This window comes from Lycorma delicatula, chromosome 2 (assembly GCF_047948215.1).
Source record: "Lycorma delicatula isolate Av1 chromosome 2, ASM4794821v1, whole genome shotgun sequence".
Classification (NCBI taxonomy): domain Eukaryota; kingdom Metazoa; phylum Arthropoda; class Insecta; order Hemiptera; family Fulgoridae; genus Lycorma; species Lycorma delicatula.
In genome coordinates this window covers 233,245,858-233,482,034 of record NC_134456.1, presented here as the reverse complement: position 1 = coordinate 233,482,034, position 236,177 = coordinate 233,245,858, and the positions used below count along the sequence as shown (strand labels likewise).

Below are 236,177 nucleotides of genomic sequence, written 5' to 3'. Positions count from 1 at the left end.
TCACTTCTATGGCAGCTATTTCTACAGACTTTCTATTTTATTAATAATAATAATCATACTTTTTATCGTTTGTATAAATCCTGATTGTAGGAATGTTCCATTTTTACCCTATCCCATTTCATCTTAATCATCTATGGAGATAAATCGCTTTCTATTTTTTACTCATTATTTCAGTATAAACTAATGAGCGCTTTCTTAATCTTCTGCGCATGAAAGCCTTCTCGTCCTGACTACACTGTGTTTATCCCTAATGAAATAACTTGCCTTTGAAGAGATACCTTACAAACCACTTAATGGGAAAAAATGAATTGTCTTCTTCTGGTTTACTATTAGGAGCTGAAATTTATTTTAAGAGTACAGTTGCTTCATAAAAGTGAACACATTACAGACCTTATATTTGTCTGTAAAAACTGTTTTGATATTGAGCATTATAAAAAATTGTATTTTTTGTAACAGATGACTGAGATATTTCTAGCAGTTTTAATGGAAATTCTTCTATCCTTTTTCTATCATATGAATTAAAATTATAAAACTGTATGTATAAGATAATAATTTATTAAAAGATATAATGGTTAATTAAAAAAACAAGAAATACCTACCTTTACAGGGAGAATTATTCTTGAATATACTCAAATATTGTTTTATGTAATCTGTTAATAAAGTTATGGAACATTAAATTGCCCTTCCGTGTAAACAGGTAAAAGTTTTAAATTTATTATAAAATTAACTAAAGGTTTTCTTCAGTTAACTGCAACCAGAAAAAATAAGTCAAAACAGAACAAGGTTTAGTGTGAAATAAAAATAAACCTTTTTATCTTCATTCTAAGATAAATGTATGTAACTATAAGTTATTACAGTTTATTTATTTTGTAATGCAATTTAAGCCATCATTAATTTTTTTATAACATATATTCGTATATCTTAATACTTCATATCATTATCATCGGTTTCACTAACATTCTACTTTTTCTAACACCGTAATATCAGGTGTTTATACTGGTGTTATTAACTAGTATAAACTTTTAACAGGTAAACATATTATCAAAGAGACAGTGTTGGTGCAGATGAGCATAACTAGTGACAAACACATCTTAAATAGGGATAAAAAAGTAAGCTTTATTTGAACACAAATGAAGTGTGCCTTCAAATCTCAGATTTTTACACACTGGATTATTAGAAGTCTATTGGAAAAATTTAATAAATCACTTAACATAAGGTTTTATAAAATCTGTTATTATTTTTATTTCGGCTGCATTTCATTTCATTAAATATTAAGAATGATTATATAAAAAAATAAATAAATAAATGAAAAAAAAATCATTATGTATCACTTTTAATTACAAAAAAAATTCTGATATATATACAGAAAAAATAAAAAAGAAATCACAATTTTACTTAGATGTATGAAGTTACTAAAATTTTTTTCACAATCAACTTAACTATACAAGATAAGCAATATAGAAACAAACATAAGGTATATGTTATTTACATAATAATGCGTAAGTGATTAAACATTTATGTTACACTTTTTTATCAAAAAAAAGTGTGAAACAAAATCCACTAAAACAAGTTTATAAAAAATTAAAATTATAGATTCATTACTTTATATTTTCAGTCATAGTTACTGATTGTGTAAAATAAGCAGTCTGTGTAATTGTTAAAGATTTTGTCAATAGGTATAAACTGTTTTGTTCATATTATTACCCTTTACATAAAAAGTTAAAATATCTGTTGTATGTTACATGTTTATTTACAAAATTAATATTTACATTAATTACAGTTTAGTAGTCGCTTGAAGTTTAACATATCTTGCATGTTGTTCATCCGGTTGAGCAACAGGTAAGAAACACTGATGTGTTCTCATAGGTTTCGGCCTTTTAAGTAGCCTCCTAATAGTATGGTAGACTGCAATCAGTAATAAACCACTTAATACAAATAAACTAATAGTTAATATTCTGTTAAGAAGAAGGTTATGTGTTTGATCATTTGCTTGCATAACAGTAACGCAACGTGTTTTTGGTTCAGTTGGTGGAAAATCACCCAAAGTGGCACAGACTTGGTAAGGTCCATTAGGAAGACCATGTACTACAGTCCAAGGTAAAGAACAATTTAAATGTCTTTGAGCAACTAGTGTACCATCAACAAATACACTCACTGTTACGATACAATGTGGATCTGTCTGATCGCTCCAAAGATGGATTGCAATTGCCATGGTTCCAAGAGCAGTAAGGTTTGCATCTAGATTAGCAATATGAGTTCTTCCTGGTATAGGTTGTGCTTGTGATTTAGCTGTTGGTATAAGTGGTATAACTTCACTACATCCCAACACAAGAGCTGAATCATCTCTTCCTCCTCTACCTTCTAAGAGGACAACACAATAACGATAACGATGACCGGGCTGTAAATCTGTTGCTGAAAGTGCTAATGATAAACTTCTTGGATCAACAAGTTGTGATGAATCACATTTCAAAGGATTTGACTCAAGAAGAACTTCATGAACTCCTAATTCTTCATAAACAAATAAGGCATCACAGGAATATGAAGCAGAATTTGCTTCAACACTCCATAACAGTGAAACTTTTACACCATCATACTGAAATCCTCTTAGAACAACTCTAGTACCAGATACTGGCATAGGAGTAGCCAGAGGTCCTTCTGCTGGAGGTAAAGTTTCCCCTAAATCTCCACATACAAAATCACTTGCAGTTAATTCTTGAACTAATCCATTTTCAAGTTGAGGAGGAGTTGCACAAACAGCTGTAGCTTTATCTGAACTTGGTAGAAAGGTAGAAGCATTTAACCAACTAGCAAACTGAGATAAACTGCAGTCACAATTATGAGGATTTTCTGAAAAAAATCATTTTTATTATTATTATTATTATTATTATCATTATCATTATTTATCCTGCAGAAAATATTTGAATATACTGAAAAAAAGATCAAAACAAAATAAGATACATTGGTTGTGGAACTGCAGCTATCAAAAAAAAATATTCTCAATTTAAGTTACTTCATGATATGATAGAATTCGCATTTTGATCAACTGCTTCAAATTCCTCTATTTTTATGGCAGAGGAAATTAAATTTTTAATCGGATCACCTGAACTATTTCATTTAAAGTAAGTTAATTAACTTCAGTTCATATTAACTTTGTTTAATCTCAAATATTTAGATGTAAATAAATATTCATTTGATAGATTCTACTTTCATCAGTACATAAATTTTTGTCAATTTTCTTAGCATCTGAATTACTGCTTGCAAAATCTTTTAGTTTGTTTTTCTGACTTGTTAGATCTACCTGACTATCCATAACAGATCTACAATCTTGAAAGGGCTTCTTTAAGTTGTGAACTACCGTATGACTTGACAAAACTAAGCAAAAGAGATTGTTCCACTTGTTAATTACTGCATTTATACTACTTGAGTTTCATGTTTTCAAGGTTACATACCTGTTCTTTTATTCTTTTTGTTAAAGTGAATGGTACTTCTTGTTATAAACATGAATAACAACACAATAAACACAGTTTTTGTTACATGAAAGTTTTATTGTGATCCTAATGTAACTTTTGATGATGAATTCAAAAATGCATTTAGAGTTTTCCATAAACCACACTTTTTGTGATAACATTTTTGAATTTTTTTTGTGGAATGCTATTTATTTTTTTAGGAATAACTTATGTACTTAAAAAAATATTTTAAATGACAGAGGATAGGAGACAAACATAACTTTATGAAGGTAATAGAAATATATGCATGATGATCCGACATGTCAGCACACAACAGACTCTGAATCATACAATTAACTCACTAATATTGTTTCACTAATATTTGTTATTCACAGTGAATGGACACTGTGTGTTTTCATTCCCTCACAACTGCTGTTTGATCTAGATGAAATGTTTGACAGACTGGGCTGTGGGTATCTGCACATGAATTTTGCCATATTGTAGCATGAATCACAAGACCATTTGTCACACTGTTATTTCTATTTTATAAAAATAAAAGGAATAATTTAGTAAATCCAAACCACACAGTGCAGTACTTGAATTTACTCTCTGCTATAAAGCCAGTGCCTCATGATGAGGACTTACCTGTGCTGCTAAGTTCAATATGAGGAGCAAGATGAACCTACTTTTGAAGCAGAATCCTCTTTCCAAGAACCTCATTTGATAACTTAGTGAATTTAACAACTTTTTTTGGGATTTGAACTTCTTAAAGAAACTAGCTAGGCTTTTTGGATCTAGACTGAAAGGCTGAAATGTTCTCCATATTAACACTAAATTATGTTTCTTTCATAACCATAGGAAGAGTTTCAAGATTTATTTTATGAAGAAAATAATTTAGTGTAATGTAACAATATTTGTGATGCATTTTATCAGGAATGTAACTCTACAGAGTGAAGACTGTTCAATGAGTCTTCAAAAATTAGTTCAAAGGCTACATGTTGAGATTTAAAAGTTATGTTATTGATGGGTTGGCAGTTTGGTTACACTAAATTTTGTTGAGTTTTGTGCAAGTGGAACAACAGGGACAAAATAAATCATATCAGGAAAGAGTGGCCAAAGCATGAAGCACTTAAATCTGGACAGAAAAATGTTGTACAACCCCCACTAGTAACTTGGAAATGAGTCTTCTACCTTCACTCCATGTATTATTAGAGCTTTTCAAAAACTTTATTAAGCTGTTTGATAAAAATGGTGCTAGATTTCATTTTTTAACCCTTTTGTTGATGTTAGGCTTTTACAAATTAATTTTTTTACAAGTAACAAATAAAATAAAGTGTTTTGAAGTAAGTTATTAAAAATACACATACAACAATAGATTCGGCTTTGTCTATTATTTCAAAAATAGTTTTAAAATTATTTATGTAATATTTAATTCATATGCCTTACATAAAAAAAAATCATTTCTGTAGGTTATGTGTTTCAGTGGTATTACCATTTTTAATTTTAAAAAATAAATTACAATGAAGTAATAAATATAAGGAGTGATACACCAATAAAAATTAAAAGAAAACAAACCAAACTGGTAGCCTGAATGAGTGTTCCTAAATATTGCATGGTAGTCAATGTTTTAAATTAATATCCAAACAGTAATTTACCTGGTTACTGGGCAGAAAGATTTAGATACAATCCGATTGATTAAAATAAATAATTACAGGTTAGATTTATATAAGTCACTTGCATATATTTCATAAGTTTTACAGTATTTTATAATTTTAGATTTCATTTATACCACTGTAAATTATTTAATTGCAGATTTAAAGATTATCTTCAGATTTTGACAAAAGTAATAAATTAGAAGTAATATTAATAAGACTATTTAAAAAATTTAAGTGTACCTGAGAGTGTCAGTCTTGTAAGTTTAGGATTTGTTGACAAAGCATCAGAAGCAACCATAGAGATATTATTATCATCAAGTCGAAGCTCCTGGAGATTTTTAAGAGGAAATATTAAGTCAGAAGTAAGTGCTCGAAGGAAATTATGAGAGACATCAAGTTTTGAGAGGTTTGTAAGATGTGCCAGTGATGCACCAGAAACTGCAACCATTCTATTGTGGGCAAGATCAAGTTGCATTAATGTTCCAACTGCTCTGAATGCATGATCTTCAAGGACGTCAATTTGATTATGATGTAAAGACAAAGAAGTTAGTTGATCCAATCCAGCTAATGCACCACGTGAAACACTACTGAGTTGATTATGCGCTAAAGTCAAAAGTTTTAGACTTGGTAATCGAGGCAGTGTTTTGGGTCCTAAAGGGCCTGCCAAGGAGTTTCCACTTAGATCTAATTCTTCTAAAGCTCTAAACCCTCTCAAAGAAGAAACAACTCCAACTCCAAGCCTATTTCCTTGAAGTCTTAAAATCTTTAGCAGTGGGAGTCGTATAAAAGCATCTGGTGATATTGAAGTGAGTACATTGTCGCTTAAGTCCAGGAACGTAATGCTTGACAGACCCTGAAACAAACAGTAGTCCATGTTTAACAGAATAATAATGAGAATAACTAAGCAATTCTTAAAGAACAAAATAAATCATTTTTGGTTTAAATAAATAAAACAAATACCATATGAAACTTGTTATGCTATCAGTCAAATACAGAGTGATTCAGAAGAAAAGGGAAATAATTTGAACATTGATTCTAAAATCACCTCTCATGCTCATCTTCTTAGAGGAAATTTCAATAATATCAATTATATGTTGAAAACATCCATATACACTCAGTGGTGCAAATACGTCTACCATGGTCTATTCTCATTAATTAACAATTAACAAGTACCAGGTGATTCAAAGAGGACTTCAGAACTTTGAAGGCACATAGGGGTTTATTTAGAGAACTTATAGATTTGGTTGAGGTGTTGTTTCATAGTGAAACCCATCAAATTTTGACTTGCTAAGTTCTTTAGTACTGAAATCAACCACCAGCACTGTCACCAGTTATTAAAAATGGATACATTTACTGGTGTGGAATATGCTCACTGTGTGTTTTAGTTTCACGATCTGCAGTCAGCAACTGCAGTTCAACATAATTTTCATAAAGAGCAAAGTAGGCATACAACTTACTCTTGGCACCAAACCTTCATTGAGACTAGAGTTTCGCAAATGACTGTTTTGCACGTATTATATAATTGATTGCATTTGAAGCCATACAAACTAACCATGGTTCAACACATTACAGATGACGACAAAGTTGCTCGGGTGCAGTTTTGTGTGGTAATGATGGATACAATTGCAGACAGTAATACATTTCTAGACATTGTAATTTAGTCAACATTACATATCAGTGGCAGGTTGAACACCCATAATTGCCAAATATGGGGTAGTGAAAACCCTCGTGAAACTTTTGAGCACATTCGTGACAATCCTAAGATCAATTATTTTTGTGGCAATCCTTTTTCCAGGAGGCAACCGTAAATGGTATTGTTTATATGGACATGCTTAAAAATTTTCTAATTCCTCAATTAGAAGATGATAACCAAGATGGATGCCATTACTATCAGCAAGATGGGACACCATCTTACTACCACCTAGAAGTCTGAGATTTTCTTAATAGTTTATTCCAAGATTGATGGATTGGTTGTGAAGGTTCAATTATTTGGCCACCTTGCTCTTCAGATTTGACCCTGCTAGATTTTTTCTTCTGAGGTTTCATTAAAAATCGGGTTTATGTCCCACCTAAATCTTTTGATCTTGTTAAGCTAAACTCAAATTAATGCCTGATTTGCTGGCTACATTCTGGAATGAAATTGACTTTATGTGGGATGTATGACATATTACAAATGGAAGTCGCATTACAAATGTAAGTTACAGAAATTTAAAATAACCATTCACAATAAACTTGATGTGTTTTTCTATGAAGTGGGGCCTCGATCAAGTCTGTAATTTATCTCAATCAATTTTTATATGCTTTTGAGGTTGTGAAGTCCTTTTTGAATTACCCAGGTAAGTATTTGCAATTTCTTCTGGGTTCCAGTCAAGATTAACATTATTAACTGTCATCTATTTCTCTTTATTAAAATTCATAAATGAGCATTACTATGTTGTTACTAAGAGAATAAAAGTAAATACCTTACGTAATAAAACTGTAGTCACTTTTTCAGAACACTGATTTGAATTGATGTATAAAAGATAAACAGTTTTTCATATAAAATTTAGTAATTAATTATAATTTAGTTATTAAAGTTTCATGAAAATATTAGCAACCTAAAATTCAAGTGTAAATAATTATTTTAGTAATCAACTAAGTATATTAATATGACAAAATATTATACAAGGAAAATCGAAAAAGTGAAGGGAAATTTTTATTTCCCTCCCAATTATATGTATTACAACTCCCTGGCTGTTCTGCTATAAATCAAAACTTTGTGTCATCTAGACAACAGGAGTATTGTTCCATTATTAGCTGTTTGTAGTTATGTTTAAAAAGGAATTTAAAATGAGTGCTTGTTTGCTTAAATGCACAAAGGAAGAAATGTGAGCAGTGTTACATTTTCTCAACTCAGAAGGGAGGAAAGTAACAGATTATTTGTACATTTAAATAGCAATATGGAGAGAATTGTTAGAATGGAAGCAAGTTCTACAACTGGATTGATCACTTTAAAAATTGGAATTTCACTTTGTGATGAACAATGGAAAGGAAGGCCATCCATTTCAAACAGTAACATTTAAGTTGTTAAACAAATGACTCAGCATAATTGTAGAATTAAAGTAATTGAAGTTGCACGTGAAGTTGAATAAAGTACAAACCACTGTTCAGTATTTTCAATTATGTATGATTCTTTAAACTTTGCTTGTTTGAAATTTTTCAAGAACATTTTGACACTTTATGAAGATGAAGGGGGGGATCATTTCTGAAGCAGATAATAACTGCTGATGAGACAGACATAGGTCTATCATTCTGAATAAGCGGAGTTTAATATGGAAACATCCTTCATCTCCTATGGCAAAAAATTCAAAACTCACATATCTCCAGGAAAGATGATGATAGTGATATTCTAGGATATGGAAGGCCCAGTTTTTATTCACTTCATACGTAAAGGTGAAATAGTGATTAGTGAAACTGCTGTGATCATTAAATGCAAAATTCAAGTACAAAAGCAAATAAATAAGCAGTTTCAAACAAGTGATTTTGCTTCAGGATAATCATCATTATACAGCCAACAAAACAATCCTTTATCTTAGAGATCTTAATTTTGACTTTTATACTACTTCTGGTTCAGTATGATTTTGAGCCAGGTCAGGAGTACTAGGGAGAGGGGCAATCCTGAACTGGCTTCGAAAAATTTTCATCTTTTTGGTCCTGATAAATAAGCTGTAAGGGAATTATTTTTGTTCTGTTGACGAAATCATAGAAGTAGTGCAAACAGCTACACACCAGACTGAAAATTTCTTTTCTTTTTCTCTGCTTGTTAAAAAAAAGCATGTTAAAAAATGGATAAAAGAAGGAAGGGTTCATGTTAAAAAAGAAATGTTTCACGCATATTTCATTTACGTGGGAAAATAAAATAAATAGTACTCGTATGTTAAATCGCACTTTACTTTTTGTCTTATCCTTGTATTAATATTGTAAACTTTTGGTCAGGGGATTTTAGAGTAATTAATTCAGCGTCAAATAATGGGCAGGCAAGAGTAGGTTTCGTGATGAACAAGAAAATAGGAAGGAGAGTAGAATATTTCAAGACGCATAGCGATAGAATCATTGTAATAAGGATAAAATCAAAACCTAAACCGACAACGATTGTTAACGTCTATATGCCTACAAGCGCCCATGATGATGATGAGGTAGAGTGTGTATACGAAGAGATTGATGAAGCAATTAAACACGTAAAAGGAGATGAAAATTTAATAATAGTTGGAGATTGGAATGCAAGCATTGGAAAAGGCAAGGAAGGAAATATAGTGGGTGAATACGGGCTGGGCAAAAGGAATGAAAGAGGGGACCGACTTATAGAGTTTTGCACGAAGTATAATTTAGTAATTGCCAACACCCAATTTAAAAATCATAATAGAAGAATACACACTTGGAAAAAGCCAGGCGATACTGCAAGGTATCAGATAGATTATATCATGGTTAAGCAAAGATTTAGAAATCAACTCGTTGACTGTAAAACTTACCCTGGAGCAGACATTGATAGCGACCATAATTTGGTGATAATGAAATGTAGATTGGGGTTAAAAAACCTGAAGAAAAGGTGTCAGATGAATCGGTGGAATTTAGAGAAGCTTGAGGAAGAGGAGGACATCGCAAGAGGTCTGAGTAAAAAAGATAAGGTAGAAAATGTAGAAGAAGAATGGGAGAATGTTAAAAAGGAAATTCTTAAATCAGCAGAAGCAAACTTAGGCGGAATAAAGAGAACCGGTAGAAAACCTTGGGTTTCAGACGATATATTGCAGCTGATGGATGAACGTAGAAAATATAAGAATGCTAGTGATGAAGAAAGTAAAAGGAACTATCGAAAATTAAGAAATGCTATAAACAGGAAGTGCAAACTGGTGAAAGAAGAGTGGATTAAAGAAAAGTGTTCAGAAGTGGAAAGAGAAATGAACATTGGTAAAATAGACGGAGCATACAGGAAAGTTAAGGAAAATTTTGGGGTACATAAATTAAAATCTAATAATGTGTTAAACAAAGATGGTACACCAATATATAATACGAAAGGTAAAGTCGATAGATGGGTGGAATATATTGAAGAGTTATACGAAGGAAATGAATTAGAAAATGGTGTTATAGAGGAAGAAGAGGAAGTTGAGGAGGATGAAATGGGAGAAACAATACTGAGATCTGAATTTAAGAGAGCATTAAAAGATTTAAATGGCAGAAAGGCTCCTGGAATAGACGGAATACCTGTAGAATTACTGCGCAGTGCAGGTGAGGAAGCGATTGATAGATTATACAAACTGGTGTGTAATATTTATGAAAAAGGGGAATCTCCGTCAGACTTCAAAAAAAGTGTTATAGTCATGATACCAAAGAAAGCAGGGGCAGATAAATGTGAAGAATACAGAACAATTAGTTTAACTAGTCATGCATCAAAAATCTTAACTAGAATTCTATACAGAAGAATTGAGAGGAGAGTGGAAGAAGTGTTAGGAGAAGACCAATTTGGTTTCAGGAAAAGTATAGGTAGGGACAAGGGAAGCAATTTTAGGCCTCAGATTAATGGTAGAAGGAAGATTAAAGAAAAACAAACCAACATACTTGGCGTTTATAGACCTAGAAAAGGCATTCGATAACATAGACTGGAATAAAATGTTCAGCATTCTTAAAAAATTAGGGTTCAAGTACAGAGATAGAAGAACAATTGCTAACATGTACAGGAACCAAACAGCAACAGTAACAATTGAAGAACATAAGAAAGAAGCCGTAATAAGAAAGGGAGTCCGACAAGGATGTTCCCTATCTCCGTTACTTTTTAATCTTTACATGGAACTAGCAGTTAATGATGTTAAAGAACAATTTGGATTCGGAGTAACAGTACAAGGTGAAAAGATAAAGATGCTACGATTTGCTGATGATATAGTAATTCTAGCCGAGAATAAAAAGGATTTAGAAGAAACAATGAACGGCATAGATGAAGTCCTACGCAAGAACTATCGCATGAAAATAAACAAGAACAAAACAAAAGTAATGAAATGTAGTAGAAATAACAAAGATGGACCACTGAATGTGAAAATAGGAGGAGAAAAGATTATGGAGGTAGAAGAATTTTGTTATTTGGGAAGTAGAATTACTAAAGATGGACGAAGCAGGAGCGATATAAAATGCCGAATAGCACAAGCTAAACGAGCCTTCAGTAAGAAATATAAGTTTTTTACATCAAAAATTAATTTAAATGTCAGGAAAAGATTTTTGAAAGTGTATGTCTGGAGTGTCGCTTTATATGGAAGTGAAACTTGGACGATCGGAGTATCTGAGAAGAAAAGGTTAGAAGCTTTTGAAATGTGGTGCTATAGGAGAATGTTAAAAATCAGATGGGTGGATAAAGTGATAAATGAGGAGGTATTGCGGCAAATAGATGAAGAAAGAAGCGTTTGGAAAAATATAGTTAAAAGAAGAGACAGACTTATAGGCCGCATACTAAGGCATCCTGGAATAGTCGCTTTAATTTTGGAAGGACAGGTAGAAGGGAAAAATTGTGTAGGCAGACCACGTTTGGAATATGTAAAACAAATTGTTAGGGATGTAGGATGTAGAGGGTATACTGAAATGAAATGACTAGCACTAGATAGGGAATCTTGGAGAGCTGCATCAAACCAGTCAAATGACTGAAGACAAAAAAAAAAAAAAAAAAATATTGAGATTCTATAATCAATGGGTATATTTGGGTACATATTATTTATATCAAAGTTAATCATTTTAGTTTCATTATTAATTATTTTTAACTTATTTAATTTATTAATTCATACCTGTTTTTATATTATATTTTTATTCTAAATTTATCTTTGATCTAATTGCTTTATGAATAATTACAGTAATAATATAACTTGGGGTTGTTTTGAAATTAATTATTGGTCTCATAGGTATACCTTCAATTTTGTGAAATCTGTAAGATTTGGAGCGTAAGGTGTATATATGGGTATAACCTGCTATGATATTTTAATTTATTATTATAATTAAATATTTCCTTGTATTTGACTATGAGATCTTTTGTAATGTTTAAAACTTTATTGTTGGGTTATTAATTTTTTAAAAACTATTTTCATATAATATTCATTGGATTTATAAATTGAAATAATAACAGGAGTTTTCGTTTTATTGGATTCTTCCGGTATTTATAAAATTAAATGCTACAATTGCAAAAAGATTACAAAATGTAAAGAGCTAATAGAGTTATTGTGTAAATTGTAAACAGTTAGAATTTATAAAAGATATAACTGAGGATGGGCTTAGGCCCAAAAGCGTTTTGATGAAGTAAAAGATTAAAGGTCAGAGTGTTTCTCTAATTCTATGCTTTGCAGAGGCTGAAAGAATATTATATTGTATATATATTTGGGGGTAACATTTAGGATCAGACTTTGTAACTTTTCTCCAAAATGAAAACTTTAACAAAAGTCAGATTGAGCCTTCACGGGGTGCGCTTTGAGATATCCAAAACAAATAGGAGAAATTAGTCCAGTGAACTGAATCTAAACGAACTTCACAGCTTTATTTATCATGAAATCACACCTCACTAGATCACATTTAGAGTTGTAACTTGGAACCTAGTTTGACAGGTGACGTCTTGAGAGGCATCCCTGAAAGGTCATTAAAGAAATATTCCACTGGCTGAACCAAGCAACACTAGAGTTCAGTCAGAAAAGGCAGTATTCGAATACAGAGGGCTGCCACTTAGAAGATAAAATGCAATTGGAAGCATTGGAATGCCCTAACACTACACACACAAATAAGAAAAATATATACATAATGTAAACTCACTGCTGCAGACTGGTAAACTAAAAATAAATAACTGACCGATTGAACCAACACAAAATTCTCATCATGGGTCTGCCGGAATAAGAAACACTGACCAGGATGCCTGGAATCTCAAAGATATAGACTCTGCAAAGGTATACCTGGAAAGTGAATGGTGAAAAATGTCCCACAGTTTGGAATAGCCTTTTTAGTCAGCCTCAAAATAGTAAACTCTATACAAGAATTCAATTCACAATCCCCAAGAATCTCAACATGCACCTCAAATGCGTTTAATAAAATCTATACTATAATAAACACCCATGCATTCACTAATAATAAAAATAATTCTCCAAAAGACCGTAAAGAAGCAGAAAGGTTCTGATATCTACTCGACCTAGCTATAAATAACATCCCCAAAATCCATGTTAAACAATTAATTGAAAACTTCAATGCTCAACTAAGCAGAGGAAGAAGATCACAACATCATTGGAAAATGGCCTGCCCAAAAGAAAACAAACAAAAATGGACAGAGATTCATTGATCTCTGTAAAAACCACACCCTAATCTTGAAATCCACATATTTCAAGAGCAAACCTCAAAAAAATCAAAACCTGGAAACACCTTGATCACACTAAAAGAGAATGGTAACTAGACTGTGTCTTCATGGATAAACACCAACACAGGAGATCTACAATATAAAAGTTCTCCAAGGAGTAGACACTGGATCCAATAACTATATAGTCAAAATTAAATTTACTTACCAAAGAAAACAACAAACCCAAGCCCCTAAAACTAAAAGAAATATGGATTCTATCTGACTAAATCAAGAATGAAAATGACCAAAAAACAACCAAAAACATAGCAATCACGGATAAACTTGATCTAGTCAACAGATTAAACAAATCGCAGAAGAATTAGCCACAACAAAAATCTGTACAAAAACATCAATGTTGGAATGACAAATGTGACTGAACAGTTGAAAATAGACATCAAGCATTGCTTTTCACTAATTCCAAAAATTAGAAATATCCTTCCAAAATCTAGTAAAACAAAGAAAAGAAACCACCCAATCCCTAAGGAGAATAAAGAGACTACATCATTAAAACACACTGAAGTCAATAGAAGAAGAATTCAATACAACACAGTCTAGAGATACTAAAATAACCTTCAAAAATGAGTTCCAAAATTACAATTCCCAACCTTATTAACAAAGAATAAAAACTGGCTCATGAAAATAAAGAAAACATGGAAATCCTTGTTAAATATTTCAACAAACTCCTAAATTGTGAAGAATCAACAGAATTCTTAAACTTTAACAGCAACATCCCAGTAACAACATTGGAAAACATCAACTGTCCCACAATCAAAGTAGTCTACCAAGCACTGGGTGAGATGAAGAATTAGCAGCATGAGAGGGTCAGACTTGGAGAGATGTGAAAACATGCAGGAAGATCAGCAAAAATTGCTCTTCATCAACAGCTTGTCAATATCTGGATCAAAGAAGAACTACCAGAACAGTGGATGACATCCCTCATCCATTTGCTACAAAAAAAAGAAGACAAAACAGACCCTAACAATTACAGGGAAATCTCACTCCTAGACACAACATAAACATTCTTTCAAGAATCATCCTCAACAGGATCGGACCACCACTCAAGAAATAACTAGGAGAATACCAGGGAGGTTACATCAATGTCATTTGCAAAAATGACATCAATGAAACTAAATCACAGATATTAGAACTTCAAAACATTGCAAATAAAATTGGCCTAAAAATTATATTTGAAAAGGCAGAAATTATGCCCTGAAAAAATAACACAGTTAAAAAGAAAAACTGTAATGAAATCAAAATAGTAACCCAATTTAAATATTTTGGAGAAATAGTAACAAACAACCTAAATAAAAATTCCTTTATCCAAATAAGAAGAAATAAACTAGCTAAAGCTCAAAAATTAACCTGGTACACTTAAAATAAAAATGCCTATCAATAAATGCAAAGATAAGACACTAAAACACAGTTATAAAACCATAAACCACTTATTCAGCAAACATTCTTCCACCTCAACAAACAATCAAAGACATACAGATTCCAGAAGATTGAAAGAATAATAGGAAGAACTTGCATTGATAAAAAGTACTAGAAAGATGGGCAGTGGTGGATTGTGCCAAACAAAGTTGTATACAAAGAGTTAGAATCCATCACTGATACCATGCATGAGAGGAGATTAGGATTCTTTCGACATATCATGAGGATGTAATATTCAAGACTTCTGAAACTGCTAATATAGTACAATCTTGACTCGAAAATCACCAAGTCAGAATGCAGATGGGTCAGAGAAATAAGAGAGGATCTGAAAGAAATTGACCTTGCACCAATAGATGCCACAGATAAGATAAAATTAAAGGAGAAAATCATGAACACTTGCTTCACACTCACAAGATAAAAACTCACAACATGAACATTTTCAACACTAGAAAGGGCGCAAACATCAAAATGTATGGAAAAGTAGTGGGAGGACCACATGGCCCAAATAGTCGCATCAAAGAGACTTGGAAAAAAGACTGACTAAAATGATACTCATAAAAGATGATAAAAGGTCATAAAAGATGTTGATAATAATAATAATAATAATATATATTTAACCCACCAGGCTGGTCTAGTGGTTAACTTGTCAGAAATAAGTTGTTTTAACAGCTGATTTCCAAAGTTGAAGGTTCTCAGGTTGAAATCCTTGTAAAAATCAGATGTTTTTATACGAATTTAAAAACTAAACTGTGTATATACTTGTATATTTACTTGTATATTTTACTTGTATATTTTGGTGGTTGGGGTTTAATTAAACATACGTCTCAGGAATGGATGATCTGAGTCTCTACCAGACTACACTTTGCTTACATGTCATAAATATAATTATCTCATTGGGTCATGGTGAAATAAGTTTATATGATGATTACGAAAGGATGTGAATTTACATCTTTGTATATTTTTCTCAGAATAAAAAAAACATATATGATAACAAATCGACACTTTACCGTAAAAACTATTGAATTATTTTTTATGGAAATAGTTTATTAATATTTATGAATTTAGGCAATCAGAGATCAAGATCACACAGTAACAACATATATTCACATTTGCCAGTTCACAGAGTTGTTACTATATTTCAGTTTAAAACTAGTTTTTTTTTTTTTTAATGAATTTGAATGTTTTTGAAATATGAAACTTTTTCTTCTTAGTGTGGAAATTTCAAAACAAGGAGCAGCACAAATACCAACACATTCACAGCAATAATATCGTGATTCCTTTCTTATGTTGATTGCATAACAAACAATACATCTTATTGGTGCAGTTTTTTTTTGTGTGTCTGGAATATGTGACTGGAAATGTCATTCTCAGAGTATGAGAGGATTATCTCCTACAGAGGACCTATGTTTTTTCAGAATGACTTTATGATGAATTTCAAAATTTTATTCAATAAGGGACTTCTCTGAATTGGAAGAGGAGTGCACAGGACAATAAGGTTTCTAAAAGTGTAAATAATTATTTATCCATTTCAGTTTTTGTATTTATTGGTTGCAGCCCTAAAAAATTTTCATATTTATTATTTCAAAATTATATTTAGGGAAACCAAAAAATAATACAAATTTAGAGTTTTGATTTCATAAGTATAATTTTTTCTAATTTTAATTTTCAAAATAATTACAACATTTTTTTTTTAATTTGGTAACCTGAGCAATTACTTGATCAACTTTAATCTGTTTTATACTTTAATATACTGTAGTAGATACGCTTAGGATCATGAAAACACAAGATCTAATGTCAGAAAGCAGTTTCGGACAGCTAATGACCTATGTAGGGTTAAAGTCCACACTGCATTATAAGTTCTATAGTTAATTAGTTATTACTTTGCGAGTTATTAAGACCTGTTCAGATGCTAATTCAATCTATGGAGAGACGTTAATATTAAGGTTAGATTTTTGTGTTGAGAAGTTAGGGATAAATTACCAAAGTATGGCAATACTTAACATTCCCGCAGGACATGTGGCTTAATTTATGTTTTAATGTAATCATACTTACAACAGAGAGAGACTACACCACATGTTACACAGTGCTATTCTTGTGTACACTGGATAATCACATTATGAAGAGGACTGTCGGTTATCTTCAACTGACTTTGAACAACTATTAAGATTAGTTTATAGTTTAACCATAAAAGTTTAACCTATCTCCAAAGAATAGATTGTCATCTTAACTGGTCACCATAACTTGCAAAACTTGTTAGATAATTTAGAATACTGATATCACAACTCAGACTTTCACCTTGCACAGTTCATAGCTGTCCAAACCTGTTTTCTGTTATTTAGATCTTGTATTTTCCTGATCCTAAGCATATATATTGTGGTATATTAAAGTATGAAAAAAATTGAAGCTGGCTTCAATCCATTTGAAGTGTCCCAAAAACACATAGCAGGTTGCTTGACCAATTCAAAAAAAATTGAAACTTGTCCACTTTTTCCTACATGTTTCAGGACCTTAAAACTATTATTTTTAAGTTTTTTATTTAAGATTTTTAATTTTGCATGAAAAGGTTTGTTTGTTTGTACCAATTTTTTTTATGTCTGAATTAGTTTATTCAACCTTTTAAATTTTATTCCCTCAATATCAAAAATTTCCCACTTCTAGCTGGCTATGCCAGCTAGAAGGAAAAGGAAAATTCATATAAATATCATAAAAATTTGATTATTTTTACTTTTTATCGTTATGTAACACTAGTACTGAAATCAGTACTTGACCTTTTTTCTAAAATGAAGGTGTTTTATTAAAACAAAGATTTTATAAATTTTAAACATGTAACTTTTATTAGAAGTTAGTAATAATAAATACAATAATTATCAACGAAAATATTCTAATAAAAAAACACACACAAATAATAAAAGAAAATGTATGAAGTACACTTAAAAATGATTATAAGAGTATAAAATTTAATTAACAAGCAGAAAACATTCTGGATGTTAAATATTTAAGGTTTAATATTATGTTTTTATCCATTTGTTTTTATTAAATATTCAACTTTAGATATTACATTTCTATTCATCTGTTTTTATTTTATTACAAATTAATTTTTTCTTCAATCTTATCTAATGTTATTTTATCCCTTTTAAGTTTGTAATAAATTAAAATGGAATGAAAAGGTTTATTCAACAAAATTTAAGGAAGGGACTTTTTATTAAAAATAATTAAATAAAGAAATTAAAACTGATTATAATCCTTCTGATATTTTTACAACATTAAAAAAGCATATGTTAAATAAGAGAATTATTCTTTCAATGCATGCACTAATTAATTAAAATTATTAGAAAAAAGTAAAAAAATTTAAATCTATAAAATTTAAAAAAATATATATATTGAAATAAAAAAAACTTGTTTAAAGCTTAAATTCTGAGACAAAAAATATTTATATTTTGTAGAATTGTTTTTTACCCACTACCCCAGGAGGATGGTAATGTGTTTGGATTATTACAAATTTATTTGTACGTGCACTTATGAAAAAAATATGGCAAATGATGTAGCTATTTTAAGTTTACAAAACCAAAAATGTTTGTAACTATCAAATAGAGCTGTAAGCTTCTGTGGTGAATTGAATTTTTCTTGATGAATTGATTCATCAAGAAAAAAGTACTTTGATAGAGAAAATGCTATTAGGTAGTTTATGTTGTTCATGAGATTTAAGAATACTGAATGTTGTAATATCAAATTTCAAATTAAATTTATTCTTATAATTTATGACATTTGGCTTTTTCTTTAGTCTATTGGGAATCAATTATGTAATAATTCTCTAAAAAATTCTAGTAATTTAGTATAGATTATCTCTTTAATTATCACATTTATTCAGGTATTAAACAAGAACATAGTCTATAGTCTGGTTGAAAAGGGTCTAAAAACATTATGCGATAAGCTGGCAAATCACTAATTAACCCTGAATATTAATTATACATAATATAGCGATTCTTGAATAAAAACTGTCAACCATCTGAATCTAGTTTGAAAATTTATGAGAATTGCAAAAAATTAAATCTTGCAGCTATCTGGTGTTACAAAAATGAAATACTTGAGAATTAAAAAAGTAAATGGATTGAGCATGTTAAGAATTTAAATTGTAAGCTTATAAAAATGATCTACATATTTGTGACATTACAGAGCGTTTTTAGTTTGAAAATAATGAAGCTTATATATTTTGCCTTGATGAAATTTCAATTTCACTACTGCATTTCTGATAGTCTATTTTTAAAACTAATACCAGATGTTTAATTATGAGGATACCAAAATTTAATTTGAAAATATTATGTAAGAGGAAGAAATTGACTCACTACAACTTCTATATAAAAGTTTAGGAATATTAACTATTGACAGACTGCATGAAGGTTAAATAATTACCTCAAAATTTATTATTTAATTTTTTTTTTATTACATGAAGGCTTTAAAATGGTAAAACAAGAATGCAGGCATGTAATGAGCTTAATATTAATTTATGAAAAAGCCTTAAATTTTATAATTTATATATTTTTTTTGTCTTCAGTCATTTGACTGGTTTGATGCAGCTCTCCAAGATTCCCTATCTAGTGCTAGTCGTTTCATTTCAGTATACCCTCTACATCCTACATCCCTAAAAATTTGTTTTACATATTCCAAACGTGGCCTGCCTACACAATTTTTTCCTTCTACCTGTCCTTCCAATATTAAAGCGACTATTCCAGGATGCCTTAGTATGTGGCCTATAAGTCTGTCTCTTCTTTTAACTATATTTTTCCAAATGCTTCTTTCTTCATCTATTTGTCGCAATACCTCTTCATTTGTCACTTTATCCACCCATCTGATTTTTAACATTCTCCTGTAGCACCGCATTTCAAAAGCTTCTAATCTTTTCTTCTCAGATACTCCGATCGTCCAAGTTTCACTTCCATATAAAGCGACACTCCAAACATATACTTTCAAAAATCTTTTCCTGACATTTAAATTAATTTTTGATGTAAACAAATTATATTTCTTACTGAAGGCTCGTTTAGCTTGTGCTATTCGGGATTTTATATCGCTCCTGCTTCGTCCATCTTTAGTAATTCTACTTCCCAAATAACAAAATTCTTCTACCTCCATAATCTTTTCTCCTCCTATTTTCACATTCAGCGGTCCATCTTTGTTATTTCTACTACATTTCATTACTTTTGTTTTATTCTTGTTTATTTTCATGCGATAGTTCTTGCGTAGGACTTCATCTATGCCGTTCATTGTTTCTTCTAAATCCTTTTTATTCTCGGCTAGAATTACTATATCATCAGCAAATCGTAGCATCTTTATCTTTTCACCTTGTACTGTTACTCCGAATCTAAATTGTTCTTTAACATCATTAACTGCTAGATCCATGTAAAGATTAAAAAGTAACGGAGATAGGGAACATCCTCGTCAGACTCCCTTTCTTATGTTCTTCAACTGTTATTGTTGCTGTTTGGTTCCTGTACATGTTAGCAATTGTTCTTCTATCTCTGTATTTGAACCCTAATTTTTTTTAAATGCTGAACATTTTATTCCAGTCTACGTTATCTAAAGCCTTTTCTAGGTCTATAAACGCCAAGTATGTTGGTTTGTTTTTCTTTAATCTTCCTTCTACTATTAATCTGAGGCCTAAAATTGCTTCCCTTGTCCCTATACTTTTCCTGAAACCAAATTGATCCTCTCCTAACACTTCTTCCACTCTCCTCTCAATTCTTCTGTATAGAATTCTAGTTAAGATTTTTGATGCATGACTAGTTAAACTAATTGTTCTGTATTCTTCACATTTATCTGCCCCTGCTTTCTTTGGTATCATGACTATAACACTTTTTTGAAGTCTGATGGAAATTCCCCTTTTTCATAAATATTACACACCAGTTTGTATAATCTATCAATCACTTCCTCACCTGCACTGCGCAGTAATTCTACGGGTATTCCGTCTATTCCAGGAGCCTTTCTGCTATTTAAATCTTTTAATATATAATTTGTAGGTCAGTCATATATTTTTATACATAAAATGATTGTTTTATTTTATGATTTTTAAAATAAATGATTATATTTGGTTATTAAATTAATATCTTGCTTAATTTATTCATTTATTTCTGAATTATCAGATCTGGTCCATTCTTTTACAGAAAATAAATTCAATTACTTTACTCATCTTACTACAATAGGTTTTTAAAGATTACTTTCCTAATATTTTTGGATATACGACTTTTTGATGTCAGTTCAATTATTAATCTGAAAATCAGAAAAGAATTGCTTCTATTTTATTTATTTATTTTTTTATGTACACCAGGTTACAGAGTAACAGCATAGTGACATGATGTCAACTGTACTCTCTGTAGGCTCTGCAGAGACGTAAATGAACCGGTAAATGTGTAGTCTTGCACAGACTCAGGCCACTCACTCCAAAGACGTATGATTTATTGAAACACAACCACTACCTGCATTCAAATCAATTTAAAAGCCTTTACAAGGACTTGAACCTTACAACTCTCGACTTTGAAAATCAGCTGATTTGTGGTGAATTTTAACCCGGCGGGTTATTACTTCAAAGGTGTAAAAGTAAATCCATATTTATTAACTGTATTATCTTTCGTGCAATGTTATATTAGTAATAAGGAAACTAATTCTGATCGGCTGGTTTATTAGTTACCACAATTTTTTATTAATAAAACTGCAATTTTAAAAATAAATTTAAAAAAATTTTAACGGTTTGATTTGCGTTAAAATTTTATTTCGAAAAAAATGCGTAATTATATTTCCTATAAAATTTGCACATTTTATTTTATTTTAAGGTGATTTAAAAAATAAATTATGTTATTTAATATCCATGCCTGTTTTTCGCCCATCCAACTTCCTTAAGTCAAATAGTAAGTTCCTTTGTAAAACTGTAATATTGTTAAGTTTTAAACTACAGGTATTAATTAGAGAGTAAAAAGTTATACTTTTTGAGGAAGTTGTCATTTTCTAGAAAGGGAGTAAAAATTTTGACTAATTTATTTCCTTAAGAAATTCAAAAGAGTAAGGGTTATCGAAAAATTATTGATTTTTACAATTTAAATGCAATGTGTAACTTGCGAGTAAAATATTTTTTTAAAAATAAAAAAGTATTTTTTGTTACTGGAGTGAGATGAGCAAAAACGTTTATTTTGGTTTGAAGACCTATTGATCTAGAAAATATAGATGTAAAAAACTGCTACTAAATTCTTCTCTGAAACAAGATATAGCTAAAAAAATAAAGTTATATAAAGTAATTTCCAAGGGTGGGAGTGAGTATTAAAGAATACGTCTTGGTAATTTGTAATCTTCATAAAAAAAACTTCGACTTTTATAAGAAACAAATTTTTCTAAAGCGCTCCAATAAAGATCTGAAAATTTATTTTGCCCAAAATACTCCAACCCCTTTTTTCAATTTTTTCAAAAGTTTTAATACATTCTTTCCCGTCGAAGATAGGAAGAATGTATTAAAACTTTTGAAAAGTTTACCCGTCTACCAAGTTTTAGGAAAATCAGTCAACGGGGTCCAGACTTATAAGACCAAATACAGGCTAACATACATACGCAGAAACTTCTTTCTGACGAAAAAAAAATTTTTGAACTTGAAAGCACTGAAATAAAACATATTTTTCGCAATTATTTAAAATTTATTGAAATATACTTTTTTGTTAAAAATGAAAAAAAAATCTTAAGGCAAAAAACTTGGAAAAAGACCAATTTTTTAGATTCGTTTTGGTTGATCTAAATACTCTTTGTTATAGATAGCAGCATATATCGCTATAGTTGAGAAAGTAAAGAGTATCTTTCATTTGAAATTTTTTCAACGTTAATTTTCCTGAATTTTTTATGAAGAACCGGCGATGAAATAACTACGTGTTATGCAACACAAAAACTACAAAATTTTTCCTTTAGGGGAATTGTAAAAAAATATATATATGTGCATAGATAAAAAAATATGAAATAACTTTAGTAAATAAAAATATCGAATAGTTTGATCCAGATAAGGTGTGTGTCCAGCAATTTACAGTTTCGTTCTATATCGATGAAGAACAAGAACTAAAATATTTAGAAGGTAGCACAAATCTAAAGGAAGTACATTACATCTTCATATTAAATTATAATATATATATTTTAAAATTTAGTATTTCAGTCACGCGGTTTAATTCTTTTTTTTCCCCTACTCCCCTGAACCGTAGATACAGTTAAGTAAAATTCGGCCCAGGGAAGCATTCTTAAATTCTAAGGGAGCCTCCCCACCCACCGGCAGTTCGGCCCCTTCGGTTGGATCTTTTCTCTCTTGGCCTGCCTCCAATCCTCAGGAGGGGGCAACCGGGCTCGATTATGTCGTCCTCCCCCCAGGGACCGGGCGTCGGTCTTAAATCGTGCCAGCCACTAACCGCCGGGGAAGCGAACCAGGCCCGACTATTTCGTTCCCAGAACCTCATCCGGCGGCCGGGTCTCGATCTTTTATTTCTCCCTCGAAGTCCCTACCCGTTCAGCGGAACCGGCACACCTTTTTTTTTTGACTCTCCTCCTCTGGGCCGGTCCGACTGGTTGGTATTGCGCCACCCAGGGGAGTGCCTGTTGTACTCAAATGGGCCTTCCCACCTACCGGCTGTATGTCCGGCATGGCAGGTCGGCCCACCGGTCAGTTCTTTTGAGTCTATTGATATACCCATCTATATATATCGCCACGCCATACCGTGATTGACTTGACGTGACGATCGGGTCTTTTCTTTGATCTTTCCTATCAAGAAAACCCTTGGAGTCCCCAGTGGCTCATCGAAACTGGCACACCTCAACATGCCAGTCCTCACCACTGGGGCTATCCGCTCTTCCCTATACTAAGATCAGAACCCCAATCTCCTCTCTTCCAGGCATCTTCACTCTGCAACATGTGATTAATTAATCTGCCATTACCATCAGATGATAGATCGATGTCTATTAATTCTTCTCTCCATTTATGGCAGTCAGTAAATGCATGCTCAATATCATCTTCGCGATCGCAATACATACATTCCATCGATGCTCTTCTACCGATTCTGTGCAAGTAAAAATTAAAGTTGCCATGCCCTGTAAAGTATTGTGACAGGTGAAAATTCACTTCCCCGTGCTTCCTATATATCCAGCTTTTAATATCTGGGATGAGTCTCTTTGTTCTACCTCCAGGGCCATTCTCATTCCACCTGTCCTGCCACTTTGCCATTAGCCGCTGCCTTGATTCGTGAATTCCAACTCCCTGGTCTCTTTCAACTCTTAAAAGTGCCGATAAATCAATAGGTGGGACTCCAGCGAGCACACACAAAGCCTTATAGGAGACCGTCCTATATGCAGAAATCACTCCAAGCAACAGTCTCCTATGGGTCCTGATCATACGTGCCAGGTTTTTCTTTACTTGCACTGAAATCCACCAAACCGGTACCGCATAAAACATGGACGATATTACCGAAGATTCTTTGATGCCTTAGGCGCTCTTTGGTTTGTCATAATGATATTTAAAGATATTATCATTCTGTCAGCCCTGTTACAAACTTCATTTATATGTTCAGTGAAGGAACCGTTCCTCTGAAAGGTAACGCCTAGGTACTTAAGCTTATCAGTTTCTGCTATTGCTTCACCATTGATTCTGATATCCAGCCGATCAATGATCCTTCTTCCAGTGAAAGTGATAAATTTGCATTTATCAATGTTCAGCACTTAATTTTTATTACACAGCCAGTTTTCTATCATCTGTAATGCCAAATTGGCCTTATTTTGTACTTCCAGTGCACGTCTATCACTCGCAAGGATCACCAGGTCATCTGCATAGGCAATGACCTCGACTCCTGCAGAATAATCCAAATTTAGGATTCCGTCAAAAGTTAAAACCCATAATAACGGGCCCAAAACGGAGCCCTGGGGAACTCCACCGTGTATGTTGACTTCCAAATCTTCACTTTGCGTTGCAATTCTGCACGATCTGTGAGAGAGGTATGTCCTCACCTGTCTCTTAAGATATGGGCTTACGTTCTTAGCCGATAATGCACTGTGAATATAGCTCCGTTTGATGGAGCCTAAAGCATTCTTAACGTCTAGGGAGACAAGTAACGGAATCCCTCTTGTTCTCCAAGTACCTCTTCTGACATCTGCTATCCAAGTAGTTACTTTCTTTGCTGCAACACGGTGGAGCGTCCCTTCCAGAACCCGAATTGATTGACGCTTATACCCACGCCTTCTTCAATTTCGCATACGATTCTGTTGGCGAGCACTTCTCTACCGCTTTGCCCAAGTTATTTAAGAGACTCAGCGGTCTAAATCGAGACAGACCTTGATCATCACCGCCTTTAGGGAGGAAGACCACCCTGGCCTCTCTCCAACATCGCGGGAATGAATCGTTCTCCAAGCCGTAATTAGCTATACAGTCATCTCCCAGGCAAGCTGTTTTACAAGGCCTTTGAGTATTGCAGCAGGGATTCTATCAGTGCCGGGGCTCTTTTTATCACCGAGTTGTCCGATAGCGTTACTTAGCTCAGCAAGGGTAAACCTCCTCAGCTCATATTCAGGCAAGATGTCAGTTGTCTCTGCTGGACGTGGAAATAATTCGTCAAACTGTGCCATAGCCTGCCGTTCACAACACAGGCAGACGCCTGCCAAACCTCTTAGTAACTATCTTGTAGGCTTGGCCCCAGGGATCATTGTCCAGGAACCGGCACACCTGGGCATACCGGTCCTTACGGATGGGGCTGTTCGCCCTTTATTTAATTCTGTACTACGTAACTTAAAACAAGTTTCATAGATTTAGAAATCATCAATCTATATTTATGAATGTGCAGTTTTCCCTAAAAAGAATATTCACTTATTTAAAAAAAAAAAAAAAAAAAAAAAAAAAAAAAACAATATCGTGTTCTATCAGAACTGTTTTCTTATAATTCAACAAAATACTTAACATAAATTACGGTATTATTAATTAAAACATTTTTACACCAACTTATTTAAAATAAAATAAAAATATTATCTTTTACAAAAACTTTATTACACTGCACTGTCTATGAATTTTTAAATAATATAATGAGAATGTTTTAATAATAAATACGAGTAAATAAATACAAACTCTACACGTATTCTAAAATGCAGAAGCAATATTATACTTATCGCAGACTAACTTACCGTATCCTGAAAAAATGCAATAAGAACAAAACAGAAAAATCTGTTTAACGATTTTTTGTTTGTTTTCCATAACTGTTCTAGCTAGATTTGTAAAATTAGTTGTCCGGTTTTTTTTGTTTTTTAGTATTTATTTTATTAACTTAATGTCTATTCCTGACCATGATCGAAATATTAAATCGATAAAAATAAAATATTAATTTATTTAATGTTTTATAAAGACCATTCGTATTCAGTTAATTGAAATATATTATTCTGTATATAGCGACTGTTTATAGATTAGCTGTAATCAACGACATAATGCTAAATGCAGATGGGTGTCCCATCTGCATTGACCGTCCAAACGTCGCCATTGACCATTGACCGTGCAAACGTCGCTTGACCAAGAAATACAATATTTTTACTTTATGTTGTTTAAAAAGTCATACGTGTAAGGTACGTAACACAATTTACATTACTTTTATTTTTACTTCCTTGTATGAAGTAAAGAAAGTATTGTAATCGCGAAACATTTCGGTTCTCAGATTTCAACGGAAATATTCGTGTTGACTATTCCTGAATCCATTTTGACTAGTTTCGACGTGACGTTTGTAGGTACGTATGTATCTCGCGTAACTCAAAAACGATAAGCAGTAGGATGTTGAAATTTTGGATTTAGGACTGCTGTAACATCTAGTTGTGCAACTCCTGTTTTGATTGCAATCGACTGAACCAAAAGTATCCATAAAATCCAAAAGTGTCTCAAAATCCAAAAACACTTGGATTTTAGACTTTTTCTTAACTGCAGTAATAAACCCTTATCGAGAGCTTTTCAACGATATATCATAAGCGGTACTTATTTCCTTGACTCCAGAGTTATAGCCAAATAAAATCTTAGTTAATGAAATATTTGGATCTTACAAAGGGAAGGCACATCGGTTCGAATCAGACTTCATCTCCTTTTTTTTAAAATTTAATTAAATGGATTTATTAATAAATAATAACCTCTGATTGTAAAAAAAAAGATACGATAAATAATAATTCAATAATAACAATAAAAAACAAAATGAAAACATATCAAAATTTATTAACGAAATAAAATTTTATGTACTTTTCATTTAAAAAAAATGTGTATATGTAATTTAATAGGGGTACACAGAAGTCATGTGGTGTCCATATAGATTGTTTTTTTCCAGGTGACTGAGTAGTTCGTTGTTCATGTTTACCAGTATTGATCTGTAAGTTAATCATGAACTGTAAACTAATAACCTAACTACGTGTTTTTCTCCTGTAATGTTGGTGAAAGACAAACAAAAATAGTGATGAAGTCGTTCAACAATTTGAAGAAAAATTTCCTCAAACTCTAGCACAATCCAGACAGGCGATGTACAACCTGAATAAATAACTTGAGATAACTGGAAGCGTACATGAATTGCCAAGAACGGGGAAACCTAAAATGGGAGATCTACTACTGTTGAAAGTGAAGATAACCTAACAAACGTTGCCGAATCAGAGCCCAAAGAAATTTATCCATAAAAAATCTGCTATGATGAATATTTCTCGCAGTGTCTTGTATCGTATTTTGAAAGAATTAGAACTATAAACTTATCGTCCACAACTGTATCAAAGTTTAATAGAAGATGACTTCAGCAGGCGTGTTGAGTGAATGGTTTGTAATACCTGTGAGGCAGAGTCTAACTTTCAAAATCGCATTTTGTGAACGGATGAAGCTTCTTTTAAACTAAACGGTTGTATCAATCGTTATAACTGTGTTTACTGGAGGGAAACAAATCCGCACGAAGTACTTTAGCAAGAAATAACTGTTCCAAGCATCAATGTGTGGGCTGGTGTATGCATTGCCGGTTCATATATTTTCAATGGCACTGCAAGTGGTGATTCTTATCTTGAAATGTTACAAGAGGAGTAGTTTTACCTGAGCTACAAAATAATCCTTTGTTTGACACTATTAATTTAATTTAGCAACAAAATGGTCCTTCACTACATTACAGTTTACTGGCAATTTTGACGAGCGGATCAGAAGACATGGTACAATCGACTGGCCACCAAGATCATGTGATCTTACACCGGTAAACTTTCAATTTTGGGAAATTTTGAAAAATAATGTTTTCTCTCATAAGCCTAAAAATTTTCAACAGTTGAGATAAATAATCAAAGATGAATTTGAAGACTTAAACGTAACCAAAGATTTGAGTAAAAAATTTATGAAAAGTGTAAAAAACCTTGTGAAAAATGAATTAAGTACATTGACAGCATTTTGAGCAACTCTTGTAAGGTTTTAAAAAAATGTAAAATAAATTTTACTATGTATAAAAAATGTATTGTTGATTTAAGAGTACAAGAATTGCTTTCAGCTTTTGAAATATTATATTTCTCGATCAAGCGACTTTTGGGATATATGTATATGTGTGTGTGTATTCTATACAGAAGAATTGAGAGGAGAGTGGAGGAAGTGTTAGGAGAAGACCAATTTGGTTTCAGGAAAAGTATAGGGACAAGGGAAGCAATTTTAGGCCTCAGATTAATAGTAGAAGGAAGATTAAAGAAAAACAAACCAACATACTTGGCGTTTATAGACCTAGAAAAGGCATTCGATAACATAGACTGGAATAAAATGTTCAGCATTTTTAAAAAATTAGGGTTCAAATACAGAGGTAGAAGAACAATTGCTAACATGTACAGGAACCAAACAGCAACAGTAGCAATTGAAGAACATAAGAAAGAAGCCATAATAAGAAAGGGAGTCCGACAAGGATGTTCTCTATCTCCGTTACTTTTTAATCTTTACATGGAACTAGCAGTTAATGATGTTAAAGAACAATTTAGATTCGGAGTAACAGTACAAGGTGAAAAGATAAAGATGCTACGATTTGCTGATGATATAGTAATTCTAGCCGAGAATAAAAAGGATTTAGAAGAAACAATGAACGGCATAGATGAAGTCCTACGCAAGAACTATCGCGTGAAAATAAACAAGAACAAAACAAAAGTAATGAAATGTAGTAGAAATAACAAAGATGGACCACTGAATGTGAAAATAGGAGGAGAAAAGATTATGGAGGTAGAAGAATTTTGTTATTTGGGAAGTAGAATTACTAAAGATGGACGAAGCAGGAGCGATATAAAATGCCGAATAGCACAAGCTAAACGAGCCTTCAGTAAGAAATATAAGTTTTTTACATCAAAAATTAATTTAAATGTCAGGAAAAGATTTTTGAAAGTGTATGTCTGGAGTGTCGCTTTATATGGAAGTGAAACTTGGACGATCGGAGTATCTGAGAAGAAAAGGTTAGAAGCTTTTGAAATGTGGTGCTATAGGAGAATGTTAAAAATCAGATGGGTGGATAAAGTGACAAATGAGGAGGTATTGCGGCAAATAGATGAAGAAAGAAGCGTTTGGAAAAATATAGTTAAAAGAAGAGACAGACTTATAGGCCGCATACTAAGGCATCCTGGAATAGTCGCTTTAATTTTGGAAGGACAGGTAGAAGGGAAAAATTGTGTAGGCAGGCCACGTTTGGAATATGTAAAACAAATTGTTAGGGATGTAGGATGTAGAGGGTATACTGAAATGAAACGACTAGCACTAGAATGGGAATCTTGGAGAGCTGCATCAAACCAGTCAAATGACTGAAGACAAAAAAAAAAGTGTGTGTATATATATACATCATAAAGAAACAAATAAATATATATAAGTAGAAGAATTCAGGAAATGTTGATAAAATGAATACAAATAATTACATATAGTTTTCAGAAAACAATCTTCAGTTATCAAAACAATATTAAAAAAGGAAAAACTGAAATTACTAATATACGTTATATTTTATTTATTTTCCTATCTTTAAAATCCGCTGAATATTTAAAACTATAATAAGGAAAAATATTCTTCCAAAAATGAAATGTACTATAACGAAAAATGATATAATTCTTCAGGTTATTTAGTTTTTATTAATTCAAGATATTAACTAAAATTAGGGTATTTTAAAATAATTGGAGAATGATGATTGAAAAGATAATGGACGTTTACCCATTAATTTTTAAAACGTTAATATGATATTTTCTTCTCGTCATAAACATGAACTAGCCATACTTATTTGTGAAAATACCATGGATGTGTATAAACTCTAAAATTAAGTTTTCTATGGTAATACGAGTATAAGAATAATTTAAGATAGAAAAGCAATTGACTTTTCCACTAACTCTTCGGCAAGTTCATTTCCAGTTCTTTTTTAATTTTGTTTGATAACTCTTGGTAGCAATAAAAAGATATTATCTATACTATGGACTGATAGATATATTCCTTCAATGTATAATAATAATAATAATAATAATTGCTGTAAGAAAAGATGTTAAACTAACTTTTCTAAGTGAAAAATTGATATTTGTAGTTTGAAGTTTTTCCAGTCGAGTTATTAAGCAGTTATACGTACCTGTAATTTAGAAGTAGCCGCTGTATCTGTAACCAGATGTAAACTATTGACACCAATAAGACTTGCTTTACTGAAGGTAATGATGTTTTCAATACAACCAGTTCTTGTTATAGTTACACTTTTCTTGAAATCATGGTTTTTTTTTTCACGGGCAAACCATCTTTTTCGTAAATCTATCACATTTTAAATAAAAAAAATAAAATAAATTTTATTTTTGTTGATTCGTAGTGGTGTGGTAGCATCTCGGCCTTTCATCCGAGGGTTTCCAGTTCAAATCCCGGTTAAGCGTAGTATTCATTACAAAAGTTCAATTTCCATATTACCAAGTCCAACTTGGGAAAGCTTCGAAGCTTCTGCGGTAAATTAATTCATCAAGCGAAAAAAAACTTGCTTAAAAATGTAAAAAAGTAACAAACCTTTTGTTTCTTCAATAATTTCTGAATTTTTGAAATTTTTTCCAACAGATTAAGTATTTTTAATTATTATTTTCTTTTAATTTGAATTAAAAATCTCAAATTTAAAAAAAAAAAAAATTTTAAAAACTTTTTGGGATTCATTTTTTCTTAAAATTTACTTAATTTTTTCTTCTAAAAATTCAGACATGCTTTTAGTAACATATTTCAAAATGATAATGTAGTGAATGATATGTAGGTAAAAAATTACCACATCATTAACAAAAATCGAATTTTAGATCAAATAGTTTAAAAACCAGAGCACTGACCGCTACACTAACTTGTCAACATAGTACAAAAATATGAGTGGCAGGTATTTTAATTAGCGATTGTTATTTCGGATTTTAAAATATTATTATATTAAAAATAAATTATTATCATTAAAAATATATCATAAATTAATTCGTTTAAAATGGCTTCTGTTTAGCATAAAAACAAATTAAAATAAGAATTTTTACTTTAATTTTATCCAACATCCCCAACTTTATACGTTTACATCAAAATGTAGATACTGGATTGAAGCTCTTTTTGCATCTTACACTCTTCTCTAAATTGGTCAAGTTCGGATTGAATCACAGGTACCCAGCTGCGGTGTACAAATTTCAAACGGCTGTTGCAATATACGTGTGAGGTCACATACACACATTCAAGCGTAGAAGTGTAAGAAATACATGACCGTACTATAATATTTATATATCGATTTAAAAAGTAAAAATAATCTATTTTTATTTAAATTTTTATTAAGAAAGGAAGAAAAGGACACAAAAAAGAAAGGCGATAGATACTTGGAAAAAAACTAGTTTTACGGGGAAAACAGTTCATCGGTTGATTAAATAAAGGGATATTAATTAAAAGTTTCGATGGGATTTATATATGCGTGGCGATTTTAGTGTAAATAATTAATTAAAACCACCGAGCTGACTACTACACCAACTTGCCCACATGTTTTTGTTAAAATGTCATATGCAATATATATTTTCATGTATTTGACATGTTATTGTATCTATAACATGTTATATATGAAATAAACTTGTAAAAATACTTGTATGTATTTTCGTATGTGCGTACGTGCTTAGAAAGGACCGCAACTAATTATCTGTCAATTATCGACGGAGTCAAGACCATAAAACTTTTGTGAAACGGTGAATAAAGTGGCTAATAAAAATTACAAATTTGATTGTAGGAATCATAAAAGTATTAAAGAATAACATTTGACCTTTGTTTATCGAGAGATTGTGTAATAAAATAACAGATCGGTGGTAGGAATCGTGAAAATACTTTAAAAAAACAGAAAAGTTGGTTTATTAATTAAATAATGAAAAATCAAATTTTATTCAAATCTTAAACGACGGTTCGCCAAATTTGTAACATAATCTGTAGCTTTTTAAGGTTAGAGTGTGAAAAAATTGAGCATCATTATCGGTAATATAAATAACATTAAAAAAAAACTTTTGCGAAGTTCTGCGCAAGAAGAGCGACTTTTCTTTTCCGACATCCTCACTAAATCGCAGTCAGAAACGCTCTGATTTCCAGAATACAATACATTAAATACGTTCGTTTAACCAGTAGACCCTACACACATGCATTAAGTTTCAACTCGCTCAATATTGTAACTCATTGCTTTGGCGCGTATGAAAAAGCCACCGATACACAGTCAACATAACCTCAACATTACTTCTACCTTAAATTAAGCGTAGTTCAAGAACGATACAACCGATCTTCGTAAAATGTTTACGCGTACAATTTCACCTCTAATAAAAAATACGATGCAATCTTAGTTAATAAAATGTTATAATTATTCATTGTAGCAATTTTATTCAATTATTACACTTTATTATACTCTTACTCTCCTTCCTCCTTGATTAAACAAAATTAAATTTATCTACAATTGTGTTACCTTCACCCGAAATATTGGTTGATCCAGACTTATTTGGAAAACAGAATTAGCTCAAGTAATAGAAAGTGGTTAATTGTCACTAAATAAGTAACTTGCTTTGAAAAAATATAAATTGAGTGTGCTTAAGATCATATATATTTTATTAATGAATTTAATATAATGGATTATACTACTCGTACTTGGAAAAATTGAAACAAGGCGTAAATTAATATTTCACACACACACACACACACACACACACACACACACACACACACACACACACATATATTTTTAATTTTCACAAGGTTTTATAATAATAAAAATTCATCAACACTCTGCCACTGTGCCATGTTTTTAATTAATTTTGTGTCATAATTATTAGGTCTATTATTGTGAGAAAATTATTACTTAATTTAATACTAATTTACAATACTAGAATTAACAATAAATAAAAAGAATTAATATTTTATCGAATTGAACGTAAAGTGGAAAACATGAAACGTACACATAATTACATAATTTTTCTGCCATAACTCGGCTATTTGTTAACCGAATTTCAAAAATAAAATGGCATTTTATTGAGAATAGAAGGCTTAATATTTTAGTAAATAACATAAATTTTGATAAAACTAATATTTACGGGGATATAACGAAAAATAAACGTGGCCGCCATTTTGTAATTTGTGAAGGTATTCAAGTTCTGATTTTTTGTTAATTCTAAAACTTTATTACCAAGACGCTTACCAAATATTAATCTGATTCTTTTATCTGAACTTGAGATATAAATTTTTAAATAAAAATAACAAAATGGCGAGTAGTGGGAGAACAAAAGAGAAATTGCCATTTTTCCTAAGGATATTTTTTATTTAGTTTTACAAGTAGAATTCAAAAAAATATAGCCAGCCCACCATTTTAAAGTACACTCTGCATATATACTAGCAACCCTGAAATCTTCATCTCTGAAATCTTGCTTTTTAATAGTAGTTATCTAGTTTTTTCTGAACGATTTAATAAAAAGAACTATGAAAATTAAAATAAAACTATAAACGTCTTTTATATCAGTCGAATAGAATATTTACATCGGTAGTGAAGTGGGATAGTTACTATACAATTCTAAGACTAAGTAAGGTACATAAGCTTATAGAAGTAAGTGTTCAAAACTTTTATACTTGTTTCACGGTATACAAATAGGTTGCTGTAGCAAGGTGCACTTGAAAATACTGCTTAGCGTTGACAGTGACAAACTAAAACTTAGTATAAGATCAGGCTATTAATGTTAGTCATTTATGTAGGCCATCATAAAAGTTACATGGTATGCACGTTTGTGTGTGTGGGTGATTAAGGTGAGAGCATCTTATCAAATGACATTAAATTTTGTGTTATATTAGGTAAAAGTTTTATCAATGCTAAAGCTGTATCAAATGATCAACTGACTACATACATAATAGAAAATTAACGGTTTCAGCCAATGGTTTATTGTCCAAGAAACTACAAAAGGTAATGAAATGGGTTCGTGTTTATTTAGTCAACAAAATAACTGCAGATTAACACTCAAATACTTTATATACTTTTTTGTATAATATTATATTTGTTTAATATAATAACTATGTGTTATATTTGTATGGTGTAGGTTTCTTTGTATGATCAAAGTAACAAAAACATTTTTGAAAAATGCCAAGCCTAACCAAGATTGATTCCAGATCTTTCTCGATAAAAGATGTTGATGCAGAGTACAGCATCATTGTAGTAGAAAAATGTGGGGAAAGATTGTTCTATAAAAATTTGCTTCATCAATGATTCACTTTCATTGTGTACAAAGTGCAGAAGATAATGTAGAAAGCGGTAACAAATCAAACGTTTTGCAAGCAATTGTTTATTAGTTTACAGATGAGAATGAAACTCACCTCTGCTAATTTCTTTTTATATCTAAAGTTAAAATCCACAAAATAAATTTTATAGAAATAAAAGTGATAAAAGAAAATTACTTTGTCTACAATTTGCTCCACATTAAATCTATAATTTTTGAAATATTATAATATTAATTGTGAAAAAAAAACAAATAAACTATGATAAAAATTCTACCTAATTAAAGCTTTTATATATTATTGCATAGTTTGTTGATAAAATAAATTCCATTCAACAAATGTAGTAGAGTTTACCTAATTAGTAAAATATCTTTGTGTAGGTTAAAACTAGAATATGTATAGAATATTACATTTTATTTAAGGTGTGAGAGAATATTTGAAATGATTGGGATTTGGTTAACTGGCATTTCTCCCACCACCACCCCATTCGGTCGCCCTAGAGCATAGACCAAATGTTCCGTGCCAAGAACGGCTACTGAGCCTCAGAACGGTTTAGCGACCCAAATCCTAAAAGCTCCTAGTGAGCTACCTAACATGCGTGAGCGAATCAAGCAGGGCGCCATACAGCACCCGCTGAAGTGTCCCAATCGCTCACTTGTCAAACATAAAACTAAATCGGGGAGGCGCACCCCTTGTACAAATTAAAACTATATCGTCATTAATTTAAAGACAGCAATTTTGGCTGCCACGCCTCGGTCGCTGTATGCCAGCTAGTACCTGTCAACCATTTAACAGCGCTTGGAGCTGATTTGGCTGATGGCCAGCCCTATTACCAAGGCGAATTGGTTTCCAGCAGCAAAGCTTTAGGAGTCTAAATGCAATTACATTTAATCCCCTTAAATTTACCGATGACGGTTGAACATAGCAACCTCATCGAGGAACTCCCACACGGTCCGACAGTGCGGCTCTCGCCACACTGCCTCGCCGCTTGTGAGCGGCCAGGTTTCCCCCTGACCTCTAAGTTCCAGGGTGGCACGGTCTCTGGCCCCCCCAAGGGCCGGGCAGTCGTACATCATATGTACATTTGACTGGACCTCCCCGCAGACACACAACTCATCAGCCACCAGGCGAAACCGAAACAGATATTGGTTTAGATTCACATGGTTGGTGAGCACCTGGGCACCCGACGCCCTTAAGAAAGAACTCGAGGCATACCATCCCCCCAAATCCTGTATAAAATTATACAAGGATCTACCCTTAGTCGTGGTGTGCCATTAAAGCTGCCATGCCTCCATCGCGAGGCTTTGAAGCCTTTTCCGCAGACGGGAGATGGGCAACTGGACGAAATTTTGCTCCGGTGCATTGTGATCACCGTTCCGATCCGGTTCTGGCCCGGCTCGAAACCGCATCCCAAATGCCTCGGCCTCCCGACCTCTACGCAACTTCCACATGACTGCCCGAATTTTCACCACTAAATCGATTGGGAGAGCCTTTCCCAATACGGTAGTAGCCTCGTAGGAGGTTGTTTTAAATACACCAGTGCATACAATCATGGCTCTGCGCTAGGCACTCCTTAAATTTTGAAGTAGTGCTCTATTCCTTTCCAACCTGTGCGCCCAAACCGGCGCCGCGTATGCGATCATGCTCTCGAAGACGCCTCGGTACACCAAGTACATTTGGCGGCCCGACAGCCCGTAGTCTTTCCGAGCAATCCGTCTAAGCTTGTGCATCACAGAGACGGCGTCCGCCGCAACTTGTTTAATATGGTTACTAAACAGCAACTTATCATCAAACAAAACACCTAGGTACTTATGAACCCTTACTCGGCTGATTACACAGCCTTTATATTTAATGTGGGGGTTTCGACTGCATGATAATTTGTCTGCGCCCTTTAGAAGCATAAACTTCGTTTTGGGCACAGAAATTTTTAAATTTTGAATGTCCATCCAGCCTTCGGCGGTTGACAAAGCCGCCTGCGCTCTGCTTTCTAGCTGTGGTCGTGAATCTCCACGAACTAATAGGAGACAGTCATCGGCGAAAGCCTGGGCCGTGACTCCTTCTGGGAAAGTCAATCCCAGAAATCCGTCAAACACCAGGTTCCACAGCAGGGGACCGAGTACGGAACCCTGCGGGCTTCCCCTGGTGACGGATTTTTCCACAACTAGGTGCGCATCTTTAAACAGAGCCGTTCGGTTAGACAAATAGTCTCTTACCACGGCCTGTGTGGCTTCGGGAACATTGCGGCGTTCCAAAGAATAGAGGACAGAACTCCAACACAAGGAAGGAAATGCTGCCTCTATATCAATAAAAATAGCCAAAACATATTTGCAGTCGGCGCTTTCCACCTCGGCAAGAGCATTTAGGATGCAATCCTCGGTGCCAACCCCTTTCATGAAGCCGTATTGGCCTCGATTTAGAATGCGGCTCATATCGATGCTTTCCTCGAGCCGTTCCACAACCAGCCTTTCCAGCAACTTGCCGAGAACCGGCAAGAGGCTGATGGGTCGATAACTGCCGACCTCACCAGGATCCTTTCCAGGTTTCAGGATCACCCTTACCAAAGCCACCTTCCAGCAACCCGGAAAGCAGCCCCAGCTTAGGCATCCCGTGAACAGCCTGCCGAGAGGCTCCCTTATGACAGGCAATATGTGATGGAAAATATCCGGGTCAAGTTGGTCAATCCCCGGTGCCTTCTTTAATGCCATTCGAGAAACCACTCGGTCTATATCATCGGGTTCCACGGTCCGAACGCCAGGGAATGGTGTTTCACCCGCCCTGACGCCGATTTCCGCTTCCCCCTCCGGAGCATCTGGAAACAGAGTATCCAGGAACGCCCGGTAGGTCGCCACGGATATTAAAGTGTGGTCACGACCACCTAACCCGCATCGAACACTGGACAACACGTGCAATGGCTTAGGCTTGTAACAAGACTTTGCGAGCTGCCAGGGATCGCGTTGCAATTCCCGCATGGAGTCCTTCCAAAACTTGAGTTTGGCTTCCTTGATGGCGTGAACATATTTGTTACGGGCACGCCGGAAGGTCCGCAGACGCTCAGCGCGCACGTCGTTGACAGTGATCCCCGTTAGGGGGCAACGCTGGTATCTAGCCCGAGCGGACCTCACTCTTGCGCGCAGCACGCTAAGGTCAGAGGACCACCATTTCTTGCCGGGCCTCCGTCTGCCTTCCACAGACGACCCCCTGGAAAATGGGGTCATGACGGCTCCAGGCACGCCGTTAAAACTAGGTTAAAACTAGAATATGTATAGAATATTACATTTTATTTAAGGTGTGAGAGAATATTTGAAATGATTGGGATGCCTAACTGTACCATATTTTGCCGCTCTAGGAATCTAGCTGTCATATTTATCGATTACAATTATTGCAAATGAAAAATTCCCCTCGCATTGAAAATTAAACCACATCTGAAGGTCATCAATAATAATAATAATAATAGTAGATTTTCTTTTTAATTTCAACTGAAAATATATTTTATGACTTTAATATAAGAAACTTCCATCGCAATTGTATAAATATTTGTGTTAATGTTTGTAAAAATGAATTCTGCAAATAAGATATTTTGTAAAATTAAGAAATAAATAACCTGCTGATATTTAAATTGCCCAATTGACTTTTCTGGTAATACTGGGTATTTTATTATTAGTATAGACATTATCTCATAACCTATTTACCGATTATACTTCTTTAGAGCTACCAAGGCTTTTTATAACTAGAATATAATGATAATTGCCAAAGCTGTTTAGGACATATATATTTAATTGTAATTGCGGTACAATGTTTCCAAAGAAATAACGGTAAGCCTAAATTTTTATGTATTAAATTACTTAAAGTAGACAATATTTAAAAAGCGCTGTAAAGCTTTTTTTTGTTTTATTTGTTTCAATGCATTGGGCGTTGAGAAATGAGAGTCAAAAGCTATAATCCTTTTCATCCAACTGACATGCAGATGTGTTGGTTAACATGGGTTACAGTATTATATGCGTGACCCATCTATTTATTATAATTATTGTTTGAATTAATTATGTTCCTTATGTTGCTTATGGAATCTTTTTAAAGGTTTATAATCGAGTTTAATAACCTTAAAATCATAAGGTCATATTTTATATAATTTTTTGTATCGACTAGGCCCTCAATTTATGGCCCTCAATTTATCACCTTCCTGTGATAACACGAAGAACCTGAAAATTTAAAAGCAATCATCGGTTGGTCTCGCGTGATGCTGTTACAAACAGATTTTTCCACAAACTGCATTTATGTATAAGATTACTTATAAATTTAATATAATATTTATTGAAAATCTTATGTTTTATGCCATTAATTTTGTACCTATTAACAAAAATTCTTATTTTATATAATTATTTTAATTCTTCATCGGCGTTCTTATTAACCTTTACAAGGCCTTCCAATGTAAAAAAATATTAGAATGAAATAGCGAGTGAGATCATAAAAGAACTTCATTAGAAAAAATACTAAATTTGCAGTAATGCTTGAAGATACATTTTTGAACTATATTTTTAAACAATGAAGAGAAATTAAATTAAAAATTTCCTCCTTTTTTTTATACATTTTTTATTTACGTGCAGCAAATATGTATACAATCTTCTTTGCAAAATTATTTCATAAGTAAAATTTGAAAGAGAAAAGTAAAAAAAACTAAGTGGTAGACCAAAAGCCCAGAATATTAAACATAAGTTTTCAAAATTAGAAAACGTTACGAGACAATACGGGATGAAAATATGTATTATGAGAACAAAAATCAAAACAAAATAGGTTCCGGGTTCGAATTTCGGTCAGATATGGCATTTTTCAGACTACAAAATTCTATTTCAATATCTCGCGCACAAGTATGTGCGTGATAACTAAAAAAAATAGAAAACAAAAAAACAATGAATCTCTATACAACAACTGTTTTCAACTTGACAAAAAACGCCGATCTTGTAGCGGAGTGATAGCATCTCGGCCTTTCATCCGGTGGTTCTGGGTTTGAATCCCGGTCAGGCGTATAGCTAGCGTTTTTCATACGTTACAAAATTCCATTTCAATATTCCCTCGTTCAAGCTTCACAGCTACTGCGGTGAATTAATTCATCATGAAAAAAATATTTTAGACATTTAGATACAATATTAACAGAAAATTACAAAAAAGGAAAATCAAATCAAAATTAGAAAAAAAAATGGATAAAACATTGTTATTTTAAGAAGGAGTAAAGAACTGAAGAAGTGTCTTCTGAAGTATTTTGATTATAGTGTACTTCTCTATGGATGTAAAACATAAGAAAAAAAAATAAAAGAAAAGCTGGAGGTACTTGAAATATATACATTAAGGAGATTGGAGAGATTAAAGGTCTGTTCAGACACAATAATTTACTACATTGAAAATACTATTAATAAATATGAATGATGAACAGTCGATTGAGCTAGTACGGTGATATCCTGTAATTTATGATTTGGGAAATGAAAAGTACATTGAGTAAATAGTAAACAGGAAAATCTGAAATGAATAGGTAACGAAATCAAAGACCGGTAAGTTATATGTAGTTATTTTATTTCTTATAGAAACTAATTTAGACTGAAACAGATTTGTATTAGTTTGTTTACAACCTCTTTTAAATAAATTGATTTTTAAACTTTGCGTACTTACCATGTTACATGTCGAACTTTAAATTTTTAAAAAAAATAATAGCATCTCGTAATGATTCTCCACCTTTAATTTGAATGCAAGTAATGTAATTGTACAGGAGCGATGGGTAATGGAGAACTTTTGAGAGTTTCTTTTTGCTTATTGTTTTTATTACAGTAAGAATTTTAGATTTGTCCATGACTCCACTACACTTTTTTAAAACGTTGTGCTTAACATAAACTACCAAAACTATTTTCTAGTTTTGATTGAATTTGGCCGTTATAAATTCTTAATTTTAATGTCGGTAAAAAATTTTCAAACCCTGACACGGCATAAATGATAATTTAATATGAGTTTATCATTATCGTTGTTCTCCATTATCCTCCCCCCGAAATCATGGGGCTGATCGAATGTCATTACCCCACGATTTATATCGTTATACTTATTGATGCACGTATAATAGATTATATTGACGAAATTTATAACTCGTATTCATTCCTATCTTCTTTTTCCTGTTTTATCCTCCGGCAATTACCGTTCAGATAATACTTTAGAGGATGAATGAGGATGATATGTATGAGTGTAAATGAAGTGTAGTCTTGTACATTCTCAGTTCAACCGTTCCTGAGATGCGTGGTTAATTGAAACCCAACAACCAAAAGACCACCGGTATCCACAATCTAGTATTCAATTATGTGTAAAAATAACTCTACTAGAACTTTAACACTAAAACTCTCGACTTATAAATCAGCTGATTTGGGAAGACGCGCTCAGCACTAGACCAACCCGGTGGGTCACCTGTTTAAGATATACCCCACCAAAAGGTCTTTGCAATTATGATTATTACGTTAGACTTTAATAAGTACGTTCGTACTTAAATAATTAAAATATAAAACCCACTTACCAACTATCTTTTAATGCGTACAAGCGCTTTCGGAAACGAATTCCATCTTCAGGAACTTAAATTTTTTTTATTAACTAAAACTTTGTCGTCATGAGTAGAAGTGTTTTGCAAAATATATAAAGGTGGTCGTCATGTGTTAAAATTGCGTCGATTTAACGTCCTGTCAAAATGAATGTCTCCACCGTTATCAAGAAGATGTAATTCGTTTCCGAAGGCGCTAGGACGCATTAAAAGATTGTTGGCACGTGGGTTTTATATTTTAATTATTTATTATATAATCATACCGACGGGTCATGTTTGATAAAATTATTACGTTCATACTTGTCTGATTACATCCTTATACTGTGGGTACTGTTATTTAAATTGTTTGGTATTTATTTTTTAAATTAGATTAATACATCATAGTTATTCGACCGGTGTTGTACTGTTATTGTCATCCTTGTAGTAATTACATTTCGGAATAGTTACGGATCTTCCTGAGAATTTGTTTGAATCGTTTGTTTTATCAACAGATAAAATGAATTCTGTTCGTTTGTTTTAACCGGTTTTTGGTATTTCAACAGAACATAAACTGTGTAATCAGGTATAAGACATTTCGAATGACCGAGAACGGTAGAGGGATAAGAAAAGGCAGTGCCGAGTCGATATACAAATGCGGCCCAGAACATTGTTTCAACTTTCTATAAACTAAGCTTCGAAAAAAATTTATCATTTATTTATTTACGGAGTTAATTACGATCGAGGACTTTGGTGAACGCGAGTTAAGTGTCGATCAAAACACAAGTGTCGACTGGAGCGGGTGTCGAGAAGCTTTAAAAAAAAAACAAATCGTGTAATCCTGTGGCCCAGGTCTGTCAGATGGAAGAGTCTCTATTTATAAGGAGGAAGAATCATGTCGACAAAGTCGCTCAGAAGCGGGCGGCATATAATGGTATACGTAATTTGACCAGGAAATATGTGCACAATACTGTGAACCATTCGCAGAATTTCACCGATCCAATTTCAGGGGCGCATACTTAAAAAAAAATGAAACGAGCCGCTATGGGGGGAACCAAAACTAAAATCAGGCGTAGCAAAAGAATTACTGGATAGCTACTTATGAGAATTTTTATGACAGAAAAAAGTGAAAACGGATGATTGCAATGTATCGCTTCTTTTTTTTTTAACTTCCGGGACCACCGTTAGGTATTAGTTCAGAGGATGAGATGAACGTTTTTTGTAGCGTGTGAAAGTGACATGCCTGACCGGGATTCAAACCTGCGACCTACGTATGAAAGGCTGAAACACTACCGCGCCGCCACGATGTAGGCAATTATTATCACAGTTTTAACTTTAATTCAGTCTAATTTGGAAATTAGTTTTCACATTTTTTTATAATTAATAAAAAATTAAAATTAAGAATCTAAGAATTTAAAAAATATTTTTCCGGAAACGCTAGCGCAATGTTCTACTAGATATATGCACAAAATAAATCGGGAGAGAATTAACGGAGGAAAAACGTCTATGAAAATATGTTTTGAATTGTCTTGGAGCAATCTTAAAATTTCACTGCAAATTTACTATCGTATGCAAATAGTTGAGTATCGGTCTAGTTGATTATTCATTGATGTATCTGAATATTAAAGGTTATGAATGTTCAAACAGTGAAAAACGTAAAAATAATTACAAGAGTTAATGAGAACAGAAGCTTAATTAGAACAATTCAGATAGGAAAGCTAATCGGTCGGGATAAATTATGCGAATAGAAGGATAGCTTAAAACAAAGGTAGTAAGATCAACAGAAGAACGAAAAAAGATGATTCGAAACGACTAATAATAGTCGAGGATGTAAAAAAAAAGTAAAAAAAACTCAAAAATTTAATTGGAAATAAAGGAGAATGAAATATAAAAATTTGGTGCAAGGAACCTGCCTAAGGGCGGATAAATTTATGATGTTTTATCAAGTCATATTAAACCGTCAAGTGATGTAGGTTCAAAAAATAAAATATTTACATAGTTTTAGTATAGATGCTATACTGCAGCATTGCATTGCATCGTGTGTATACGAAGAGATTGATGAAGCAATTAAACACGTAAAAGGAGATGAAAATTTAATAATAGTTGGAGATTGGAATGCAAGCATTGGAAAAGGCAAGGAAGGAAATATAGTGGGTGAATACGGGCTGGGCAAAAGGAATGAAAGAGGGGACCGACTTAAAGAGTTTTGCACGAAGTATAATTTAGTAATTGCCAACACCCGATTTAAAAATCATAATATAAGAATATACACTTGGAAAAAACCAGGCGATACTGCAAGGTATCAGATAGATTATATCATGGTTAAGCAAAGATTTAGAAATCAACTCGTTGACTGCAAAACTTACCCTGGAGCAGACATTGATAGCGACCATAATTTGGTGATAATGAAATGTAGATTGGGGTTTAAAAACCTGAAGAAAAGTTGTCAGATGAATCGGTGGAATTTAGAGAAGCTTGAGGAAGAGGAGGTAAAGAAGATTTTTGAGGAGGACATCGCAAGAGGTCTGAGTAAAAAAGATAAGGTAGAAAATGTAGAAGAAGAATGGGAGAATGTTAAAAAGGAAATTCTTAAATCAGCAGAAGCAAACTTAGGCGGAATAAAGAGAACCGGTAGAAAACCTTGGGTTTCAGACGATATATTGCAGCTGATGGATGAACGTAGAAAATATAAGAATGCTAATGATGGGGAAAGTAAAAGGAACTATCGGCAATTAAGAAATGTTATAAACAGGAAGTGCAAACTGGCGAAAGAAGAGTGGATTAAAGAAAACTGTTCAGAAGTGGAAAGAGAAATGAACATTGGTAAAATAGACGGAGCATACAGGAAAGTTAAGGAAAATTTTGGGGTACATAAATTAAAATCTAATAATGTGTTAAACAAAGATGGTACACCAATATATAATACGAAAGGTAAAGTCGATAGATGGGTGGAATATATTGAAGAGTTATACGGAGGAAATGAATTAGAAAATGGTGTTATAGAGGAAGAAGAGGAAGTTGAGGAGGATGAAATGGGAGAAACAATACTGAGATCTGAATTTAAGAGAGCATTAAAAGATTTAAATGGCAGAAAGGCTCCTGGAATAGACGGAATACCTGTAGAATTACTGCGCAGTGTAGGTGAGGAAGCGATTGATAGATTATACAAACTGGTGTGTAATATTTATGAAAATGGGGAATTTCCATCAGACTTCAAAAAAAGTGTTATAGTTATGATACCAAAGAAAGCAGGGGCAGATAAATGTGAAGAATACAGAACAATTAGTTTAACTAGTCATGCATCAAAAATCTTAACTAGAATTTTATACAGAAGAATTGAGAGGAGAGTGGAAGAAGTGTTAGGAGAAGACCAATTAGGAAAAGTATAGGGAAAAGGGAAGCGATTTTAGGCCTCAGATTAATAGTAGAAGGAAGATTAAAGAAAAACAAACCAACATACTTGGCGTTTATAGACCTAGAAAAGGCTTTCGATAACGTAGACTGGAATAAAATGTTCAGCATTTTAAAAAAATTATGGTTCAAATACAGAGATAGAAGAACAATTGCTAACATGTACAGGAACCAAACAGCAACAATAACAATCGAAGAACATAAGAAAGAAGCCCTAATAAGAAAGGGAGTCCGACAAGGATGTTCCCTATCTCCGTTACTTTTTAATCTTTACATGGAACTAGCAGTTAATGATGTTAAAGAACAATTTAGATTCGGAGTAACAGTACAAGGTGAAAAGATAAAGATGCTACGATTTGCCGACGATATAGTAATTCTAGCCGAGAGTAAAAAGGATTTAGAAGAAACAATGAACGGCATAGATGAAGTCCTACGCAAGAACTATCGCGTGAAAATAAACAAGAATAAAACCAAAGTAATGAAATGTAATAGAAATAACAAAGATGGACCACTGAATGTGAAAATAGGAGGAGAAAAAATTATGGAGGAAGAAGAATTTTGTTATTTGGGAAGTAAAATTATTAAAGATGGACGAAGCAGGAGCGATACAAAATGCCGAATAGCACAAGCTAAACGAGCCTTCAGTAAGAAATATAATTTGTTTACATCAAAAATTAATTTAAATGTGAGGAAAAGATTTTTGAAAGTGTATGTTTGGGGCGTCGCTTTATATGGAAGTGAAACTTGGACAATCGGAGTATCTGAGAAGAAAAGGTTAGAAGCTTTTGAAATGAGGTGCTACAGGAGAATGTTAAAATTCAGATGGGTGGATAAAGTGACAAATGAAGAGGTATTGCGGTAAATAGATGAAGAAAGAAGCGTTTGAAAAATATAGTTAAATGAAGAGACAGACTTATAGGCCACATACTAAGGCATCGTGGAATAGTCGCTTTAATATTGGAAGGATAGGTAGAAGGAAAAAATTGTGTAGGCCGGCCACGTTTGGAGTATGTAAAACAAATTGTTAGGGATGTAGGATGTAGAGGGTATACTGAAATGAAACGACTAGCACTAGATAGGGAATCTTGGAGAGCTGCATCAAACCAGTCAAATGACTGAAGACAAAAAAAAAACTGCAGCATTACTATATCACAGTAAAAACTTCCAACCGCTTAAAATTAAGCCTCGAAGCATGAAATTTATTTACAGTATTATATTTACAACTAATTAAATCTCAATACTTATTAAAAAATCGGATATATTGATAGATAAATGCCAATACAACACTGAATATTAGTAACTTAATAATGACCGTAATAACAAAAGCAAACATTTCTGGATTGTTATAACTGTTAGGTTGTAATAACTATAAACCATTAAAACGTACTAAAATTATAATAAATATAAATACACTATATAATATTACTGTAATTATAAACCATTAAGGAGAAATAATATTGATAGCTATCAGGTTAATAACATTAAAGTTATGATTTAAGTTAAATTAATAATAATCAATAAGTAGGATAATTAGACTGCAGTATATTAAATCGATCTTCCCAAATCAGCTGATTTGGAAGTCGAGAGTTCCATCGTTCAAGTCCTAGTAAAGCCAGTTATTTTTACACGGACTTGAATACTAGATCGTGGATACCGGTGTTCTTTGGCGGTCGGGTTTCAATTAACCACACATCTCAGGTATGGTCGAACTGAGAATGTACAAGACTACACTTCATTCACACTCATACATATCATCCTCATTCATCCTCTGAAGTATTATATAAACGGTAGTTACCGGAGGCTAAACAGAAAAAAGAAAGAAAAGTATATTAAATCGAGAGTTTTAAGCTAAATTATTAATTTCAAAAAAATAGCTTTTCAATTATCCATTTTCTTTTATCCACGTTAAGATAAAATTTGTTATTTTTTTTCTTTTGAATAAGGTGACAAGGGATCGTATTAATAAATATTTGCTTGCGTACGGTGATTATATTAGAAGATTCAATCTTATACTTCCTCAGGCCGCTATTTCTAAAGTTGTAGAGATTATTCCAGGTCTCAACCTCGAAATTTTTCCTGTATTTATAAATATATCTTAAAAAATATTTAATGTAAAGTTGTCTGACATTCATAGCGTTGAATTCTCTAAACACATTTTCACTAGGATATCATCTAGGTTTTTTAAAATAGTTTTTATTAATATGACGGTCATAAGTTCCACTTCAAACAGTAATGCCGTATTATAGTACTGAATTTACAAACGCATAATATAAAATATTTAGTTCACCGATATGGAGGATACCTTTAGCTTTATAGAACGAGTATGAGGAAAATTTTAACTTATTGCAAATAAAACTTATACCGAGTTTTCATTTAAGATTTGGGTCTATCACTGCTCCTAGATACTTCATACCGATTTTTTTATCGATGCTCGGACACGACCGCGTATTAAATAACGGTAAGCTACAGTTCGAGTGGAGTTTTAAATTTAGATCGGTAGGAGTTGGCTAAGTGTGCCTGGAGAGAACACTATATATTTAGTTTTGGAGATATTGAAACTCAATGAATTATTATCTAGCCCCTTCTTAATGATCGATAGAGAATTCTCTGCTTCAGAGTAATCAGCAGCTCGAGAGACATCACCTCATTAAATGCCGTATCGTCAGCAAAAGAAAGAATTTTGCAATTTATATTAATTTTAGATAATATTAACAAAATTTTATTAATCTTTCTCCATTTTTATCGGTTATTTTGTAAGTCGATATATCCGACAATTTAAAAAACTTTTTCTCTTTATTTATTTAAGTTTTAAAATATCCTAGCAGAATTCTTGTGTTTTTCTGAGGAATTTTAGATGTATCTATATCGAGGAGATCTTACCGATCTTCATTTTTTTCTAGGTTTTCTCCGTAACCTTAATTTATCGGAGCATGGAAAATCGATTAAATATGTTTTGTTTCCAAACTTCATTATTTAATAAAAGGTTAATCTTTCGGAGGGGATTTCAAAATTTATTACGAAATTTAGAAATTTTTTACGATAAATGTAGTTGTAAGCAGTAGCACGTTACAAATTAAAATATTCTACCCGGTTTTCCTCTTAGAATTTTAACTTCTTCAGATTCGAAATAGTTTTTATATAGATATTTTTTTCCGGACTACTAATATGGAGATTTTAAAAACGATTAAAACTTTTAAGATTTCTTTAAGTTTACCAAACTTTCTAGAATAATCGTCCAAAAAAAACCTTTGTTTACATTTAAATTTTCAAGGTTTTTGTAGCGCCTCCGATACTTTGAAAGTATATTAGATGGGCTATCCAGAATCATCTTGACCATCTGCACCCTTTTAATGGCGGTAGACTTTAAAGGATTAAAACCTGGAGTTAATTTTATTTCTGAATGTCTTGACCACCACGCTTAGAGAAGTTTTGATATTCTAGGATAGGCGGAATTTTTTTATTTCAGTTTACTATTTTTAATAAAAAAAAGAAAAAAAAGAAAACGGCTATTCATGGACACCAAGTGTAAGCAAGTGATCAACATTTGCCCTAACCAAACTTTTTTCGGAAGAAATTTCCAAACTTTTACGTCAAATATTTTTATATCCCCTCTGCGCGCGCGTATATATTAGTGCAATTAAAAAAAAAAGAAAAAAAATTAGAGGTAAAAAATTAATAGGCGTTCGTTTCATCAACCGATAAATTACAGCGGTCGTTTCTAAAAAAAACAAAAAAAAAACACAAAACCATTGTACTAATCAATTGAAGAGTTAACGTAAGAGGCTCATTCATCTGCCATATATAATACTTATATATGGGATCTACTACACACATAATTTTAGTCTATCTGTACAACATGGCAAGGGTTGATAGAGTTAGGTCAGCACCCGCCGCGCCGTTACGGTGATAGATGTGACGCAGGACGCTGTAGCTATTATAATCGGTTTGTCAGTCATCCTCTGCTTATATTATAGGTGTATATTATACGTATGTTTATGCGTGAGTAAGCTAAATCAAACGGTTTCAGTAATATTCCAAATAACCTCGGCTATTCGTCTCAACATCTGTGATTTATGTAATGTGTTATTAAAGCCGTGTATAAACCGTAGTACTAACAGCCATTTCGATGAATAAATAATATTTCATTTTGGTAATTATATCATTAATACACATAAAAATTTTATTAATGAAGAAAAGATCTATTGTTAAATCACCGATTAGTTTTATCGATCGGTTAGATAATTCTATTTTTATTTATTTAATTAGATATGCGGGCGTCGACTGCTGTGATCATTTAGCCCGAATGCCAATTTGTAGCATATGAAAAATGCCTTGCCTGACCGGGAATCGATCCCAGGATCTCCGACTGAAAGGCTTGACACACTACAACTCGCGCCACACAGGCCGGCGAAAACATCTCTGGGACAAGAAACATGAAAGTGTCTACTGTCAATTAGGCTAGATTAATTAGAAAAAATGGTGATAAAACTTAATCGTTTCTAATTCTATTTTAAAAAATATTTATTATATAGAAAAAAGGAACGGAGATTCTGATTAAAAAAAAAGCTAACAAACTAGCTGTGAAAGGCAGTTTGAAAATCTTGTAAGAATTTGTAAATATGTTACTCGTAATTCTTAATGGTTTTGCTTTTAGTATATAATAATATATTTTCCCAAAAAATAATTATTTAAATTATTTAGGTGAGGTTTATTTCTGAAACGATAACATATCTATTTTGAACTTTGCCATTTATCACTTCAACTGCAGGATTTTTTATGTATTATTGCAAAAGATCATCTTTTAAATCAAGAACTTAATTAAAAGTTTTGGTAGCAGGGATTTAGAGAGTTCTAAATTCAAATACAAGTAAAGGCAGTTACTTTTATATGAATTTGAATACTAGATCACGGATATTGATGTTCTTTGGAGGTTGGGTTTCAATTAACCGCACATCTCAGGAACGGTTGACCTGAAACTGTAAAACAATACACTTCATTTAGATTCATACATATCATCCTCATTCATCCTCTGAAGTAACACCTTATGGTGGTTCTGGAGGCTAAACAGAAAAAGACAGTTTAAAAGAGCACGGGTTTAGAAATAAATAGCTTAGAACTCTCCTTAGGTTCAAATTCTAGAAAAGGCAGTTACTTTTATACTTGAGATAAAATTATATTAATGTATTATAATGTAAATACTACAATGTTTTGATAAAAATAAAAGATAAAGAATAAATAATTTAGTGATTTAATATAATTCATTCATTCATAGTGTTCTGACATTAGGGCAGGTCCTGGTCACGGCTGCTGCTCTCCACCTTGTTCTATTCTTTGCTAACCTCTTTGTTTTTGTTATATTTTCCCTTTTCCATAATCCCATAAATCATTTAAAATCTCTTCCTTCCTCCTCCTTTCCTTCTATTCACCAAGCCTTTCATCGCGTCCACCAATAAGCGCCTCATAGAATGTCCTCCCACTTCCTTTTCTTGTATTCAGTGACATTTAGCATTTTCCTGTTCTCTCCGATCGTCCTTAATGCAATATTCTCCTTTAATATAATTTTTAATAATAATATTAATAGTTATTAAATATTGAATTAATTTCAAATTAAAAAAAAATAATAATAATAATGGTAGCCGACTCAAGAAACTTTTATAAAGATAAAGGATTCAAAAACTGAGTCGCTTGATCTAGAAAGAGAACTAGGTAAAGAATGCTGCTTATCTCCAAGTTTGCTTAATATGATCAAAATTGGTGTAGAAGGAATCAACACCAAAAAATTAGAGGAAGCTGAATAAATTTTGTTTGATTTATAAATTACACGTTATCTTTTGGAAGATGAAGCATTGACTATTCAACAGATGATTTCAAACTAAAAGACAAAATATGGCATGAAAATTAACGTTTATAAAATTAAAGTATTGAGCATAGAAGACAATAAATTAATGAATGTCTACAAAAAAGGAGGAGGAAGTGAATGAATGAAACAGTACTTATTCGTAGGTACAATGCTAATGGAAATAGTAAAGTTGAAATAAAAATAAGAATAATACTAACTAAAGAAGGGCTTAAGGAAATGAAAACATTATTATATAATGTGATTGAATTCGAGTTGAAAAATCTTATCGAGTATCATGTATAGAATTTCTCACGTATGGATACTAAATGCGGGCAATAAGTTAAGAGAAAAAATACTATAGGGATAAGAAATGTGAAGATTAATCAGAACAATTCAAAATTGGAAAGCTAACTAGCTGGGAAATATGATGAGAAGAAGAGTAGGATTGATTAAAACTGCACTTGGCATGGCACTCAGTTTTACCGATCCTAAAATTAGTAAAACTATAAAACGGTACAAAAAGTGAACTTTATTTCTGGAACTCAAAAATTTAAATGAGAATGTGGAGAATAGAGACAGTAAGATGTAAGAAACTTGATTCAATTTAGATAATCAAATGTAAATATTAAATTTTCAAATTAATTAAATTTTTTCTTCTAAAACCCATTTGGAGCTAATCATCAGCTCCTTCTTCAATGGAGAATCTGAGAGCAATGTTGTTTATGGAGTTCATTTTAAAAAAAGGTTAGGAAAATCTTACATGTACAATTAAACAAGATATTTAATTTATGTTGTGTTTTTTTATATGTTATTTTTATAAAGATTATGTTTCATAATTTCATATCGATCAAACGTGTTTAAATCTTATATGTTAGATATAAATTTTCATGTTGTTGTTAATGCCTTTACATGTACTCCACTTTTTAACACGTCTGCCGTACCGGTTATGCATGTCCTGTACAAGCATTTACGATGAGATGAACTATTTTCTCCTAGATTTACATTCTGTGAGATACATGTCCCCTAGGTTGTTAGTAAAACATCCACCAGGTTGGTCTAATGGCGAACACGTCTTCACAAATCAGCTGATTTCAAAGTCGAGAGTTCCAATGTTCAAATACTAGTAAAGGCAGTTACTTTTATACAGATTTGGATACTAGATTGTGGATACCGGTGTTCTTTGGTGGTTGGGTTTCAGTTAATCACACATCTCAGAAACGGTTGACCTGAGACTGTACAAGACTACACTCACACATATCATCCTTTGAAGTAATACATGACGGTGATTCTCACAGAGGGTAAACAGAAAAAAAAGGTAGTCGGTAAAAAAAAAAATAAAAAAGGTAAAATTAACCGTTATGATAAAGGATATGCAGGGTTAGAGTCTAAACAGCATGAACATTTTGTGCAGTTCATAACACCGCTAAGCGACTCAAATAGTTCCATCAATGATTGACAAAAAGATATAATAAAAACCTTGTCTCATGAAACCTTGCAGCAGATATAAATATGAGTAATATTTCAGTAGTTAGGCTGAGTCACTGTTACTTCTACATGTAAATGCAATTATTGCTTTATGCATTTAATAATGTACTATAAGCTATCGATTATCTGGGCGCAGTGGCATGCCCCAAAGATAAGCAATTAAAAATTTAACAAGTACAATGTTAAATGTTTTTGTTAGGTACAGTGAGTCTTTGGTATTGGTTTTTAAAATTGAGTTTTTCTATAATGAAACATTAAATGGGAAACTCTTCTTAAGTAGCTCTGAAAAAAAAAACATATATAACCTTAAAGCAGGATGTTAGAAAGCAAGTAATGTAATAGGCATTAGCGAAAGAACAATTTTTAATATAATAAAGCGACACAAAATTGATGGGAACCATGTTAGCCATAAAAAGATTCGAAAGCGTGTGAAAACAATTGAAAAGTTGATCGACTTTACTAAAACCGCTATAAGAAAAAAAAGATTTATTCGTTTTATTTCACTAACGAGCTTTCTAACTTGAACAAAATATTAAACTGAATATCGATTCTAAACTGCCAAATTTTTCTAGAATCACGATTACATCGTGTTTTAAAAATCAATGAATTTTCGTTTCATGTTTAGAAAAAATAAATATTCTTTCACGTTTCTTTCGCATTTTTTATTAATTGATTGCGAAAATATTATTTCATAGAGTAGGAAATATTTAAGAGAAATTAAGTGATTTCGTGAAGAGGGTGACAATTTATTATCTAGATGAAACTTGGGTTAATGCGAGGAATGTAGGGGTAAAAAAGTATGAACGGATAAAAAAATAAAGAACGCATAACAGGCTTTTATAAAAGCTTTATGAACCGGGGTGAAAACCCCGGTTGAAAAGTAAACGAATAATAATAATGAAAGTAGGAAGAGAAAATTGGTGTTCACCGTTTTTGAACGGTGTTTTATGGGTATTTGAATCCAAATCTTCCCAACAGTATCACGATGAAATGACTGGTGGTAATTTTATACAGTAGTTTAAAAAAATTCTCGAAATGTTTGCTGAAAAATTCGTCGTAGTAATGGATAATGCGTCATACCATTGCCTAAAACTGAAAAGATTGCAAACACTTCGACCCGGAAATTGGATTGCAGAATATTTAAAATCGAAGGAATCTCCAACACCGAAGACATGTTATAATTAGAAATATTAAAAATAGTAAAATCAATTAAACAGAAATGTATTCATTATCAAGAAGATGAAATCGCAAAATCGAAACATCGGTCATGTTGGATCCTCCTCCCTACCATTGCAATTTTAACTCGAGAATCGATATGGGCACAAGTCAAAGGCTACATTGGGAGTAATAACACAATTAAGTTAAGTGATGTGAAAAATTTATAGATATTAGAAGGTGTTAATAGAGTAGATGAAAATGCTTGGAAGAATTATATTCAACATGTAATTTTTAGTTTATTCATAGTGTTCTACCATTAGGGCAGCTCCTGTCACGGCTGCTACTCTCCACGCCTTATTATATTCTTTGCTAACCTCTTTGTTTCAGCATATTTTCCGTTTTCCATCATGTAAAATCTCTTGCTTCCTTTTCCTTTACTTCCATTCGCTAAGCCTTCTATTGCATCCACTAATAAACACCTTTTTCTTATACAATGTCCTAGTCAGTTCCTTTTCCTGTATTCAATCACATTTAGCATTTTTCTGTTACTTCCTTAATTATTTTTCTGCATTTCCTTAATACTTCTTAGTTTGTTACACGGTCTTGTTATCTGACATTTATCATTCTGCGCCACATCCACATCTAAAAGCCCCGATTCATTTTCTGTCTGCCTTTCTCATCGTCAACGTTTCAGCTCCATAGAGCATACACTCCAAATTAAAGAAGCAACATATAATTAAAGAAGAAAAAAAGCACGGGAAGTGAACACAGTTCGACTGAAAGTATTATTGAAGATCTTGTGATATATTTAATAAACGATGACAATAGTTCAATAGAAAGCAGCTTGTCAGGTGTTGAAGAAATACCCGAGGTAACAAATACTTTTTTCTATTTTTCTGATGAAATTTTAATATAGCGGTAATAAAATTTTTTAACATTTTTATTTTTAAGGTATGTATCATTTTACCGTAATTTTCTGATTTTTGTATTACAAGTTATTTTTACTTCATTTTTATGTTACAAGTAAAGAGAAGTGTTTTTCTCGGACGTATTGCAATAAATTAAGTTAAATTAGAATCATAATACTGTTGTGTTTTGGTTTGCTGAATGTTACATGAAAGAAGGTATAGATGTCCTTTTCTTTCTCTGTTTAAGCTCCAGAACCACCGTAAGGTATTACTTCAGAGGATGAATGAGGATGATATGCATGAATGTAAATGAAGTGTTCTTGCTCAGTTTCAGATCGAACATACATAAGATGTGTGGTTAATTGGAAATCAACCACCAAAGAACACCGGTATCCACGATCTAGTATTCAAATCCGTATCAAAGTAACCGCCTTTACTAGGATTTGAAGTTTAGAACTTTCAACTTCGAATTCTGCTGATTTGTGGTTTTGGAATCCTCCTGACCCATAGGACAAGACATCCTCCGTGTGGCAGTTTCGATCACCACCAACCCCTCCATACCTAGCCCATATGGGCTTTGACGAAGATCATCTTAAAAACCTCAGCAAAAGGCATCTCTCAGCCTTGTTCTTGCCATAGTCAGGATGCCACCGATGTGTGACATTACGATCGGAATACTACTATCATTAAGAACTCTCAAGAAAAGAAAAGAAAAACATCTAAACTAAGTCTCAAACAACTTTAACCCGGGTTGGTCTAGTGGTGAAGGCGTCTTCGCAAATCAACTGATTTCGAAGTTGAGAGTTCCAACATTCAAATCCTAGTAAAGGAAGTTACTTTTATACGGATTTGAATACTAGATCGTGGATATCGGTGTTCTTTGGTGGTTGGGTTTCAATTAACCACACATATCAGAAATGGTCGACCTGAGGCTGTACAAAACTACACTTCACTAACATTCACACATATCCTCATTCATCCTCTAAAGTAATACCTGAAGGTGATTCCCGGAGACTAAAGAGGAAAAAGTCTTAAACAAGACTGAATACAACAACAAAGAACTGAAATGCACTGCCTATCCAAAAGGTAAAGAGTTGAGGTCAACACACAATAACAAAGAATACGAGAAAACAAACATAAAAAAACCATGAATACTAAACAACAGCAAAAACAAAAACAGAACCAGAAACCAGGAAAGCCCACCCTTGACTCCCTCAGCAATCTTTTCTTCTGCCAAGTAATTTATGAAGCTTTCCACTATGATCCATTCAGCCTGGTTTCGCCAATTAACATGGAGATCTAACACCGACCCGATAATATCGGGCTGAAAAACAGTCTCCGTGCCCAACAACTCGTACTTAAAGCATTCATACAAAACATGATGAACGTCATCCAACTGTCCGCATTGCGGACACATTCCTGAGTCCACCATGCCAAACCTCTGCAGCCTATACCTAAAAGCGCCGTGCCCAGAAAGATATTGGGTAACATATTTGTTCGAGTTTACTGAAGAGGCGCAATGTTAACTAACAATATCTGGAAAGAGACCTTGCGTATAACGTCCACACTCTGCCTCATCCCATCTGGCCTGCCACAAAGCACTGCCATGTTGTTCAGTTTTCCCAATCTTTTCAGAAGTTAACTTATCTAACTTCTCGGCAACATAACGCTGATGCCTCTCTGACGTAAGCAAATCTATCGGTTTCATGCCTGCAATCACCAAGATAGCTTCCCGTGAAATCGTGCGGTAGTGGTTGAGCCCTCAACAATATATCCCGGTAGCTTTTGAATTTTAGCCTATCCGCCCACTCTGTCCTGTCTGGCCTGCCATCGAAAAACGAAATCGCCGACTCACTGCTAAACGGCCTTTGAGGAGCATCATCGTGATCTTCTCCAGGCTGATCGTCATCTTATGTTGATGACCCCACAGCTCGAATATCCTGCAAGCCTGAGTAGCTTGGAGTTCTACTTTCATCCGCGAGCATCTTTCGACCAGCAGGAGCCCATTGTCAGCGTAAGCCACAAGTGACAGCCGCTGGGCAACCTCAGCTGTAGAAGAGAATCAAACTCCACCACCCACAACAAAGGACCCGACACGCTGCCTTGGGGACAACCCTTGGACACCTCATGGCTGCCCTAGTGGAGCATCACATCCCGGTCACTGAAGTAACTTTGCATGACCTGCAATTCACTCACAGTGCATTCTCTTCTTTGCAGTTGATAAATGAGTGAGGGCCACCATAGATTATTAAATGCCCCAAAAATGTCCAGGAAGAGTCCCAGAACATATTCCATTTCACTAGATGTTACCACATTCATCATTTGTCACAGGTTTAGGAGTCCTACAATGCATCAGTGGAAATGCCAATATCCGATAATGGGGACTTGTAATGCGTGAAAATTACATGCATTAAAAAAAAATACTATGGCCAAATATTTAAGAGGTGATTTGCAAATTTTGATTCCACTGTTTTGTATTGTAATTTTATATTTACCTTGTGTCTGTAGATAAGTATGTGTACAGTCTGTTCATTGTTATATTTATAATCACTGCAGTTCAATTTTTACATCCTTACTGTTTTTTATTAATTTTCTGTATAAACTAAATGTATTGGTTTACGTTGCATTTAGTATGAGTTATATTGTAACTGTCTGAGGTCAGCAGTACCATTAGCTTATTTGGGGTTTAAATGAGACACTGAATATACTATAATAAGCAGGAATCATTAGTAGATATATATCTCAGAATAGTTTTGTTTTTTGCACGTTATGTTACATGATTAAAATCATATAGCTACGTAAATGATGTTACGAAAGATATTTTAAATCAATATGTAGTATATCTCAATTATTAAATTTATCAATAGACCTAGCACTTCAGTATCTACTACAAAATACTAATATAGTTCTATCAAACTGAGTTAATGTATGATTTTTTTTGTAATGCAATTATGGTTGTTTTGTTTTCTTAATCGACTTTGTACTAATAGTTAGATCGGAATAAGCAATTTAATATTTTCTATTATCTTTTTTTTATCTAGAAAACAATGAAAAATGACTTTAATCTTATCAGATATATTTTATTAGTGTTATGTGGGGATAAGCACCATTAATCAAGATGATCATTGAAATATACCAAATGGTTTTGTTTGTTCCAAACAATTATTTTCATTCTTGTCATACATTGAGGAAATTTGTGATATAGTTCGACATTTAATTTTATTTTATGTAGTTTTGTAAAGACATTTTTAAAACTATCGATATAAAAATTAGATTAATGAGGATTAATATTTTTATTTATCCAAGTATTAACATAAACTTTTTTTTACATTATTTTTATAGTAAGTATTAATGTTACATTTTTCAATGGAAACATAATAAAATATTGTGTGAAAATAAATGCTATTAAAAATAGAGTAATTATTTTAAAATACTTCCTTCAGCATCAACTGAAATGTATAGTTATAAAAAGAAAATTTTTATATAAAGAAACACAATGCCTTGAAGCTTTGAAATTTTTTTTAAGTATTCTGAGTTTAACTTTTATTTCATATGTTTATCTTTATCTTAAATTTCCATCAGTATTTTTTTTGTATTTTTCTAGTACTTACTACTATCATCTGCCAATTTATCTCTGTACTACTGTAAAAATATTCTAATGTTATCTTACATTGTGATGTGAGATTTTAAATTGAAGCTTATTTTCTTTTTTCTATCTCTTAAAATCTAGTTAATAGATCATTTCAACTGGCCAATCCTTATCTAATTTCTTATTTAGATATACTGGGGCTAATTATTAAGTTTCTGAGATTATCTTCATGTGTCAATTTTGATATGTTTTCGTTATCTGACTTTAGTAACTTTTTTTTTTATATTTATTGTTATTGTTATTATCATGATTTACTTTAATTATTATTTTATCTATTATTGATTGGAAAAAAAGGCTCCTGGCAAAGTTCCCACAAATTGTATTATTTGTATTTTTATTCTTATTACATATATACAAATATGGAGTTTATAAGGTCATTCACAAAACAATATGAAAAAACGTTACTTTTGAGAATCAGTTATTCTTTCTCACAAAAGAATAACTGACAATTCTATAAATATTTAAAATGGAAAGAGATTGAACTTGATTGAGATGGCTGCAAAAATGAAAAAAAATTCTAAGATTTTTCAAATTTTCTGTTAAGATTTACAAAAAGTTTTTTTAAAATCATGTATATTTCATATTGCATTAAAAATATTAAAATTCTGCTAATGGCTATAGTTTTTTTTCTTCTAATCAAGTAATGAAAAAAAATTTTTTAAAATTGAGACTTATAAACTAGAAGGAAATTAAAGAAATACCTAGGTATACCGATGGCAAAAAGGTACAGCTACTCAGCAGCAAAATAAATATATTTATTTTTCTTTTTAGACCCCAGAATCACCGAAAGGTATTATTTCAGAGGATGAATAAGGATATGTATGAATGTAAATGAATCGCGGTCTTGTTCAGTCTCAGGTTGACCATTCCTGAAATGTGTGGTTAATTTTTATTTATTGATAATGAAGAAGGAAAATCAGGAAAAGAATTTGATGAAGAAGAATAATAATGTTCTGAATAAACTATTTACTTACTGGTTTTCATGATTAAAAGCACGGAAAGAGAATTGTTTTTTCAGGTATCAGCTATATCATTCACTCCCCTTATGTGTATTAGAGAAAAAGCTTTTATCAGTTGCATACTTTTTTAGTTTTTTGAGTGTTATCATTTAGTTGACTGTTTTGATTTTACTTTCAATTATCTTTTCTCTTTTGTACTAATCTTTAGCTACATATTACATCCTGAATTATCTGTCATAAATTCCAGTCTTTGTCTTATAATTTTTATTTTTTATAAGTTTCTATATTACCAAATTACCTAAACCTGATATCCCTATACTGGATATCTTTATACATGTGACACCTAATTTTTGTCTTTACAAGATTCTGCCACAAAATTGTCATATATCATAGAGTTCATATAACATACGTCAAAAAACGGTTCGTTTGCGAGTTTCAGCTCGCAAAACATTTAGCCTTGCTTTCTTCTCTCTCTCTGTGTGAAATTAAACCGTACTGAAATTCTTGATATTTTTTTTCAAGTCGAGGAGTAAATCTGATGCTTTCTTATGGTTTTTGATAAAAAAAAACTGAATAAAAGTGGTCCTAGACCTACATCTCACTTAGGTTTTTAAGAAAAACGAGGTAAAATACGAAAAGGTTTTGTTGGAAAATACTCTCTTTTAAATTTGAAACAAAATAACTTTTTGTTATTTTACCATTTAAAAAAAAAAAAATTGTAATAAATTTTGTAGAAAATTTAATTCTAAGAAAATTGATTTAAATAACGTCTAATAAATTAAACACAAATTTGAGAAGTTCAACCTTAATTAGAAACAAAACACACAAACTGGATCAGAAAAGCGATACGATTTTAAGTAGAAAATTTTCATCAATGTTTGAAAAACATAACAATATAAATGAAAAGACATAGAAAGTTATCATATATATCTGATATATATATATATCAGATTTTAGAGTATAAATTTTTATCAATGAGGCATAAAAAAAGAACAATAAGCCTTTCAATGAAATTTCAAAAAAATGTGTGTAAATTACATAAAAAAGGAAGTTTAAGGTTGCATATACAATACAAGATCATCATGTAAACTAAAAAGATTTATTTTCAATCATTTTTTTAAAGTTCACTTTATAAATTAGTATACGCATGAATTATTCAAAAAATAATCCAACATATACAAGATTATATCGGCATATCAAGTATTATCCTTTTAAACGATTCTGTATTCGTTATATATTGTAAATGTTTTAGTAATTCTACAATTTTACTTCCCATAAACGCGGCCCGTTCTCAAACATCGTAAAAGTGACAAGTTTTGTGTAGGATCTTAGGTTAGTAAGAACAATGTCATGAAGAAGTTTTTATTCCGATTTGGAAAAATGTTTGTTAAGTAGGGTTTACTTGCCTGCTGGAAAAATTTGCCCATACATCGATAAGTTTTGTGATTTATGAAACGAAAAAGTCAAAATTTAATTTTGTAAGCGATAAACTTGTAAAGTGTTCTCCGCATTTTCTGAACACTAGTATTACAAACTCCTGAATGTTAAAGAGCGGAAACGCTAAATCTGAAGAGACTAAATTAATTACAGTATTACAATTACAATGCATTAAACAAAAATCAAACAGCTAATATGTTAATTACACCTGCAGTATATCTTAGTTGCTTGTAAACTAAAAAAAAGTACTAAATCCATAGTATTATTTATTTAACAAGTGATATTTATGTATTCTACATTTTATTAATGTTAGTTCTGTAAATAATAGCTACGACAGGATTTTATTTGTAGGTAATAAACAGAAGGTAATGTAAGTGGCTGTATGGTAAAAAGGTTTAATTTATTTGCTCCGATAATTTCCAGGTTTCCGTTGTAGATTTTGAACGATATAACCCGATGACCTCGCATGTATTTATAATATTCATTAAGTATAATTTAAAATATATAACACTATAATGTTTTAATAATCGGGAAGTTTTTCAATCTAATATGTGAACATTAATTTGTGCCAGTCCTCTAAGATTGGGCCCCGCACTGTGGAATATCGTGTTTGACGAAGTACTCCGTCTCCAACTCCCTGAGGGTGTTACTCCTGTAGCATCTTGCTCTGGTAGTAACGGCGAAGACAGTTGACGAATTAGCGACGTCAGCGACTGAAGCTATCAGGACAGTTCAAGAGTGGCTGACCAACAAGGGGCTGGCTCTCTCGGGGGATAAAACAACGTTTGTTTGTCTAGCAGGTAGACGACCGCTCCCAGCAATCCCAGTGAAGAGACGGCACACTAGTCTCACAGGTGAAAACAGCCAAATACCTAGGCATTTGGCTGGACCACAGGAGGTCCTTCGCAGTTCACGTTAAGAAGACCGCAGAAAAAGCTAGAGAGACGGTACGAGCACTCGGCAGGCTGCTGGGAAACGTCACTGGCCCTAGAACCTGTAAAAAGAGGTTATACGGGCGCGTTATAAACTCTATACTTTTGTACGGAGTTTCAATGCGGGGGAATGCCCTGGAATTCGGAAACCATCGCCGCAGAATGGAAGGGGTGCAACGGAGGATAGCGCTGCGTATCATTTCTGCTTACGCGTCGGTTTCTACCGAAGCAGCCCTAGTGTTAGCAGTCATTTCCCCTCTCACCCTGATTGCTCGCATGAGGAAGACAGTGGAGGAAGGGGAAGACTGGATAGCGGCGCGTAGACGGCTGTTCCAGGAGCGGCAGGAACGGTGGGATCAATCGACGACTGGAAGATGGACCCGCCGATTAATAAGAGAGGTCGAACCACGGGTCAACCGCAAGTTCGGGGACTTGAACTACCGGTTGACCCGACTACTGACGGGCCACGGCATGTTCCGAACCTACCTCCACGGTAGGTGAAGAGCAGATGACGAACTATGTCGATACTGCGGAGAGACCGATACCCCAGAGCACGTCATGTTCGAATGTAGGCACCGGGAAGGTGAACGGCGCAGACGGTCAACGTCACCGGACCTATAACAACCGACACGATAATACAGGTGATGTTAAGCAGCAGAGATAAATTTAACACTGTGGTGAGATACGTAACACATGTATTCACAACCTAAAGCAGAGAGGACCAAATGACAAGAGATGAGGGATAACCTCCACAAAACAACGTCAATGTTGGTTAGGAAGACCGCAAGACGTAAACTAAACAGAAAGCGAAGGGGTGAAGGACAGCCCTCTGCAGAGCCATCATTCGTCTGCACCTGAGCGGATGGGTGCTGGTGATGAGGCACGGGGACTCTTGACCCCCTGAGCCCAAAAGACACCCCCGAGGTTGTGCTATGCTTGACTGTTGATCCGGCCTCGGGTCGGGAGATACGGTGAAATAGGAGTTTTAGTCGGTAGGGTACGGGCACACATAGGTTCTGATAACAACATCTAGCCGAACCTGTACGAGTCCGACACTCCCCCACTTTGTAGTGGGTACGTAAATGGTATTTCTCTGCAACACCGTAAAAAAAAAGTCCTCTAAGATTTCTAAGCCTTTCGTCTTTTTTGATGATTTTTAAAGCGATAAAAATTTTTCAAAAATGAATATTGATATTTAATACATTTCATTGCAAGTTAAACAGATGATAAAATTTTACAAAAAATAATTATAAATTAATAACGTATTCTGCTTACAAAATGGTTTCCTTCGCTTTTCGTATCTCAACACTAACAGACATCCCGACAGGCGATAGGAAAAATCACGAACAAAGAATAGCAGATTACTGAATACGAAATGATACAAGTAAATATTAAAAAAAAAAAAAAAAAAAATACTTTTCTACCATTAAAAGAAATTAACTTCCACAAACTTGCTAAAAGTTCGAAAAAATCCAAAGTTCATAATCATTTATTAATCACCGAAATGATTATGCTACTGTTCTGATATCGTTCGAACAGAATTTCATCTCTGTATATTGTTATCCAAGAATTGTTGAATGTCGTAATACAAGTACTATTTAACAGTTTTACGAAACATATACAACAAATTTTTGTTAATGAAATAATTAATTAGTTTATTGTGTATTAAACGGTCACCTACTAACACTGAATAAATTAATCCTTTCATTACCGGAAGAGAAGTGTTATCGAAACGAGTCACTGACCACTTAGTCGGGCTGTGTTTGGGGTCGAAACGGAATTTTTACATAATCCTATAAGAGATTATCTTGATGCATTGTTACAAATAAGTATAAAACTATTTAAGCTGTTATTACATATACTAGTGTGATTGTCATACTAGTTTGCTTCTAAAATTTATTAAAATTAGATCCTGCCCATCACACCGGTCGACATAAAATTTTGAACTGATAAGTGAGTAGGTGTTCTATATATATTTTATACGCTGAATATATATTCCGAAACAAATCATCACGTAACGCTCTTAAGTTACAACCCCTTAAATTTATTTGTTCCGTCATTTCTGGAACAAAAAATGAAAATAAGTTATACGTCTGTATATTTGCTTATTTACATCTGATTTATATCGTGATGCGTGCTGAAAACCTATATGCGATACGTAACTGTCGAACGATGTCAGTTCACGTCAAGCCAGACATATGTAGACGCGTCAGTGAATCAAGTAATGAGTAATTCAATGCGATGAAATTTTCTTCAATATGAATTCAGCTCGCGGTATAACTTACTGTATTCTTTAGTCGCGGTAGCGATTCTATCGTACATATATTATAAAGATTGTTTTATAAGCGATGCCATAAATTTACTGACAGAACAACTTTTATTATTATTTTATTGAACATCAAGGTTTATTAAGTTTTGTGCGCGAATGTGTTTCGCGCTGTGTATTATTGCACTCCACGGTGAAACAAGTTTATGAAGTATTTTAAGTAATTAAGTATTATAAATTAAAACTTAATTATTTTTATAATTAAGTATCACTGTAATATTTCAGTTTACTATCGATCGTTAAACATTTTGAATTTAACAACGAATAAAAATCGAGCTAGCAAAAATTCTTCAAGTATTCTTTGTTACGTTTGTGGAGAATTCACCACGAAACGTCAACAAAAACCACTCTCGAATTTGCTGAAAACCGCTTACAAACATTATTTTGACTGTCCCTTGAGAGACCAGGATAAATATCCTGGGCTCCACATGTAGCATGCATCAAGCGCAACATTAAACTTAACCGGTGTTTAAAAGGAAGAAAAGAACGTTTACATTTTGACGAACCTATGATTCGGCGAGAGCCTATTAACCGTTATAATGACTGCTATTTTCACTTAACAAATTTTACCGGTTTCAATTCAAAGAATAAAAGCAGTATTGCATACCCAAATATTCGTTCAGCTATGAGACCGTTACTGCACGGTGTTGATTTATAGATTCCGATCGCTCCAACTTCTTGGAAAGAAATGTCCGATTCCCCAGAAGGCTCAACTTATAAATTCTCAACTTCAATAGAAATTAATTACATTGCATTAGAATCAAATACTGAACCTCACCTCATCACACAAGCAGAACCGAGCAACTTAACTCGCGACTTAAATTTGTCAAAACAACACGCAGAACTCCCAGATTCACGTCTTAAAGAATGGAATTTATTAAAACGTTACTAAAATTTCACAATATAGAGGTTGAAACAAAAATCTACTGAAATGTATTAGGAGAGACGGTTTAATTTGTTCCTGCCGTGTTGTTAAAGGGCTAATGTCTGAACTGGACATTGAATATGTTATTCACGATCGGCGTTTATTTCTAGACTCACAAAAAAGAAGCTTAAAGGCAGTCATGTTGCATAACTCGAATAAGTTTTCTTCTATACCGGTAGCATATACTGTAGTAATTAAAGAAACATATGACAGTATCCTTTTAAGTGAATCTTGCTGACCTGAAAGCAATAGGACTTCTTCTCGGTCTCCAGAGTGGCTTTAAAAATATATGTACTTGTTGTGTTTGTGAGATAGTCAGGCTAAAGATAAACACTACGCGGTTAAGACTAGCATAAAAGAGATCGGTTTACCCCAGGAAAGGAAAATGTTGTCAACGTTCCCCTTGTTAAAGCAGATCGTATTACTTTACCACCTCTACACGTAAAACTAGGCCTGATAAAGAATTTTGTAAAAAACATTAGTTAAAGATGGAGATAGATTTAAATATTTAGCTGAGGTTTTTTCACTATTAAGCGAAGCCAAATTAAAAGAGGGAATATTCATCCGGCCAGAAATAAGAAAATTAATATGTGAAAATATATTCGACAGCAAACCGAATCCTAAAGAACTAGCAGCATGGAAGTCATTCACCGACTTCGTTACCAAGAAGTCGAAAACCAGCGTCGTTACTGGTTTTCTTGGGAAAAAAGCTGAAAATTATGATCGGCTCATAAATGAACTCTTAGCAAACTACAAAAATTTAGACTGCAGAATCTCATTGAAAATTCATTTTTTACATTCTCATTTAGACTTGTTCCCTTTAAACTCGGGTGACATCAGCGACGAGCAAGGAGAAAGGTTCCACCAAGATATATTGCAGATGGAACAGCATTTTCAAGACAGATGAGACGAATTTATGTCGAGCGACTACTTTTTTTTTTTTTTTTTTTTTTTTGTCTTCAGTCATTTGACTGGTTTGATGCAGCTTTCCAAGATTCCCTATCTAGTGCTAGTCGTTTCATTTCAGTATACCCTCTACATCCTACATCCCCAACAATTTGTTTTACATACTCCAAACGTGGCCTGCCTACACAATTTTTCCCTTCTACCTGTCCTTCCAATATTAAAGCGACTATTCCAGGATGCCTTAGTATGTGGCCTATAAGTCTGTCTCTTCTTTTAACTATATTTTTCCAAATGCTACTTTCTTCATCTATTTGCCGCAATACCTCTTCATTTGTCACTTTATCCACCCGTCTGATTTTTAACATTCTCCTATAGCACCGCATTTCAAAAGCTTCTAATCTTTTCTTCTCAGATACTCCGATTGTCCAAGTTTCACTTCCATATAAAGCGACACTCCAAACATACACTTTCAAAAATCTTTTCCTGACATTTAAATTCATATTTGATGTAAACAAATTATATTTCTTACTGAAGGCTCGTTTAGCTTGTGCTATTCGGCATTTTATATCGCTCCTGCTTCGTCCATCTTTAGTAATTTTACTTCCCAAATAACAAAATTCTTCTACCTCCATAATTTTTTCTCCTCCTATTTTCACATTCAGTGGTCCATCTTTGTTATTTCTACTACATTTCATTACTTTTGTTTCGTTCTTGTTTATTTTCATGCGATAGTTTTTGCGTAGGACTTCATCTATGCCGTTCATTGTTTCTTCTAAATCCTTTTTACTCTCGGCTAGAATTACTATATCATCGGCAAATCGTAGCATCTTTATCTTTTCACCTTGTACTGTTACTCCGAATCTAAATTGTTCTTTAACATCATTAACTGCTAGTTCCATGTAAAGATTAAAAAGTAACGGCGATAGGGAACATCCTTGTCGGACTCCCTTTCTTATTAGGGCTTCTTTCTTATGTTCTTCAATTGTTATTGTTGCTGTTTGGTTCCTGTACATGTTAGCAATTGTTCTTCTATCTCTGTATTTGAACCCTAATTTTTTTAAAATGCTGAACATTTTATTCCAGTCTACGTTATCGAAAGCCTTTTCTAGGTCTATAAACGCCAAGTATGTCGGTTTGTTTTTCTTTAATCTTCCTTCTACTATTAATCTGAGGCCTAAAATTGCTTCCCTTGTCCCTATACTTTTCCTGAAACCAAATTGGTCTTCTCCTAACACTTCTTCCACTCTCCTCTCAATTCTTCTGTATAAAATTCTAGTTAAGATTTTTGATGCATGACTAGTTAAACTAATTGTTCTGTATTCTTCACATTTATCTGCCCCTGCTTTCTTTGGTATCATAACTATAACACTTTTTTTGAAGTCTGACGGAAATTCCGCTTTTTCATAAATATTACACACCAGTTTGTATAATCTATCAATCGCTTCCTCACCTGCACTGCGCAGTAATTCTACAGGTATTCCGTCTATTCCAGGAGCCTTTCTGCCATTTAAATCGTTTAATGCTCTCTTAAATTCAGATCTCAGTATTGTTTCTCCCATTTCATCCTCCCCAACTTCCTCTTCTTCCTCTATAACACCATTTTCTAATTCATTTCCTCCGTATAACTCTTCAATATATTCCACCCATCTATCGACTTTACCTTTCGTATTATATATTGGTGTACCATCTTTGTTTAACACATTATTAGATTTTAATTTATGTACCCGAAAATTTTCTAAAAAATATTATTTTTGTATTCTGTTATTTAAGAAGTTTCTAAATATTTTAAAGGATAATAACTAAAAATCTGAGGGTGATAAAGAAAAACTGATTTCATTTTAAGATTCAGCATAAAAAGTAATCGTAATTCACTTACTTTTATCTCGGTTCAAAATTATTACTTTTTTTTTTTTGTTGATCTGTGTTATAATTCCAACTCGAGTATTTGTATATCCTTAGAAGTTATTGAAAATTAACTAATTTTAATATTTCGCGATATTACTAAAATTAATACATATTTTGTACGTTTATCTTTTATAGGTTAATGAAATTTGTAGAAAAATCTTTCGAAAAAACTGCGTACTTGTTTTACAAATTAACTCAGGTTCTTTTATTCGATTGATACGTGTGTATTTTGCGCCTATAAAAAAACAGTAAATAATTAATATAAACTGATCGTTTTTCAGTTAAATCAAAAAGAGGAAATTTTATTATGAAATATTTATAAACATTTGCAGAAGTTTAATTAACAGTCTTTAGTAACCTACAGGGTCCGGTTCGTAAATTCATAAATATGACGGTATACTAAAAGAGTAAAATCTAAAAACGTCAAGTTCTTTTATTTTTTGATCTCCTGTACCGACGAACTTCTGTTTCGGGTAAATCATATAAAACGATTAAGGTCATAAGCCGTTAGATTTTTGTTATTCATAAAACGATACGTAAGCGATAATTTCGTAAAATATTTACGAGTCTAAATCAACGAGGTATTTAAATATTTCACGGTGTTTACACATATTCGCCGTTATAAAACAACAAGATTTCAATCGATTCTACATGATTTTGAAAACAATAATTGTCGGCACACTAATTTTTCCCTCGTTCACAGATTTTTGTTATTCACGGAAAATAGACATTTTCAACCGAAAGATTATTGCGGGTTTTACGTAATTATAATTTACGTTTTCCGGTGTAAAAGATTATATGTTGTACCGAAAACGAATTATTCGTTGTAACATTTAATAAAGGAAGATACTAAGCGATGGAATTTCGAATAATCGTAACTAATTTAATAAAAAAATTACCGCACTATAAAAAGTTGAAAATTGAAAATGCCAAAAAGCGCTTAAAGATAAAAAATTCGTTTACGATATTCTAAGCTAACTATAACAGTGTACTCTTACGGTTTACACAGTTTACCTTACTGTTTACTGTTTGCAGTTTATTGTTACATACGTTTATCACATCGTAGTTTAGCTATCAAAATATGACAACCGGGTTAATATCGGATATATTTTTACCACGATAATAAAAATGTTGCTAACGCTTTTTTTTGTTTTTAAATGGAAATTTTATGCATCTAATGTTAAGAAATTGTACATATTTATTTATTGAAAGAAGCACAATTTCTTTCAAATAAATGTCCGTAATTAAAAACATAATTAAATCTAAACCTGAATGTCCGCGTGTATGTTTGTTTTGTAGTCTATATAAAAAGACCGATAACTTAAAACTAAAGATCAATTACAAAGAATGTAACATTCAAGATTATCGTTTTTTTTATCCAAATAACTAATTATCAGATGAGAAGGAGAAGGAGAAGAAGGTCAGCAGATTAAGTTAAAAAATCATGCAAATCCATATTTAACAAAATACTTCCTACCGTTAAAATAAATCAATAATAAACCTCAACAAATCTGGTAAAAGTTCATCAAAAGTATAATGTTTATATTATCATCTTTTATTAGTCATTGATATTCTCTCCATGATATGAAAGAGCGTATTAATTACAGCTGTTTTAATTTTTACAAAATTAACATTTTTACTTCCTTGTACTAACAATTAGTACAGTTCTTTGTACAAGTATAAGGAAGCATTGTAATTGAGAAAAAATTTGGTTTGCAGATTTCAACGGAAATATCCATTTTGACGATCCCTGAATCCATTTTGAATAGTTTCGGCGTTACGTCTGTACGTACGTACCTATGTATCTCTCATAACTAAAAACCGATTAGCCGTAGAACGTATTGAAATTTTGGATTTAAAACTTTTATAACATCTAGTTGTTCACCTCCCCTTTTGATTGCAATCGACTAGACCGAAAATGTTATAAAAGTCCAAAATCCAAAAAAAATTGGACTTTGGACTTTTTCTTAACTGCAGTAATAAGCCATCATCGGGAGCTTTTCAACGATATATAAAAAGACTTATTTTCATCGGTTATAGCCAAATAAAATTTTAATCGGTGAAATATTTAGATTTTACTAGGAGAAGGCAAATCGGTTCGAATCCGATTTCATCTCCTTTTTTAACTCTTTTTTTTAAAAATTTAAATATGTTGATTTATTAATAATTAATTAACGTCTGATCGTATAATAAGTTTTATAATAAATTAAATAATAATTCAATAATAACTATAAAAAAAACGATATGAAAAGTATCAGAAGTTAATAGCGAAATAAAATTTTATGTACTTTTAATTTAAAAAAAATATGTATATGTAATTTAATAGGCGTACCAGGAAGTCAAGTGGTGTCCGCATCAGATTTTTCTGTTGCGTTTCGTTTGTAATATAAGTTAATTTTTTGTTTGTTTTTCATAGAATTTATTAAAATTAAATCAAAATTAAATTCTCTACAAGTTTTTTTAATAAAATTTAAGCACTTAATAGTCATTTACCAAATTTTTTGAAGTTAAAACCTAAAAAAACGTATCGTGTGGGATATCATGAAAATGATGGAAGTTACTTTTTTGACCTGCTTTATCCAATTTTTCAAGTTAAAAAACATAGGAAACCGTCAAGTTTACCCCCTTATATAATACCTTAAAAGTTTCAGTATGAGCTCATCGATATTTCACGGGCTGACATTTTTCGCTAGCGCAACTCGATAACTGTTTTATTTATTAAACACTCGATAAGTGTTTTTGTCCGTATGTTTGTATGAACTTTTTTTGGATAATCAATTCATCACATAAGCTTGAAGTTTGTGCGTGGAAATATGAAATTGAAATTTTGTAGCGTATGAAAAATGCGGTGCCTAACCGGGATTTCAAGCTCTAGAATCGGTATCCAAATTATTTCTGAATCACTTTGTATAATTTTGAGTAACGTTATGCAGCAGATGCTAGTGAGGCGTCACTAAAATGTGTCGAGTCATGCGTCAGTAAAATGATACAACATATCATATTATAGTTAATTTTTAGAGTAAATTTTCCTAGGATAAATTGTGCGATTAAACATCGGAAAAGCACAAACAAGCGTTATTATATTGATGCGCTGAATAAACTATTAGTACGTAATACGATTAAAAAAATGTTTTAAGCGGTTACTTAATTTAAAATTCTCTATTTTTAAATAAAACACGTTCAAATACACGAACAACATAAAAGTACTTTAACATAGAAAGTGATCGCTAAGGATTAAAAAACTTTCCCGGCTTTGCGTTAGACAGATTTTTATTTTAAATATTCCATAGGATTTTTTAAAGATTAATAACGACTTAATTACGCAATATTTGCAGTACAACTGCGAAAATATCAAAATTTTCAATAAAAAAAAAAATTGGATACGATTTGACCCGCTTGATTAAATGACGTTTTTACATTAAAAATTATGCACTATTAAAAATATAGTTGAAAACAAAATCATAATTTGTAGTAAACACGTTTGGATCCCGGTTGATTTTTTTGACCGAACGACACATTTTTCCCATCAAAATTGTACGTATTTAGAGTACAATCGCTGAAAAAATCTGACTCCCACTTGATTCCTTTGCCCGACAGTTACCTCTAATATACCGCTTTTAATAACAATCACAACTTATAAAAGAATCAGAAATAATTTAATAACAGAAATATTAATTTATGAAAATAATAGAAACGATTAATTAAATAGAAATTACAATAAATTCAAAAACCTTTTAACGGTTTTAAGTCGGGTCTGATCCCATTTAATTAAAAAATTGCAGGTGGATTTTCAAGAGTGAAAACATAAAATTAGAAAAAAAAAGTTAAGTATAGGTTCCCTACTCGACCACCTTTTTAGGGGCTTAATAGTTTATTGTAGTAATTATTTATTTTAATAAGTCGGTCCGATTTAGGATAGTGTTATTCAATGACTATAAAAAAAAATTATAATTTAATAAAAAATAAAAAAATTATTATTGTATGTGTGATTCCTTCTTGTCCGATGAGGTAAAAATTCAGGCTAAACCGGGGATATATGTATATAAACCAAATATTTGTTTCAAAATTTCAACTTATTTCAGCAATTTATGTTGAGCCGATAAACATAAGTTCGTTGGAAAGCGTGTACTTACATACAACTTCCGGAAATTTCTATAATTTTTTTGTTTTTTTTTGGTTTAAGGGATTGTTTAACGTTCTTATTTGCAAAATTTTGTTCGATCGCTACACTTTATTTACAACTATGCGGCAGTAACAACAATAGGCTAAAGCCGAAAAAGTAAAAATGACATTAATTAAAAGTATTATAAAAGAACAATTTAAGAATGTATTTTATTTTTTTATTAGGTTCGACTCGAATTCAGTCATCAAAACGAGACATTTTTAAAAGGAAAGAGGTGAACAGATTAAATTCATTTGGGTTTTTTTAAACTCCTGGCATCACAGCTTTAGAGCTATACAGCAAGAAGGAACAAATGGTAATCGGCCAAAAAATTGGGAAATTGGGAAGGGTTTTCATGATCCAGGAACCCCCCCCAAAAAAAAAAAATGGAGATGTGAAACTTTCTTAATTATTACTTTATAGAAACGAATAATGTAATAATTGGAATAGTTTATAAAAGATGTTTAAAATTACCTCCTCCAACATCAGTACAACACTCCACATATTTCAATTTGTTTTCAATCACTATAACCAGCTGATCTCGTATATATGCCGTTATTGTGATTTTTTGTTCGTCAATTGTGTGTGGTCTGTTACAATACACTGCTTGTTTCGTTGTCCCCTTTAGAATACAATCTGACGGAGTAAGATGGAGCAATCGTGAAAGCCACAAATTCCTCGAAACGGTTCTTTCACGGAAAACATTTTGTAAAAACATCATTGACCTGTTGGCTGTCTGCTCTGTAACGCCATTTTGTTGGAATCAACCGTAATTGATTTCCACTTCCGTTAACTGAATAACGAAGCTTAGTGAATTAATGTACCCTCCCGTATGAAACCGTGTTTCATCTGTAAAAAATGTAATGCCGACGATACCTACGGAATTTTGGTCGATAAAACGTTAAACCGTTGACAATAATATAGTCTTTTGCCATGATTTGTAGGTTTTAGTATTTGAACACGCATTACTTAGTAAGGGAAAAGTTTCAGTTCCTTTCTTACAGCTTTATGAGCGGTAGCCAAGTCGGATATCTTACTGCCGTGTTAACTTCAGTATTGACTTTGATGGACTTTCGGCCATAGCATCCGAAATATCAAGCAGCTTCCGTTCGTTTAGTTTAGGTGGTTTTCCACTTCGTCTTCAACAGAACCTAATGCCCGAAGTTTTTTGATACGAGTTCGAACTGCATTGCGGTAACAGAAGTATTTGGAAACTTTTTAGAAAACTTGTGCTTCACTAAATCGGTATACTTGTCACCACCTTCAAGAAATAAGTTTTCAACGAGAAAAATGTGTTTCTCTACCGAAAGAACCGTTACGTTTCTCGTAACTATTTATTCCGATAAACGAAACGAAACAAGTTCAATCACAACTGAATAACTGATGATTTATGTATTAAAAATTTATATTTATTTAAACGCTTTATTAAAAATTATTTAAAAAAATTAATATAAAAAAATATAAAATAACCATACAGGGTAAAAATGTTATAACATAACCATCTATTCACTCCAGTGAGTGGAACCCCAAGGGGAAAATATATTATATGAAAAGCCGATCCTGTTTTATAAGTTTTCAATAAATAACTTTTATTTTAAATTTGTTAGTTTCTATTAGTCGCTTTTCAACTTTTAGTTTTGTTTCAATGGGCGGTATAAAAAAAAGAAAGTTTGATTAATCATTAGGTATATTTATTTAATTTAAAGCAGAATTGAAATTTAAAAAAATATTTATTTGAAATATATTATAGAGTTACAAATAAAAAATGAAAGATAAAAAAGTTTAATATTGTAGATCTAAAACTCCAATTTGAATATGTCACTGTTTGTTACCAGTTTGAAACTTTACAGATTGCGGTGTGGAAATTCTATGAAGTATGAGAAATTTCAGGTCTCAGTATTTGAACTCGGGACTTTTTAAATGAGAAGTTGACACACGGCAACACCGCTACAGATTTTGGGAAAATTATTTTGAAAGATCTAAAAAAAAATATAATTTTCATGATCGAGGTATTTATGCACCTATACGCATGATACCGGGTTATACCAGACAGAAAAAATTGAAAAATGTTTAAAATTATTATTATTTAGCATTCGAGAAGATTTTTTTTTAGAAAATTCTGAGTTAGAGAATCCTGTCATCAGAAATAATATGATTTTTTTCTTTCTCTTCTTTCAATAATAAAAATAATTCAATTACCCTTTCCGTTAACGTGTTGTCATAATTGACTAAACGTTGTCTGCAGTATGGGGTTTTTGTGCGGTCTTTCTTCTTTGTGATCAGATCTGATTTAATTTAATTATTTTGAATAAATTGATTTATTTGGTACAACTAAAAAAATGAAAGTTATGAGCAAATTTCCCCAGATATATTTTTAACTTGAATTTCCTATGCTACATTATTAATTAGAAATGTTAAAAAATAGAATTAATAAAATAAGAAATCGATTAAAGAAATATATATATATACTGCTGATACAAGAAATAAATTCGATCTAAAAATATTGTTCGTACAATAAATATTAAAAAAATTATTATTATAAAGTACACCATTTTAAGTCTGACCTTTTTAGTATTCTATACATAATAAGGCTCAAGAGATATTTTAACATACAATGACAAATGTGTTTTGTTTTCCGTTTCTTTGAAACACGCATCACGACCGAAATAAAATATAATGAATAATAGTTTTCTACACCGATATATCATTTAAACTGTAAATCAAATCATGATTTTACACGTTTGTGTATGTATATTAAGTATAAAATTTATTGCTTACAGAAGTGTCATTTGTTAAAGCGTTTAACGGAGCTTTTTGTTTATATATCCCAAGATAAAGATGATTTTTATTAAAATTTATAACTTTTTCCTTTCTTCTTAAAATTTTGAAGCGCAGCATTTAATACATGCACTACATCTTACATGTAGTGCATGTATTAAATACTATAATACTATAGTACTTTCTGTTCTGCAGAAAGTACTACTATATTAATCTGTAGATTTTTCACTATTCGTCCTATACTCTGTTATAAGTTTGGTATATATAACGCATTAAGTAACATTATCTTGAGTTACTATTTTTGTTAGTAATGATGTTAATTACATAAAAAACTTCTTATGGAAACAAAGTGAAATTATCGGTTATTTATCTGAATATCGCCTTCATTTTAATAGATTTAAAATGCTGATGTACAATGAAATACTCAGTTCATGAAGAAAATAATGCAAAGTTATTTTATTCCTCATTTTACCTAGTAGTAAGACTAGCACGGAATACTTATTACTATTAGGAACGGTTGTTTCATTTTAAATAGTAAATTGTGTCTCGTGTCAGATTGTCTACACCATTTAAATTATAATATAAAACAGTGTGTGCCTTTAGTTTATAAGGATGTTCGTCTAAATATCAGGAATCACCGGGTAGATATCAATGATTATTATTATACCATTGTATCTATTAATCTCTGCAAAAGGTTTTACACGTAAATAGATGTAAATGACATATATAGATTGCGTGTGTAGTGTAATTTAAACGGGTAGCATGTAACATTCATTTTGTTGCGCTTTATTTGTATAGTGTTACACGTTTTTCTTTTTCTTATTTTTAAATCGGATACTATAAGAGATACCTTTACGTTCCCGCTAATGAATATTAAAACTGTCTGAATTTTATTTTAACTATTCATAAATAAAATATGGCTATCGATTCTGGAGATATCAGAAATTCTATAGAAAAATTTGGTTTAGTTTTTTCGTAAGTGGAGGAGTTATATAATTTTAATTAAAGTCCTTATTTTATTAAAGATAAGTCCTTATCTTTTCTGAAAGAAAATTATTTTTTTTTGCTGATTTAAATGGCCGAAAATAAGTTTACTAAAAATATTTCTTAAAATTAAGTGTAAAATTTCAGTGTCAACTCATTATCTTGATTCTCTCATTACCATGTGATCATACGAGAATGAACAAAACTAATTAAAATGTTATTTAAGATGAAATTGTTTTAATCGTAATATAAATATTAGTAATAATATTTGTTATAGAACTACTCCATATTACTTCATATATATATATATATATATGAATTATATTACTACATAATTTAGTGAAAGAACCTAAACGAGTCTTCATTCTAGATAAAAAATCGTAGCGTTTTGGTCATAATTCTACGTTAGGGTTCACTTTACCAAAATTTCAAACAAAAATTGAAATTCAGGTACTAAAAGATTATAATACTTTAAAATTAGGGCATATCAATAAATTTTAAAAAAATTGTTGAATATCTGAACGGGAGCTCCAACCAAAGAAAACAATATCTGTATTTATAAAGTTTGAAGTAATAATAGTGGGTGATGATGCGCTCATGTTGAATTTTAACTTGCCTCGCGGAACTGCAATGGAACTTGTCTGCGCATGACAGAAAAATGGAGGATTAAAGTTAATTAGGATAAATCGAAGCACATCACATTTGCCATGAGAAAGGGTGACTGTCCCATTGTGAACAAGGATGGTGTCTTGTTCCCAAAAAACAGAGTGTGAGGTACTTAGGACTTCACTTAGATCAGCGTTTAACCTGAATCACGTGAAAATGAAAAAAAAAACAACTGAATGCGAAGTATAGGAAACGGCATCGGCTGCTGTGAAAAAACTCACACCTCACGTCGTCCAGTAGTCTGATTTACAAAGTTATCCTACGATCAATCTGGAGTTATGGTGGGGAGTTGGGAGCGACAGTAAGTAAAAGTAATGTCTGTATCATACATCGCTTCCAGAACAAGGTAACCAGAACAATTACAGAGGTGCCATGGTTCACCCGGAATGATGAGATTCACAAATATCCGGAGTTTCCGACAGTTCGTGAGATTGTAAGATAGCACAGTATTATATCCCAACAACGTTTAGAAAATCACGTCAAACACTTAGCGATCAATCTGCTTGATAACCTGGGGACGTCCGAAGGTTAAAACGACTACAAGTGCTTGTCCTAGGGATTACTGAAAAATAGTTTGCAGTTACTATCGCCAAATCCAGTGATGTTATTTCTGTTTACTTATTCACTTATTTTTCTCTTGATTATTATTATTTTATTATTGACTATTTATTTGTTTATTAGTTTTTATTTGTTAATTGTTTGCTTTCATGGACTATGAAGTGTTGGCAGATATATATTTATATTTTTTTACTGATGAGCTTTAAAATTACTACTTACTGATTATTATGGATTAATTTATTATGGGAGTTCCTTAAACACCACCTATCATGTGCTTATATTCAAACGATTTACTTATGGTTTCACATAAGCAGATTGTAAATAAAGTAGGTGTGGAACAAAAACGATTATCGAGTTTTAGAAAAATTTCAACGAACCGAAAGATTTTTTTTTTTAATTCTGAATATTTAACTTGAGTTTTAGCGCTCTCTTAATGAAATTATCTCGTAAAATTTAGTCAGCAGGTTTTTATTATTATATACTCTTCCAAATGGATTAAAAACCTGCTGTAGGATGCCATAATAAACGAATGGTTGATCATCGTTGAATAGTTAATATCCAGTGTTACTTAACCTACATCCAATGTTACAGTCAGTCATTTATTGTAATTCAACAGCTCTTGGGAGGGGGATGGAGGTGCATCTTGGATCCTCTCACGTCCATTGAAATTTCATACTATTTTGATCACAGCCTCCATTCTCCTATTTTACGAATGTGCCTTTACGAATTTAACAGCGCTTTGTTTAATCCTTTATAATTTCCTACTCTCCAACTATTTTCCTTTTTTAACCGATACAAATTTCCTCTTTAAATTTATGTTTCTTTTAAATCTTCTTTACATGTTTTTATGCGTTTCCATTAAAATTCATATTTTATAACGTCATGTTTATAACGAAACAAAGATCATTTATATTTAAACTTTTATACACCTTTTACTTATTTTTAACCAATTTTACTGAAAAAATACGTTCTAAAATGGAATCATTTATTTTATCGTAGTTCAGAACGTTTCTGAACTGTTCATCAGAATTATTTATGTTTACGTTTCCTGTATGTATTTTGTAGTATATCATAACGAAGGATAATACACTAGATGAAAAGTTTTGAGGTACGTTTATATTTCTTTTGAAAGTACGTGTTATACCATTTGTAACACTGGTCTATAACGCTAAGAAATATGTTCAGTTGAAAATGGTAACACGTAGGTCTCCGTGGACGATGTTGTAAATTATATTTATATTATCCTTTCGTCCTTTATCTATTAGGAACATTTGATAGGTTGAATGGTGTTCAGGGATTTGTAACGTAGTTCAATGTTATGTGTGTGTGTGTATATATATATATATATATACACAACATTGAATTTAATGTTGAACTATATATAGTGTTAATTAAGATGGTCTTACATGTAGCGTATAATTTGAATACAATCGTATTACGGTAGTGGTCTCAACTAAATTAGACAAGTAGTTCTGCTTCTGATCTCATTCTCAATACTGGTAGTTTAGTTTAAAACGCATACAAAAAATATTAATTTTTTAAACTTTAAAGTTAAATTTTTTTATTCTATTAAGAGATGTATTAAGAAAGACATTTTATATAAAATATAAAAATTTTTAAATAAAGAGAGGTTTCATTTCGTTCAATATAAACGTAAAAGGTTTTTATATTTTTATAAAATAATATAAATAATAAAATATATATATAAAGATTTTACTTATTTAATATTTTAATCGGTAGGTTTTATTTTACTAATGTTTTTGTTGTAATCTATTCAATTAGTGAACAATACGCAACTCCTCACGGACCGATGAAATGAGGATAATATGTTGGACATGGTAATGAGGTGTAGTCTTCTGCAGACTCGGCCGACCACTTCTGAGAGACGAGTTGTTAACTGAACCCCGACTACCAAAGTGTACCGGTATCCACAATCTAGTATTCAAATCCGTAAAAAAAGCAAATAACGGCTTTCCTATCTAGATAGTGCTATAGCAGAGCTACAGCTCTAGAAGAGAAAGTATTGTAATGATCCGATCGGAGCAAATGCGGTTTTCACCGGATCTTGACGTTTTGACATCCAAAAAACCGGATGGAAATCCTTCGTATTTTAATGTTCGTATGTACGTGTGTATGTTCAATGTCGGTCTCTAAAAAGATTTATATCTTCAGAACTACGGGACCGATTTTGACTATACTCGGTAAGATTACTTCTATATACCGGGTATTAATCGATGCCATTCAATTTTTAACTTAAAAGGTCAAGGGGGTGAGTCTGTAGAGCAAGATCTCTCTCAGTATCTCGAGATTTTGCGAAATTAACGTTATATTTTTCTTAGACACATTTGTTAACGATTAAAAAATAACAATATTTTCAAAAAAAAGTTTTTGACAAATCGCATCCCCGCTCCAAAAAATGCTGTTGTAGTCATCTGCCATGATGTGACGTCACATGTGAGCGGTAAAATTAAATAAATGAAAAATATTTATTGTTTTAACTCGGTCTGGCTGAATCTCACTCAATCTTCCGGTTGACTCGGTACCTGATACGTTAAGCCTCACGGCTACGCAATTTCGGTAGAAACAAAATTTGTTCTATGTAAGTCGTGAGATTACATTAGTTTATTTAGTGTCAACCACGCGAATTAAATACGGTATGCGCGTGCACTTTAGTTTGATACGTTGAATTAAATAAACGAAATAATATAATATTTATATAAAATGATAAATATTTTTAATTAATTTGTGCGTGTATGCGTGTGTAAGCCGTACATCAGAACAACTGTGTTGTCAGATTTTTTTACTAGGATTCCAACCTTTGAACCCTCGACTTTGAAAATCACCGGTTAGTGAAGCGACGACAAGTTAACGACTAGACTATCCTGATGAGCTATAAATAATTTTAAAAAGATAATAAACTAAACTAAAGCGTATCAAAATATATTTTTATCTACGACATCGATATACATTATGATTTTATTAGACTTTATGAAATATGTATTCAACATATTTCATTTTCAAATTTACATGTTATAAAGTATAAACATCAATTATATAAACGTTAATCTAAAAGTGTTTTAAAAGACCCTATAAAATAGTTAAAATAAAAATTTCTTTTGGGTAGAAGTAGTAAAAGATTTTTGTCTATAAAGTAGGGTAAAAAGGTTTTGATTAACATTTATAGAACGCGGATGATGATCGTCAGAAAGTAATCTAAAAACAAGATTATATCGGTGGAATAATTTGAAAATTTAACAAGTACTTATTATTTAATAATCTGTGCTCTATAAATTTAGTAAAAATGATCGATGTTAGTATAGTAATACTATTTAGAGTGTAATATATGAACCACATCTTTACTTTTGGCACTAAGAAAATAATGGCTGCATCAATCTTTATGAATGTGGTAATCGAATGTGGTATTTAAATCGACAATAGACAATGGTGTTGTTAAACTTTACCGGAGAATTTTTTTATTTATATTATTTGCTTTTTACGTAGACGTTTTTCAACCTCTGTTTCATACATATTGATTTCCATTTTCCATTTATTTTGAAATTCAAATTTTAATCCTAATTTACCGTATTTATTTGCGTAATTCACACACTTTTTTGACTAACATTTTTACTTTCCCGTCTAGCGCTATACCTGTAGAAGGGCAAATATTGTAATCGGTCCGATTTGGGCATATGCGGTTTTCACCGGATCTTGACGTTTTCACACCTAAGGAACCCAAAACACCGGATGAAAATTTTTCGAATGTTCGTATGTACTTTGTGTGTGTTCGGTGTCTCACACCTTATATCTTTAGAACTACTGGACCGATTTTCACCAAACGTGGTTAGATTACTTCTACGCATGGGGTATTGATGCTATTAAATTTTCAACTTAAAAGGTCAAGGGGATGACGTTATAGAACAAGGTTACTCTCAGTATCTCCAGATTTCACCGCAAAAATAATAATATTTGCAAAAATCATTTTTTTCAAAATCGCTACCCGCTCCAAAAAAAAAATGCTCTAACTAGTGACCAAGAGAATATTATGCGTCGATAATACCCCTGTCACCACAAGGAGCGCTAGCGTATCACTGACGTACAGCTGTATAAAAAATATTAATTTAATTAAAATTATAAATATTTTAAATTAAGTTGTATGCGCATATGTGTGCGTAAGTCGTGCATCAGAAAAAAATCTGCGTGACGGGAAAGTCCTACAATCGTGTCAGTTTTTTTGAATCTAAAAATATAGGTGCGCGATTAGGCGAGGAAACGATTTTACGTAGGTTTATAATGAAAATATAATGCGATAATCGCTGTGAAAATTATATTTATTTGACTGAAACTTACAGCGGTCGATTGTGTATATCATTGCTCTCTTCCTCGGTACTATATATTCCTCCTCCGGTTTACTTTCTTCACCCGCATTTTCCTCAGGCTTGTCACAAAGCATCGTCCTCACTGCCGATCGACGCACTGGAAACTCCAGTCTTAAAAAACTCGTAACAATTATCCGTCGATCCATTACGTCCCATACCTATCCACGAGTTCAATCGACGGGCGTCTTATCTGTCTAGTCGGTGTCAAAGTGTGTCTTCCTTTTACCTATCAATATTTTTGCATACAACTTGCTCAGGATGTTTTTAAAGGGCTTGTTTTTTTACCGTTTTACCTCCGGGTCCTCGGTCAAGCAATTCATTCCGCAGAGGATGAGATGAATGTTTTATAGCGTGTATGAAAAATGCCATGCCTGATCGGGATTCGAACCCAGGACTTCCGGGTGAAAGGCCGAGACGCTACCACTCGCGCCACCGGCTTGTTGGAAACATCTAAACATTGCAACACTGATGTAAACCGCCGGGGAAAACGGCCAAATTTTTTCTTCAAACGGGTTGTACTATCATAACAGAGAGATTGAAAATTCGTTCTCAAGCTCTTTAAAATAGATCTGGTAAAATTTTATTTTTTTAAAATATTGTTTAAGAATTCAGATAAGTGAAATACGGGATGGCGTGAATCGTACGAGTAAATAACTTAAGTATATAATTATACCGAATTTGAAGGAAAAACATCAAATACCTGAAAGAAACTAAAAACTTCAAGTAGAATCATTAATTTGGAAATCATTTTGATAAAAAATTTATAAGATATCTTATTTTTTTTAAACCCCAAAACTTTTCAAATAAAATCTCCAATTGTCCAGACCCAGTCAAAATATTATTCCTGAGCACCTTAAAGCGATCTCCTTATTTCTACACTGCACCCCAAATAATCGTTCCATTTTTTTTTACCGTTTCAATGTTGAACATTTATTTTAAACTAGGTATGAAAAATATTAAATGGCCGTAATTTTGGTTAGGAGTCGTAGTCTAAAGTTTAATTTTAAAAAATCCGATGTATAACAAAATATTTCCCCGGTTCAATAGATATCATTAAATATTTAACGTTACTTTTGCCGATGTAATAAAGTAACTAGGCTAATTTGGTAATTGAAAGTAAATCGGCTGCGTTAGTTGAAAATTTTGTCTAGTTTACGACATATATATTCAAATGCTCCGTATTATTAAGTAAATTATCGTTATTTAATATGTTTAAAATACATTTAAATCTTCTGTTTACCAATCACCCAAGATTTAAATTACAGTATGAACAAAAAAATTTGACAGATCCAAGGAAACGTTCTTTATTAACCTTAATACTGTATAAATCTGTATTATTACCCGATGTACTTGGTACCTCATTATATATTGTTATGTATTACCGCTTATCAGTTACAGGCGACAAGATAGTTGCCGTAAACAACAGAAACTACCTCCACTGTTTTGACTACACTAACAACTGTAGCAACTTGTTTTCGTACGGTTTGACGACGTACTTCATATCTTATCCAACTACCTTCGATATGAAAACGGTTAAGGAAGAAAGCTTGTATGATGAAAAAAAACCGTAACAATTACGCTAAAATAAAAGCGAATTATTTAAGGGAAAAAAAAAATTTTTTTCAGTCATACTAGACTTACAAAGAAATTTCACTAGCAAGAAATTTTTTAATTTGTAAACCGAGAATATTGTGGAAGAAAATTAAGCAGCCGAAGGAGAATTATGCTCCTTTATCTAATAAAATATAATTTACTAAACTAAATTATATTTGGTCTAGTGGTCTAGTTGGTCTAGTGGTTAACGCGTCTTCCCAAATCAGCTGATTTGGAAGTCGAGAGTTACAGCGTTCAAGTCCTAGTAAAGCCAGTTATTTTTACACGGATTTGAATACTAGATCGTGGATACCGGTGTTCTTTGGTGGTTGGGTTTCAATTAACCACACTTCTCAGGAATGGTCGAACTGAGAATGTACAAGACTACACTTCATTTACACTCATTACATATCATCCTCATTCATCCTCTGAAGAATTATCTAAACGGTGGTTACCGGAGGCTAAACGGGAAAAAGAAAGAAAGAAAGAAGTCAATAATTACGAACAAACATCTAAAAAATGAATATAAGCTACTGATTCTGGAGTCGCCATCAGGAAATCTTCGGAATTCCTTCATAAGCTGTCCTAGGACAAACTTCTGTGATGTGTTTAACAGTTTGATTTTCACCATACTCTCAAAAGAGCGTCGGTGTTTTACCCTATTTATACAGGAAATAGGCGCACCTACTATGCTGATTTCGTATTCTGTTTAACGTTTATATTCTGAAAATATAAATTGTTATTAACAAAATGCCAGGCAGAAAGGAAAATAAAGCGAGATAGGACATTTCAACACGTGAAACTTTTTAATTTCTTGTACGAAGTAAAGGAAGTATTGTGATCGCGAAATATTTCGGTTTTCAGATTTCAACGTAAATATTCATTTTGACCATCTCTAAATCCATTTTGACCAGTTTCGGGGTGACGTCTGTACGTATCTCGCATAGCTAAAAAACGATTAGCCGTAGGATGTTGAAATTTCGGATTTAGGACTGTTGTAACAACTAGTTTTGCATTGCAAACCTGCCCTTTTGATTGCAATCGATTGAACCAAAAGTGTCTAAAAAAGCTTAAAATCCCAAAAAATTTGGATTGTGGACTTTTTTTAAGTGCGGTAATAAGCCCTCATCGAGAGCTTTTCAAGATATATCAAAAGTGGTACTTATTTTCATCGGTTTCAGAGTTATAGCCAAATAAAATTTTAATTAATGAAATATCTGGATCTTACAAGGAAGGAGATGAGATCTGATTCGAACCGGTTCGAATCAGATCTCATCTCCTTTTTTAACTTTTTTTTTAATTTATTTTTTTTACATTTTTTAAAATTTAAATATATTTATTTATTAATAATTATTAACCCGTGATTGTAAAAAAAAAAAAAACGTTTACAATAACTACTAATTTAATAAAAAAAAAAAATATGAAAGTTATTAGTGAAATTAAATTTTATGTACTTTTAAAAATATGTATATGTAATTTAATAGGCATTATTACATACACGAATATGTAATAAATTTGGTGAAACATCAGCTTATTTAATATTAATTGAAAATTATAATTTAGAATCGTACAGTTTTTGGATTTTCTAGTTTAATTTCTGTATAATTTTATTTTATTATTCTGGAATTTCTGTTTAATTTTATCTACATTAAAGTTAAAAACAGAGTGACTGAAAAATAGATCCTCACAAGAACAACATATACACTGAGGGAACATATACATGTCCGAACTTTAATAAGTTGCAAAAAATTCTTATCTCTGATATTGTGGGATAATAAATCGGAGTTGATCATCATTTCGTTTATTTGTATTTTGTTGCCGATCATTTAATCGCTCTTTGGTTTGATATAATTCTTCTGATCTTAATCTGTCTACACGTTCTCTAGTTTCAGAAATTGTGTAACTGTCCACATTATTAAAGAAATGGAGGATCGTATCTCATTTTCAAATGAAATAAGTTTAAATTAAGTGCAGCAAAAAAAGTGTATATGTATTTAATAGGGGCACAAGGAAGTCAAATGGTGTCCACGTCAGATTTTTTTATTTTAATGTACTGAATCAGTTCCTTAACTCTGACCAACAACTATCAGGATTCTGTGTGTGTACGCGCGCGCGCACACTCACACACAAGTACATTATATTTTTCTCAAGTTACGTGGTTTATAATATGTATATATATATATATATATATATATATATATATTTTATATTCAGGATGATATATTAAAGTAGGGAAACGGCTTCATATTTCATAACTGAGGGATATTAAGAGGTAGAAGAAACAAGTGCGGATCTACACAGATACAAAATTACTATTTTATGGTGTGTTTGAAATTTTTATCCGTCATCTTGAATCCGCCATATTGAATCAAACACTTTTTTTAAAAAAGGAAGGTAAACATGTGATTTTAATGTAAACTTTTAACGATGGCGGAAAACCGGTTCTCGATAAATTCCTTCGATTTTGAGTTGCAAGCAATTAAAGTTGCAAAAACGGAAAATCGCAGTAGCAATAAGATGAGGTAGTAACTTCTGTATTTCGTATTACAATTAGAATTGCATCCAATAACAAGCATTAAACAATTAATATTGGAATTTAAAATCCAAACATTAATTATAACAGCCCGCACAATAATAAATATTTAATATTTTTTATATTCTGCTTCAAATTTATATATATATATATATGTGTGTGTGTGTGTGCGCGCGCGTGTGAGCGCGAGCGCGTGTGTATACTGGCAATCTGAATAAGCGATGGTAGGAGCCTGCACATATTTAAACTAAACGTCAGAATATTTTTTGACCTATAACCGTCTTTGCATTCAGTATATTATTAATAAATTCTTATTTTACGGTCACTATAATAACAATAATTTACTCAAACATTTTTAAAAATAATTCCTATGAAGGGGCAATACTATTATATTTTAATATAGAAATTTTTACATTCTATTTTTACATTCTTATTTACATTCTAATACATAAAAAAATTATGTAATTACATTACAAAAGACACGAGGACTCCGTTGCTCTCAAGCTGTTAAGACGTTAAGACCGAGATTCGGCCGAGCCCCCTCGCGGGGTCCGGTTAGAGACATGCAGCTGTGTTAAAAGACTGAGACCCGGTGTGGACCCCGTTTTGGGATACTCACATCGGAGGCATTGGCGTCAAGACCGAGTTCTGGCCCTTAGGATGGGGTTCAGGAACGACATATTCGGGCCCGGATACCTTGCTCTAGCGGTTAGAGGCAGGCACTGAAACGATCCGTTAGAGTGGACAAATCCCCTGGGCTGTGCTATGCTTTACGGTTTATCCAGCCTAGGAGGGGTAGGAAAACGAGTTATAGAAAAAATATACATAACAAAAACTTAAGTACTATTTAACGGCTGATAATATTCAAAATCGTTTAAAGTAAGTTAACGATTACAAATATCTAAGACTAATCATAATATTACTCAGAGATATAATTTTGATTAACGCTGTTCTAAAGATTTACAAAAAATTATGTTATAATTAACGTATTAGATTTAATTTCATTTTATGCAGTTTAGAAATATAATTTAAAAAACGAATAGTATGTATTCTTGGATGAACTATTTAAAATTGTGTTTAATACTTTTTACCGAGTTTTCGAAGAAAAGAACGTTTTTGCTTTCAACGGCACGGTGGGGTAAGAGAGTGAAATTTAATTTTCTTTACATTTTGAGGTATGAAGAGTACGAAAATACCATTCACATAAAATGTAGTTTCCTTAAATAAATATTTCAAAAAAAATTGAAAATTTGTGGACGGAAAATTTCCTGCGCAAGATATTTTTTCGTATTTCACAGATATTATTATAAAGATATTTTCAGAATTAAATTCTTTACAAGCTCTGATAATAAAATTTACGCATTTATTAATCGTTTAACAATATTATTATACTTCAAACCTAAAAACACTTTTTTCGTCACCGAATTTTTCTGTTTTACATTGAATATCATGAAAAATACGGGAGATAGAATTTTTGAACCTGTTTTATTTGATACAACAACATAAGACACGGTAGATTTTACCCGTTACAGAATGCCTTAAAAATTTCAGTAGGTGACCTTATTACACCGAAGAAACTAAAAATCCGGGTGACATTTTTCGCTAACCGTAACTCGATAACAAAGTATTTTCGGACATAAATGTTTGTATAAATGTTTTTCCTTATTACACGACTGCCCAAAAAGGAGTGTAATGTATTTAGGGTGTATGGGTATATGATTGTTTGTTTCACCGTAGCAGGTCAACGGCAATACCGATTTAGATGTATAACCCCGCATTGGAATCCTTACGTTACGGGGAGTGTCACTGGGTATATATATATATATATATATATATATATATATATATATATATAGTAATGGTGGAAATTTGTCGATTGAAGCACAAACTTTAATGAATTGAATAAACTGTGAACTATGAGCCTCAGTTATATATTACTGTGTCAGCTGTATTTGAATTGAATGATTTGAATCGATCAAATCAATAATTTTTCAAAAATAATAGAAATAAATTTACTTTAAATAAAATAAAGTAGCGTTAAATAAATTTAAAAAGTTTTTGTTTTATAGTAATGGGGTTTACGTGAGGACGCATGTGAGGCTAGAGTGGTGAGGCGAAGCGAGTACATCGTGCGAAGCTAAACCATCAACCACCAACTGGTAACAAACGGAATACCCCAGGTGCGCTGGGAGGTACAACGGGGTGTTCTTATAATATCTCTGCAAATAATCGTTCGATTGTCAAAATTCAAATAGGGTATTTGTTAGTAGGTTGTAGGCTAACGTTTACATACGTCAGGTACACTCTCGATCTAACAGATCATACTACACTATATACAAGTACTGTATACAAAATTCTCTCCCACACGCTCTTCAATGAAGCAGTATTAGTCCCTCTTTACTATATTAGTAATTATCTTGTATTAAAGAGCAATGATTTTTTTGCAGTCTAGTTTTTTAGTTTTTAATATTTATCTCTTGTTTAAAAAAAGAAATTACGGTTCAAATACAGAGATAGAAGAACAATTGCTAACATGTACAGGAACCAAACAGCAACAGTAATAATTGAAGAACATAAGAAAGAAGCCCTAATAAGAAAGGGAGTCCGACAAGGATGTTCTCTATCTCCGTTACTTTTTAATCTTTACATGGAACTAGCAGTTAATGATGTTAAAGAACAATTTAGATTCGGAGTAACAGTACAAGGTGAAAAGATAAAGATGCTACGATTTGCTGATGATATAGTAATTCTAGCCGAGAATAAAAAGGATTTAGAAGAAACAATGAACGGCATAGATGAAGTCCTACGCAAGAACTATCGCGTGAAAATAAACAAGAACGAAACAAAAGTAATGAAATGTAGTAGAAATAACAAAGATGGACCTCTGAATGTGAAAATAGGAGGAGAAAAGATTATGGAGGTAGAAGAATTTTGTTATTTGGGAAGTAGAATTACTAAAGATGGACGAAGCAGGAGCGATATAAAATGCCGAATAGCACAAGCGAAACGAGCCTTCAGTAAGAAATATAAGTTGTTTACATCAAAAATTAATTTAAATGTCAGGAAAAGATTTTTGAAAGTGTATGTTTGGAGTGTCGCTTTATATGGAAGTGAAACTTGGACGATCGGAGTATCTGAGAAGAAAAGGTTAGAAGCTTTTGAAATGCGGTGCTATAGGAGAATGTTAAAAATCAGACGGGTGGATAAAGCGACAAATGAAGAGGTATTGCGGCAAATAGATGAAGAAAGAAGCATTTGGAAAAATATAGTTAAAAGAAGAGACAGACTTATAGGCCACATACTAAGGCATCCTTGGAATAGTCGCTTTAATTTTGGAAGGACAGGTAGAAGGGAAAAATTGTGTAGGCAGGCCACGTTTGGAATATGTAAAACAAATTGTTAGGGATGTAGGATGTAGAGGGTATACTGAAATGAAACGACTAGCACTAGATAGGGAATCTTGGAGAGCTGCATCAAACCAGTCAAATGACTGAAGACAAAAAAAAAAAAAATATCTTGTTTCAAGCTCTAGAATCAGTTCCCAAATTATTTCCCTCTCGTCCTGAATCATTCTGTTTATATATTTTTTTAAATTAAATTTTGTAATATGCTATTAGTCGCGTGATTTATTAAAACTGCAATAATTTTATCTAATAGATAAAAAAAAAATAATCAAATTTATAATCGAGCTTTATGTTAAATAGCGCCGATAATATTTCATTAATTACATAACACCAACAAAAAAGAAAATTAAAATTTTATTTATGATATTCTTGATGTATTATAATTAAATTAATTTATCAATTTGTTAAAACCCTTTGTATTACAAACAATACATGTTTACTGTATTGTTTAGAAGTACAAAGGAGAATATTATGTAGCGGGGAAATAATGATTAGTTATAGATGAAATAGTATTTAAAATATAAGGTAAATTTAATTAAATTAAGAGAAAACTCAAGAATTAGATATAGATTGTTCTGTAAAAAAGATATCTATAGATTAATATAGAAGTCCTCTTATTCTTTTATATCTGTCGGAATTAACTAAAAAAATTAACTTTTTCGAAGCTTTAAATTGTGGAATTTGTAAATATATCAAACGCCTTACCGATGAATAAGCGACAACAAAAAAAGTATATATGAAACGTATTAATAAGTATTCTAAAAAAAAAAGTTATCCCTGGTTAATATAGCTAGAATAACTATATTAAAGGAGAAAGTATGATAATTGTGTCAAAGTAGGTTACCGAGTTCTTTTCAAATCTTTTTTACAACTAGTTCTTTTTTTTTGGTCTTCAAACACTTGACTGGTTTGATGCAGCACTCCAAGATACCCTATCTAGTGCCAGTTGTTTCATTTCGATATATCCCCTACATCCTACATCCCTATTAATTTATTTTACATATATTTTAAACGTTGCCTACCTGCATAATTTTTTCCATCTACATGTCCCTCCGATATTAAAACGACTATTCCAGGATGCCTTAATATGTGGCCTATTCTCTTCTTTTAATTATATTTTTCCAAATGCTTCTCTCTTCTTCAATTTGCCGCAGCACCTCTTCATTTGTCACTTTATCCACCACAATTAATTCATCTAGACAAAAAAAAATATGTTTATGTTGGTCCATACGTACATATGTGTGTCGTACTGACCTTATATCTCAGAGTTAACCAAATCGATTTTTTTCAAATTTGGCTCAAATTTTTCTATATATATATGAGGCGTTAATAATATTAATTTCTTTTAAAAATTAGTTAAACGGGTAGGGAGATATGAAAAAAGTGATTTTAATTTTTTTCATAGGCATTTTAAAGAAAATTTTATTAAAGCAAATTTATTACCTTCAATGCATATATAAATAATCCCCAAAAAATTTCTTCAATATAATCAATTCCCCTCTTAAAATTTAAATGTATGGTTTTGGTTCTTTCGCTCTATCTCCCGTCGGTTTAAATATTTTTTAAAAACTTTATACTTCATATATAGAAGCATCAAGAAATACGCGTATGTATAATTTTTAAAAATTATAGACTACCTCGGACCTAAAATGCAGAATAGTCTTTTGAAAAATTTTCTTTTTCTTATTTTAGACTCTATTGTAGGGGTAGGGTGGTATTATATTTATAGAGAACTTTATTTAAGTAAATTTTTTAAGCTTATCTTCATCACTTAAAAAGCTATTAAAATTAAAGTAGCTTTAAAAAAATGCATCTCATTTTAGGTCCGGAATATTATTATATTAATATTCTATATTATTATATTATATTAATATTATAGTAATATTTCGGACCTAAAATGAGATGCATTTTTTTTCAATATTTTCATAAAATTTATACTTTATTTTTTCAATACCTTTATTCTTTTAAATTAATTTTTTCTTGTTAGGAATCACTTCTTTATAAATAATTTTTTCCTAAATTTTCCTCACAGACTAAGTTAACACTTAAAATCAAGCTAAGTTTTATTAAAAATCTTTTATTCTTTTTTTTATCCAAAATTTAAGAATTTTGATGCTTAAATTCTTATTTTGTGCGTTCTTATTTCTTATTTTTGTGCCTTAATATCTTTTTTTGGTAACCATGACTTGACCGGCATAGCTGGCAAAGTATTTCACGAGCTATTTTCCCAGCTATTTTTTTTGTAACAGAAAATTTTAAAATATTAAATACTTAGGTTTCTATTTGAGACACAATATTAATAACATTTTATATTAATACAAAATATAAAATTTACTATATATAAAATTTTATATTTTATAATAAATTTTGCTCTAAATTCATTTAAAAGAGCGGGTGATGTACCTACATTCAAAGGTATCCTATATAGATAAAAATGCCAGTACAATTTGTCGCGTGGTTTATACAAAGTTCACGTATATATATTACAATATACTAATAAATTATCTTCTGGTGTAAGAAGAAATTTTCCTTCACCTATAATATATCTTGAAAGATGGGGTGTGACCTCAAATCTTTTCATCCTGTTGAAAGTTCATGTACAAAGAAACGAGTAAGAGAAGAGAGAGGGTAGATCTCTTTCTACTTTAATCTTAAATATTGCTAAGATCTTCACTTTTTTTTTGGATAAAAACTTTCCGTGAAAGTTTAAAATAAAGAAGTTTAAAAATATCGGGATCAGTTCACAAAAACTAAAATTCTACAAAATAACTTAACCTTTATTTAACGGTCTATTAATTATAAAATGATACCGGTATAGATTACTATATAAATAAATAAATATATATATATATATATATATCTGTACTTATAAAGTCACCTGTCCTGACTGACTGATTCATCAACGCCCAGCAAAAACTACTAAAGATAAGTTGATGAAAATTTGTATACACGTTCTGCTTACGGTATAAGTGCGTACTAAGCAGGATTTTTTAAATTCTAAGTTTAAAGGGTTAAAATGGAGTAACAATGAAATAAACTATTTTTTTTTAATTTCCCAGTAACAAATGAAGATAAATTAATTTTTGATGCGTTTAATATTCATTTGAATATCTAAAAACCAAATTCTAAATGTTTTTGAAATTCCGTCTTTTAAGAGTTAAAATTGATTTTTGAATTTGTTGAAATCCTTATATTTTTTAATTTCTTGCTAATACATGGAGATACGAACTTAATTTTGGTAAATGTAATCTTCACGTAAATATCTAAAAAAACATTTTTTTTGTATTTTTAAATTTGTCCTGGAAATCGGCGAAGAAGATAAATCCAAATTTAAACAGTAATTGCAAATTTTCCTCATTTTCGACTACTAAACGATATATTCACTAGATTTGGGGTTTGTAAATACTCTTCAGATAAATAATCTCAAAATATTTTCGGTGTTTTAATTGGTACGACGGTGTACGGCGCGGCGGCTTAACTAACGCCTCCACTTCCACTATGACTGTATGTTCGACGTGATTGGCTGCATCTGTCTCCTGTTACTTGGCTAGAAAACATAAAAAGATTGACCGCGATGGAAAACGCAAGTAATTATTATATGGCGCGGTAAAGCCATGATGATGCTAGAATTCTAGTTAATATCGTATAACAAATATATTTTTCCTAGTGAAATAATGATACTAATATTGCCCTCGGAAAAGTTTTCCTTAATTTCATTTAATTCTTATTTATATGGCAATTTCGTATAAAGTTTATATAAAATTAAAATTATCTTTTGTCTCATCTGAGACAGCTTAACGGCTAATCGGTTTTCAAACAGGACACAATTCTCGATTCAAAATTAAGTTATACAGGGATTAAAATGTATATTATCAAGACGTCAAGCCACCTCTTTTGGTTAATTTAAGTTTAATTGTCATTTTAGAAATAAAAATAAGTACCCGATTAAAATTTGTTAATTCCGATTACTTATTTAGGGTAAGGGTACCGGTGTTATCCTCTTATGATATATACACACAAGTTCATATACAAAGTAACTCGTTTTTGATTCGGTTTAAAATTAGGTTTTCAAATCATTTTTCTTGATTAATCGTTTAATGAGTTTGAAAAAATAGTTTAACAATTATATAATTTATAGATTTAAATTCTGACCGAGTAATATCACAGAATATTTACAAGTTTCTTTTTTTTAATAAATTTCCGCATGATACGTAATGTATGGCTATAACGTTTTAAAATTAAAAAAAAATATCGGTTTAAAAATTCAAATCATCTGAAATTGTTTGATAATTATAATTGTTTTTTTTAATATAGGCCTCTAGATAATTACAGTGTTAATCCGATAAAAATTAGACGGTTGATTTAATTATAATTAGACCGACCCGCTCCAGAGAAGGATCAAATAAAAACTGAATATATTTACTGTATAAAAATGATCAGTGTACGTCGCTAACGCAAGTATTTTAATTAAAATAATACCTTTACAGTTATTTGATCCTTCATTATTAAAATTCAGTTACATTATGAGTAAATAAATAAGGATGATAAATATTAATTTTAAAACGCTACAAATTAAATGCCTCGGCCGGTGAAGAAGCGGCTGAATCGGTTAGGAGGTGGTTAATAGCTAATAGTCTGCAGCTCGCTGAACACAAGGTGAAAGTAGTTATTATGGCTGGAAGACGCAGACTACATCCGATGCATTTTAGATTGAGAAACACGATGGTCCACCCTAGTCCAGCCGCGAAGTATTTAGGCGTGTGGCTGGACAAGTACCGCTCCTTTACTATACATGTTGAGGAGTGGGCAAGAAACAGCGAAAATGTGGTGCAGGCGCTCGGCAAAATAATGAGGAATAAGGGCGGTCCTCAGACAAGAAACAGGAAACTGTTGGCCGGTGTGCACTCTTCGGTAATGTTATATGGAGTTCCTGTATGGCTGGGAGCGTTGTCGAGGGCCAGGAACGCGAGGAGTTTGGTTATGCAACAACGTAGGCTAAATATAGTATCATCACGGGGTATCGTACGATCAGCGCCGAGGTGGCATCGGTTATAGCGGGGGTGCCGCCCTTTGACTTACCGGCGTAATAGTGGACGGAATAAAGAAAGGAATCAACTGACGGTCTCTATATGACTTGGTGTGACAGATGGCGGGATTTGGACGCAGGAAGGTGAACCTATGGCCTCATAAGCGATGTCAAAAACAGGGTGGAGCGAAAGCATAGTAACACAAGCTACGAATTCACTCGGTTCCTGTCTTGACATGGATGTTTCCGGGACTATCGGTACAGGATGGGCAGATTCAATACAAGTCGTTGTCGTGATTGCGGCGGGCTGGATACAGCAGAGAATGTGTTCTTTTGCCCTATATGGCGCGACTTAAGAGTAGTCTCGAGGATCAGGGTGTGGAGGGGACCAACAATATAATTGAGACGATGCTCACCGATAGTGGCAAATGGGAATTTGTCTCGACTACGATCGCAACAGTGATAGGAAAGAAGGCCGAGGAGAGGCGACGACAGGCTGAGGAGAGGCGGGTCACTAGAGACATGGAGTTCGATGACGGGTGATGAAGGGGGGCCAGCTTCTGGGGGTAAGCGGCGGGGGCTCCTTGGAGTCGTCGCTCGTCGATCCCCCCCTGGGGACGCCTTTCGGTCATCCAGATTCGGATAGAGTGCCTGGGTGATCATGCAGGAGCTGTACATACCGTATGATTTAGTGCCGGCCCCTGCATGATAAAAGGGGGAGGCTTTATAGCAGGAGAGAGCCCCACACTGCCGTCAGTGCGGGCATGAAGCGGCTGGCAGAGCTAAAAAAAAAAATTAAATACCTAGTATTTTAATTAAAAGAAAATTTACAGTATTTTTTTTAAATGCTCATATCAGTAAAATATTAATGCGCAGTAAAATACTAACTGCTCAGTATAAAAACTAAACGCTCAGTAAAATACTTATCGTTCGGTAATTTTACTAAACACCAGTAAAAATGCTAAACATTTAGTAATACATTCAGGAAAGAAAAATGAAATTAAACTAGGCGAATATTTAACGATAATTTATTTAGTTATTATTTATTAATATAAAGTAGCTCCTTCGTTAAAATCACTTACAAAAATCTAAATAAAAAGAAAAAATATGAGTATCTAAAAGTTAATATAATATAATAGAACTTATAAGTATAAAAAATGTTCTTTCCCTTTAATTCACAATAATTATACCTGCAGAGGCTTGAGAACCATGTAAACCGCTTTGCAATTAATCTACTCGATTACAGCAGAGACGTCCGACGGTTGAAACGAGCCCATGTACTAGACTTAGGGTCTGCGTAACGGTTTGGAATCTAACACCGTCAAGTTTTGTGGTGACGTATCTAATTTCTTGTTCTTTCTTTTTCTTTTTTAGTTGTTATTAATTTTGTTTTGTGGACTATACGGTGCTAAAATTAACGGTTTGTGATTTACGACTGAGCTTGAAATTTCATATTTAACTTTAAGTTTGCTTGCAACTATTTATTGTGTATTATTTATTTTGGGGTTCCTTAAGGACCTTCTTATCACGTGCTTTTGTCAGGAAACTTACTTATGGCTCCGTAGGAGAGCCGATTATAATTAAAATAGTTATCGAGCAAAAAAAAAAAAAAAATACTACAACTTTAAATGCCACTATTTAATTCAATACCGTGTTGTATTTAGTTTAAATATCAATTTTTTATTTATAGTTTGTATTTAATTTGTTTATTTAACGTCAATTAGATGAGGTTAGCGAGCGTAAGGTTATGATGATATCGTACGAAGTTTAATATACGGAATCGTTAGTTACGTTACAAATAACATTTTATTTAAAAAATCTATTTCATTTTTTCAAAAAAGATTACTTTTTTTTACCGTATCTATTCAACGTAATATCATGTGCTGTGTTTAATAAATTTGAATATTTTCCTGTACAAATTAAAAAAAAAATACAATAAACATTTAAGCGCTATCCATCTAAAAATACGTTAAATATTCTTTTGGAACGGATTATAAACCTAGTTGCACTCATTAGATTACAGATAGGCGAATAATTATTAATAAGATGGTTTGCTGCGAATAAAGAAAAATCGAATCGACATGAAACAGCAGTATTTGAAGTACGCTGGGTGTTTTATGTTTTAACGAAGAAACACCTAAAATATGACAAAGGCCGATAAAAATATAGAAAGCCGATAAAGATGTAGGTGAGTATTAGCCATCTGTTAATAAACCAATCGCGCCGAAGCTTTCATGCCGTTTAGCGCAGTCGGTCCTGCCATAATTGTTGAGTATTTGTGATGAGGTCAGATAAAGAAATAATTTCTGAAAAAGGATAGTAGTACTTTCACTACTTGAGAGTTTCAGCGAATTGTCGGTAGATAAATCCTGAATATTAAATTAAAACTTACTCGTACCTATTTTACGTTTTGAATACTGTTTGAAAGGAATCGAAAAACTGCAACTGTATCTAGAAAAAATTTGCCTAATTATTTATTTTTTTTATCATATCAATATAACGACTTGTTGCGTAAAATATTTCTTGTCGATATAATATTTTTTGGTTTATCATCAAATTAAACCACTCAATTTGACATTCTTCGAATCGGAATATTAGATGTTTAATATTAAGTTAGACAAACACAATATACCATGTGTTAGTAGAATTACAAAGAAGGGCGGAGTAAGGCAAAAATCCAAAGCAAGTAAGAAGAGTTTTAATCCAAAAAATGTCTACTAGATACAAGTATAAATTAAAAAATTTAAAAGGTACTCTTAAAATAATTGTGTGTAGTTAGTGAAACATAAATATTAGGAATAACAGAAAGGTAGTGTTTAAAAAGTTTAAAGAATATAAAATGAGAATTCTTCAGTATTAATAAAAATATAATAAAATAAAGAGAAACATAGAAATAACTTGTGGAAATAATGAATCAAAATAGAATTCCCTAACGATTCTTCTTTTACTCCCGGCTGGATGGGTAGGTGTAGAGTGTTTCCGAAAGAGATGGCGGTGCTAAATATTAAGAATCCGCAAGGGGCATTCGCCTAATCTCTACCGGAAAAAAATAAGAAAAACTTATTTCCGATTTGAATTTAAGAAAAAAAAACAACTTAACTCTAAATTTGGATCATACGACACAATGATTTAATGAACGCCGAATTCTTAATACAAAAAGATATTACATTTTGTCAGTTCGGTTTAAAAAAACTCGGAATTCGAAATAAACTTTATTTTACAAAGTTTTTTTGAACTTAAGAAATTTCCATTCTATAGTTTTAAGACGTGCTAACAAGAAGTGTTTTGTATTTTGGTTTTATTAAAAACAAACATTAAAAAAAAAGTGAATCTTCTTCTAAATATATATATATAGGTGATGCTCGTCTGAAACTGCTAATTGTTCTATCGTAGTTTCGAGTGGTCATACACTCTTATACAGTAAAAATCAATGTGTTAACGGATGCAGTTAACATGAATTGAATTATTGTATAATATAAACCAAAAACCTTTGCTTATATTTTAATGATATCCAACACTATACCGATACACAGTATTTCCGTTAAACGAATACTTCAAAAATTATTTTATTTTGTTTTAACTTAAAAGTGATTTAAGAAAATCTTAAGTGATTCGCGCAAATCATTTTTGAGATTCAGTTTTGAGCTATAAAATTTTAATAAACAATTTAACGATTAAAGAATTAAAAAAAATACCGTAGAATTCTCACGTTTTACAATTTTGGTGATAAATGAATATTTTCATTTTTCTTAAAAATGGTAACTTTTTAAAATGAAAATAATATTATTTTGAATAATTCTGAAAAATCATAAAAATGTCTACTTGAATGAAAAGTTAGTTACGCTCTAAAACTGTTATCTTATTTTTTAATTTTAATAATTTTTAAGAGAGTTTTCAAACAAATTAAAAAATACTTCTAAAATAAATTTACATAAAAAATAACATGAATTGTTTAAATAAAAAAGTAAATTGCTAATTAGCCATTTAATGTTACTAAAAAATGAAAATTTTAGTATTTAGAAATTTCTTAAATATAATGAAAATATTGGTTGTTCTTATTATGAAATAATAACAACTTTTAAATTTTGCTTCTGTTGGTTTAAAAATTGTATTAAAACATTTTAAAATTATTTTAATCTTAAAGTCGTGACACGAATTTTAAATGGTATCACTTTAATTCACTAGATCCATTTATTTCATTCATTAATTTTAATTAGTTGAAGTGTAAAAATTCATTAATCTTTTAAATTCTTCATCAAGTTTTACAGAAAAGATTCATAATGTAATTTAACGCCTCATTTTTGTAATTATAAATTGTAATGAATTACAAAAAAAAGATTATTTAGTTAATATAAAAACCTTATTATATATATATATATAATAGTTTGTAGATAATTACTTTTAGAACCAAATTTTAGTTAAGGGGGAAAAATCTCAATCTAGTTTGGTTGTTCAGTAAATTATATAGAGCGTAAAATGTTCTAGATTTTAGATGGTATGAACTGAAGCGTTTTCTACTGTGTAACAACTATTACCATCATTTAACCTGCATGATGAATATATTGTCGATGAACAAACTTGTTTTATGAATTTAGTTTATGAACATCGCGTTATTAACCTTATTGTTAAACCTAAAATGAAAAAAATATTTCCCGTTTATTAGCTTTGAAATTAATTAGAAAATGACAATCTCAAAAAAATTACAACAAAAGGGCGCGCATGCGCGTGTATATATATATATTTTGATGTATACATATACATATATATATATATATATATATATATATATATATATATATATATATATATACCAGGCTGTTGAAAAAAATGTAAACAATTCAAAATAAAGTAGCTGCTAAATTATTGTTAATATTACAACAATACAAAGAGAAAAGTTACAACAGAGACATGGTTTTTTCGTGATATTTCAATAAGCGCTCAAACTGCAAACCACCGGCTTCCAAACACATTTGACTTAGATGCCTTACATCCTTGGTGACATCTTCTAGAGTACCCGCAAGGATTGTTTCACAAGCCATTTCAATTTCACGACGTAGTTCCATTACCGACCGTGGCTTCTTACTGTACACTACGTCCTTGATAGTCCCCCAAAAATAAAAATGTAGGGGAGTTAAATTAGACAATCGGAGGGATATTCAATCGGGTTCTTCGTCCTATTCAAGGTCTTGGTACTGTGTTATTCAGAAAGGCGCGCACATCTGAACCGGAATTTTCAAAAAAAAAATACAAACCATAGTATATTAAGGCACACCAAAGTGCAATAATATAAAATATTCAAATATGAAATGAAATGGATCGTCACCAAACAAAGCCTTAATGAATGATAAAATTAATGTGTCCAGCATCTCTAAGTAAGTCTGACCGGTAATCGTACCTTCGAAAAAGAACGGTCCGGTTAGTTCTCTTGATGATAGCCCACACACTAGACATCGGAAAAATGACTTATCGCAAAGCGAGAAATGTTGGTGGTTCAGGAATGTGGATTCCTTTCTCCATTGTCCTTGCGCTTCACAGATATTTTGGAACTTCTAATACCACTTCAGAATGTTTTTTTGCTCCTTGAACCATGTTTGTGCCATCGTTGGACTTTCTTAACTGATTGCATCGTATCGAAACGCAATGGCGTTAGTGTTACTGTTGCTGAACGATAATACTAGACTTTGAACTCATAGCAAACTTGAATTGAAGCGTACCGCTTGTGTGACATGCTTTTAAAGTATTGTATACATTTTTTGAACATCCCGGTAAATGTAATATTCCGGGACGCAAAAATATAATTTAAATTGCACTAAAAAAAGGAGCAGGGTTTTATTTTTTTACTAAAATATAACAAAAAAAATGTGTAAAGTATATTTAAAGTTGGTACACGGGTATAAAGTATATACTATATTATGTGTATGTATATATATGTTATGTTAGAAGCTTAAAAAAGGATGGTAGGCTAGAAAATTTAAAAAGGGAAATGGGTAGGACAAATGTGGATATAGTAGGAATTAGTGAGGTTCGGTGGGAAGAGGAAGGCGACTTTTGGTCAGGTGATTTTAGAGTACTTAACTCAGCGTCAAATAATGGGCAGGGTAGGTTTCGTGAAGAACAAGAAGATAGGGAGGAGAGTGGAGTATTTCAAAACGCATAGCGATAGAATCATTGTAATAAGGATAAAATCAAAACCTAAAGCGACAACGATTGTTAACGTCTATATGCCTACAAGCGCCCATGATGATGATGAGATAGAGTGTGTATACGAAGAGATTGATGAAGCAATTAAACACGTAAAAGGAGATGAAAATTTAATAATAGTTGGAGATTGGAATGCAAGCATTGGAAAAGGCAAGGAAGGAAATATAGTGGGTGAATACGGGCTGGGCAAAAGGAATGAAAGAGGGGACCGACTTATAGAGTTTTGCACGAAGTATAATTTAGTAATTGCCAACACCCGATTTAAAAATCATAATAGAAGAATATACACTTGGAAAAAGCCAAGCGATACTGCAAGGTATCAGATAGATTATATCATGGTTAAGCAAAGATTTAGAAATCAACCCGTTGACTGCAAAACTTACCCTGGAGCAGACATTGATAGCGACCATAATTTGGTGATAATGAAATGTAGATTGGGGTTTAAAAACCTGAAGAAAAGGTGTCAGATGAATCGGTGGAATTTAGAGAAGCTTGAGGAAGAGGAGGTAAAGAAGATTTTTGAGGAGGACATCGCAAGAGGTCTGAGTAAAAAAATAAGGTAGAAAATGTAGAAGAAGAATGGGAGAATCTTAAAAAGGAAATTCTTAAATCAGCAGAAGCAAACTTAGGCGGAATAAAGAGAACCGCTAGAAAACCTTGGGTTTCAGACCATATATTGCAGCTGATGGATGAACGTAGAAAATATAAGAATGCTAGTGATGAAGAAAGTAAAAGGAACTATCGGCAATTAAGAAATGCTATAAACAGGAAGTGCAAACTGGCGAAAGAAGAGTGGATTAAAGAAAAGTGTTCAGAAGTGGAAAGAGAAATGAACATTGGTAAAATAGACGGAGCATACAGGAAAGTTAAGGAAAATTTTGGGGTACATAAATTAAAATGTAATAATGTGTTAAACAAAGATGGTACACCAATATATAATACGAAAGGTAAAGTCGATAGATGGGTGGAATATATTGAAGAGTTATACGGAGGAAATGAATTAGAAAACGGTGTTATAGAGGAAGAAGAGGAAGTTGAGGAGGATGAAATGGGAGAAACAATACTGAGATCTGAATTTAAGAGAGCATTAAAAGATTTAAATGGCAGAAAGGCTCCTGGAATACACGGAATACCTGTAGAATTACTGCGCAGTGCAGGTGAGGAAGCGATTGATAGATTATACAAACTGGTGTGTAATATTTATGAAAATGGGGAATTTCCATCAGACTTCAAAAAAGTGTTATAGTTATGATACCAAAGAAAGCAGGGGCAAATAAATGTGAAGAATACAGAACAATTAGTTTAACTAGTCATGCATCAAAAATCTTAACTAGAATTTTATACAGAAGAATTGAGAGAAGAGAGGAAGAAGTGTTAGGAGAAGACCAATTTGGTTTCAGGAAAAGTATAGGGACAAGGGAAGCAATTTTAGGCCTCAGATTAATAGTAGAAGGAAGATTAAAGAAAAACAAACCAACATACTTGGCGTTTATAGACCTAGAAAAGGCTTTCGATACGTAGACTGGAATAAAATGTTCAGCATTTAAAAAAAATTAGGGTTCAAATACAGAGATAGAAGAACAATTGCTAACATGTACAGGAACCAAACAGCAACAATAACAATTGAAGAACATAAGAAAGAAGCCCTAATAAGAAAGGGAGTCCGACAAGGATGTTCCCTGTCTTCGTTACTTTTTAATCTTTACATGGAACTAGCAGTTAATGATGTTAAAGAACAATTTAGATTCGGAGTAACAGTACAAGGTGAAAAGATAAAGATGCTACGATTTGCTGATGATATAGTAATTATAGCCGAGAGTAAAAAGGATTTAGAAGAAACAATGAACGGCATAGATGAAGTCCTACGCAAGAACTATCGCATGAAAATAAACAAGAACAAAACAAAAGTAATGAAATGTAGTAGAAATAACAAAGATGGACCGCTGAATGTGAAAATAGGAGGAGAAAAGATTATGGAGGTTGAAGAATTTTGTTATTTGGGAAGTAAAATTACTAAAGATGGACGAAGCAGGAGCGATATAAAATGCCGAATAGCACAAGCTAAACGAGCCTTCAGTAAGAAATATAATTTTTTTACATCAAAAATTAATTTAAATGTCAGGAAAAGATTTTTGAAACTGTATGTTTGGAGTGTCGCTTTATATGGAAGTGAAACTTGGACGATCGGAGTATCTGAGAAGAAAAGATTAGAAGGTTTTGAAATGCGGTGCTATAGGAGAATGTTACAAATCAGACGGGTGGATAAAGTGACAAATGAAGAGGTATTGCGGCAAATAGATAAAGAAAGAAGCATTTGAAAAAATATAGCTAAAAGAAGAGACAGACTTATAGGCCACATACTAAGGCATCCTGGAATAGTCGCTTTAATATTGGATGGACAGGTAGAAGGGAAAAATTGTGTAGGCAGGCCACGTTTGGAGTATGTAAAACAAATTGTTGGGGATGTAGGATGTAGAGGGTATACTGAAATGAAACGACTAGCACTAGATAGGGAATCTTGGAGAGCTGCATCAAACCAGTCAAATGACTGAAGACAAAAAAAAAATATATATATATATATTACAAAATAAACAGAAAACAGGAAAAATCTGTCTGAAATCAGCACAGTTTCAAAATTAAGTATATTTTTTTCTTATAAATATTTTTTTAACTGAATTTTTAACGTTACTTGATTTCACAAGATGATTTTTTTCCCATGAGTTTTAGTTGGGTATGACTATTATTGCTACTAACTGTAGGACTGTCTGAAATGCACAAAAAATATTTTGGAAAAGAAAATGAATTCAAAATAAAACAAATTATTAGAAATCTTGAATCTTAGGATCTAAGGTTCGAGTCCACGTAAAGACCGTTGCTTTTATATGAATTTGAATGCTAGACGTGGTTGGATTTCAATAAATCACATGTCTCACGAGTGGTTGACCTGAGTATTCAAGACTACATATTTTCCTGTACATTTACACTTACAATGCATTATATATGCAGCTGTCAGGCCTAACAAGTCGCTACAGTAATTGCATTTGCTTGTAACACACACACAAACAAACACACACACACTCACACACAGACAGACAGATCCTGCAGAAGCTGGAAAACCGGTCGTAGGAATATAAATATTAGAAATCTTAGAAAATTTGGAACGTTCGATTACGTGATTGATCGACATAGGTAGGTTAATATCACAAAACCAACTTACATTATCTGTTTTAGAAAATTGAAACGGGAATAAATAGTTTGCATCAAAAAATTTATGTATAGTTATTTACCCATGGGACATAACACAAAAAGTGAGGTGTGCTGTGTAATTTTCTTTATCTAACAGGCTCATTGATATCCGGTATAAGGTCTAAAACCAGTAGTATAATATTATAATTTTATTTTCAACGTCTGAATTTAACACTCTTGTGGATAAATCCATTCCTTTTGTGTACCCAGTTAAAAATAAAATATGCATTTAATAATTTAAAATTAATGTAAAATTTGATTTTAAGTAAAACTTTATTATTATGTACGAGAGGGTTTTTTAAAAATCAATTAAAAGTAATTTTCATTTCTAATATTTTGTCTAAATTAACTGTTGGTCAATGAATATATAATAAAAGACAATAAAGTCTAGTGAAGAAGAAGGGGGAAATATTAGATTGTCGGTAACGCCTTGATAAATAGTGTGGATGGGAAAATGGGAAAAGTTTCTTCGTATTCTCCCGATAGACGCCTTTAGAATCGCAAAAATCTGATATTAATCAAGTCTGGATACAATTGCGTTCTTTTGAAAGATAACTGAATTTTTTTGAGGCGCTGAGTGGTTTTTATGATTATGTTACTTTATTTATTTAAAAGTTATTCGATAGATTTTGAACAAATTCTGGCATTTTATTACAAAAAATAAAGAATGTGATTCAAGCCCTTATATATATTTGCTATATTTATGGATAAAATGTGGTATCAATACGTGTGGCACAAAGCTGATTCAAACGTTTTACATCTGGTAATTTTTACGTCACTGATGCGCATTTTTCTGGTCGGCCAATATAGAAAAAGTCGATGAAATCATCGGGGAAAAATTGAGGAATACCGGCACGTTAGCGTCCTAATATTTTTAACGAACTAAAATCTACCGCAAAACCGTTTTAAGGTTGTGTTAAAAAAAAAACGCTCGGATGCCGCATGATTTAACAATGAAAATTTTAATGGATCGAATTATCATCTGCGAATCGATGCTAAAACGGAACAAGATTGTATCATTTTTAAAAGTCTCATTACAGGGGATGAATCTTGTACGGAAAAGATCGCGTTCGAAGCGAGTTGAAGCTCCGTAAATGGTGGCAAGGCCAGGATTGACGCCAAAAAAGTGAAGTTGCTTGTGTGCCTCTCTCTCTCTCTGTGTGTGTGTGTGTGTGTGTGTGTGTGTGATCGGAGAGGAATTGTTCATTAAAAGCTGCTGCCATACATTCAAACGGATTGAATCTAACCTGTACTGCCAACTATTGGGAAGATTACACCAAGAAATCGAAATAAAGAGATCAGAATCGATCGATAGGAAAGGCTTCTATCACAGCATTACCAGACCCCACACATATTTTCTGGCTAATCAAAAATTGATGGAGCTTGGCCGGAAAGTTTTGATTTATCAACCGTATATTTATGACCTTAAAACGGTAAGAATACCATTTTGTTTGGTCTTTACAAAACTCTCTTAACAGTATAAAGTCGGGTTCAAAAGAGGCCTATGAAAATTCACGTATCACAACTTTTAGTCTAGAAAACACTAAAATTTTACGGGGAAGAGATTATAATTTTACCATAAAAATGGCCTAAGGTGGTCGATAAAATTGAATTATACTCGGTTTAATACATTTTGTTTGAAGTATAAAAGAATCTTGTTTTATTTTTGCATCAAGGTACGAAGAAAAAATTTTCCCAACCCAATATGTGGATCTCAAACCTGGACTCTCATCGAGAGGATTATGAATGAATTAAAAGTATCACGAAAAGCGACGGAAGAGTATCAAAAGTGATAAGAAGAAGTAGATTTAGAAATCTGTAATCAGGGAAGAGACAGAAGTGAGGGACATAGTGAAGAATAAAGACACTCAAGTGAGAAAAGGGTGAGAGGTAGCGGGTAAAGTGATGGAAGAGAGAGCAAACACGTTCCGCTATGGCATCTTACTATGAAAACAGAATAGAATACCTTTCTTTTTCCATAGCTTTTTTTTTATACCTTTTTCTTTTGTCTTCTTACCTAGAAGACAAAAGATGCGAAGGCAAGATGATATTGTGAAAGTCGCTAATCGAAAATGGTAAACACATAATAGAACGAACTGGGTGGAGACGGGAAAGGCCTACGTTCAGTAAATGGGCCTAATAAGCTATTATTGGAACATAAGGAGTATTAAATGTATAAAAAATTTAAATGTATAATAAATTTTAACATCTTTACTTTTTAAAAAGAAAAATTAAATTTACAAGACAAATTAAATGTTCAATTTTAAAATATTTTTTTTAAATTTTGTAAAGTTTATAAATAAAAATTTCATCGAAGTTTGTTAAGATCAATATTTAAATTAATATATTTTTTAAGTATAATAGCAAAACATACGAGAGTGAAATAATTTTTATAATTTATTAGATTAATAAAAAAATAAAATAACAAAGAACCAAATAACATCGAGATTAAAAAACACAAAATAATATACATCCACTAAAAGCTTCATCTAAACTACATTTTTATCTAATAAAATTCTAACAAAAGAGTAATTTTGGAAGAAGAATGATATAAAATTGATATTTCTGTTTTTTTTAATCGTTGAAGTAAAACAGACAAAGAACATAAGAAGAAGAAAATATACAACTGACAAAAATTATGTTTGTGGATCCTAATAAAATCAATTTAAACAAAATTATGAGACCAAATTATTTTTTAACAGCGAGAGAATAAACTAGTTGTGAAATAAAGAAGTTAGATTTTTAGTTAATAAAAGAATGAAGTAGTGAATTATTTAATTTCACATTTTACAATAAGAAATTTTTATTTTTCATGAATCGCATTGTATATTTTATAATTAACATTTGATGATAATAACATTGTATACTCTGTTAATAATAAAATTATAAAACCTGAATTGATCTTATTCCATTACTCAGTTTTATTTTGTTAAACAACGTACGTAATCTAATTTTATTGCTAAAATTTGTTTTCAAAAGAGAGGAAAAATTGAAAATACCACTTTTTAGGACTAATTTTGAAAGAAAATAAATTTTTCATCAAAAACTTTTAAACCGATCTCATGCTATTCTTCATTCTATTTCCTTAGATACTAATCTTTTGATCTTCATTTTATATATTCAGTTATCTGTTGTAAAAAAACAAATTTTTGTCTTTCTGTAGAGTTTTTACTTTCTAAGTTTCCCTTATTACCAAATCATTAAACTTGATGCCTTAATATATGGTTCAAAAACCATGTTCGTTTCCTAATCGAAATTTTTCCATAAATTTTTCTATTGCCGTAAACTTTTTCTATTCGTCATAAGAGATATTCAATTTGAATTTTATTAACCGACCTACATTTTTATACCCTCTTATAACACCCCATTTTAAAGGGCTACGTTCTATTCCTTTGTACTTTTCTTAATATTTATACTGTATTTCTTAATGTATCCATATCAAAAAGTGCTACAATCCACACAAATATTTTCAAGACTATCTTTTAATTCTTAGATTTATATTTTACGCTAATATATTTAATTTCATATACGAAAACTCTAAGCACTATCCAAAATTCTTTTAACATTTAAATAATATTTAATCAAATTTAAAACCCTCTCGCAAGTTACCCGTTGTATTTAAAATGTAAAAATCTTAATTTTTTGTAGTAGAAAAAAAATAGCCAAAATTTTCACCCTCTTCCAAGATCTATGGCAGTATCTTTATGTATTTTAAATGATTTAAAAAGTTATTTTTTTAAAAATTATTATCAAAATTTAGGGATCACTTTCTAATTAATTTTACCCGAATCCTTCCCTCTTGATTGTTGGCTGTCCAAAATTGAAAAACATTTTTTCGCAATTTCAAATTTTTAATGTTCAAAATGTATTTTGTTAAAGAATAGTCACAAAAATAATTTAATACTCTACCCTGATCTGGAAGTTCCCAAATTTTATAAAAAAAAAATTAAGAGATATTTTTAAATTTCAATTTCTATTTACTTAAAATCAATTTTAGGGAATATTTTAATTATTAAACAAATTATCAAAATTTATCATTAAAAAACCCGAAAGATTTTTTAAAAATGAATCGGATAAATTTCCCAGCCGTGCCAAACAAATTATGAAATTCACTACCGGCTTTTCTATATTTGCATTACTTCGTCCTTTTGTAATTTTATTGCCTAAATTACAAAATAAAGTTCCTATATTTCTAGTATATCGATGTTCTTTACCGTAATTTCTTATTACCAAATTTCTGTGCCGATTATAAATTCATACCGTTCAGTATTTCTTTTAACTCATCTTCAGTTTCTGTTAAATAAACTATATCATCAGTGAATATTAATTTATTTTTCTCCTTACATAACTACATCGCACTAAACGTTTTTCTTCAAAAGCAGCGGTATTGCTTCTTATTCTGTATAAAAATTGAAAACCAGTTGCTAGGACAGAACCCATCCTTGTTTCTCTTTCTTTTTTTTTGAATCGCAGTTAGTCTTTCTTCATAATCTGTAGTATAATTATTTCTTGTTTTTTTGACGTCAAAAGAGGTTTAAAATCGGCACCAGAACAGAAATTTGTGGCGTAACAAAAAGGTCTATATCGTTCTGCCTTAATGGCACTCTAACTATTAATCTCAGAGACGTAAATGCTGTGTCATTTTATAACTTACACGGTCAGCTCGCCGATACGATTTCGAGTTTGCGTCACTGGGGGGCGTATTGGCGGAGAGGAGGCACAGCGCAGATCGACCAAAACCGGTGCTCTCACTCATTTCCATTCGGTGTAGGTCACGACTTAAACGTGATAGCGCGGTGATTAAATTTTGTCGGGATAGATCGATTTAAGTAATAATAAGTGTATTTTGGACAATATGTATAAAATTTAAAGTAAACATGTAAAAAAATATAAAAATTAAATACGTCAGCCTCAGCTCGCGCAAAAGCCAGCCGGAAATATAAATTATGCATTTCGTTGGAAAGAGGAGGTTACGGGCCACGCACAGGTACCCCGATGTTTGATGCCGAGCGAGTGAGACTGTTTCGAAAGCTTCGCAAAGCTGGCACACCGCGCTCAGTGAACGACGCCGACGGCGCGAGCACCTCTATCGCTACTTATTATGCCTTACACTGTGTGTGTGTCTCTTACTTCTCAATCGCAGACCAACGATAAACAAAATTGTCGTCGAATATTAGTCGAAATGAATATCATGTACCGTTTAGTGTCTGTTTTATCTTAAAATGAAATTTAGTACGCAGTTAATATCTCGTTTTTATTTCAATCCGATACACTAAAAGTGCCTTGCTGACGTATATACCGACCAATTTATCTGTAGAGTTGCCCAAATGAAGGAACTAAAATTTTCCATCGGAAACTTTCAGTTTTTTCGAAAAAAAAAATACGATGTTGACTCTCCCATTTAAGTCTACAGATAAGTTGGTCGGTCTGTAGCGCGGAGGAATTTCATCCATGGAACGTTTCACATTAAACCAACGGCCGTGCGGCCTGACACAGCCCCACCCAATTTTTTTTTTTAATTATTTTTTTTTCCAATATTTAAAAAAAATTATTCCTTATAAATTAAATAATGATTTTTCCAGACCTATAAATGTTATGTAGATGATTTTAATTTTCTTAAACAAGCCTTTTAAAATTAATCTAAAGGAATTGAACGGTCTCCTTTGTACCCAAAACCGGATTGGTCTTTCTGGAACCAAATTTTTATTTTTCTAATTCACCTTCTACCTAACGTTTTAACTTATTTTTATCGTATCGTTTCTAAATATCCTATTAACTATTTTTTTATTATTCGATTACCATTAAACCTAGCGTACGTCTCTTAAATTACAGTTAAGATTTCCACATTATGTGTATATATATTATGGATTAATAACAGAGGTATGGAAATAATGAATGATTTAATGATAATTTAAACGTATACTATAAAGAATCACGAACAAGTTTCTTTGGTTATATTTTTAACATGAATTATAAAATTATTTCCATAACCTATTATTTAAAACCGTTAAATTATTAACTGAATTATTACTTCTAATTACTATGTTTATTCGTAATTATAAATCCGTCAAAGTTGTCACTGATTTGTGTTAGATAATAGGTATGTTACTAGCCAGATTTATTCCACGTTGCTTTATCGTTGTGAAGCTATTTGTCCTGGGCTGTTTTATCATGATACGAACAAAGAAAATGTGAATTATTTGAAAATGTAAAAGACAGACAGAGACAAAGAAAAGTAGATTGATAATTCATCTTTATTGTAAGAGAGAGTGTGATAAAATAAAGAGTTTTCACGGAACAGTTTGTCAGTTACATCCGCTGATCTTTCTAAATCACATTCATCAAAGGTAAATTGTAAGTTATCTGTAGCACAAACAATATCGAAGTTAACCTCTAACAACGGTGCTAATTTTACAATAGCTATTAATTAAGAAAATCGGTTAGCCGATTCTAACTTTCAAGTAGTGTACGCAATACGAAGTTCACATTAATCGAGAAACTTAGTAGTACAGTCGTCGATTTCATTATTACAACTGTTATCTATACTACGATATCATTATTTAAGATATAAATTGTACAAAATATCTTTATTAAGATGAAAATTATTTTAAACAACAAAAAAGAAAAAAAAGGTAAATAAAATTCAGATGCCTATTAATGGTAATCAATAATAAAGTACTTGGAAGTTTTTAATCCATTTCTATGAAAAAGTGTACGATAAAACATTCATTCATTAGAAATGCATCCGTTTTTATTTACCTGCTCGACGAGGAAGGTAGTTTATATGGGTGATGTGTGAATCTTTAATGGCTGAATCGATTTTTATGAAACTTTAATAAACGATTTATCTCAATCGTGCACATTACTGTTAAGTCTATGATAATTTGAATAAAATAAAATAATTAATACAGTGGCGGCGTTTGAACATTTTTTTACGAATTTTCTCCAAATTTTAAAAATTTAAAACAATTTTGAGGTAATAAATAAATTTATAATAGAAAAAGAGTAAATTTATATTTTGTAATCATACAAAAATAAATCTCACAGCAGTATGTGCAAGAAATATTTATAAATGATAAAAATAAAAAAAATAGAAAAATAAATACGAAAATCGTTTAATAAATTTATGCATTTCCAATCTGATCATATATTAAGTAGATAGTATAAAATAGATTTTTACTGAACGAAAGATAAAATTCTACAAAATAGTATAGTATTTCTCTGTACTCTTAAGAAAATCAATATAGAAAAATTTTTATTTAATAAATAATATCTCGAAAACGATTTACGCAATTTCAATAAATGAAGTCCTACAAAAAGATTTAATTTTCTTTTTTCTAAATTTCAGTTATGGAAAATATAAAATCCTCCTGTTATGTAAAATATGATTTTATCAGTGGCTCGAAAATAGTACTACATGAAAAATACGACACAGTTTCTGTATATGGATTAAGTGATGTAATTGTCTGAATAAATTTTTCTACTTAAACGATCCTGAAGTTCATTAAACTTCAATAAATCTATATATATTTAAAAAACAAATGTTTGTCAGTCTGTATGTCTCTTATGCCTTCCTAAACCGTTCATCCGATTGCGATGACACTTTGGTGAATTGTTGTACGCACGCCCGCAAGGGTTCTGAATTAGTTTGGACCCGCTAGGTGGCGCTGGGATTGAGATATTTTGAAAAATTGTATTTACGGTCCGATTTGGTTCATATTCAGAATATATATTAGTTACGTGAAAAGAGATAATTTTTCATAAACTATATACCCGCTAGATGGCGGCGGTATCGAGATATTTGTGAAACAAACAAACTTTCTTTCTAATATATATACAGAAGGCAGAAGATTACTCGTGCGGACAAGATACATATTACAAAATTTTACATTTTTAAAATTCGTCCAGAAGATCTCGCAAGTAAAAAAGTACGTAAGAAAAAGAAAAAACCTGTAGATCTGGCAGACAAGTATTTAAGCTCTGTCACATTTTCTTTAGCGGCCAAAAAAAGGACTGCGAAAAAGTGCATTAGCGAATAAAGCGTAAAAAAAATGTTAACAAACTTACATACGGTTGCATAATTAAGATAACAAGATTTTATTAAAAGTTTGGGAGTTGTGCGCACGCTCGCGAAGGTTTCTGAATTAGTTTGGACCCGCTAGGTGGCGTTGGGGTCGAATTATTTCGAAAAATTGTATTTATAGTCCGAATTAGCTCATATTTGTTCAAAACGACAAAGTATTGGTCGACATACAATTAATCACATGTAACCATATAGCGCGGGCGAAGCCGCGACGGGGATGCTAGTAAATTAATTAAAAGAATTCAGATCGACCCAGAGGTTCTTGAATTTTAAACAGACATCGAAATATATACAAATGCATAAAGCGATATTCAATAATATAAATAAATTTAAAATAAAAAAATATAATTTATATTTTAGTTACAGATTAAGATAAATATTTTAGATTAAAATAAAAAAAAGGTACAATCGAACGTATAAAAAAAAATTATTTATGTAAAATTTAAAATTTATTACGAAACTAAGAGACAAATTTTGTCAACAACTCTATTAATCACATTTACAATATAGTAGGGTGCTATTTTTGAAGTAAAACCTTTCCAAGGTCTCTTAATAAATATCACAACTGAACAAATCGTACAAATAACTTACGGAATATAAAATAGAGAAACAAAATTTCAGAACAATTGTTGAAGCAACATACGAAAAATGTATTATTCTATAGCGAAGAAAATTAAAATAACCATTATTGTTTGTTAGATGTTTTTTATTGTAGTTTTGTATACAGTTGAAAACATTAACTAATTCTTACTTTTAGAATTTAAATTTTAGTAAAAAAAAAATCATTTGCATTCATTCATTTGTTTTATAGAGATTTTATTTTTATTTATTTTTTCTTCCTCTGGTTAGGAGAGTAATCCCATTTACGGAAAAAGTGTCGGACTCTCTAACAGGTTCCGCAGATGTTGCGGCGTATGTAGCCTGCGCCCTACCGACTAAACCACCACCTCACCAGCCCACCTTCCGAGGCCGAAAACCGCATTTAACCATTAGTCAACCCCAGGAGGTGGCTTCGAGCTCATCGTATTCAGAGTATAGATATTTTATTTAAAACATATTATCTTAACTTTTGGAATTTGTTTTAGCCGATGAAATGCTTGTAAGATCGGATTGATTATAAGCTGAAATACAATCGGATAAGTTGGATTCCACTGGATTCAGATATTAAATATTTTGTTTTTTATACACACACTGTATAAACGTTTTCTATAAAACTTGTAGAAAATTTAGTTTTTAAAAACGTGATGTAATCAATATCTATGAACATTGAACACAATGTTTTCAAATTCTAAACAGTTATGAAAACTGAACACTGCAAACGAAAATTTAAATTACAGGCCTATTTCTCTCAAAATAATTTCAAGCATATGTTCATTTAAATATTCCCTATTTCAAAAAAAAAAAAAAAAAAAAATTGATAAAAGCCTTCTTTTATTTATCGCATATTTTTTTTTATAACCGAATTCTATTGTCTTCCTAGGCAAAGTATTAATGCCCCAAAGCGATCCAAAAAAAAAAATTAAAATATCGATCTTTTAAATTTTTTAAACTTTGGTTTTGTTAAACTTTTAACAATAATAAAACAAATAATATTACAATAAAATTTCATCATAATTCTCCCCTAACCCCAAAAAAAGAAATCTTAGGTAACTTTGTATCGTTGTACATTGTTTAGCGGAATTATTTTAGTTTCTTTCATTTAACATAGTAAACGTAGAAAAATAAAAAAATTCTCTTGGATGGCAAGACAGCAGAAAAAATAGAAAAAAACAATTTTTTTTTAATTTTTAAAACGTTTTTGGTTTATTTAAACATATAATGATAATTTTACGATAAAACTTCATCGTAAATTGCCTCACCCAAAAATGAATCTTAGGTAATCTTTTTCACGAATAATTATTTTCCAATTATATAAGAATAAATATCCAATTAAAGGAAAGTTTTACAATTTTATTGTCAGATTTTTTACGTTTAACAATTGGAAAAGTTATTTAACGGTTGACATACTTAGTTAACACCCGGTAAGTTAAGATCTCTTATTATTTAGGTACATAAAAAATGCGAAGCTAATAATTTTTCTGTTATTTATTACTATGAAATTATACTAAAAAATTAAATAATTTTAAGATTTTGGTTTAGATCCCGTAGTTTATCGGTCATTTTAATTAAATACTTTGAAGATATCCGGAATTAAGATTTTTTTTCTAGCTTAATTATTTCTTATTTAAAAAGGTTGTTTTCAAGATAGTTTATAATATCTTACAATACATTTTTAAGTCTGTCTTCTGTTTTCCCTGCTGAGTATTATTTCAATTTTTTTTAAATATTTCTTCGTTACTTAATATAACCGATTATATTTTTTACTTTTGCATACAACCTACCGGTTTAATTATCAAGTAGCAGAAACTCTTGAAACATATTGAAGGAACTTCATTTACGGATACCGTTCTTTGGTTCTATCTTGACGTAAAGGTCGAACGTTTTGATCCGTAAAGTAACACACTTGAAGGCACAGTATCGTGGAACTTTGTAATAGTTTCTGTTCTAACCTTTTCCTTTAGTACTCCCTTTACACCGTATCTAAGTCTTAAGAAACTTGGTTACAGACTCGGGTCGTTTTATTTATCGTAACGAATATAACCTAAGCTAATTAAATTCTTAAACAAGTTAAGCTATTGAATTAAATTCATTCGTTTTTAATTAAACGTTTATTTATAATTTAAATACATTATAAGTAAAGAATTTTTTCATTTTTGTTAAGATAAAAAACTTCTGTTTGATTTATGACAATAAACATCTTTTTTGAGGGTATATACTGAAACTACTTTTATAACTGAACTTCATGAAAAAAACCGGGGTAATAAAAGTTATATAATTTAATATAGTAGAAAAATCGTATTTTTCCATTAAGTGCATTGAATATTAAAAAAATGAACTGTTTATTTACGAATCAAGAATTTATATCAGACAATACAGGACAAGGAAACTATATAAAACACGGCGTATCGTCACAGCAATCGATTACTGATTTGAAAATTTATCAGTTAACTGATAAATTTACATTTACAGTAGATTTTATTACATTTTAATAGCAATAGCGTGTTATTAAAAAAAAAACTTAAATATACTTTAAAATGATGTATTTTTTTTCCTAAATGTTGAAATCTGTTCAACTAATGAACAATAAGCAACCCTCCCACGATCCAATGAGATGTGACGTAAATGAGGTTTAGTCTTGTACATTCTCAGGCCTACCGTTCCTGAGACGTGAGGTTAATTGAATCCTAGCCACCGAAGTACACCGGTATCCACTATCTAGTATTCAAAACTATCTAAAAGCGACTTCGAAAATCACCTGTTAACTGATATACAAAGAGTTAACCACTAAACAGCCCGATAGGCTATTTTTCTTTTCATTAAAATTTGTATGATTATTTAAATGTTTTAAAATAAATTTGTCTTGAAATATAGAAGAGTTTGATTACTGAATTTTTCTCATAAGATGAAGTCAGGAAGAAGAAGAGTACAATGAGAAAGAAGAAGGAAACAAGGAAGGGAAAGAGGGCTTAAAGAAAAGAAAGAAGAATAAGAAGATGCAGGAGCAAAAGGCGTAAAGCAGAGTACAACTGAATATATTTCTGAACTCTGAAAACAAGGTAGATTTCTCCAAAATGTAAAAAAATTCCTTATATCAAACCAAAAAGTTAATTATTAAATAAAAATATTTATCACCATAATTTTAATATAATTTTCACCTAAATGACGCTTACTTTAAAAACTAATTAAACAATTACAACATATTATTTAGGTTTTAAAACTCTTGTAAGCACGCGACGTTTTTTGATATATTTACAATATAATTTTCAGCGACAGTCAATTATTCGTTTAAAATAAGATTTTAATAGAGAAAGAATTAAGTTCAGTTCTGTAAGGCGCACAAATAAAAAAAAAAAAACAAAAAAACTAACAGTTATTCAAGCGCTTCGTGATTCTTTCGAGTTAGTTTTTATAAAAGGAATGTTGTCCCCGGTAGACTTAAATGTAATATATTCGTGCAATCCTTTTGATATAAAATTTAAGCGATGTGAAATATTTGGAAAATTAGGAATTCTTACTTTGTTATTTATACTTTTGTCGGTTTGACGCATTTAGTTTTTATTTATTAATTAATTTAAATCGAACAAAAAAAGTTTGGTATATTACATACAAACCGATTTTGTAATTAATTCATCTATATTTATTATTTGTTACTTTCTTCTTTACATTCGTACTTATAAATCGTATCGATTTATTAATAGTTTTGTTATTTGGGAAACAGATTGTAAATAAAAAAATTATACTTATAAGAAAATATAACTTGATACCCAAAATTCGATCGCTATACCTTTCCTTTATATAGCTATGCTAATGTAGTAGAAATAGAACTACAGATGGGAAAGTAATTTATTCAAATAAAAAAATATTTTCAGATTTTAATTAATTCTGTCTTTATTTTGTGTTATACTGAAATAATACGCTATGTACAATAAGAGTTTTCTTTTCTTTCTTTTTTTTCGTAAGGGGAGGAAACAGCTCTGCCAGCCGCCGCCAGGCCCGCTCTGACGGCAAGTGCTGGGCTCTTACCCGCTAAAAAACCTCCCCCTTTAGTCACGCAGGGGACAGATCTAATCCACATATGTCCCCCTGCGCAATCACCCGGGCGCTCTTGTCACCGAATTAGAACAACCAGAGCGACGTCCCCGGTGGATCATCGGCGAACGACGACTCCGAGAAGCCCCTGCCGCCCAACCGCTAAGGCTGGCCGCTCACAGCCGTCCGGAATCGCCTCAGGTAAACTGCAGTCTTCCAGCCTGCCTGCCCCTCTCCGCTGCTTCCTTGTTGTGAATTACGGCTGACACCGTAATCGTTACTCTCGTTCCTCTGTCATTTAACATCACACTTATGACACTAACTATATTTACTGCGCCGTGGCCCATCACGGCGGCCCTCAAGTCTCTCCACCTCGAGCAAAAAAAAACACTACGTGTTCCGCCGTATCTTGCTCCCCACAATCATAGTAGCATCTCGTGGTACTCCTACTCATACGGTACAGGTAATCTTGACTGCATTCGTGCCCTGATAGAAATCGGGTAAGCTCGTAACTCCCATCACCGTGCTTCCGCTCTACTAAACTCCTGACGTCACGGATGAGCCGGTATGTCCACCGTCCAGTCTCCGCAGCATGTACAATAAGAGTAAATCATTTCTTCCTTCCTTTGTAAAAGTCGTGATTCTGTATCGTATTGATAATTGAAATTTGATTAATGGACTGTAGAATAAACACCGAATTGAACGTAATTTTATTAACAAGAAATGGATACTAACACTTTTAACAAAAGAATATTGATACATAATAGTCGGCGACTTGGCCAAGTTGTGTAATCGAGCTCTTCGTGCACTAACAATTAATGAATAAAATTAGCATGAAAAACATTATGTAAAAAAAGAAGTAAAACTAATAATATAACATATGTAAAAAAGAAGTAAAACTAATATTTTGTATCGCATGGTGTACAAGACAGTAGCGCTACTGAGTGGCGCTACTTGAATAGTTCGACCTTATGCAAGCGACGCGACTGATTCGATTGGCAAATATTATTTTTTACGACGGTTTTAATAAGATGGTTTTTTCTGATAACTTAAACTATGATACCGTACATTATTACATTTTTATAACATTTTACTGGTTTAAGAAAAATAGTAGAAAGCTTTTAAAATTGTTTTTTCTTAAAAAAATAATAAGTAAATGAATGAAATAATAATTTATTTATTCATATCTTGCACGATAATTTTCAACATCATATTCTGGTGGCATATCCCTCGAAAACTAAAAAATTAACTTGTGTGTGAGAGTTTCACCTCCAAAAAAAAGAAAAAATATATGTGTATTTTTTATCACATTTTTTATAACATTATACTATTATATCACCGCTGTTTTGATTCGATATTCCAATTTGTCATTTATTTGCACCGATCTGCGGGTCGGAGGGGTAGCATCTCGGCCTTTCATCGGGAGATCCCCCGGGTTCGAATCCCGGTCAAACAAGGCACTTTTCATACGCTACAAAAGGTTTCTATGTCATATTCCATTGCATAAGCTTCCAGCTTATATAGTGGATTAATCGTAAAAAAAATTAGTCGAATTAAAAAAAAGGTGAGAACACAGTTGTAGGACTTTCATGTCATGCGGCTTTTTCTGATGCGTGCCTTACACACACACATTCACACACAACTTAATATAAAAAAATATTTATCATATTATTTAAATAGAGTATTTGTTTATTTAATTCAATGATTTGAACTAAAGCGCGGGCGCATACTGTATTTCATTCGCGTGGGTGTGGCGGTACTAGCGCCAACTTAAAATATTTTTTTTTACACTAAATATTATTAACTTATTTAATTCCATCGGTCACCTGTGATGTCACAACATTATAGACGATTACAACAGCTGTACGTCATTGTAACATTCGTTGTGGTGAGAGGGGGTAATAATGACACAGTGTACCTACTTAGCCACTAGTTTATTTGGAACATTTTTTGGGGCGGCGGTTCGATTTTTCAAAAACGTTTTTTTGGAAATATTATTTTTAAATGTTAACAAATGCGCCTAAGAAATATAAGATCTTAATTAGGTGAAATCTCGAGATACTGAGGGTGACCTTGCTCTTCAGCCTCATTTCCTTACCCTTTTAAGTTGAAAATTTAATGACATTAATGCACCATAACGGTCAGTAACAATCTGACCGAGTTTGATTAAAATCGGTAAGTTGTGGAAATATAAGGTGATTTAGAGGCCACACCTACAAACGATTGGGTTTCTTAGTTGTCAAAACGTAAAGATCCATTGAAAACCACATAAGCCCAAATCGGACCGATTACAAAACTTTCCCTTCTACAGCTATAGCTCTGCTAAAGCGCTAGACGGAAAAGTCAAATTTGAATAATTTTCATATATCTGTTCGATAATCGATAGTCAATTTTACTTCTATTACATATCGATTTTTCGTTTTAAATAGTAGTGTAATATTTGTTATTTGTTATGTTACGTCCTTACGTATAGTTACGAACCGCACCAAACAAATCCTAAATTTAAATACGGATAAAAGTTTTGCAATCCCCTTCTCAGGAAGACAAATATTGCGAGTAACATTTCCGTTGTATACATTACGTAAAAGTTTTAGACTTATAAGTCCAAACGATTCGATTACTTTTAAGACCGTTTAGGTTCATAAATAGCCTAATAAAAGTAAATAACAATAAATACTGTAGAAACGAATCGTTTTTTTATTTGTTGTTTTCATTCGGCGCCGACCGAATCGACTTATTTATAAACCGATTACTTGGCAGCTATATTTTAGGTTGCATAAACTCTGACAAACCGCGACAGACGATAAAGTATTATACAAATACCGGTAAGGAGTAACAAATCGAGTAACCCGGTCGGTACACATTACTGCAATTTAGCTTCAATTTCTTTTTTTTTATGTCTGTACAATTTTTCTAAAAAAAATTATTCCGCTTTAATGAGAAAAGGCCACTTTTGTCTTAAATGCCGCACGTCCCCCGATCTAAGCAACGTATCGATACGAATAAATAAGGACATTAACGGGTTTTCATCTAGCTTAATAACAAATCGTGAGGTCTTTTGACTTTTATGCCGAGGTTTTAACGACCGAGAATGCTGTTCAATTGCCGCTTTTAATAGCGCATCTTAAAACCCGCAATTACAATTGTTATTTTTACATTTGGGGGCCGGTAGAAAACGTTTGATTCTCGATGCGGTCGCTGGACGAAAAGCTTTGAAAATCAACGATACTATTTTTTATGAAAATTGTTCGAAAATTTGACGGGTCGAAGAGGTCCAAACCAAACGGAGGCAGAACGACTCGGTCGGTGAACTTATACGTATTTTGTTTTAACCGATTTGGTTTAACATTATAGGGTTAGGTAGAAGGTAAAAAAGTAATACGAAGATAAATATATATATATATATAAAACAATTCATTAAGAATGTAGAATTTAGAAAATACATACATGAAGGTCCAAAAAAAGGCGAAGAGTAACATCACACCAGTCAATCGAAGTGATGATGACAAAAAATAAAAGAAGTTATCGGAGTATATAGCAATATTAAACGAGACAAGAGAGCGATAACACATTCAATCAGTTTTTTCTTTCAAGAAAGGTTTTTTTTTTCAAAAAAGGCCAAAATAAAAAATAATACTATTCATAAATTCTTTAAATTTCGACTTTGTGAAATTCGGTTGATTCAGAAACTTTTTCAAATTGTTTATTTGGCGGAGATTATTTATTAGTTTTTTATAAGCGTTCATCAATTTAAAAAAAAAAAAATTATTTTTATCTGTAATATAAGCAGTATTAATAATAAAAATGTCCGTATAGACCGTTCTCAAGAAACGTAAAAGTGAAGCGAAAGCGAGCGTTCCGATTAAAATAAAAAGAATATCGCTCAAGGTAGTCGGTTAACTTCTACTAAACTTTAAGGAAGTCAAAGAATATTTCTTATTGCTTTTAAACAATTTGCCTTTTAACTTTCCACAAAAAATAATTCAATACCGGAGAAAACAGTCAAAATGAGACTCTTTTAAATATTTTAAACGAATGATGTACAAAAAAGCATATATAAAAGAGAAAAACCCCACTTACGAAACCTAGAATCGTTAATCGCCCCGGTATATCACAAAGCCCGCGCTATTTAAAACACAATAGATTTATTTCGGAGCAAAAATAATTCAAACTTCAAAAAACTCCTAACTTAGACGTAAATAAAATTACTTTTTACGTAAGTAGAAAATACGTAGTTTGTTTATGTTGAAATAAAAATCACGGTTCAAGGAGTTTAATTTAATTAACTAGCTGTAATAACCGAATGATATTTACGTTTTTAAAAAGTAAATATTTAAAATATAAATAAAATTAATGTAACTAATTAATTCCCCAATAATTCCGATTAGGAAAATTATAACCTAAAAACCATACGGACAAAAACGTTTTAAAAGAGTAAGAATGATTTTTACGATCGGTGGGATTTTATTATGTTAATAATAGTTTTTCGTGGAGTGCATGTTCAGGTAAAAAAGATACACGAAAGTCGCAAATTTTCTCATCTATTAGACGCACAGGAATGAAAAATTGTAACCGCAAAAAGGAGGCTTCTAGAAAACTATTATTCTTTATCGACAAAATATTTTAGGTTAAAACCACAAAATCAAGCTATACGGACGATTCCCTCGATATATTATGTAATTAAGACGAATCTGAGGTCATACTCGGCTTTAATTTCTTTGTCGTATAGTATCCGCATTTGAAATTACTTTTTACGGGTGAAGACAATCCTTTATATGCCCGCTTGCAAATAAATTAAATATTAATAGAATTTTTTTGTTACTATTATTAAATAATTCGATTTAAAGTAATTTAATTTTAGACTGAATTAATTTAAAAATGTTTTAATTATTTTCACGGCCTTCGAAACAACTAAATAATTAACCCCGATTAATTTGTACTCATATTAATACAGTAAAATAAGCTTCAACACGATCGCCCCCCACCCCTTTAGCAAATCTATAAAAATGATTATTCTACTGAATAATCGTGAAAATTTTTCCGTCAAATCTGATACAGAAAGAAGTATAACAAATAATTTGATTTTATCAAATATTATTAGTTTTACGCTCTTCTACACGCTTTTGTTTCTGCGCTAATCTTTTCATTTCAGAGTCCTTCTTACAGTTTCTAGATCTACCTTGGCATATTAACTACATCTAATGCGTTTACGGAAATACGCAATAGAAACTAATCGATAGCCTGCCTACCACGACTGTTGGAAGACATACGCTAAATTTTCAAACGGCATGAAATAAGCGTGTCAAGTGTAGGGTAAATTGTTCTACAACCGAAGAAAAAATTGAGATTTTTTGTTGGTTTTTTTCTCAGTCGATAATAAATACAAAACTCGAAAGCTTGTGAATGGTGGATGGTAGTGAAGAATGGAAAACATTTTAGCATATTCCGGCGGCTAGTATATATATATATATATATATATATATATATATATATATATGTTTGTATATTATTGAAAAATGGAACAAACTAAAGCTAGAAAGAAATGGCCTATTTGAATTCGATTTAAATTGCGATAAAAAAAATTCCAAAGGTTTATGCACGAATGGACTGAAAAAATATTTTTAAGTTAATTACTTTAACAGCGAACTATTATTTAATTTCTTTACATAAAACTAATTCTTTACCAATATCGCGCGCGCGCAACACACACGTAATCTCACTCGATAGATTTAATAATTTTTTCTTAATGTTTCCTTTCCCCTTATATTTATGACCGTTATTACGAAAAATACATTGACGTTGCGTAATTTCTTTGTAATAAGAATTTAGAAAAAAATCACACGGATATGTTATAAATTAATAAATGAAATAAAAGGTTTTCTTTTATTTAATAATAAAAAAAATACATTTTGACACATTAGGTCATCGTAAATAATTTATGGCTAACAACTACGCGTTTTTGTTTTGTTTTTTTTTTTTGCTTCATCTGAAAACAAACTATCATTCTTTTGATTATATTTTAAACTAACTTTACCCATCGTACGTATATGTTATAAGGAGATCTAAGTGTTTACTTGCAGTTCTGCGAATAAACAACGGTAAACCAAATACTTGACAAGTATTCTCTTTACTTGTAAAATAGGGAAGTGAATAACCTTTACTTATCAAGCGTTTACTTGTAACTATACGCAATTACTGATTCCGGTCAGACTTTACTTAAAACGAGTGAATAAAATCCTAAGTTCGGAAGAGTATTCAAGTATTTACCGGTAGAATTTCAAGGTAGCTATTTAGTAACCTTATCAAACTTTATAGATTAACTTTTTAGATAGGGAATCTTGGAGGCTGCATCAAACCAGTCAAATGACTGAAGACAAAAAAAAATCAAACTTTCATTTAATTTTTTATACTTGGTATGGCTGCCTTTGTCAACATTCGTCAACCAAAAACTTACAAAGAAAGGCGAATATTGAGTCCAGGAAGATATGAAGAACTAATTCGTTTTACAAAAGAATCGGTTGAATTTTTGACGAACGCTTTTTTGGAAGAAAGAAATGAAAAGCGAGGAGGTGCTCTGTCATCGCAACAGAAGATGGAAGTATTTTTGCGGTACTTATCAGACCCTGGATTTCAAAACGGTGTCGGTGAAGACTTCGGGATTCACCGTTCTACAGTATGAAAAACTTTCGATTACGTTCTGAATAAAATAAACGAAAAGGCATCTGAGTGGATTCGCTTCCCACAGAATGCTCACGAGTTAAATGAAGCCAAGAGAAAATGGAGTTCTCGCTTTAAAATGCCGAGCGTAATAGGTGCTGTGAATTGCACGCACATAGAAATAAATACGTCACTTTATTTGAGGTCTATAAATATATTTTCTGACAAATGATATCGGTAAACATGTAACGCATAACGATCGGTAATGAATAAGAGTTTACAGTAAAAATGGGGTTTTGTCAATATGAATAGCCTTTTGAGTGGTGGGAATTTTTATAAAACGTAGTTTTCTGAATCTACGTTCACTTATACTAACATATGTTACTAATCTGTGATTTATGACACGGGTTTTTCATCATATTTTGATGAAAACTGATGCTTACGGTTTTTTGAGACTCACAAGACCCCGGTACTGGAACATTATGAGGAAAGGGGCACGACAATAAACAGTGCGCGTTACAGTGAGATGCTTACTGTCAAGCCGAAGCCTGCGATTCGAAGCAAACGCCGAGGACTGCTGTCGAAAGTTTTTGTGTTGTTGCACGACAATGCCCGTCCGCATACTGCTGCCCGCACTGATGAAACGCTCCAGAAACTCAACTTTGAAGTACCGGCTCATCCTACGTACAGTCCTGATCTTGCCCCTTCTGATTACCACTTGTTTCGTCCTCTCAAAGAGGCATTAATTTTTTTTTGTTTTTTGAGGGCAAAAAACGTCTATGTGTTATCATTTTTTTATGAAAAAAATAAAATAAATTAAAAACTAATCTAACGGAGGTAGTAAAACTTAAAACTAATATCACGGGTAAACACAAAAGTAAATATAATTTAACAAGGTCCGAGATGGGTGCAAAACGCCCATTCTCGGATAACAAAAAGACAAAAATATAAAACCGCTAACATAAAACTTAGAACTCGGTTAAAAACTAAAATAGTAAAATTAAATAAAACTTAAAACTAATATCAAATTATATAATAAAAAATTAAAACCGAGTAAAAGCAAAAATTAAAACGGTGAAATAAAACTTAAAACTATTATATTTACAGAATTACTTACAACTAATATCACTAAAATCTTACAACTTAAAAAAAAAAACAAATAAAATTTGAGAAATTCCGATAGGAAGTGTAAAAGACTCCCTACTCGGATAACAAAATCAGAACACAGAACCAACACATATAAGTTCTTTCATTGACAACAAATGCACAATTGTATCGTTTTGTTTCCATCCATCAATGTATACCACCGCGTCTGGGTTCATCTTGGAGAGAACACACTGAAATATTTGCTGGAAGACAATAGGTAGTGTTGATTGTTTATTGTATGTCGTAAGGTCAAAAGTAAAATTTATAAGGTTTATTCCCCGCGGTGGATATGAGCAACGATACGTTGGAAAGAATGACGGTGTGTCAACATTTATATGCTGCAGTAGACGTCGGGTACGAACACCTACTGATGCAGTACAATGTGGATGGTCCTCGTACTTTCTTAAATTAGGATTTCTAAAGAACGAGTCAAAAGCCGGGTGATTTTGCTGTCCTTTGAGACGAGCAAAATAAGATAATAAAAGCTGGTTTCGTCTATCCCGAAGTGATGGTTCACCACAGTCTACAAGATTTTGAGATTTCTGTGCCAAAAACTTCGTTTTGGGCACAGAAATCCCAAAATTCTACACACCCATCCAGCCCTAACCGGTCGTCAAAGCAGCCCGCTCCCGTTCCGCAAGCCGCGGCCGCAAACCACCACGAACCAACAGGAGACAGTCATCGGCGAAAGCACGAGCCGCGAACCTTTTCGGGAATGTCAGCCAAAGAAATCCGTCAAATACCAAACTACAGAGCAGAGAACCGAGAACGAAACCTTGCGGGATTCCCACGATGAGGACCTTCCACAGAGAGCAGCGCATCTCCAAACAGAGTGTGACAAATAGTTAGACAAATAGTCTCAAACTACGGCCTGCAGGGCACAGTACCATTGCGGTCCTCCTACCGATAGAGGATACAACTCCAATACAAAGAAGGAAATGACGCCTCAATGTCAAAAAAAATTGCCAAACACATCCACAGTCGGCGCCTTCCACTTCGGCATGTGCATTCAAGATGCAATCCTCGGTGAATCCACCTTCATGAAGCCATACTGGCTTCGACTAAAAAGACATCTCACATCGATGCATCCCCAGAGCCGCCCCACAACCAGCCCCCCGAAGCAACCCGCCGAAAACCATCAAGAAGCCGACAACCGCCGACCGAACCAGAACCCCTTCCCGGCTCCAAAAGCACCCTCACCAAAGCCACTTCCCGACAAGCGGAAAGAAGCCCAAACCAAGGCACCCAGAGAACCGCCCGCCAAGAGCTCCCCATGACAAGCAAAAGGCGACAGAAGACATCCGGGTCAAGCCAGCCAACACCCGGCCACCCCCAGCGCCATTCGCGAAAACAGACGGTCCACAATCACGGGACCCACAACCCGCACGCCAGGGACGGCGTCCCACCCTCCCCGACGCCGACCACCACACCATCTTTCCGAGCATCCGGAAACAGAGCATCCAGGAACGCCCGGTAAGTCGCCTCAGATGTCAACGTATCGTCTCGACCACCAAACTCGAGCGAAAACCGGATTGCACGTGCAATGGCTTGGGCCCATAACACGATTTCGCGAGCTGCCAGGGGTTGCGCTGCAACTCGCGCATGGAATCTCTCCGAAACACGAGTGTGATTTCCTTGATGGCTCGTAGGTCTTCACTGCGGACGCGCCGGTAGATACGTAGGACCTCAGCGCGCACGTCATCAACGATAATCCCCGTTAGGAGGCTACGCTTGGGCCTACCTACGATCTACCCTTGCACCCAGCACGCTACGTCTTCACTGCGGACGCGCCGATAGATACGTAGGACCTCAGCGCGCACGTCATCAACGATAATCCCCGTTAGGGGGCTACGCTTGGGCCTACCTACGATCTACCCTTGCGCCCAGCACGCTTAGGTCAGAGGACCACCATCTTTTTCCGGGCCGCCATCTGCGATCAACAGACGGCCTCCCAAAAGCGAAGGTCATGACGGCTACAGGCACTCTCCAATCAGCGGACTGACTACGATGATGGGACCGTCCATTAGCCTTGGCCGCCGTAGGACCCTATCGCAGCCAGTCTTGATGGCCCAGCTGAATTTTTCAGCCATCAATTCCACCTGCTCACTGTGTTCCATGCGACATTACAACCCCTGTAAGGCAGCCGCCAAGCCCATGCAATTGCGCGCACCGTCCAGCCCTCGGCGCGGGCCAGGCGGTCGTGACCACACGCCAACATTCGTGGCGACTCACCAGGAGAACCCGGACAATCTGCCTCCAGGCGCTCCGGAAGATGAAGCAGTAGTCGGGGCCAGGGCGGGCGAGACCCCATCACGAGCGAGCAAGCCGCAGATCTTGTGACCACAGACCGAGTGCCCTCCCGAATGGCACCGAGAAAGGACCGGGCACTGACCAACGAGCCCCGGACACCCTCCACCACCCGCCGCCCGTCACAAGAGAGCCGCCCGGCAGGCAGCTCTCAAGGCGCCCCAGTCGGAGCGGCTATCCGACTTGCAGGAAGATGGGTTTGGTGACGGTGCTCCCAAAACCAGGAAACGACTCTAGTTAGGTCGACAGTCATCAGTCTCGAGATGGCCATCGGCAAGCCCCCCGAGAGGCTATCCGTGGAACGGCTCCGGGAATGCATCGATGTTAGATGTCTTTTTAGTTGAGGCCAGTATGGCTTCATGAAGGGGGATTCACTGAGGATTCCATCTTGAATGCACTTGCCGAAGTGGATGGCGCCGACTGTGGATGTGTTTGGCAATTTTTTTTTGGCATGTTGGGGTCATTTCTTTCTTTGTATTGGAGTTCTATCCTCTGTTGGTCGGAGGACCGCAACGGTCCTGTGCCCTGCAGGCCGTAGTGCGAGACTATTTGTCTAACCGTGCGGCTCTGTTTGGAGATGCGCTGCTGTCTGTGAAAGGGTCCGGGTCGTACTGGTCTATCCGTACTATACGTAAAGTAATTTAGAATAGTCAGTTGTTTGTTCGCGTACAGTAACGACCCGGACAACAGTATCACGTCTATTAGTAGACACTCGGCCTGGCGGCAACGTTCTGCCGTCTTGCCTACTACTGAATTGGCGTTCGACTGTAGCAGTCTGAGAGTTTGCCTAACCGTACCTAGATAGCATGTCACACTCTATGATGGCCTGAATACCACGTCCTTCAGAGAATTTGCTTGGCACAGGCGGGGAATATTGCTAGAATTTCCAGTAGGACATCCTTAATTGTCACTTGTGACAAGAAATCCGTACCGGAACTCTCCTTCGGGAGTGCGGTTATATTTATTTTGCCGCTGGAGGGGCCGGGAGTCATTAACGCATTTTGGTGGGGCGTGGGGCTTCTCGGACCTCTTATTTGCTATAGTTTTTGTGTAACTTTACTAAATAGCTGAATAAGTGGGAAGCCACAATATACGCCTTTTGTTGTGGGTATGAAAAGATCGTTTAGGACCACTCGCACACTGTTTACTCTTGCATAATGCAAAGGCATTACAAGTAAATTTAAGAAATCTGTTTCATATTATACTATTCCTTCAGCTATGAGAGCCTATTCCAAATGAAGAGGCGTTAACTTTTCCAATTCTACCAGAAACGTGCAGTTTAGAAGAAAATGTTGATGATGAAGACATAGTGACTCAGAAATTAACGAAAAAGAACAGGATCCAAATTCCCAAGATGAGAGCACTGAATCTCACAAATTACTGAACCAGAACCTTAATGATCTGTTTCGTTATGTTAATTTGTTTTAAATGTAATCTCAGAGTTCCTGACTTCAAAATTAGAAAGCTTTAACCTTTAATACAGTGGCACTCAAATATGTTTTCCTTTACTAAGCAGCAAGAATTTCGGCACCTGTTCTCCTTACACGATAAAAGTGTTCTCCAATGATTTAAATTCCTCACTGGATTTACTATAGCAGCGTCACAATCCTTCAGAATTCAGACGGCATATAGATCCCTCTGAAAATGTTTGAAAACCATCCTCCTTCACATTGGAAATAAGAAAACATCAATTCTCCTTTCCTCTTTAGCACAAATGAAGAAGACATATGACAGTATGAAATTTTTACTTGTGTTGATACAGATGAAAGTTATTCATGGGCGTATATGTAGAGACCTAAGGGTGATAACAATTTTTTCTTAAGGCTGCATCTATCAGTTATACAAAGTACTTTGGTTTATTACACAAGCAGGACAATAGAAACAGAAAAACTATTACATTAAAACTAAAAAACCGGCCCAAGGGCTGAGCAGAAAAATATTATTTGTGAATTTTGTAAATCTAAAGAACGTCTACCTTCCACCATTACATATAAAACTTGCTTTGATGAAAAATTTTATAAAATAATAAAAAAATAAAGGTTTTACCACAATATATGGAAGGACACTTCCATTGTAGTTCTTCTTTTTTTAAATAATTAAATGAACGTTGTGTTACCTGCAACAAAAGAAAAAAACAGTACTATATATGACGATGATAATAAATCCTTTTTTCAACTTACTATGTTTTGGTTATGCTAGGAATTAATACATTCGTAACGTAAATATTGTACTCATATTTTTATTATGAAATACGAGGTCTGGTAGTACTCATTACCATTCTTCAGCTGTAGGTTAGCTTTTTATGCAGACACTTGGGAGAAAATCACTCAAATTCAAGGACATAATATTTCTAAAGATTACCATAATCTTAAGCCGGACCAAGCAGGCATTCAGCCAAAACCTAGAGATCACTAGCAGGAAGAAAGGAATGAAGAATAAAGGAAAAGAGTAGAAGTTAGAAAAGGATGATCTAAAGAGGACTGCAAACGATTCCACTCGAAAGAATGTATCTACATCTTTTCTACACAGTGCGTATCAATTTTACTAGTAATCCATTAGATTAGGGCTTCTTCATGTAGGATATAAGTAGACAATTACTGATACGGAATACCTGTAGAATTACTGCGCAGTGCAGGTGAAGAAGCGATTGATAGATTGTACAAACTGGTGTGTAATATTTATAAAAAAGGAAAGTTCCGTAAGACTTCAAAAAGACTTTGGTATCAAAGTTATGATACCAAAGAAAGCAGAGGCAGATAAATGTGAAGAATACAGAACAATTAGTTTAACTTAGTCACGCAACAAAAATCTTAACTAGAATTCTATACAGAAGAATTGAGAGGAGAGTGGAGGAAGTGTTAGGAGAAGACCAATTTGGTTTCAGAAAAAGTATAGATAGGGACAAGGGAAGCAATTTTAGGCCTCAGATTAATAGTGGAAGGAAGATTAAAGTAAAACAAACCGACATACTTTGCGTTTATAGATCTAGAAAAGGCATTTGATAACGTAGACTGGAATAAAATGTTCGGCATTTTAAAAAAATTAGGGTTCAAATACAGAGATAGAAGAACAATTGCTAACATTTACAGGAACCAAACAACAACAGTAATAATTGAAGAACATAAGAAGCTGTAATAAGAAAGGGAGTCTGACAAGGATGTTTCTAATCCCCGTTACTTTTTAATCTTTACATGGAACTAGCAGTTAATGATGTAAAAGAACAATTTAGATTTGGAGTAACAGTACAAGGTGAAAAGATAAAGATGCTACGATTTGCTGATGATATAGTAATTCTAGCCGAGAGTAAAAAGGATTTCGAAGAAACAATGAACGGCATAGATGAAGTCCTACGCAAGAACTATCGCATGAAAATAAACAAGAACAAAACAAAAGTAATGAAATGTAGTAGAAATAACAAAGATGGACCACTGAATGTGAAAATAGGAGGAGAAAGGATTATGGAGGTAGAAGAATTTTGTTATTTGGGAAGTAGAATTACTAAAGATGGACGAAGCAGGAGCGATATAAAATGCCAAATAGCACAAGCTAAACGAGCCTTCAGTAAGAAATATAATTTGTTTACATAAAAAATTAATTTAAACATCAGGAAAAGATTTTTGAAAGTCTATGTTTGGAGTGTCGCTTTATATGGAAGTGAAACTTGGACAATCGGAGTATCTGAGAAGAAAAGATTAGAAGCTTTTGAAATGCGGTGCTATAGGAGAATGTTAAAAATCAGATGGTTGGATAAAGTGACAAATGAAGACCTATTGCGGCAAATAGATGAAGAAACAAGCATTTGGAAAAATATAGCTAAAAGAAGAGACAGACTTATAGGCCACATACTAAGGCATCCTGGAATAGTTGCTTTAATATTGGAAGGGCAGGTAGAAGGAAAAAATTGTGTAGGCAGGCCACGTTTGGAATATGTAAAACAAATTGTTAGGGATGTAGGATGTAGGGGGTATACTGAAATGAAACGACTAGCACTAGTTAGGGAATCTTGGAGAGCCGCATAAAACCAGTCAAATGACTGAAAACAAAGCGATTCGGGCACGATATTATACTTCCAAATAGATTACAAAAAGATAAGACTCGGAGCAAGCAAAGCAAGCAGAGGTATATGTAAGACTGTAATTTACATTAAAATAAAAAATATATTAGCATCAACATTAAATTACTAAAATTAAGCATTTTGTGTTAAAAGGAAAGATCCCGACTTATTATCTATTCCATTCATATTTTGTTGAGTTCAAGTGGCAAAATTTTGCAAAGGACCTGGATATAGCTATTCTTTGTACTTCATCAATAAATTAATTACAACCAAATTTTTACCCCCGTTTCTTGGAGAACCCAAAGATCACTCTTCGGACTGTTATTTCTGCTTAATAAATATTAAAGGGATTACGTCAAAATCAAAACATACAGTGGTGTACCCTAACTTGCAATCTGCAATAAGACCAGTTCCACACTGGAAAGAATTGCCCGAACTAAAGCCTCCAGAGCATGTGACATTAGATGAAGTGAGCTCAAAGTCTGATGGAAGTAAGGAAGAAAAAAAACAGATTCTGGTGATACAATTTTTGAACAAAGCAGTTCATCCGAGCCTCATTTGCTGACTCAAGAGAATCTTAACGATCTCATACGAGATTTAAAATTATCCAAAAAAACAGTCTGAAATGCTTGCTTCCCAGCTAAAAGGACGGAATCTTCTTCAAAAGAATACAAAGATATGTACTTATCGTAATCGTTATTCTGAATTTAAAGACTATTTTTCTGAAGAAAATGGCTTAGTGTTTTATAATGACATTTCTTTTCTTATGGAGACACTTTGTAATGAACATAAACAAACAGAATGGCACTTGTTCACCGAATACTCTAGAGTTAGTTTAAAAGTTGTTTCTGCATAATGGCAACAAATTCCCATAGTATCTGCGGCTAACTCTGCTAGTATGAAAGAAACATATGAAAACTTTAAATTTATATTGGAAAAGCTTCAATATTCAGAGTATGAATGGAATATTTGTGGTGATTTGAAGGTAATTGCACTTATTCTTGGTTTGCAGCTCGGTTACACAAAGTACTGCTGTTTTTTTGTGTAAATGGGATAGTAGGGACAGACAAAACCATTTCCTTAGAAAAAAGTGGCCTAAACGCGAATCACTCATTCCTGAACAGAAAGATGTGAAACATGACCCATTGTGTAATCTTAAAAATGTGCATCTACCTACGTTACACATCAAACTAAGATTAATGAAGAATTTTGTCAAGGACATGGACAATACTCGTGGTTTCATGTACTTAAAACAAAGTTTCCTAAAATTAGTGATGTAAAAATTAAAGGAGGAATATTTGTGGGTCCACAAATATGACCACTAATGCATGATGAAAAGTTTGAGGAAATATTGAATCCACCAGAGAAAACAGATTGGCAAACATTCAAAAATGTTACTCAAGAGTTTTTTGGGAAATCGAAAGGGTGAAAATTACCGTGATACTGTCAATGATCTTTTAAAAATTTGGGTTATAATATGTTCGTAAAGGCACACTTCCTGCACTTACACCTAGATTTCTTCCCAGAAAATCTTGGCACAGTGAGCAATGAGAATGAGGCACACTTTCATCAGATTTCAGCTATGGAAAAGATGTATCAAGGAAAATGGAATCCTAATATGCTGGCCGATTATTGTTGGACCATCAAGAGGAATGCTGCACAATCAAAATATAGCAGAAAATCATCATTTCTTACTTTCTAGATGAGTTAAATATTTGAATATTGTGTAATTAAGAATGCAAAAAGTATTAAAATGTTTGAAATTATAGATGCCTGTCTCTCAGAAACCTTGTGTAATGGGAAAAAACCGATATCAGATTTAAATTCAATAGAAAAAATACTATTAGAAATACATATTTTTCTTCCTAGGGACAAAAAAAAAATACTTTTAATTCCCCAATGTTATTACTTAAATATGAAGAGTTAGGATATCTAACATTTTTGACATGAGTTGAGTAAAAAGAAAACAAAGGAGGGTAAGTGAGAATAACTAAAAAAAAAGAGATTCTAACATAATTTTTCATACGAATTTAGATTATAAAAGAGCTCAGTCACCACAGATTTATTTTTATTAGATAATCCGTTGAAAGAACAACAAATTTTTCATTGTTTTTCTTGAAGGAGATAAATTTTAAACAGTTGATAACTTTAAGGTTTGGTAGTTCCAAACAAAACAATTTTAATGGCAAACCAAGACAAATTTACACTGAATGGACACTTTCATCATAACACTTTCAGAAACTCTTCTGACCTTCCAAGGACATCAAGAAGTTGACAAATATAATAAATTGATTTAGCACACAAAACAAAATGAATTTATCAAATTATTGTAACAAATACACAGATCACTTCCTCATGTCCCTGTCCATGTGTAAATTGTATGGCCACAGCAAATAAAAATCACCTTGCACGCCTTATCTAACATAAGTAAAATATTCAAAAATAACAAACTTAAAACAACAGAAAATTTGACTTTTCTCTCCATGTAAAGAAAAGTGTTACTAAAACACAAAATTAATGGATGTTTTTTTTTCTCTTTAAAAACACAGTTATGTTCCTCTACAATGAATGACAGAATAAATATGATTTTATAAAAATTAGCAATAAAAACACTTCAGAAAGGAACTTATTCAACAATCACACAAATAAATCTTTGCAAATAAAAATTGTCATGTATACAAAGTTACATATTTTTATGGTTTCTCTTGAACCCTTATGATGACAGTAGAAATTTCAGAAACAATTTTTTACTCATTTAATGGTGGTTTTGAAAAGTTGTAATGACAACTTTGAATCTTTTCTATTAACAGGCAGCATTTTTAAAAATATAAATAATGTAAGCATACCTTTTTACACACCTATGCTTCAATCAGAAATGTTTATTATGTACATCAGAATATGCAGTTAATTAAATAAATAATATTGTGAATATTACTCTAATTAAATGCATTATGTAAACAATAAAACAATAAAAATTAAAACCAAAAAGAGAAAGGCGATTGAAATAAATTTGAAATTTTGATTTAAAAAAAAAGAAGAGATAATGAAATCAAAAGTAAAGTAAAAACAGTAAACAATAATTCATGCTAACAAATGCATTCCTGAACTTGTACTAATATATTCTAAGAAATCCAACGAAAAGGTAATCTAACACTTACATTTACAGAAAATACTGCCAATTAATGGAAACGGTTCTCAAGTTTTTTTTAAATACCTAATTTCATTAATTTACTCTTTTTTATCTATTTCATTCTATTATTTAAATGTAGACAAACCTAACAATAGACTGGTTATATTATTCGGTTAACTTCACCCTTTTAGAAAACCTTGAACATTAACTAATTTTTATAACTGTTAAAAAATTCACTTAATATAGTAGAACCAATACCTTCTTCAAATGGTGTATAACAACCGATTCGGTATGTTCCATCAGCAAGTGAAGTAATATGGTTTTCTGTGAGAGACCGAGATGGATTGGTTATAGGACATGTCACTTCTACTTTTCCAATTGCACCAGAATCCACCAGACAACTGTAACAGAAGAACTTAATAATGTATTATACATAAAAAATTAACTATTTTATTTATTTTATTTCATTTGATTATATTATTTTAGACTAGAACCTAAATGTACCTCCTACAGTAAAATAGTATTTTTTCTGTAACTGCAAATTCTGATAATAAAAATTATCAGAGATCATACTACCTTCAGGTGTTTTTCACTTCTTGAAAAAAAATTTAGATTAAATTGGAATAATTATGACTTTCTCATAGTTTAACTAACTGATTATAATAATTAAATTTTATTACATTTATATATCCTCAGTTTAATTATTTCAGCAGTTTTTTGTCAATTATAGATTCCAGTAACACGCAGTGAAACTGTACTCAACATTGTTTAAGTCTGTTTAACTATGGGAACTAGATTATTAAATGAGGCTTCAGCTATTGAAATTTTATTCTTATTTCACATCCTTCAATTTTGAGGATGCTACTCCTTGAGACAGTCCAGGATTTATACAACCATTAGTTGTAAAGGGATGTAATTTATTACCTTATCTAAAATCTTTTAATGTAATTTTCTGTAAGTTATTTCTGGGTTAAGAGTTACAACTGAGTTATTGATTGCTTCCCTTTTCATGTGATATTTGAAAGATCAAGGCTAAACTGTACAAGCTATTTTAACACCATCAATTGCTTATTTCTATTACCTGCCTTGGTTAGTACTTCAATTCTAATTTACAAGACATCCTGGATCCTGGTATGAGCCATAAAATAGCTACTATACTATTACTATTCTTAATAAGTAAGGGATGCAGCTATCTACTTTCCCTGGTTAATAAAGCTGTACACCTAATATCCTCTTCAATTGTGTGTGTGTGTGTGTATATATATATATATATATATATATATATATATATATATATATATATGTGTGTGTGTGTGTGTGTGTGTGTGTGTGTGTGTGTATGTATATATTGACAGTGCTGTATAAGTAACTGAAATTCTAATTAAATGTAATTGGATGAAGGAGTTAAGATGTAAATTTTTGAATTTATAACTAATGTTATTATTGTTATTAAACTATATTATTTAATTTTGTTTCCTGAATTATGTGTATTTTTAATTATGTGTACATGTTTATCTGTAATCTTGTATTTATGCAAAGACACTAATAAGACAAAGATAATAATATAATTGTGTAATATAATTAAAACACCAGTATTACTCTTATTTTTATGAACTAATAATTATATGAGCTATGATTATGAACCAATGAATAATAATTATTATGAACTAATGATTAAATTTTGTATTTTTAATTTATATTGAAATTTTTAATTTATATTTAATGTATATTGATTTTTTTTTATTTTTTTATGTACTATTGTGTAACACACAAAGACTATAGTTAGCTGTCCTATTACACAAAAAATACAAACAAACAAATAAATAAATTATTATTATTATTATTGCAAGAACTTTGGTGGGCACCACTTACTCAAATAATGGCAATACATTTTTTAAATAATAAAAGTTAACATTTATCGGTTAAAAACTATACACACCAAATATGATTTCTGTCACGATCAATTAAAATATTTTAATTTCATTGAATTGCACTAATTCACTTTAATTTATAATATGAAAACAATTTCATATTCACCAATAAAACATAAAAAAATACTAGTATAGCAGTAGGGTAAGTGCTCAGAAATTATTTATTAAAATGTACTATGAATTCTTTAATGCAAACCTGAAACCAAATCGTGGAATTGAATCCTGTTATAATCATTTTGCAACACCTATAACATCTGAAGGAGCAACATTTTCAAAATAAAAGTATGTGAACTAATTTAAACGAAAATGACTGAAGCCGTGCTTAATAAACCAGTTCCTGTTCAATCTGCTGTAACGACACACCGAATCAAATTCTATAACAATTTTTTTTTAAAAACTTATCATCACTGACTGTCCTAGGCAAGAATATAGCAAAGTTCCACTTCAATAATCTTAAAAAATGTAGTAATGTAAATTGCAGTTCTTTTTGATCGGGTAACTGTATACTATGATACTATTTTTTTTGGAATGTCTTAGTCGATATCTAAACAAAAAAAATCATAACTGTATTACCTGTACAGCATGTCTTCCTCCAGATTTTGGTGTGTAACTGCATGTATATGTACCATCTCTGTTGTCTCTCAATTTCATATCAACATTAGTGCTCTTAGCGTCCAAAACCTGTAATTTTAAATAAAACTAATGAATACATTAGAAGCGATACAATAAATATTTTTGTATTCGATTATTAACTTATGACAATTATAGACCGGTTACAAAATCTAAGTAAAATTTTACATGTTGGTGAAAATGAGAATTTTAATTATACATCAGGTTTCTTTCAGTTTAAGTTACCATGAAATAGCTAAATGTGCACCATAACTATTACCTGATATGAGGTAACTGACACAACCAGTCTCAAAGAAGTAATGAGTTTTCTGTACAAGACACAGTATAGAAATTTAGGAAGGATTTACCTTTGCTTTGTTTAACATCGAAATACTGGAATCCACTGAAATATGTGTGACATTCAATCATACAAGTGATACCTTTAATCTGTTTATCTCATTACATTACACTTTGAGAAAACTACACCGATGGTGATCTTATCTTCGTATTTTTGGAATACAAAACATAAAATAGGAGCAATATTTTTTGCACAACAATAAAATAGGACAGATATGAATATATTTAATACATTAAAAACTGTATAACTTAATTTTAACAGCTTCACTTAAATTATTTAAAGGGGGTTATATGAAAGTAATGCATCCACTATATTCTCATGGATCTAAAATGCATTGCAGTTCCTATATAAAATCTAATTTTATAAAAATAACGCCGCCATATTGGTTAATCAAGCTAATGTAAAATGCATTATTTTTTTACTAAATAAAGAGTAATAAAGTTATTACTTACTTTAAATAACGTCCTAAATTGTGTTCAACAGTTATTTTTCTAGAATATTCTATAAAAAAAGTTCATCATTATAAACCCACGTACATACACCAAAACGTTAACGACGAAAGTGAAATTGTGATCGGTAGATGGCATCATAAATACTTTAAAAAAAATTATTAACAATTTTACATATAAGAAATTTAATAATAATAAAAAAAAATTATATAGCTTGAAACACAAACGTTTTGCCACTGTTTGTTCAAAAAATATTTATGATAGTTAATAAATAAACAGAATAAAATTGTTTCTAAATCTTATTAAGAGATTGAAAACTTTATATACATTTTTAATTATGATGTGTTTACAACAAATTATTCCTCGAATTAAGATTATTTTAAGTCAGCTATAAAATGTTTAATATCAAACAAAAACAAGATCGATAAGTAATAATGTATTAGTTGTCAGCTAATTAAAAATATCGTTGAATTTAGCTTGGGCATAATTATAACAATTATTTACTAGCACAGTAAAAGTAAGAATCTGTAAATTTTTTGATTTATTAATCATGAGGTTTAATAAATTTTTGAAACTCATTAAATTGCCGTTCAATAAATCTTAATAAAAACAAACTTGGTTTTGTTTTTCTAGGTTAAAAACTTTAATCACTATCTTCCGTACAACTTAATCTTGAATTCTTAATATTTAAAAATGCATTCACAAAATATACAAATTATTATAGTTAATTTTTCCTAAAGAGAGAGTGTGTGTGTGTGTGTGTGTGTGTGTGTGTGTGTGTGTGTGTGTGTGTGTGTGTGTGTGTGTGTGTGTGTGTGTGTGTGTGTGTGTGTGTGTGTGTGTGTGTGTGTGTGTGTGTGTGTGTGTGTGTGTGTGTGTGTGTGTGTGTTATACTTTTAAAACTGAGTAATAAAAAGTCCTATTCTATATCGTAGCAGAATTGAAACTGTAAAACGGTTAAAAGTTAAACCTTCAACACGCGGCAATTCTTCCCTCTTCCCTCTCCATGTCTAACCGATGTATCCTTTTTCTCCTCTGCGTTCATTGCACGTATATCTTATATAACACACTTTTTGCCCTTGAAAATTAACTAAGCATTTTTTTCATTACCTCCACAATGTGGAAACCGGTAAAGAAAATACCTCCTGTTTAAATAATATACCTCAATGTTATATTAATGTTTTTTTTTTCTAAGAGTAAAACGTTCTGATATTTTATCCGAGGCTACTCTTCCATTTAAAACAAAAAAAAGCTACTTTAACACATTTAAATTAATCTATAAAATTTAAAATAAACTGTAACCGATCTTATATCATGCAGTCTAATTTTACGATTCAGCGATACGGTCTTCTTATAATGAAAAAAAGGAATTCTAATAAAATTGATTCGATCGTCTAATTTATTTGTTTCAGACTAAATAAAAATAAGATAAAAATAGAAGCAGAAATGATATCGCTACAGATAAAAATAATTACGTGAGGCCAAGATTTGAAATTTTTGTCCGATTTATTAAAAAATATTTTTTTTTAAACTATTTTTAAAATAATACAGAATTGGCCGAACTGTTTTGAATCAAGTTCGGACAAAATACAGACGGAAATTTAAACACGATTGAAAAAATAAAGCACGATAATATTTTGAACAAACTGTTATTTTAGTAGAAGAAGTTTCTTTTATACGCATCGAATGTAAGGGCAACTAATGCTAAAACTGCTAGAAAATCTTTCTAAATGGAAATAATTGTTTCTCGATAAGGAAAACTAATCGAAGATAATTTCCCAATTTCGTATTACTGATAATAACCGAAACCTTATCGACCAGTGATTCCCAAACGGTATGCTGCGGCCTCTTCATAGGGGCGCTTCGAAATATTGTAAAACCTCCATTACAAAGATGCTTAACAAATATTAATGCGATTCGCCTATCCGAACCTGAGATAAATTTTTGATATAAGAATAACAAAACGGTGGACAGGAGCGAGAACGAAGGAGAAAGTGTCTCCTTCGTTCGAAGGAGCAAATTGAAATTAATTTTTATCGCAGAATTCTTCAATTCTACGATGAATCGTATTCATTTAAAAAGGATAGTTTAATTTATCATAAAGAAATGAATTTGTTATTTTGATTATATTTTTTGAGTTGACAAATGGAAATCGTACTCATACTTCAGCAATATTTCCACTGTTCTGTCTTATACGAACGAGTTGAGTTACTTATAATCTAAATAGATTTGATAAGATAGGAAGTAGTGGGGCTACTGCTGTCCATAGATATTACCTCCTATCCATAGATAGATAGATTCATCTATTTTGTAGAGGAAATTCCTCTGGTAATCCTGAGAAAAGTTTTTTTTATAACTTATGTGAACGGAAAATTATTTAGTCTAAATAAACGATTTGAAGGGTTGTAGAGTGATTTAATGTGATTCTTTTATTTAAAGGATTTTGCGCAAAACTCGTTTATTAATTTGTTTTACATATCATTTCTATTTCTTCTAATGACTGTACGCAAAATATCTTATAAACTAATATTACTTATTAAGAGTAATATTTACGAATGTAATGATGTTTAATAATTAGACAATCCATTTGGCGATCGTAATAAACATTTTGAATCGGTATATCGATATATAAAATATATATTCGTCTTTTGTGAAGACAGGAAAATATTTCATTTCTCATTCTATAATTCCTAGTAAGCCTGAAAAAAGGATTTCTTATTGAATTTTTTTTTGTATTTGTTCGTACACGAGTTATGTATATAAGATAATACGTTCTGTAAAGTAAAATTCTTTATAATTACACTGCCGCTTGCTAAACAAAAAAGAAATTTCAGTTAAAACTGGCAGTGTAGTCAAAACAAAAATACAGACGCTATTATATGTAATGTTTTCAAGGTCAATAGCATGTAAAAAAAACTATATAACAAATTACTTGTACGTGACCACTGTTCATACTTATTTGATACTAGCAGAAGCGGCAATGCTTTTATAGAGAGAGAGAGAGAGAGAGAGAGATATTGATAGAGAGAGAGTTTAAATGAACGCAATTGAAAATTTGATAAAACAAATTAAAAAACTGAACTTGACAAATTTAACCTTTCACTTATTCTCCTTCCCCTTTTCCCTTTCCAACTTTTTCTTTTGACCGTTTTCCCTCACCCCTCAACCAGTTTCCTTGTATAACGTTAAGTCAATGCCCCTCCCATTATTTGATGTCATACCTTATCGGACCTTCCTCTTCCTGTTTATTTGTTATTATTCACAGTATTTATCTTTTAATTTTATTATAATATAAAAATATATACCGTATTTATTCGAGTACCCCGCGCCACGATTTTCCGGACCGAAAAGCTAAAAAAAAAAATCGAGTACATACCGGTATTTTAAAGTGCAATAGATGATAAAAAAATACGAAAATATTCAGAAAGTAAAGCGTTTAATTCGTTCATTTAAATTACAATATTAATATTACATTCATAATTAATTACCGTAAGTACTAGTTTAGTTCAGAATCAGTAGGCCAGTAAAACGAAAAGAAAGTACCACGATGAAAAAGATAATTCAATTCGCTTTTTAATATGGGGTTTTAATTTTAATTAATCACCGTCTGCAAAGATATAACATTGCTATTGTAATTATGTAATGTTAATGGCGTAAAATAATTAAATATAAAATGAAATCTATTAATTTTCATTACGCGTTTTCATTTGACGATGAAAAAATATATTTGACAACATTTTGTCGTCGATGTCTATCTTTTTACTAGTTGGAGGGTTTTAAATAACATGTAAATCAATACCGGATAAAAAAAGACAAATAAAAATGATTTGTTATTAAAATTTTAAACAATTTTTTTTTCAATAGACTTTTCTGTTCCACACCTATGTTAAAATTGTACAATTTGAACATTCCTCAAATAGCACATTTTAATAGGTTAATATTAAAACCGGTGGGTAATATTTAGGAAAAAGGGTAAGTTACGTCAGACTTCAAAAAGAGTGTTGTAGTCACGATACCGAAGAAAGGAGGAGCAGATAAATGTGAAGAACACAGAACAATTAGCTTAACTAGCCGCGCATCAAAAATCTTAACTAGAATTCTGTACAGAAGAATTCAGAAGAGAATGGAAGAAGTGTTAGGAGAAGACCAATTTGGTTTCAGAAAAATTATAGGGACAAGGGAAGCAATTTTAGGCCTCAGATTAATAGTAGAAGGAAGATTAAAGAAAAACAAACCGACATACTTGGCGTTTATAGACCTAGAAAAGGCATTCGATAACGTAGACTGGAATAAAATGTTGGAAATCCAAAACTTCAACATCCTACAGCTAATCGTTTTTGAGTTATTCGAGATACATACGTACGTACAGACGTCACGCCGAAACTAGTCAAAATGAATATTTCCGTTGAAATATGAAAACCGAAATTTGTTCTGATCGTTATACTTCCTTTACTTCGTACAAGGAGTAAAAATTAGAAGGACACCTATGTGTCACGATAAAAAATGATTCTGATCAAACTACTTTAATTTTGCAACCGACAGGTCTAAAAAGGCGAATAAATAAAAAATTAAAGCTTGAATAATCTTCTTGACCGTATACTTCAGATTTAAAAAAATAATCAAATTAAAAAAAAGATCGGCGAGAAAAAACATTTAAAAAAATTTTAAAGTATTTCTCCGCGTTTGATCGAGCCCATAGGGGAAATAAAGTTTATCAGCGACTGCAATAACCCACCGGGTTGGTCTAGCGGTGAACGCGTCTTCCCAAATCAGCTGATTTGGAAATCGAGAGTTCTAGCGTTCAAATCCTACTAAAGTAAGTTATTTTTACACGGATTTGGATACCGGATCGTAGATACCGGTGTTCTTTGGTGGTCGGGTTTCAATTAACACATCTCAGGAACGGTCGAACTGAGACTGTAAAAGACTACATACACTTGATGTACACTCATACATATCATCCTCATTCATCCTCTGAAGTATTATCTGAAAAGTAGTTACCGGAGGCTAAACAGGAAAAAGAAAGAAGTGAACTGCAATAAAATAGTTTAAATCTTAAAATTTTACATTTAATTTCTTTTTTCGATTTTGCTAAACGGAAATGTTCCATTTTAAAGGTAAAAGGCCACTTTTGTCTTTAACGCTGCATATCTCCCTATCTAAGCAACGTAGCGATAAAATAAATAAAAAAAAGGGTTTTCATCTAGACGATTTAGCTTTAATGATAAATTGTGAAGTCTTTAATGTAGCGTCACAGTTTTTGGCTTTTCTTCATTTTGTGCCGAGGCATTGAAATCTATTGAAAGACTGTGACCGGACCGAGTATCATCCGCTCTCAGCTTAACCTAAGATATGCAATGTTTAAAAATAATAATTGCAATTGCCGTTTAGAAAAAAAAGCATCTTAAAAACAGTAATTGTAATTATTGTTTTTAACAGATGGTAAATTTAAAAAATTTAGGAGGCTCTCTAGTAACACCGGAACGGCCAGCAAAGCGGTTCCTGACCGTCTTGTTATATTTTTTTATGTGCGATAACACTTGCATCATAATTTTTCATCCTAGTAATATATTTATATAGCTTCGTTTCCTTCCCGTAAAGATTTTATTACAATCTATTTTTTTTTTATTTTAATGGATTTATTTTTAATAAGTTAAATAAGAATCTTTTTTTTTTTTTTAAATTACTTTACAAAACTGATAAACTTTATCGTAATATTTAAAAAAAAAAAATTATAAATATTAAGGGAGATTAATTATTATTTTAAATAAAATGTAATAAATATAAAATAATCGACAAATCTTGATTTAATTTAATTATATCGAACGTCTATATAAGAAATGTCTTTATAAGAAAACGTCTATATTAACGTGTTACTCGCACAGCAATACTCATACGTACGCACACACACATGTACACATGTTTACGGTTGTATTTGAATTGTACAACGCTTGACCAGTACTGTCTGACGGTAGCCAATCACAGCGAAGGAAGCCACCTGCGTGTGTTAAAAACCCCGTCCCTCTCTACCCCTCGTCGCATTAGTTAGACTGACAGAAGTTTTTACTTATGCCTCATCCCAAAAAAATTAAATAAAAAAAGATTTACCTCTAAAATTCCTCTTAGCAAAAGTCCTCTGTCAACGTATAAACTATACAATTTTATAAATTATGTTATGGTATTATTTTATCATTAACTCTTGAAATATTTATTTTTCATTTATTTATTTTTTTTTATTTATTATTAAAGCATTTGTTACTATAAGAAATTTATTTTATTACATTTATTTATCATAAAGCATTTCGCTTTAATCAACTGATTTTTTTTTTAAATCTAGCACAAATGAAGTATTACAATAAATAAATATACCTTCAAAACTAGATACGGTGATACAGATGGGGTTGATGAAGCTTTCTATTATTTAATCAAATCTAATGTTCAATCTTGTGTAATGTCTTTATCAGTAATGCAAGATTTCGCACGCACACACACACCGCGAGCAAATGAAATCTGTTACTCCATAATTACAATTTTTGCTTTTTAATTTTTATTAAAATACCAGTAGACCCGGCAATGCTTCGCTATTGCTATATATATATATATATATATATATATATATATATATATATATATATATATATATATAGAGAGAGAGAGAGAGAGAGAGAATTTGATAGATTTGATACACAATTGAAAATTTGATAAAAAAATTAAAAATCTGAACTTCACAAATTTTACCTTTCACTTATTCTCCTTCCCCTTTTCCCTTTCCAACTTCTCCCTTTCACTCTTCTCCATCATCGCTCACCCAGTTTCCTTTTTAGCCTTTCCCGTTTTCCCCTTTTCTCTTTCCACCTTTTCCCCGTTTTCCCGCGCGTAAATCTGTCCATTAGTTTTTTTATCTTTAGCGGACACACATACGAACATGCGTTTTATATATATATATATATAGAATAAAAAAGTCTATTTGAATATTTGTTTGTTTCGTAAATATGTCGACACCGGCCCCACCTAGCGGGTACAGTTTTTGCAAAAATATTTATTTTCACGTAACTAATATTCATATTCTGAATACGAACCAAATCGGTCCATAAATATAATTTTTCTAAATATCTCAACCCCGGCGCCAACTAGCGGGACCATTTTTTGCGGAGATAATTCTTTCCATTTAAGTAACACGTATTCTGAATACGAGGCAAATCGGACCATAAATACAATTTTTCAAAATATCTCGACCAAAGCGCTACCTAGCGGGTCCAAACTAATTCAGAAACCTTCCCTGGCATGCGTCCAACCGTTCCCTAAATTTTCATGCTATCGGATGAACGGTTTAAAAAGGCTTAAGAGACACACAGACAGACAAACATTCAATTATATATTATATACTTACTTAATAAACTTCTTATCAAATGTTACAACCCTCAGTATCGATGAACTGAAGGCGAACGTTCGACAGAAATCAATGCCCTTGACAACAATGTGCAAAACGTTGCTGTCAAAGTTCTTGCGACACCTGACGCAAATTCAGGTGAGACAGTCAGTATCATCGCTTGGAACATTTTTTACAAATATAAAACATATATTACAAAAATATAGTATATATCCCCAACGACAAATGTTTTCCAGCGATTCATCTCAAAGCTACCTCCAAAAATTTTAATAAATAATAATTACCTCTAAAAGTTTTTTTCTCTATTTTCTTTTTATATGATAGATTTTAATCATTATGTAATTATTTCAACGAATATTACGCTACTGGCTTTTTTCATCTACAATACTAACCGGTCACTACACCGAATACTTAGTACAGGATTCGAAACTTTTAATAATTTGAAGTATACGGGTTTCAAAAAAGTCGGTTTCCATCTTAAAAATGGTAGTTATAGTCGGTTACCTGTCCTCCGTACGGGTAAAAAAATATTTCCTACTATTTGAGATATTTCCATGCAAGAAACTTGCAAACTTATGGACGGAAGGGCAAGAAACGAAAAGGACCTAATCCGGTTGTTACCGTAAGTTAGTTAATCCCCCACAATTTTGAAACGGTGAAACATTCGTGATGACAGTAATCATATGGTCCTTCCAGGTTACGTAACATTTCAGAAAAGTCGGTTTAGTAGTTTTTTGCGTGAAAAACAGACTCTCAGAAACTACCAGATTTTTAAATACGGTATAATAGAATTTAAGTTAAACTCTACAAGTTTGTTTAACAGAGTTATTCTACTTCAAACCTAAAAAAACGTGTTTTTCGTCACTGAACTTTTCTGTTCTACGCTGGATATATCGTGAAAATAAGGGATGATAGTACTGTTTTTTTTAAATTCTATTTTACAGGTCAACAAACATAAGAAACCATCAATTTTACCCCTTATATAACGCCTTAAAAATTTCAGTATGACTTATTTCACAGGGGAACTGAAATCCGAGCGAAATTTACGCTAGCCGTAACTTTACAAAGAAGCGTTTTCGGACATATGTTTGTACGTGAACTTTTTCCTTTATTTCAAGATCTAGAATCGGTTCCCAAATTATTTCCCTTTCTTCCTAAATCACCCTGTATTTACGATAAATAAAATAGAACTGATAGTTACCGTTTATTTAACGTTCCATTTCGGACAAACCTCAAATCAGGTGACTTTTTATTAATACAAAAGTGCACGTTAAAACAATCGCACGCGCGCGAATAGAAATTTGATATCGCATATCACTAAATATTTAAAATTAAATAAGTAAAACGAATGAAAATTGCAACAACGGGAAAAGAACTTCTCCCCCTGTTACGCTGAAAGACGTGGGTTGAATTCCCGCCTAGTTATGGTAAATGTATAACAAAACAATCAAAACGTAATTAATAGCTGAACCGACTTAAAAGTGAAAAATAAAATTAATTACTCGATTTCCGTAGCTGAGCGGTAGCGTCTCGGCCTTTCATTCAGAGTACCGGGTTCTAATCCCGGCCAGATACGGTATTTTTCATACGCTACAAATTTCCATTTTCACGTTCCCGCTTTAGAAGTTTCTTTGTAAGATTTTGCGGTGAATTATTTCATCGATCGAAAAAAATAAATAAATAAATGAAATATAAACATTTTATAGATAGATGGTAACAGTGGCGGATTGAGTCATCATGCACGCGTATCAGGAAGTTGTTATTACGTCTAATGTTTGACATAGCAGAACTGCGGTTCAAATTCAGTAAGTTAAATTAGTAAACAATAGCGAACCGTCTCTTTGTAATAGCGAAACCAAACGATCTGCTACTATGTACCTCATATTAAAGCGCAAACAAATCATCCAAATTTTGAACCGGCATCCGGGTTCAAAACTTTTTTCTTTTTTGAAAAGCAACTATCAATGGAATAGTATGATTTTCTCATACGTTCATAAGTACGAAATTTACTTCCCCCCCCCACCATCAAAACACTTTATCTTTTCTTTTTTGGGATTCCTCAGACGTAAAACTTCGAGAAATTAAAAAAAAGACCATACCCCTTTTTGACTGATTATCATACTTTTCCTTCTTGCAGTATACCTTTAGATCTATGCCAGGAAAATAGAATGAAAAATATTTTCGATCGGTTTATACATATATTCTGTGTATTTTTAAATTAAAAAAATTATAATAAAAAGTCATTTAATAAAAATTTCCGAAAAAACTTATAAGATGATCATTAGAGAGAATTTATCTTAAAAAATAAAAAAAAACGTAAAAAGTGATCCATTTTGTTAATAAATAAATAATTCAAAAAGCATAAAAAAATAGTTTCTTAATTCACGTTTTAATTTTAGTTCATTTTTACTTCCTTGTATGAAGTAAGAAAGTATTGTGATCGCGAAAAATTACGATATTCAGATTTCAACTGAAATATCCATTTTGACCATCCCTGAATCCAATTTGACTACTTTGGGCGTGACGTCTGTACGTACGTATGTACTTAAGTATTTGGCATAAGTCAAAAAGATTAGCCGTAGGACGTTAAAATTTTGTGTTTAGGACTGTTATAACATCTCGTTGTGCACCTCCCCTTTTGATTGCAATCCACTGTACCAAAAGTGTCCAAAAAAGACCAAAATCTAGTTTCTAACTGCAGTAATAAGCCCACATTGAAAGGATTTCAACGATATATCATAAATGGTATTTATTTTCATTTGCTCCAGTTATAGCCAAAAAAAATTTTAATTAATGAAATATTTGAGAGAGGAAAGGACATCGGTTAAAATTTCCTTTTTCATCTACATTTTTTTATTTTTTTTAAAATTTATTAATAATTATTAACCTTTCATTATAAAAAAAAATTACGATGAATAATAAATCAATAGCAAAAAAAAAAGATAAAATATCTACAATTATTAATGAGATAAAATTTTACGTATTTACATTTAAAAAAAGTGTAAGTGTAATTTAATAGGCGTACAAAAAATCATGTGTTGTCAACATCAGATTCTATGTAGTTAAAAATTAATAATATTTTTACATTAATCATAAATTTTTAATTTTTTTTTTTTTAATCATTTAATGGTATTAATTTGTAAATTTATTACAATTTTTATACTCATTCATTAAAACAAGATTAATTTTATCTTGTGGTTTATGTTCAGCCCAAATAAAAAAATTGGTTATTAATGTTTAAAGAGCATTATTATTTAAAATTTCCTTTTAATTTCATGGAACAAGGATTATTTTTTTTGCACTGTGAGTATGAGTGTGTATTTGTGTGTATGTAATATATATATGAAATAAGAGAAATACATTTATCTGACAAATATTCGCTCCAGTGAATTTTATACGTGTTTATTCTCTCAAAGAATCGGACTTATAAAACATATAACAGTATGAACGCATCAGGAACAAATGGTAGCATAATTTACAAATATAACTAAAATGAAATGTGGATGACAGTATAGAAAAAGTTATTTTATGTACTAATATTTATTTGTAAGAAACATTTCATCTAGTATTACTAATTGTAATCAACATGTGGATAAATAAAGGTTATTTATATATAAAACACACACACACACACACACACACACACACACACACACACACACACACACACACACACACACACACACACACACACACACACACACACACACACACACACACAATATATATATATAAACTAGGTAATTTGCTGCATTGAACTTTTATCAAAACCCAATTGATTTTGTACTTACCTTACATACAAGTTTGGTTTTAATTATTAGTTTTAATCACAAATTAATAGTAATACTACTCTTAAACATATTCCTGAATACCTGAATAATATTTCACATTATAATAAATATAATAATACCAATTTATAATGTTTCAAACGAAAGCAAGATTTAATAAAACGTACAGTAATGTTTTGACAGACCAACAAGCGTTTAGGAAGGTTAAATTCTTCAAACCGGCGTTCGTTAATTTCCGCGTACATTCGTTCAAGCCCGTAGCTGTCTACATACATCTGTTTTTACATCATGTGTTTAACTCTGGGTCGGTTACTCGAGATATATTTACCGACTGACTACCTTTTTATAAAATAACATTATAAAACGGATTTTTTTAAGATATATGCATTACTATTACAGATAAAATTTCTTTCTTTTTTTATTTTTATTTATTTAAATTACTTATTTTTTTATTTCATGAATTAATTTACTACGACGATTTATAGAGAAGCTTATGTATAGGAATATGGAAATGGAATTTAGTAGCGTATAAAAAATGCCATGCCTGACGGGAATTCGAACCCGGGATCTCCGGATAAAAAACCGAGATGCTACCACTCCACCACGGAAATCGACGGGTAAATATATATTTTTAAATTATATAAATAATTAAAATATTATTATTATTATTATAAGTATTATTATTACTTCGTTTAATTTTATGTATTTGTTTGAAACATTATGACGCGTAAATTTTATTTACTTTTTTAGGGTTCTATTGAACAATTTTTTTATTTATTAAAACATTTCTTACTATAAAAAAATATTTTATTACGTTTATCCATCATTAAACATATCGTTTTAAACGTAATTCTAAATGGAGTGCATTTATACACATTATTTCTTTTAAATTACTTTTTTCTTATGATAATTAAAAATCATACAATGGCTGTCATCGATACCGCCTCTAGAATAAAACCTCTCAACAAGACGAAAATTTTCTCGAATTTTTAAGTGATAAAAATTCTTCATCAAGACCATATTTATCAAAGATTTTGTCGTGTAATATGAGATGTAAAATTTTGCCATTATCATATCATAATCGTTTGCCGACCTACATTTAAAATTGTTCAATATTTAAGCGTTTTGACCGTCCATGTCTCTGTGACATAACAGCACTGAAAACCAAGAAGACGAACCGTTCGCATTCGACGGTAACGGTTCGAGATAATGACCGCATAAGTGTTTTCATCCTAAGGAAAATCGCTCGAGATTGTTCGGTTCAAATTTTAATTTCTGCCAAAGATTCCCGGTTTATTAACACATATGTTGTTGCAGTTAAGATATACAAATTTAGCAAATTTTTCCACGAGTATACATCTTTATTATTCTATCGCCCCGAATATCACTTCGCTTACTGACCGTTTAATTAAGTTTGAATAAAAGTTTTCTTTTTCCTGTTTAGCCTCCGGTAACTATCGTTTAGATAATTCTTCAGAGGATGATATGTATGAGTGTAAATGAAGTGTGTATTGTACAGTCTCAGTTCGACCACTCTGAGATGTGTTGTTTAATTGAAAATCCAACCGCCAAAGAACACCGGTATCCACGATCTAGTATTCAAATCCGTGTAAAAATAGCTGGCTTTACTAGGACTTGAACGCTGGAACTCTGGACTTCCAAATCAGCTGATTTGGGAAGACGTGTTCACCGCTAGACCAACCCGGTGGGTCAATTAAGTTTGAAATTTGTTACACGTAACGATATTATAATTAGTACCAAGGAATCTTTACCGGAGTTACCGTTAATTATATCATCAGCAAAGATTATAAAAGATTGTAAAGAAGAAAAAGAAAAGATTATATTATACGTAGTCGATTATAATCGTTAAATATTTTTCCTTCAGCGACCTCAATCAGCCCCTTAATAAATATCTCATTAGAATAGTTTTAATGTTAACTTCATTCTATTATGACAGATTTTTCGTTTGCTGCTACTTTACGTCGTATCAATTAAATAACAACCCTTGTGAAAATGAAAACGAGCTTGCTATTTATTCGATTTAAAAAGGCTATAAGTTAAATAAATAAAAGATAACGGTTAAAAGAGATATTTAAACTGAATTTTTGGATTGTTCTACGTACAGCTATGGAAAATAAAAATTATTAGTTTCGATTTACATTACAATATATTTAGTAAAAGATTAAGATTTATTTTGTTTGTGTATTAAAAAGCTTTCATCCTGAGAGAAAAAATTTCAACAAATTTATTTTTCTTATTTAAGGACAGATGGAAATACGTTTAATATTACAACTTGTTTTTATGTGTTTATATATCTATTTATCGGATATATTCTCGTAACTTGATCCGAAAAATGAAGTATTATTTTTAATGAAGTACAAATATTAAGAAAAAAAGGCTTTATAGTTTAACATGGAAACAAAATGTTTCATCGACGTACTGAAACTTAACTATTTTTTTTTTTTTCAGTTTATATATTCAGAAACCGATTTTTTCTAAATGATTTATCGGTATTCTATTTTTTAAATCGTACATAAGTAGATATTTTATAAGTATTTTTATAAAACAATAATTTGTTTTTAAAGGTATAAACGTTATAGCTGCAGAAAAAGAAGTCGCATCTGGACTTGAATTTCTGAAGCAAGCCCTGGAAAAGCTTTGTGTAATCTTTGCCGTATATCAATACCTTATGCCGGTGCGACGACTAGTAATCTATCTCGTCATATTAAAGTTAAACGCCCGGGAATTGATATTTCAAGACAAAAAAATTCTTGTCCTTGTGATTATCGTATTTCAGAAACGCATTACGATTTAAATCTTACGTCTATTGCGATTTATTTTTTAAGAAAATATTCATAAATAATGAATATAATTTCCTTATGGCTTTTTTTTTTAAATATAAAAACTTAATAATACGGCTCAAATTTTGCGTGTCTGGATTTTTGAAAATCTTTGTGTTTTATGACCAGCGGCGGCTCGCGTATAGGCACTGTGGACTGCAGCATTACCTGTTTTCGCTTAATATTATCGATAACATTTAATATAACGAGTCCTTTTTTCTTAAATTCTTTCTTTATACTTGTACAATATATAATAATCCTTAAGCTTAATGTCAGTAGCCATCCCCCAGTTTATGAAAAAGATACGAAAATCTTTGTACGGAATTGTGCGCTTCACAGTTCCAGCGGCGTTGTGTTTAGCTGTTGTGCGCATGCGCACATAGGAAACTGCCAGGAAGAGAAAACACAGTCGCTCCCGCAGAGCCCACCCTGGCGTGCCGGCGGAAAATAGTTTTCTTTTACGCCACGTGTTTACGGAAACTTCCTTTTTCGTTCGCTTCTCTAATTCGATCATCTGCGGAAGGAATGCGAAAGTGTTTATTTGTCTTTTCAGTAGCGATCAGAAGACTGCTGAAAGCAAGGGCACTTTGATCGCCAAATCAGAAGGGCTAAAGAGAAGATAATTAGTAAAAACTAATAACGAATTTGTTTCTGCGTACATAGAAATTGAAATTAACCGCCGTTGGAGTAAAGTGTTTTTAAGCGGAGATTTTATCGCCTAATATTACTAAAAAAATATTATCTGTTGACATTTTATTATTTATTCGATTAAACCGAATAGGCCTTTTAAGCGTAATATGCTTAGAAACGGTGGGCCGTATTCTTGAATGTAATAAAGTGTAGAATTAGATTATTATCCTGCTTTCTGCTATCGATTCATTCTTGTTTTCGGTTCTTTTATTTTACAGAAAACTTTAACCGCGGCCTTGAAAAGGCTAAGAAAATCAACTTCGTTAAATTTAGCTACGAACCGCTACCGTTCATGTCTGTTTCTAACCAAACGACACGATTTCAGCGATGAAGAATTCCAGAAACCGGGTATCTCTCGATCGGATGGACCGATTTGGATGAAATCGGCACGATGATTTTTTGTACGTGACGGCGATTAATTTGTCACGATAGGTGTAGGAGGCAAGGAGATGTGGACCTTAAGATCCTGTATCTCAAAATTTTATTCAAAGGGCAGAAATGTTTCCTAGCGAACATATTTTCCGGTATTATTCAATCCCCTATAAAGGGATAAAAATATCCTTTTTTCGGTTTCTCGCGCGGTTGGCGAAAGGACCTGTTGGTCTGCCTAAATTATATTTGAACTATATTTCGACGAAATAGACTTTTCCGTTATCGGTCTAGAAATGTTAATCGCTGAAATTACTTAATTTTTCATATTTACTTATAATTCTAACGTTACATATTTGTTAAACTGTTTACGCCGTATCAAAACAGTACATACTGAGAATATTATTAAGCGACGTCAGGAACTGGGCGGAGCGAAAGCACGGTAACACAGGCTACGAATTTACCCGGCTCCTGTCTGGACATAGATGTTTTCGGGAGTCGTCGCTCCTCGATCGCCCCCTGGGGACGCCTTCCGGTCATACGGATTCGGATAGTAGAGTGCCTGTGTGATCATGCAGGGACTGTACATATCATATGGCTTAGATCCGGGCCCTGCAGGATAGGGGGGCAGGATTTTTAGCGGGGGAGAACCCCGCACTGCCATTAGTGCTGGCCTGACGGCGGCTGGCAGAGCTTTTTCCTCCCCCTGCGGAAATAGAAAAAAAAATGAATATTATTAAAAATACTGATATCAACATTTTATTTTTATTAAATTTCAACTCTACCCGTATTCTATTTTCCCATTTTTGACAGCTGTTTTTAAACGCTGTACAGAGAAGTGAATACAGTATAAAAAATTAATGAAACTTATAGTAAAATCCAATATAAGTTACGTAAATTAGCGAGCGATTTAATAAATAAACCTCGAAAATGAGAAAACTATTTCACAAGAACAAAATATTTTTTATACATTTGGTAAATATAAAAAGCATACAAATGCTGCATAATAAATATGTACAACTTTATCCCGGTTTCAAAATTGCCACAATAAACACTTCTGTTTATATATTACTTATATACGCTATTTAATATATACGCTGTTTAATATATTACTTATATACGCTATTACTATCTCGTATCAGACATATATATATATATATATATATATATATAGGTTATCCACGTTAAAAATGTACATTTATTCCTACTGTGGAATTTTTAATCCCCATAATAATACTAGAAAGGCAACAATATTTTTAAGAAATTATATGCATAATAACTTTTAAAATACGAGTAATACATAATTTCTTATTTTTTACCGTATTTTACGATAATTTATTCAGTTAACGTAGTTTCTTAAAATTTTTGGAACTCTGCTTCAGATCGTGCTTAAAACATAATTAACGTTTCGTTACTTATTCCGTTATATTCAATAAACGGATGTAGAAATTTTAAACATTTTAAAAGATTTATTACGTTTTTTAACGGGATTTAAAAAACATTCGGTAGAATAAATCCATAATACATCCATAGATCGATTAACTCATTCCAATCAGGAAAAGGAAAGGTGGATATCGTTTTGATAATAACCGTAAATTAAAAGAAGATTTCCATCTTTGAGTTAGTGGCGTTTTTATTTCTGTAAACTACAGGTACGTAAAACTGATAGGCGACGGTCGTAAACGTATCAAACAAATATCACACCTTTATAAAACAATGCAAGCAAAACCGACATCAAAATCCGTTCAGCACGCAACACCCGGTCGGTTTACCGAAAACGATTTGAATGGATTTCAATTAAACAACAGATTTTTCTTTGAAATTACGAACGGTAACGTATTCCTTATAAAATTATGATCATTTCCGTCTTCATTTTCTCAATTTATCAACCATCGTGTCATATTAGTAAAGTTTTCATCGGTTTATTATCGTCTGCGAGTAAACAGTAATTTTATTTGCAATTATTTCTAAATTCGGAAAAAAAAATTAGGTTTGAATTACGGACAAAAGTAATAGGATAGCTGCCGTAATTACAATGAAGTTAAAGTTAAAATAGAAAGTAATTGTAATGTTTACAAGCCGTAATTTTAACGATAAATATTGTTCGAGCTGGTTGTAAGTAATAGTTTTGATGAAAAATGAGATATTATTTGTAAATTACCCGTCAAGATTGCGATTATTATTTTAAGATAGGTAAATCGGATTCATATTTTAAGTTTTTTTGTTATTTTTGCGTAATAAAATAAATGTTATATCCGTTGAAATGTTATTTTTTGAAAAATGCTTAGTAAATTTTTGGAAGGCGTAATTTCTTTTTTATCTATTTCAAGAAAAATTGCCCGTAATAACGAATAAATTTGAGCGGTGCAAAAAAGTAGATTTCTTTGCTTGCGAATTCCGAGTTTTTATAAAATGTTTATAGCGCCTTAGAAATTAAAGAAATCTGCATATCAAACGGAAATATTTATAAAACAATCGAACTTTATGTTTCAACCTGGCTCGGTTCTTTTAATCTTGGAGATGGCAGTACATCGTATCTCATTAAATTTATTATTTTTATTTATGTTTTTTTAGTAAATTAACCGGAGGCAGGGGCAATTTTTTTTTTTTACCTTTCTTCACCCCTTTTGAAAAATCGAAGTCTGTTTGTTGTTATTTATTCGCGTGAAAATTACACACATCAGAGAACCAATAGATTTACCGCTGAAAGAAAAATCTGAAAAATTATAAATACGGATTCTATTATTTATTATTAAAAAATGTTACGCGCTTTTTAAGTGTGTTAACATTTTCCGTTGAAAATACATTTTTTTAAAAATAATATAAACGTTCTTCTGGTAGCGAGTGATCTTTATTTAAATATTCTACATTACATTACACAATTAACGATTACTAAAATTACAAGCGATAACAAAATTCTAATAGATATTTCAGTAGTAATAATTTTTTTTTTCTTTTTAACAGGTGACAAATTAATTTTATCTAAATCTAATGTTTTTAAACTTATATAAAATTCTGTGCGTCGAGACTAATCAAAACTTAGTTCATTATATAATTTTGGATGCCCGCGATTTTTATCGCATACTGTGGGTTATTTATTTATATAATTTTACCGTTATTAGGATCGATAAGATATATTCCTTAAAGTGTTTTAGTTATTTTTTACTTATAATTTACAACTTTTATTTTTACGTAAAAGGAAGTATTGTAATCGCGAATAATTTCGGTTTTCAGATTTCAACGGAAATATCCATTTTCACTTGTTTTTGCGTGACGTCTGTACATATGTATGTGCGTACGTAATTACCTCGCGTAGCTCAAAAACGATTGGCCGTAGAATGTTGGAATTTTGGATTTAAAACTGTTGTAAAACATCTAGTTGTGCACCTCCCCTTTTGATTACAATCGGATGAACCAAAAGCGTCCAAAAAAAAGCCAATATTTAAAAAAATTGGATTTTGGACTTTTTCTTAACTGCAGTAATAAGCTCTGATCGAGAGGTTTTCTACGATATATCGTAAGCGGTACTTGTTTTCATCGGTTCCAGAGTTATAGCCCCCAATAAAATTTTAATTAATGAAAGAAAGCGACCCCACGCACTCGTGGGTAAGATTACCCTTTGCGGGCCCAGTTAAGGGTTAAATTAAAAAGTTGATTATATATTTAATAATGTGTACATCACGCGAATTTATTTTATTTGTTTTTCCGATTTACATTTAAATTACGGGTTCGTTTATTAACTTCATGTAGTTTTTAACTCTTAAGTAATTAACCGTTTAAAACAATATCTTTTTCACGTGTAAAGAAGGATATATTTTAGGTAAGAGGGCCGTATTAAAACCACGTGTTTTCGCGTCCCTCAGTTTTCTGTTTTTATTAAATATTTATTAATTAAATATTTACTCGATTAGTATTAGGACATAGAGTATATTTCTGTGAACATTTTCAAGTGATTTGATCAATTTTAGGACGATTCTGTGATTTATTGTAGAATTTTACGGTTTTTAATTTTAATATTAATTTTTAATAGCCATTTAAATGTTTATAATAAATGACGTATAGCTACTTCGATGACGCCATCTTTCTCGTTAAGTGTGTGTGTGTGTGTGTGTGTGCTGCCAGGCCAGCTGCGCTTCCCTACTCTGTTGCTATTGGTGCAGAGGGGACACGTGATGCGCCATGCTGCTCTGCGCATATCAGTCACTGCTATGTAGTTAGTGCAAGAATTATATAAAAATAAAAAACCTAGACTTTAACGTAATATCTGTTAGAATTACTACTATTCCAGGAATACGCTTGCATATGCTAAATACTAACTCCTCCTTCACCCAAAAATACCCGGGAGCTGCTGATTACAATACAATACATAAATACGAGCCTTATAAAAATTTAATTCGCTAACGTCTAAAAATCTGGATTCCTGCAACTCTTTCTTGCGTAAAGTAGTGGGTTATTTCTATATAAAATTTTACTATTATTGGGGTCGATGAGATAGGTTCCTATTCCTTAAAGTCTTTTCGTTATCGTTTCCTGATGGTCTGATCGGGTAGCGGTTACGTAAGATAAAAGAAAAACATAATAAATCGCTTAAACGCTATTTAAAGTTTGTTAAATTTATAATTATATACCAGAATCGCAAGAAGAGTTTACGCGTCAACTATAATAAAGGAAAACAATACGGTAAATAACATTTACGCTACAAGAACAGAAGACTAAACAGAAAATATTACACTCTGCATCGAATACAATTACATTCGCAAATACAAAAATAATAAAATCTAATTTTACCTTTTTTTATTATATTCCGGCAATCCAGAAACAGCCGCGAACCGTAAGTAAGAATTAAATAAAATATTTATATAACGTAAATCTTGTAAAGAGCTTAGCGCAATGATTTATCGATAACAAAACATTTACACTGCACAACCGACGCTTACGTACTCACGAACACAAATGCTCGATAGATTGGTAACATCGTCTTCCCCACCCATATTATTATTAACAATAATCTTGCGTGTGTAATTCGTTGGTAAGTTCACATTTGTTGACAAATTCTAGCCGGTATTGCGAAATCGACAAAACTGCTGTCTGCGACGTGTGTCCTTGACCACAAAATCTAATAATTTTTATTTTTTCCTTTTGCGGCACACTTGACAAAAAATACTGCATCTCTGTTATATCCGTTTAATTAAATTTTCATTAACATCTAAAGAAACATATTTACAATTCTTATTTGTATCGCTAGATTAAATAATAAAATCTTCACAATTTATTTCTCGATCGATATTATTTCAAATGAGCATAAATATTTCCATTACTTTTTGTTAGCACTAGACTAGATAGGGAATCTTGGAGAACTGCATCAAACCAGTCAAATGACTGAAGACAAAAAAAACTTGTTTTTCCTTATTCTAATTTTTGTTGATACTATTCCAGTCGCATAAAATATCAGTTACATATTATTCATACAGTCGATTATCCTACTCTCTTAGCCCTACTTTTTCTAAATAAGATACATCCCATATATAGTTTATTTTTTGAATTTTTAGAACTCAAAATCGTATTTTGAAATTTTAAAAATTAACTGAGATTACTAATTTTCCCTACTCCATACCCTGATGTTAGAATATTCCTGATCTGTGCTTTTCCCCTTATCGACCTAGTATCTATTAACTCTCTCTCCTGATCGAGCGATTTTTCATCCGCGTGTTTGTTACCGATGTACTGAAGCTTCATTTCTTCAAAATTTTCTGTTAGTTTTCGTTGCGGTACATCATTATGGCCGATAATGATATTTTTCTGTCGATTATCGTTTCACCTTGGACGATCTTAACTTTGCCGTTCTTCATTTTTCTATTAATTTTATTTCAAAATATCTATATACAATACATCGCCCGTAAATTTTTAAGTATAATATAACGAATTATATGAAATCAAAGAGCGATTAAACGATCGCCAACAAAAAACAAATAAACGAAATGACGATCAGCTCCGACTTGGCAAGAATATTGTGCGACAATATCAGAAGAGTAATGAACTAAAAGATACAAATTTTTGCACCTTATTAAAGATCGGGCATGCATGTCTCAGTGTATATGTTGTTGTTCTTATGAGGGTCTATTTTTCAGTCAGTCTGTAATTAACTTTAATTAATGTAAATAAAATTAAACAGAAATTAAAGTAGAAAATCCAAAAATAATACGATTATAAATTATAATTTTCAATTAATATTAAATAATCAGACACTTCACCAAATCTATTAGATATACACGTTTTTAAAATTCCATAAAATTTTATTTCACTAATAACTTCTGATTTTTTTTTTCCATATATATATATATATATATATATATATATATATATATATATATATATATATATATATTATTATTATTATTGAATTGTAATTTATTGTATTTATTATTGTAATTTTTTTTTTTTAAATAATGGGTTAATATATTAAAGCAATATATTTAAAATAAAAAAAATGAAAGTTAAAAAAATAAATAAAAAATTAAAATAAAAAAAACGTATGAAGTTTGATTGGAATCGATGAGCCTTTCCTTTAAGATCCAAACATTTCATAAATTAAAATATTATTTTAATTTCGATCGCAATCGAAAAGTGTGGTCCACAATTAATGTTACAACAGCCCTAATCTAAAATTTCAACATCCTCCAGCTAATCGTAGGATTCGTTATAAATACCGAACATTTTCGGGTAACCCATCTTTTTCTTTCTTTTTCCTGTTTAGCCTCCGGGAATTACCGTCCAGGTATTACTTCAGAGAGATATGTATCTGTAAATGAGGTATTTGTACAGTCTCAATTCGACCGTTCCTGAGATGCGTGGTTAATTGAAATTCAACCGCCAAAGAACACCGGTATCCACGATCTAGTATTCAAATCCGTATAAAAGTAACTGATTTTACTAGGACTTGAACGCTGGAACTCTCGACTTCCAAATCGGCTGATTTAGGAAGACGCGTTCACCACTAGACCGATTCGGTGGGTTAGTAAACATCACTGCGTTGTGATGTTAGTGTCCATGTCTGGTTCTTCGAACGTAAAAATTATAATTAATCTTAACGTCAAGCCTATCTAGGAAATATATTTAATGTAAATATAGTCTTATGAAAGCAAACAATACGAGGTATATTTTCTCCTCCTTTTAGGTAATTAGTTATAAAGGAGGTAATCTCCTAACTCAAAATTTGTGTTAAGATTAACCTTCTCGGCCGTCCCTCTACCGAAGATTTATGACTTATTGTTAAATCGTCATAGCTATTACGATAATAAAGGAATTACTTAAAACCGATTACGGTCACACATTACTGACATCAGATATTCTTTATTTCTCTGTTATAGCATCCATAGAAATGTAGTCCCTACTCCAAATTATAGAACGTAGGAAACCCCCTTAGTTCTTTTGCTTTTCTTAACCGCCTATTAATAATCTGCCTCAAAATGTTATCGTTAATTTTAACCCTCTTCGCAGAATTTTCTGTAAAAAAAATAATGTGACGAGTAAGAAAAATCACCTAAATGTATCGATTAAAATTTATTTCATTCCTTTTTCATCAAAATGAAAGGCTTTCAAGAAACAAATGTATCCTGTGTGCTCTTTATTTTGCGCTCGTAAGTAACAAACATCTTTACCGTTGTACGATCAATTCTAATTTATCCTTGTATTTTTATTTAACATCACACTATTCGGTAGTCACTTATTCTAAAGAGAAAAAAAACAAAATTACCTGTATTTTATCGAATCGGGCTATAGAACAGTTTACTTGTTCTTTGGAGTTCAAGAAAGGAGTTAATTATTTTTCTGCTGTTGTTCTTAATAAGATCTAGTTAAATCTTTTTCCCCGTTAATTTAATTAAAATATTCTCTTTTACAGAAAAAAATAATATTCCGTTTTCAATGATTTTTTAATTCGTTTTTTTCATCGCTGTGTAATATGCGCTCAATGCCTTTTAGCTGTTTTTGAATTTTTTTGAATTTTATTTAATCTACCGATCATCGATGCAGATATTTAATATTTCTAAGAACTAATATAGACTCACCGCATCCGATTTTATTTTATATGTCGCTCTAATTAAAGTTTTACCTCTATTTTCTTTGATTTATCCGGTATAATAAGAGTTATTTTTTTATCGATGTATTTCCATCCTTAACCTTTCTTGATATTAATTGTATAATGCATTATCAGTGCAAAATATTTGTAGATTTAATACAGGTCTGTTGTCCTGTCACCGTCTGAAATAATTTTACCGTCTAGACGAAAACAACTTTATACTTAATTACATCGGGATAGGAACAGAACTTCTTAGGCGCACTCATTGATTTTACATAATCGGTGTTATGCTAAATATATGCTGTAATTTTTTTCTCAAAAACAACCGCTTTAATGTAATTTAGTTAATTAGCGAATTCTTCGTTAAATACTAGCTAAAATAAAAAATGATAACTAATTGCAAACTTCAAGTTAATTTCTAGCGATTTCAATTTATAAATTTCTTCTGTATGAAATGAAGCGCGTCAAAACAGAGGTACTGGAATTTCTGATGAAAGATGCTATATTTCATCGGAAATTAAATACTATAGATTAAATAATATAGATTATCTATGTAGATTATTTGTAAATTCATTTCTACATTAAATAAATCGTGACCGATTATTTTTTCGATTATATTTCATTAAACTAAAAAACCCGTCCCCTATATCTCCCAAATTTTGAAAAATTTGTTACTATGTCGATAAGAAGATTATTCCGCTATTTGTTTTGTACTTATTATTCTGGTGAATTTACTACGTCGATACTACTCTCGATTCTACTTTCAAGATTTTATTATTTTTTTAGTCGATAAATTAATTAGCTATATAAGCGTGAAAATAAACGATTGAAATTTTATACGAAAAAAAAAAATCGATCCTGACCGGAATTTGAATTCAGTACTTTCCAAACGAAAAGCTGAGATATTCATTATCTTTCTGTTACGGAAGTCAAGTTTGAGACGCATTTTGTTATCTTATTTCATCAGACAGCAGATCTAAAGATTTCAGATTCGTTGTTAATTTGTCTTTTTCTTCAATTTCACATTTGAAATCTCCTAAGCCTCTTTTTTTTTCTTAGTCTCGGTGTTTCATCCGTACTTACGCATACTCCAAACATAACTTTACATATGATGCTTCTATAACTCTAATATCTTCTTACGTAAGTACAGTTTCTGTTAAATAATATGCGTGTTTCTAAAAGATCATCCGATTTTGAAATTTCATAACTATTTAGCTTTTAGTCCCTTTTTGATCGAGCAAAGTACCGTTAGAAAGCGGGAACTCTCGAATTTCACGAGGTTGCCGCCGGGTAGCTCCAGAACTTCGTTCGCTTCAACGTTAGAAAAAATGGCGACTTCACGACAGAAATCACGCTTGTTCTCGCACAGCGTGAGTTCGTATTTACTGTTCGGTGTGATTTCCATAGCGAGTACGGCGCTGAACGTCCTTCCGCTAAGAGAATTAGGCTCGTATAGACGATTTAAAGACACGGGTTGTCTACGTAAGGGAAATCAAGCGGACTACCCCGTAGTCCGCTTGATTTCCCAATATATGGATTTCAGACCAATATATGGAACGAATCCGTCTGACTTTCTCAAGCAGCCCCCGAAAATAAACTCGCCTGCCGGTAGAAAAGTAAACGTTCTCAGAAAGTCTATCCGGTTTGTTTTGTGTGTCGTTTGCTTACGAAACCGTACAGGATTCGGTTAGCGCAATCTCTTTATGGAGGTGACACCAAAAACACCGAATTTTGTGAATTCGTCCTTAATAAGGCGGAGGAAGAAGATGACTATTTTGTAACGCGCTTAGTGTTTAATGACGATGCTACTTTTCATTTAAGCGGAAAGGTGAACCGCTACGATCGATATTAGAATGACGGGGTACGGAAAGATGCCGCGTGAATTTGGACAGCATGAGAGAGACTCTTCCAAAGTTATATTTTTTGTGCGGTTTCGGGGGAAAAGGTGTACGGTCAATATTTTTTTCTTAGAGAACACTTTTGTGGGAACAACGTGTCTCGATACGCTTGAAAACCGACTTTTCCCTCTACTAGAGGTCGATTCGGATAAGTTATAACGGAAGGCGGAACATGTAGCGTGGTAAGTGCCACAACACGAAAAGTCTGAGTCTGAGGACTGCAGGTAAAGGCTTTTTTTTCTATTCGATAAAGCAACCGGAAACTACTTCACACCTTATTATCTTGATAATGATTGTTTCAGCGATGATTTTTATTTCACGTAAAATCGCGTATACATTTCTGATAATATTTATTATTTTATACTTTATATTTACTTAAAGCAGACGTCAAATATTTACAATCGATGCGATGTTTGATGAAAATTTATTTAGTTTGAAAAAAGAGAAAGACGATTTTAATTATTGAAATCTATCTAGTAAAGAAGGATAAATATAAGTAAAGCAACGTACATGGAATTTGTTAAGTAGGTGTTTGGAAATATCCCTTGGAAGAAGACTGAAAAACTTGTAAAGAATATAAAGTTAAAATATAGAGAATTTAAAATTATTTATAATCTGAACAAAACTCAGGTAGCTTGGGTTTAAAATAAAAGACCGAAAAGAAAATCTGCAAAACAGTTAAGAAGCGAGACGAGAATGCAGTGTCCATCTCCAGTACTTTTATAAAAAAAATAATAAAACACTCATTTTATATATATATATTATTTGGACAGTAAAATTTCAACCGGTGAAAGGATGTAAGGTGGCGTGGGCACAAACATTGACAATAAGAAAGCAAGTAAGCCAAAAATATCGTTTTTAAATTGTGTTAGAAAATGAATTGAAAATTAACCGGTTCGACTAAATGCGAAAGAAAGCGATATAAAATAAATCGAAGATGAAAGAAGCCGATAGTAATTTTTGAGCAAAAACGGTCGACTTTCCGTTTAAGGTTCCCAGAATCGGTAATTTATATTGTAAGTAAATATCGAAGGTAAAAACCTTAGACGATCGCACGACCAGAATACATGAAGCAAATACCAAACCGATGATATTCACGGCAGGACCCTGGGACGTCCCTGATTCAAATCCTGATTAAATACAGTATATTTCACATGCTATAGAGTTTTCCGTTTTTTATTCAGATTTACAAACAAGCTTTCTAGTTAACGAGTTGTTTTTATTATCGACCTAGGAAAAAACCGGCAAGATTACAAAATTCGAAGTCGATAGTTCCAGCGTTCAAGTCCTAGTAAAGCCAGTTATTTTTACACGGATTTGAATACTAGATCGTGGATACCGGTGTTCTTTGGCGGTCGGGTTTCAATTAACCACACATCTCAGGAACAGTCGAACTGAGAATGTACAAGACTACACTTCATTCACACTGATACATATCACCCTCTGAAGTATTATCTAATAGTTACCGGAGGCTAAACAGGAAAAATAAAGAAAGAGATAAGGTGGCATCAAACGTAAAAAGGTTTACGGTTAAAGACGTAAAAGAATCGGTATTAAACGCGTTAAAAAAATATTACCGTTTGAGGCTGGAAAAAGTATATTAATCGTGCCGAAAAACGTTACTGAGTGACGTACAACCTTTTATACCGAATGTAGATGAAATGACAGCCATAGTTCTCGTGATAGTAAAGGATTTTAATCGTAATTAATTTTACGTAAGAGTTTTAATGTCATATGACAATGAAATTTCTGTTGTTTTAAAGTAAATATTTTTATGACGAAATGTTTATTTCTGTTCATATTAGAGGTGTGTACGATTTTTTTTCTCGTTTATATAGGTTAAGTGTTTTTTTTTTTTAATTTCCTATTCCAAAAACCTAATATTCTTTTGAGCTTTGTAGGCCTACAAAAGTACAAAATAAAAATATTAAATTGTACAACAAAATACAAAAATAAATAGCTCTAATGAAACCTGAGTAAAAGCAAAATACGAAAAAAAAACAATTAAATTATAAACCGTACGGTAAGAGTCTCGCAGATACCATTTCTTCCGCCTAAAAAAACAAAAATTTCTGAAATATAAATAAAATTGTTTTTAACAAAACGATACCGATATTGATTGTATAATTTCTCTAAATGTGATATGTATTATTCGTTGTTTAATAAATAAAATCGGGCCGGTAAGAGTTTTCTAACAAATTGTTCTATTTTTTGCTTATTATATAGAACGCTTAAACATTGTTTGTTATCTATTGTGTATATCTGTCGTCTATTACAAATATTTAACTTTTTTTAAAACAAAATTCTAAATTAATAACAGATTTTGATAATAGAAATGTAGCGTCTTACCTTTTTTGATATCGGTATCGTTTTGTTAAAAACAGTTTTATTTATATTACAGAAATTTTTCTTTTTTGAGCGGAATAAATGGTATCTGCGAGACTCTTACCGTACGGTTTACAATAAAATTGTAATTTTTTGGGGATATCACTGCGTTTTGTTAAGATTATTCTTTTATTATTTTTACGAATTACTATTATTATCTAACGGGTTCAATATTAAAATTGATCGCCTTTCTAGAACAATATACATTTATTGATTTTCTCGGCCAATTTTTTTTTTGACACTTCATACCGTATTTTTCCTTTTTTAATAAAATTTCTATAATCTCTCGTAAACTTATACTTTTTTTTTAAAGAAGCGATTGGAATTATAAAAATTGTTTCACCTTCAGTACTTTCATTAAAGTAACAGCATTTACTATTAAAACAAGCTGTAGTATATTTTCTTTTAAATTTTATTTTTTCCAGTACATTGTCAAGTTTTTGTACGCTATCTAGTACTATCAAGTACTGCTATATAACGGCGCGATTGTAAAGTCACCTTAAAAAATGAAAAAAATGACATATCGAGTCCCGCGGCGGTTGTCAAATGAAAAAATAAATTGTCTGACAAAATTCGAGGTACATTTTGAAAGTATTCTTTGTTATAAATCTAATCGAACTGAAATATAATGTTTTCGTGCTTATTTTTTAATTTTTCCCCCCGTTTTTACTTCGCTTTTAGGTCAGGTCACGTTTAGAACCGTAAACGTAGTTCGTCGACTTCGTCGTCTGCGGACTCTTACCGGCGTGGAAGTCGAGAGTTCCAGCGTTCAAGTCTTGGTAAAGGCGGTTACTTATATACGGATTTGAATACTAGATCGTGGATACCGGTGTTCTTTGACGGTTGGGTTTCAATTAACCACACATCTCAGGAACGGTCGAACTGAGAATGTACAAGATTACACTTCATTTACACTCATGCATATCATCCTCATTCATAATCTGAAGAATTATCTAAACGGTAGTTACCGGAGGCTAAACAGGGAAAAAGAAAAAAGAAATTCATAATTTAAGTGCCTGTAAAAGTTACTGAATTCCATTTCTGCAAATCAACAGCAAAAATAACTTTAAAATTAGCGATACGTTTAACTGAACTGAGATATATATATTAAAGAAAAATATCGGCTCGACTCAAATATTCAAATATATATCTGAAATGTAATATTATTTTAGTAGCTAGCCACCATCCCGTACTTTTTTCTCGTATTTCTTGACTCCGAAGTTAAAGGTATTCAAATTTACTTTTTTTTCTTCGGTGTTAGTATTTTCACGGACGTATCTGCTTCGTCAGAATATTTTATAAGTATTACTGTTTCTTTAAAAGATTCATCATGTTCAAATTTTATTTGTATGCGTAGAGAACTTGAAAAATTTGGAATAGTTTCTTAGTAATTATGTGTGGGCTGTTGATCTCAAGATTTATCGCCGTTCAAATTTCCTGATAAAGTAAAATGTTAGGTAAGATTCAGATTCCCGAATTCAAATTTTTAATGCGTTCTGAACGACGTTGAAGTTATTCAAGAACTTAAAAACCGATTTAAACTTAATATATTTTTCAAAGCTTGCATTTGATTTTGAGCCGAGCGTACGCGTTGCATTTCATGTCTTTGAGAACGTTCTTGCGTAGATTTTACGTTGCCTGCGATTTTAAATTTTAGTAGCCCTACAAGTTTTTTTCTATTTGTGACGTAGGCGTTATTGAAAGTCGAATCTATGCCGATTACGGGTATGGCTTACCCTGATATAAATTTTTAGTTCAGGAACTAAAAATATTCAGTCTTACTCTGTACAGTCGTAAATTTGTAAACGGTCACAGTCGTCATTTCCTATAATTTTATTTTAAATTAATTTATTTTTACCTATATTATGATATCGATATAAAATAATATTTTATAGACGATGAATTAAATTTAGTAAAAAACATAATTGTTTTCTGACGAAGTCGATATTAACATAGACAACGACATTTTTATTTATAAGCTTTTTTATTATACGATTTACATAGTAGTGAGATAGATGAGATTTTAACTGCGGTTAACTTTCCAGGTGTCATAAGAAAGTTAAGGTAAAATTTTTTTATTCCGGTTCAGTAATTTTGCGGTTATCGGGAACTAACGAAAAAAATGCCGTCAATATAATAGAATTGTGGTTAGTTTTTTTTTCTTTTATTTATATTTTGCAACAGTAAAGAATTTTAATTTTTTGCTATTTATTTAAAAATTTCCTTTATATTTTACTTCAAACTAGGTAATTATTTTTTTCCTAATGTGTCGGAATATATATATATTATTTCATTTTCAACAATTCTGTAAATGATTCTAAAAACGGTTTATTTGTTATATCGTTTTTTTTTTTATAATTTTTGTCTTCAAATTATATTTTATAAACATTACATATAATTTAAATATATTAGAATTAAGATTCATTATTAATTATTTTACCGGGTTTTTAATTATTATTATTATTTTAGTTTTAAAATCGATTTTATAATTAGTTAAATGTATTTTATTTGAAAAATGTATTCACGTCGGTATAAATTGAATGTAAAATATTCAGTGGAATATAAAAATTCGTAAATTAATTATGAGCACAGGTCAGTTCATTTTTTATCGGCTACTGAAATAACAAATATACAGCTCTCTATTATATTTATAATTAGATCATACGTACGGTGCTGCGGGACGTATTCGCCCAACTCCAGAACCGATTCAGTGGAGCCAAAAGGAGCAAAAACGTTCATGTCGACACAAGTCCTATATTGCCTTGTTTGCCTTCTGGACGCCATTCTGTGATTTTCAACAAAAAAATTATTTTTCAGGAGCGGTAAACCTGCGTTAATTAAATTTAGAAAACTTAATTTTTTATTCTAAAAAATAAAATATTCTGAAAACGTCACGTCAAAAATTCCAAAACGGAGGCTATTTTAATTATTTATTCTTCAATGTCTGTAATTATTTCTTTGATAAAATGTTTAATTATTAAAAGATTTGTTAAGGATTTTATTTTGAACAAAATGATACCCCATTTTTAAAACTCCGTTGACAAACAATCGAGTTATTGCAAACAAGTAACCCGATATACGTACACATTTGCACCGTAATGCAAGGTGATAACTTTTGCTTGTTTTTGTTTCCTCAATTAAACGTAATAAATATTGTTAATAAAAAATAATAAGAGTAAATTAATTAAAATTAGCGGTTTTTAATATTTTATCCCTTCTACGTTGTACGCTTGGAAATGCGAAATTTTTAAAAACATTTAATCAAGACACATTTATAAAATTATATTCGTATAGTATTAAAATTATTATAATAGTCCTTTCCTTTAAACTCTGCTGTCTAAACATTTTATTTGCTTTGCTTACGCGCGTGCGTGTGTTTGTATTGAAGCAGAATGACACACAATTAGATCGCATAGACAAAACCGAAAGGGAAGAATAAAATAAGAGAACAAATTTCTTAGTTATATGTAATAAATCCTTTATGTCGAGAAACAGCGCTCTCACTCCTCTCTCTTTCTCTCTACAGATATATTTATTAAAACGTATGACACATGTACGTGATATACGAAACTTTTAACCTTGACGTTTTTTAATATTACACTGGACAACTGTCATTGTTTTGTCTACTATAAAAAGAGATAGATACATTGCTTTAATGTCTCTCTTCCGGTTACAGTTTTTTTTTTTTTTTTTTTATACAACCGGTCGAGTAAATTAAATAAAATTAGAAAATTAATTTTTACAGTTGTTAAAGAGTTTTTAACGTTTGTAATTTATTTTAATTTTATTGTAAAATATTACTGTATAATAACCAAAGAAGTAGTAATTAATAATCGCGGCAAAGTACATTTAATCGGCGTAAATGTATAATCACGCCGATTAAAGTTGTAAAACGTTTTCTGTACATTTTGTGTCTGACGAGTCAGAAATTACGGTATACTTGTCGCATAACATCTGATGATACATTTAAAGCCGACTTCTTTGCTTCGTTGACCAAAATTTTAGTACTGTAACAATATTTTTGTAGCAATCGATCTATAAAAAGAGAGAAAATGAAACTAAATTTTGTAGTAATTATACGATAAAACTAAAATAAATTACGAATGTTAAAAACCTTTAATAAGAAAACTTATTACCTGTAATATATAAGTTTTAAACCGGTCTTACGTACTTTTTTCTTACCTTTCTTTCTTTTTCCTGTTTAGCCTCCGGTAACTACCGTTTAGATAATTCTTCAGAGGATGAATGAGGATGATATGTACGAGTGTAAAGGAAGTGTAAGTCTTGTACATTCTCAGTTCGACTATTCCTGAGATGTGTGGTTAATTTTGAAACCCGACCGCCAAAGAACACCGGTATCCACGATCTAGTATTCAAATCCGTGTAAAAATAACTGGCTTTACTAGGACTTGAACGCTGGAACTCTCGACTTCCAAATCAGCTGATTTGGGAAGACGCGTTCACCACTAGACCGACCCGGTGGGTACTTTTTTATACCTGTAATAAGAAATAATCTTAAAATAAGTTATAAACGTTAAAAATCGATTTAACTATTCGGTTTTCCATTAAACAATTTTTTTATTTAGATTAATATTTTAGAAATTTTTTAATACGATTATTCATAGTTAATTTCTTTTTATTAGTATTTTTATAACAGCCGTATAATCATTTTAATATACTGTAATAAAAGTGTATTCTTACAAGAAAGCTGAGAGGGATTAAATAACAGCCGATTAAACAAGATTGTAAGATGTATATGATATTTATTAATGTGAATATCAATCGTTACATTTCATTGTACCTCTTTGTTTTTGTTTTGGACATAATGGACTACGTTATTTTAACAGATTCACTTTTTTCTCCCCAGCTCCCTCGTAATTTCCCTGATATATATATGCGATATGATGTTTTTTATTCCGATAAAAATGTCGCGAGAAAGTTTGCAACAAGTTTGTACTTTGCCAAACGCCGAGTTTATACTTTGGCATAAAATGTAAATTATTTATTTATTAAATACTTTTTCTCTTTTTTACATTTTAATTTTCTCGTAACGGTACCGCGTAAAAAAGTACAAAAATTAAAGTTATATTTATAATGTAATTTAATTATTATTATAAAAAATATCTTATAAGATGTATTCCTAAGCTGAAAATCGTGAAAAATGTTTTAAGTGCGGTGAGACGCGACGAATTTCACCGGTTACGTCAGTTATGCTAGATTTTATCATCATCGTAATGTACGTCAAATATCCAAAGAAAAATTTTGAAAAAAAAATCTAATTTTTTATATTTTTTTTTTAGGAAGGGGATAAACTCACCCCTAGATATAAAGTCTTTAAAAAAAATCGGGTGGAGCTGAGTCGGGGCGTACGGCTGTTGGTTTAATGTGAAACATTACAGACCTTGGATGAAGTTCCTCCGAGTTACAGACCGACCGATAGGAGAGCCGCCGTCGTATCTTTTGAATAAAACTGAAAGACTCCGATGGAAAATTTTAGTCCCTTCGTTTGGCCGACTCTACAGATAAATTAGTCGGTCTGTATGTCAGCGAGTCGCTTTTAGTGTATCGGATCGAAACAAAAACGAGGAGACATCGATTGCGTACTAAATTGAATTTTAACATGAAACAGACGCTAAATGTTACACGATATTTATTTCTGATTAATATTCGACGACAATTTTGTTCAACATCGGTGTGTGATATGAGAAGTAAGAAGCATAACGTATAATAAGCAGCGGTAGAGGTGCTCGCGCCGTCGGCGTCGTTCACTGAGCGCGCCGTGTCAGCTTTGCGACGTTCCCGAAACAGTTTAGCTTTCTCAGTACCGGACACTGGGGTACCTGTGCGCGGTACCTTTCCGACGATATGCGTAATTTATATTTCCGACTGGCTTTTACGCGGGCTGAGGCTGAAATATTGAATTTTTGTACTTTTTACACGTTAATATTGTCCAAAATACACTTATTATTACATAAATCGATCTATCTCGAAAAACTCTAAACGCAGACACACGAATCACCGCGCTATCACATCTAAATCGTCAGGACTTTTGCGTAGGACTTCATCCATGCCGTTCATCGTTCCTTATAAATTCTTTTTACTCTCGGCTAGAATTAGTATATCATCAGCAGATTGTAGCATCTTTATCTTTTCACCTTATACTGTTACTCCGGATCTAAATTGTTCTTTAACATCATTAACTGCTAGTCCCACGTAAAGATTACAAAGTAACGGGGATAGCGAACATCTTTGTCGGACTCCCTTTCTTACTACGGCTTCTTTCTTCTGTCCATTATTAGTGTTGCTGTTTGGTTCCTGTAAGTGTTTGCAATCATTCTTCTATCTCTGTATTTGAACCCTAATTTTTTTAAAATGCTGAAGATTTTATTCCAGTCTACGTTATCGAATGCATTTTCTTGTCTATAAATGCCAAGTATTTTGGAATTTTTTCTTTAATCTTCCTTCCACTATTAATCTGAGCGCTAAAATTGCTTCCCTTGTCCCTGTACTTTTCCTGAAACCAAATTGCTCTTCTCCTAACACTTCTTCCACTCTCCACTCAATTCTGTATAGATTTCTAGTTAAGATTTTTGATGCGTGACTAGTTAAACTAATTGTTCTGTATTCTTAAAATTTATCTGCTCCTGCTTTCTTTGGTATCATAACTATAACACTCTTTTTGAAGTCTGACGGAATTTCCCTTTTTTCGATAATATTACACACCAGTTTTTATAATCTATCACTCGCTTCCTCGCCTGCACTGCGCAGTAATTCACAATTCCATCTGTTTTAGGAGTCTTTCTGCCATTCAAATCTTTTAATGCTCTCTTAAATTCAGATCTCAGTATTGTTTCTCCCGACTTCTTCTTCTCCCTATATAATTCATTTCCTCCATATAACTCTTCAATATATTACACCCACCTATCGACTATGCCTTTCGTATTATATATCGGTGTACCATCTTTGTTTAACACATTATTAGATTTTAATTGATGTACCCCAAAACTTTCCTGTATGCTCTGTCTATTTTATGAATTTTCATTTTTCTTTCCACTTTTGAACACTTTTCTTTAATTCACTCTTCTTTTGCTAGTTTGCACTTCCTGTTTATAGTATTTGTTAATTGTCGATAGTTCCTTTTAATTTCATCATCACTAGCGTTCTTATATTTTGTACGTTCATCCATCAGCTGCAATATATCGTCTGAAATCCAAGGTTTTCTACCGGTTCTCTTTGTTCCGCCTAAGTTCGCTTCTGCCAATTTAAGAATTTCCTTTGTAACATTCTTCCATTCTTCTTCTACATTTTCTACCCGAAATTTTTTGCTCAGACCTCTTGCGATATTCTCCTCAAAAATCTTTACCGCCGTCTTCATCAAGCTTCTCTAAATTCCACTGATCATCTGACACCTTTTCTTCAGGTTTTTAAACCCCCAATCTACATTTCATTTTAACTAATTTACGGTCGCTATCAATGTCTGTTCCAGGGTAAGTTTTGCAATCGACGAGTCGATTTCTAAATCTTTGTTTAACCGTGATATAATCTATCTGATACCTTCCGGTATCACCTTGCTTTTTCCATGTGTGTATTCTTCTATTATGATTTTTAAATCGGGTGTTGGCAATTGCTAATTATACTTTGTGCAAAACTCTATTAGTCGGTCCCCTCTTTCATTCCTTTTGCCCAGCCCGTATTCACCCACTATATTTCCTTCCTTGCTTTTTCCAATGCTTGCATTCCAATCTCCAACTATTATTAAATTTTCATCTCCTTTTACGTGTTTAATTGCTTCATCAATCTCTTCGTATACACACTGTACCTCATCATCATCATGGGCGCTTGTAGGCATATAGACGTTAACAATCGTTGTCGGTTTAAGTTTTGATTTTATCCTTTTTAAGTTTTGAGTTAATTATTCCAAAATCACCTGACCAAAAGTCGCCTTCCTCTTCCCACCGAACCTCACTAATTCCTACTATATCCACGTTTACCCTATCCATTTCCCTTTTTAAATTCTCTAGCCTACCAACCTTTTTTAAACTTCTAACATTCCACGCTCCGACTCGTAGAATGTTATTTTTTAATTTTCTGGTGACCCCTTCCTTAGTAGTCCCCACCCGGAGATCCGAACGGGGGACTAGTTTACCTCCGGAATATTTTATTAAGGAAGGCGCCTCCATTATTGCTATGTGAAAATGCAGAGAGCCACATTTTCTTGGAAAAAAAGCAGCTGTAGTTTTCCATTGCTTTCAGCTGCGCAGTACTCAGAGGACTGAGTGATGCTGATATGGCCGTTTAAGTCATTGTGACTTACGCCCCTAACAACTACTGAAAGAGCTGCTGCCCTCTTTCAGGAATCATTCCTTAGTCTGGCTCTCAACAGATACCTCTCCGATATGGTTGCACCTTCGGTCCAGCTACTCTGTATCACTGAGCACTCAAGCCCTCTCACCAACGGCAAGGTCTCATGATTCAAATCATCGTTAGAAAAATAAAATATTATAAAATAAAGCCAAACATCCTTTTTTTTCAATTTAAATATATTGATTTATTAATAATTATTAACCTCTGATTGTAAAAAAAATAACAATAAATAATAAGTCAATAATAAAATTAAAAAAAAAAAATTTTATGTACTTTTAAAAACGTAAAAATGTAAATATGTAATTTATTAGGAAATCCCAGTTGGAAATTCCCTATTCCCTTGGCGGGAGTTTGTAATTCCGCAGGGGCGTCAACTTGGGTAATATTTTCGTTTTAAATATTATTTATAATAATTAATTCAAAGTTTGTTACCGCTGATGAGCAGCTGCTGGTTTGAATTAAAAAAATAAATGATTTTAAAGTGAAAAAAAAAAGAGTTCACCAAGAATCGAACTGTGTTACGGTGAGACAGGGTTGAATGACGCCTTAGACCATTTGGCTACAACTACACATTGTATCTGGTGAAAAATGTTGTATATAAGTTGCGCGGGAGAAAAATGAAATTTATTAGTATAATTCGACTATCTTAACACTGTGCGTGCGTGTGTGTGTGTGTGAATTAAATTTGTTTTCTCTAATTATCATCCGTCATAGTCCGGTAAAGCGTTACTATACACCGCCCTCACAAATTCCTTCAGTACCTTTCTAATCAGAATAGGAAATTCGATAAAAATTAAGCCGATGATAACAGACATTCGCTCTTCAGTATCTTAGATTACACTTAACTCCTTGCCGGTTTTGCAATTTCACATAAAATAATGCTATTTTTTATTTATGGATTACTTTTACATATATATTTTATTACGACTAATGATGTCCTAGTATATATATAATAAACGGTAATTTTTGATGCAAAACATATGTTATTATGTATACTTTCTTTTTCGTGTTTTAGCCTCCGGTAATTACCGTTCAGATAATACTTCAGAGGATGAATGGGGATTATATGTATATTTTTATTTATTTATTATAATAAGATACTGTAGATTACGTATAGGGAATTATGATAATTTAATTTAAATATTATTTAATCTTATTACATTAACAGAAAAGGGTGGTAATTATAGAAAAGCCGTTTCAATGGAACAGCTGGAGATTACAAGGTGAGGCGGTTGTTGCTAAGCGGTCTGCAGCGAGGTGCGCAGATCAGCAGTGCGCATCACGTTATCCCCTCCGCGCCAATAATAACAGAGTAAGAATGTGCGTCTAGCCCGGCAACATCCATCAACCTCACACCAACGCACACACTCCCGATTACTAAGTTTACAGTAAGCATATTTACAATAGAAATACGCGCGCACACAAACACACAGAGAGAGAGAGAGAGAGAGTGAGTGAATATGACAACAGAGTACATATGTACACTATATATATGTATATATATATATATATATATATAGTGTACATACACAACACACACACGACACAACACACACACACACACACACACACTTGCTCTCTCTCTCTCTCTCTGAGAGAGCGAGAGACAGGGATAGAGCGAGGCTGTTTGTCTTGCCGGCTGAGAATTCTTTTTTAGTTCATCATTCCTGACCCTATCTTGGGCGAATCTCGTTTTTAGTCGTGAACGGTTTCTCTCCGTCATAATGCATATGTCGGGTATACGGAAACGCTGTAAGTTTGGATTTCGCCTGAGACAACGTGAAATCGGATTTCGTACTTGAATTTCCGAAAAACCGGCCGACCGATCGCTTTCAACAGTCTACCGTATTTTCAACTCGATCCTACTATCGGTTTTGGTTCAGTTAACGGCACTGTTCTATACCGATAACGGTTAGAGATAATCCATTTATAGTTGAAAAATCGGATTTCCGAGCCGACTTTACCTACTGGGTAGCTTCCTTCTCTTACTTTGACGCTCGGTTCGTTCGTTTACGATTTTTTTATAAATCAGCCCTTAAGGCCGTTTTTCAAAACTTAACTGCCCGAACCCTCGTCGCGCGACAAAAACGTGCCTGCCGTCAAAAAATTCAGCAGAAAATCTAGTATTTTTTGGGTTTTTTTCGACTTTTTAACTGACGACAACGATTTTGGAAAAATCGCTTCGACGCGGTAAGGGCGTTTTTCTAGGCTAAGGGAGCTTTTTTGCCGATTTTTCACCGCCAATAACTCGGCAACCGTTAGGCCTATCGACACGTGAAAAAATCTGCCGTTCCGATTCGACTCGGCTTCCGATCGGTAACAAAATTATCCCCCCCACAATCGGGCCCCTGCCCGAATACGGTCGGAAACGCGTATCTAGACAACCGCTCGTCCGATCGCGATCAAACAAAAAACCAAAAATTTTCTTTTTGCAAGCCCAAAAACATTTGTCCGTAACATTATTGCGTAAACCTTAGGGTTCGTCCGAAAAAAAGGTTATACATTTTCAAAAAAATTAATAAACCCATTTACTCGCGATCGGACAAACCGATTCGGACCAAACTCGATACAGACAAGCGAGCCCCGATAGGGAAGGGATAACAGCACTCGTATTCCCGATACGGGCTAAGTCCAATTTCCGATCTCTACTTTCACCACACCGAGTCTGCAGTCGATCGCGCAAACGAAAATTTCGCCAGACTCCGGATATACGCGTTTAAAGGCGATCTAAGCTTTTTTAGCCGATGTGATTTTTTTCATAGGTTTTGACCCTCCGTTCAAGAGATGTGGCCTAAAAACGAAAAAAATTGCGATTTTCCGCCCCCTCGCCAAATATTTCATTAATTAAAATTTTATTTGGCTATAACTCTGGAACCGATCAAAAATAAGTATTTTTAAGTCACTTTTTCTTAATCGAAGTAAGCCCTTGTTGAGAGCTTTTCAACGATGTATCATAAGCGGTACTTATTTTTATCGGTTCCAGAGTTACAGCTTAATAAAATTTTAATTAATGAAATATTTGGATCTTACAATAGGAAGGCACATCGGTTTGAATCAGACTTAATCTCCTTTTTTTTTAATTTAAATATATTGATTTTTTAATAATTATTAACCTCTGATTGTAAAAAAAATAACAATAAATAATAAGTCAATAATAAAATTTAAAAAAAGTTAATAATGAAATAAAATTTTATGTACTTTTAAAAATCTATATATGCAATTTAATAGGAAATCCCAGTGGGAAATTCCCTATATATATATATATATATATATATATATATAACCCTATAATAATTATAACAGTTGTGTTAAACGTTACATTTTTTTACGGCAAACTTTCTTTTTTTAAAAGTTAATTAAAAGTCATATATTTATGTAGGCGACTAAAAATAACTCCTTTTGATTTCAATTGAATCATCTCTTTATAAAAGCTTTTAATTTTTTATATACCTATTAAAGTTATATAATAAAAATAATTATTTATCCGAAAAAAATTAATTATTATTAAATTCAATAGTTATTAAATCAGCTGACTTGGGAAGACGCATTCACCACTAGACCAACCCTATGGGTATCGCAAGAAAAAACTATTCTATTTTTGGGAATTGTATTTCGTTTATATATTATCCGACCAAAATAGTACAAGTTTCATTTAATTATGTCACCTGATATAAAAATATTTCATGTAGAAATTGTAATTTGTAGAAACTACAAATTCAAATTCTACATGAAGTATTCAATAATTATAAAACAGCTGACGATGGACAGTACTTCAAATAAAAAATTAACGAAAAGGTTTTGGTGTTAGAGTTTTGTGAAATTCATCTGCAGGTCACGTATTAAAAACTTGGGCCATTAATTACGATTTTGAGGAGTAGTGAAAGACAAATTAAATTTTTTTCATTATCGTAAGAACCGATTGTTATAAATAAAAATATAGAATTTATTATTCTTAAGTCGTTTAATATAGTAACTATATGTTTCGGTTATTGTCTTACTAAGGGGTGATTACACTATATAAACCTTCATTTGTATTCCTACGGTAACAAATAAGCCATGAACGCAGTTAATATATTTTTCTATTTCTTTAAGATTACATCCTGCGCTTTTATGTAGATATATACATATATATATATATATATATATATAAACAGAAATTAAAGCTTTACTACAACTCTCACTTAAACTTAACATGTTTGCACATGTCACTAGTATTATTTAATGTACTATATTTATTTTACGAATACATTTATGGCATTTATTTTATTTTTTTTTACTAATATAAAGATGAACATCAAACTGATGGAGTAATGTTAAAACAAAGTAATTCGTATTTTATTTGCTTGACGTGCGGTTATACAACTACAAAGAACAGTTAGTTACTAGTTACAAAAATTAGGTAGGTATCATGTGTTGTCTATGAACAAAACGGAACGTTAGACTAAACATTGACGGGGTGGGGAATGACTGAAAGCGCGCTGTCTGACGGATTCTTATTATACTGTTGAAAAAATGAGACGTGCGTGTTGTGTTACGTGTTTCTGATTTAATTTTTGTAATGTTTAATATGTAATAGAGTTTAATGTATTTTCTCGTTTTACGCGTGTTGTTGTTGATGTCGAAAATTGTTTAGTTTCGTTTATTTTTTAAAAATTTAATATATAAAATATTAAGTTTTATAAACGTTGGAAATAATGTAATTTCTATAGACACAAATTGTAAGGACGAATGTAATCAACTACTACTTGGCATTAATTCTACAGTTTAACTCTTCAGGTAATGTATGTTAATTTAACTCATTTCACTAATCAAAATTAAATTGAATAAAAAAAAAAAAAAAAAAAAATAGTTAAGAATAAAACAAAAAAAAAAAAACTGTAAATTTTAAGATTAATTTGGTTGGTTATATTTGTGGTAACTTGGTACTTTGTACGGTTGAATAAGTCTAATATTTTACTACTTAACAAATCAGTTAAAATTTTGTTATTATTTAAAACTTTACTATTCAGATGCTAATTTGTAAGCTTTATCTGATTGCCGTTAAGTATAGCAACTTAATTGTTTCTGTAACTTCTATTATACTGTACATATATGCAAATATTTTGATTCATTATTAACGTAGTAATATATTATAATATTTTACGCCTATACGTTTTTACGTAAATTTCTTCCACAGGTCTTACTATTTCGTTCTTTCTTTCGTTTAATTTTATCTTATAGATAATTGTGTGAACAAACGCACATTCAACCGCAATACCACTTGTGTATTCATATGTAGTTGGTACATATACAGGTTAACACGTGTATATCGCTGAGTTAGCTGGATGTAATGGGGAATCGTTGGCAGGAAGACATGTCCGGCTATTCGGCTAGACCAAGTTACAATAACTTTCATAGTATTCTGCAACATTACTTCCATTAATTTTAGTCGTGTCTCATGCCTGTTCCTCACTCACTCGATCTTTCTGTTTCGCACACGTTACATCATTCTCTTCTCTCTCATCATCCCGACAACTATAGGACAATTTCATACTCCGTCCTTTCTTAACTTGCGATACCTTCATTTAAAATCATAATATCAGTTTAACGCCGTATCTAACATTTACGTGACCTAAATGTTAAACCCCGTAGTAAATTTAGTAGTTTAATGTAATGAGATAACTTAAAATTTCGTTTAACTTATACGATGTAATATTACTTCTCTTTCGGGACATACAGAGGATGTAAAACGTTACGTATATAAATAATAAAAACGTACATTTTTATTTTTTATTTTTTACTTTGTTGAAAATGCCTGCTTATAATCGAAAAATTCATTTTTTGAATAGCAGTTTAATATGATTTTGAACTGAACCTAAAAAAATTACGAAAGATACTAAAAGCTGCATCGGCAGCCTCTATCTTATTTTAGGATTATTTTACTACGCTTCAGACGAGATATTCGCAGAACATATAGAGATATCTAAATAGTTTAATTTTTGCCGGCCTCCGTATCGCGAGAGGTAGTCCTCGGCCTTTCATCCGGAGGTCCCGGGTTCGAATCTCGGTCAGACATGGCATTTTCACACGCTACAAATTATTCATCTCATATTCTGAAGCATTACCTAGCGGTGGTCCCAGAGGTGAAAGAAAAAAAATGCAATGTATGTACGATAGGGTTCTGAAGTCCATTAAAAGATGTGTATAAAATGGACATAATTGAAATAACTTAGATTAATTCTCTTGAACTGTGCTATGTTAATTATACCTAAAAAAATCTAAATTTATAATAAAATGTAATATCTAGTTCGGTATATTTGCAAATATATTTTCATTAAAATTAACTAAAAGATTGAGCCATATTAATCTTTTTTTCACGTAATTTAATAGAAGAATATTTAAATAGCGAGATGGTTCTGGGTTCGAATCCCGGTCAGCTACGGTAACTTTTCATACGCTATCGATTTTCACCGGGCTAATGACCGTAGCTGTTTATACTCGTTCTTTCACAAAAAGAATAAAGTATATATATTTAAATATTTGTCGTTGTTTTTCGGAAGCTTACATAAACCTCGAAGTTTCAGTGATTTTAAAAACAACTCGTTTCTAATAATAAAAATAAAAATTCTTTTTCAAAACCCTAATCAAAATAAATTTGAGAAAATTATCAATATTTGTCATTGAATCTGCAATTCTAAACAAGTTTTCAAGATGGCTCGTCAGGATCAAAATTTGCTGTTTGTAAATTAAGCCAATTTTTAAGTATTTTTCTTAAATAATTAATGAACAGTAGATGTGCTGTTACGCATCAAATACGATTAACAAATTTAAAACTGTCCACATTCGTTGTGATCGGTGTAAATAAACAGATTTAAAACACTGCACTTTAAATAACTTCCTCAGTGTTCCATATATTGTTTGCTATTGAATTAAAGGCTTGTTGTTTAGCGATGTCAAAACTTAACAAGTAAATTAGAATAAAGTAAAACTGTACAATACAAGTACTAGTACCGGGCAAGTATTATTGTTATTAAATTTTTATTCTTTATTCATTATATATTGTTGGTTTTAGTTATTTCCAAAGAATTTCCATTTACGCCTGGTTTTATTGATTTCACATACCTATTATACGCCGTTCTCTCCTTGTATTGTATTTGCATGGGACTTGAGGTTCGATCTGTTTAAACTGGATGCATATACTCTGAAATTTTTTAATTAAAACAAAATATATATATATATATATATATATATATATATATATATATAATAATCCTGAATAAATTTTTTTTAGTTTAAAATTTTATTGAACGTAAAATATTATTATTAGTAACAAAATGTAAATAATTTAAAGCTAGGATAAATAAAATCTAACTGAAATAGATTTTTGTATTGAGCATTTTTAAAATTGCCTAAAATTGGTACCAATATTAATTAAAAAAAAACTACCAATATTAACTAAAACTATAATAATTAGTATACTACTTAATAATGCAAAGATTTGTACTTTAACATGGGCACCCCACTCTTTGGGCCATTCATCACGCGTATGAAAAAATTGACAAAAACATCAAATTTTTAACTTGAAGCTATGACTTTCACATAATCTTACATATCATCATCAAAGCTTGTTGTCAAATCCATTCTGAGATATCGTCCTAAAATTATTTTTTACCTTTTAGCACGTTTAATTTAAGAGTAATGTGTTTAATTTTTTTTTAATTTCTATGTTTTAGTTCATTTAATATAACACTGTTTTTTAAAAATGTTGTTTTTATTTATTTGTTCATTTCTACTTCTTAGTCTTCAAAAGTTGATACTTTACAGCTGCACTAGCGCACAGGTTTGAGCGATAATATGAAATTTGAATTTTTTTCTCGGCGGTAGAAAAAATACGTTCATTCAATCTAATCGATTGAAACGACAATATCATGTTACGAATTATTCATGTTTAATGGATAAATTAAACACGGATAATTCTTTCACTAAGAAAATTTGCATGTATACGAGGTTGCGTAAGTTCGAGAGGCATTTTTTTTTCAGTTAGCAACTTAGGGGCGTCTTAGAGACTTGTAAATGTTGTTAAAATATGTCATTATCAGGAGCAAACCTGTATGAAAAATTACAGAGCGAATGGTTAAGCGGAAGGGCTTCAAAATTCGATCGGAAGGTTCCGTACCGTGAATTTCACGTATAGTCGAAGAGCGAGTTAATATAAGAGCGTTAAAAATAACAGTAGAATAATTCATATTTTCACAGAAAACTAGTTACAATCAAATTTTTGTGTCGTACCTAATATACATGTAAACATGTCTGTGTATTTGTACCGATATTTGTTGTAAATTATATGATTTGAAACGATCTAATGGTTCTGTAAGTATGTATTTTTTACCATCTAAACTGCTTAATTTTAAATTTATTTGGATAACTTCATAATTTTTTAAGTAGTAACTTAAATCGAGATAATCACAAGTTTTAAACGTTTATTATTCGTGTAGTGATATTTTAAAACGCCGAGTAAATTACTTCCTCTAAGAAAAAAGTCAATGATTACACGACTGTCATAATTAATATTTACGATACGATCTTAAACTTTTCTTTTTTGCATTGTTACTTTAAAAAAAAGCTATCCGTTCTGAAAATATAATACAAAATTAATTATTTCTATCTTCATAAGTAACAGGCAAGCGAGACGGTTTTTGTAGTCGACTCAAATATATTTATTCATATAAAACAAAAGTTTTATTTTTCAGTAAGATAAAAACCCGTAACGTAAAACCGTAATGTAAAAGTCCATTTCCTCGACTTTCTTATTAGAGATTATAGACGAAAATATGTACAAATTTTAATAAAAATTTCTAGATAAATCTATTTTAATCCTGTTTAAAATTTGAGAAAAATTTCAACATGAAATTAGTAGGAATCTCGTACAACTCGTAACAAAAAAATATTTTTCTCCCGCTTTTTGGTTAAAAGTTTAGAGAAAAAGAAGTAGGACAAAAATGTTAAACCTCCATGACGTTTTTTCACACGCTAGATAATATGTATTTCATCATCCCATGCCCAAGCTTCGAGCTTACGTGGTGAATTAATCATCAACCAAAAACAAAACAAAAAAAACTTAAATATCTATCAATTATTATCATTCGAAAAAGTTGAAAATACATAAATACATTCACGTAAATCCTGACCCTCGTAGAGGAAGATCTCGGACGCCATAACACCCCTTACGTTCCTAGTTCTGATGGGCTTTACCGGAGATCATCTTATAGACCCTCTGACTTTGATTACGTATCACAGTATTAGTTTGGCCTCTGTCGGGATACCATCGATGCGAATTCCTGGGCAGACATTTCCAGTGTTTTAATTCAACTTTACTATCCCTTTCGTTACTGGCTTTTCCAAATTTTTGCTCATCTACTCTTATTTGTAACTCTCAACTAATTAAATAACCGTTTCGCGGAAGCGTGATCCACGCGCCTAACTGAGTTATGGGAAATTTTGATTATATAACAGGAAAATGGTTATTTTGTGACCGAAGGTAACAAAATAACCGTTTCCCATAACTCAGTTTCAAACTAGACATCGTTATCTATATATAAGATTTCATTCGACTTTACTAGAAACATCTAAATTTTTATTCTTATACTTCTTTAATAAATGATTATTGCAACAACGACAGTTTTGTTCAACATATATCCAAATCCATCTCAGTCTGTCAAAGACAATTATGAAATCTTAACACGAAACAAACACTAACTTACTCTGTTCTGATTCGTTTTTGGGAACGAGGAAACCTTCACCCTCCCGCACTTTGGCTCCATCACCGAATTTCTAACTTATTCTACTTCTGTCTTGAAGACGAATAACTAAACTAACCGTGGCTCGATGCCAAAACGCCTACCTTGGTGAAGTAAACCCCCAAACCGGCCCCTAGCCATCCGGGTTTCACTCTGTCTATTAGAGCAACAAACTCCTTTAGCCATCCTCTGCGAGGCCAGAAACCTAAGGAAGCGAGCAACTTTATTCTACACCCTTTGGGGTTTTCATTTGACAAATCTAAATTATAATTAATTCTCGGAAGTTCTCTTAACTATTCTAGTTCAGATTCGTATTTGGACAGACATACAGAAAACGATTACTTATTTAGAACATTTTAACTTTCTTTTTCCTGTTTAGCATCCCGTAACTACCGTTTAGATAATACTTCGGAGGATGAATGAGGATGCTGCTTATGAGTTTCAATGGAGTGCAGTCTTGTACAGTCTCAATTCGGCTATTTCCGAGATGTTTGGGTAATTGAAAAAACCCAACCGCCAAAGAACACCGATATCCACGATCTAGTATTTAAATCCGTATAACAGTAACTGACTTTACTAAGACTTGAACGCTGGAACTCTTGACTTCCAAATAAGCTGATTTGGGAAGACTCGTTCACCACTAGACCGACCCGGTGGGTTACTAACTTAGAACAAAATGAGGTAAACTGTTTTTGTTATACAAATCGGTTACAGTTTTGAGATTATTTAAAATTTAATTTCCGTTAGACATCTAGTCATAGATATCAGTGTGACTTATTTGTGAAAAAGGATAGGGCTATATATGAAAACTTTACAAAAACTCTTCTGTTGTTACGCATCTGGTGACTGACGATTGGCTGTTAGATGGGAGAATGTTTAGGTCAAGTGATGGTTTAAATTTCGTACATGGAGTCGATGCATCGCATGATGTTACTGTTCACGACTGTGAGGTACGTTTTGCGATTCGTTATCTGTGACCTAGCAGAAGTTGTTTAATTACATAATCTGTCGCAATCACAATGCGGTGATGCATATAAAGCACAACACATGCAAGAGATAAAATTGCTTTCGCTTTCATTAAGAATATTGATTTACATACGCGACCGGTCCCAGTGTTGAACAGAGCGAAGGTGTCGCTTGTACAGGTGAAAGATTTCCTGCGTTTTAGTGGGGTGGCCTACTCTGGGTAGAAGACAACGGGTAATCGCTTCAGCCCTCGCTTTCCTTATTATGCCCGTCGTGAAATGCTTTTTTCTTGAGAACGGCAATGCCGTCTTGTGGGACTTGTATCACGTATCTTGTCGCATTCGATCCTTTGTTTACGGCAAATAAGCAAATGGACATGTATAAATGTCTATAAATATTTTATTGACTTTTTTCAAACTACAATTTCTTCTTAAGCAATTAGAAATAAAAAAAAATTATCGTATCGGCTGCGATTATCTATCGTGTTTTAAAATAAATATCTAAACTTCAATCGGGTTTAATGTAATTCTTAATTACAAAAAATTGTTCGGCTCTTCTTATGCGATGTTAGGACAAACGGATAAAAACCGGCAAGTTTTACTTTAGTAAAAATCTAAAGCTATCGTGAAAAGTCCTTTCTCCTCAATGTATAGACAAATGTAGCATGTTTATGATTTCTGGTAATAAAAAAAAAAAACGTTGTCTAAATATTTTGTTATTTGGATCGCTATATCTTACAAACATATCTGCACTAAACTTTCGTCTAGTCGCTTTCCACTCTCGGGTGGACCCGAGAGTCTTGTTGCACCGCAACACCGACTTTTGTAGAAATGAATTTTGAAATGCACCACCCGTCCATTTCTGAGCACCTTGTTAGTTCATTATACCGATTAACAGACAAATCTTTATCTTAATAAAGAGAAGGTATTCAAGCATGTCCGGACAATAAAAATCTCCAACTTGAACCGACAACTAAAGTCTTTAAGTGGCCTACAGGGTAAGATTATGCATTTTCATTCAGACGAATAACAGCCATCGAGAGCAGCCTGCACCGTTTGATTTGTTTAGCATCCTTCAATTCATAATAAGATTCTGATATCGCTGCAGTCCCAAGCTCCATCAATTCTGTTAGTAGATTCTTTTGTTTCCGAAATGTTGCGACAATCGTTTTTCAGTTCAATAATATCATCTGAATCTGTACGGCTCACTTCTCTCTGATTTTCTGGCGTCATGTCGCGCTCATAATATTAGTATGAACATGAGATTATCATCTACCGATTTTAGTTTCACTGTTCGCTTGCTCACAAAAAATGAATTACAAAACACAGAATTACAATTTGGAAACGACGATATCATCGTGTCTTTCATCGATTGCTTCTTTACCAGCGCTAAACAGAATGAAGAAGCGTTTGAACAAGTTATTACATTATAAATTCCTGATCTGTGACTTCTGTGTTATACAAGTCGTGCAAGATATATATAAGTGATAACATATAAAGTTGATTTCTTTACGTTTATTATGACACAATATAACCGTTCGATGCGATGAACAGAGTAAAAAGACTAATTTCAGGGCTGAATATCAGCTATAGTTTAGTCGGCTTCGTGCTGGTATGCAATAATTTTTGAGGGAAAGGCATCAGAAAAAATATTAAAATAATATAAAATTAAATAATATCATAAAGCTTTACTTAGATAAGTTTAAAAAAAAATCCTTATCCAAAGAATAGTAAAAACTTTTCGATATTTTACTTAATAAGACAGTTGCAGCGATATTTTGTTTTTTCGAAGGGCCCTCCCCCATTTCCAGTCCCATGATCCGATTTTGGCCGTTAACGAACTAGACCGAGATTTTCTGACGGGTTATTTTTAAGGAACAATTTGAAAAATTACGGCGGTTATAGTGTTCACAAGAAATTGAAATATACATATATAAAATTTTGAGTTGACGGTGGTTTTGGGGTCTGAGGCTGTGAAACGCCAAGATATGTCGAAATTTTCCTGAAATCAAATCATTGTATCCATTACAATACGTAGCTATCTTTTGAAATCTACTTAAAACATTAGATTGCAGAAAAAAATACTGAAATAAACCGTTTTGTAATTCGTGGGGTTGATAATTCATTCGCTTCGAAAAATAGATATTTTTCGTTTAAAACATCGTTTTAAAAAATGTGTTTCGCGACACATCGTTTAATTTCGCTCTGCTATTCAGGAACGGTGTGAGGATGAGTTTTGTAAGCGGCATCCTTAAGGTATCCCCCCACAAGAAAAAGTCAGGAAAGGATAAATCAGGAGACCGAGGGGGCCACAATCCCTTCGAAATCTATTGTCCACGAAAACACCGATACAAGAAAGTCGGCTATATGAGCCGTAGCTTTGTGCTATTAAAACCACGTGTAATCTATCCGGTCTGCAGGTATAGTGTTTACAAATTGTTGCACCGTCTGTATGTAGCGCTCATATTTCACAGTGCCGGAAAGAATGTATGAAGTTTCGACTGCTGATATTGCACGCGAAACTCCCATTTTTTGTCCGCGGAGAGGAGACTAGTGCACCGATGTGGATTTCCGTACGCGAGATGCGTGAATTCTGTGCGTTCATGGTAGTTCCGTATTGCTGGAACCGTGCCTCGTCGGATCGAAACCGATCGTCAAATTCATCCCCGTCCGAGTTATGACGTGAACCGCTGACAGAAAGCTACACCTTTTCCAGTGTCTTCAGGTAACGACTCGTGAACGACAGCAATTCTGCGTGAACGCATCTTTAAACGCTTGTTCCATGCCGTGCGGGCGTTACCAAAAAAGATCAAAACGGTTAGATAGACGTAGCACAGATTTCTTGGCACTAACAGAATATAAAGCTTGCACGTCGATCGACTTTTCTGATGCTACCGTTTTCGGTCGAGCGCTTTTGGCTGCGTCTATCGCATTCCCTGTCTCTTGATTCTGCCGCTTGATGGAGAACTACTTTTCTGTGAAGGCGTTCTGGGTCTGGGCGTAACTGGCACATCTAATGTATCGGGAGGCGACGAATATATTCTGCTGCATTTTGTAACCCGTTTTACCCGATTAAACTTGCAACAAAAGAAGAAAACATTCTTCCGTGAGATTGTGTCGCTCCTTGAACCGTCTGTATTTTATATAAATGGCTCTAAGATTTTTTAAATCGTTTGATAATTTATTAAAAACGGCAAAGTAAACGCGTATGAAATATTTTATAAAACTTTACGCTTGACAATTATTAAATATGTACTATACTTATGTATATTGAATTTTAAAGTATAGTAAACCTCTTTACGGTTTCCCTAAAAAGTTAAAACAAATTTTCAAAATGAATAAATAGGCTGCTAGAAAATTGTTTGGCGACGATAAATATGAATCGTGTAGATTGATATTTAGAAAATGAAATATTTTTAGTTATCCTTGAGTTTATATTTATGAATGTGCATTCTTTTCCAAAAATAGTCCCTTTTTAAAAAAATAACAATATCCGTGCTATCAAATCTGATAATAGAACTCTCTTTTTCTGTTTAGCTTCTGGAACTACTGTAAGGTATTACTTCAGAGGATGATATGTATGAATGTAAATGAAGTGTAGTCTTGTACAGTCTCGCATCAACTATTCCTGAGATGTGTGTTTAAATGAAACTCAACCATCAAAGAACACGGTATCCACAATCTAGTATTCAAATCCGTATAAAAGTAACTAACTGCCTTTACTAGGGTTTGAATCTTAGAACTCTTGACTTCGAAATCAAATGATTCACTATGATAAGTTCACCGCTAGACCTCGACCGGTTAATGCCGATAAAGAATTTCTTTCTTTCTCTGTTTACCCTCCAGAACCACCGTAAAATATTACTTCAGAGGATGAATGAGGATGACGTGTATAAATGTAAATGAACTAAAGTCTTTAAAGTCTCTGGTCAGCCGCTCCTGAGATCGGTGTTAATTGAAACCCAACCACCAAAGAACGACGGTATCCATGATCTCGTAATCAGATCTGTAGCCGATATTAGAACCGGTTTCATTTAACTAAGCGCAATACTTTGGCTTACGACAAAGGGCCTTATGCTTCTGTTGCGATTTTAAATAGATTACCAAATCGTTTAAAAACTTCTCCCGACAATTTATTTTAAATAGAATTAAAATATTCTGTTTTACTAAAACATAATATTAATTCTGAAAATAAATTTCTAAATAATAATTGAAAATGTTTAAAAAACTCTAAATTTTCTGCACCTTATTCAGCTTATTATTAATATGTACGTAAATATGGAGTAAAATAATTTTCGTTATCCCTTCTAAATTGTTAGTTATTTTTTATACTTTGTATCTCTATTAAAATACCATAACATTATTTCATGTTTTTATTTTTTGCATTTAGGCCGACTACAAACCACACAAATGTCATTTCTTCCGCTTTCTTTTTCATTTCCTTCAACATTCTTTTGTTCTTTATATATGTTTGGCATTTATTTTTTTTTTACCGTTTCACTTTGGTATGTCTTTTCCTTCATCGCACATTTCTAACTCAATTTTACGTATTTTTTGTCAGATTAGCTTTCTACCTTTCGTTTCCTGTTCACGGATCCCTAAGTTCTGTAATTCTTTTTTCATCGTTGTAGGTCCCAAAGTCGCTCTTTTGTTCACAGATTTTAATGAAAATCTGTTTATTTAGTCGCTGTTCGTCCATTCTGTACACACGACCCAGGAATTTCAATCTCCACTTTCTTATTAATAAACTTAAAATATAAATACATGTAAACGGTTATTTTGTGACGCTAATCTGGATGGTTTTACCTTGGTTTTCTACGATTCATCCGGCAAAGGCTGATGCAGTTCCTTTTCTTTTTACACGGAATAGTATACGAGTACCGTTTATGAAATCATCTATATAATGTGTTGTTATGAATCGATCAGGATAAAAATTTTATTTATTTATGCTTCAGTTCAACAGAGGATTATTCTGTCTTTAACAAAATTTCTACAAAAAAACCTCCTTAATATTGCATAATTACAATGCGTGTGTTAAATCTTATAATTCACAATATATTACAAACAAACTGAATTATAATCTTTTTTTTCAGATATGTTTTTTAAAGAATGTAATTTAACTCATCTTAACGATTGCTTTATTACAATGTAATAATTCAGATGAGGATATTGCAGTCTGGTATGGAATTGATATATTTACACACCGAGGGGGACCACCGAGGTCCGAGGGGGACCTCGGACATTTCTTTAGAAATTATATTAGAAATGTTATGATGCCTGTATATCAACATCCACTAGCTATTATAAGGTCAGTAATATATTTGTTTTTATATTATTTACTACGTTTTTTCTTAATTTTTACGTAAATATTAGAATTTCCTGTTTAATTATATTATATTTTCTGTAAAAGACCCTGAAAAATATATTTTAATTTTTTTATACTGTTAACAGCCTATGATTATCTTTGTCATTCTTTAGTACTTCTCTTCGTTATGATACTTTTCTATCATTTTTCTTAAATTGTTCTCATATATATATATATATATAATTTTGATTATGGATTATTTGAATTTAAATTAACATACCTGAAGATGGAGTTACAGCTCCGAAAGTACTAGGATTTACACTTTTTAAATTGTTGGTTAGTAGAAATTAATTTATACAAAAATAATTTTCATTACAAAAATACTGTAGCCAACGTGATATAATGTGTTGATTTCCGGGACAGTTCGACTGCAGGGAAGTCCTGCATTTTATAAATTTGATTTGTTTATAAAGTCAAAGCCAAATTTTGTGTTGTTAATCTATAAAAATGGTGAAATTAGAAGGTCAGATCAGAATGTCAAAGTAACGTATTATTTGCTGTTAATAGATCGGTCGAGTGGCCGAAAACAAAATAAAACAAACTTAAGAAAAATAATAATGAAACCGATTTCAAAAGAAACACACTAGAGATAAAAATTGCTTTCTTAAATCTTTCAATTTTACCGTATTAGAAAAGTTTTAATTATTTTATTTTAACGTTTTTATAATTTTATTTTTATTTAAAATAAAAATATATCTACAAAAATTTGTCAGAAAAAATCAAAAGAAGCCAAGAAACTGCTACCTTCTGAGTTTGACATATGGTTCTGGTATGTAGAAATCTATATTATTTTTCTGTTGTACTAATTTTCTTGAATTTTGTTTGAAAATATATCCGACAGAAAATGACAACAAAATGTACGTTAGCATGTTATTATATTATAACATTCCAGTATTAAGTAATGTTAACGATAAATCTTATGTACAAAGCCAAAATTTTGTCTGTTTTAAGAAAAGAATTTCATCGATTATTATACGAGGGTTATTTTTTTTTCAAGGTCGATCGGTCACGAAATTAAAACCACGGTGATAATAAAAAATTTTTTATTTGTAACAAGTACTTACATAGTTACGCTATTTCTTTACATAGTCGCCACTCCGATTTAGACATTTGTCGTAGCGCGGTACAAACTTTCCAATACACTCGTCATAGAACGGAGCCGCCTGTGTTTTCAGCCGTGTTTCTACGCCGGTCTGCAGCTGGATGTCTGTGCCAAAATTTTGTCCTCCTAGCCGGCGTTTCGTGTGAGCAAAGAGGTGAAAATCGGACGGAGCCAAGTCCGGGCTGTACGGTGGGTGATCAAACACTTCCCGACGAAAACGCTGCAGGAGCTTCTTTGTTACACAGCGCAGTGTGCGGCCGAGCATTGTCGTGGAGAAAGACAACGCCTGATGACTACATTCCTCTCCGCTTATTCTGAATCGCCCTTCGTAGACGTTGAAGAGTAACGCAGTATGAGGCTGCAGTGATGGTCGTGCCGCGTTCCATGAATTCCACCAAGAGAATTCCATTCCGGTCCCAGAACACAGTAGCCGTACGCTTTCTGTTGGAGAAGGTTCGCTAGAACTTCTTTGATTTACCGGGAGAATGAGAATGCATCCGCTGTTTGGATTGTTCTTTTGTTTCTTCAGTTTCGAAATGGACCCGTGTCTCGTCCATTGTGACAATTTTGTTTAAAAAAACTTTTTCATTGTGGTAACCCTGGAGAAACGTTAGGGAGGCGTCCGTTCTCATTGTTTTGTGATGGCCGGACAGCGGCCATCTCAAGACCCATCTCGCACACAGTTTACGGTACTGAAGTCTCTCACTCGCAACGGTGTAGAGAGCTGACCTTGAAATTTCAGGAAGCGAATCGGTCAATACAGAAATTGTGAACGACGATTTTCTCGAATCGCCTCATCCACTCGCTCAACGAGATCATCGGTTGACACTCGCTTCCTTCCCAGATCACCTGCATCATGAACATCTGTACGTCCTGTTTTAAGGTTCCTGCACCGTTGTCGCACTTTGCTGTCGCTCATTAAAGTTTCACCGTACACGTTACTTATTCGTCGATGAATTTAAGCCGCATTACACCCCTCAGCCTGAAGAAATCGAATTAACGCACGCACCTCACACTCGGCGGGAGATGCTATTGTTGTAGACATGTTTACGCGCTAGCTGCGTGTTCAGAACAAAACGAAGTGACGCGGCGTGATTGAAGGCCTTACTAGAAACGCTGCGTAACACATATGCGCAAAGGTTCATCCGATTTTTGCGAGGGTTTTTATTTCGCGACCGATCGGACCTTGAAAAAAAATAACCGTCGTAGATGTAATATGCCAAAGTTTGGTCAAATTCGGTGGAGTAGTTCTGGAAATACGAAGTGATTTAGGGTGTGAGACTTTTTTTTTGGTTTGTTTTACTTCCGGGTCCGCAGTTAAGCGATTCAATCCGCAGAGATGAGATGAATGTTTTGTATCGTGTGTGAAAAATGCCATGCCTGACCGGGATTCGAACCCAGGACCTCCGAGTGAAAGGCCGAGTTGCTACCACTCGCGCCACGGAGGCCGGCAAGGGTGTGAGACCTAACACCGAACACACACACACGTACATACCAACAACCGGAAAATTTCCATCCGGATTTTTGTTTTTTTCCGGTGAAAACCGCATACCCCAAAACTGGACCGATTACTATACTTTCCCTTCTGTAGTTATAGCTCTGTTATAAGCGCAAGGCGGGAAAGTAATAGTGAATATTTATATTTTCAGAAAGTGGAATAATTAAAACCTTTCGTATCAGTTTAAACGCATTAAATAATCCGAAATGTTTTTCTCTTGCCAAAAACTGATGCACCGATCGTATAAACAGATTTAAAGAAATCTCTATTATAAATACTTCTTTTATTTATTTCTTGTAACAGATATTTCTTGTAAAAATGTTTATAATTTTGTTATTTGCTGTTCAATTGCGCAAGAGATAAAACATATTCGTTATCAGAAGACAATATCACTACGACTGAAAGCTTGTAAATTCTTTTACCCACCTACTCGACGTACACCACTATCACCACGTTATTTCCACACTGCGCCCACATCACCTCTTGGACGCCAAACCTAATTGTTCCAAATACGATTTAATTTTTAATGTAGAGCGTTTTTCTAAATATGTTTGTCTATTATTCAAGATTATAGAGAGGGAAGTAAGATTATAATAAATAATTGTATAATAAAATCTTACAGAAGAATTGAGAGGAGAGTGGAAGAAGTGTTAGGAGAAGACCAATTTGGTTTCAGGAAAAGTATAGGGACAAGGGAAGCAATTTTAGGCCTCAGATTAATAGTAGAAGGAAGATTAAAGAAAAACAAACCGACATACTTGGCGTTTATAGACCTAGAAAAGGCTTTCGATAACGTAGACTGGAATAAAATGTTCAGCATTTTAAAAAAATTAGGGTTCAAATACAGAGATAGAAGAACAATTGCTAACATGTACAGGAACCAAACAGCAACAATAACAATTGAAGAACATAAGAAAGAAGCCCTAATAAGAAAGGGAGTCCGACAAGGATGTTCCCTATCTCCGTTACTTTTTAATCTTTACATGGAACTAGCAGTTAATGATGTTAAAGAACAATTTAGATTCGGAGTAACAGTACAAGGTGAAAAGATAAAGATGCTATGATTTGCCGATGATATAGTAATTCTAACCGAGAGTAAAAAGGATTTAGAAGAAACAATGAACGGCATAGATGAAGTCCTACGCAAGAACTATCGCGTGAAAATAAACAAGAACAAAACAAAAGTAATGAAATGTAGTAGAAATAACAAAGATGGACCGTTGAATGTGAAAATAGGAGGAGAAAAAATTATGGAGGTAGAAGAATTTTGTTATTTGGGAAGTAAAATTACTAAAGATGGACGAAGCAGGAGCGATATAAAATGCCGAATAGCACAAGCTAAACGAGCCTTCAGTAAGAAATATAATTTGTTTACGTCAAAAATTAATTTAAACGTCAGGAAAAGATTTTTGAAAGTGTATGTTTGGAGTGTCGCTTTATATGGAAGTGAAACTTGGACGATCGGAGTATCTGAGAAGAAAAGATTAGAAGCTTTTGAAATGCGGTGCTATAGGAGAATGTTAAAAATCAGACGGGTGGATAAAGTGACAGATGAAGAGGTATTGCGGCAAATAGATGAAGAAAGAAGCTTTTGGAAAAATATAGTTAAAAGAAGAGACAGACTTATAGGCCACGTACTAAGGCATCCTGGAATAGTCGTTTTAATATTGGAAGGACAGGTAGAAGGGAAAAATTGTGTAGGCAGGCCACGTTTGGAGTATATAAAACAAATTGTTGGGGATGTAGGATGTAGAGGGTATACTGAAATGAAACGACTAGCACTAGATAGGGAATCTTGGAGAGCTGCATCAAACCAGTCAAATGACTGAAGACAAAAAAAAAAATAATTGTATAGAATATAGGAATAACGGTCTTCACCGCTAGCCTTAACTGTTATTTCATCGACTAAAACCATCGTTCCATGTTACGATATAACTTTATTAATAATAATTAAAGGTTACTTAACGATCACATCCTTTGTTTTTGCTACAGCTTGTAGCGAAAAGCAGGACTCTTATTTCATTTTCCCTTTTACAGTGGACTTATTAACAAATAGAAGATAACGAAACGATTTTATAATCTTTAGATATAAACCTGAAGTATAATTTGAATAACAGCGCTTGCGTAGCTACTTTATTGAACGTTTAATAAAGTTAACTCTAGCAGCTGCTTATCAGATGTTTACGTTTCATATAATCCCAAATTAAATTAACTTATTTTCTCGTCATGCGTCTCCGTATTTGCCCGGGAAATAATACAGATTTTAATGAAACTTGTAAAGATTACATACATGCTTTCAGCTATATTATTAAAATATTTATAGGGTGTCCAACCACTTATAATATTGTCAGCATGACAAAAAAAAAAAAATTAAATAAATTGAGAAATATTTAAAAAAAAATTTCTCTCTTCTCTCTCTCTCTCTATTTATCTATCTATCTGTGTCTGTCTCTCTGTTTCTCTCCTGTGAATGTGTAACTGTTTGTGTAAGCCGCGCATCAGAAAACAGTTTTCTGTTTATCGGTAATATTGTGTGTGTGTATTTTCGGTGTTAGTCCTCGCATATAATATCGGTTAAAAACACATGTATTTATATTTATGTACGTACGTAAATAACAGTAAATAATTTTTAATCGGTACCAACGGAAAGCTTTTATTCGTGATCTATTCACCGAGAATAATCGTAGGAAAACTTTAAAGAAACTTTTTACAACTTTTCAAGAGTAATTTTTTTATTTTTTATTTAACCGCTAAGGGTGAAGTTTGTTAAAATAAAATTTCAGTAAATAAAACAGGAAATGTTTCAAACACGGATTCTACAGATTGATTTTCACGAAAATTTTCATTTCGAACAAATCGCTAAGTAATAGACAAATAAAAAAACAAAAAAAAAACATAGGAATAAAAATTGAACCAAGTAGAATTTAAAAAAACAATCTTTATGTGGATATGAGTATTACGCGTGATTGCGAGACGGTTTTTATTTACGAATGTTTGTTTTGTTAATATAGCTTTGAGTTGCACACCGGTCTAATGACCGATGAAGAATGGTGGATCCTTGGTTTTATTGGAGTTTTTTGTGTTACAGTCAACTTTGTTATCGAAAAGTATTTGCATAATTAAATTAACTACTCGTCAATAAAGATGTTTGGTAATACTCGCATTATTTTTCATCTAAATATGCATTAATATCTTTAATAGGAACATTTCTGATATTTCAAAAACGTCTCTTTTTGGTAGAACGTTGTGTTTTTGTAATCCACTAGTTGGCGTCACAGATTTCACACGATAATAATAATATCGATTTTTTAAAATTTAAATGAATGTTTTCTTTCCGGTTGGAAATTAAATAAGTTCTTTAAAGGACGCTGTTTATTTCAGTTAGTATATGAAGTATAATGTACCGATCGAACTGGAATTATAAAAGTCGAAATAATATAACTGAAATGGAGTGATCGATTGTTATATCTCATTTTTCTATTTGAGAGCCTCACGCCCCTCACGAGAAGTAACTGACTGTTAGTAATTATAAAGTAGGCGGAGAGGGATTTTCATCGCTCCATTTATAGCTTAAATTACAGATAAATTTCATTAGAAATTTTATATTAAATCACGATCGGTGGTCAGTTACACGCGATCAGAATATTATTTTACTATTGCGATTACTAAACTTTAACGTGAGACTTCCTTAGGATGTGAAATGTAAATAAAATCAAAAAGTATAACCTTATAAAAATTCCTCTTACTATGTTGCCGCTTAGGTGAATAAATTTTTGTTTAAAATCAGGCTTATTGAGAATCGCTGTTTATCCTTTCAGATATAGGTAAACTTTGAAAAATATTATCCCGCAGCAGTGCAAGTTAATATTGCTAGTCGTACTGCCTTAACTTTATTTAAATCCAGGAATTAAAAAAAAAATCCCTTTCTGCACGCCGGAAGGCGGAGATAGATTTCACCGGTGCTAAGTAAAAAGAAAAAAAGATTTCCTTTCTCCTTAAAGTTAAGAAAAACTTCAAATTTACTCGATACGACAACGGATGCATGTGAAAAAAAGTTTCACATGTTTAGCATACGACAGCCCCTTTTTTTACAATTGCAGCAAGATTTTGGTCTGCCTTGCCGTAAGGGTTGGTCATATCAAAAATTATTTCAGTTAAAGTTTTAGGTAATGTTTAGAGGACTAACGACCACTTTAAACCGATTCGACACAGCCTATTAAGGGAGGTATGATTCTTTTTTGTCTTCGAACCCCCATTTTTTCCACCCCCTAGGCCGACGGTTGCTGACATCAAATTTATATAAGTTTTAAGCCCTTATCCAAAGAATAGTAGGATCTTTAAACGAATTCGATATTTTACTTAATAAGAAAGTTGTAGCGATATAACTTTCCCGAAAAAGGTTTTCCCACTTCCACCCTCACGGTCCGATTTTGGCCATTCGACTGAGATTTTGGGACGAGTTATTTTTAATAAACAATTTGAAAGTGATTGCGGCAGTTATCCTGTCCACAAGAAACTGAAATATAACATGTATAAATGTATTTTAAACTTTTGAGCTGACGGTGGTTTTGGAGTCTGCGGGATGTGAAACGCGAAGATATACAGAAATTTTTCGGATGTCGAATCATTGTACCCGTTACAGTAGGTAGTTTTCTATTGAAATCTACCTAAAGAAGAATAAACATATGAAATAACTACTATTTAGTAAACGAAAGCATCGTAAACAAGTAATATATTTTATTTTTATCCATTAATGTACACCGATGATATAATTATTTTCGAAATTATTAATTAATATTTAATTTTTTCATCCCAATTTCAACAATATACATGTAACATAACTTAAGTTAGCTTTTTAATTATTAGATTTACGATAATTTACATTTAAGTTCATAGAATCTTTTTTTTTATGGACGGGCGAAGAATAACAAAAAAAAATTACTAATACGTATTACAATAAAATTAAAATTAATTATAAAATCGACAAATAATAAAAGTAATAATTAAAATTGCTAACAAGCAGTGACAGCGACTTACAAATTCAAAAAGTAACAATTCAGAAATTATACAAATGAAAAAAGTAAAAAAAGTAATTAATCAAAGCTAATATTATATTAATGAATGCAATTGAATCAAGAAATGAAAAAAAAAAATTAAAGTAATCAGCTGAAATAATAAAAAAAAAACTCCCGTTCAAGTTCAAATATAGTAAATAATTAAATTAATTATTTAATTAGAAGAGAGAGTGCTAATTTGTTCCCATTCTCTAAGTGCACTTGTTGCAATTCGGAACAAAAACATTAAGGATGTCTTAATTTCAAACATCCTGTCCATTTTATACGTTTTAAATCAACGAGGACAGCGATGCATATTTGTATGGACTCCAGGGCATGCTGGTGTTACAGGTAATGAGAGCGCAGACGAAGCAGCCAGAAAGGCAACAGTCTGCGATGATTTGGATGCATTTCCTGTAAGAGTGGCAGACGTTAAAAATTGTCTAACTAACGTAGTAAAAGAACAAGTGGAATACTGAGTGGAGGAGTTTAAATACAAAATTAAACTCGGTGAAAACTTCTCCATATAAATGGAAAAGCGACGTGAAGTTGACTCGCCGAGAACAAGTAGCTGTGACCAGACTTAGAATCGGTCACACGCGATTAACAAATTCATATTTGTTAACCGGCGATGAGAGACCGATGTGCGGTGTTTGCAATAAAACACTTACAATTAAGCATCTAATAGAAGAGCGTACAATATATGAGGACCTCAGAAAGAGGTTCCGTCTAAGAAATTATATTACTACGTTGAACCTACGAGAACTACGTTGGTTGAACCGTTGCGTTATATATCGTCTCACCCTTCAAAAATTTTCAAAAACCCGAAAATGGTTTTTAGATATTTATCTGAACAGTATTTGCAAGCTCCAATCTAGTGAATATCGTGTTTAGTATAGTCGGGAATGGGGAAAATTTGTAATAAGTGTTAAGTGTAATAATTTTGAAAAATCTAGAAATTGTTTCTTTTTTTTTAGATATGTACATGAAAATTAAGCACTCCAAAACTCAAGTTGATATCTTCATCTCTTACCAAAAAGTTAAAAAAAAAAATAACAGCCGTTTTTGAAAAAAAATTCAAAATCAATTTTAACTCTTTAAACTTGTAATTTCGAAAAATCTAGATGTTAGCTTTTAGATATTCATATGAAAATTAGACGAATCAAAAATCAAGTTGATACCTTAATTTATTACCAAGAAATTATAAAAAAGTAAATTTCATTGTTATTACATTTGAAACATAAACACTCTGAATTTCAAAAAATTATTTCTTAGTGTGCTCTTCCTAAGAAGAACGTGCATTAATTAAAATTTTCAATAATTTATCTTTAGTAGTTTTTACTGGGCGTTAATGATGAATCAATCGATTAGGTACAGTCAATGTTTTACAGATACAGATATTATTTATATGGTAAATGAAAATTGTTTTCCAAAATAATAATAATAATAATAAATAAATAAATAATTTTTAGTTAAATATATTACAAAAATTAATTTTTATTGAATAATTTAATAATTATTTGACCTCTTGAAAAAAAGATTTATTAATTTAAAAATATAATTTTATTTTCCTTCTCTTGAAATAAAGTAATAAAAACAATTTGTTATGTACATCTGGAACTCGGCTAACAAGATGAGTCAACAGTTGTATAGTTAAGAACGAAGATGACCGATTGTACGCGGAAGGGAACGAATGTAACAAACAGCCGACTCGGTCTAGTTAGTCATCGCTGGATATACAACGAAGTACGTGTAGTTAAATAAGGTACGTTTATTGATATATATATATATATATATATATATATATATATTTCATAATTTCAACTCTTCTATTTTTTTTTTGTTTGTTAATATTTAAAGGTTTTTTTTATTGTAACAGTAAGATGTACACTTTTTTGTCTGTATTTCATGATGTGTATGTTGCGCGTGTTTATGTGTGTGTGTGTGTGTGCGCGCGCGCGTCCACGTGTGTATATAGTCAAAAATCAAATTATTTATACTACTTATTTGTTGTATCCCCAACTATTACTTTGCATACCCCCCGGAACTGAGTACGCGTACACCACTTTCGAGACCACTGCTCTAAAGCTGTGGTGAAGAAAGAAATTATGGTAATAAGTCAAAAAATGTGGTATGGGTTATTTCACATTTCTTTACGTTTCATCACCCAGGAACCCCAGAAAACCTAATTAACTGTTGCGGGGAGGGGGGTAATGTTCATACGTATATAAGTGCGTCTGTTGGCGTGTCGGAAGCTTAATAATTTTTGAATGGATAAATAGAGTTTGATGAAATTTTGTATAGAGATTCGTATGTTAGAGAATTTATTGGTAGAAGTTTTGGATCAACACCTCCGATGTGGAGTGGGTGTGCGGGGGCGGGGGGTTGAGGGTTCATTTTTCAAAATTTTGTAAACATAATGACACCGCTTTATAATAATTTCAGTACTTACGTGAGCGCAAGTATTTGTAAAATATATGCCATATTTTAAAAATTTTGCCGCAGAAATCGAAAAAAAAAATTTTATTTATCGCATATTTCAACTTTCCCGTCTAGATAGCTTTAGAATGAAAAGCATTGTAATCGTTCTAATTTCGGCATATGCGGTTTTCACCGGATCTTAACGTTTTGACACCTAACGAACCCGAAAAACCGAATAGAAATTTTTACGGATGTTGATGTACATGTGTTAGGTGTCGGCCGCTAAATAACCTTATATTTACAGAACTACTGGACCGATTTTGACCGTTTTTTGAAAACGTCAAAGAGGTGGGGCTATAGAGAAAGATCACCCTCAGTATTTCGGGATATCGCCTAATTACGGTCATATTTTTCTTAAGAGCGTTTGTTTACGATTAAAAAATTAAAACGATTTGGGAAATCGCATCTTACCTCAAAAAATGTTATTGTAGTCGTACGCTATGTTCTGACGCCATAGGTGAGCGGCAGAATTAAATAAACGAATAAGATTTAAAGTTTTGTAATTGAATATATTTAAAAATTTACTTGTTCTGGCCGGGCGAACTCGATCGCCCGGTTGATACGGTGTCTGGTGCGTAAAGCCTCACGGCTACGCCGACCGTACAAGCTAAATTTGTTGTAAGTCGTGAAATTATATTAGTTGGTACCGCCATATCCGCGCGAATTAAATACGCTATGGGCACGCGGTTTCGTTATAACAATTAATTTAAATAAACGAAGAAATATTATATTTTAATAAAACGATAAATATATTTTAATTAAATGTAATTAACAAGCTGTATATCCACCATACCGGCAAATAAGTGTTAAATCTTCGAGATCTTTCGGTCTTTTTTGTAACCATCAACAGGAGTTAAAAAAAATTTATCTCCGGTCCCGGAGATAAAAAAAAAATTTTTTATCACCATCACCATCACCATCACCGGGGCGGCCGTACGGTCTAAATGGCGTCGGTCCCGGTCGAATAGCTTCGATCCTGGCTGACATATACTCGATTACTTCAATTTTCGTTTCGGCCGAATTCTCGGTCTTCCGAAAAAAATACGCCGATGCAGAGGGCATAGGCATCACTGGGGGGGCCGGACGGTCGATATGGCGTCGGTCCCGGTCGAATAGCTTCGATCCTGGCTGACATATACTCGATTACTTCAATTTTCGTTTCGGCCGAATTCTCGGTCTTCCGAAAAAAATACGCCGATGCAGACGGGATAGGCATCACTGGGGGGGCCGGACGGTCGATATGGCGTCGGTCCCGGTCGAATAGCTTCGATCCTGGCTGACATATACTCGATTACTTCAATTTTCGTTTCGGCCGAATTCTCGGTCTTCCGAAAAAAATACGCCGATGCAGAGGGCATAGGCATCACTGGGGGGGCCGGACGGTCGATATGGCGTCGGTCCCGGTCGAATAGCTTCGATCCTGGCTAACATATACTTCTTTACGTCATTTTTTGTTTCGGCCGAATTCTTGGTTTTCCGAAAAAAATACGCCGATACAGAGGACATAGGCATCACCGGGGCAGCCGTACGGTCTAAATGGCGTCGGTCCCGGTCGAGTAGCTTCGATCCTGGCTGACATATACTCGTTTACGTCAATTTTCTTTTCGGCCGAATTCTCGGTTTTCCGAAAACAATACGCCGATGCAGAGGGCATAGGCATCACCGGGGGGGCCGGACGGTCGATATGGCTTCGGTCCCGGTCCAATAGCTTCGATCCTGGCTGACATATACTCGATTACTTCAATTTTCGTTTCGGCCGAATTCTCGGTCTTCCGAAAAAAATACGCCAATGCAGAGGGCATAGGCATCACCGGGGCGGCCGTACGGTCTAAATGGCGTCGGTCCCGGTCGAATAGCTTCGATCCTGGCTGACATATACTCGATTACTTCAATTTTCGTTTCGGCCGAATTCTCGGTCTTCCGAAAAAAATACGCCGATGCATAGGGCATAGGCATCACTGGGGGGGCCGGACGGTCGATATGGCGTCGGTCCCGGTCGAATAGCTTCGATCCTGGCTGACATATACTCGATTACTTCAATTTTCGTTTCGGCCGAATTCTCGGTCTTCCGAAAAAAATACGCCGATGCAGAGGGCATAGGCATCACTGGGGGGGCCGGACGGTCGATATGGCGTCGGTCCCGGTCGAATAGCTTCGATCCTGGCTGACATATACTCGATTACTTCAATTTTCGTTTCGGCCGAATTCTCGGTCTTCCGAAAAAAATACGCCGATGCAGAGGGCATAGGCATCACTGGGGGGGCCGGACGGTCGATATGGCGTCGGTCCCGGTCGAATAGCTTCGATCCTGGCTGACATATACTCGATTACTTCAATTTTCGTTTCGGCCGAATTCTCGGTTTTCCGAAAAAAATACGCCGATACAGAGGGCATAGGCATCACTGGGGGGGCCGGACGGTCGATAGGGCTTCGGTCCCGGTCGAATAGCTTCGATCCTGGCTGACATATACTCGATTACTTCAATTTTCGTTTCGGCCGAATTCTCGGTTTTCCGAAAAAAATACGCCGATACAGAGGGCATAGGCATCACTGGGGGGGCCGGACGGTCGATATGGCTTCGGTCCCGGTCGAATAGCTTCGATCCTGGCTGACATATACTCGATTACTTCAATTTTCGTTTCGGCCGAATTCTCGGTCTTCCGAAAAAAATACGCCGATGCAGAGGGCATAGGCATCACTGGGGGGGGGGGGGCGGACGGTCGATATGGCGTCGGTCCCGGTCGAATAGCTTCGATCCTGGCTGACATATACTCGATTACTTCAATTTTCGTTTCGGCCGAATTCTCGGTTTTCCGAAAAAAATACGCCGATACAGAGGGCATAGGCATCACTGGGGGGGCCGGACGGTCGATATGGCTTCGGTCCCGGTCGAATAGCTTCGATCCTGGCTGACATATACTCGATTACTTCAATTTTCGTTTCGGCCGAATTCTCGGTCTTCCGAAAAAAATACGCCGATGAGAGGGCATAGGCATCACTAGGGGGGCCGGACGGTCGATATGGCGTCGGTCCCGGTCGAATAGCTTCGATCCTGGCTGACATATACTCGATTACGTCAATTTTCGTTTCGGCCGAATTCTCGGTTTTCCGAAAAAAATACGCCGATACAGAGGACATAGGCATCACCGGGGCAGCCGTACGGTCTAAATGGCGTCGGTCCCGGTCGAATAGCTTCGATCCTGGCTGACATATACTCGTTTACGTCAATTTTCTTTTCGGCCGAATTCTCGGTTTTCCGAAAACAATACGCCGATGCAGAGGGCATAGGCATCACCGGGGGGGCCGGACGGTCGATATGGCTTCGGTCCCGGTCCAATAGCTTCGATCCTGGCTGACATATACTCGATTACTTCAATTTTCGTTATGGCCGAATTCTCGGTCTTCCGAAAAAAATACGCCAATGCAGAGGGCATAGGCATCACCGGGGCGGCCGTACGGTCTAAATGGCGTCGGTCCCGGTCGAATAGCTTCGATCCTGGCTGACATATACTCGATTACTTCAATTTTCGTTTCGGCCGAATTCTCGGTCTTCCGAAAAAAATACGCCGATGCATAGGGCATAGGCATCACTGGGGGGGCGGACGGTCGATATGGCGTCGGTCCCGGTCGAATAGCTTCGATCCTGGCTGACATATACTCGATTACTTCAATTTTCGTTTCGGCCGAATTCTCGGTCTTCCGAAAAAAATACGCCGATGCAGAGGGCATAGGCATCACTGGGGGGGCCGGACGGTCGATATGGCGTCGGTCCCGGTCGAATAGCTTCGATCCTGGCTGACATATACTCGATTACTTCAATTTTCGTTTCGGCCGAATTCTCGGTCTTCCGAAAAAAATACGCCGATGCAGAGGGCATAGGCATCACTGGGGGGGCTGGACGGTCGATATGGCGTCGGTCCCGGTCGAATAGCTTCGATCCTGGCTGACATATACTCGATTACTTCAATTTTCGTTTCGGCCGAATTCTCGGTTTTCCGAAAAAAATACGCCGATACAGAGGGCATAGGCATCACTGGGGGGCCGGACGGTCGATATGGCGTCGGTCCCGGTCGAATAGCTTCGATCCTGGCTGACATATACTCGATTACTTCAATTTTCGTTTCGGCCGAATTCTCGGTTTTCCGAAAAAAATACGCCGATACAGAGGGCATAGGCATCACTGGGGGGGCCGGACGGTCGATATGGCTTCGGTCCCGGTCGAATAGCTTCGATCCTGGCTGACATATACTCGATTACTTCAATTTTCGTTTCGGCCGAATTCTCGGTTTTCCGAAAAAAATACGCCGATACAGAGGGCATAGGCATCACTGGGGGGGGCCGGACGGTCGATATGGCTACGGTCCCGGTCGAATAGCTTCGATCCTGGCTGACATATACTCGATTACTTCAATTTTCGTTTCGGCCGAATTCTCGGTCTTCCGAAAAAAATACGCCGATGCAGACGGGATAGGCATCACTGGGGGTGCCGGACGGTCGATATGGCGTCGGTCCCGGTCGAATAGCTTCGATCCTGGCTGACATATACTCGATTACTTCAATTTTCGTTTCGGCCGAATTCTCGGTCTTCCGAAAAAAATACGCCGATGCAGAGGGCATAGGCATCACTGGGGGGGCCGGACGGTCGATATGGCGTCGGTCCCGGTCGAATAGCTTCGATCCTGGCTAATATATACTTCTTTACGTCATTTTTTGTTTCGGCCGAATTCTTGGTTTTCCGAAAAAAATACGCCGATACAGAGGACATAGGCATCACCGGGGCAGCCGTACGGTCTAAATGGCGTCGGTCCCGGTCGAGTAGCTTCGATCCTGGCTGACATATACTCGTTTACGTCAATTTTCTTTTCGGCCGAATTCTCGGTTTTCCGAAAACAATACGCCGATGCAGAGGGCATATGCATCACCGGGGGGGCCGGACGGTCGATATGGCTTCGGTCCCGGTCCAATAGCTTCGATCCTGGCTGACATATACTCGATTACTTCAATTTTCGTTTCGGCCGAATTCTCGGTCTTCCGAAAAAAATACGCCAATGCAGAGGGCATAGGCATCACCGGGGCGGCCGTACGGTCTAAATGGCGTCGGTCCCGGTCGAATAGCTTCGATCCTGGCTGACATATACTCGATTACTTCAATTTTCGTTTCGGCCGAATTCTCGGTCTTCCGAAAAAAATACGCCGATGCATAGGGCATAGGCATCACTGGGGGGGCGGACGGTCGATATGGCGTCGGTCCCGGTCGAATAGCTTCGATCCTGGCTGACATATACTCGATTACTTCAATTTTCGTTTCGGCCGAATTCTCGGTCTTCCGAAAAAAATACGCCGATGCAGAGGGCATAGGCATCACTGGGGGGGCCGGACGGTCGATATGGCGTCGGTCCCGGTCGAATAGCTTCGATCCTGGCTGACATATACTCGATTACTTCAATTTTCGTTTCGGCCGAATTCTCGGTCTTCCGAAAAAAATACGCCGATGCAGAGGGCATAGGCATCACTGGGGGGGCCGGACGGTCGATATGGCGTCGGTCCCGGTCGAATAGCTTCGATCCTGGCTGACATATACTCGATTACTTCAATTTTCGTTTCGGCCGAATTCTCGGTTTTTCGAAAAAAATACGCCGATACAGAGGGCATAGGCATCACTGGGGGGGCCGGACGGTCGATATGGCGTCGGTCCCGGTCGAATACCTTCGATCCTGGCTGACATATACTCGATTACTTCAATTTTCGTTTCGGCCGAATTCTCGGTTTTCCGAAAAAAATACGCCGATACAGAGGGCATAGGCATCACTGGGGGGGCCGGACGGTCGATATGGCTTCGGTCCCGGTCGAATAGCTTCGATCCTGGCTGACATATACTCGATTACTTCAATTTTCGTTTCGGCCGAATTCTCGGTTTTCCGAAAAAAATACGCCGATACAGAGGGCATAGGCATCACTGGGGGGGCCGGACGGTCGATATGGCTACGGTCCCGGTCGAATAGCTTCGATCCTGGCTGACATATACTCGATTACTTCAATTTTCGTTTCGGCCGAATTCTCGGTCTTCCGAAAAAAATACGCCGATGCAGACGGGATAGGCATCACTGGGGGTGCCGGACGGTCGATATGGCGTCGGTCCCGGTCGAATAGCTTCGATCCTGGCTGACATATACTCGATTACTTCAATTTTCGTTTCGGCCGAATTCTCGGTCTTCCGAAAAAAATACGCCGATGCAGAGGGCATAGGCATCACTGGGGGGGCCGGACGGTCGATATGGCGTCGGTCCCGGTCGAATAGCTTCGATCCTGGCTAACATATACTTCTTTACGTCATTTTTTGTTTCGGCCGAATTCTTGGTTTTCCGAAAAAAATACGCCGATACAGAGGACATAGGCATCACCGGGGCAGCCGTACGGTCTAAATGGCGTCGGTCCCGGTCGAGTAGCTTTCATCCTGGCTGACATATACTCGTTTACGTCAATTTTCTTTTCGGCCGAATTCTCGGTTTTCCGAAAACAATACGCCGATGCAGAGGGCATAGGCATCACCGGGGGGGCCGGACGGTCGATATGGCTTCGGTCCCGGTCCAATAGCTTCGATCCTGGCTGACATATACTCGATTACTTCAATTTTCGTTTCGGCCGAATTCTCGGTCTTCCGAAAAAAATACGCCAATGCAGAGGGCATAGGCATCACCGGGGCGGCCGTACGGTCTAAATGGCGTCGGTCCCGGTCGAATAGCTTCGATCCTGGCTGACATATACTCGATTACTTCAATTTTCGTTTCGGCCGAATTCTCGGTCTTCCGAAAAAAATACGCCGATGCATAGGGCATAGGCATCACTGGGGGGGCGGACGGTCGATATGGCGTCGGTCCCGGTCGAATAGCTTCGATCCTGGCTGACATATACTAGATTACTTCAATTTTCGTTTCGGCCGAATTCTCGGTCTTCCGAAAAAAATACGCCGATGCAGAGGGCATAGGCATCACTGGGGGGGCCGGACGGTCGATATGGCGTCGGTCCCGGTCGAATAGCTTCGATCCTGGCTGACATATACTCGATTACTTCAATTTTCGTTTCGGCCGAATTCTCGGTCTTCCGAAAAAAATACGCCGATGCAGAGGGCATAGGCATCACTGGGGGGGCCGGACGGTCGATATGGCGTCGGTCCCGGTCGAATAGCTTCGATCCTGGCTGACATATACTCGATTACTTCAATTTTCGTTTCGGCCGAATTCTCGGTTTTCCGAAAAAAATACGCCGATACAGAGGGCATAGGCATCACTGGGGGGGCCGGACGGTCGATATGGCTTCGGTCCCGGTCGAATAGCTTCGATCCTGGCTGACATATACTCGATTACTTCAATTTTCGTTTCGGCCGAATTCTCGGTTTTCCGAAAAAAATACGCCGATACAGAGGGCATAGGCATCACTGGGGGGGCCGGACGGTCGATATGGCTTCGGTCCCGGTCGAATAGCTTCGATCCTGGCTGACATATACTCGATTACTTCAATTTTCGTTTCGGCCGAATTCTCGGTCTTCCGAAAAAAATACGCCGATGCAGAGGGCATAGGCATCACTGGGGGGGGGGGGGGGGCGGACGGTCGATATGGCGTCGGTCCCGGTCGAATAGCTTCGATCCTGGCTGACATATACTCGATTACTTCAATTTTCGTTTCGGCCGAATTCTCGGTTTTCCGAAAAAAATACGCCGATACAGAGGGCATAGGCATCACTGGGGGGGCCGGACGGTCGATATGGCTTCGGTCCCGGTCGAATAGCTTCGATCCTTGCTGACATATACTCGATTACTTCAATTTTCGTTTCGGCCGAATTCTCGGTCTTCCGAAAAAAATACGCCGATGAGAGGGCATAGGCATCACTAGGGGGGCCGGACGGTCGATATGGCGTCGGTCCCGGTCGAATAGCTTCGATCCTGGCTGACATATACTCGATTACGTCAATTTTCGTTTCGGCCGAATTCTCGGTTTTCCGAAAAAAATACGCCGATACAGAGGGCATAGGCATCACTGGGGGGGCCGGACGGTCGATATGGCTTCGGTCCCGGTCGAATAGCTTCGATCCTGGCTGACATATACTCGATTACTTCAATTTTCGTTTCGGCCGAATTCTCGGTCTTCCGAAAAAAATACGCCGATGAAGAAGGCATAGGCATCACTGGGGGGGCCGGACGGTCGATATGGCGTCGGTCCCGGTCGAATAGCTTCGATCCTGGCTGACATATACTCGATTACTTCAATTTTCGTTTCGGCCGAATTCTCGGTTTTCCGAAAAAATACGCCGATACAGAGGGCATAGGCATCACTGGGGGGGCCGGACGGTCGATATGGCTTCGGTTCCGGTCGAATAGCTTCGATCCTGGCTGACATATACTCGATTACTTCAATTTTCGTTTCGGCCGAATTCTCGGTTTTCCGAAAAAAATACGCCGATACAGAGGGCATAGGCATCACTGGGGGGGCCGGACGGTCGATATGGCTTCGGTCCCGGTCGAATAGCTTCGATCCTGGCTGACATATACTCGATTACTTCAATTTTCGTTTCGGCCGAATTCTCGGTTTTCCGAAAAAAATACGCCGATACAGAGGGCATAGGCATCACTGGGGGGGCCGGACGGTCGATATGGCTTCGGTCCCGGTCGAATAGCTTCGATCCTGGCTGACATATACTCGATTACTTCAATTTTCGTTTCGGCCGAATTCTCGGTCTTCCGAAAAAAATACGCCGATGCAGAGGGCATAGGCATCACTGGGGGGGCCGGACGGTCGATATGGCGTCGGTCCCGGTCGAATAGCTTCGATCCTGGCTGACATATACTCGATTACGTCAATTTTCGTTTCGGCCGAATTCTCGGTTTTTTGAAAAAAATACGCCGATACAGAGGGCATAGGCATCACTGGGGGGGGCCGGCCGGTCGATATGGCTTCGGTCCCGGTCGAATAGCTTCGATCCTGGCTGACATATACTCGATTACTTCAATTTTCGTTTCGGCCGAATTCTCGGTCTTCCGAAAAAAATACGCCGATGCACAGGGCATAGGCATCACTGGGGGGGCCGGACGGTCGATATGGCTTCGGTCCCGGTCGAATAGCTTCGATCCTGGCTGACATATACTCGATTACTTCAATTTTCGTTTCGGCCGAATTCTCGGTCTTCCGAAAAAAATACGCCGATGCAGAGGGCATAGGCATCACCGGGGCGGCCGTACGGTCTAAATGGCGTCGGTCCCGGTCGAATAGCTTCGATCCTGGCTGACATATACTCGATTACTTCAATTTTCGTTTCGGCCGAATTCTCGGTCTTCCGAAAAAAATACGCCGATGCAGAGGGCATAGGCATCACTGGGGGGGCTGGACGGTCGATATGGCGTCGGTCCCGGTCGAATAGCTTCGATCCTGGCTGACATATACTCGATTACTTCAATTTTTGTTTCGGCCGAATTCTCGGTCTTCCGAAAAAAATACGCCGATGCAGAGGGCATAGGCATCACTGGGGGGGCCGGACGGTCGATATGGCGTCGGTCCCGGTCGAATAGCTTCGATCCTGGCTGACATATACTCGATTACTTCAATTTTCGTTTCGGCCGAATTCTCGGTTTTCCGAAAAAAATACGCCGATACAGAGGGCATAGGCATCACTGGGGGGGCCGGACGGTCGATATGGCTTTGGTCCCGGTCGAATAGCTTCGATCCTGGCTGACATATACTCGATTACTTCAATTTTCGTTTCGGCCGAATTCTCGGTTTTCCGAAAAAAATACGCCGATACAGAGGGCATAGGCATCACTGGGGGGGCCGGACGGTCGATATGGCTTCGGTCCCGGTCGAATAGCTTCGATCCTGGCTGACATATACTCGATTACTTCAATTTTCGTTTCGGCCGAATTCTCGGTCTTCCGAAAAAAATACGCCGATGCAGAGGGCATAGACATCACTGGGGGCGCCGGACGGTCGATATGGCGTCGGTCCCGGTCGAATAGCTTCGATCCTGGCTGACATATACTCGATTACTTCAATTTTCGTTTCGGCCGAATTCTCGGTTTTCCGAAAAAAATACGCCGATACAGAGGGCATAGGCATCACTGGGGGGGCCGGACGGTCGATATGGCTTCGGTCCCGGTCGAATAGCTTCGATCCTGGCTGACATATACTCGATTACTTCAATTTTCGTTTCGGCCGAATTCTCGGTCTTCCGAAAAAAATACGCCGATGAGAGGGCATAGGCATCACTGGGGGGGCCGGACGGTCGATATGGCGTCAGTCCCGGTCGAATAGCTTCGATCCTGGCTGACATATACTCGATTACGTCAATTTTCGTTTCGGCCGAATTCTCGGTTTTCCGAAAAAAATACGCCGATACAGAGGGCATAGGCATCACTGGGGGGGCCGGACGGTCGATATGGCTTCGGTCCCGGTCGAATAGCTTCGATCCTGGCTGACATATACTCGATTACTTCAATTTTCGTTTCGGCCGAATTCTCGGTCTTCCGAAAAAAATATGCCGATGCAGAAGGCATAGGCATCACTGGGGGGGCCGGACGGTCGATATGGCGTCGGTCCCGGTCGAATAGCTTCGATCCTGGCTGACATATACTCGATTACGTCAATTTTCGTTTCGGCCGAATTCTCGGTTTTCCGAAAAAATACGCCGATACAGAGGGCATAGGCATCACTGGGGGGGCCGGACGGTCGATATCGCTTCGGTCCCGGTCGAATAGCTTCGATCCTGGCTGACATATACTCGATTACTTCAATTTTCGTTTCGGCCGAATTCTCGGTCTTCCGAAAAAAATACGCCGATGCAGAGGGCATAGGCATCACCGGGGCGGCCGTACGGTCTAAATGGCGTCGGTCCCGGTCGAATAGCTTCGATCCTGGCTGACATATACTCGATTACGTCAATTTTCGTTTCGGCCGAATTCTCGGTTTTCCGAAAAAAATACGCCGATACAGAGGGCATAGGCATCACCGGGGGGGGGCCGTACGGTCTAAATGGCGTCGGTCCCGGTCGAATAGCTTCGATGCTGGCTGACATATACTTGTTTACGTCATTTTTTGTTTCGGCCGAATTGTTGGTTTTCCGAAAAAAATACGCCGATACAGAGGACATAGGCATCACCGGGGCGGCCGTACGGTCTAAATGGCGTCGGTCCCGGTCGAGTAGCTTCGATCCTGGCTGAGATATACTCGATTACTTCAATTTTCGTTTCGGCCGAATTCTCGGTCTTCCGAAAAAAATACGCCAATGCAGAGGGCATAGGCATCACCGGGGCGGCCGTACGGTCTAAATGACGTCGGTCCCGGTCGAATAGCTTCGATCCTGGCTGACATATACTCGATTACTTCAATTTTCGTTTCGGCCGAATTCTCGGTTTTCCGAAAAAAATACGCCGATACAGAGGGCATAGGCATCACTGGGGGGGCCGGACGGTCGATATGGCTTTGGTCCCGGTCGAATAGCTTCGATCCTGGCTGACATATACTCGATTACTTCAATTTTCGTTTCGGCCGAATTCTCGGTTTTCCGAAAAAAATACGCCGATACAGAGGGCATAGGCATCACTGGGGGGGCCGGACGGTCGATATGGCTTCGGTCCCGGTCGAATAGCTTCGATCCTGGCTGACATATACTCGATTACTTCAATTTTCGTTTCGGCCGAATTCTCGGTCTTCCGAAAAAAATACGCCGATGCAGAGGGCATAGGCATCACTGGGGGGGCCGGACGGTCGATATGGCGTCGGTCCCGGTCGAATAGCTTCGATCCTGGCTGACATATACTCGATTACTTCAATTTTCGTTTCGGCCGAATTCTCGGTCTTCCGAAAAAAATACGCCGATGAGAGGGCATAGGCATCACTGGGGGGGCCGGACGGTCGATATGGCGTCGGTCCCGGTCGAATAGCTTCGATCCTGGCTGACATATACTCGATTACGTCAATTTTCGTTTCGGCCGAATTCTCGGTTTTCCGAAAAAAATACGCCGATACAGAGGGCATAGGCATCACTGGGGGGGCCGGACGGTCGATATGGCTTCGGTCCCGGTCGAATAGCTTCGATCCTGGCTGACATATACTCGATTACTTCAATTTTCGTTTCGGCCGAATTCTCGGTCTTCCGAAAAAAATATGCCGATGCAGAAGGCATAGGCATCACTGGGGGGGCCGGACGGTCGATATCGCTTCGGTCCCGGTCGAATAGCTTCGATCCTGGCTGACATATACTCGATTACTTCAATTTTCGTTTCGGCCGAATTCTCGGTCTTCCGAAAAAAATACGCCGATGCACAGGGCATAGGCATCACTGGGGGGGCCGGACGGTCGATATGGCGTCGGTCCCGGTCGAATAGCTTCGATCCTGGCTGACATATACTCGATTACTTCAATTTTCGTTTCGGCCGAATTCTCGGTCTTCCGAAAAAAATACGCCGATGCAGAGGGCATAGGCATCACCGGGGCGGCCGTACGATCTAAATGGCGTCGCTCCCGGTCGAATACTATCGATTCTGGCTGACATATACTCGATTACGTCAATTTTCGTTTCGGCCGAATTCTCGGTCTTCCGAAAAAAATACGCCGACGCAGAGGGCATAGGCATCACTGGGGGGGCCGGACGGTCGATATGGCGTCGGTCCCGGTCGAATAGCTTCGATCCTGGCTGACATATACTCGATTACTTCAATTTTCGTTTCGGCCGAATTCTCGGTCTTCCGAAAAAAATACGCCGATGCAGAGGGCATAGGCATCACTGGGGGGGCCGGACGGTCGAATGGCTTCGGTCCCGGTCGAATAGCTTCGATCCTGGCTGACATATACTCGATTACTTCAATTTTCGTTTCGGCCGAATTCTCGGTCTTCCGAAAAAAATACGCCGTTGCAGAGGGCATAAGCATCACCGGGGCGGCCGTACGGTCTAAATGGCGTCGGTCCCGGTCGAATAGCTTCGATCCTGGCTGACATATACTCGATTACGTCAATTTTCGTTTCGGCCGAATTCTCGGTTTTCCGAAAAAAATACGCCGATACAGAGGGCATAGGCATCACCGGGGGGGCCGTACGGTCTAAATGGCGTCGGTCCCGATCGAATAGCTTCGATGCTGGCTGACATATACTCGTTTACGTCAATTTTCGTTTCGGCCGAATTCTCGGTTTTCCGAAAAAAATACGCCGATACGGAGGGCATAGGCGTCACCGGGGGAGCCGTACGGTCTAAATGGCGTCGGTCCCCGGTCGAATAGCTTCGATCCTGGCTGACATATACTCGTTTACGTCAATTTTCGTTTCGGCCGAATTCTCGGTTTTCCGAAAAAAAATACGCCGATACAGAGGGCATAGGCATCACCGGGGGAGCCGGACGGTCGATATGGCGTCGGTCCCGGTCGAATAGCATCGATTCTGGCTGACATATACTCGATTACTTCATTTTTCGTTTCGGCCGAATTCTCGGTCTTCCGAAAAAAATACGCCGATGCAGAGGGCATAGGCATCACCGGGGCGGCCGTACGATCTAAATGGCGTCGCTCCCGGTCGAATACTATCGATTCTGGCTGACATATACTCGATTACGTCAATTTTCGTTTCGGCCGAATTCTCGGTCTTCCGAAAAAAATACGCCGATGCAGAAGGCATAGGCATCACCGGGGCGGCCGTACGGTCTAAATGGCGTCGGTCCCGGTCGAATAGCTTCGATCCTGGCTGACATATACTCGATTACGTCAATTTTCGTTTCGGCCGAATTCTCGGTTTTCCGAAAAAAATACGCCGATACAGAGGGCATAGGCATCACCGGGGGGGGGCCGTACGGTCTAAATGGCGTCGGTCCCGGTCGAATAGCTTCGATGCTGGCTGACATATACTTGTTTACGTCATTTTTTGTTTCGGCCGAATTGTTGGTTTTCCGAAAAAAATACGCCGATACAGAGGACATAGGCATCACCGGGGCGGCCGTACGGTCTAAATGGCGTCGGTCCCGGTCGAGTAGCTTCGATCCTGGCTGAGATATACTCGATTACTTCAATTTTCGTTTCGGCCGAATTCTCGGTCTTCCGAAAAAAATACGCCAATGCAGAGGGCATAGGCATCACCGGGGCGGCCGTACGGTCTAAATGACGTCGGTCCCGGTCGAATAGCTTCGATCCTGGCTGACATATACTCGATTACTTCAATTTTCGTTTCGGCCGAATTCTCGGTTTTCCGAAAAAAATACGCCGATACAGAGGGCATAGGCATCACTGGGGGGGCCGGACGGTCGATATGGCTTTGGTCCCGGTCGAATAGCTTCGATCCTGGCTGACATATACTCGATTACTTCAATTTTCGTTTCGGCCGAATTCTCGGTTTTCCGAAAAAAATACGCCGATACAGAGGGCATAGGCATCACTGGGGGGGCCGGACGGTCGATATGGCTTCGGTCCCGGTCGAATAGCTTCGATCCTGGCTGACATATACTCGATTACTTCAATTTTCGTTTCGGCCGAATTCTCGGTCTTCCGAAAAAAATACGCCGATGCAGAGGGCATAGGCATCACTGGGGGGGCCGGACGGTCGATATGGCGTCGGTCCCGGTCGAATAGCTTCGATCCTGGCTGACATATACTCGATGACTTCAATTTTCGTTTGAGCCGAATTATCGGTTTTCCGAAAAAAATACGCCGATACAGAGGGCATAGGCATCACTGGGGGGGCCGGACGGTCGATATGGCTTCGGTCCCGGTCGAATAGCTTCGATCCTGGCTGACATATACTCGATTACTTCAATTTTCGTTTCGGCCGAATTCTCGGTCTTCCGAAAAAAATACGCCGATGAGAGGGCATAGGCATCACTGGGGGGGCCGGACGGTCGATATGGCGTCGGTTCCGGTCGAATAGCTTCGATCCTGGCTGACATATACTCGATTACGTCAATTTTCGTTTCGGCCGAATTCTCGGTTTTCCGAAAAAAATACGCCGATACAGAGGGCATAGGCATCACTGGGGGGGCCGGACGGTCGATATGGCTTCGGTCCCGGTCGAATAGCTTCGATCCTGGCTGACATATACTCGATTACTTCAATTTTCGTTTCGGCCGAATTCTCGGTCTTCCGAAAAAAATATGCCGATGCAGAAGGCATAGGCATCACTGGGGGGGCTGGACGGTCGATATGGCGTCGGTCCCGGTCGAATAGCTTCGATCCTGGCTGACATATACTCGATTACGTCAATTTTCGTTTCGGCCGAATTCTCGGTTTTCCGAAAAAATACCCCGATACAGAGGGCATAGGCATCACTGGGGGGGCCGGACGGTCGATATCGCTTCGGTCCCGGTCGAATAGCTTCGATCCTGGCTGACATATACTCGATTACTTCAATTTTCGTTTCGGCCGAATTCTCGGTCTTCCGAAAAAAATACGCCGATGCACAGGGCATAGGCATCACTGGGGGGGCCGGACGGTCGATATGGCGTCGGTCCCGGTCGAATAGCTTCGATCCTGGCTGACATATACTCGATTACTTCAATTTTCGTTTCGGCCGAATTCTCGGTCTTCCGAAAAAAATATGCCGATGCAGAAGGCATAGGCATCACTGGGGGGGCCGGACGGTCGATATCGCTTCGGTCCCGGTCGAATAGCTTCGATCCTGGCTGACATATACTCGATTACTTCAATTTTCGTTTCGGCCGAATTCTCGGTCTTCCGAAAAAAATACGCCGATGCACAGGGCATAGGCATCACTGGGGGGGCCGGACGGTCGATATGGCGTCGGTCCCGGTCGAATAGCTTCGATCCTGGCTGACATATACTCGATTACTTCAATTTTCGTTTCGGCCGAATTCTCGGTCTTCCGAAAAAAATACGCCGATGCAGAGGGCATAGGCATCACCGGGGCGGCCGTACGATCTAAATGGCGTCGCTCCCGGTCGAATACTATCGATTCTGGCTGACATATACTCGATTACGTCAATTTTCGTTTCGGCCGAATTCTCGGTCTTCCGAAAAAAATACGCCGACGCAGAGGGCATAGGCATCACTGGGGGGGCCGGACGGTCGATATGGCGTCGGTCCCGGTCGAATAGCTTCGATCCTGGCTGACATATACTCGATTACTTCAATTTTCGTTTCGGCCGAATTCTCGGTCTTCCGAAAAAAATACGCCGATGCAGAGGGCATAGGCATCACTGGGGGGGCCGGACGGTCGAATGGCTTCGGTCCCGGTCGAATAGCTTCGATCCTGGCTGACATATACTCGATTACTTCAATTTTCGTTTCGGCCGAATTCTCGGTCTTCCGAAAAAAATACGCCGTTGCAGAGGGCATAAGCATCACCGGGGCGGCCGTACGGTCTAAATGGCGTCGGTCCCGGTCGAATAGCTTCGATCCTGGCTGACATATACTCGATTACGTCAATTTTCGTTTCGGCCGAATTCTCGGTTTTCCGAAAAAAATACGCCGATACAGAGGGCATAGGCATCACCGGGGGGGCCGTACGGTCTAAATGGCGTCGGTCCCGATCGAATAGCTTCGATGCTGGCTGACATATACTCGATTACGTCAATTTTCGTTTCGGCCGAATTCTCGGTCTTCCGAAAAAAATACGCCGATGCAGAAGGCATAGGCATCACCGGGGCGGCCGTACGGTCTAAATGGCGTCGGTCCCGGTCGAATAGCTTCGATCCTGGCTGACATATACTCGATTACGTCAATTTTCGTTTCGGCCGAATTCTCGGTTTTCCGAAAAAAATACGCCGATACAGAGGGCATAGGCATCACCGGGGGGGGGCCGTACGGTCTAAATGGCGTCGGTCCCGGTCGAATAGCTTCGATGCTGGCTGACATATACTTGTTTACGTCATTTTTTGTTTCGGCCGAATTGTTGGTTTTCCGAAAAAAATACGCCGATACAGAGGACATAGGCATCACCGGGGCGGCCGTACGGTCTAAATGGCGTCGGTCCCGGTCGAGTAGCTTCGATCCTGGCTGAGATATACTCGATTACTTCAATTTTCGTTTCGGCCGAATTCTCGGTCTTCCGAAAAAAATACGCCAATGCAGAGGGCATAGGCATCACCGGGGCGGCCGTACGGTCTAAATGACGTCGGTCCCGGTCGAATAGCTTCGATCCTGGCTGACATATACTCGATTACTTCAATTTTCGTTTCGGCCGAATTCTCGGTTTTCCGAAAAAAATACGCCGATACAGAGGGCATAGGCATCACTGGGGGGGCCGGACGGTCGATATGGCTTTGGTCCCGGTCGAATAGCTTCGATCCTGGCTGACATATACTCGATTACTTCAATTTTCGTTTCGGCCGAATTCTCGGTTTTCCGAAAAAAATACGCCGATACAGAGGGCATAGGCATAACTGGGGGGGCCGGACGGTCGATATGGCTTCGGTCCCGGTCGAATAGCTTCGATCCTGGCTGACATATACTCGATTACTTCAATTTTCGTTTCGGCCGAATTCTCGGTCTTCCGAAAAAAATACGCCGATGCAGAGGGCATAGGCATCACTGGGGGGGCCGGACGGTCGATATGGCGTCGGTCCCGGTCGAATAGCTTCGATCCTGGCTGACATATACTCGATTACTTCAATTTTCGTTTGAACCGAATTATCGGTTTTCCGAAAAAAATACGCCGATACAGAGGGCATAGGCATCACTGGGGGGGCCGGACGGTCGATATGGCTTCGGTCCCGGTCGAATAGCTTCGATCCTGGCTGACATATAGTCGATTACTTCAATTTTCGTTTCGTCCGAATTCTCGGTCTTCCGAAAAAAATACGCCGATGAGAGGGCATAGGCATCACTGGGGGGGCCGGACGGTCGATATGGCGTCGGTTCCGGTCGAATAGCTTCGATCCTGGCTGACATATACTCGATTACGTCAATTTTCGTTTCGGCCGAATTCTCGGTTTTCCGAAAAAAATACGCCGATACAGAGGGCATAGGCATCACTGGGGGGGCCGGACGGTCGATATGGCTTCGGTCCCGGTCGAATAGCTTCGATCCTGGCTGACATATACTCGATTACTTCAATTTTCGTTTCGGCCGAATTCTCGGTCTTCCGAAAAAAATATGCCGATGCAGAAGGCATAGGCATCACTGGGGGGGCTGGACGGTCGATATGGCGTCGGTCCCGGTCGAATAGCTTCGATCCTGGCTGACATATACTCGATTACGTCAATTTTCGTTTCGGCCGAATTCTCGGTTTTCCGAAAAAATACGCCGATACAGAGGGCATAGGCATCACTGGGGGGGCCGGACGGTCGATATCGCTTCGGTCCCGGTCGAATAGCTTCGATCCTGGCTGACATATACTCGATTACTTCAATTTTCGTTTCGGCCGAATTCTCGGTCTTCCGAAAAAAATACGCCGATGCACAGGGCATAGGCATCACTGGGGGGGCCGGACGGTCGATATGGCGTCGGTCCCGGTCGAATAGCTTCGATCCTGGCTGACATATACTCGATTACTTCAATTTTCGTTTCGGCCGAATTCTCGGTCTTCCGAAAAAAATACGCCGATGCAGAGGGCATAGGCATCACCGGGGCGGCCGTACGGTCTAAATGGCGTCGGTCCCGGTCGAATAGCTTCGATCCTGGCTGACATATACTCGATTACGTCAATTTTCGTTTCGGCCGAATTCTCGGTTTTCCGAAAAAAATACGCCGATACAGAGGGCATAGGCATCACCGGGGGGGGGCCGTACGGTCTAAATGGCGTCGGTCCCGGTCGAATAGCTTCGATGCTGGCTGACATATACTTGTTTACGTCATTTTTTGTTTCGGCCGAATTGTTGGTTTTCCGAAAAAAATACGCCGATACAGAGGACATAGGCATCACCGGGGCGGCCGTACGGTCTAAATGGCGTCGGTCCCGGTCGAGTAGCTTCGATCCTGGCTGAGATATACTAGTTTACGTCAATTTTCTTTTCGGCCGAATTCTCGGTTTTCCGAAAACAATACGCCGATGCAGAGGGCATAGCCATCACCGGGGGGGCCGGACGGTCGATATGGCTTCGGTCCCGGTCCAATAGCTTCGATCCTGGCTGACATATACTCGATTACTTCAATTTTCGTTTCGGCCGAATTCTCGGTCTTCCGAAAAAAATACGCCAATGCAGAGGGCATAGGCATCACCGGGGCGGCCGTACGGTCTAAATGGCGTCGGTCCCGGTCGAATAGCTTCGATCCTGGCTGACATATACTCGATTACTTCAATTTTCGTTTCGGCCGAATTCTCGGTCTTCCGAAAAAAATACGCCGATGCAGAGGGCATAGGCATCACTGGGGGGGCCGGACGGTCGATATGGCGTCGGTCCCGGTCGAATAGCTTCGATCCTGGCTGACATATACTCGATTACTTCATTTTTCGTTTCGGCCGAATTCTTGGTCTTCCGAAAAAAATACGCCGATGCAGAGGGCATAGGCATCACTGGGGGGGCCGGATGGTCGATATGGCGTCGGTCCCGGTCGAATAGCTTCGATCCTGGCTGACATATACTCGATTACTTCAATTTTCGTTTCGGCCGAATTCTCGGTCTTCCGAAAAAAATACGCCGATGCAGAGGGCATAGGCATCACTGGGGGGGCCGGACGGTCGATATGGCGTCGGTCCCGGTCGAATAGCTTCGATCCTGGCTGACATATACTCGATTACGTCAATTTTCGTTTCGGCCGAATTCTCGGTTTTCCGAAAAAAATACGCCGATACAGAGGGCATAGGCATCACTGGAGGGGCCGGACGGTCGATATGGCTTCGGTCCCTGTCGAATAGCTTCGATCCTGGCTGACATATACTCGATTACTTCAATTTTCGTTTCGGCCGTATTCTCGTTCTTCCGAAAAAAATACGCCGATGCAGAGGGCATAGGCATCACTGGGGGGGGCCGGACGGTCGATATGGCGTCGGTCCCGGTCGAATAGCTTCGATCCTGGCTGACATATACTCGATTACGTCAATTTTCGTTTCGGCCGAATTCTCGGTTTTCCGAAAAAAATACGCCGATGCAGAGGGCATAGGCATCACTGGGGGGGCCGGACGGTCGATATGGCTTCGGTCCCGGTCGAATAGCTTCGATCCTGGCTGACATATACTCGATTACTTCAATTTTCGTTTCGGCCGAATTCTCGGTCTTCCGAAAAAAATACGCCGATGCACAGGGCATAGGCATCACTGGGGGGGCCGGACGGTCGATATGGCGTCGGTCCCGGTCGAATAGCTTCGATCCTGGCTGACATATACTCGATTACTTTAATTTTCGTTTCGGCCGAATTCTCGGTCTTCCGAAAAAAATACGCCGATGCAGAGGGCATAGGCATCACTGGGGGGGCCGGACGGTCGATATGGCTTCGGTCCCGGTCGAATAGCTTCGATCCTGGCTGACATATACTCGATTACTTCAATTTTCGTTTCGGCCGAATTTTCGGTCTTCCGAAAAAAATACGCCAATGCAGAGGGCATAGGCATCACCGGGGCGGCCGTACGGTCTAAATGGCGTCGGTCCCGGTCGAATAGCTTCGATCCTGGCTGACATATACTTGTTTACGTCAATTTTCGTTTCGACCGAATTCTTGTTTTTCCGAAAAAAAATACGCCGATGCAGAGGGCATAGGCATCACTGGGGGGGCCGGACGGTCGATATGGCGTCGGTCCCGGTCGAATAGCTTCGATCCTGGCTGACATATACTCGATTACTTCAATTTTCGTTTCGGCCGAATTCTCGGTTTTCCGAAAAAAAAACGCCGATACAGAGGGCATAGGCATCACTGGGGGGGCCGGACGGTCGATATGGCTTCGGTCCCGGTCGAATAGCTTCGATCCTGGCTGACATATACTCGATTACTTCAATTTTCGTTTCGGCCGAATTCTCGGTCTTCCGAAAAAAATACGCCGATGCAGAGGGCATAGGCATCACTGGGGGGGCCGGACGGTCGATATGGCGTCGGTCCCGGTCGAATAGCTTCGATCCTGGCTGACATATACTCGATTACTTCAATTTTCGTTTCGGCCGAATTCTCGGTCTTCCGAAAAAAATACGCCGATGCAGAGGTATAGGCATCACTGGGGGGGCCGGACGGTCGATATGGCGTCGGTCCCGGTCGAATAGCTTCGATCCTGGCTGACATATACTCGATTACTTCATTTTTCGTTTCGTCCGAATTCTCGGTCTTCCGAAAAAAATACGCCGATGCAGAGGGCATAGGCATCACTGGGGGGGCCGGACGGTCGATATGGCGTCGGTCCCGGTCGAATAGCTTCGATCCTGGCTGACATATACTCGATTACTTCAATTTTCGTTTCGGCCGAATTCTCGGTCTTCCGAAAAAAATACGCCGATGCAGAGGGCATAGGCATCACTGGGGGGGCCGGACGGTCGATATGGCGTCGGTCCCGGTCGAATAGCTTCGATCCTGGCTGACATATACTCGATTACGTCAATTTTCGTTTCGGCCGAATTCTCGGTTTTCCGAAAAAAATACGCCGATACAGAGGGCATAAGCATCACCGGGGCGGCCGTACGGTCTAAATGGCGTCGGTCCCTGTCGAATAGCTTCGATCCTGGCTGACATATACTCGATTACGTCAATTTTCGTTTCGGCCGAATTCTCGGTTTTCCGAAAAAAATACGCCGATACAGAGAGCATAGGCATCACCGGGGGGGGGGCCGTACGGTCTAAATGGCGTCGGTCCCGGTCGAATAGCTTCGATGCTGGCTGACATATACTTGTTTACGTCATTTTTTGTTTCGGCCGAATTCTTGGTTTTCCGAAAAAAATACGCCGATACAGAGGACATAGGCATCACCGGGGCGGCCGTACGGTCTAAATGGCGTCGGTCCCGGTCGAGTAGCTTCGATCCTGGCTGAGATATACTAGTTTACGTCAATTTTCTTTTCGGCCGAATTCTCGGTTTTCCGAAAACAATACGCCGATGCAGAGGGCATAGGCATCACCGGGGGGGCCGGACGGTCGATATGGCTTCGGTCCCGGTCCAATAGCTTCGATCCTGGCTGACATATACTCGATTACTTCAATTTTCGTTTCGGCCGAATTCTCGGTCTTCCGAAAAAAATACGCCAATGCAGAGGGCATAGGCATCACCGGGGCGGCCGTACGGTCTAAATGGCGTCGGTCCCGGTCGAATAGCTTCGATCCTGGCTGACATATACTCGATTACTTCAATTTTCGTTTCGGCCGAATTCTCGGTCTTCCGAAAAAAATACGCCGATGCAGAGGGCATAGGCATCACTGGGGGGGCCGGACGGTCGATATGGCTTTGGTCCCGGTCGAATAGCTTCGATCCTGGCTGACATATACTCGATTACTTCAATTTTCGTTTCGGCCGAATTCTCGGTCTTCCGAAAAAAATACGCCAATGCAGAGGGCATAGGCATCACTGGGGGGGCCGGACGGTCGATATGGCGTCGGTCCCGGTCGAATAGCTTCGATCCTGGCTGACATATACTCGATTACTTCAATTTTCGTTTCGGCCGAATTCTCGGTTTTCCGAAAAAAAAACGCCGATACAGAGGGCATAGGCATCACTGGGGGGGCCGGACGGTCGATATGGCTTCGGTCCCGGTCGAATAGCTTCGATCCTGGCTGACATATACTCGATTACTTCAATTTTCGTTTCGGCCGAATTCTCGGTCTTCCGAAAAAAATACGCCGATGCAGAGGGCATAGGCATCACTGGGGGGGCCGGACGGTCGATATGGCGTCGGTCCCGGTCGAATAGCTTCGATCCTGGCTGACATATACTCGATTACTTCAATTTTCGTTTCGGCCGAATTCTCGGTCTTCCGAAAAAAATACGCCGATGCAGAGGTATAGGCATCACTGGGGGGGCCGGACGGTCGATATGGCGTCGGTCCCGGTCGAATAGCTTCGATCCTGGCTGACATATACTCGATTACTTCAATTTTCGTTTCGGCCGAATTCTCGGTCTTCCGAAAAAAATACGCCGATGCAGAGGGCATAGGCATCACTGGGGGGGCCGGACGGTCGAATGGCTTCGGTCCCGGTCGAATAGCTTCGATCCTGGCTGACATATACTCGATTACTTCAATTTTCGTTTCGGCCGAATTCTCGGTCTTCCGAAAAAAATACGCCGTTGCAGAGGGCATAAGCATCACCGGGGCGGCCGTACGGTCTAAATGGCGTCGGTCCCGGTCGAATAGCTTCGATCCTGGCTGACATATACTCGATTACGTCAATTTTCGTTTCGGCCGAATTCTCGGTTTTCCGAAAAAAATACGCCGATACAGAGGGCATAGGCATCACCGGGGGGGCCGTACGGTCTAAATGGCGTCGGTCCCGATCGAATAGCTTCGATGCTGGCTGACATATACTCGATTACGTCAATTTTCGTTTCGGCCGAATTCTCGGTCTTCCGAAAAAAATACGCCGATGCAGAAGGCATAGGCATCACCGGGGCGGCCGTACGGTCTAAATGGCGTCGGTCCCGGTCGAATAGCTTCGATCCTGGCTGACATATACTCGATTACGTCAATTTTCGTTTCGGCCGAATTCTTGGTTTTCCGAAAAAAATACGCCGATACAGAGGGCATAGGCATCACCGGGGGGGGGCCGTACGGTCTAAATGGCGTCGGTCCCGGTCGAATAGCTTCGATGCTGGCTGACATATACTTGTTTACGTCATTTTTTGTTTCGGCCGAATTGTTGGTTTTCCGAAAAAAATACGCCGATACAGAGGACATAGGCATCACCGGGGCGGCCGTACGGTCTAAATGGCGTCGGTCCCGGTCGAGTAGCTTCGATCCTGGCTGAGATATACTCGATTACTTCAATTTTCGTTTCGGCCGAATTCTCGGTCTTCCGAAAAAAATACGCCAATGCAGAGGGCATAGGCATCACCGGGGCGGCCGTACGGTCTAAATGACGTCGGTCCCGGTCGAATAGCTTCGATCCTGGCTGACATATACTCGATTACTTCAATTTTCGTTTCGGCCGAATTCTCGGTTTTCCGAAAAAAATACGCCGATACAGAGGGCATAGGCATCACTGGGGGGGCCGGACGGTCGATATGGCTTTGGTCCCGGTCGAATAGCTTCGATCCTGGCTGACATATACTCGATTACTTCAATTTTCGTTTCGGCCGAATTCTCGGTTTTCCGAAAAAAATACGCCGATACAGAGGGCATAGGCATCACTGGGGGGGCCGGACGGTCGATATGGCTTCGGTCCCGGTCGAATAGCTTCGATCCTGGCTGACATATACTCGATTACTTCAATTTTCGTTTCGGCCGAATTCTCGGTCTTCCGAAAAAAATACGCCGATGCAGAGGGCATAGGCATCACTGGGGGGGCCGGACGGTCGATATGGCGTCGGTCCCGGTCGAATAGCTTCGATCCTGGCTGACATATACTCGATTACTTCAATTTTCGTTTGAACCGAATTATCGGTTTTCCGAAAAAAATACGCCGATACAGAGGGCATAGGCATCACTGGGGGGGCCGGACGGTCGATATGGCTTCGGTCCCGGTCGAATAGCTTCGATCCTGGCTGACATATAGTCGATTACTTCAATTTTCGTTTCGTCCGAATTCTCGGTCTTCCGAAAAAAATACGCCGATGAGAGGGCATAGGCATCACTGGGGGGGCCGGACGGTCGATATGGCGTCGGTTCCGGTCGAATAGCTTCGATCCTGGCTGACATATACTCGATTACGTCAATTTTCGTTTCGGCCGAATTCTCGGTTTTCCGAAAAAAATACGCCGATACAGAGGGCATAGGCATCACTGGGGGGGCCGGACGGTCGATATGGCTTCGGTCCCGGTCGAATAGCTTCGATCCTGGCTGACATATACTCGATTACTTCAATTTTCGTTTCGGCCGAATTCTCGGTCTTCCGAAAAAAATATGCCGATGCAGAAGGCATAGGCATCACTGGGGGGGCTGGACGGTCGATATGGCGTCGGTCCCGGTCGAATAGCTTCGATCCTGGCTGACATATACTCGATTACGTCAATTTTCGTTTCGGCCGAATTCTCGGTTTTCCGAAAAAATACGCCGATACAGAGGGCATAGGCATCACTGGGGGGGCCGGACGGTCGATATCGCTTCGGTCCCGGTCGAATAGCTTCGATCCTGGCTGACATATACTCGATTACTTCAATTTTCGTTTCGGCCGAATTCTCGGTCTTCCGAAAAAAATACGCCGATGCACAGGGCATAGGCATCACTGGGGGGGCCGGACGGTCGATATGGCGTCGGTCCCGGTCGAATAGCTTCGATCCTGGCTGACATATACTCGATTACTTCAATTTTCGTTTCGGCCGAATTCTCGGTCTTCCGAAAAAAATACGCCGATGCAGAGGGCATAGGCATCACCGGGGCGGCCGTACGGTCTAAATGGCGTCGGTCCCGGTCGAATAGCTTCGATCCTGGCTGACATATACTCGATTACGTCAATTTTCGTTTCGGCCGAATTCTCGGTTTTCCGAAAAAAATACGCCGATACAGAGGGCATAGGCATCACCGGGGGGGGGCCGTACGGTCTAAATGGCGTCGGTCCCGGTCGAATAGCTTCGATGCTGGCTGACATATACTTGTTTACGTCATTTTTTGTTTCGGCCGAATTGTTGGTTTTCCGAAAAAAATACGCCGATACAGAGGACATAGGCATCACCGGGGCGGCCGTACGGTCTAAATGGCGTCGGTCCCGGTCGAGTAGCTTCGATCCTGGCTGAGATATACTAGTTTACGTCAATTTTCTTTTCGGCCGAATTCTCGGTTTTCCGAAAACAATACGCCGATGCAGAGGGCATAGCCATCACCGGGGGGGCCGGACGGTCGATATGGCTTCGGTCCCGGTCCAATAGCTTCGATCCTGGCTGACATATACTCGATTACTTCAATTTTCGTTTCGGCCGAATTCTCGGTCTTCCGAAAAAAATACGCCAATGCAGAGGGCATAGGCATCACCGGGGCGGCCGTACGGTCTAAATGGCGTCGGTCCCGGTCGAATAGCTTCGATCCTGGCTGACATATACTCGATTACTTCAATTTTCGTTTCGGCCGAATTCTCGGTCTTCCGAAAAAAATACGCCGATGCAGAGGGCATAGGCATCACTGGGGGGGCCGGACGGTCGATATGGCGTCGGTCCCGGTCGAATAGCTTCGATCCTGGCTGACATATACTCGATTACTTCATTTTTCGTTTCGGCCGAATTCTTGGTCTTCCGAAAAAAATACGCCGATGCAGAGGGCATAGGCATCACTGGGGGGGCCGGATGGTCGATATGGCGTCGGTCCCGGTCGAATAGCTTCGATCCTGGCTGACATATACTCGATTACTTCAATTTTCGTTTCGGCCGAATTCTCGGTCTTCCGAAAAAAATACGCCGATGCAGAGGGCATAGGCATCACTGGGGGGGCCGGACGGTCGATATGGCGTCGGTCCCGGTCGAATAGCTTCGATCCTGGCTGACATATACTCGATTACGTCAATTTTCGTTTCGGCCGAATTCTCGGTTTTCCGAAAAAAATACGCCGATACAGAGGGCATAGGCATCACTGGAGGGGCCGGACGGTCGATATGGCTTCGGTCCCTGTCGAATAGCTTCGATCCTGGCTGACATATACTCGATTACTTCAATTTTCGTTTCGGCCGTATTCTCGTTCTTCCGAAAAAAATACGCCGATGCAGAGGGCATAGGCATCACTGGGGGGGGCCGGACGGTCGATATGGCGTCGGTCCCGGTCGAATAGCTTCGATCCTGGCTGACATATACTCGATTACGTCAATTTTCGTTTCGGCCGAATTCTCGGTTTTCCGAAAAAAATACGCCGATGCAGAGGGCATAGGCATCACTGGGGGGGCCGGACGGTCGATATGGCTTCGGTCCCGGTCGAATAGCTTCGATCCTGGCTGACATATACTCGATTACTTCAATTTTCGTTTCGGCCGAATTCTCGGTCTTCCGAAAAAAATACGCCGATGCACAGGGCATAGGCATCACTGGGGGGGCCGGACGGTCGATATGGCGTCGGTCCCGGTCGAATAGCTTCGATCCTGGCTGACATATACTCGATTACTTTAATTTTCGTTTCGGCCGAATTCTCGGTCTTCCGAAAAAAATACGCCGATGAAGAGGGCATAGGCATCACTGGGGGGGCCGGACGGTCGATATGGCTTCGGTCCCGGTCGAATAGCTTCGATCCTGGCTGACATATACTCGATTACTTCAATTTTCGTTTCGGCCGAATTTTCGGTCTTCCGAAAAAAATACGCCAATGCAGAGGGCATAGGCATCACCGGGGCGGCCGTACGGTCTAAATGGCGTCGGTCCCGGTCGAATAGCTTCGATCCTGGCTGACATATACTTGTTTACGTCAATTTTCGTTTCGACCGAATTCTTGTTTTTCCGAAAAAAAATACGCCGATGCAGAGGGCATAGGCATCACTGGGGGGGCCGGACGGTCGATATGGCGTCGGTCCCGGTCGAATAGCTTCGATCCTGGCTGACATATACTCGATTACTTCAATTTTCGTTTCGGCCGAATTCTCGGTTTTCCGAAAAAAAAACGCCGATACAGAGGGCATAGGCATCACTGGGGGGGCCGGACGGTCGATATGGCTTCGGTCCCGGTCGAATAGCTTCGATCCTGGCTGACATATACTCGATTACTTCAATTTTCGTTTCGGCCGAATTCTCGGTCTTCCGAAAAAAATACGCCGATGCAGAGGGCATAGGCATCACTGGGGGGGCCGGACGGTCGATATGGCGTCGGTCCCGGTCGAATAGCTTCGATCCTGGCTGACATATACTCGATTACTTCAATTTTCGTTTCGGCCGAATTCTCGGTCTTCCGAAAAAAATACGCCGATGCAGAGGTATAGGCATCACTGGGGGGGCCGGACGGTCGATATGGCGTCGGTCCCGGTCGAATAGCTTCGATCCTGGCTGACATATACTCGATTACTTCATTTTTCGTTTCGTCCGAATTCTCGGTCTTCCGAAAAAAATACGCCGATGCAGAGGGCATAGGCATCACTGGGGGGGCCGGACGGTCGATATGGCGTCGGTCCCGGTCGAATAGCTTCGATCCTGGCTGACATATACTCGATTACTTCAATTTTCGTTTCGGCCGAATTCTCGGTCTTCCGAAAAAAATACGCCGATGCAGAGGGCATAGGCATCACTGGGGGGGCCGGACGGTCGATATGGCGTCGGTCCCGGTCGAATAGCTTCGATCCTGGCTGACATATACTCGATTACGTCAATTTTCGTTTCGGCCGAATTCTCGGTTTTCCGAAAAAAATACGCCGATACAGAGGGCATAAGCATCACCGGGGCGGCCGTACGGTCTAAATGGCGTCGGTCCCTGTCGAATAGCTTCGATCCTGGCTGACATATACTCGATTACGTCAATTTTCGTTTCGGCCGAATTCTCGGTTTTCCGAAAAAAATACGCCGATACAGAGAGCATAGGCATCACCGGGGGGGGGGCCGTACGGTCTAAATGGCGTCGGTCCCGGTCGAATAGCTTCGATGCTGGCTGACATATACTTGTTTACGTCATTTTTTGTTTCGGCCGAATTCTTGGTTTTCCGAAAAAAATACGCCGATACAGAGGACATAGGCATCACCGGGGCGGCCGTACGGTCTAAATGGCGTCGGTCCCGGTCGAGTAGCTTCGATCCTGGCTGAGATATACTAGTTTACGTCAATTTTCTTTTCGGCCGAATTCTCGGTTTTCCGAAAACAATACGCCGATGCAGAGGGCATAGGCATCACCGGGGGGGCCGGACGGTCGATATGGCTTCGGTCCCGGTCCAATAGCTTCGATCCTGGCTGACATATACTCGATTACTTCAATTTTCGTTTCGGCCGAATTCTCGGTCTTCCGAAAAAAATACGCCAATGCAGAGGGCATAGGCATCACCGGGGCGGCCGTACGGTCTAAATGGCGTCGGTCCCGGTCGAATAGCTTCGATCCTGGCTGACATATACTCGATTACTTCAATTTTCGTTTCGGCCGAATTCTCGGTCTTCCGAAAAAAATACGCCGATGCAGAGGGCATAGGCATCACTGGGGGGGCCGGACGGTCGATATGGCTTTGGTCCCGGTCGAATAGCTTCGATCCTGGCTGACATATACTCGATTACTTCAATTTTCGTTTCGGCCGAATTCTCGGTCTTCCGAAAAAAATACGCCAATGCAGAGGGCATAGGCATCACTGGGGGGGCCGGACGGTCGATATGGCGTCGGTCCCGGTCGAATAGCTTCGATCCTGGCTGACATATACTCGATTACTTCAATTTTCGTTTCGGCCGAATTCTCGGTTTTCCGAAAAAAAAACGCCGATACAGAGGGCATAGGCATCACTGGGGGGGCCGGACGGTCGATATGGCTTCGGTCCCGGTCGAATAGCTTCGATCCTGGCTGACATATACTCGATTACTTCAATTTTCGTTTCGGCCGAATTCTCGGTCTTCCGAAAAAAATACGCCGATGCAGAGGGCATAGGCATCACTGGGGGGGCCGGACGGTCGATATGGCGTCGGTCCCGGTCGAATAGCTTCGATCCTGGCTGACATATACTCGATTACTTCAATTTTCGTTTCGGCCGAATTCTCGGTCTTCCGAAAAAAATACGCCGATGCAGAGGTATAGGCATCACTGGGGGGGCCGGACGGTCGATATGGCGTCGGTCCCGGTCGAATAGCTTCGATCCTGGCTGACATATACTCGATTACTTCAATTTTCGTTTCGGCCGAATTCTCGGTCTTCCGAAAAAAATACGCCGATGCAGAGGGCATAGGCATCACTGGGGGGGCCGGACGGTCGATATGGCGTCGGTCCCGGTCGAATAGCTTCGATCCTGGCTGACATATACTCGATTACTTCAATTTTCGTTTGAACCGAATTATCGGTTTTCCGAAAAAAATACGCCGATACAGAGGGCATAGGCATCACTGGGGGGGCCGGACGGTCGATATGGCTTCGGTCCCGGTCGAATAGCTTCGATCCTGGCTGACATATAGTCGATTACTTCAATTTTCGTTTCGTCCGAATTCTCGGTCTTCCGAAAAAAATACGCCGATGAGAGGGCATAGGCATCACTGGGGGGGCCGGACGGTCGATATGGCGTCGGTTCCGGTCGAATAGCTTCGATCCTGGCTGACATATACTCGATTACGTCAATTTTCGTTTCGGCCGAATTCTCGGTTTTCCGAAAAAAATACGCCGATACAGAGGGCATAGGCATCACTGGGGGGGCCGGACGGTCAATATGGCTTCGGTCCCGGTCGAATAGCTTCGATCCTGGCTGACATATACTCGATTACTTCAATTTTCGTTTCGGCCGAATTCTCGGTCTTCCGAAAAAAATATGCCGATGCAGAAGGCATAGGCATCACTGGGGGGGCTGGACGGTCGATATGGCGTCGGTCCCGGTCGAATAGCTTCGATCCTGGCTGACATATACTCGATTACGTCAATTTTCGTTTCGGCCGAATTCTCGGTTTTCCGAAAAAATACGCCGATACAGAGGGCATAGGCATCACTGGGGGGGCCGGACGGTCGATATCGCTTCGGTCCCGGTCGAATAGCTTCGATCCTGGCTGACATATACTCGATTACTTCAATTTTCGTTTCGGCCGAATTCTCGGTCTTCCGAAAAAAATACGCCGATGCACAGGGCATAGGCATCACTGGGGGGGCCGGACGGTCGATATGGCGTCGGTCCCGGTCGAATAGCTTCGATCCTGGCTGACATATACTCGATTACTTCAATTTTCGTTTCGGCCGAATTCTCGGTCTTCCGAAAAAAATACGCCGATGCAGAGGGCATAGGCATCACCGGGGCGGCCGTACGGTCTAAATGGCGTCGGTCCCGGTCGAATAGCTTCGATCCTGGCTGACATATACTCGATTACGTCAATTTTCGTTTCGGCCGAATTCTCGGTTTTCCGAAAAAAATACGCCGATACAGAGGGCATAGGCATCACCGGGGGGGGGGCCGTACGGTCTAAATGGCGTCGGTCCCGGTCGAATAGCTTCGATGCTGGCTGACATATACTTGTTTACGTCATTTTTTGTTTCGGCCGAATTGTTGGTTTTCCGAAAAAAATACGCCGATACAGAGGACATAGGCATCACCGGGGCGGCCGTACGGTCTAAATGGCGTCGGTCCCGGTCGAGTAGCTTCGATCCTGGCTGAGATATACTAGTTTACGTCAATTTTCTTTTCGGCCGAATTCTCGGTTTTCCGAAAACAATACGCCGATGCAGAGGGCATAGCCATCACCGGGGGGGCCGGACGGTCGATATGGCTTCGGTCCCGGTCCAATAGCTTCGATCCTGGCTGACATATACTCGATTACTTCAATTTTCGTTTCGGCCGAATTCTCGGTCTTCCGAAAAAAATACGCCAATGCAGAGGGCATAGGCATCACCGGGGCGGCCGTACGGTCTAAATGGCGTCGGTCCCGGTCGAATAGCTTCGATCCTGGCTGACATATACTCGATTACTTCAATTTTCGTTTCGGCCGAATTCTCGGTCTTCCGAAAAAAATACGCCGATGCAGAGGGCATAGGCATCACTGGGGGGGCCGGACGGTCGATATGGCGTCGGTCCCGGTCGAATAGCTTCGATCCTGGCTGACATATACTCGATTACTTCATTTTTCGTTTCGGCCGAATTCTTGGTCTTCCGAAAAAAATACGCCGATGCAGAGGGCATAGGCATCACTGGGGGGGCCGGATGGTCGATATGGCGTCGGTCCCGGTCGAATAGCTTCGATCCTGGCTGACATATACTCGATTACTTCAATTTTCGTTTCGGCCGAATTCTCGGTCTTCCGAAAAAAATACGCCGATGCAGAGGGCATAGGCATCACTGGGGGGGCCGGACGGTCGATATGGCGTCGGTCCCGGTCGAATAGCTTCGATCCTGGCTGACATATACTCGATTACGTCAATTTTCGTTTCGGCCGAATTCTCGGTTTTCCGAAAAAAATACGCCGATACAGAGGGCATAGGCATCACTGGAGGGGCCGGACGGTCGATATGGCTTCGGTCCCTGTCGAATAGCTTCGATCCTGGCTGACATATACTCGATTACTTCAATTTTCGTTTCGGCCGTATTCTCGTTCTTCCGAAAAAAATACGCCGATGCAGAGGGCATAGGCATCACTGGGGGGGGCCGGACGGTCGATATGGCGTCGGTCCCGGTCGAATAGCTTCGATCCTGGCTGACATATACTCGATTACGTCAATTTTCGTTTCGGCCGAATTCTCGGTTTTCCGAAAAAAATACGCCGATGCAGAGGGCATAGGCATCACTGGGGGGGCCGGACGGTCGATATGGCTTCGGTCCCGGTCGAATAGCTTCGATCCTGGCTGACATATACTCGATTACTTCAATTTTCGTTTCGGCCGAATTCTCGGTCTTCCGAAAAAAATACGCCGATGCACAGGGCATAGGCATCACTGGGGGGGCCGGACGGTCGATATGGCGTCGGTCCCGGTCGAATAGCTTCGATCCTGGCTGACATATACTCGATTACTTTAATTTTCGTTTCGGCCGAATTCTCGGTCTTCCGAAAAAAATACGCCGATGCAGAGGGCATAGGCATCACTGGGGGGGCCGGACGGTCGATATGGCTTCGGTCCCGGTCGAATAGCTTCGATCCTGGCTGACATATACTCGATTACTTCAATTTTCGTTTCGGCCGAATTTTCGGTCTTCCGAAAAAAATACGCCAATGCAGAGGGCATAGGCATCACCGGGGCGGCCGTACGGTCTAAATGGCGTCGGTCCCGGTCGAATAGCTTCGATCCTGGCTGACATATACTTGTTTACGTCAATTTTCGTTTCGACCGAATTCTTGTTTTTCCGAAAAAAAATACGCCGATGCAGAGGGCATAGGCATCACTGGGGGGGCCGGACGGTCGATATGGCGTCGGTCCCGGTCGAATAGCTTCGATCCTGGCTGACATATACTCGATTACTTCAATTTTCGTTTCGGCCGAATTCTCGGTTTTCCGAAAAAAAAACGCCGATACAGAGGGCATAGGCATCACTGGGGGGGCCGGACGGTCGATATGGCTTCGGTCCCGGTCGAATAGCTTCGATCCTGGCTGACATATACTCGATTACTTCAATTTTCGTTTCGGCCGAATTCTCGGTCTTCCGAAAAAAATACGCCGATGCAGAGGGCATAGGCATCACTGGGGGGGCCGGACGGTCGATATGGCGTCGGTCCCGGTCGAATAGCTTCGATCCTGGCTGACATATACTCGATTACTTCAATTTTCGTTTCGGCCGAATTCTCGGTCTTCCGAAAAAAATACGCCGATGCAGAGGTATAGGCATCACTGGGGGGGCCGGACGGTCGATATGGCGTCGGTCCCGGTCGAATAGCTTCGATCCTGGCTGACATATACTCGATTACTTCATTTTTCGTTTCGTCCGAATTCTCGGTCTTCCGAAAAAAATACGCCGATGCAGAGGGCATAGGCATCACTGGGGGGGCCGGACGGTCGATATGGCGTCGGTCCCGGTCGAATAGCTTCGATCCTGGCTGACATATACTCGATTACTTCAATTTTCGTTTCGGCCGAATTCTCGGTCTTCCGAAAAAAATACGCCGATGCAGAGGGCATAGGCATCACTGGGGGGGCCGGACGGTCGATATGGCGTCGGTCCCGGTCGAATAGCTTCGATCCTGGCTGACATATACTCGATTACGTCAATTTTCGTTTCGGCCGAATTCTCGGTTTTCCGAAAAAAATACGCCGATACAGAGGGCATAAGCATCACCGGGGCGGCCGTACGGTCTAAATGGCGTCGGTCCCTGTCGAATAGCTTCGATCCTGGCTGACATATACTCGATTACGTCAATTTTCGTTTCGGCCGAATTCTCGGTTTTCCGAAAAAAATACGCCGATACAGAGAGCATAGGCATCACCGGGGGGGGGGCCGTACGGTCTAAATGGCGTCGGTCCCGGTCGAATAGCTTCGATGCTGGCTGACATATACTTGTTTACGTCATTTTTTGTTTCGGCCGAATTCTTGGTTTTCCGAAAAAAATACGCCGATACAGAGGACATAGGCATCACCGGGGCGGCCGTACGGTCTAAATGGCGTCGGTCCCGGTCGAGTAGCTTCGATCCTGGCTGAGATATACTAGTTTACGTCAATTTTCTTTTCGGCCGAATTCTCGGTTTTCCGAAAACAATACGCCGATGCAGAGGGCATAGGCATCACCGGGGGGGCCGGACGGTCGATATGGCTTCGGTCCCGGTCCAATAGCTTCGATCCTGGCTGACATATACTCGATTACTTCAATTTTCGTTTCGGCCGAATTCTCGGTCTTCCGAAAAAAATACGCCAATGCAGAGGGCATAGGCATCACCGGGGCGGCCGTACGGTCTAAATGGCGTCGGTCCCGGTCGAATAGCTTCGATCCTGGCTGACATATACTCGATTACTTCAATTTTCGTTTCGGCCGAATTCTCGGTCTTCCGAAAAAAATACGCCGATGCAGAGGGCATAGGCATCACTGGGGGGGCCGGACGGTCGATATGGCTTTGGTCCCGGTCGAATAGCTTCGATCCTGGCTGACATATACTCGATTACTTCAATTTTCGTTTCGGCCGAATTCTCGGTCTTCCGAAAAAAATACGCCAATGCAGAGGGCATAGGCATCACTGGGGGGGCCGGACGGTCGATATGGCGTCGGTCCCGGTCGAATAGCTTCGATCCTGGCTGACATATACTCGATTACTTCAATTTTCGTTTCGGCCGAATTCTCGGTTTTCCGAAAAAAAAAAGCCGATACAGAGGGCATAGGCATCACTGGGGGGGCCGGACGGTCGATATGGCTTCGGTCCCGGTCGAATAGCTTCGATCCTGGCTGACATATACTCGATTACTTCAATTTTCGTTTCGGCCGAATTCTCGGTCTTCCGAAAAAAATACGCCGATGCAGAGGGCATAGGCATCACTGGGGGGGCCGGACGGTCGATATGGCGTCGGTCCCGGTCGAATAGCTTCGATCCTGGCTGACATATACTCGATTACTTCAATTTTCGTTTCGGCCGAATTCTCGGTCTTCCGAAAAAAATACGCCGATGCAGAGGTATAGGCATCACTGGGGGGGCCGGACGGTCGATATGGCGTCGGTCCTGGTCGAATAGCTTCGATCCTGGCTGACATATACTCGATTACTTCATTTTTCGTTTCGTCCGAATTCTCGGTCTTCCGAAAAAAATACGCCGATGCAGAGGGCATAGGCATCACTGGGGGGGCCGGACGGTCGATATGGCGTCGGTCCCGGTCGAATAGCTTCGATCCTGGCTGACATATACTCGATTACTTCAATTTTCGTTTCGGCCGAATTCTCGGTCTTCCGAAAAAAATACGCCGATGCAGAGGGCATAGGCATCACTGGGGGGGCCGGACGGTCGATATGGCGTCGGTCCCGGTCGAATAGCTTCGATCCTGGCTGACATATACTCGATTACGTCAATTTTCGTTTCGGCCGAATTCTCGGTTTTCCGAAAAAAATACGCCGATACAGAGGGCATAAGCATCACCGGGGCGGCCGTACGGTCTAAATGGCGTCGGTCCCTGTCGAATAGCTTCGATCCTGGCTGACATATACTCGATTACGTCAATTTTCGTTTCGGCCGAATTCTCGGTTTTCCGAAAAAAATACGCCGATACAGAGGGCATAGGCATCACCGGGGGGGGGCCGTACGGTCTAAATGGCGTCGGTCCCGGTCGAATAGCTTCGATGCTGGCTGACATATACTTGTTTACGTCATTTTTTGTTTCGGCCGAATTCTTGGTTTTCCGAAAAAAATACGCCGATACAGAGGACATAGGCATCACCGGGGCGGCCGTACGGTCTAAATGGCGTCGGTCCCGGTCGAGTAGCTTCGATCCTGGCTGAGATATACTAGTTTACGTCAATTTTCTTTTCGGCCGAATTCTCGGTTTTCCGAAAACAATACGCCGATGCAGAGGGCATAGGCATCACCGGGGGGGCCGGACGGTCGATATGGCTTCGGTCCCGGTCCAATAGCTTCGATCCTGGCTGACATATACTCGATTACTTCAATTTTCGTTTCGGCCGAATTCTCGGTCTTCCGAAAAAAATACGCCAATGCAGAGGGCATAGGCATCACCGGGGCGGCCGTACGGTCTAAATGGCGTCGGTCCCGGTCGAATAGCTTCGATCCTGGCTGACATATACTCGATTACTTCAATTTTCGTTTCGGCCGAATTCTCGGTCTTCCGAAAAAAATACGCCGATGCAGAGGGCATAGGCATCACTGGGGGGGCCGGACGGTCGATATGGCTTTGGTCCCGGTCGAATAGCTTCGATCCTGGCTGACATATACTCGATTACTTCAATTTTCGTTTCGGCCGAATTCTCGGTCTTCCGAAAAAAATACGCCAATGCAGAGGGCATAGGCATCACCGGGGCGGCCGTACGGTCTAAATGGCGTCGGTCCCGGTCGAATAGCTTCGATCCTGGCTGACATATACTTGTTTACGTCAATTTTCGTTTCGACCGAATTCTTGTTTTTCCGAAAAAAAATACGCCGATGCAGAGGGCATAGGCATCACTGGGGGGGCCGGACGGTCGATATGGCGTCGGTCCCGGTCGAATAGCTTCGATCCTGGCTGACATATACTCGATTACTTCAATTTTCGTTTCGGCCGAATTCTCGGTTTTCCGAAAAAAAAACGCCGATACAGAGGGCATAGGCATCACTGGGGGGGCCGGACGGTCGATATGGCTTCGGTCCCGGTCGAATAGCTTCGATCCTGGCTGACATATACTCGATTACTTCAATTTTCGTTTCGGCCGAATTCTCGGTCTTCCGAAAAAAATACGCCGATGCAGAGGGCATAGGCATCACTGGGGGGGCCGGACGGTCGATATGGCGTCGGTCCCGGTCGAATAGCTTCGATCCTGGCTGACATATACTCGATTACTTGAATTTTCGTTTCGGCCGAATTCTCGGTCTTCCGAAAAAAATACGCCGATGCAGAGGTATAGGCATCACTGGGGGGGCCGGACGGTCGATATGGCGTCGGTCCCGGTCGAATAGCTTCGATCCTGGCTGACATATACTCGATTACTTCATTTTTCGTTTCGTCCGAATTCTCGGTCTTCCGAAAAAAATACGCCGATGCAGAGGGCATAGGCATCACTGGGGGGGCCGGACGGTCGATATGGCGTCGGTCCCGGTCGAATAGCTTCGATCCTGGCTGACATATACTCGATTACTTCAATTTTCGTTTCGGCCGAATTCTCGGTCTTCCGAAAAAAATACGCCGATGCAGAAGGCATAGGCATCACCGGGGCGGCCGTACGGTCTAAATGGCGTCGGTCCCGGTCGAATAGCTTCGATCCTGGCTGACATATACTCGATTACGTCAATTTTCGTTTCGGCCGAATTCTCGGTTTTCCGAAAAAAATACGCCGATACAGAGGGCATAGGCATCACCGGGGGGGGGCCGTACGGTCTAAATGGCGTCGGTCCCGGTCGAATAGCTTCGATGCTGGCTGACATATACTTGTTTACGTCATTTTTTGTTTCGGCCGAATTGTTGGTTTTCCGAAAAAAATACGCCGATACAGAGGACATAGGCATCACCGGGGCGGCCGTACGGTCTAAATGGCGTCGGTCCCGGTCGAGTAGCTTCGATCCTGGCTGAGATATACTCGATTACTTCAATTTTCGTTTCGGCCGAATTCTCGGTCTTCCGAAAAAAATACGCCAATGCAGAGGGCATAGGCATCACCGGGGCGGCCGTACGGTCTAAATGACGTCGGTCCCGGTCGAATAGCTTCGATCCTGGCTGACATATACTCGATTACTTCAATTTTCGTTTCGGCCGAATTCTCGGTTTTCCGAAAAAAATACGCCGATACAGAGGGCATAGGCATCACCGGGGCGGCCGTACGGTCTAAATGGCGTCGGTCCCGGTCGAATAGCTTCGATCCTGGCTGACATATACTTGTTTACGTCAATTTTCGTTTCGACCGAATTCTTGTTTTTCCGAAAAAAAATACGCCGATGCAGAGGGCATAGGCATCACTGGGGGGGCCGGACGGTCGATATGGCGTCGGTCCCGGTCGAATAGCTTCGATCCTGGCTGACATATACTCGATTACTTCAATTTTCGTTTCGGCCGAATTCTCGGTTTTCCGAAAAAAAAACGCCGATACAGAGGGCATA

General features: G+C 35.4%; 1 protein-coding gene across 2 annotated transcripts; it reads right to left on the bottom strand.

Annotated features, from left to right (window-relative positions):
• Positions 1-1,317: 1,317 nt before the first annotated feature.
• On the bottom strand, positions 1,318-155,945 carry LOC142319751 (uncharacterized). 2 transcript variants are annotated; one of them, XM_075357377.1, is made up of 5 exons: positions 155,765-155,945; positions 135,057-135,164; positions 132,811-132,953; positions 5,342-5,954; positions 1,318-2,847 (listed from the first exon to the last, which is right to left on the bottom strand). In XM_075357377.1, exons 3-5 carry the CDS (start codon positions 132,850-132,852, stop codon positions 1,775-1,777), a joined length of 1,728 nt encoding a protein of 575 aa, XP_075213492.1. In that variant the 5' UTR covers positions 132,853-132,953; positions 135,057-135,164; positions 155,765-155,945; the 3' UTR covers positions 1,318-1,774. The 2 variants fall into 2 exon arrangements, with proteins under 2 accessions (XP_075213492.1, XP_075213493.1); XM_075357378.1 differs by lacking the exon at positions 155,765-155,945 and adding an exon at positions 135,903-136,033.
• Between the last annotated feature and the right edge of the window lie 80,232 nt (positions 155,946-236,177).

What these genes read in the sequence shown, in the direction of transcription:
- LOC142319751 (XM_075357377.1), bottom strand. Translation starts at nt 132,852, where the DNA reads ATGGAACATACCGAATCGGTTGTTATACACCATTTGAAGAAG. An exon ending in TTATACACCATTTGAAGAAG is followed by an intron (nt 5,955 to 132,810) that starts GTATTGGTTCTA and finishes TGTTTGTTTCAG; the next exon opens with GGTCTGTCAAGCATTACGTT. An exon ending in TACAAGACTGACACTCTCAG is followed by an intron (nt 2,848 to 5,341) that starts GTACACTTAAAT and finishes GATTTTTTTCAG; the next exon opens with AAAATCCTCATAATTGTGAC.